The 288,358-nt window shown below is 39.2% G+C and overlaps 1 protein-coding gene and 1 long non-coding RNA gene across 7 annotated transcripts; both read right to left on the bottom strand.

The window, feature by feature from the left end:
* Positions 1-56,607: 56,607 nt before the first annotated feature.
* Positions 56,608-250,046, bottom strand: RAPGEF2 (Rap guanine nucleotide exchange factor 2). 6 transcript variants are annotated; one of them, XM_052778303.1, is made up of 30 exons: positions 249,638-250,046; positions 189,875-189,945; positions 186,245-186,301; positions 171,688-171,771; positions 151,442-151,517; positions 148,529-148,696; positions 145,794-145,811; positions 105,990-106,121; positions 95,786-95,963; positions 93,867-94,003; positions 93,161-93,319; positions 91,312-91,464; positions 90,780-90,944; positions 87,707-87,814; positions 87,412-87,615; positions 87,202-87,310; positions 84,724-84,970; positions 80,098-80,255; positions 75,294-75,534; positions 74,660-75,043; positions 72,824-73,035; positions 72,616-72,739; positions 71,968-71,991; positions 70,710-70,933; positions 69,666-69,857; positions 67,773-67,925; positions 65,071-65,296; positions 62,902-63,461; positions 59,985-60,290; positions 56,608-58,739 (listed from the first exon to the last, which is right to left on the bottom strand). In XM_052778303.1, exons 1-30 carry the CDS (start codon positions 249,704-249,706, stop codon positions 58,714-58,716), a joined length of 4,965 nt encoding a protein of 1,654 aa, XP_052634263.1. In that variant the 5' UTR covers positions 249,707-250,046; the 3' UTR covers positions 56,608-58,713. The 6 variants fall into 6 exon arrangements, with proteins under 6 accessions (XP_052634263.1, XP_052634280.1, XP_052634273.1 ...); XM_052778320.1 differs by lacking the exon at positions 71,968-71,991; XM_052778313.1 differs by lacking the exon at positions 145,794-145,811.
* A 3,555-nt stretch (positions 250,047-253,601) lies between these two features.
* On the bottom strand, positions 253,602-287,374 carry LOC128137403 (uncharacterized). Its single transcript, XR_008233687.1, has 4 exons — positions 287,270-287,374; positions 287,005-287,160; positions 256,273-256,340; positions 253,602-254,357 (listed from the first exon to the last, which is right to left on the bottom strand). It is a non-coding gene; the product is annotated as an uncharacterized LOC128137403 (long non-coding RNA).
* Between the last annotated feature and the right edge of the window lie 984 nt (positions 287,375-288,358).

Below are 288,358 nucleotides of genomic sequence, written 5' to 3'. Positions count from 1 at the left end.
ATTTGTAAGGTTAAAATAAGTCAAGACTATTAGATCAATTTAGCAAAGTATTTATTCATCCTTCTTCTGTTAATACCAGTTCATCATTTTATCACGTTGCATTTAAATGTTGTAACCAATTATTTTCATAAACTAATTTCACTTCCTGAATGAGCATTTTCTGCTAGCAAAAAAATATAATTCAGAATGCTGACAGCTGTAAACAAATTTTGGTCTCAGTAAGAGATTCTGGTCATAAACTGATGGGAATAGTAACTGCTACACAAATACATTTGATTTATGTTTTTATTTATACCTTGGCAGTAGTTGATTCACTGAGGAATATGCCTATTGTTTTCTAAATCTGACTGAACATACCATATTTAGTAGTAAAATTATTGGTCAGAGAAGTCAGCTAAATTACCCTGTTTCCTTCCCCTTTCATTCTGACTTTTTGGGGATCTTCACAAAAGGTAGTTATAAGACAGATATTCAGGACAAGCTAAAATCAGAGTACACAAATAAACCTGTGTGACATAATTCACTGGGTTCAGTCTAGATCTTTCCCTAGTGCTTTGAATTTGTCAAGCACATTCTTTTACATTTTAAAAACATGCTCACTTCGCCAGTAAGTAAAATTATCACTAGCAACAAGGAAAGAGAGCTGTGTTCCAACAAACCAAGAACAGGAAAAAAAGAGAGCATGCTCTGAGATATCCATTATTTTAATCACTCCTAGTTATACTCAGCTTTCTCCTCCTTCTCACTCTCTTTCCACAGAATGTTACCACCTACTAATGTGATGACTGAAATTGGTCATGAAGGTGAGAATATACGATGGGGTGAGAATATACAATGAATATTAACACAAGATTTAAGCAGAATGTGGAACAACAGTGATTGCATTAGAACCAGATGGGTAAAGAATTCAGTGTATTTATTTTTTCTTAGCTATGTGAACTGAATAACAAACAAATTTTTTTAATTTCTTCACTTTCAGAAAATTGGTACATTCTGATAATTTATTAAAAGGGGAAGGATTGAGAGAAAAGATCATTTCTTCCACAACTCTGTATTTTTGTTATCATTTTCCACATTTTTCTGAATAGCTGCATATTGATGAAAAAGGAAGAACTCTTACTTTGAAAAATGCTAAAATGAAAGATTCAGGTTTCTCGAAATCTATGCCTTTTTATTCCCTTGAAAGAACTACTGGCCAAATTCCCTCCAAATTTGCAAGTCATTTCTATCACTTTGCAAATGCCATTTTCAGTAAATAAAAAATTCCTGCAAGAAATTAGATTTGAGGTACATGCCATCTCCACAATAGTCAAAGAGCACTTACTGTGATTCTGACCACTAAATTCAGAACAAATATAATCTTCAGTTCTTTGTCAATTAGTCCAGAACCCACAGTTGTGTGAAATCCACGTTCTCTTACAACACTCATCTCACAGCTGGCATTCACCTGCATTAAAACACAAACTCTTTCTAAAAAGGGAGAATTCAGAGATTACTTCATAAACTAAAAAGCACAGTACATGAAAAGCCAGATAATTCTTTTTTTAAAGGAATTAAGTTTAAGTATTCTATATCTCAAAATTAATTTTAATTTAATACTCATGCTGCAGCTGTTCTCAGAACACTGAGTCTAAAACGATAAGTAATCATAGAGTCATAGAATCATAGAATCATTGAGGTTGGAAAAGACCTTCAAGATCATCAAGTCCAACCATCATCCATGCCCACTAAACCATGTTCTGCAGTACCCCGTCTACGCGCTTTTTTAATACCTCCAGGGATGGTGACTCAACCACTTCCCTGGGCAGCCTGTTCCAATGTCTGACAATCCTCTCAGTAAAGAAATTTTTCCTAATATCTAACCTAAATCTCCCTTGCCGCAACTTTTGAGGCCATTTCCTCTCGTCCTATCTCCAGACACCTGACAGAAGAGACCAGCACCCACCTCACTACAACCCCCCTTCAGGTAGTTGTAGAGAGCGATAAGGTCTCCCCTCAGCCCCCTCTTTTCTAGACTGAACAACCCCAGATCCCTCAGCCGCTCCTCATAAGACTTGTGCTCAAGGCCCCTCACCAGCTTGGTTGCCCTTCTCGGGACACGCTCCAGCACCTCAATGTCTTTCCTGTAGTGAGGGGCCCAAAACTGAACACAGTACTCGAGGTGCGGCCTCACCAGTGCCCAGTACAGGGGAACAATCACCTCCCTGCTCCTGCTGGCCACACTGTTCCTGATACAGGCCAGGATGCCGTTGGCCTTCTTGGCCACCTGGGCACACTGCTGGCTCACATTCAGCTCTGTCAACCAGCACCCCCAGGTCTTTCTCTGCCGGGCAGCTTTCCAGCCACTCTTCCCCAAGCCTGTAGCGCTGCATGGGGTTGCTGTGACCCAAGTGCAGGACCCGGCACTTGGCCTTGTTGAACTTCATACAATTGGCCTCGGCCCATGGATCCGGCCTGTCCAGATCCCTCTGTAGAGCCTCCCTACCCTCAAGCAGATCGACCCTGCCTCCCAACTTGGTGTCATCTGCAAACTTACTGAGGGTGCCCTCAATCCCCTCAACCAAATCATTGATAAAGATATTAAACAGAACGGCGCCCAACACCGAGCCCTGGGGAACACCACTTGTGACCCGCCACCAACTGGATTTAACTCCATTCACCACAACCCTCTGGGCTCATCCAGCCAGCCAGTTTTTCACCCAGCGAAGAGTACACTTGTCCAAATATCAGCAATACAGGCAAAACCTTGTTATAGACAAATGGACAATAATATTATGGCATTATCAGTTATCAGTAATAAGCTTATTTAAATGCAGATTTATCTCTCAAATCGTTTTGCTACTGTAGTCACTCACCCAGCTCAAAATACACACATATAGCCCACCTGGGATTTCTTTTCTTTTTTGCCCCAAGGTATTTTTAATTTCAGAAACTTAAGGCTAGATACAATTTGCCATAACTATTTCCCCAGTCTAGCAATCCCATTAGCGGGATACAGAGCAATCTGGATATTGGGCAACCTGCCTATGCTGCAAGACTGCACATCACAATTCTAGTCAAAGTAGAAGAGGACATAAGGCAGCTGCCAACCAAGCTAGGCTGATACTGCACAGTGTATCAGCCCCTTCACAACTGCAGCTATCCCAGGAATTAATCAGTCCACTCCAATAGAAGGAACAGTCACTGTTTAGCCCTCAGAACAGTTTACGCATTACAATGTACTGTATCCCTAACGTTTCTGCTGGAGCACAAAACTACCCACTACTACGTAATAAGCTCTCTAGTCCTTTAGTCCCTATACAAAATCAAATAGACTTCAAATTCAGCATGTGACAGTATTTTAGCACACTTAATTATGTAGAAAACTCCATGCAGTGTAATTCAAAACTAGTACTACCAAGCTTCATGCCCAAAGTTCCTCGGGTTGTAGAATATTCTATGGTGCATTATTTGGCACACTATACAGGCAGAGGCATATGCATGAAGGGAAAATGTAATAGCATATTGTACCATCAAAAACAGAGCATAATAAACTTTGTCAGCAACGATCATAGATGATCTTAGCAGCCACACAGTTTTATGGCTCCATTAACTTAAAATTATATTAGCTGAATATTTTTCCTGTAAAGCATATTTGGAAAAATACACATTATTTCTGCTATTTTCTTATTGTAAATAGTTACTATGCATAACAGTAGTAATATCACAACAACCTGGGCTTTGAAAAATCATCAATTTTCCTAGACAAAAAGAAAAGAAAACTTACAAAGATATACAAAATGGCGAATATAGCAAAACTTGGATAAAAGGAATGGCAAGTGACGCACTTGCTCAAACCCTTCAGTGATGACATCTGGTGACATGAATCTGATTACATATTTGACTTGGTAAAGCAATAGTTCCACTAACATATGAAGCCATCATGCAGCCATATGGGGGCCTTTACAAAGGAAGGCGTGGGCCCAAGTAATCTATCAGTATGACCAACCCATGCTCAGTCTCCCCCTCACCTATTTCTACCAACAGAATCACTCAAGGTGGTGGCTGATGAAACTACGTTTGCCGTCACCATGGGTTTATTTGAAAAGAACTGCACTTGTTGACCTAATGTAAGCAAAGCAATTACATCTATATGTATAGCAATCCTTTGTATTTTATCTACACTACCACATAATCTCCGTAACAGGCTCTTCAATAGGCAGCAGAACGGAAGACTCCCAGTTCTGTATGGATCTGTATGCGGTGCCACCCTCTAACCCCTCCTTCTCCTCCTCCTCCTCCTTCACCGCCTCTCTTTCACTCCCTCAGCCTCCTCGCCCCTTTCACAGGCCCGGGCACGGGGGCCAGTTCAGAGCATGGCCTGCCCTGACTGCTCAGGCCACACAGCCGGCCGGCTGGCTGCTGCATCTCTCAGCTGGCTGGCACCGCTGACACCATGTAATTGACACTGATTTGGATCTCCCTCTTCTATCCAGCCACCAATTTACACAAGCTTGTAGACCTTTCATACCTTTGAGATCTCTACCCTCTGTCAGTACGGCTGAAGCCAGGCATGATTTCAAAAACTATTAGTGATGATAAACTTGACAGCTGCACAGGACGTAAGCCTCGTTTCTTAAGAAACAAGGCTGGCACCTGAGTATTCAGTTTCTCATCAGTGAAACTGCAGGAAACAATACAAAACTCTGAAGTGTAACACAACAAAGAAAACAGGACTAGTTACAGATGTTCCTGAATTTCTAAAGTTTAAATAAAGCTAAGACCTGAAATTAAATTATCAAAAACATTGAATCTATACACAATGAGAAGTGCTGTGAACCTAGATAAGACATGCTGGTTTAGTTGCACAAAACTAATAGATAGAATTAAAGTGAAAAATTGAGTTTAATGTTAACTAGTGGAGTAGCAACAGTAACTCCATAACAAAATGAAAGTACATAGAATGAAGGTATTATCTCTTGTGTAATTGTGTGTCTGCGCTGTATGATCATGGATCCTAACAAATGTGATTATCAGCCACCTGAATGATAGGCATTTCGTCAATTCTGTACCAGTCCAGTGAGCACAAGTGCTAGCAGCAGCAAAATTAGGAAGATGCAATAAAACGAAATGGACTTAACAGAATAAATGGTTACCAGAATTACTGAACCTATTATTCAACATACAAAATACCACCACAGAGTACTCTGCATTGCATTATTTTTCTGTAGCTACAATTCCCTATCCGTATTAAAAAATATTCTGAACTAGGGACATAATATCTGACTTCAGGCTAGAATTTCTGCCTCTAACCACCATGACCACCTGTGATTAAGATGGCCAAATATAAATATTTACAGGACGAAACAAAATGTAATCTTTCTACCTTGAAATGAGTAGCATGATGTACAAAATGAAAAAGAAAAAAAGAAAAAACAAAACAAAACAAACAAACAACAGAAATTTGAATGCTCATAGAATTATTAAGAATGCTGAATATTTTTACACTCTTTTGACGCAGTGCCAGGATGAGAATTTCAATGGGGAACTCTACAGCTGCATATGCCAGTATTTCAGAAAGGAAATGGGTCCGGCAGTAACAGCTCATTCTTTAAGTCTCCCTTTTATACCCCTGCACTAATGGTTTAGAGACTGTTAACAGCTTCATGAAGGCAGAAGATACTGATCCCCATCACCATGGTTTCAAATGTCAATTTTTTTTTTTATTTTAACTCAAGGAAGTAAGCACAGAAACATGTTCATCACTATCAAGATCAAAACTCCAGACTCTTCCAGAAGCAGTATTCTAGTCCAGGCCCACCATCTTCTCATCAGATGTCTTCATTTTAAACATGTTTCAGATAGATCCTTTGAGAATAACACAGCTTCCTCACTGCTGATACAATTACTGTTCAGAATTGCCACTAATATATTCACGGAGAGGAAACCATGTCAAGTCTGAAACAACCCCTCATTTTCAGGTCTGCATTAACCTTTAAATTGCTATTACAGCACTGTGAAATCCCCTCTGTGCTAAACAGAAGCAGTAGTGCTCTAGTTAAACACATTTTTTTCAAGTTCTCTGCCTGCAAGCATGATTTGTTTTATTTAGAAGTTTCTGCATTCCCCACTGTTTAACAAGCACCCACAGCTGAATAGCTCTCCCCCCTCCTCCCTTATTCCTGCTGTGCCAACTAAGCAAAATACTGAGGGTTATTTTATCTAAAGTATGAACTCGATTTGTTAATTCGGGTAGAGCAAGAATCAGCTGATCCTAAGAATATACTAAGAGTTTTGTTTATTTCCTCCCCAAAAAACAATGAAACTGGTGGTGGGGTCTGGACGAAAAATGGGCGAGGGCCGGGAAAAGTATTTGCTGTACTAAACTATATTAATGCTAGTATGACTAGGAATTTAAAACCAACTTTAACTCTTAGAAGCCAGGAAATGCAAAGTTACGGTTCCCATAGGCATCATAATTCATGCTCTTGCACACATGCATTATTTTGTATTACACCCTGTTAAATCTATAGGAAACAAGTGGATATGTTATAGTTGGTTTTTAAAGTACTAATTTGGAATTCTTGACTAGAGAACATGAGGTCATACAAGAAACATCCAGCAGTGCGTTAAACAGCCACAAGCCTGAATCTGTCTGGTCTCTGCAAACAGACAAAAATTATATGTAAAACCTGGTGGTCTGTTGCTGGAGCTTGACTATACTGTAAATGCTATCGGACCTAACTAGCATAATGTTCAACAAGGATCAGCCATGTAGACAAAAAAACCCCTGTGGTTTGAAGTACATCAGCTGGACAGGAGTTATTCAGTAGTCAAGGTAGGGAAAGATGAGTTCTTAAACTTCTACACATTGGTATGTCATAAAAACTAAATAATCGCAGATCTTCACTGCAGAGAAAGGGAGTAGTAAAAAGCTATTCAACCTTCTTTGACACCAAGGATCAAAGAAGAGGATACAGAATGAACTAATCTGAAAAACTATAGCCATCGTTACATTTATTGTTCCACATAGCTGCAACCTGCCTCAAAAGAGAGCAACTTTCAAGCCTGCTAAGCTCACAAAGTTGCATGTGATTTCTTAAGCAGAAAATGGTTTACTGAATTTTACAGTATTCAGTAAATGTTTATTTACTTGAAATTTAAATGAAGGTAACTTTTCAGTAAACTCAGGATACAGCTTAGAATTCTAGTCATGGACAAATAACATCTAATAAAGTTATGCCACACCAATTTTTATTTTCTCCATCTTCATCTAATCGTTGCTTTCCAGATGGCATTAACGTATGTTAACATCCTTCACAAACCATTGACTTCAGTAGTTTCTTTATAAATGTATTTGTTACCTCTCAAATATCAGAACTTTCTATGCTTAAAGTCATTCACAGGAATGAGAAATATTTACATGAATGGCTTACATTGTTTTTAACATGCTTTTTAAGCACATCCTGATATAACTAGAATACGTAACAAGAGAATAACACTAATCTCATGTTAAAGCATGCATAGCCACAAGCATTTAAAATCATTGTTGTCATGCTATGTCATAGAAAGAGATATTGCAAATTACAGGACCTTTTGCTAGATTAAACACATTTCTCAAACTATTCCTCTTAGATCTGCTATCACTTCAAGGAACGCCTCCAGAGGAAGGAGGCATTTTTTCCTATCAATCGTTCTGCAACAGCATTTGGTAATGTCCCACATTTAAGCCACGTGGCACAAACTGTCCATTTTATACAGCTTCGCAAGAGGTGGCTGTAACATGAGAAGGATATCTTCAGACTCCAGAATATTGGCACCATAATAAAAAAGATTTCCTTCAAATGGCTCTCTCCTGCAGCAAGATACGATATCTTCAGAGTCACCAGGCCGTGTTACGTTTGGTATTTTTATTGTTCTCACTCCAGCTGAAGGGGATCAGCTCCTGAAGAACCTCTGATTTTCCTTTGGGGTTTTCAGCAGTGTGTTTCTAGCCCTTCTTGTCATAACACAGAAAGGCCTGGAAACTAGAACTCTTCAAGTTTCAGTAACAATGCAAATGTAACAAACTCAACAGTTGCACTTCATAATTTGGCTGTTTGACTTGTGAGGTTGGAGCTCCTGAGTTGGCAACACTTCACAAGGTTATAAAATGCTAATACTTCACCCTGCATATGTCAGCACTCAGAAAAGCAAAGGACTTGTTTAAAATAGCACCGATTGCCAGTCAGCTCCAAAAAGAGACAGGCCAGACCTGCCCTGGCATTCAAAACCAGGATGGGGAATCTGGAAAACCTCTGACAGAAGATATGGATGTCATTTGCTATCAGCAAGCAGCTTACTCTCTAGCTCACCCCTCAAAAATAACTTCAGTACCAAAACAGCCTTCCTCTTCCAGATCACAAACAACCTCTAGAATCAAAAGCAGGTTTTTGTCCTCAAATGTGTCCATCTGCAACGACTGGAATACTTGGAGCAACTTCAGCTTCTGTGCTGTGGTCTCCAATGTCCCTTACCAAACTGGTACATAAAGCAGCTAGACCCTGGGCCTAAATGACCTTCGGAATACTTGACCTACCCCCAAACTCTTGAATTTGGCCTGGCAGCAAAGAGGAGCACTTTTCCCTGATAATCACAGAAGAAGGAGGGAAGTACTTCAGCCTGACTCATCTAAAATGTCTTTTTTTTTCCCTTATCAATATGAGATGTACCATTAATAATAACCTAAGTGACCTGAGGCAAAATCATAAGCTCTGGGGAAGAAAAGAAATGCAGGCAAAAAATGCATCAGAGCAAGACAGTTTAAATAACTATGGTGGATGACCTATGAAGTCAAATGTATGCACAACATGAGGAGTCTATATCCATAGCTTGGCATTAGAGGAAACAACCTGATTTTCTGGAGGCAGTGCAGGCCTGCAATTATTTAAAGCATGAGGAAACTGTGTGTATTCAGCAACTCTGAAAATCAGCACTGGCCTGTTATCCATAGGCGACTAGAGAGAGTAATTGTTACAGCCCAGGTTGGAAAACTTCAGTGAAGTATGACAGTGCATCACAGAGGTCTCGGAACAAGCAAGCAGCAGAGCTGGGAACACATTTCTGGCATCATCATTCTGTAAGTCTCCCTGTTAGCACTAGCCATCATTTCTTCTTCTGCAATACCATAGGAGCACAAGATTGTTTCAAGTGAGAGACAAAAAGGAAGCTCTAAGCTAATAGATGTATTTTACAATTTATACCCATGCATGTAATGTAATCTAACTAGATTAAAAAAAAAAAGAGCAAATGATGTTTTACAGGCTAAGAACTAGCAAATAAAGGGAAGAAAAAAGATAGCAATTGCTAAGTACATTTCTAGTCCATGTGAAAAAAACCCACACAGTAATATACTGGTTATAAAAGGAGCAAAGAACACCAGGAATGATGCAACAAAATATTTTCCAAGCAAAATTGAAAGGAAAACCGGGGGGGGGGGGGGGTGGCAGGGCGCTCCCCAGCAAGTCATTGCCTTGAAAGATTTGACTCAAACTCTGAATGCACAAGAGCTAGCTTGAATTTACAAAAGAAAGGGGTTGATTACAGATGGATAAGGCCTTGAAAATTCAGAAAAGGTATAAAACTGGTAAACAACTGTGCAGAAGATTTTCCTGTTTCATATGAGCCACTGCACTTGGATTTAACACAGAATGCAAGGAAAGATGATTATTTTTGATGTCGAAGTGTGTTGCAGGAGATGGGAATTCATTTTGCAACTCAGGCATCCATCTTCTGCTACTTCTTACCTTGAGCATAAGCCTTAGCCAGTCCCTCCCATTCACTTTTACAAGAAGAAATTTCATCTATCTTTAGTCTCCCTCTGTAAGTTAGAATAATACTGGTTTGACTGAGACAGCCACAGCACAAAATACCACACCATTGTTAAAAAGAGTCAGACATTCTTTTGGACCTCATTTTCACTGAATCACAGAATTTCCTCTGCCTCCCTTTTCAAGCCATGTGCTTAATAACTTACCCATTTCCATAGCCTTAGGAAAGTAGGAGATAGGGACCCTTGTCAATGGTCCTTGCACGCTGTTTAAATTCTATTTTTAAGTAAGTCAGTCATCTCGATTACACTTCTTTTGTCAGCCTTGTCTATGAAGTGACAAGCATGCTCTATTTCTCTGTCCACATATGGTGCATGCCCTGCCTTACTGTACTGGGGCTCCCTTGAGAGCAAAGCCTCTAGGCATTACTACAATGCATTCAGCAACAAACCCAGCAGGATACTAATAGGCTGTTTTCATTAACCTTTGCTGATTGAACTGTGCTCCGTGGTATTTGCACTCTGCACATTTGTGATGTCTCATAAAGATTCATAAGGGGGATTTTAATGGCAAAAGAACCTATATACTAAATTGCCTATCCAGAAAAGGAAGCTTGTTTGTAGGTAGGTAACAATAGACCTTCTTTATTTTTCCCTCATCAAAGCTGTGGCAGCACGTGAAAGGGCAAATAGAACACAGGAATGGATCAATAGAGGAACTGCACAGATGATAATTAATGTAGGGAAATGGCTATTTAAGCACAGCAACAGAAGCTGCATTCACTAGGTATCCAAAATAAAAGGAGACAGGTTCTGATGACAAAGTGACATCAGATGGCATCATTACTAGCTGATGAGGCACAGGGAGTCCAGTCTGACATACGCATTTCCCAAAACATTGCTGTCATCCCTCACAACACACCATGCAAACCAGTCAGAAAGTTGAGTTGTGGGATGACTCCAACAGAGGTAACTTGCCTTTAAATTACCTGCTTTTTAAACTCCATAACAGGTTTTTCAACTTATTGCATTCATGAAGGTTGAACAACTGAAATTCAAAGTAATTTTTAAGCCATGCAGAAGAATGATCAGGACAACTTAGAATTTTATATATTTTATATATAAAAATATAAAAATCTCCTCCTGACTTTCTTAAGCAACTATCCCACACATGTTAATCTCTTAGTTTCTCACTTTCCCAGTGTGATAATGAAAAGCCTGCAGGTTACAATGTAAATTAATTACTTGTATTTGATCAGTTTGATCCAAAGGAAAGAAAAACAAGAGTTATGAAACTAACAGTTGAAAGACATGGAGAACCGTAAGTAGAGAGTTACAGTTGAAGGAACAAAAAAGCAAATTTGAGATAGCCATGTGAATAAAAGCAAGGAAGATTTTTTCAGAGCCATCAAATATATGTTCTGTAGGTCTCACAACATGATGATTTATTAGTGTTAGCTTATATAAAAAAAAAGGAGGACAACAGAATAAATTTTGATGTTGCTGCTTTATATTAGGCAATGGGTACTTTTCTAGCAGCCATTTCAAGGAAATGCAACAGCTACTCTTAGCTGGAAGTGCCCTTGCCTGAGACCATGAGGAAAATTAAACCATAATTCTCCGTCTTTCAGTTTAATCAAAGTCTGCAGAAGAAGCCTAACTGTACTGTACAAATGGGGGAGAAAAGGTGAAACCACATAAACTCTGCAAAATCTAGGGAATGGAGACAGAATTTGAGCTTCTATAAGTATTTCCTATTTATACTTTGTTGAAACAAAGCAATTCAAAACATTAGCAATTCATGTCATGTTCCTGCACTGATTGCCACACCTTGTGAAATTGCAACATATCTTCATAAGTGTTCTTCAAAGCAAGGGGAAAAGCTTCATAGCTCATCAATAAACATGAAAGAGTAGTCTTACAGAAATTTAGCCACGACATGTTCAATTATTTCAGTGGAATCAAGCAAGTCTGCACATTACCCTTTAAGAAGGAACTGAAATAAGAGAAAAACCTCTGTGAAGGGTCAAATGTTTTAAAAGCTTTGCACTACACCATGGTGTGGAATACAAAAAGATAAGAAAAAAGTTACAGTCTTTTGGTGGCTGTTTCTATAATTTTTGTACATTATGTGAATGGTTAGTAAGAATTGTTTTCATTAAAACTGTACTGTTGAGGAAGGAGGACCATACTTTCTGTTAATTACAGTTCTTCATAGATGAAAAAGATTACAATCATTTGTAACCAGTGATCTGGAATGTTGTTTCTCTTTCTTTTCAAAACTCAGACAGGAATACTTAAGGTCCAAATTACCACTTGGATGATACTTTGTGCTTATTACTGCCCCTACCCCCCCCCAATGCTGTTAAAATTGATTCATTAATTTTTAATCTAAAAACAATTAATGTAGGATGTGAAAGGTTAGGTTTGAAATAAGGTGTGATACAAAGGGGACGGCAGGCACCCTGATGAGCAGCAGATTGGCTCTGATCTTTCGCAAGCCAAGTGAGATGTTGTTGTTCTGCTATGGATGAAGGGGCTCATTATCCCAAAGATAATTGCCCAGATGCCACACCAGTGAGGTCACTCGAAACACGGCTGTGGTTGCCGAACCAGTGTCGGAGCTAATTAACAGTTAAGGCTGCAGGCAGCCATTTTGTACAGACCTCTACTCAGATGCATAGCTTTCCCATCCCATTAACGTTAACCATTTGCTCACCCTCTTTTTGCTGCTGAATGAAAACATCATCTTGCCTGTCAGAAGAGCAAACACTTTGCTGTTATTTTTACAGCATTAAAATTCACCCTTTCAATCACCCTGCTCATATCAAAGAGCATCAATCATTTTCATCCCAATGTCATCTAAAGATTTGGCATCTCTTCTTACTTAATGCAGAAAAAGGCTGCATCGGAAATTAAGAGTAAACCTGAAGTTCTAAAAAGAGCTAGCTCGCACTAATAGGAAGCATGACACAACATTTTAAATTTCCATCATGACTATTTTTAATGCTGTCTCTCATTCTGGATTACATTCCTTAATAAGGTGAAAGCATGAATTGAGACCTTTTACATCTGGTGCTTTCAGAGACAGATCTATTTTTTAGCCATACCTGCCTTATAGTGGTAGTTTAGTCAATAATGCAGCAGTAAATTCTACACTTGCAAACTCCTGAGCCTCTGCAGACTCCCCTTGATTTTAATGGGTATTTCAAGATGAGTGCACACAGCCGTCCAAGTGGAGTTCACTGAAGGAACAGAGGATTTGCCATGACATCAGTAGGCAGGCCAAACAGGTAGTTTTTAAATGGTCTTTTTCAGATGCTATAATTTCTTGCAGCTTCTTCGACTGACATCTGGTATGTTGTTAGTACCTTGAAAAGCAGCAACTGAAACTTGGTAATTCTGCATTTCTATAACAAAACTGAAAGGAGTTTCAGCTGTTTGCCCTTGTGAATTCAAGTCAGGTTTAGTATATCTTTATAGGGAAGAAATATTTAGTATCATTTAAAAAATCTATTTTAAGATTGGAAAAAAAAAAGTCAGTTTCCCCTTTCAAAGTTGGTTACATTTAGTCAGAACAGTCAGAATAGTTTTTTTAAGAGAAAGTGAATCATTCTGGGGTTTTTGCCTTTTTTCACCAAGGGGAAAAAATTTGGTTTTAAGCTGTTGTGAGACAGTACCTGCCCTACCTTTTTTTCTCATTTCAGTCACTGAACCAAAAAAATTAGCTGTTTCAATCCCAAACTACTAGCTTTATTGTCTGGACCGTTTAACCATTACAGGGGCTCTTTCCCAAGCTTTATGTAGAAAGTGACACCTTTCCTGTACAAGGAACTTGCAAAAGCCTGAATGACCTCCAATGTTGAGAAGCTTGTTTTCACCTAACATCCAGCTGTGCCCTGCTTTACTCTTGCCTGCCACTTGGAGTATTTTGCCATCCCCTGCAGCTTCTGAAACCCTTGTCTTTTCAGAGGGCTGATGCTCCAAATCATAGGCTCATGCAATACTTCATCTCTTAACCAACAATGTTAAATAACGTCAGGTTTTGTTATAGGGATTTTTTTGTTGCTGTGTTGGGTTTTTTCCCCATTACTTTCTGTCAGGTTTGCTCATCATAAATAATAGGTATCGTTGGTGCTAGGATTGCCTAGCTTTAAAATTGGGGCATGCGCTTAAATATGTATTATATTATACATATGTACATATAAACATGTATTTGAGGGAGTGTAACTTTGGATACTCTTTACTGTGATCTGCCAGGTTTTTCTGACCATATGAAGATATCAACATTTTTCACTGCTTGGAAAAAAGTCAAAGGCAGGCAATACAAATGGTTAGCGATAGCAAAGCAAAAATAAAAAGAAATCTGAGAATGAATCTCTGGCAACCTATAACAGCAGTCACAGAATAGCTGTAAATGGGTAAAACCTACACTGGAGAGAAGATATAGTGATTATTTTTTCAGGGTGTGCAAGAGGACTCCATACAATGTAAATCTAGTCTGAGAGAACTTGCAAAGGCTAAGAATACCTATTTTGAATATATTGTATGTAATAGGGGCCTTTTCTGGTATCTAAACCCGAAAATGACAGCTTTCAAACAAATCCCTAACTATAAAATATTCATTGTCATCTTTTTCACATAGAGTCATAGAACCATAGAATCATTGAGGTTGGAAAAGACCTTCAAGATCATCGAGTCCAACCATCATCCATGCCCACTAAACCATGTTCTGCAGTACCCCGTCTACACGCTTTTTGAATACCTCCAGGGATGGTGACTCAACCACTTCCCTGGGCAGCCTATTCCAATGTCTGACAACCCTTTCAGTAAAGAAATTTTTCCTAATATCCAATCCAAACCTCCCCTGGTGCAACTTGAGGCCATTTCCTCTTGTCCTATCACCAGTTACTTGATAGAAGAGACCAACACCCACCTCACTGCAACCTCTTTCCAGATAGTTGTAGAGAGCGATAAGGTCTCCCCTCAGCCTCCTTTTCTCCAGACTAAACAGCCCCAGTTCCCTCAGCCAGTCCTCATAAGACTTGTGCTCCAGGCCCCTCACCAGCTTGGTTGCCCTTCTCGGGACACGCTCCAGCACCTCAATGTCTTTCCTGTAGTGAGGGGCCCAAAACTGAACACAGTACTCGAGGTGCGGCCTCACCAGTGCCCAGTACAGGGGAACAATCACCTCCCTGCTCCTGCTGGCCACACTATTTCTGATACAGGCCAGGGTGCTGTTGGCCTTCTTGGCCACCTGGGCACACTGCTGGCTCATATTCAGCCGGCTGTCAACCAGCACCCCCAGGTCTTTCTCTGCCGGGCAGCTTTCCAGCCACTCTTCCCCAAGCCTGTAGCGCTGCATGGGGTTGCTGTGACCCAAGTGCAGGACCCGGCACTTGGCCTTGTTGAACCTCATACAATTGGCCTCGGCCCATGGATCCAGCCTGTCCAGATCCCTCTGTAGAGCCTTCCTACCCTCGAGCAGGTCAACACTCCCTCCCAACTTGGTGTCGTCTGCAACCTTACTGAGGGTGCACTTGATCCCCTCATCCAGATAATTAATAAAGATATTAAACAGAACTGGCCCCAATACTGAGCCCTGGGGAACACCACTTGTGACCCACCACCAACTGGATTTAACTCCATTCACCACAACCCTCTGGGCTCATCCAGCCAGCCAGTTTTTCACCCAGCAAAGAGTACATTTGTCTAAGCTGTGAGACACCAGCTTCTCAAGGAGTATGCTGTGAGAGACAGTGTCAAAGGCCTTACTAAAGTCCAGGTATACAACATCCACAGCCTTTCCCTCATCCACTAGGCAGGTCACCTGGTCATAGAAGGAGATCAGGTTGGTCAAACAGGACCTGCCTTTCATCAACCCATGCTGGCTAGGCTTGATCCCCTGGTTGTCCTGCACATGCCGTGTGAGCGCACTCAAGATGAACTGTTCCATAATCTTCCCCAATACTGAGGTGAGGCTGATAGGCCTGTAGTTCCCCAGATCCTCCCTCCAACCCTTCTTGTAAATGGGCGTCACACTGGCAAGCCTTCAATCGTCTGGGACCTCCCCCATTGACCAGGATTGCTGATAAATGATTGAGAGTGGCTTAGCAATCGCCTCCACCAGCTCCCTCAGTACTCTTGGATGGATCCCATCTGGTCCCATAGATTTGTGAGTGTCCAGATGGTGTAGCAGGTCACTAACTATTTCCTCCTGGATTAAGGGGGGTATATTCTGCTCTTTGTCCTTGCCTTCCAGCTCAGGGGGCAGAGTACCCTGGTCTCTCTATGAAAGACTGAAGCAAAGGCGCCATTAAGTACCTCAGCCTTTTCCTCATCTCTGGTGGCAACGTTCCCTTCTGTATCCATTAAAGGCTAGATATTCTCGTTGGCTCTCTTTTTATTGTTAACATATTTGTAAAAAACATTTTTTGTTGTCTCTTACAATAGTGGCCAGATTGAGTTCTAGCTGAGCTTTTGCCTTTTTAATTTCCTCTCTGCATGACCTAACAAGAGCCCTGTACTCCTCCTGAGTTGCCTGCCCTTTTTTCCAGAGATTATAAACTCTCTTTTTTTTCTTGAGTCCTAGCAAAAGATCCCTGTTCAGCCAGGCTGGTCATCTTCCTCTGCGGTTCGTCTTGCGGCGCATGGGAATAGCCTGGTCCTGAGCCATTAAGATTTCCTTCTTAAAGAATGTCCATCCTTCCTGGACCCCTTTGCCCTTCAGGACTGTCTCCCAAGGGACTCTCTCAACCAGTGTCCTGAAAAGGTCAAAGTTTGCCTTCTGGAAGTCCATAGTGGTGGTTTTGCTGACCACCTTCCTTGCCTCACCAAAAATTGAGAATTCTATCATTTCATGGTCACTAAGCCCGAGACGGCCTCTAACCATCACACCTCCCACCAGTCCTTCCCTGTTTGTAAACATACACATGTATTCTTATGCCTATGATTTTGCCACAATTCAAAGATTGATTAATTAGCAGAGCACACCCTGTGAGAAAGGCGAGAAACTGTTATCCAAGCGCAGGATTCATTCAGGCTCTGCTCTAGTCCCAGTCTTCAGATCCACTATCTCACTAAAATTATTCTATATGTCTGAGCTTTAGTGGTTCTGGAGATTTTAACTTAGCATAGAGAAAAGATAGAAGAAGAAAACAAACACAAGGTCTGACATAGGAAAAATTATACTGACTTATTTAAGACTTCTAAAATGCTGATTCAGTGCTTGCCAGTCCAACTTATTAAATCATTTCTAGCAAGAACCTAATCTATTCATACACTGCTCCAGAGTGCAAAATGTCTGATTCGTAAAGGTGTGAATCTTTTGAAAAGTCTGCTTTTAAAAAAGTTATTTGCATTTTCTTATGGAAGCATTCAAAATGTTTTAATCATTGAAGCAGCCTTCTGAAAAGAAATCAAGTTTGGGCTTAAAGATGTGAGTATATTGGCTAAGTCAAGCACCAGGCTTTACATGTTTTCATGTTATTATGTATGACATTACACCACTATAATCTAATATTCTGTTATGGTGTCACAACACAGTAAAAATATCAGAGCAACCTGATTACAGATCAGCAGGAACACAGGAGCTGAAAAGGCTTTAAAGCATATATACATAAGTAATGTATATTGGAAACTGAAAATGTTGGAGTCCTGAACTTGCTTGAAAATGGGAGCAAACATTACATAGATGTCTCAGTCCAATGTACAGATAAAGAACTTCCGAAGCAGGCAAGCATACCAATAGGAAGGAAAAGGAGAGATTTTCAGGTTTAATGTTAAGGCATCTTTAGTAAGAGCTAGTTAAACTGGACTTGCAGAGCAACAAGATGAAACTAAAGGTAAATATTTTTAATGGGAATTTTGGAGTGATTCATTCTTTTAGCAGTAACAGAAATGAAAATCACAGTACTTTGATGCTTGGAGATTAAACACTGGTATCCAACTTGATAAAGTATGTGCACATTTTGGAAGAACCACTGGAGAGCAACAAAGATCTGGAACAGAAGCTCTATTTAAAGAAAGAAAACAGCAAGGCCCTGAAGCAACTGAGCAGGGGCTTGACATTCTCTGCTTCTAATCACAGTTTTGCCTGCAGTGCAGATAGATACTTACTTATATTCTTGACAAGTTGCCTTTCAGCACCATGATGACAGAAGTTTGGTGTTTCTGCAGATGGTGAGATGGGCATTGCCTTCGAAATAACTGAACTTACATTAACTAGGTTTCATAAACCAAGTCTACCAGTATAACATATACAACCATTATCTGTCCCATCTGAAGGTGAACAAGGCTGTAGAAACTAGAAAGACATCTTTCACCTTCCTCACACTACACTGACATGCCTGTTTGGAAGACCCATCATAAAGTTGGCTTAGTAATAAGCAAGTAAAGACGTGATCTGCTCCTTCCCAACAGTATGAATATTAATGTGATATTTCTGTCCATTTTATATATTACATTTATTCTCTAGGTGGCAAAATTTGATCCAATACATGGTTTCCCAGTTGAAGTACCTTAATAATACCCTAAGCAAATGCTGAACAAAGTACTGAAACACAATTTGGTATGTCTGGGGTATAAAAGTCTGTCCGGCTGCAATGTTTGGATTACAATTTTAGATTAACATTAGTAAAGCTGGTATTACAGAGCAGGACATTTGCTGCACAAAAGGAGTACTTAGAATCAGAAAATGCAAGAAATTATACTGACTTGTAGACTGGAAAAAACACTCCAAGGGACTATCAGTATAACACAGCCATGGGAATGAAAGTCAGTTTGTATTCCTGTTTGGCTAGTTTTGGATGACTTGAACAATTGTATGTCTATATTTGTAGATAAAATATTATACCATTTGACATTAATGCTTCATGGTAGCACATAGAGTTTACACATAAGGATGTACATTACTGCATTAATTTTACCATTTTATTGCGGGCTTCTTTTAATATTGTTTCTGTTTACGAGAGATGTACAAAATCACAAGATGTTATGAAACTATTTTGAACTTAGTAGAAAAGGTTGTTCAGCTGATACAGAAAAGTATAAAGGAAAGGTAGCCCCTAAATTAAAAAAAAAGTAAAAAAATTAAAATCAAAGTTCAAAGACTTACAGTATAATAGCAAGCATAACAGTCAGCCACCAGAGCACTCTGGGTCCAAGTCATAGAATCATAGAATCATTTCGGTTGGAAAAGACCTTCAAGATCATCAAGTCCAACCATTAACCATGCCCCCTAAACCATCCCCTGGAGTACCCTGTCCACTCGCTTTTTTAATACCTCCAGGGATGGTGAATCAATCACTTCCCTGGGCAGCCCATTCCAATGTTTGACAACCCTCTCAGTAAAAACATTTTTCCTAATATCCAACCTAAATCTCCCTTGCCTCAACTTGAGGCCATTTCCTCTTGTCCTATCTCCAGACACCTGACAGAAGAGACCAACACCCACCTCACTACAACCCCCTTTCAGGTAGTTGTAGAGAGCGATAAGGTCTCCCCTCAGGCTTCTCTTTTCTAGACTGAACAACCCCAGATCCCTCAGCCGCTCCTCATAAGACTTGTGCTCCAGGCCCCTCACCAACTTGGTTGCCTAAGTCGTAAGGAAGCAATCAGTGCTTACCACAAGCTCTCCCTAAATTGCAGAATGGGGTCATGTGGATGCTCTGTGATGGCAAGTGTGCATATCTGGACTATAATCTAGTTCTTTTTTTTTTTTTTCCCTGTTTTTTTTCTAGGCTAAGAATACCAAACATTCTTTCTGAAATTCACTGTCCCTCTCTGTCCTCTCCAATTCATGCAGCAAACAACCAACTACCTAATCACCCTTCTCCTCCACCTGTCATATCTGTTATGGTCTGGCTCTTCCACCCTGCTCACAGAGCCAGCAAGATCTGCTGACTGCTGTACTTGACAGCTAGACTCATTTTACACCATTTATTCTTTAAAAAAATTAAATATCTTTGGCTTAAGACAGCAGTGTCTCGGAACGTAACAGAATGTCACAGCATTGGAGGGTTCTGAAATCGTACAGAGGAGCAATAAACCAAACTGGAAATACTGCAGAGGAGCAATAAACGAGACTGAGCAATTTTCTAAGCTTTCTCTGACACTGTTAATGTCAGGGGGTGGAGAGGAGGGAGCAGAAATTGCACCTCTGCCTCAAAGCTCATTCTATGACACCCTGAAACTACTGTCCCTATTTGGTACTAGGATACCTGCTTCCCAGTGAGAAACTGATATATTTCTATCTCAACCTGTTTGACAAGTATACACACTTAAATAGGGTAAAGGTACAGGAGTGATTCAAAAGCCAGGAAATGGCAAGAAATACTAAGGAAATCAAACACATTTCCACCCTCTGTGTAAATGGATCCCTACCACTTAAAAAAAAAAACAAAAAAACAAACAAACAAAAAAACCCACAAGTAAACCAAAACCAAGCCCTCCTAGTTTTCCTAAACAGTGAAAATAGCAATGAGATCATCTTTCCCAATGTCAGGAACAACACTGGGGTTTCTGAAAAGCAACCTGGCATTCCCAAGTAATCCCTCCCTTTGTCTCCACAGGGTATTGTTCTTCCTAGCAACAGCAGAAGATACCAGGGTGCACCTTTTTAGTCTGGGAAGCTTCCAGGTCTTTCCAAAACCATTGCCTGCTTCATTTTTATGAAAAATTCAGGGTGATAATGGAAGCCAAACTAGTTTCTTTTACAACGGCTCAGGGAAGAGAAAAGAACGCAGCACCAACCACTGTATTATCCCCAGCACAACTCCAATCAAGTTCCCTTCATTGGTGTTTGGTTCTCCCATTACCCATAACGCTCATTATAATCTTCGAACCATCCTGTGCAAATCCAGGCTCCATGCTTAGGCCACCAGTGATAACACAATCTGATCAAAAGCAGGAGTCTTGTGATGGTGCTGCCTGCCTCAGACCACCCTCCTTTTCATTTCTATGAACTCTTTCCTCTTCCCCCCACGCTCAGTTCAGAACAGAGCATCATGCTGCCAATTTCACTAACCAGTAGAGAGGGAGGTTTTGGAAGGCTGTGTGTGGCACTGTGCAAACATTGATATACCCACAGCCTGGCTGGAAAGAGGAAGAAGAAAGCAACGCTCAAGGAAATTAACTTACAGTCTGCCCAGCTGTGTAAGTGCCTGTTGCCCAGGGTATGCTCCTCTGCATGAATCACTTACATTCTGTCCTTTCTTTTTTGCTACTAACACTGATTAAAATTCCTTTCCAACTCTTCTTCACCTTTCCTCCAAATCAAAGCCATCTCATAATAACCTAAGCAAATGATACCACCACACTGCAGCTATTTTTTCTTTAAAGCTATTTGCCCATTTCATTCCAAGTAGCTTCACAGTCATGGAAACGCCATTCAGAGATGAATAACTTAATTCTTTCTCTTAATGGTCTTCCATTTGATTTGGTGTCTTTGCTGGCTCAGTATCTGTTTCAGTGATATTTCCTGGAGCAAAGATCATCTTTTCTAAAATATTTGTACAGTGGCTAGGCAAACTTATGAATATGCTTTTCTAACAGCTTTCATTTCAAGGGGAGCACTGTGGACAAGATGCTAATTTAAGTCATTACAGCCTGTCAACAAAGATCAGTTAACTTCGATTTTTCAGGTAATTACCCTTTTTTAATATTTATAATGTAAAGTACATACAGAAATAAATGGAATTAACAGCACAGTGCAATTGCTGATTTTCTAAGCTCTACAGCAATGAGTATAGAGGACAAGGATGAGTTCAGTTTATTTGAAGAAAGACTGTCCGATTTCATTGTTTAAAATATAATAAGTATATTGCAAATTATTGGACATCCTCATCTAAATCACATTAAGCTTTTATAAAGAGCCATTACTATGTTGGAATTTAGTCTTCCTGAAGGAGGACTCACTGATATGATACTTTTATCTGTCGCATATGTGTCTGTCTTATGCACACTGTAGAATTTAGAAATACAAGGCAAGGAGAGATCAGCTTCATTTGGTGTCAGACTTCTAACACAACATTATTCAACATAAGTAGTCACACAACAATCAGCAGCTTGTTCCAGAAACTCCTAATGGGACTGTTCATCGTGTCTTACCTTCCCATGCAAATATAACAACAATTAACCCTGAGCTTATATGTAATTCAAAATGCCAGAAATATACATATATATGTAAGCTTAATAGCAATGTTTAAGGTGTCTTTGTGGATCCTTTTGTTTTCTTGTGATCTCCCCACCACATGGGCATGACAGTTATCAGGTGATACTAAGATAGTTAATTCCACAAATTAAAACTGCTCTCTGTCTGTTGCCTATTCCTCAGTCAGGCCAGCTAATTCAGATCCTATCTTGTTTCCTTCTGGAACCTGCAGAAACTAACTTTAGAATATGGGACTGTCTGGAATGACAACCTCACTCACTCCAATGGCCACCTCTCAAGACATTCCTGCTGTTACAGCCTTTATTTTCTATTGCAGGTACTTCTAGCCTTATCTTTATGGATTAAGGGTAGCTCCCAGGATCCCGAAGCATACCAAGGCTTGGTTTGATTTGCCTTAGTTGCCTCCATATACATCTGCAACTCCCTGCTGATCCAGTGTTTTTTTAATTATGGAGCCATTTTTTGTTTTCAATTTCTATTTTAACAAAATGTCAAAGATGACAAACCACACTTCACTGTCTCCATTATGTAATTTAGCAGAGCTAAGAAGAGATCACAGGCTGAACCTACATACCCCTCTAGTAGGCACTCAAGTATTTTGACATCTGTGAGAGACTGAAAGAGTTAATGTCTCAAACATTGTGGTGGGGAAAGTTCTGCAGAGCAACGAACCACAGGTGGAAAGAAGCCCACCAGCACAGGACATCAGCAACAGGACATGGAGGGCGCGCTGGAGGATGCGCAAGTTCTGTGTTCTCATATGCTGAGCAGGGCAGCTCACCCTGTACGGCCAAAGATCAAACAATACTCATGCCTGCAGGGAGGGAGAAGTTACTCCCCAAATGACCCCCAATCCCACCGACCCGTTTCCCAAAGTTGCTGGAAGCACAAACCGTGCATGATACCTAATTAGCCTAATGAGTTCGAGTGCCTGCCCGAAGGAGGGGCAAGGAGATGATAAAAGGACACAAACTGAAGCCCCACACGTGCACGCACCCTCCAGAACTGGACCCTTAGGCTGGCTGGACTAACACTGGACCCAGGACTGGTGAAATCTTTCTCTTCTCTCTCTCTGTCTCTCTCTCTCCTTTTTTCCGTAATCCCTACACCTCATCCCCTTACACATAACCATTGACCAAGTCTGGGACTAAGAGCAGATCCAGCCACCCCTGGGCTCTTATCTGAGAGGGAGTCTAGAAAGCAAGGGGGTCTGCTCTGAGCCTTGTGACTCGACGGGAGGGCTCTCCTAATTTTCTTCCCTGAATTGATGTGTATGGTTACCAGAGGTTACACGGTTTACTGAGGTATTTCCATGCCAATTCCCGTTGTGAGAGACCCTGCCACCTACTGTTAACGCCTTCCAAGTTCAGTTTGCTTCTGCCGTGAATAAAACGTTCAACTGATCATTTGGTGTCGCTTCACCTTATTTTAGCCCGAGGGAATTCCGAACTCACCACAACCCCTCCCTGGTCTGTACAGTACGGGTCGTGACAGCACCCTTTTCCACCACATCGTTATGTATGAACTCATGGATTTCACATGCTACACCAGTGCTTCACTGCAACCTCATAGCCACCTGACTGGTGCATTCTGTGATACTACTACAGCTCTTTCCCATGAGGTGCCCGATTTTTTGGAAACAACTTGTCAAACTTTAAAAGCTTCCTTAATGTCATTCTTTAGCTGAAGAAAGCATACAGCACCTATGATCTTTCATATTTTTCAATCTTAAGGGTCCTTCCTGCATTCTTTTTCACCTGTTATTCTAATCACTCAGCATTACCAAATTTAGCGGTCATGAATACATTTTCACAACAATTTTGCTTTTCTCCTCACTTCTTTTAAACATTCTTGTCACGTGTTTCTTTTTATCATAGAGAAACAGCTTCCACTAACACATTTGTACAGCTATTACTGCCAGAGTACATTAAGTGCTCCAAAACTAGTCAAATATCAGACTACTGCCAGACAATCTTGTTTTTTGTTGGAATATAATGCTTGCAGATATGATAGAGAACAAAACACCACTTAAACTCCATCCTGATTATTTTCCAGAGAGCTTCAACTCTGAATGGGCTCTTCTTGCCCTCATTCTCATTCTCAGATTATTTTCTTAGTTTGTTTTATCCCTTTACTGTGTATGGGCCAATAACCACTCAGCCAGAGACTGGCAGAGGGTTTCTATTTCGTTCAATGTCTGTGTTTTAACCTCTCAGCTTTTCACCACCAGGGCCTCTGTGCTTCAAAAGTCTATCCAGCTGGCTTACGACAGCTCTCAGTCGCCTCAACCTGATTCACTAGCACCTGTCCCCTGCTATCACAGGTCTTTATGCACTGCTGTACCCAGTAGAAATAGATTAGCACTACTTCTGGTGACTTTTGGATCAGTTTAATTGGGCTAACCATCTGGGTCATTTCAGCTCTCTTTCCAAACCTGTAATAATTACCACTTTTGAATCAGTCATTGCCAGCCAGCTGCACTGAACTAGAGTTCTATGACTGTCTCATAATTAATTCTCTTTAAAATAATGTCATTTCTGAGTAAATAACAGCCAGGATCAGATGGAAGAAAAGAATTTTCCCTTCCACCCCCAATTACCAGCATAAAAAAATACTGGATGTATCCTTGGCACATGTTGCTCAGAACAAATAAAGTTGGAACGCATTATACCATCTATAACAAATAGCATTTGTTTTTCCAGAGCAAAGCTTTCTGAACCCAGGACTGTGTCTTGCTTTTGAGTAAAAGCTACTCCAGCGCATCAATTAGTCCAGGGTAATTCAATTTATGTTCAGCCAAGTAACACCAGGTCTTCTTACAACAAGGAGCAGAGCCAGGAGGAAAGGCATTCTGAAAGTAATGCACTCTTGAGCATGCAATGGTTGCAGGCAGATTTCGAGACATCTTTGGTTCACATCTTGCAGCATGTTCCTATTTCAATTAAAAAAAAACAAACCACCACACAAAAACCAATAATACTCATCAACCTCTGAAGTAGTAGCCTATCCCTGCCAATAGTCGCTTTAAGTCATATAAATTTTGTATTGAAGTTTGTCAGCAAGCCCCTTTCTGTTAGCTCCCAACCACCCTGACGTGGAGCACCTCCCGCACTGCCAGGCTGGGGCAGCAGCAGGGTGGTTCGGCAGCCCCCTGCCTGCAGAGGCCCCCGCCGCTCCCCTGCTACTGGCACCTACACCCATATTATGCCCTGTGTGTTAAATTAACTTAAGGCAGAGCAGGGATTTGGGTTCCATCCTCCCTCCACCCCCCCAAATCAATTATTATATAATAAGAAACGTTTTGGCCAGTTAAAAAAAAAAGTTTATATACATATATATGGTTTGATCGGGATGCCCCCCCACACACACACGAACAGCGGGGAGGCTGTTACCTCAGAGATCTCTGAGGGCGGCCGGGCGGGGGCCACTGCTGAGGCCCTGCCGGGCCACAGCGAAGGTCCCTTCCCTGCATCACCGCTGCCCGCCTTTCCTGAAGACACATTGCCACCTAGCAACGGCACAGCGTAATCTACAGCACACCAGCAAAGCTCCAAAAGATGTTTTTTAAAACAAATCCGTCCGAACACAAGTACCCCGCCCCTCAGAGGAGCAACAGGCTGTTATCGCAGGCTGCGGGAACGCCAGGTGCAGGCCCAAGCCGGGCAGAGGCGGGAGGAAGGCCGGGGTGGCATGGAGCAGGCGGCCGCCAGCCCTGCGGGTTTCGGGCAGAGGCACGGTCCTGTGCATGTCTCACCCACCGGCAAACTGAGGTGCCCGACGTACCTCCGCCAGTCCGAGAGGTCAGTGCCGGCCCCGGTGTGCCCTCCTGGAGGGGCACCCCTGGAGCGGGGAAGGCCCTGGCAGGCACTGGGGCAGCGCCTTGTTTCCCTCAGGTCTTTGCGAGTGCTTGGCGGCTCCCAGCCCATCGCTGGTGCTGCGTCCACCTCAGGCACAGATGTTTCCTCGGGTGAATTTGTTCTTATACCTCAGTGCCTGGGACTGACTTCCAGGGAAGGAAAATAACGGGCGAAAAAAAATGTGAGCAATTTTAATTATTTTTCCACAAATATGTGGGTGAGATGGTGACATCAGGCTTCCTTTTTCACCGCAACCCAGTTAGCATGCCCTGCTGTAAAGTAATTTCGTGGCAACTCCTCTCCTTGACAAATCTCACTAGTTCAAAATTTCCTCTGATTCCTTTCTTGGTTTCTTGCTTGTGCAGCTCAAGGCGTAACGCCCTTTTGCATCAATCTGCTCATCACCAACCCTCTAAACACCAACCAGTCACTCACTGCAGCAATTTGGTGTCAGGGATAGGGCTTCAGAGCAACATCCATCTCGCACCCATCTGCAGGGAGAGAGGGAGGGCATTTGGGTGTTTGCATCCTGTCTGTTTGCAGTAGATACAGCTGGGATGGTGCAAAGCCACGAACTTGTTGGGAAAGAGGGCCAAAGGAATGAGCAGGAACTCAGCAGGTAAAGAGATATGTTTTAAATGGTACATCAAAATGAAGTTATTGTTTAACCCCTTTAACCGTCCTTTGTGGTCATCTTTGTGTATAAGCACACAAGCAAGAGAGAGAGACTCAGAAAAATATTTTTTTAAATGTCTTCGAGGTGGGGTTAGGAATATTTTCTTCATGCACTTCCAAGGCAAAAAGTTTGGAGTTTTGCTATCCAAATTACTTCTTATCTTTATCTTGTATCTTGCAAGGGGGTTTTCCCCACATTTTGCACTATTAGTTTTTAATACGAAGTGGAGACTTTCTGGGACATCAGTACCAAATTTTGTATTGCCCAAGATAACTTGAGTTTAACTTTATCCTGCTAAAAGTGCTACAAGTTTTCAGTACCAAATAACGATTTTCATCAGTAATAGTGTCCTCTCATTATAACAAAATATTAGATAAAGGAATGGGGTGTAATATGTTGAACCAAACTGTATTTCCTCGTAAAGCACTCTGGAATTATTTGAAGGTTTTCAGTGGGGACGCCAGGTCAGTAACTTACCCCTACAATGCTTGAAAACAAGGAAAAAAAAAAAAAGCCAATATTTTAATCAATAGCATCCTCTGTCAGCAAGGTACCTACAGGTCCTAGAACAAAGAAATGAGAATGCATTCACTGGGAGGCTAACACATCTCAGAGCCGACTGCTGAGACTGAAGTGAACAAATTCTTTTGTGAACCTGTGCAAACCTGAAGTCAAAATCACCTCTTATTGATTTAGTGCACAGTACTGTACATTGACACTAGCTATTGTTTGCTCTATAAACTGCCTTCCAATAACACATGCTCTTACAAAGGCCTTACACAACTGAACATTTTGATGAGTGATACAGTGGTGCTTAGAATTACCAAGCTGAATTGCAAATATTTATTTCAGTGTCTCCTCAGAAATGCATTGTAAAAAGAACCTCTCTTTGAAACTGCACAGTGGCTTCATTGACCTTTCTCTAATACATTTCTAGAAAGTGTGACACTCAGATAAAAATAAAATACCTTCAAATTACAGCTGTGGTTTTGCCCCAAAACTGTAGGTACAGTAAAGTCATCTCTTCCAACTGTAGAGAAAGTTATTTCACACCACACACAAATCCATTACAGGTAATCCTTTGGGGTTTTCTCTTTATGAAGCTATCTCACGTTTCGGTACCACTTCACACTTCTTTAAATATATGGCCCAGAAAGGCAGAGCAAAATATATTTAATAGCGTTGAGATAATTGCATGTCCATATGCAGATGAAAACACAAATGGATGGGTATATGCAGCTATTCCAAAGATGGCATTAGAATAAAGATAAATAACTGTGAGGCTCAACACATCTGCAAATCTAAAAGGTAGCGGTGCTGACAAACCTCACTGGTCCAAAACTACATCACAGTTATAGCATTGCTTGAGGTTAAATTAATGGTTGCAGAATCTGACCCTTCATTCAGCAGTCCTTACACGGGAGTTTTTGAATTATCTGAGAGAGATCAGTGCTTTTTACATATCACCTTGAAATACAAATGTACAGCAGGCTTGGCTGTCACGGCAGGGACAGCTCCCCCAGGCCTTGGCTGCAGCATTCTCTGGTTCAGTAACTGAACTGGTTCTAATCTGTCCTTGTCAACACCGCCCGGACAAGGTGATGCCCTTTCAGGCAAAATGCCCAAGTCTGACCCACTTCTCTCCCTCCCATCTCAAGTTCAATAAGCATTGCCTATTTCTCCAAAGCATGTAGCTATTTGGGATGCCAAAGTCATACGACTTTGAATGTTATTTCTTGTGACAGCCCTGGCCTTTCTTTCCCAGCAGTTATACACAAGGCACATCTACGCTGCACAAAACAGAGCAGTGCATGCATCCCTGAACCAGCCCCAGCATCAAAAGCAATGCAGTAACATCCTCACAGCATGGTCCCAGACTAACTAGCTTTGTCGTGGTGGCTAAATAGCACAGGAACAGCCACCATAATGTGGTACAACACTTCCAGAAATCAAGCAGGCATCTTTGCATAGTCAGGTAGACACCAGTTTACTCAGAGCTAGTTTAAGTCTTTCTGGATGCAGCCTGGCTGCAGAGAGGATGGGGGTGCAGACATAGCCTCTGCAGTAACTGCTCCTTTCTCAGATAAATAGAGGGCTCATAACCTTTTATTCTTACCTCTTTCTGGGCAGGTCAGAAAAAAACACTGCATATTTCTAACCTGGGGATGCAAACTTTCATAATTATGGGAGGTTGTCTCCCTACAACTGTTTTGGCAATTGCACAGTGCTTCATTGCATAGTGTAGATTCACTCACATCATTATATTCGTGAAATAAGGAGAATTCCCTGCACTCTAAGTCACGCCAAGCTTTGTTAGTTTACGTGGTAGGGGGGTTGGGGGATTTTTTCCTTGTCTGGATCTTTGTGCACCTGCAAATCCCAACAGACATCCTTCTAAGTAGCAACCAAATTATTAGCACATAACAACTTAAGTTTCATTAACATTACTCTGCAATTTAACAATGTTAAATGTGGATCAGAGTGATTCTCTTGTCTTTTCTAGCATGACCTTAATTATTCTGATACCATTTCCCAATATCCTGCTATACTGGAGATAACTGGCTCTAGCAACTTCATGTCTAAATCTCCACTCTTCCATCACTTTACTACATTCAGTCTCAGCAAACTGTCCTGTTGTCAAAGATTGTTGCACCTGAAAAATAGGTAACATAGAGCAAGAAAAAAAAAATTTCTAAGCATGATCACTTATTTAGTTGTAACATTCTCTGGTGAGTTTATCTCAAGGAAATAAACACAATATCACAGCAAGTAAGTTATTTGTGGTCTTTTTTCCCTTCAGCGCAAAAAAAATATCTCTGCTTACCTTATTGCTGGCAACATTTTTTTCCTGTAGCACTAAACATGGGGTATATTGTTTGATTTAGTCTGTATATTTGGCTCGTGTGAAAGTCTTAAGAATTTTTGCAATGCCATAGTTAGCTTGAACCTAATATAACTCTGGCCTTTCAATTCTATTTTGCAATCCCCAGATAACCTTTCTGTACCATTTGCCATGCTGTCCTTGGCAGGGGCTGGCAGTCTGTACAGATACATGACTGCCTCCTGCCAAACATGCAAGCAGGAACGTTTACATTCAGCAATGTTTGATAGTAAAAACACAGTTCCTTCACTCACAGTTATAAATACACACCTTATCTTATGTTTCCCTAATCATTTCATGTAATTCCACAGCTATCACCTTAACATTCACAGGCCACCTTGTGTGTTTTGTTTCTTGGGTTTTTTTGTCAGATTCATGGTACCTGATCTAGCTCTGAACCATGTTCCAGTGGCCTTTTGTTAACTCCTTGCAACTACCTATTTTCTCTAAGGCTCCTGTTCCCCTTACAAATTATGTTCTGTAACTGAAAAAAAAATATCTCTACCCTGGGGGAGGTAAAGGTCACTCGCTCTTCAAAACATGTCTTATTTCTTCCTTTTTACATAATGAACAGGACTTTGGAGCCTTGGTAATTCACAGCTGCTTCTGACTAAATTTGATTGTTAACAGTTGGAAAGACTAAATGGCTTAAAACCAGCTGTTGTTAAAATAAAGCTATCTAACAGTCTTCTTTTTTGGTAGCTATGACTACTTACAACTCTTCCTCCCATTGTTGCCCACCAAATTCTAGTGAATCTCAACAACAGCAGAAGATTTACCTGCCCCATTTTCCCATCCTTGGACTTCCCTTGTTTGACTTCTTCATGTTCCAGTGTCATTCAGTGCTCAGTCAGTGGGGATCAGCTTTCTCTGGTGATGTTAGAGAAACAATCTTTCTGTGTAGGGGAGGAAGCTATTGGAAATAAAGAGGAAAAAAAAATTATGACTATATGAAAACATGAAATTAATTAGTAGATATCTGAAATAATTAACTTGAATGCAGCATTATCAGCACAGAAAATAGTTCATATTACCTAAACTAAACACTTAATTTAGCTGATCTAAAGTCTTTCTGTAGTCAAGAGAAAGAAAGTCCGTCCTTGTACAATTGAGAGCATTTAATGAGACACCATAAATCACCCACCAAATGAGCCTTTTTCTCCTCAGTGAAGGCAGAGAGAAGAGTGTTACTAGCTGGTTAATTTACCCGTCAACAGCTGGTAGTGGTGAGACATCCTTTGCTTCAACTGTAAGGATACATACTGAAGAGAAGGTGGATTATGGAACTTAATGATGGAACAGAATTGACAGATTAAAGATAACTGAAGTGATGTTGCTGGATACTTAAAAGAATACCTCATGGACATGTCTGTAAAGTACAAACTGTTCTACACCACCAGCCTCATTAGTGGCACATATAGGGAACAGTCCCTACCATTACTGTATTTTCATATTATATGGGAGAATCCAAATGCATATGACTGGTCTCTACTGATTTTGCAGGCATTGGAAAGTTGAAAATTACTCTGGGTATATTCCAGGTAGGTCCAGGGACCACAGAATAGCAGCAGCATTTAAGTACAGTGAATAATTGTTGACTTGCCCGCCCACATACCAGCAGAGTACTGTTGCTCCCTGCCATCTCTTAAGGTCTGAGAGCTAGATTTCACAGCAAATACAGATATCTAACATTTGATCTCATTGTCACTGTTACAGCAGAATTTGACAGCAGCCACTCTTGTAAGCTTTCATTCTTATTTTTCTAGAATTGCAGCATGTTGGTCCTTCATTTCAGGCATCTGTGGAAATAAGTATTATACACTATACTGAAACACTGCAGAAAACTTTACCATGCTGTGGAGACGTGTCCTTAACATTGTTGGTTTATGTCATTAATGACTATTAACCAAGAAGAAACAAAAAAGAATAGTCATCTTCCTTTTAATAATTGTCTTGTGAGCAGAAAATTTACACTGCAAGGCCATGAAGTCTCTTGTAATATTACTTTTATTTTTGGTATAAGTTAAACTTTAATAAAAGAAATATAACACATCTCCCAGATATTCTTTTTTCAGATGATAACCAAACCCATAGTAGACATATGCCTTCAGACATAACTACAATTTCCTATTGCACTAATGACATTCTTGCTAGTAACACAGAAGGTACTATTCATACATTGTAATTGTGTCACAGAACATCATCCATGTGCAAATCAATTTGCTTGAATCCGGTAAAAATACATTTAGGATTGGAATGCATTGTGGTTTAACCCCAGCCAGTAACTAAGCACCGCACAGCCTCTCACTCACTTCTCAGTGGGTGGGGGAGAGAATCAGAAGGAAAAAGGTAAAGCTTGTGGGTTGAGATAAGAACAGTTTAATAGGACAGAAAGGAATAAAATAATAATGATAATAATAACCATAATAAAATGACAAGAATAATAAAAAAAGAATTGGAATATACAAAACAAGTGATGCACAATGTAATTGCTCACCGCTTGCCAACTGATGCCCGGTTAGTTCCTGAGCAGTGATCCACCCCGGCCACCTCCCCCCAGTTTATATACTGGGCATGACATCACATTGTATGGAAGACCCCTTTGGCCAGTTTGGGCCAGCTGCCCTGGCTGTGTCCCCTCCCAACTTCTTGTGCCCCTCCAACCTTCTTGCTGGCTGGGCATGAGAAGCTGAGAAATCCTTGGCTTAGTCTAAACACTACTTCGCAACAACTGAAAACATCAATGTGTTATCAACATTCTTCTCATACTGAACCCAAAACATAACACTATACCAGCTACTAGGAAGAAAATTAACTCCCTCCCAACCAAAACCAGGACAGAATGTCACTAATTTAGTGTTGAATATGTATGTAAGATCTTTCCCCCAAAAAATCAATGTCTAATTTGCTTGTGGAAAGAGCAGAGGCTGATTAACTACAGACATTTGTTTCCTGAAAATATATTGCTCTAGCTCAGGAGGAAGAATTCTTTTTTTTCTTGTAGGGTCTATCTTGGTTATTTATAAACTTCTTTTAGTTGATGTGAGCTCCTGAGGGAAAGGTTCTGTCCAACTTGTATACACCACTTTGAACCCACGGCACTGCTTTCATTTGGGACAAGGAGGCACTGCTGAATTAGAAAAGCATATTTGAAAAGGGTCTCCTCTCCCACTCACTGCCTTCCACTCCAACTTCAAGCTTCAGGCTACTTACCTAAAACTAGCCATGACGATGTTTTGTGGAGTCACACCCTACCAATGGACCATGACAGCAGGTGGCAGCATGATGTTGTAGACTACCAGAAGGCACTGTGGAAAAATAGGAGCAGATTTATAATGAAAACTACTTGATCCTGAGGACCTGACATCCACACCAGTCATGGTTAGGGTTTGTCTGTTTATTCACGTTGGACTAGTTCTCATTTTCGTTTCCCCATGAACAGAACACCCATCTGTTGCTGGTGAACATTAGGTGGCTCCTGGAGCATTGCTGCCAGTGTTTCACCCAAGAGGAATCCAGTTCACTAACTTTGAGACTGCTCCACAATGCAAACCAAAGTACAGTAGGTGGGGATAGCCCGCAGATTGACTTCAAAAGCACACCCAGATATGTACTAACACAAGTCAGCTTAACCCTTGAACACTGAGCTCCTTTCTACTCAGATGCCTTTTTGCTTCTGCCCATCAACTTTTGTTTAAATCCAGAACTTTAATAGTAGATTCCCTTTCAGTCAAGCATTGTCTTTTTATGTATATATTCTATAACCATACAAGCTACAGAGTCTGTTCTGAATTGGATCTTTTGGATGCTGCCATGAAATAAATACTAAATAATAAGCATTTGGCAGTTTCATGCTAGAGATCCTTTTTCAAAAGGGAAATCTAAGTTAAATCACTGCCAGTCAATGCTGATTCATGACAGCATAAGGATAGATATGCCATTTTTCATTGTAAATACATTTTCCAATGGAATGTTATGCTTGCATAACTCAGGAAAATATATCCCTATATTAATAGCCTGCATACGCAGTCAGCTCAACCTCTGTCTACATAAACACTAGATCCCTGCAGTCAATCATTCCTTTCAACCCAGCAAGGCCTGAACTGTTCAGATCAGTTAGTTAGTTCAGTTATCACAGGTTTCTAGGTCACCTTGGACACACTTAAGCAGTAAACCCTGTGGAAACAGTGGAACTTGCAGTGTTGCAATATCATAGCAACAAAGCTCAGCTAACGTAGCATTCAGTATTTCAGTGTTCTAAAATCAAAACTTGATTTAGAAGATCAGAACAGACATAACAAAAAAACAGTCAGGAAAGGTTTCTTGGCTGGTAGGAAGAATTTCAGGAAAGACTAGAAAAAGGAAGAGGTTCATGTCACCGAACAGCTGGTATTTGAGGTAGTTACTTTGGATGGAAAAATATTTAAAACTCAGTTTAGTTGCCCCTACTTTGTGTCCAAGGATAGTCTCCACATGCTCACTGCAGTGCCAGACACCTATCATAAATCCATGGCCTTTTGGAGACCAGATGGGATGCCCTATGGCACCTCCAATAAATACTGATGCATGCACAACTGAACTGAGCTCCAAGAGTGAGAGTTCTTCCAGACAGAGATCCTGAATGTAGGTATCTAAAAGTCAGTTGGCTAAGCTTACATCATAGAAAACTGGGGTTTGAAACAGCTGTCTGAATGGAAAGCAGACCCAGGTGATTACTCAGCAAACAATAATGTTAATATTGAATTATCTAATCTCACTGGCTAACTATCTGGAGTTTAGTTATGTCATTATTTTTCAGTAAAACTGCATAAAACATAGAAACCACCTCTGTGCAGGATGTGAACCTGTGATATTATCACCCCATAAGATAATACAGATCACAAAGAATCCAAAACTATACGAGATTAGTTTTGAACTAAATGCAAAAGGAGCTAGAGATGGTACTAGCCACTGTACCATATGCTCCATGTCATCTACAGCAGTTTACAGGTGTAACCTTCTTAACGTGTGATTTATCTATATTAACTGTGCATTTGAAGTCTTACAGAAAGAGGTGAAGTTTGGGTTGCACATGTAGTAATCTATAAAACAGTGCACTCCTTGAATATGCATCCTTAAACTATACTTGGATCGCAGCATTCTCTGCATGAGAATTTCTCACATGCACCCGATTCCTTATGTAAGCAGCTGATCCGCAGTTACTGCAAGTCACCGCTCTGGGGAGACTGTTAACCACCAGCGCGCTCAAGACAAAGCAGCTGTTCAACAGTGAGAGCAGCGAGAGAAAAGAAAATTACTACAGCCTTAGAGAAATTGAAACAAAAATAAACCGGCTTTCTAAATCATCATCACATTCCTGTAACATGTCATTATGCTTCAAATTCTGAAAGCAAAAAGCCACCTCCACACACACACACCCCCCCGCACCCCCCCTTGGGGCAGTCAAAAACAATAGAAAACAATGGGCCAGAACTGTTTCCAAATAAAATTATTTTCAGACTTGAATTCTAGCTCTATGTTTATACTACAAACATTACTAAGCTTCATATTCCAAGAAGAATTGTTAACACTATATTAACTGGTCTTAAAAGTGAGCTTGTGTGTTGTGATTCATTTGTGTTGCAGTAAAACAAAGCCTCATTCTGCCTAAAAGTATATATAATTGTATAAAGATAAAAAACCCAAGCATCTTAGGGCTGAATGGAATTACCTGTAACATTAGAGGAGATGTGTTAGTTAAGATCAGACTTGGAACTCATACATGCATACGTACATACATCCATGTCTACACACACAGAGACACAAAAAATCAATTGCTACTTCACCTTTTAAAACTCAAAGACCCTAGTGGAGGAGAATAAATTTCAACTGCACACAAACCCAGCTCAAGACCTTCACCTTTCCTAGTTCAGGCAATCACTATATTATGTGTTAGAGAAGTAGCCCGTTCTCACCATAGCACTTCTGTAAAAAACTAAATCTAGTCATCACCTGCCTCTCTCTAGCATAACTGCAACAACATCCTCCAGCTGAATCTCCTTAGGTCCAACAAAAGAAAACACAGATCCTCTACCTCCGAGTTGAAGGTGTGTAGGTGGCTGTTGCCACCACAGCTTTCTGCGCAGGGTTAGATGGACACCGAGAACTACTGCATTTGTATTCAATCTGCTTGCAGAGGTGTCTAATACCTTCTATAACACACACACAAAAAACCCCCATGATGTCAGGAGGTATGAACTTGCCTTTGCAATTATCCCAAGAAATATTCACTTTCAGACAGGCACTGTGAAGACCTCATTGACCCCATTGCCAGGTACCTACAGAACATTACCTGCTAACTCTGCCCAAATGCAGCTCTTCTAAGTTACGGGCAAAAAGCAAGTGGCACAGCTGTTGTACAGTACTGAGCATTGCAGACCCTAGGTGGACCCTCTCTATAAACTATTCTATAAAGGTAAATTGTACTGACATATTAGGTTAATATGCCCAGTTTGGCAATAAATGTAGTTTCATCTGAGTTAACTTCTTGCAGTATCAAGAAGTTTAGAAAGTGTGACACAGAGCAGTGAACGAGTTTGAATGCCAATGTCCACTTTCACATTTGAGGGTTTTCACTAAATATAGCCTGCATGTTCTTCACAGACCCCCATTTCCTTGCATTTCCTCGTAACACTTTACTGACAAAAACTTGGGGGTTTGACATGATGTGAAATGTTATGATTGACTGCATTCTTCTACCTCCTTGGAAACCAGGGTTTAGCTCTTAACTTCTGAGAAACTAAAGTGAAGTTAACCATCATGAAACCAGCTACCTGAAACTGAGAACAGAATTATGCTGTAAACAGTTCAGAGTTCAAAGAAATCTTTAAACTCTCCAATCAGCACACTTTAGTATCTCTAAATCAAGGGGGGAAAGAGCAATATCTTACAACATATTTCCTCTGTTAAAAATAAACCTGATCATTTTAATACACAGATCACAAACTTATTTAGAAACTTATTTAGACAGAGATTCATTATTTTTTGTGGTAGACCAAGGAATCACTGGAGTTTGAGGTTATTGGGTTTGGGGGTTTTTCTTGGGGAGGAGGTTTCATTAGATTTAGCATTATGTTCATCACACAATCTGTGTTGGGATTGTACCTTATTTTAATGAGTTGAGAGTCATTTTTATGAACCATTTGCTCACCCCCTTCAGATTCTTACATAAGTGGTATCAGAAATTATTCTCTGCTGAGAGGAAGCTGAGCCACTTGCCCTTGTATCAACAATGTAACTTCAGTTTATACCTAGAACAAACACTATAGATGGAATCACAAATTCACTGGGGCTTTCTTGCTAAATACATACACAGAGTACAAATATGTGGCTGTATACACATGCAGACAGCTTAAGTGAAATACAAGGAAAGAGCACAGCTAAAATATAAGGAAAGTATCTAGACTAATGTTAGTATACATCACCTGAATTTGCATTTAATGCGTAAATGGAGTAAGTAAACATGTTTAATCTTCTGAAGCCTCCAGCACCAAATTATCCTCTCCCTCTCTCACGCTGAAGATCCGCTTGCAGCATCACATCATTTATAGAAAAAGCTATTGTAATAAATGGCTTAGCTGCAGTGAGTGTGGCATTGTCTAAAGCAACATTTTACAGGACTTGGAAGCAAGCAGACTCTGTAATACAGACTGAAACCCTACATTCCCCTGCAAACCTGGCTGCACTGACTGTCTGGGCCTGGGGACAAGGCAGAAAACTGCACAAGGTGGCAGGACCAGTGAAGTGCTGCACCTTTCCATACATCAAGGAATCAGCCAGCATCATACAAAGGTAACAGAAGCTGGAATGATAAGGAATTACAGGATGAGTGAAGGCTGCAGTTGCCAAAATGGGATCATTCTGCTCTGTGCCGCTCCCCTTCCTGGCCGCATGTTGCTTTTTCTTCTTCACTCATTACGGGAAACTGATCCAGCTACGTTTTTTTCCTTGAAGTTGTTTCCAGCCATATCAGTTTCCGTACATAGCATATCAAATGTCTGTGCTAACACAAAGTGGGAACAGCTTGCCAAAGATGGGGCTGCCCATTTCAAAGGCAGCTAATGCTTGGATTGTCTTAAGTAACACTGTGAAGCTGCACATTGGAGGGTGGGAAGGGGGACACAGAGAGAAACAAGCAGAGAAAGATAATTTTGCTAATGAAAAAGAAAGTCAAACTCAAATGTTTTCCATTTAAAACGTCTAATAACTCTGCAGAAAGGGTGCACTGCTTTAAGCCCTATTTTGGATGTGCGAAACTTGTCATCTGAGAAGTCCTTTCTTCTTAAAATAGACTAATTTCTCTTCAATTATTTAATAACCTCATATTTGAAGGTTGAAAATGTATTATTACACTATCCAACATTAAGATGATGACTATAGGGAGGATACTGTTTGAAGGCGAAAGCTTTCTCAGGCTTGTGAATGAATCTGCTAATACACATTACTTTGAAACAGAACTACAGCATTTTTTTAAACCTACATATGACAGTTTTGCAGCTGCACACATTCTCAGCTTCCATGTGCTCATCACAAGCTGTGCACATGAAGAGACATACAATGTGTACTGAAGAGACTTGAAATTTGGCTGATGTTATTCCACAAATCTATTCCTCGAATATATGTCTGAACAATTACCAGTTCACAATTCAAAGAATATGTATGATAATAAAATTCCTGAATAAAATCTAGGAACACCAATGAGGAGAAAAACCCAGATTAAAAAAAAATAAAGTCATTTCTCAGAACATTTTTTATTCTTTTATTTTAGTAGATAGCTATCCCACTTAAATAGACTATATTTTTCTATTCTTAAAGTAGGTTATAGTCAACTGATACAAGTATGTGAAGTTTCCTATTATACAATGAATCTGTTGAGATAATAAGCACCAGCTAGATCTATCCCCAACAGCAATAACAGCATGTAGAGCATGATTATAATGTAACATTGTGAAACAGAAGAGATAGTTTCACTTGTAATAAGGCCCTTATGTTAAAACAGTAACAGAAGAGAGAATTTTGCTTGTACACAATTCTTGTAGTAAGGCCCTTATGTAAATACAGTACATTATTTCAAAGGTAAATTCCCTGAAAATAGTGTCTGTGAACATTTTTAGGAGCTTGATTACACATGCATGTATGGGAAAATGTGGGGTCATTGCTGAATGAAGCGGGGCCCCTGGTGATGTAGGACATGGAAAAAAAGGCTGAGGTACCAAATGCCTTCTTCACCTCAACCTTTTCTAGCAAGTCTAGCCTTCAGGAACCCCAGGTCCCAGAGACCAAGGGGAAAACCTGCAGCAAGGAAGATGTACCCTTGGTAGAAGAGGATCAGGTCAGGGAATACTTATGCAAACTGGATTTATATAAGTCCATGGGCCCTGATGGGATGCACCCACAAGTGCTGAGGGAGCAGGCAGATGTTGTCACAAGGCCACTTTTGATAACCTTTAATTGATCATGGTGATTGGGAGAAATGCCTGAAAACTGGAGGAAAGCAAATGTCCACCTGTCTTCAAGAAGGAGGACCCAGGGAACTACAGGCCGGTCAGCCTCACCTCAGTACCTGGGAAGGTGATGGAGCAGCTAATCCTGGAAAGCATTTCCAGGCATTTGAAAGACAAGAAAGGGAACAGGAGTAGTCAGCATGGCTTCACCCAGGGGAAGTAATGCTTGGCCAACTTGATAAACTTCTACAATGAAATGACTAGTCTGATAGGTGAGGGGAGACCACTGGATATTGTTTACCTGGACTGCAGTAAGGCTTTTGACACTGTCTCACTTAAGATCCTCGTAGAGAAGCTGTTGAAGTGTGGGCTTGACGAGCAGTGAGGTGGCTTGAAAACTGGCTAAACATCTTGGCCCAGAGGGTGGAAATGAACGGAAGCCTAGTTGAAGAGCAGTAATTAGAAGTGTACCCCAAGGGTCAACACTGGGTCCAGTCCTGAACAACATCTTCATTAACGGTCTGGATGATGGGGTAGAGTGTACCCTCAGCAAGTTTGCTGATGACACAAGACTGGGAGGAGTGGCTGATACAGGAGGGATTCATGCTGCCATTCAGAGGGACCTCAACAGGCTGGAGAAATGGGCTGCCAGGAACCTCATGAAGTTCAATAAGGGTAAGTGCAAAGTCCTGCACCTGGGGAGGAACAACCCCATGCACCAATATATGCTGGGGGCTGCCCAGGTGGGAAGCAGCTTTGCAGAAAAAGACCTGGGGGTCCTGGTGGAGACCAAGTTGACCATGAGCCAGTGATGTGCACTTGTGGTAAAGAAGGATAACGGATTCCTGTGCTGCATTAGAAGAAGTGTTGCCAGCAGGTTGAGGGAGCTGATTCTTCCCCTCTGCTCGGCACTGGTGAGGCCACACCTAGAGCGCTGTGTCCAGTTCTGGGCTCCCCAGTACAACAGAGACATGGACATACTGGAGAAAGTCCAGTGAAGGGCCACTAAGATGATTAAGGGACTGGAGCATCTTTCCTATGAGGAAGGGCTGAGAGAGCTGTGGCTGTTTTTTCTATGATTCTATGTTCAGCCTGGAGAAGAGAAGGCTCAGGGCGGATCTTATTCATGTGTACAAATACCTGGAGGGAGAGTATAAAGATGACAGAGGCAGGGTCTTTCAGTGGTGCCCAGTGATAAGACAAGAGGCAATGGGCACAAACTGAAACACAGGAGGCTCCATCTGAACACAAGGAAATGCTTTTTTACTGTAAGGATGACTGAGCACTGGCAGAAGTTGCCCAGAGAGGTGGTAGAGTGTCCCTTCTTGGAGATACTCAAAACCAGTCTGAACATGGTCCTGGGCAACTGGCTGTAGGTGGCCCTGCTTGAGCAGGCCAGTTTGACCAGGTGACCTCCAGACGTCCCTTCCAACCTCAACCATCCTGTGATTCTCTGAAAACTTAGACAAGCTATGCCTTGCAAATGCTACATACTTTTAGCAGGCAAGAACATGTACACAGGCAAAGCTAAACATCATGCACAAGGAGTTGGCAAGCAGAGCTGCAGAAAACCATTCCAAATGTCAAGTAGCTTAGAGGCAGCTCTATGTTCAGCAATAAGCACAAATGCAAACAGTTTAAATTATTTGACAAGGAGAGTTTTTGTTTAAATCCCTCATGAACTGAATTTGTTTCCTCTCTAGGCTTTCCAAAAGCCATTCTGCTGAGCAGCATTTACACTTGATTTTGAGATCTTTAGAGCTCTTCTACATTTTTTTTGACAGATTTTGTAGTTGTCTGTTTAGCCATAGCTGTTGGTACCTTCCAGAGCAAAGTATTTTTTGTCTTGCTATTGGCAGCAATTAGCAGGTCACTTTTCCTATGCATCTCCCACTACTGAAAAATATTTGCAGATTAAGTTTTTTGTTCTAAAGGCAATGACCGAGTAGTCAAGTAGAACACCAGCTTGGGAGCAAAGCTAAGGGGAACATTGGCCTGTTTGCCAAATGTCTGCATACAAGCCCTCATCCAAGATGGCCTGCTGACCGCCAAGAAACATTCAGTGACACACTTGTTGCTGATAGATCAAGTTGAAAACAGCCACCTGCTGTCAGCTTGCATGATTTTGTTTTTCAAAACAAGGCTCACAGCATTTGGTGCATGTTTTTTCCAAAAAGCTCCACTGCCCAGATTTTTGCTTCCCAGTTCTGATATTATAATAAAGCAGCTTGAAACATGCTTCTTAATAGCATGTTTTGCAGAAGGCAACTGCTCCCCCAACTATTTAGTTATTACTAAAGAAAATCCATAAATTTTGATAACCCTAATGATGTGTTTAAGACACTACTCTACATTCCTGAACAACCAAAATTTTCTACACTATATTGTATTCACATACAGCTCCCATTTCTTTGAAATGTGACAGCATCCCTGGGATGTGCAACTAGTGTTCTTCTGATGTATAGAAGATTGTAGGAGAAAGGTTATTTGGCTTCAAATGTCAGAAAATCCATGCAGGAAACAGATAAAAAAAATAAAAATCAAGTATTTCATCTCCCACTCTTCAGTTGCTGTCCCATTTTTACGTTGTCTTTTGATACTGGTGCAGTAGCAGCACCCAACATAGATCCCTACCATGACTGAAAAGTTCAAACTGCATATGGCCTGCAGTTGCACATTAATGAATTTGTAACAGAAAGTCAGTGTAACTGAAATAAGTTTGGAGAGACCAATATTTCATTCCAGAACAGAGACCTCAGTTCTAGAGATTACTTATTAGCTAGTGACTATGTTTTCCAGTGATAGGAGCACATTTTTGATGCAATAAGGTTTGGACACACACACAGAGGTTCCTGTAAACCCTTGCAAGGAGCAATTTCACTCACTCATCTCGGGTCACAGGCTCTATCTTCAGAGTAACAATCTTGAAATGTAAACAGGATACATATGATCCCAGAACTTGGGCTTGAAGGCAGACTTCTCAAAATGGAATAATAAAGATGTTGAAGTTGGATTCTTTGCTTATAACAGCTTAAGTAGGATTACACAGTTCAGAGCATCACATTCCCATCTCTCCTATTCTCCTTGGACATGCTAACCATTGACAAGAACTCAGGGCTGGCTCATGATCATCATATACTTTTTCAAAAAAAACAACCCACCAAGAACAAAGAAAAAAAAATTTTAAAAATCCCCTGCAATTCCAGCATCTCTGAAATTTACTCTGCAATAAATGGTGCTTCTTCAATATACAAGTGGTTACTACGTGTGGATAGCATACTATTTTCTAAAATCCAGCTGCTCTTCTAATTTTGTTCCTACCTTAGGAGAAGATTAAATTTTCTTTACAAAACTATTACTTTAAAATCGAAGGATTTTGCAGCATCATCTTGGGGGGGATGGGAGGGGGGAAGCTAAGAAATCATCTCAGGATTTTTTAGGCAGAGACATGCAAAACTTTTGCAGAGAAACCAGAATAAGCTTTTCAGCCTCCCCAGAAGAAGTGCAGTACCGCACAGCCAGCACACGAGGTCTCTAGCACACATCTCTAGCTCATCCCTCAGCTTTCCTCATACATAGTTCACTAAAATAGCATTTTGCAGGTTAGCTTCGAAATCTGGGACCTCTCCCCGAAACAGCTAGGTCCAACATAAGCAAGGTGCCAAGCCCTTACGCTGCAAGTTTTGCAGAAAAGAAATGGAGAGTTTTATAAAAAACACACATGGGAAGTATCGATGCACTTCAGCTGCAGGCACACACAGACAGCCTCAGTCGCATTCTCATTGCTCATAGTCCTTCAGCTGCCTTCCTCCTCGTCCTGCCTTTCCCTTACTTATTTCTACTCTGATTGTGCGCAACTATTGTCTATTTATAATATAATATTAGCATGGTCCTGCTGGAGCACATTGCAATATTTGGGCACAAACTGGTATCAGGAATTTTAGGAATACGGCCTTGATTTCCCCACTCCCCCACTTTGTGACTTTTTTAAACACAATTTGTCTATGCTTTGTTATCACATCCATATTCTTCTCCAGATGTTTTCTAGATGTCTTGAAAAGGTAGCATATATTTTGGGTACAGGTAAGAACCTGATCTTCTGTCTCCATGTAGATTATCATAGAATAGAATCATAGAACAGTTTGGGTTGGAAGGGGCCTTTAAAGGTCATCCAATCCAAACCTCCTGCAATAAGCAGGGACATCTTAAATTAGAACAGGTTGCTCAGAGCCCCATCCAACCTGACCCAGAATGTTTCCAGGGATGGGGCATCTACCACCTCTCTGGGCAACGTTTCAGTGTTTCACCACCCTCATCATAAAAAAAATTCTTCCTTATATCTAGTCTAAATTTACCATCTTTCAGTTTAAAACCATTACCCCTTGTCCTAACACAACAGGCCCTGCTAAAAAGTTTGTCCCCATATTTCTTATAGGCCCCCTTTAAGTACTGAAAGGCTGCAATAAGGTCTCCCCAGAGCCTTTTCTTCTCCAGGCTGAACAACCCCAACTCTCTCAGCCTTTCTTCATAGGTGAGGTATTCCATCCCTCTGATGATTTTTGTGGCCCTCCTCTGGACCTGCTCCAACAGGTCCATGTCTTTCTTGTGCTGAGGACTCCAGAGCTGGACGCAGTACTCCAGGTGGGGTCTCACCAGAGCAGAGCAGAGGGGCAGAATCACCTCCCTCGACCTGCTGGTCACGCTTCTTTTCATGCAGCCCAGGATATGGCTGGCCTTCTGGGCTGCAAGCACACATTGCTGGCTCATGTCCAGCTTTTTATCCACCAGTACCCCCAAGTCCTTCTCCACAGGGCTGCTCTCAAGCCTTTCATTCCCCCAGCCTGTATTGATACCGGGGGTTGCCCCAACCCATGTGCAGAACCTTGCACTTGGTCTTGTTGAACCTCATGAGGTTCACGTGGGCCCACTTCTTGAGCTCATCCAGGTCCTTCTGGATGGCATCCCATCCACAGCTTGGTGTCATCTGCAGACTTGCTAAGGGTGCACTCGATCCCGCTGTCTATGTCACTGATGAAGATAATAAACAGTATTTGTCCCAGTATGGACCCTGGAGGGACACCACTGGTCACCAATCTCGATCTGAACATTGAGCCATTGACCACTACCCTCTGGATGTGACCATCCAGCCAATTCCTCATCCACCAAATGGTCCGCTCATCAAATTCATCTCTCTCTAGTTTAGAGAGAAGGATGTTATGGGGGACCATGTCAAAGGCCTTACAGAAGTCCAGAGAGACAACAGCCGTAGCTCTTCCCTTGTCCACTGATGTAGTCACTCCATCATAGAAAGACACTAGGGAGGTCAGGCAGGACTTGCCCTTGGTAAAGCCATGCTGGCTGTCTTGAATCACCTCCCTGTCCTCCATGTGCCTTAGCATAGCTTCTAGGAGGATCTGTTCCATGATCTTCCTAGGCACAGATATGAGGCTGACAGGTTGGTATTTCCCAGGGCCCTCCTTTCTACCCTTTTTAAAAATGGGTGCAATGTTTCCCTTTTTCCAGTCACCAGGGACTTCACGTGATTGCCGTGGCTTTTCAAATATCAAGGAGAGTGGCTTGACAACTACATCAGCCAGTTCCCTCAGGATCTGGGATGCTTCCTGTCGGGTCCCATAGACTTATGTATATTCAGGTTCCTCAGGTGGTCACAAACCTGATCCTCTCTTACAGTGGGAGGGACTTTGCTCCCCCAGTCCCTGCCTTGCAGTCCATCCACTCAAGAGGTGTGGGAAGAGAGGTTGGCAGTGAAGACTGAGGCAAAAATGTTAAGTACCTCAGCCTTCTCCTCATCCTTTGTTACCAGTTTGCCAGTTTTGCTCATCAGGGGAGGGGTACACTTTCTCTGACCTTCCTTTTCTGGCTGACACACCTGTAGAAGCCCTTCTTATTATTCTTTGCATCCCTTGCCAAGTTCACCTCCAGCTGCACCTTGGCCCTCCTGACCCCATCCCTACACAACCGGGCAGCATCCCTATACTCTTGCCAGGATACCTGTCCCTGCTTCCACTGTCTGCATTTCCTTCTTGCCCTTTAGTTTGACCAACAGGTCTCAACTCACCATGCCCATCTCTTGCCTTCCTTGCCTGATTTCATACACCTGGGGATCGAGAGCTCTTGCACTCTATAGAAAGCATCCTTAAAGATCTGCCAGCTCTGTTCTGCTCCCTTGTCCCTGAGGGGAGTTTCCCAGGGGGTCCTATTGACTAATTTCTTGAACAGCTGGAATTTTGCTTTCCTAAAATTCGGGGTCCTAACTTTACTTTTTGCTTGACACACATCCCTCAGGACTGCAAACTCTACCAGTGTGTGATCACTGCAGCCCAGGCTGCCTCCAATCTTGACATGACTGATTAGCTCATGTGTGTTGATGACCATCAGGTCCAGTATTGCATCCCCTCTGACTGTCTATTACCTGGCTTAAGAAGTTACCCTCAATGCATTCCAGGAGTCTTCTGGATTACCTACAGCCCGCCGTGCTACTTTTCCAGCAGATGTCAGGGTGGTTGAAGTCCTCCAGCAGGACAAGAATCTGCAAGTGTGATGCCTCCTGTAGCTGAAGTAAGAAGGCCCTGACTGGGCAGCCTGTAGTAGACACCAACCATAAGGTTCCCTTTGCTGCCTCAGTCTCTAATTCTTACCCATAAGCTTTCAACCTGCTCATGGCTATTCTTCAGAGACAGCTCTTCACACTCTATCCATCTCTGGATGTAGAGGGCAAGCCCTCCTTCCTCGCCTGGCCCTTCTGAACAGCTTCTAGCCATCGATAGCCGCACTCCAGTCATGGGATTCATCCCACCAAGTTTCAATAATGGCAGCTAGGTCGTAGATTTCTACCAGCATGGTGGCTTCCAACTGCTCCTGTTTGTCGCCTATGCTGCATGCATTGGTGTAGAGGCACTTCAGCTGGGCTATTGGCCGTGCCACCTTCTTAGAGGAACCCCCCCTTAATTCCTTTGAGGTATTTCACTCATGTTTCCCTATTGGCTCCTATTACCTCAGGAGTCCCTGGCTCATCTGCATAAGACTTCAAGTGTGCTTCAGTGTAGCCAGCACGTCTCAGAGCAACAGGCTGAGGGCCCTCACTAGCACCCCGTCCCTCTAACCTTGGTGTGTCATCCCACAGCTTGTCACAGGCAAGCCTGATACTATCCCCCTTCCCCTCCCCCTTCATGCCTAGTTTAAAGCTCTGTCAATGAGCCCCACTAGCTCATGAGCCAAGACCCTCTTTCTCCCTTTGAGAAAGGTGAATCCCGTCTGATGCCAGCAGGCCTGGTGCTGTGTAGAACATCGCATTATTGAAAACCCCAAAACTGTGGTGGTGACAGCAGCCCCAGAGCCATGTATTAATAGACTGGGTGCATCCGTTTCTTCCAATGTCGCTGCCCACAACTGGAAGAAGAGGAAAAAATTACCTGTGCCCCAGATCCCCTCACCAACCGTCCCAAGGCCCTGAAGTCTCTTTTGATCACCCTTGGACTACACGTTGCGGCTTCATCGCCACCCACGTGGAAGAGCAGTAATGGGTAATAATCCAAGGGACGTAGCAGGCTAGGAGATTTCCTAGTGAAGTCCTTAACCCAGGCCCCAGGGAGGCAGCAGACTTCCCTAAGAGGAGGGTTTGTCTGGCACCTTGGACCCTCTGTTCCCCTCTAGAAGGTAGTCACCTACAAGTATAACCCAACTTCCCTTCCTTGTGGAGGTGGTCATGATATGGGAGGTAGGCCTTTCTCACCCTGGCAACACCTGTGGGGTAGATTACACAGTCAAAGGAGGCAACAAATATGCCAAACATACTTGAGTCCTGTTTGCCCCAGCACTCTACTCATCTGTAAATATGTTGTAGGCATAGATGGTTTATTGCTTACTGCATCTTAGATGAAAGGGGACCTGAAAAGAGGTCAAAGTAATGATCAGCAGGCAGAATCAGCCCGTCAACTTATAAACATAAGTTATCTTTATGAATACAAGTAATTTGATTTTAAAGCTCAAAATTTCAGAACTGTTTTCTTCAGGTATTAATTCCCATGACATATTTTTAAGTAGTAGTTTTCTCATAGTATTTTTATACCCTGTTCTCTGAATTGTACTTTGTTCTTTGTATTAGTTTGGATTACTTTTATCACTCATTTATGACAAGTTCTGTAAACTAAAGAGATCTATCTCATCTGATTGACATTTCTAGCACTAATGGCCAGTGAAAGAATTGCTGCCACCCTGTCTTGCAAAACTAAGTGCATTCAAGACTCTTTTTGTGTGTATTACCCATGCTCTGCATGCTTGTGGTTTGGCCAGAATGTGAGTATACCTAAAAGATTACTGAGAAAAGGTCATATCAGTGTGATGCCCATTCTGTGGTTTGGGCTAATTACCCTCCTTCTACATTTTTCTACTTGGAATGAAACATGCTATTCTGTAACAAAAAGTTGGAAGCGCTAAGGTCATTGTTTGTGACAGGTAAAAGGTGAAGATTGAAATAAGTGTTATGTTTGTTCACATTCTGCAGACCATTGTAACAATAGCAGTCTTAGTCATTCCATCACTATTTTTCTTCCTTAAGTATGGATGAAGAGGTCAATAAATCTAACTGAACTCTCATCTTTGAAGAACACAATTTATTGTAATAAGAATAAATGCTATGTCATCAACATGCAGTATTCTATTAAGTACATATTTTTAGCAGATTTGTGAAAGGTATTGATTGGGTACATCTGGCCAATTCCTCGTTTCTAAAATCCCAGCACGTTTCATTTATAAAATAATATTTCAGGTGAAAGAAGGTGACCTTCACTGAGCAAGCAGAGTTTTTTAAACTGTTTAAGTGTGCATCTATAATTTAAGAAATCTGCAGAGAAGTGGGCCTTTTTTTTTTTTTTTTTTTAGCCCTGGCAATGCAAAGCATGCTTCCAGAAAGAAAACAAATTTTGTTAGGGAAAGAGGAGTTATCCACTGATATTATTTTATAAATGCATACTGCCTTTCTCAAAGGGTCTCCAGTCTAAATTAAGCATCCACATTTGATGTAGTAAAGTGAAGGTAAACAGTGGGGAGGGACTGGAATGAAGGGCAGATTGTGCTGTTACAATGCAGTGAAAGCTCATATGCAAAACAAATATTGGTATAGGCTAAATTTACAAAGACTGCAAGATATACAGCTGAAGGGAGAAGGAAAGCAGTAAAATAATGTATAAAACATTAACCTACAAACCCCAAACTCCCAAACAGCAGCAACAGCAATTTATTTGATAATCCTAGGTGAATAATCAAAAGAACATGACTGATGACTCAGCTAAGTCAGCTTTGTGCCCTTGTCTCCACAAGGACACAAGGCAGGCAGGGATTCAACCAGGCACTGAAAGTGGGACAGCCCACAAGAGAGCCTTCAGCCCATCATGCCACAGGAACTTGAACTACTGTCAAGCAGCTCATTCAGATGAAGGGGGACATGACCGCTTTCAGCAGGCCAGCAATTTTCACTCTTCCCCTTTTATTTATGTGTGCCTTTTATTTATGCATGCCTTTTATTTATGCACGCCTTTTATTTATGCACACTTTCAGAGCATCAGAAATCTGGAGAACCTCATGCTTCAACCACAGTACTGTTTTGTAGTGACCCACACCAATAAGCAACCTTCACAAATGCCCACAGGGACTGAGGGCAGGACCTTCTCAGCTACAGAGCACAGATCACTCCAGAATGAACCAAACTGGGACTTTCTACTGTGGAAAAAGTATGTAGTGAATCATGTAGCCATTAGGATGGCTCACCAAAACAAAATATGATACAGGTCTATATGTTAATGAAATAGTGTTAGAACTGAAACACTGGATAATACAGCTGCGATAGCAGGGAGCAGGAGGGGGCAATTAAAGGTAGATCACCTAATAGAAAGGAGTATAACTTTTGCTTATAAAGATCTTGTTAAAAAACACAGCATTATTGATTTTCCACTGATTACAAATAAGCACGTTTCTTCACAACACAGTATAAAGTGTTGAGAATGCCAACTACATACCTAGATAGTTACACACTTCTCCATTTGGCAAAAGCTGGAAGTAAGGACTAAGGAAGCTCTAGTAGCTATCTGCAGCAGAAAGAGTTGCAAATCTGTGCTACTCAGTTTCCCAATCAGAAAATGATTCCTTTAGGAACATCTTGTCAGGACAACCAGTAAGGAAGATTGTTTTAAAAAAATAATCAGCAAGCAAGACATTATAGTACAGGCTGCCATGCGAAACCATAAGTTCTTCAGGCACCTGTGAACTGCATGAAGAATTAAGAATTTTAACAGTACAAGATAGGACTTCCCAGTGTACAGGAAAATCAACATTTTCTTTCGTAGCCATCTGTCTGCATGCTGAGATGCATCCTCGAGAGAAAATGTCCTGCTTGTTGGCCAAAGACGGTAACTGCTGCAAATGAAAGCATGCCCAAGAAAAGCCCATCTCAAGCGTCAAGTGTATCTTGTACATATAGCATTAGTGCGCTTCAAAACAAGAAAAAGAAATTGTTTGTGACGCTTGGACTAGCACCAGATGCAAAGAGCGACAGAATATCAGCATATCAGCAGGCAGCAAATGCATTCAGCTGCAATGATTTCTTTAGCAGTATGCAGAAGAAAGTGAAATTTCAGCCAAAGCTATTAAAATTACAAGGACACAATCATCAGGACAACACTACGACCAAGGACAAGTTTACAACTAAGAAAGGAATAAAGGCTGACACTGCAGGTACTACAAAAACACCACATACTCCTAATTTCAGTGAAAACATACAACTTCAGAAACCTCAATGACCCTAAGCCTGAACCAAAAATTTCAAACAATAGTTAGGTGAGTAAAAAGCAAACCAAAAAAGTCCTAAGAGCAAACAGTGTAGAGTGACATCCCAGCAGCTTAGAGGTCTGTAAAGATTTAAGACACAAAGTGTGCAACACCTACCTCAGGAAGAACTCACTGCACTCAAAGAAAAAAACAAATCCTGGAAAACAAAGGCAAAATTGCTGAAAGTAGACACTTAAACCCCAGCCCAGTAGTTGTAAAGACACCAAAACAATGTCTGCATCAGATCCAAGCAATTTAAACGAACACTAAACCAACTTATCCTGTTAGTGATAATTATAGACAGTATCACTTGACTGAATAGAGTAACTCACTCTCAGCAAGTGGACCGTCATTTTGAAAATTATATTTGTGCACAGTGTATCAACCAGATGCACAAATAAGTCTTTAAGGGAGCCTTGCCCACAAGTGATGACATTTTTATGTCGCTAATGCAAAGGTAACATGAAGGAAGCTATAGCCACAACCTTCAAATGCCTGCCAGAAATACCCTGGGTAGTGAAATTAAAATTGGCTGCAATAGTATCTACAGGACACTTGCTGACCTCTGCAAGCCTTAGTTCAATCCCCTAAAGGAAAAGGGTGATACTAACTGCCTAAAGACATTACTTCAGCTGTTCAGAAACTATGAGAATTTGGAAACTACTCCATACGAACTGAAATTGCAACATTACATCCCACTTACACATCACAAGAGAAAAAGTAGGATGTATCCAATTGACTCCTTAACACAGGCAGCTCTGCAGCATAAGCAACCAGGAACTGGAAATAATCTTCAACGAATTACAGAAGATCCAGGGAGACTTCAAAAACATTAAATATACCTGTGACATGCCAGTTCCCATAAAGAGAATGGAGAAGATCCAAACACAAAGCTACACCAAGAAAGAGTGCCTATTCTCACCACTCTGGAAAGCCAGCTGCTCGAAGAACAAGTGCCAGAATGGAGGCATCCCAACCAGCCAAATGTTGTCATACACAAAGTGGAGGTAGTTCAGTCCTGTACAGGTCATTAGCAACAGATCTCCAACCTTATTTTGGAAAGAAACATGTTTTTATAGAGAATGCATATTGGTCACACATGATTAAAAGCAGCAGAAATGTGATTAAAAAAAAAAAAGTCAGGTAGACTAGACCCTTTTAATTACACAACAGACCATTTTACCTTGTAAGATTACTGTTTGGATTGGCCAGAACCACCACCCCTCCCTTGCTTCCCCTCCTCCCCAACTCCCTCCGCTGGTCCTGAGCCACGCTCGATTTGTATCTGACAAAGACTTCAGCAAATAAAAAAAAGTTCTTTATTCATCAGATCATAACCATTGCAAGTACAACAAAGTAAGTGTTATGGTACGGATATATATGGGGTACTACGTAGAAACCTGAACAAACCAGCTTTCAGGAAACAACAGAGAAAAGGGCTATGTATGTGCAAAGGACTGAACTCCAAATTTGCCCTGCCTGGGTACACTCCTTTCAAGCTTTTTGAGCACTGAAGTGCTGCCTCCTTCCATTGTTTCTGAAGACTGCATACAAAACACACTTTGGGAGGAAGGAAATGGGTGGTGCTATGTTCTACAAAGGAGCAAAGAGAAGCTGTGTGAGAAAGCAGCTAATATAAGCAACAGGAAGAGGTTAATAGGGAGGGAGAATTGTGCATCTGAAGAATAACAAAGGAGGCAGGAGAAGGAGGAAAAGCATGTATGTGCTGGGAAGAGCAGAAGCAGCTAAGTACACCCTTTCTTAGTCAACAAAGCACTTAAAACATGAATGATTTGTTGAATCGTATTCAAGAGCAATAAATACATAAGCCTTATGAACATGAATTTCAGTGAAGTCTCTGCTATGAGCTTTTCACAAATGTAATGACTGACTTGCCAAATGAACTTCACGTGGACAGAGACACAGCATGCAAAATTTCAGGAAGCTTGGTGATTTTGCCAACATTATTATCTGAAAATAAAACAAAATTCAAAATTCTTTAGAAACTTTTATGTTCAGCCTTAATCACGGAGGGACCTCCATCAGTTTTTCAGGTCTGTTCAGCTTAAACAGTTGCACTGTGCGAGTACCTCCATTCACAGCATACACAGAACCCAGGGACAGCCAAGTTCTTTAGCTCAGGGAATCATAGGAAATAGGACTCCAGCTTTCCTTGGAAGCTGCATTTCACAGACATTAAGTTTTCTTGTTCTCCTCTAACTCTGTCAAGAAGGTGCAGACTTTCTCAAAGCACAGTACCAAAACTTGAGTAAAATTCTTCAGCCAAGGTCTCAGCTAACATTACGCAGAGCAAGAGTCACTTATTTCATAGGCTACCCAAGATACAAAAGCTGTCCAGAATGTACTGCCACACAAGGGGAAGAAACATGTAGGGCAAGGCACCAGGATAACAAAAAAACAAACCAAAACGATTTTTTAGAGTAATCAGAAAAACCTAATCCCCATCCTCTAACCCAAACCAAAATCAGCAAAGTAAACAAAGATTAACAAACTAGTATTTTGGAGGATGGAGATGAAGCTCAAAATTGACAGAAATCAAGCTGCATTAGTTTTTTATTGACACAAAACTCAAAGATTCTTCAACTGAATAAATACCTCAAACCCAAAATGAGTCATCAGGGCCACTATATGGCCAGGAAAGAACAGAGCTCAGGAATAATCCATCTATAGCTACCTAACAAAGTGAAACATTGCTCTTAAATATGGAAAATGTTGTTAAATAGAGACTAATGAAAACAGCAATAGTGTTCAGCCCAGAATTTTGAAAGAACTAGTTAGTATCAGATATCACAGACTGAGTAAAAGACATAGGTACAAGAAAAGAGAAAGGAAGAGAACTACTTGGCTTAAAGAATGTTTAATGCAAGAATCACATACACATGTAAACCAGCATATGGAGGCTCGATAACCTTTGACTACTGGGGCTGTAGATCAGCCTTGCAATTAAGAAATGCAGCAACAAAGGCTATCTCTTCTTAAGAGCAAAACATGTGTATCAAGACTGTTGTATGAGGGTTTCCTGCACTGTCAAATCAGAACAACCTTTTCAGTTCTACATGGATGTTGAAAAGTGGGGCCTCAGTCTGGAAGGTTGCTTTTTACCAGTGCAATTTCCCATGTTTTACTTGGATTCTGACCACAGACACCAAGGAAGCAAAGCCATCCTGGGCCACACGGACTACCTTCTGTTAGAAAGCCACAGTTCAGATGATCTTATTCGTTACACAAAACTCAATAGAAACTAGTTTAAAACCCCTCATATTTCTCTAGTGATGGGAAAAGCCTCAAAAAAGATTGAACACACCACCTAGGCAATTTATCTCTGCCATAGCTACTGACCCTGGGGCAAGTGGCAATTTTCTTCTGGAACTGGATCAGAAGATAACAACTGCATGTCAAAATACTTCGGCAATGACTGAGAAGGCATTTTAAACATCACTATTCTGGTGTAAGTTTCACTGAAAACAAGATTGACAAACTGCACCACTCGAATGCCTTTAAATAATGCTCTACTGGCTTCTTTACCAGCGCAGACCTAGCTAAAAAAGTGGATGCTGCATTGGTATACAATGGGGGGTTTTATATATATATCTACACATACATTTACAATGTTTTTACACACACACACACACAAAGAGTTTCATTGCCGGCAAGGGCAACAGTGCTGCAAAGAAAATGATCCTACTTTCAGAGGTTTGACTACCTGGGAAAAAACAACCCATTTAAGGATCCCCCCCCCCCCCCCCAAAATCCAAACAAGCACTCCAAACTGAAAGGGAAGACTGAGAGACTGAGCATGTCAAGCCATGAGAGAGTGCCACCAAATAAAAGGCTGAGGTAGACAAGTCTACACTTAAAGAGAAGCCAGCACTTCTACTTAACACAAACTTGAGTCTTTACACAGAGCGCCAAAACTCATTCCTCCGCAGGGAATGCAGTCATGTGTGTGGAGTGTCACTGTATAAATTTAATCCAGTAAAACCAAATGAGAATAGTTTAAGATTATGCAGTTGATGGTTGCTAGTAGTTGAATACCTTCATGGTTTATAGCTTCTTGGTTTGCTCCTGTGATACAATTATATCAATTTATGAATTTGAAGAACAGCTAGTATTCTGGTACCTGGGGCATATCTACTCATTCCTAAATAGTCACTGCATATAAGCAAGATAGAGCTTTAAAAATTCTCATATTCTAGTAAAACCCACAAATTTTCATTTATCACATTTTCAACGGAAAACAGAAAGTAACTGATTCCATCTTACGTCAGTAGTAAACCTCCTTTCACTCCCAGCCTTCTCTCAAAGAATGCCATTTTTAGACACAAGACTGCAAAGCTCACTTAAAGGATGATCTACGGATAGGTGACCAAATTATTATTATCATTATACTAATGATGTCAGATGGTTGCTTTCTCCTGAGGGGGTCAATTTTCAGAGTCATTTAAACAATGTTCATATTTTCCTCAATAGATCTATGTTATTTAATGTGTGTTAGTCAAGCTGTTGCTGCTACGTTAGCTTTGTCCACAAAAGTATTTTTGATGTTTCATCACATATCAAGTAATACATAAGTATTAATACTTGCAATTAAATCATTACTTGCATTCTCCAGAGTTGATTTTGTCTCAACTATTCTACAATCCATATGAGACAGGAAGCCTGGAACTTTATTACATTTCCTACTAGTCTTGAAGCAGATAGAGAATTTGGGGTGGGTTTTTTGGTTTTGTTCTGTTTTAAAACAGCAACACTGTTCCCCACTTCAGGTGACCAAATATTTTAGTCTCAGATTTATAAATGTAAAACATGCATGCGTCTCCAGGTGGCCAAGGTTTATCCATTAAAGCAATACCTTCAATACCTCAGCTTTTATGACTTCTATGGCTGACCCCAAATGTGTAATATACTGCATAAAGAAGTAGCCTCTGCCTCAACAAGCTTCAGTGAAAAAGTCATAAAAGAGTACACATAATTGAATGACATTTCTTCAGACAAAAAAAATTTTCCTTAGATTGCAGTGTTCCATGCGATTTTGGTTAATGTAACACCAAAACTCAGCAACTGGTAGTTTACTTGTCCGCATCTTGCTGCATCCACACATTAAGTACAAAATTCATATTACACGTACTAGAACAACTATCAAATCTGTTTCATAAGAAGTCATACCATAGCAAGGCCTTTACCTCTACTGAATCGGTTGCTGTGTGAAGTGTTCTTTATCTCCCAATCCACAATGAATTAAGCTATGTGTATGGGATGATAAGCATTGAGAATGTCTCTATGTAATGTGTTCTAAAAATATTCATTACAGAAGGGAGGCATAAACAGGAGGATTGCTTAATTCAATACTATATCAAACGTATCAAAAAAAAAATTGACAAGTGTGCAATCGGTTCACATACCTCACGAGTCAGTAAGAGGAATTATTTCCCTAACAACGCACCGTTAGTATTACCAAAGGACAAACTTGCAGATAAGATACGTAAAAATGTTTGTTGATTCTACTAATGTCAGAACCAACAGTAGTTCTCTAGCTTGTTGAAATGTACCCAACAAGTATTAGCCACAGATTCACAGAGAGTAGTTCCACCCCACACACACACCATACAAATCTAATAGTCTCCATAATTTCTTTCCTTACAGTGCTACAGATTCCAGTGATAAAAAGAGAATGTTTACAAGTCCTGTATTTTCAATTATTTTAAACTTTCTTATGATTGTATTTTAGGTGTGGAACATTTTTAGAGTTATGTTAGGAAGACTTAAATCTAGACAGAGCACTTTGTTGCTTCTTTTTGCAATGAGCTAATCTTAGATTTGGAAACAACACCTGTCAAGCATTTTAAAGCTACATGGGATACAGCTGATAATGGCTTTAGCAGTGACATTTTAACTCAGTCTTCTGCATACTATTGAAAGTACTGAATCTAACCTGTGTGTGGGGGGGGGAATTCTACAGATTTGACATTGCATTAACATCAACTTCTATTACTGGGGATGCTATTGGGTGATCTTTATTACTTGAAATACCTTCTTTGGTAAAAACTCAAATGGATCACTTTCCATACTTCTCTCTACCCAAATGTTAAAACATGTTGTCCTGGTTTTGGCTGTGATAGAGTTAATTTTCTTCCTAGTAGCTGGTATAGTGCTGTGTTTTGGGTTCAGTATGAGAAGAATGTTGATAACACACTGATGTTTTCAGTTGTTGCTAAGTAGTGTTTATAGCCAGCAAGGTGGCTGCAGGGGCACAAGTAGCTGGGAGGGGACACAGCCAGGACAGCTGACCCAAACTGGTCAAAGGGGTTTTCCATACCATGTGATGTCATGCCCAGTATATAAACTGGAGGGAGTTGGCCTGGGGGGATCACTGCTCGGGAACTAACTGGGCATCAGTTGGCAAGCGGTGAGCAATTGCATTGTGCATCACTTGTTTTGTATGTTCCAATTCTTTTTTTATTATTCTTGTCATTTTATTATGGTTATTATTATCATTATTATTTTATTCCTTTCTGTCCTATTAAACTGTTCTTATCTCAACCCACAAGCTTTATCTTTTTCCTTCTGATTCTCTCCCCCATCCCACTGGGTGGGGCGGAGTGAGTGAGCAGCTGTGCAGTGCTTAGTTACTGGCTGGGGTTAAACCACAATACATGTATTCCTTACTTTTACACCATTCAGAATATAAAATCAACAAAATCTTTCCTTTAAAACTGTTTACATTCTATATATACCTAAGACCATACCTATACTCCTTTTTTGGCATCTCAGATGTTTCTGCTGGAGACACATAACATCTCAGTCATTCTCATTCAGCAGTACACACACCAAACTTTTCAACAATGATCAGCAGCACAACTGTATATTAAGAAAAACTCCACACCAATGGTTTGCCCACATCACTTGGCAATGTCCCTTTAATATTAATACACAGAGAAGTAAAATTTTTTCATAAATTTGTTCAAGTATGTGGAACATGTAAAATGCATAAGAATCAATATGGACTTCATTAATGTTATATTTATTTATTTTCCAGCTTCATACAAACTGGATGTAGAAGCATAAACATAGTACATTTCTACCATTTTCAACAAAAATATAACCAATATGTACAATTATTGTATTAAAAATACAAAAGGGATACAGACTCCACCAATGTCTTTCTAAAAGACATACAGGTACAAGTAGTATCAAAAGTATGAGGAAATCACCAGTTAATTGTACATTCTGCACTTGACATCACAGAGCGAACTGAGATTAGCAGTCCTATGGTCTACAATTACTTAATGCTTATATAACATTTGTGCAACTTGTGATAGAGCTAGGATTTTGTATTTCTATATGCACATGAGGTCCATAGCCTTGAGAATAAAACTGGCAAATAAAGCATATTACATGTAAAATTACAAATGCATAATTGACAATGTGATATATAAGCAAATAGACAAAAGCTATGATTACAGGAGAGAGAATTAAATAAAGCACTGACATTTGTTTGATACAGTGAAAAAACACTGCAATTTGATCTTTAAAAGTTGAAGCTATTTACGTTTATCTACTGATCAATATGATCAGCTGAGTTCAATGGAAAAAAAAAAAAAAATCCAAGACCAGCAGTTCCTCACATTTGAGTACTACTCGGATTGGCAGCCTTCACTTCTCCGGAGTCTGTGCAAAAACAACACAAAAATAGAGGGGAGGGTCATTTCAGTCATTATAGGGTTAATAGCAGCTGTGAGCAGGTGGTTGCTACACATTGGCCTTCTCTACACATGCAGTGTTCCATGAAGCCATTAACAGTTGTGACTATTTCTGCATTGCAAAGGCTGGCAAATCTAAACGTGTTATTTTTCATTACTTAAAGGCTCGTTTATCCCCTAATGCCAAAGTCAATAGATGGAGGTTATTAGATCAGTGTTAACAGCTGACACGAGCTGTGACATCCCAACTTGCCTTCACTGCAATGTTATCCAGTTAATTTTTCTTTTAATATAACTACTATATAGTAAAAAAAAAAATAATAAAAATAATATATAACTTAAAGGTGGGGTTGCCATCTGTCTCATTAGAATGGGACACTTTCTTTTTTAGTATGCCATCCTGTATTCCACAAGGCACAGGTATGAAACACACAGTGTCCTCTTCCATCACCGGCCAGTTGCAAGCATGTGTTTCTGCATTTACGCTAGACCTGGCTGAGGATGCTATTAATGCTAACATTTACAAACTTTTGAAGGTTCCAGGGTGGGGCACATTAAGAGTGAAGCGAGACGGTCAAGCAAAGGCTGCATCCCGTAACCTCTGTCTTCCCTTCTGCCCTGCTCAGCCACGTGATAGCAATATTCTTTCCAGGAGCTCAGGCTGGCAACCCTACTTACAAGTATGAAATAATACTGTAATTACTACGCAGATGCAGTATTTGATCTCTGAAACACAAACATACAAAATCGTAACAAAGGCATTGTAAACAAGCAAAAAAGCACTGCCTCCTTGAAGGATTTCAATGCATTTTTCTCTTTGTATGTTAAAGGCCAAATGTAATTTGACAACTAGCTTATCTCATTATCCCAATGAGACTAAGTGCTAGGATTGTGATTAAAATCTAAAAGGAAGATTTAAAAAACAAAAAACCCTTCCAGGCATTGGGAAGTGCAGCCAGAGTTAATCATCCTGATGTGATGATCTTGGAATTTGGAATGATACTGTGTGATGTGGCAGACAGCGACAGTGGTAGCTTGGAGATTGCTGCACTGTGCATTTCAAGCAACACAGTTTGAAAAGTGCCAGGGCGATTTCTTCACAGTATTTCACATGCAAGGGGAGAGGGGACAGAAGGGGGAGGGGCAGAGGAAGAAGCCCCATGCTGCTTTAAGGCAGGGAAGGAGGCAAATAGGTCCACCATCCTTTAACTATAGCTCCAAGGCTCCTATTCTAGGGACGTCTTCTTGTGCTCTCCTTTAAGGTGGCTCACTCTGGATCCAGAAAAGCCCAAGTCTTAGACAGCAGAGACTTGTTCATCTTCTGCAAACACAATAGGATAGGGGAAAATAGAATTTAGTTCATATGGAACAAGACTGCTACTGAATGAAACAACCTGTACTGTGCTCGTGTGTTTTCCATTTCATCGTATTAGGTATATATTTTAAACCAATCTAAATATCTCTAATTTCAGGTCTCATGAGAAACATTCCTTTGTAATTTTGTTCTCAAAGAAAATAAGACAATTGGTATAACTAAGAAAGGTGCAGTTTCTCAGCCTGAGGAACACAACAGCTACTGCTAGATATCCAATAGCTTCATAAAGCCATCTTACATTTTTTCCCTGAATATATCTATGATTTATTTAAATTAAGATTGCATAAAAATTGAGTGCAGCTTTAGTCATCATTGGTAGAAACAATTAAAATTCTCTGTCATGGTAATTCTCAAAGTTTGAGGCAATTCGATTAAAGTAGATTTCATTTTTTTCCATCATGTTCAACTACAGAGTTCATCCTGCACATAAAACCTTAGTAACTAAGCAGTTAGGGAAGGAAGGGGAACATTAGCCTTTCTATCATTAAGCAAAACAAAGCACTCAAATGTGTGATTTAGGCACTGCCCTGCCTAAATTTTGAGCACCTAGCCCTAAAGATGCAATCCAGCTACGCTTGCACTCCATAGAAAAACAGAAAGACTATGTCTACACAATCTTTCTATCATTATAATTGAGCTAAAGCATAAAGATGCAGACACACTTGGGCAAGTGAGGTAGCAAAAGAGTAGTGGGCTCATTACGTGAAGCAGTGGTGTGGAAGTGTCCACAGTCTAAGAGTTTCAGATAGAATGTGAGTGACTATCCAAATAAACCTGACCAACAATGCTCTATGGGACAGATGGGCAGGTACTCTATAGACCAAGATATTTTTTTGACTGTTAAAATACATGGTTAGTGCCAAAAATTAGGTATGCTGGAAACTTTCAGGGCAGGCAGGGCTGTACCTGGTGAACATAGGCACCTTCACAGAAGTTGCCTAAGCCAGCTGCTTGTTTGTCCAAGATTCAGGTGGACCTACACTCCCAATTTTAAATTATATATTTAGGATGAACTGAATTCCTCCCCTTCCAAAAAGTTAATAAATAGCAAGTTTTGAAAGATGGAAGAGAGCTCAAATTATGGCAAGAATTTCTATAGCAGAACACATTTGTGTCATTTGCTTTGTGTCTGTGAAAGCATTGACCATTTTTGCATGCAGCAAACTCAAAATCTAACAATTAGCAATTTACCATCTTCCTCTGTGGAAAACCCTTGAGACGGATAGTGAGCAAGGCGTGGATCTGACTCATTTGGTTTATGCCACTGGGGTTTGTTCACAGGCCTGCTAGTTGAATGGCCATGTGACTGCTGCTGTTGAGTTGATGTCCCATGAGTCTCACATGTCCGTGCCACCATTCTAGACCTCTGAAGTGCTATGTTGTAATCTGGAGGCTTTCTGGTTGGATGGGAACCACCTTCTGCAAACTCAGCAATAGGTATTCCTACATAACCAGGAGGAGTTGGAGGTGGTTCCCGGTATCGACCCTCTTTTCGTGCTGCAGGAAAAAGAAGAGATTAGTATAAGAGACAGTAAGAGGAAAACTGCTCAAAGGAAAATGAACAGTGAAAGTTAAATAAACATCAACCAACTCAACAGCCCAGGAGGAGAAAATCTGAAGGACAAAAGTTAACTACCATACAGTAGACAATGAGATCTTGAAAAATAAACCATGCAAGAAAGTACAGAATATACAACATACACAGGATATAGCTGTTCTTCCAGTAGTGAAGCATTAGTCTAATAAAATTCACCAAATTACATGGGGAATTTGTTCAAACCTAGCAACTGAAGCTGTTCCATCAATTGTATAGAACAAAACGTACTCTGATCAAAGTACCGTGGAAGACTCAAGAGTCCACAGAAGTGGCAAACATCAGGAATACTGCCATCTCCCCCAACACATGACTGTCTTAATCCTGAAGATGGGCTTTGTACCCAAGAGCTCATCTCTCTTGTTTTCAGCATCTTCCGGGGGTGAGGGGGAAGGCACCTGATACATTATTTCTTCCTACAAATCTTACTACTTAATGAGACATAAGATACAATCGCAAAAGGTAAGAAAGAGAAGTGGGCTTCATCTTGATACTTTCTATATGCACTACTGCCCACTGCTCTTATGGTTGTATTCTCTACAAAATGGAAACTTGAACGTATGCCCCTAAGAACAATGATTGAATATGATTTTATATAGGAGATGGAAAGACCACCACCTAGTTTGCGGATCTCATTGAGGCATAACTGTTTACCTAAACAAGACTTAACTCTGTGCATACTTAGAAGTTCTCTCTTGCAGAGAACTTCAAGGGAGGAAACAGCAATTAAGAATTTTAAGCATCTGCAGGGACACAGAGCAGATAGGCATGACTCTCTATTTTGGAGTTTCGTACTTAAAGAATTCAGCTGGGACTTTGATACTGAACACTTTTTGTGGGTCTAGCCCTTCAACAACACATGACCACTTAACTTACAGTACAAAGACAAACACAGCAGGAAAAAACCACTGACACAGACAATTTACTCTCCACAGCTTGTCATACACTGTATATTCTTGCACAAGTGGTGATGACAACATCACCCTGCATTAGGCACCGTGGAATTGACTGAGAGGGCAGTACAAGCTTAAGCTGAACTGGTGCTACCTGGATGCGAGTTTTTATGGACTAAAAATAAAGTCTTGGTATTATAACAAAACCAAATAATTTCCAATAGAATCTAGGTATTTTTCTCAGACAAATTGTTTTAACTGAGCAAAGCAGCATGAAGAAGTTTCTGAGAAATTTTATTCAAAGATTTCTGAAAAGTAACATTGATGCAGAAGAAATTCTGTAGAAAAATTCTATTGAAATACTGCTGCAAGAGATCAATGTCTATTCAGTGCAAAAGAATCATGTAAAAATAGTGGCTTCTGTTGGACAGTGATATGCACAGTTACATTTGCAGGATAATTAGTTAATAGTACAGAAGTGCATGGAAGTGTGTGGTTTGAATTTTCAGGTCTCTTTCATGTTCTCTCAAGTCTCTAAAAACGTAGTGGCAAGCACTGCCTTGAGATGCAAGTTTGGAAGCATGCTTGTTCTACATTCTGGTGGAAATGAAGGGTATCAAAGAGTAAAATTAGAGAGTGGCATGAATCTGAACCTGGAGTCCTGAACTCCACAGCTTCCTCCTCTTCATAGTTCAGGGATTCAGATCTGTACCCAAGCTTTGAGGCAATGGGCCATTGCTAAGCAATATACTTGGGCAGAAAATGGAAAAGCAGTTTATCACAGTGGTCTCAGCATGACCTCAATCTGGCAGACTTTTTCAGCTGTGTCAGCACAAAACGGCTTTTAGATAGTTCTTCATATTAACCTGAAGAAAGGCAAAGTGAAGGGGAATGAAAGGAAGGAAAGAGGCAAAAATGCAGAGGTCTTGGATGGCACAAGGACTGCAATGTGTAGAAGGAACAGTATGAGAAAAATGTTAAGCTCTGCCAAGGACACCTTCATATTATTTTATATATTATCTGATCTTTCTTTTGTGGAATGATTATAAATGTATTCTAGCTCTAACTTCTTAGGAACCTCTTCAGTTATAGCAGTCCAAAGAAACATCTCAGTTGGTATTTAAACATCTCAGTTGGTATTTAAGTACAAAGTGATGCCATTTTCAGAAGTAAGGAATCTTCACAATTATCAGACAAGTCATACAGATGTATAAAGTAAAACACTTCTAAAAAAATCAGGCCACATTCACTAAGATTTCTAAACACAGAACATGAAGCCTTACTGTGAAGAGAAGCTCACATTTCAGAACAGACACCTAAATACATCAACCTCTCAAAACAATGTCCAGCAGTTGAGCTAGTTTTTTGATGTATGGCAGGCTCTCTTGAAACCCAAAGATGCTGCCAGAACTGAGAATCAACAATAAGTGATATATTCCCTAGCAATAAATGCACCGTTAAAGGAGAGACACTGCAAAATGTTTGGTTTTGCTTTAAAAATAAAAAAAATTAAATAAAATAAAAAAATCAACCCAGACAAAAGAAACGCAGTTTTAGAACAATACAAAGAATCACAAGCAAATGAATTAAAATACTTCACGGCAAACAAAACTTAACTTACCAATAAGCCCCTTTGTACTACTTGAGGATACTGCTATATGAGTGGGCATGGGAGCTGGCTTTGACTCCTCTGCTGGTACAGATGTTATGCTACTGGTTTCAGCTTCAATTGAAACATCCTTCCCACCCCTCCGCTTTATGGTACCTGTATCACCTTCCGAGTCCTCTCCCCAGTATCCTGTTGAGGATGCCCAGCTTGCTCTGGACTGTGCTTGATCAAGGCCCTCCCTACCTTGACTTTGCCTGCCATACTTTGTGCCATGATCAGGGAACATCAGCTGGTCCATATGACTGCCCGAGGCCCACAGTCCTGCCCCATCGCCTGAACTATCGAAATGAGCATGTCCAAAAGGCAGAGTCTCCCAGCTTCTCTGGTGCTGTATTGTTTGTATGTTGTCATGAGAACCGCTCGAACAGGAAGTCCAGCTACCACGGCCACTGTCAGCTGCATCGAGCGAAGCTCTGTCCCCCTGATCCTGTGACAGCTCTTCTGTACTAGGAGAAGAAAGCACAGTTGCTCCAGCATACAGGCCTCTGGTCTCTGACAGTGGTGCATATGAGCTAGATGCACATTGATGAGGGAACAAAAAAAAAAAAAAAAAAAAAAAAAAATCCAGCGTTGGAATTGGAGATAATTTACAAGACACACGAAGAATTCAACAATCAAGAGAAAAGCAAACATATTGGGGGGTTGGACTAGATGACCTTTAAAAGGTCCCTTCCAACCCAAACCATTCTATGATTCAATGAATGAAGGTTTTGAAGCAATTTATATGAAGTATTATTTGCATTAATGACTAATTCAATTTTGATAATAGAACAATTTCATTTCAAGCTCATCCTCAATAAAACAAACAAACAAAAATTACTGGATAGATATCTTGACAAAACTTAACACTTCAGTGGTGTAATTTCAAAAGCAGCCCTTTAAGACAGGCAAACAGCACTGACATATATAAAGGGGAACAGACTGATAGATTGGGTTCCTACTGCTTTTCCAGCCATGCAAAGCAAAGGATTAAAAGGGAGAAACAGAGTTTTAGCAGGTGGCGGCTGATATTCATGTTTAGGTTTCAGCTTTTCAGATTTTTTTTTTTTGCTTAGGAAACTCTGAAAGCCACCTTTTCAACATTTCTTACAAATGAAAATGTATTTTAACCTTAATTTTGGAAACACATGCTACTTCATAGAGCAAGTATGCTCTCTGTAGACTTTCAGCAATTAAATAAGCCTGACACTATCACTTACATAGCAGTAGAGAAAACCGACAAAGTGCCACTTTTGTTTAGCAGCTCTCCAGGCTCCTGGGATTTATCCTTCCAGGGCAGCCTCCTATGCAGATTGGAACCCTGCTCTGCCAAATATTTAAGGCATCCAATTAAAGAGTTTGTATAGCCTGGGATTTCCAAAGCTGAAGTACACCAGTTTTGGAACAGGCCTGCCATCCACAGACCCTGCAGGATTAAAACCCCTGGAACCATTCAGAGGACTGAAGCATCCAAGTAACAGCTCAGAAAAGTAAGTGGAGACTAAATAGGAGGCAGAGCTCCAATTATTTTCAGACCAAGGCTCACTGCTAGAGATTTAGACAACTCCTCACAGCACTAGCTTCCCTACCATTACAGAAGTTAATTACCTAGAAAATTACCTAGAAAACCAGCAGCCTAACGTGAATTTTAGCTTCCAATTACTGTTGACTAGAAGAAATATTTGGGGTAAAATATTTTTGAGTTAGATAAATATGCACTTTTCTATGAAACAGACTGGAAAATTACTAGCTTTTTCTGTTCTCAGCTTCATCACTGAATAATTGTATGAATAATTTCTCATTTAATTCAGTTAATTCCCCATTCAGAAAACAGGCTAGGATACTAGTCTGCCATAAAGAGGATAATCTACAGCACTACTAAATGCTCAGATGGTAAGGTCTACTGAGGTAAAGCCTTACTGTTGTAGACCTCATCACATGCTAAGGAGTACAAAACCTTTTCTTGTCAGAAAATGGAGCATTATCACAAAACACAGCACTGAAATAGTAGTTTTTAAGGGCAGGGAAGAAAAAAATATTTGAGAGAGATACAGGGAAAGTTACATGAACAAATATACATAGACATGCCACATACACACTATATGAAAGTATAATGTAAGTAAGCACAAATAAAATTCCTACCCTAAGCTGTATTGATCTGGTTCAATCATGATTCTTCTATCAATCCTTCCCACACCAAGATTTGTCTCCACGATGCTGACAGAATGCCTCTGTCTCCTCTCATCATGCAGGGAGACTGGCATAGAGTCAAAAGAGGAATTGCTGACAATACTAGATCTGGAAGAAATTTCGCTGTGACCAGAATCTGAAAAGTTATCCACTGTGCCGCTAGGAGCCAAAGTATAGCCTGCAAAGGGAATGTCACGTTAATCAGACTCTCAGAGGAGCCTGCTCAGTTATTGCCAGGCAGCCAGCCATACTATTACCACAGTAAATCAAAACTATGACTACAGTTACACAGAAGCAGCACTGCAAAAGATAGATACATAGCAGAACTGTGTGACAACATGTATTCTGTCTCTTAATAAGAGGTTTAAGATTGTGGGAACATGCACTACTCATTTAGAAACTAACTGCTCACCTTCCCTTCTTCTCTGCCCTCATCCCCCAAATTATTTTCAAATGCATCATCATACTTGTATCCCTGCATTATGAAATCTCACTTCTCAAAAAACTGCCTGTACATAAACACTGTCTCCAAAATTGGAATGAAAGAGATGCCCTGGACAAGATTACTGCTTAAAGTAATCCAAGAGACCCTCTCACACAGTTTTTCTGTTCTGCAAAGCTACATTTCAGAGACGAACAGCAGATACAACATGAAGCCCAGATGTCTGGGCTGACTGGTTATTACGTATCTTGGCTGAGAGAGGGCCAGATTTTCAAGCTTGCTTTGTGGTACTTTGCTAACTAATTACGTTCCAAATAGCATATATTACCAGAATTATACTGTAACCTGGAGGTAGCATTGACACTGCCAGACTGAGATAAAATCTGCAAACCATGTCACAGAGGCAAATTCAGCAAATTTAGCTTTTGTTTTAGTATTAAACAAAGTTGTGCTGAATGCTTTTGCCAGGTAAGTTAAAGATCATTCAACAACATACATCCACAAGTGACTGCAGTTTTCATTTTTTGCTTTCAGTCTACACATAAGTGTCAAGATGACTTCAAACTGATCTATCCCAATTCACTTGCTGAGAACATGGAATTAATGTTGCCATTTTTGTCTGAAAGAACATACAGTTTTTGTCTGAAAGGACATACCATTAGATTCATGTCACCACCAAACCAAGGATTTTTTTTTTTAATTTATAATCATGTTTATGATTTGCTTTTTGCAAAAATAAAGTACTTTTCCCACTATGAGCCAAGTACAGAATCCCAATTCCTTTTTCAAGAAATGCACAGGCCTGACAATAATTATATAAATTCATTCTTTACTAATGTAGTATTTGGGAGAAATCATGATGATAGTTTACAAGGACTCAAGGTGATAATCTAAATCTTCTCTACATAACATTCTCCTCCATCTGACCTTAGTAAATATCAGTTCAATAGAGATTTTGCATAGGCATTTGCACTTTCTTGCCATATTCATCTCTCCCATTTTCAGATCTCTGCTTATCCAATTGGACTTACTTTTTCCCATTTTATTTCCATAAGCCCTACCTATCCCAGAGGTCTTTGGTGAATTGTTATTCTTGTTACTGTTCTCACTTCCAAGAGGAGAGGAGCAACTGGTTAGCTCTGTTAGTCTGGATCCATAAGGCCTCAACTAATCAGCACTGCCACCTATCACGTTAAGAAAAGGGCTTAGCTATCCATTTGATAAAAAAGCAGAAAAAGTGATACTCGCGTAAGTATCAAATGCTTGTGCAGTTTAGAGAAAGTTATTGCTACAGGGAAGTCTCCAACACACTCATCTCTTTAGCATTCTGAACTTCTATCATGGGGATGCAACCCCAATATATATATTTTACCATAATGTTACATTATGTAACTGTTAAACTGAACTTTTATGATGTTCTGAAAATAGAATAACTTAGAAGTTATCTGCATACAGCTAGGCTATCATACTTCCAAAGGAACGGGTTTTTTTGTTTGTTTAAACTACAGGAAAATGCCTCCATTCTCTGTTTTGTCAAATCATAACCAGAACGAGTACAATGAAAAAACAAACAGGCTTAAAAAAAAATCCCTTTAAAGTCCTACATTCACCTTAAAAAAATAACTCTATGAAGTCACTTAAAAAGAACTCAGTCAAAAAAGCTCCAATGTGTAATACCATTCCTCAAATATCCATATATATTGTTTGAATAATCAGGCTGCTAGTAAAATATCGTGTATTAGTGATTCAAATTCCAAGTATCTTTAGCTTGCCTGTCATACATAGGTCATATCCCATCCAGATGTATGACACAGCAAATAATTCCTCTAATAGGCTAGTGTGCTCAATGCTGTACAAAGATTTTAAATTCCAATCTGCACATCCTTCCACTGACAGGAAACACTGATGATGGGAATATTTTTGTCAGAAGCAGCTGCAGTGAGAGTGACCTACTGCATCAAATCCTGTATCAGATCAGGCTATCTTTCCTGGCTTTTGCTAACCAGAGGGCTTTCAGGTATCCCTGAAATCAGGTTCCCAGGTATCCTTTCACGTAACCCAGTCTGCACTACACTTCCTGCCCTCTTGCTGACCACATGTGACAAAAATAGAAGCAGCAGTAGTTTATCCTGAGTGCCCACATTCTCTCTCAGAAGTTTCCAAAGTCTATGAACTTCAGAAAACAGGATGAGAAATATTGCACATCTAATACCTTTCCTTGGAGAGCTCTGTGGTGAAGTGGGAGGAGAAGACAGCTGCGAAGATGCACTTGAAACTGTGTCTTCAGATTGTTTCTTGTGACGATCCAAACTTCCTTCTTCAGATAAGGAAAGAATTTTCTTTAAAGCTTGTGGGGAGTTAATGCCTTTAAATAAGAATTAATGTAGGCAGATGTAAAGTCCAGTATAAATACATCTTTCTGTTTTGCAATGCATTTATAGAGCAGACACCATACAGGAAAAAAACCTAGATTTTTTTCCTGTTTGTGAGTTTCTGACACCAGCTTAAATGAAGCAAAACACTTAAACCTACTTCTGTTTAAAATGTATCACTTCATTTCTGCATATTAGTGTGGCCAGTCTTTCATTCTGGCTACCTAAAATAAATAATTTGTCATGGAAAACACAATGCAGATTTGGTGTTGCAGAATACTGTCTATACAATATATAAATCAAGGATATGCATAGTAATGGTTACTGAGAAACTTGAACTAAAATTATGTTGAATACAAACACAAATCTCACTGGTTAGTGACGGTTTATATAGTAAGAAATTGAAACTGTTCTCCTGTTCCTTTTCTTTTCAGAGTAGCCTAGAAGGTCAAAGAAAGCTGGAAAGAAGATAGATTAGGCTTACAAAACAAGGCCATCCTGCAGCTGCCTTTCTCCTTTCATTTTTGAGAACTACCTCTGCATCAGCTTATTTTGGGAAACTAGAGAGTAAAAACATCCTGAGGATGATGTATGATGTAAAGATCTAGGGCATCAACAATTGCTTTTCTTGGGCAACATTTATCCATCTTTCTCTTCCCCTCTTCCTCAAAATCCACCCTGGGACAGTCTTAAAAGTGAAGATGGAGCTTCTCTGACAGTTTTGCCAATGTTTGTGGTAGAGGTTATTTTCAAGCAGTCTACAGAATTTATCTGATCTGTTGGATCACAATGCTGCTATCAATAATTTACAGCTGCTTCATCAACATAACCTAGTCAATTTTCAGAAACTTGCCCACCATGAGCAAAAACGCAGTCTATGGTGCTTCAAAGTCCTTTTAAGATTAAAATTTAATGGTAAAATCAACAAGAACTAGACGAATATTAAATTGTTTCTTACCCATTTTGCTGGTTCTAATGTTTCCCTAGCAGCCTAAGCAATGCACAAGTAAAACTAATACAAAGTGATATCAGAATTAAGCTCTTATGAAATTACTATCATGCAACAGGAAGGGCCAGTTATGCTACGTACCTTATTAGGAATATTACTGTACTTCAAGTGATATGTAAGAAGTTCTTTAATAACACACATATGTTAGGTACACATGCTGGAACACAGATTTGGAAATCCGATTGGAAGAAATTCCTATAGTCTGGTATCTTTGAGCGACATGCAGGCAGCAATGACTGAATAACAATAAAAAAGCACTAGGGAACAGAAGCCAAAGGGACAATTCTCAATAGGAAACTTCAGGCCTACACTTCTAACAGGACTACCAGTTTGAGCAGGCCTGAATTTCACATTAAATGTTCAACTTTTGAAAAAACACCAAAACTTCTGAGGCATCTCAGATGGGTCACTCAAAAACTCCAAGTCACTAATCCCTTTGGAAAAGATAAGCCAAGATCCTAGGGCAGACAGTCAGAAACATTCATTTTTTCCAGCTGCTAGTAACAGGTAAATACTTATACTGATTAAATTGACAGGATGCTTTCCAAGATTTCTTTCTTTCCATTTCTAGAAAAGAGAATTATGCATACACACTGCATGTACTGGCATAACCTGCATATAATAGTACCAGAAATAAATGTCTCAATCTTATTTGATTAAAAATGTCTCCCTGACATAAGCAAACTTCAGAGTATTAAGCCAAATGCTTCATTGCTCCACTTACCAAATGGTGGGAGGTCTTTGACCGGCACTTTCTTGCGAGAGGGATAAAGAGATACGGCAGGGACCTGCAATGCTTGGTTTACTTTATGTTGTTGCTGCTGCTGCTGCTGCACTTTCTGCTGGATGCCTGCCCGTGGAGCCACCGGTGACGTTTCAGATTTTCCAGATCGCTTGTCTCCTGTATTCTTCGGCACTTTGCAAGAAATGGGAGAAAGCACAGAATGACTACTAGCTAAAAATATTGTGGGAGTTTTAATCTGAGCAGTGCAAAGCCTTCCAAATAATAATTAAGGTGCTCAAATACTTGTACAGTTAATGCAGTAGGATACCTTTAGAGAGAAGAGATGAAGAGGAAAAGAGAGGGAGATTTAACTTCATTTAAAGCATATACATTATCAAAGAACATTTACTCTCTCTCAAAGTAAAACTCTCATAACTTACTGTTGTTATAGCTGTCAAAAACATGACCAGACATTATACTGGGCTCTCATAAGGACTACAACTGGTTTAGAATGGATATATAAGTACTATTTTTTGCTACCCTGAAGGAAGGGAAGGGCATAAGATACAGCATTCCCTCAAACCAAAATGAAACAGATATCCAGCATAAGGTCCCCTCTGCTGCAGCCAGGTACAGCCCTTCAGGTGTCTCTGAAACACCTGGACATAAGGAAATCCCCTTTTGCCTCTCAAGGTCAAGATATCCAGGATGACGAACCCTATTCACACCAATAGCCTGAGTACATCAGAACTGTAGAGAAACTTTTGGCTCCTCCAAATCCTTTGCACGGACAAGTCTAAAGAACCCTTGTGCACTTCAGCATGGCATCATCTGAAAACCTTATCCCCTATATAAATGCTATGTCCCTATATTGTTAATCTGCAAGATGATTTCCTTAAGATTCATAGATGTTCAGTACTTGGAAATGACTAGACACATCATTTTCCACCTCATTGTCTAGTTACTGTTCCCAATTACTTCCTTGAAGAAACAGAGGTATATTTAGCAGTTTTCTTGAGATCCATAACAAATGACAATTCTCACGTGTGTTGGTGGCTGGCTCACACTGCAGAGACAGTGTCTGGAGGCTCTCTTCATCCATTTCCAGATCCAAGTTTGAGAGATACTGCTTCACTTTCCGTGCCATCTGAGCATCTTCATACAGTTTTTTAGCATTAAGGAAGGAGCTGCGACGGACCCGCTTTTTATGACCCCCCGTTTGCGCGACATCCAGCACAGCTGCATTCGTACTGCCCTGGCTGAGAGACCTGGAGTGAAGGTGGGGCAGGAGGGGGAGGAAAGAGGGGAGAAGTATGACTTAGTCTGATGTGGTATCACTTGATAAACATGAAACGTGCAAAAGATTGCATGAGTGTCAGTCTATGGTCAAAGCTCACATGCCTCATTCCAGTAAGTCAAACAGCTATAACAGATAGAAAGATGAGGGTCAGGAAATCTTTTTACTTGGTGACAGGCACTATTTTAATTACACAGATATTTTAACCTATTCTGTCCAACTAGGCAATATCACTTCACACATCTAGAAATGCATTCAAGCTAGCTCTCTCACGTAAGCCAGCTACTGAGAAGATTGGAGCATTAGGAAAAGCTCATGCAGTAAGGCAATGCTGACAGAAGACTACAGATGAGGTTCAAATTTAAATTAATATACAGAAGGCATTTTGAAAGCTAAACACTTTTTAAATCAGACGATATGCAAAATGTACAGCTCAGTTTTACAGAACAAAACTTCCTTTTAACTTGCTAGGTTGAAGACAGCTTTTTATTAAATAAAATGATCAGCTAGTTCATGATGAAATAAATGTCATGCACATTTCAGTGTACATATGTCTATATGAATGCTATGCATTGTTCCTGAATTGTTAAGAGTAAAAATGATGGCTGAATTGAAAATAAGTTAGTTTAGCAGATACTGTAAGTTTTAACTTTTGTATTTGATTGTGATAATTGCTTATTAGGCATAAGAAAGTTAACAGCAATTTTCAGCTGTTGCAACCTTGCCATTTTATAATTTGTCTTTTACTTCCTTTGGCAATTTAAATTGAAGGTGAGGGAGAAGAACACCCCACTCCTATCTACAACCACTTACAAATAATTCACAACTTTTGTGTTTTAACCTCAAAAGCAAAAGCACTCCTGGATTAAAATGTATTGTCAGTAAAAAAGGGTTAACAAAAGAAAAAAATGTCAAAGCACCAGAAAATTAAAGATAGCAAGTAGGAAACAATGCAAATGGTAAAGGAAGAATGAATGTCTGTGTGTGTTGTCTCCGACCACTTACCCCAAACTCCTCCATTTCTTCTTCCTGCAAGTGAGAGCCAGGAAGAGTAAAGCATGGGTTTAAGAAGAGACAGAGAAAGATCACAAGCTCAGAAAGAAAAAGACCAGACCTCAGGACAAGCAGTTCTGGAAGCCCACAAACATTAAAAAGAGCCTTGACTCAGGCATACAGTCAGATATTACAAACTCTTCTAGCTCAAATTAAGAAAAAGACTATGCAATAAGCTGGTCTAACATGAAGCCAAAGAGCATTCACTCCACATTTTCTAACACTACTAGCTGACACTTTCAGATACATTCCCACTTCTACTAAATCAAAATGATAAGGCTGGCATACATCAATGCTTCAAACAGACTAATATGTATGTGTTCAAGACAGTATCTCCCTCTCCCTCCCACTGATGGAATCTCATTTTTATGAAGTAACTGGCAGCTAAGGAATAATATAAAACATTTTAATATATACTGATAAACACAAAGTGTAATGATTTCTCTAGTTTTAGAACACCACATTATTTTGATAAATTGTTAACAACAAACAGAGAACTCATGCTGCTCCAATACAACAAGGGGCACTTGAAAAGCTCCTCTTGCCGACACCTAGCCTTCTCTTAGCTGGGAAAAGCTCTGCCTAATACAACACACTTACCTCGTTCTAAACATTAAAGCAGGATCCATGTTCACAGATGCCATGCGACCAACATGGCGTATCTCCTTCGCAATCATTCTCAGCTTCTCAAAATTGACCAAGCCCTCCACTTTTGAATCATTTCCTACAATCAACAATTAACATCAGTTATTAGGCAGCAGAGTTAGTTTTCCTTTGCTGGTAAAAGATGATGTACTTCTGCTTTTACCTTCATGAAGGAATGTAAGGTCTTTTTTGATAACAGGAAACAGGGGTATAATGGGGGGCTGTAGGTTTTGGCTGTTAAGGACATTACGATATTTTGCCATATTCCTAGATGGATCAAACAAGTCCTGTAGATCTTGAAACAGTTTTTCATACTTGCTTGGAAGCTTTTCCCAAGTAGTTCGGAGCCTTGCAACTGGTGCCAAATTCAGGCCACTTGAAACAAACAAAAAAAAAAGTGCAAAAAAGATCAAGAACAATAGAAAGAAACAAAAAAAATCCTAGAAAAGACCATGTTAAATTTTGTATGGGAGAAGTACCACATAGCCAGAATAGCGTAGCACAACAATGTCAATAAAGTAAAAGAAAGTGAACACTTCCTTTTGCCAGCGTGTATTACAGAACAATTAAGATCATTTTTATAAAAGCTATAAAAACTGGAGATATCTGCACGATGTAACCATAAACAGATAAAAGTTACACTTGGATGAGTAGTTAAACCTTATAAAGAGTATGTACTTATTACTTTGGAACAGGGTCCGAATTTGATAACAATATCATAATCTAGGAGTACCTCAGGATCACCACTTCCTTCCAGATTACCAGACTGGAGGAGAAAACATCTTCCACCTACATAACCTTTAGGTAGCGAAAGCACAGTGACCCACCTTTTTGCTGCAATAATCTATCTGACTTTGTTGTGTCCGGTTCAAATTGTTGTAACAGACTATTTATTTAAGGTTATTCTGAAGCTGTAGCTGGTACAACAAGCAGGCTTTTTTCCCTTAATGGCATTGCCTGTCTTGCTATTCATTTCTACCTATGGTATCTAGAATCTTCCCTTCATTCAAGTTTTTGCAAGCAGGCAGGCTGCTTTTATTTCTCATTGAAATCAGCTGAAACAGCTGAACTAAATATCAAGATTTTTATGTCTCAGAGATGCTGACTGAGTATCAGCATAGAACTTTGACTTTGGAACTTGCCACATTTGATTGAATGGTATTCAAAACCAGTGATGTTCAGAAAAGTGTCACATTCAATCAATAGATTGAATTCAGTCAATAGATTGAATGTTACATGGGATTTTGCCAGAGACTGATAAAATTGTCATTTTAATGCAACTTACTCAAGCTTTTTCAGAAGAGACAGTATTTCAGGATTTTTTTTTTTGTTAGGTTCTTTCTGCTTAACTTGGGAGGCTCAAAAGGGAATATGAACATTATAAAAAAAAGTGTATAAAAACACACATTAGAGTTTCCTCTCCTCCTTTTCATTCCAAAACTAAGAAAGGTTTTCTGTCTGAGATTTTTAGTACTTTCTTAATTCTTATTAAAAGGTGTTTATTTACAGCTTATTATACAGCATTGTAGCCTGTCATTTTATCAGGGTTCCATCCAAGAAACTGCTGATACAAAGAAAACCAAAGGCAACATATCATGGCTCAATGAATTCAAGATACTGGAAACTATGTATAAAATTATGAGCTCCCTTTGGAAAGTAACCCATTCATTTATGACAATGTTATAATTTTTCTTCATATAATTGCCATTTCTTTTGGTCTTTGTTTTTAAATAAGCGCAATACTTTCTCTAGTGCCATGTTCACCAATAACTCTTGCCTCACTGTCTTGAGCAATAAGTATATAATAGTAGCATTCCAAATAATATTTCAGCAAACGTTTCAATGTTAAGTTCAGATTACTGGAAAATGCCCTCCTTATTGGATTACGAAGTGTTGACGTTAGCAGTATTAATTGGTTTACTCTGTTAAATACATTTTGTTTAGACTGACATAAGTAAGACTTTGCATTTTACTTAGAAGTAAAATTAAGGGGCAATACCTAATGATGGCAAACATTGAGTTGAAGTTCTTGCATTCTCTGCAGTGTAGTGCTATCTTAATGAAATGCTTTATGATCTTCATTCTTTTCAGCTGGTTGGTTTCTCTTAGAATCTCAGAAGCCACCCAGAATGTTTCTTGATTTATCACCTCTTCAAATTTTTTTAGATTAGTGCAACCTGTTTTTGATTTGAGTTTAAACAAGTCATCTATGTATTCCGTAGGTTCAATATTACGGAATAGCTCAAAGTTTCTCATGGAGAGTTGGGTAGCCACCTCAACAGTACTGAGCTGTAATAGGGAAATTTGACTTTCCCTTAGTAACTCTTGAGCATCTTCATCTGAACAAAGAGTTTCTGTTTCCATGTTGTTCTTCAGGTAATACCTGTAAAAACAAAATTCAAAAAGACACTACATACAATATACTCAAATACTAGTGAAAGTTACAGTAATGATCCAGTTGGAATTGTAGAATAAACTGAATTTCACCAGGCCTAGATATTAATCAGAAATTGCATAAGGAGCAATTTCTTGTAAAGAAACAGAACATTAATAATTAAATAATGCTCCTATTAACAGGATTTTGACTTAATAAACTGGCATCCTTAGCTTTAGCTCACAGTCTCCAATCTCACCTGCCACTCAGCTGTATCCTGTCAGCAAGCTTGGATAACTGATCAGGAAGCCTCCTTTGCTTGATCACACCCTCAGGTGTGACAGACACTTCGCATAGTGAATATGCATCAGGGGTTGCAGTGAGAGCAAACTCCCTGATAGCCTGGATGACCACTTCTTTTGCTGTTGTGTCCTTACTGATCATGATGTAGCGACTTTGCTGATCTGCCTTGAAAACCCTCAGAACTTGATCTGGTAAGTCTGGAAAGAAATTACATGCAAGGTATGCATTTTAGTAAAGCAAAAAAATTTAATGGTATAAGAACAAGCAACAGTTACACTGAGCCTGATTACTAGTGCTATCATTTTTACTTCAGTATCATTGTTTCACCTCTGTCCTTCTTATAAAACAGCTGGGTGGGTTTTTTTTGTTGTTGTTATTGGGGTTTTGTGGTTTTTTTAATGAAAGACTAGTTCAATTAATAACCAGGAAAAGAAGTTAGGCCACAAAAATATGCTAACATTTCCGAAGTCTGGACAGACAAACTAATGAGCATTCCGATTTTCACAGGTGTTGAGTCCTGGTAAATTCCATTTAAGTCTGAGAAAAATCAAGGACACTCAACAACGTTACCCTATACACTGACATATAAGAAGTTTAAGCGAATTAAGCGACAGCAGTGTCAATCTTCCTAAGGATGTTTTTAAGAAAACAGAATAATTTACCTATGTCTGACACTCAACCATAGTGTGACATACAAAGGGAAAACATGTAGGTATAAGTAGCTAGGAAGATGCATGTATAATGGCCAGCATGCATGTATACACAAATAAACTGCAGTAGTATTAATGCATCCAATTACTTAATTATCAAAAATACTCTATCCTTGATACATATAAATCATAATAATAAATGTCTAAGTAACAGACTGAAAACTTGCTCTTTATTTCTCTGCGCCAATGTTTTAGTAATTAAGAACTAAAGCAGCCAGAGATAGAAAAACACTTTATAAATATTCAAGTTGTAAATATATTATTGTTTCAAGTGACCTATGACAGAAAACTTACAGTGAACACCTACAAGGCAGCTGGTTTTAGGAAATCTGGAAAATTACCAGCCTAACTCCAAATGTTGGATTTGGTATTTCCATAAGCTACATGGAAATACCAAATCCATATATATTTCCATATTTCCAATGATGTATTGAAATCTAGACCCATTAATCAACTGAAGTTTGATTGTTATCATTGTATTATAAAAAGAAAACAAAAAAGAACTAAAATTGTACAGCTATCCACCACTGGATTTTTTTAACATAAGGTATTTTTAACTGACAAGTACTCTCAATTAATTTAATTTCTTCCCTCTGTTACAAATAACCTTTTCTAGTTTTGTAGGGCATGACATCTGGTCATTATTCTTTCTTTAATTAATATGTTTTAAAAAATTTATTTTCTTTTTTTTTATCATAAAGGTCATACAAACCAGCAAATAGGTAATAGAAAGCCTTCTGAATCTACAGCCAAAAAATGATTATTACAAAAAACCCTGAAAAAACAGCTCCAGGTGAAAACTTTCACTTTGATACAACCACCACCTTTTTTGACAAGACCTAAATGTGCATAACATGTACTCAAGTTACTACAGAAAGATCTATTTAGCAAGAGAAATCTTGTGACAAAAGAACAAAAATTAACTGCTGCTGCATGTCTCCAAAATAATAATTTGGAAAGCATTAAGATAAATCTCTCTGATATGATTTGATTTATATGCCACAAAGGCTGTTTAGGCTTAAATATATTAGTTTATAAATTTCATGTGACTAAGCCCATAACTTGTAAGCTCACAGTAGCATTTTTGCAGCTTGAGAAGCACTAATACTGAAACACATTAGAATTGAGTGATTACATTATCAGTTACACGTAAAGGATATCAGTATAAGCCAGTTTTTAGCCCTTTCTAAGTACTCGAGTCAAATGTACAAATACCTTACAACTAGCAAGCCAATTTTGCCTTTTATCACCAACTCTATATTGACCCATCTTCCTTCAGTAATTAGCTGAAGAGGGATACAGAGCAGTGCCTGAAATATTTTCTACATTTTTTGACATCTCGAGGAAGGCAGATGCCAAAGACGCAGCCTTTCAGAGACATTATTAAAAGCCAGACCGCCCTCTAGATCTTGTTGCCTCTTGCTGTTACAGAAATACTTGCCACTCAAATAAATGCTATGAAGATAGGAAGCTACTGTAAACAATACCAAGGTGGGAACTCGCTTAACGCTCCCCAGAAACAAGTGCTTTGTGCAAGGAGAAAATAACCTGCTCTGCTGGATCACTGAAGTCAATATAAAGAAATGCAGAGAACAGCAAATAGAAAAGTATCATCCTTGCACTGTATTTTACCATCCAGTTCCTGAAGCTGCATACCTATCAGAGCTGGTAGCAAAAGCACTACGCAGAATACAGAGAAGTCTGCCAGCAACTGAAATGATTACAGCTATAGCAATGGTAGCAAGTAATTCAGCACAATAATTTTTAAATAAAACAGCACTTGAAGAGAACTGTAATCACCCCCCTTCGCTCCTTTTCAAAAAAACCAAAACTGGAGTGGCAGGCTTAAGAATGCAATGCTATATGATAGGAATCTAGTCCCTTAGAAAGCTTGTGTGTGGGGAAAAAAAAGTACCAGTTACTGGCAGCTCATCATTACTATATTATTTTGACTTCCAATCGAATAGCAAAGACAGCACAAGAGAAGAGAAATCAAAGTGCTATTGACTATTTGAATATTTAAAAATAAACTTTACAAAGTGTATTTGAAAAAGCCTGAGCAAATCAGAAGAGAAACTAAAATGACTCCTTGCAGATTTCAAGCTGTTCTCATTTTCTCCTCAAAGACTACCCTTCCAAAACAGCAAGTTGTTTTATTTTCTGTCCTGAGGGATATTCCCCAAAGCCTCAAAGGATGGCTGTTCCACCACTTTTCTCTTTCTTCTCCAGTGCATTCAATTTCTTGCAAGCTGCCTCCATCTCCATCTTTAATTTAGTCCAAGGTAATAAAAGAAATTAAAATTGCAGGCTTTAATTTTTGCCAAGTCTTAAAGTATATAGAGGTATAATTCAACTCTTCTATCTACAATGCAACCATCCCTAAAGCCCTTAAGGTATATGTTTTTTATTTCAGTGTCCCTTTCCCCTCCTTCCCACACAGGGAAAAATTATACCTGCAAATTACTTTAAAAATATTCAGTGTGTGGACATTTGGGCAAAATTTAAGCAAAGAAAAAAAAAAAAAGAAGAGCTTTTTATAAAATGAGAAAGCACTAATTACATAATACATTTTCTATAAAGATAATGGAAAAGCTGCTATAATGCTGAAGCAATGGCATTACATCATTATTTATCTCCTTTCCTCAAAGCAAAAGGCAAGCAGTAGAACATTATTCATTTATTAAACTTCTCTGTACTCCATCTGTGACTGAAGGATGTTCAGACCTGTAACGGCTTTCCTTCTCAAATAATGGAGTTTGTTTGAGCTGTGTGTTACAGCGATGCTCACAGCTCTGGAAGTTAGCCAGTCAGTGTGCTTGGCATTAGGGGCACATTAATTACCTAAAACCGACTGGTCTAGATAAATGGCAAGCTGGAGAATGGAATCTTCACCCATTTATAGATAGAGTGCTGATGAAAAGTTAGGCTCCTATTGATAAAGAATATCGTTGAAGTGTTGGACACTAGTTGTTAGATAAGATACAAAAAAATACCGATCTTTCCACTCTCTCAGGAGCAATCTCAGACACTGGGACAAAAATCACACACCATCTTCCTGTAGTCTTCTCTAGCCCTAAAAAACCTGAGATGAAGTGATGCTCAGTATCACAGTTTCAAGTGCTATGACTGCACAACTTAACCAGTATATAAGTCAATGTTTAAGCATCGTCCCTTTAGGTAAGGTATGAAATCCCTCAAGCTTAGGAGGGCACTGAATTTTCAGTTCTACTGTTGAGAAATACTCTGAAGATTAGACTAAAATAGCCAAGGGTCTGCACAGCTACCATCACCATATCCTCCTCTAGCAGCTACATTTTAATAGCAAAGATTTGGATACTTAACTTGGAGGTTTCCTGCTGAGAACCTTCCTGCAGTCAGATAAGAGCCCAAATCCCAACCCTACAAGGAGCTCCAGCTAAATGTTTCTCATAAGATAAGGTTCTCAAGTTTCTAATATTCTCCCCCTTTTTCTCCCTCACTCGCCCCCATGCTTTGTTCCTCTCTGCTAAATGTGTTAATTTTTTATCTATTTCAGAATGGGATTTTAAATCACTTTATATGCAAAGAATTCAGCACACAGCTGTAGGGCAGGGTGACTAACCAGGAACTTTGAAACTCTGTCCCTTACATATGTAGTACAAGATTATATAAGTCTGTTCCGAAAAAGACTGAAACACATGTCCTGTGTCCCAGTCCAATGCCCTTTTGCTTTACTGTAAGCTAATGATCTACTATGCTATTTGAAAACACTGCAGCGTTGTAAAGACTGATCTATCAGGGCAAATTATAAAATACAAAGCAAAATAAGTTTTCACAGGCCATGAGTATTCAATCAGCAAGAGGCACTTGGTATACAACATACTTGGAAAACTAGACATCTAATACATTCAAGTAAAGTATACTGGAGCAAATGTAATAAATCCTAATGCACTAATATGTGGCTAATCTGTGGGTGACAGCATACAGTTAATAAAAACTTCTTCAGACTCTGGAAGAAGAGATCAATCAAAGGAAATAAGGTCAAGAACAACAACAAAAAAGGATCCTTACCCGGAGTAGTATTGAAGTCTAAGATGCGGTGATGAGACTGTAGTAGATCGGGATTACTGGATGACAGGGTTCCGCTGACAGGTAAAGCAGGAGGAATGTGCTTCGTTTGCCTCAGTCCCACAATGCTGTCATCCTGAGACTGGCCAATTCCAATGTCACTGCGTCCAGAAAGAAATAAAATTGGGACTTAAAAGACATTCAGAGCTTGGGCTATACTAGAGTGATGCAGGGACATCTATATTGCTACATTTTCACACTTTCAATTGTTAGTACAGTAATCACTATTTAGAAGTTAAAATTCTCCAGACAACAGTGCTTGCTGTCTAGCTTTGTCAACAGCACCCAAATGTCCAAAGTGAGTTGATCTGCCTGCTCACACTGCCAGACAATCCTCAAGTTCACCACTAAGCTCTGAGGAGCTGCTAGGCTTGTTATTTTTTTGACAATTTCTCACAGTGGCCAACTTCTTTATTCAAAAGGTGGTACACACCTGATCATTCTTGCACCACTCCATCACCCAAACTTTGACTAATACTGCTGCCCCTCAGTGCTGTTTCACAAGACCTGAATTTCACAGACATTTCACCCCATCACAGATAGGATTTGCAACTGTACTTCAGGATGTATTGTAGCCATACAATCCAAGGTCTTTCAACAGACAGGATCGTTGAGATCAGCCATTTTCCTACCCTGTATCACCTTCTCTGAGTTCCTCTTCACTGAACCTGACTGAACTGATGCCAGCTAACTTGGAAGGCTAAGGTAAGCATCCACACTTGGGTGCTATCAGTATCCCCTCCAAAGTGCCTGACAGCTGTAAATAAAGTATTCTGTGATAAAGTTGAAAGATTTTGCCTATTAAATTGTGAAAGGCAGGGTCCCAACAGAGGTCAGTAGTGCACGATGGATCAGAGACAGAGCTATCATATTATAGTAGGCATTAATTTGCTTATTGCTTTTGAGTTCATAATCAGCAAGTGAAGCAGAACTGCTACAGGACATAGAGCTAGTGCTAGCCATTGAACTTTTCTATAAATATATAGATGCAAATCCTTCATAAAATACTGAGGGTGTAAAATGTTGAACAGCAGCCATTATAAAAAGTGAAAATAATGAAAAATTTAGCTACTACAGGCAAAGCGTTTTAAAAAGCCAAGTGCATCTAAATCTGTATCCACACATGGAAATAAAACATAAACTAGAACTTAGATTTCATTGCAAACTGCTACAACTCTAAAAAGTCAAGCTACTAAATTAAATGATGAAACACAAATGACCATTTGTACCCTAATTTTGGGCACTTAAGCTTTTGTCTACTGTTCTATCCATCCTCAGAAAACCTAAACAGAAGTAATTAAGGGCCTGATAATTATCCCTGTTGAGCTGTTACAGCACAAGCATCCTTTTGTGCTTACCAATGAATTACTTTACCCAGTACACTCTTGTACAACTTCTTTAAGTGCTATGAATTGAACAGTACTCTGGGAAGCTAGGACAGTATCTCTGGGCATTTAAGACACAATTTTAGTTACATGGACACAGCAACTGCTTTTTAGAAGGCAACGCAACTTGAAAAAGGTTGGAGGGGTATCTCTGTATGATGTGTTTGGGTTTTCTCATTGTTTTGTTTTTAAAAAACAAGATAACTCTATATTACCAAAATATTTTACAAAGGGTAAACTCCAAGCCATGAGAGTGACAGAAACACTCAAGTCCACTGAAAAAAAGTTTCTTGGATTCTCTCTCAATCAGAAGTTAAGCTGAATCTGAACATCGTGTATTTTTGTACTTCCACATAAAGCACAAAATACTGTGACAAGCAATGATGATCAACTCAGCACACAGCACTTTCATGCTAAGTCACAAGCAAGTAAGTCTTTCACTAAAACTAAAAGCATTCCCAGCAATCAGTGTCTCGTCTTTCAAGTAGGAACCACTTCACGCACACAAAAAACCCCAAGTAAACAAAAAACCCCAAAGCCCCCGAACCTCAAAATGCTTTCTGCTGGTTCTAAACAACTATATAGTATATTTATTAAATGTGCCAACACCAGTATTTTCTCTAAATTCAAACCAAATGAAGACAATGTGACCCTCCCCCTTATATTAATAGTTTCACTTGCATTATATATTCCTTTTGCCATTCGTCAGTGTTATATAATCTTATACCTATCCTGTGCGTCATGACAGAAGCAGCTTCAGTAAAGTGGATCAACTGACAAATGTTAGGGTTTGTTTTTTTTTTTTTTTTTTAAAAAAAGGTAACGTTTCTAAAATTATTCTCAATTCTAAGTATTTGTATACTAAATTGGAAGGTATTTACCTTACACTCAATTTATTATATTTTTAAAACTTAAATCAGAATCTGAGTGAGTTCTAACTTAGGCAAACAAGAAATGAACCCCAGAAATTTCAGATACAAATAGCAACACTAGAAAACTCCAGGTCCCATGAAGATCAACTGCCCCTGCTGTTAGGTAAATTTTTTTTTGTGCTGGTGACAGGAGATTGTGGTTTTAAAGGAAAGACATTTTTATTGCTTTCTGTATGCATTTGCCATGCAGGGAGATAGCATTAACTAAAAAATAACTTTCCTGCTGGATGACAAACAGGGTAGAAGGGATAATGGAATGGTAGAGCTGCCTGAATGTTTCTTCCTTCAAAATACAGTATACTGTGCATCCCACTGCAGGGCTGCAAATAGAAAGGAGAGAGAGGGACTGCTTCCTTGTCTGAGATGCTGCATTATGGACCAGGCAGAACTTTGCTAGAGATGGAGGTAGGGGTTGTGTTTAATCCTTATTTGGAGCAACTGAGCCTACAGACCACAAAAGCACTCTAGATTAGAAGAGTAAAGCAAGCAAAGAGCTCAAGTGGAGGCTGTAGCACACTTCAAGAGATGCCTCATAGCCAATGGAGAGAAGGAGATTTCCCAGTAGATACAGAGGAAATGGTGCTGTTTGCTCAGTTCGGGAAGTTACTTGACATTATTGGACTGAAAAGCAAGACTGAAGGAAGGCCTTATCTCCTGCTCAAACTGATTCATCTTTGATACTGATTTAATGTCTCATGAAGCTGACAAGCTCGCTCTAACAGTGACCTCATTCTAGTTAAAGATTGATTTTATCTGGATACATTATGGAGGATACATTCATGTTCAAAAACAAGGTGGACAGTTTCTCCTTTAATGAGTAAATAAACTTTTCATCCCTCTTGATTTTTGCTATTTAAAAACACATGAGAATAGCTCAAGTCCCTTAATATATGCAATACCATTAATTATTAGGAAGAACGAGATAGAAGTTTCTACACTATAGGGGGAAAAAAAGCACAAACAGTTAAGTCTACAGCTACACATCTCTATGCAGAAACCGTGCAGACACAAACAACTGAATGTCAACAGGCTTTGCAGACAAATTGCTATATATAACACATGAAGTAAAGCAAGGAAAATAGGTCAAGTATACTGTTTTTCTGAGTCTTACCCGAAAAGGTCCCTGCACAGAGAAAGTGCAAAAATGAAAGGAATCAAAGAAAAAAAAGAAAACCAACAAGAATGTTCGCAGCTTTTGCATGGAATTATGGTGAACAATGCAAAAAATCACTCCTAACAGTATGTATGGCTCACCAGAGGAACAAACGTACAAGACCAGTGAAATAAAAGACAAACAACATAAAAAGAGGATTTACAGATTCTCCTCTACTGAAATGTATCTGCATCAATTTAAAAAATATCCATTATTTGGATATAATAATTTATATTAATTTAACCTTTACATTACTAACATTCTATTTTAAATGTTTCAGAACAATATTCATTTAGTAGGGAATACCTAACAGTAGTTAAGCAAAGTTTGTTTGGGTTTTTTTTAAAGTAATAGCAGGAAAAAAGTCCTAGATTTTCAGCACAGTTGTCTTTTTCATGGATTTACGTAGAATAGATCTCTTCCTCAGTGGGACACAGAAAAGAAAAATGCAAGAGAATACACTGACGACACATCAACTACCCTCTACAATTCATTTTTCCCCACCGATGCCATCTGTCTTGGCCAAGAACCCGATTCCCATAAAATTATATAAAACTCATTCTTTTATTGTTTCTGACAATCCTTATCAGAACTGTATTTCTAAAATGTGTTCGTAGAATTAAAGATATCAGATACCATATTTAGCTTTCATTAAAAAAATAGTCAATTCATCAAAGATCCCAAATTAAAATTTTAACCTCAGTATCCCTTATGGCAGTATGCAGAAATTCTTATAGACCACTGGAATGTGGATAAATTGAAATCAAACCTCCTTGCAGAGTTATTCTGAAATTAATTGCCTGGGATGCTTCCAGTTAACAGTCCTCTTAAAAGAAAACAGTAAGTGACACGAAAAAGTATTTGTGCCATCACGTTATCTATAAGAAGTAAAATATGTCCATATTGATGTCAGGAACTGCATTGTTAGTAGTCTATGATCATTCAAATATTCAGACTAGTATTTTATAGTATATTTTTTCAGATATAAGCATGGTTTGCATTAATAAATAGAAAAAGTATCATGACAAATTGTAAGTATCATGAGAAATTATTCAAATTTAACACAAAGGAAATATTTAAGACAAAATAAAAAACTCACTTGTACGGTTTCTGAGGCAGAATACTGATTCGAGTCTTGTCAAGTATCTTCTTTAATTTATTTCTTCCCCCAACTGTGTTGGCTTTACTTTTCTTATTTACTTTTTCTAATCCTATTACCTGCTCCACATCAACAGCAAGGTCTGGGATGGAATAACGACTCGCCTTTTTAATATCACCAATTTTAGGCAGGTGGGGAGCACCATTTCTTTTTTCCTCTGACAACCGTGTTAAGAGTTCTTTAAAAACTGCACAAGACAGGAAAAGGGAGGAAAGAAAAAGAACAAAAATGTAAAAGAAAGCTCTGTGCACCAGACCAGTTTAATATTAATCATTACAAAAAACTGATTAGGACATTCTGTCAATTCAAGCCTTAAATGAATTTAGATATAAGAGTTTAAAAAATTTTTAAATTTGAAAAAAGACATTCATTTTCTGTAGTATGAATCAGAAAATCAGTAAATTGGCCCAGCTCAGAACAGAAACACTAGATGACCACTTGGTTACATGGATGGTGTCAACAGAAGGACTTTGACTTTTCAACCTAAGGACACGGGCTTCTGCAGAGTAGTAGCATGCATAAAAAGAGCACACTAGACAAAAATGAGATAGCAAAACTAACAACTGAGAAAGAAGGTTTTAACCAGATAGCCAGCAACAAAAGCTCTCAGATGGACAAGAAATTATTAGCAACAGGATCAAAAAATCAGAAATCAGAGGGGAAACAAACAAAGTCATAAGGAAAATATAAGAAAGTATGAGACTACTGAGACACCTTGGGTGTTTGACAGGGCTGTTGCATCCATCTGCCAGATATACAAAAAACCTCTCAGGCTTCCTCAGCTCCCTAGCAAAGAGTCATCTCTGGGGCAGAAAAAACCCGATGAATTTGTGAATTCTTCTGCTGCAACTTTTAGCTTCACAAAAATGTTGATATATTTAGATAAATCAAACAAAACTAATCTCAAGATAAAGTCACATATTCTGAGTGTGAGAGGAAGTCTCCATATATAAATGGAAAAATCATCTGATGAGTTGATTTGTAATAATAAATGAAAACTGATAATTAAAACCAAGGAATTGTAGAAAAGGGAGGAACAAAGGCAACCAGCTAAGGATGAGTATTAGGGGCTAGGTTTTACTATTATGTATTAATGTTGTCCTTAATATTCATCCTTATCCCCAGAGGTACACAACAAATCACCAAGAGACTTCAAAACCTTCAAATTAGACACACAAAGAAAAGTGGAGGAGAGTAATCCAAGCCAATAACTGTACTGTCGAATAGGAGCTGGGGGCTGCACAGACAAATTAGATACAGGTAAGAAGATGCTGTTAAAAAAAGGAAAACTCTCCTTTTGGGATTTGTTGATAAGGAATACTGCATGCAATGCACAGAAAGTAACTGTTCTGAGACTCTACTGTGATGTGATTTCGGTATTTGCAGTGGAGCAACAAGATTAAAAACTTAGAAGAACATGACTTCTGAAGAAATGAAGAAATTGGGTTTAATCTTAAACATACTAAAGCAACACAGGAGATAAAAAACCTAGTGTGTGAAGGATGGTTACACAGAACTTACACATAGAGAAACGAGCACATACTGCTAAACAAGCATATACGGATATATTAAGAAATGCTCTACTTATTAGAAACAATTGAAATATTAGAATCTTTACTGCAAAGCAAAAACAATCCCCAGGAAATAGATTTGACAAATGACTTTTGGAGATAACCTAAACATACTTAATCATCAGTTAGTGCAGTGACATCCTGTGGTTATGCTCTGCCCTAGTTATTTGTGATGAAGAATCTGATCCGGGAAGAGATACGTGGGGAACACATCACTAGATTATATAAATAATCCAAGTATCCAGTGGTTAAAAAAAAAAAAAAAAAAATCAAACAAAATCCACAAACTATTAATGACTTGTGATGCTAACTGAGGTCCTGAGCTGCTTAAAGACTCCTTTATGACTGCTTTAGTACTTGTTGGAGGGAGAAATGAAGAGAATGGATTCGGCGGGTAGCGAGACTGTTTTCATCTAGTTAGCAAGAAAGTTTTTATTAACCTTCTTGCACTCATTGTAGGCATGGACTGAAAAACGATGAGCAAATTCAGCAGACAGATTAAGATCACTGATCAACTGAAATTCCAAAAGAAGCTTCTTTCCTGAGAAAGGACTAAATGTTACACATACAAACACTTTTTATAAGTTTGAGCTAAATAGTCACAATAGTTCCTCTTAATTCAGAAACATGCACTTGTGAGAGTGAAGTCACTTCATTTAACACCCTATTCAGAAAATTTTCTCTGCAATTATGAACTAAGGTATTTTAGGACCTGCAAGCTTCCTTTTTCTATTCTCCCCAGCACAGAGGTGTTTCAAACAAAACTATTTTAAACTATTAAAAAAAAAATTTAAGACTCCATCTAAATTAGAACAGAAATTAGAACAAGAAGTGCACACAAACTTACCAAATAAATTTGTTTTCACAGTGATAGACAGATGAGTGTTATTTCTAAGGATTTCCATGGCTTTTGACAGCTGAATGTTTTCAAAGTTTTGACCATTCACTTCCAGTATCTAAAAATACCAACAGGTAGTGTTATTTTTATTTAGCAAAGAGAAAGGAAACAAAAAAAAAAAAGGGGGGGGGGGGGGGAAGACATTTTAAAATTACATACCTGGTCTCCACGTTTCAAGCCTGCTTCTGTGGCTTTGCTACCAAAATCTACACTGTCAACAAAGATTCCAAATCCCTTTTCTGATCCTCCCAGCAAGATAAAAGGCAAAGGGGCTTCTCGAGATGGCTTTGTTAAGGTTATCAATCTTCGTTTAGCTTTAGCAGCACAAGCAATATTTAACAGCCTCAAATGTCCACCCATTTTCTAGAAGAGAAAAAGCATAATGAGTTATATATAACAACAGCCTGGCTACTCCCTGCCATCCTAAATTGTCAGAAAAAATGCTCACTCTTACCTCCCTCTCCAAATTGTTCTCAAATTCTTCCAAAAATCGAGTCATAGCAGGATCTCCTTCAAAATCATTGAAGTGATTGTTCACCCACAACAATACTACCCGTGTAACCTGAAAATTAATCAATAATATAAATATTTTCCAGGAACACCCAGAACATCACTAGTAAGTCCTTTAAAAATACTGCTCCTTAAAGACCCTGTTTATTTCCATTGGAATCCTAAATATTATATCTGTACACCCAAACCTAACTTTACTAATATGCGTTTACCAGGAGGTTAGAATGAATTATTAAAATTGCTTTCACTTGTATAAGCAATTTTATGTTGTATTTCATAAAGAATACTATGAGTTAGAAAATTAACACTGGCTGTGTCAAATTCAATTGAGTAGGGAATAGAGCACACAGGTACAAGGCAATGAGTTAGATCCATTTCTGACTTACAACAAAAATTTCCTGTTCATGTACATTTCCAAATCTGCTTAATTCTTCAAGCACATGATCATAAAGCTTCCGATACTGCTTTATACTGGTTCTTGAATCTCACAAATCTTTAGATAAGCCATCATTAACTTAATTAGGCATTTACCTGTGTAAAAGAGCTATTGTATGTTTAGAGAGGCAGGAAAAAGGAACTATTGTGAGAAGCAGGAAAGATTTTAACAGTGAATACATGCACTACTCCTCCCTTCTCTCTACCTCTACTCCCCCCAAACAACTATGATTATCAAGTTCAGAAGGATCTTAGCTGGTATTTTACAATTTGTTAGGAAGAAACCTAAAGGAATACTATCAATTAATATTATTGAAGGTAAAGCCACAAAAAAAGAGCTGCATGTTTTAAAACTATATGCTTCCACTATAAAATTTTATCTTAGTATGTGATTTGACCTAGAGCATCAGCAGCACTTGTCCTGACAAAATAAAAGAGTTTTGATGTTTGGAATTAATATTGACTCATGCTATTTTTAAAAAGCTCCTGAATCCAAAACAGTTGTGCCACTCAAAGTTATCTCTAAAAATACAGCTGCATTTCCTCTGTTATGCTACGAAAGTAAGTTAGTAGGGGAAAACCTCTAAACATTTCAAAAACTAGAGCTTAAGAACAAAATCTCATACAAATTTTAATCAGTTAAAGCTAACCCCTGTCCGTTCTTTGCATCTGCACAAAATCTAAACCTCTGCAGCTGCTTTTGCTAAAGGTCTGACACCAGGCACCCAAAACCAAACCCTGCCACCCTCATGAACAGTTTCCAAGTAGTCTGCCTTTTACCCCAGAAAAGCAAGTAAATTCAGAAGAATTGCCAAAATTAATGACCAAACTAATCAAGTATTTCAGAAGTCCTCCAGAGTTCAGATTTTTAACAGGAGGTAACTGTACAGCACTACGTGCTGCAGCTCCCAGCCACAGGGATGTAGCTAGGGGTAGCATTTCTGACATATATGAGATTTTTCCACCTCTGAAATTGAAGATTAACTTCCTTTCTGTTAAACATCTGTGGTGTTTTTCATTAATGTGGATGACAGTGGAAGATCCAGGCAACGACTCGTTAAATTTAGGCTAATTGCAGATTTTTAAAACTGGCTGGGAAGTTGCAAGCCATACCATGTAATATATTTTAAATCACTGCAGTGATAGCTTCAGTATCAATGCTGCTTTCAAAATTGGGACTTACTAAAGTACACCCAAATGACACTGCACTGGAAAGGGTTGAATGGTGACTTCCAAAGGAATGCCATTATTTGTATCACAACCAGGAACAGCATTAAAAGAGGATTAAAGCTGTAAAGTCAAGTACCCTGCTGCTGGGCAAAATCATCAGTAAGGTTGGATCTCAAATGTCCCAGTCTGATTACTACTGAGTACTGATCATCCTCAGGAAGTTTTACTCACCCTTTTCCCTCTCCTCACTGCCTATCAGCCCCTAATACAAAACAGCCAAAATCTTCCCAATTCCTTGTTCCCGACTTGCTTATCTCCACTTGTCCCAAGCTGTTCTCTGACTCTTGCCTTTCTGTCAGGGCTACTGGATGTTGGAAGGCGTTGTTACTGAGATGGCAGAACAAAGAATTGCTCTGTTTTCAGATGTGATACCAGCCACTGTGCTGGCTCATGCTTTTACAGAGGCTGAGGGGATTATCCATTGTAGGACAGGAAAAATAAGTTTAAAGATGAACTCCAATATTATAACTCAGAAGCTGTAACAAGCCTATGCTAAACAATATTAGCTGCAAAGCCTATCTTCTCTGCCAAATGTAAGATCCTTCCTCCAAGGCACAGATATGCTAGCATTTCTAGAAGAAATACCCAGATTTAAATAAAAGTTGAAAACTGAATTTCTCTTTAACCTTGTTGATATAATTCCCTGGGTTTCAAATTTGCAAAAAAAATCTGGAAATTTTTCTTAGTTTTTTTACATATGAGAGAGTTGTATACAAGTGAAAATAAAGCATTACAGTGTGAAGCACAGTACAGCCTAAATAGACAGTGTGCCAAAACGGGATATGCAGGGTCTTATTCTTCCATCATGGCAGTTTTGTTTAGGGAAGAGGATGTTTGATTGCTTTCTTGTGTTTGGGTTGGTTTTTTTGTTTTAATACTGTGTAAGGCTCAACAGATTCTTAACAACAGCTATATTTTCTAGTCTCTTTATATAAAAACAAATTATCACAAAATATTTGCTAAGTTGTGTTAACTAGTATTATGCATGGAAAACACAGAACTTAGTTATACACTCAGATTTAGAGACACAATAGAATTCTATTGAATTATATGAAAAAAACCCCACTGATTATTGGGAAAAAGCTTTCCTTATACTTGCAAGTAACTAAGTTATGTTGTAAAAACACAGCAAGGTAAAACATGGCTAATTTACCTTTCCTGAGCACATTAATACTTAAATAAAATAAAGAAAAAAAATTTCTTAGTGTTATCCATATATTCTGCCATTAAAATATGTCACCAGCTATTTGTGTCTTATTCAGTTTAGTCATTCTCTCTAAAACATACATTATTTTTAATAGCTTGTATTTCAATGCAAATGGTAACAGGTATGTAAATCAGGGAATTTTAACCTTATCCCTGAGGCTGGGGTCGTTGAACCACTCCAACAACTTCTTGCCCACTTCCATCGGGCTGGAAAGAAAGGTCCGATACGTCAACAGGAAGTCCTCTATAAATGTTGGGTCTACCACAGAGTGCTCTTCCACCAAATGCATTGTTAATCTTTCAGCTGTTCCCTATTAAAAAAAAAATAATCTTAGTTATTAAAACAGGTTTTCAATAAATGCAAATTTGTTTTCTCGTAACATACTGAAGATGCTCTACACAAGAAAGAATACTGGCATCTATTGACCGATGAGCTAAGCAAACATAACAGCTTAACCACTGTGATAAGAAATGTAAAAAATATAGGCAATTATTTTCTGTAGAAATCACCTAGTTATCAATGTGCATAATTATAAAGAGAAAAACTAGAAATATTAACTGTATTTTTAAATATATATTTTTATAATATACATCTCAACTAACCCTGGACCTAATTTGCCAAGTTAAAAAGTTTATAGAACACAGACTTTTGCAAGACATGCCCTCTTTTGCTTTTACCTTGATGACAATGTGACCTTTTCTTGTTCCAGTGCGATCAAGCTCCCTGTGCTCCTTCACCATCACAATCTCCCCTTCCTCTTCTACCTTCTGCATGTTCTTTTCTACTTGATTGAGGATGCGGCAATAATCTTGCTGGGCTATACAAACAAACTGGAAAGAATCATTGCGCACCAGTATTAAAAGGTAAAATCTTCAGAAAAGCGTTTAGACTTAAGATGCAAGTACTCTATTAACAGAGAAGATAAAGTAATTTCTCAACCTGCAGCGAGCTAAATTTGTCTTTCCAGCAGTTCAGCTGTAGTAAGCAGATGAATACACAAGCACAGTACTTCCACTACAACCTTGCAGTTAGAGGAGACCAAGATTCATTAGAGCAAAATGATTTAGCATTATTAGCCATTTTTTTTTAGCTGCTCTGATATCCCCTCTGCTGGAGATGAAGCTCACTATCCTAGTAGCTGGTATTTTTTCTCCCATGCAAGCTTTTGTGTGGTATTTAGAAGGGTTAAGAGATTGAAGGGAAAACCTAGCTTTTATTTTTTGTGCCTATTGCTACTGTAAATAATTTTCATTTTTCATAGCTATTATTAATGAAGTCAATCATTAAGAAAACTAACATTTATTCAATTACATGAGTGCAGGCACACAGAAACAAATTACTTCTGGATTAAAGCATACAGCAGGAAAAATATTTTCTACAGTCATCTGCTCAACCAAGAATAAGTGCAAGAATAAATATCTGAAGAATATCCCTAGCACCTAGAGTATGCAAATATAATTAAGACCACCCACTACAACTTAGAAAAAGAAAATACTGTACACACTATGAATTGCCTTCTGTAACTTGTTACGAGTTTTATACCTTTGTCTCTTTTGGGGGACAAGATTAAACTGTCTTCTTATATGAACTTGGGTATTTAACTGAAAGGAAATAACAGTGTTTCTTCCAACTGAAAGGTTGTTAAATCATGGACATACTTAGGACAAAGGCATGAGATTCACAGAGATAGTATTTTCTCCTGCATTCTTTATAATTCATTTACATACCTTTTCTATTTCCGGCAGCTAGTAGTAGCTGAAACAGAAGTCCCACGGTTTGGATTTGTTGCAAAACATTATCCTAACACAATACCATTTATGCACTTTTTGGAAGTTAGAAGGGCAAACTAAACCAGGTGACTCCATTTACACCCATTTCAAAGGGCATCTACTGGAAGCTAATTAGCCATCAGGACCAAGCAAAATGCTTAATTCACCCAGGGCTTGGCTGTTATTTTATGGATGGGAATAAGCAAATAGCAACCACATATCCAGATTAGGCTAGTAATGTTACTCTGTGAGAACCATTGCTTACATCCGACTGCTTGTGTTATAGCAAACATCAAGGCATTTTCCTTGAAAGGCCAGGTTAGCTGAAACTAGAAGATTTTCCACTCAAACCATGGGAGAGAGATCTTGTATTACTTTAAGATTCAGTAGCTGAGTCGAGTAAGGAAGAATGGCTGTTACCTGTAGAAGTAAGAGAGCCTGTAAAGGCTAATGGACCTCAAGATCCTACTAAGGGAAAGTTTGAAGCAATGGATGTATGCAACAGGCTACCGGGCCTCAAGTTCTGGGGAAAGCCTGTAGATAAACCTCTTCATCTAAAATGATCCCTATCCAGATGAAGAGAATTCAATTTCCCAGACTGTGGGTGTGCAGAAGCCATTATTTCCCAACTACTGTACAGGGTTACACACTGGAGATTTTACATATATTCAGTTTTAAATAAAACCATGTCTGGCTATCGAGTTGCATTACACCTATATGTATGTGATTTTGCATGTATTACAGTCCGACACTCTACCTGGCAGTCATCCACTTTGGTTCTCATCACTCCTTTCATATATTCCTTTTCCATGGTAGGGGAAACACCAAAACTGTTCCCCATGCAGAGTATCTCTGTTCTTCCATCAGGGTACGTCACCTCCACAGAGCCATTCAAAATGACCGACCAGGAATCCAGCTACAAATCAAATGTTGCAGGATACATGAAGACTGAATCACTTAACACTGTAATATCATACTATATAGGTACAATCCTTACTATTCTTCCAAAGGAAAAGTTATTTTTAGCACCTGTTAAAAACATCTATAAGCTAGTTTACTTTAACTGTGCAGCTACTTCCAGCTCAAGAAAACCAGAATCCTATGTTTAACTTTAATGTTAAGAGTTTATCCAAGAAAAAAAAAAAAACCCAAACAAACACAAAAAAAAAGGTGGTTTTAAAGCACCACTTAAACACCGAAATGAACTCCCCAAATCAGCTCCAATAGGCAGGAAGTATTTTGTACATTACAAAGGGTATTTTCTTATGCTTTCATTGCATAAGAAATGTTGTGCAAGTACTTAAGCAAAAGCTTTCAAACTATTGCAGAACGAAGAGAGGCATAATTCACCTGCTCAATGTTATTTTTTCTTTTTTAATTTTTAAGCAACAAAAGAGGACCTTAACCCTGTGGAATCTGGGATGTCTGGTATAATAGGAGAGTCCAAAGTAACTTCTACTGACCTCTTCCCCATCGTTCAGTACAATAGTCCCTGCTCTCTCCACAACTGCAAACACCATTACAGCACAGAGCTCCCTCCTCACTGACATTGTCATGTTGGCAAAAGCAGGCAATTGATGCATGAATTCCAGTAGTTGTTCTGAAGGAGAAAAAGCCCACTGAGTCATGCATGTCAAAACAACAAAGCACAGTAAAGACAGTTCTTCAGCAAGATGCCTGAGGCTACTTAAGCTAAAATGCTGCACAATCGTTTCTGTATACTAATAAATCATGTACAGTGGCCTGTTGTAATTACTGGGTATTTTGTAGACACAGACTGGCTGGTCATATCATCAATAGAAGCCCTGCAAAGTAAAAGTCAGCATAATGGAAGAACTGTAATGTAACTGAGAGCTCTGAATACAACCAATGATATTTGTAATACTCCAGCCAGTATTACTCCCTTAAGACTATGATAGGCCTGTAGAAAACACAGCAAGACTTTAAGAAGGGAAATTTCACAAAACTGAGAAAGTTCATTGGTAAAGCCATCCCCTCCTAGGCTAAACTTAACAGTAAATTGTACTTGGTCATCATCTGGCACATTCACAAAGCTCCCCTTGGATGGGCCAGACAGGATTACTGCCTTAAAGGTGATTACTGCTGCTCTGTCTTTTACATGCACTGGAGTTGCACTTGTACTCAACGGTGAACTCCTGTATTTTCACTTTTTACATTGTTCATAACTGCAGAACTCAATTTTTCTTAGTAGTCCAGCTGAGAGATTATATTCCGTAAGTGCTAGACATTTTTGCATTCAGTTTGATCTAAAAACCTACTGAAAGTAGTCAATAGGACCCCATCTTCTTCCTAAATTTTTATTTACTCAGAATCACTGAATGGTTCGAGGTTGGAAGGGACCTTTGGAAGTCATCTGGTCAAACCCACCTACTCAAGCAGGGCCACATACAGCCAATTGCCCAGGACTCTGTCCAGATGGTTTCTGAGTATCTCCAAGGAGGGAGACCTCTCTACCACCTCTCTGGGCAACATGTGCAGTGCTCTGTCACAGTAAAAAAAAGTGTTTGCTGGTGGTCAGACAGAGCCTCCTGTGTTTCAGTTTGTGCCCATTACCTCTGGTCCTCTCACTGGGCACCAGTGAGAAGACCCTGGCTCTGTCTTCTTTACACCTTCCCTCCAGGTATTTGTACGCATTGATGAGATCCCCCTGAGGCTTCTCTTCTCCAGGCTGAACAGTCCCAGCTCTCTTAGACCTTCGTCATATAAAAGATGCTCCAGTCCCTTAATCATCTGATAATCAACCTTAAATATCATTTAGTCATACTTTGATAAAAGAAAAAAATTAAAACGCAGCCAGTGAAACAAATTAGATTAGAAATTGTAAGAATTTGAATTCTAGTTCTGCTTTGCTTTTGATGCATTAACCTGTACGTTAACATAGCAAATTAGTTTGACTAGATGCACATTTACACAAAGGTCTTAACAGCTCCAATGTTTAACACAAATGTGTATCTTTGGTTAAGACCAGACACAACGTCACAACTTACAATTAAAAAATTTAATGTGGTAAGCATCCAGTGTTGACACTGACGACTTTGCCAAGGTTCTGTCTGTAATGACAGTACACAACGATGTTTGCTTCATAAACCAGTTCTGATATCAATTAGAAGTTGAAGCTTGAGATACAAAGGGCCAGAAACTAATAGTTTTCACCCATATTATGTGTGTTTTCCTCCTCTTCTGTGGTTGTACTCCTTCACTGGCTGAATTTATGGCATTTATGAATCACCTTACAGAATAAACACTGAACTTACCAACTACAAAAGCCAATGATGAAAATAAAACCTCAAGCTCAAAAAGGAATATACTTTTGATGAAGAAGAACAAGTTTGACAGTATTTTACTACATTGCAATACTTACCAATGTCATCATCTGTTCTGTCTATTGGGTCTTTCTCCAAGCAGTCTCTAACAATATCCCTACTCATCAAAGGATCCGATGCCCTTTCAATGTCTTCTTCATCATCATCATCCTCAGAATCCACTGCTGTCTCTGGCAACCCACTAAGATCCATATCACCAGCCTCACTTTCTGTAGCCTAAATTCATGTATCAACAATTAAAAAACAAAACCAACCAAACAAAAAGAAAACATTCAAATGTGTTCTTCACTGCTACAGTTTTCTAGTCAAATGTATACAAATGAATTCTATCACCTAACAGATGAATCATAAATTCACTCAATATTTTTTATATTGCTTTTTTTATTTACATATCTTTTTGAAACAACTAACAATTAATCAACCCAAAGCCATTGTTTAACAGGGCTTTTAACACTTGTTTCAATCAGCCACACAAACAGGATTCAACAAACATTATTTAATCAGTAGGTCTGGGGGGAATTGAAGGCAGTTGTATTTCAAGGAACAATTTCTTGGAATATTAGCTGAACATAATTTTTTTAAATGAACAGTTCATTTAAAACAGTTTCTGTTCCTGCCCCAACTTTACATTTTCAGACACTTAGAAATACAATGTAATTTTAAGTAGACAGTTTTGGGAAATAAGTACAGCATCAAAACGCTACAGGAATTTAGCTATCTCCCAGTAACCTAGGACTATATTTTTCTTTTACAATTCCAGTTCAACATAGTTAAATATGGCTTTCATTTGCTGATAAACTGTATAAGAATTTACAAATGCAGAAAAAATGCGAAGTCACTGCTTAAACACCACAGATGGACTACACAGAATATCTGCCAAACATAACCTCCTTTAAACTGTATTAAAATGAAGGAGAACATAGTCCATATATAGCCTGAGGTCATTAACATAGCACCTAAAGGTAAATACATTTTAATGATTCAGTTTTAAGCCCAAACACTTAATAAATCCCACAAACATTTGTCTGTCACAGCTGATAAAGCTTCTTTTTCTCAGAACCTGATTTACTACCATGGCAGCAGCCAAGGCTCTGCCTTGGAAAGGAAATTTTTAAGGAAATGCAAGCTTCTAACAAGCAAGTTTTAAGCCATGGCTTGAGAAATCAAGTTTCACACCCCTTACAGGGATGGTTTGTTTCTGAGACTCTGGAAACACACAGTGCATTCACGTCTACTTTAAAAACACTACATGGGGCAAAACACAGCTACTAAAGCCTGTTTTATTGATCTGCCTCTCACACTGGTTAAAAAAAGAAACACCCCAAACTAGGTCAACCCTCCAAACACAGAGAAGGTAAGACAAATTACATTGGTATTTTCATAGAATCATCTTCCCTATTTGTGCCTCACTAGCTGTGGCTGACATCTGTTACTTTAATGCCATTATACACAGCCACCTTACGAATGGTAGCATATGGCTGGAGACAGATCAGGGCAGCTAGTGACATTCTTAAATGCTTCTGTCCTACAATGCAACACAAGCTTTGTAACAGGGTCTTGTTAATATAAAAAGCATAACAGCAACTACACAGTATCCAAATTATTCTCACTTTGTGTTTTGGGGTTTTTGGGGGGGGGTTGGGTTTTTTTTTTGGGGGGGGGGGGGCGGTTAAGAAAAAATGCCGAGTATTTCTTAAGCAGGGTAAAGAAGGATGGTATACAGGCATGCAAACAAATCACAAAACTGATAGCACTGATAGTAGTATTTTCATTAGCAGTCTTACTGTGCTTGACATGCATGTTCTCTATGATATATTTGAAACAGTTGCTCTAACTACTCTTACAAAATAGCCTTCACCAAAAGCGACTGGTGGAAAAATTAGTGACGATGAGTCAGTAGACACACAGTTTATGACACCAATCTGTCAGAATCAGAAGTCTCCAACAGTGACAATTCCAGTGACAGTGGGACTAATTCACGAGTCAATTTTGCAGACCTTCCCATTACTAATAAGCACCCCTCCTACCTGCCTAGAATAAGCTCTCAAAAACATGTAAGATGAATGCAGAACTAAATTTAGTCACACAATGCTAACATACATGAGAAAATTAGACATATTCTACAAAACTGATTATTAAAAGACAAGTTGACTGTCTTAAAACAATAAACCAAAACCAGAAGTCAAAGCTCTATTATCAAGAAAAGTTGATGCTGTTTTAAAAAAATTCTCACACAAATTAAATGCAATTATGTATTCAGAATATATTTTAAAAATTACAGCTGAAGGTTACAAGTATTTCCTGAAGATGACCACTTTTTACAGAGCTAATTAAATCTTTCTGACAACTGAAGTCATTGGTAGAAATCTGAATGTTAAAGCAACTATTTCTAACTTACTAGTTATCCAAAAATATAAACCACTGCAACAAAGCTCAGAATTGAATGCAACATTCCACAGAGTAACAAGAAAATTTATTAATTTAACTTTAACCTTTAAAAATAAACTGTATCTTTTGAGAAAAAAGAAGAAAAACTTTTTCTCCAAGCAATTTTCTGAAAAAGATATGATTATGCAAAAGTTAGCAAAGGATGCAATATGCATTCACAGTAGTAAAGAATCAAACAATTCATCCCACAGGGACTCCTTCTGAGTTTATACATGCAAAAAGTTTTGCATGAATTTTGTTACATTATTAAGAATAATTGGATCTGTCTTCATGTTAAAAGCACACACCAATTTATCTACAAAACATCGCAAATAGCTTCTTTAGGCTTCGTAGCATCAAGTATGACGTTAAGCACTCACAGGTCTCTTGCTGACACATTAAACTTCAACTTCGAATACTTTTGTACCCCTCACATGTTAGAAAAATCAAGCACGTCCGCAAAGGAACCCTTAGTTATGAAGCAACAGCCATGCATTTGTGTAAGACTGAAGGGAAAACCTTGATTAGCTCCTTTGAGGATAGAGGCTTCCTTATAAACCTCAGGATGAGAAAATCCAGAACCCAAGATGAATACCTGACAGAATTTGTACTACAGTCAGTCATGAGGCTTAGAGCTTCCCAAGGCATTTAATCAAGGATGAAGAACACCTTGGAAATCAGTGCTTTCACAAATGCATTTTGTCCTTTGTTTCTTGGGTAATAAGAGAAATTAGCTTCACTTAAATAAATCTAAAGACACTGCATGTAAGAAAAACGCTGCTTGCAGCTTGAAGTACAAAACAATGTCTCTCTGAAGTCTGAATACCAGTTGCAATGAGAATTTTCTTCACAGTTGGAAAGACGGCATGAAAAATTTGCTGAAGCTTCAAAGGAATCACATGACAGCCTAATATTTTATTTGTCACATCACCAACAAGAAAGTCAGAAGACTTAAGACAGACATTTTCAAGCCTGAGTTGAAGAGTTATTTCACATATGGTACCTAAGGTGACCTGCCCAACTTTAAGCAGTGTCTTATTAAGGCTAGTATTATAGTAATACAAAAATGTTTGTTCCAACTGCTAAGGATCTCCAAGACCACAGTCACTTCTAGATTTGAGTAATAACAGCTAATTAAACAAATACCATGAAATAACTAGGAAAAGATGGAAAGTAAAGGAGCCTTCTGTAAGTTTTCTCAGCCTTTGGCTCCTTGACTTATAGTAGGAGGGGGAAAAAAACCAACAAAAATCTATCATTCCCTTAGGTCAAACTGGGCAGACTGGGGAAATGGAAGACCCTGTTAGTCCCTTTAGACTGGTATGAGAGGAAACTGATTAAGCCTAACTTTACTAGTCTTTCATTTTTTGGAGGCATCATGAACACGGACATAATGAGAGAGGTGGTAAGACTACATGAACAGCTAAAGAAGGTGACCTCCTTTACTGCCTCATTTCCTTCTCCAACCAATTTTTCGGTATCTGTTGAGAAAAAGATCAGAAGAGGCCAAGGAGGATGTTGGCTTATCCAACAGATCTGTACCTTTACAGTCAAGTAACTGTCCCTCCCGTGTTATAACTGCTTTATCACACATGCCTGCATACACACACCAGCCTTACTATGGGGAAGAAATGGGAGGACTTGGAGAACTGCTTACAAGACGACTGGCTCTGTTTTAGGTTGCCTTCACGGTTTTCTTTTCTACACTGGTTTGCAGAAAAAGCTGATCTTAACATAAATAGAAAAAACTAGAAAACCCTTAAAATTAGCCGTATTAACTACTGATTTCTTAGTATTTTAAACAGAGTATTTTAGCCTAGACATTTGTTTATTTTTATTTGTTTTGGGTTTGTGTGGCAGGGGGTTGGTAGTGGGGGAGGGGCTGCAGCGGTGGCTCCTGTGAGAAGCTGCTAGAAGCTTCCCCGGCTCCAAGTCGGACCCGACTCTGGCCAAGGCCGAGCCCATCAACAACAGTGGTAGTGCCTCTGGGAGAACAGATTTAAGAGGGGAAACCGGTAGCAAGTGGGGGGATTGGAATGTGAGAGGAACCCCTCTGCAGACACTGAGGTCAGTGAGGAAGGAGGCGGAGGCGGTGCACCAGAGGAGGGGCTGCCCCTGCAGCCCATGGTGAGACAGCAGGCTGTGTCCCCCAAGCCCATGAAAGTGAGTAAGGGAGCAGATGCCCACCTGCAGCCCGGGGAGAGAGGAGCCCATGCCGGAGCAGGGGGATGCCCCCAACGATGGCCGTGACTCCATGGGAAAGCCCGCGCTGCAGCAGTCTGTGCCTGAAGGACTGCGGCCCACGGAAAGAACCCATGCCAGGGAAGTTCCATGGAGAATTGTCTCCCAAGGGAAGGACCCCACGCTGGAGCAGGGAAAGAGTGAGGAGTCCTCCCCCTGAGGAGGAAGGAGCAGCAGAGACAAGGGGTGATGAACTGACCCCAACCCCATTCCCCGTCCCCCGGTGCCGCTGGGGAGGAGGAGGTAGAGAAAACCGGGAGTGGAGTTGAGCTGGGAAGGAGGGAGGGGTGGGGGAAAGGTGTTTTAAGATTTGGTTTTGCTTCCCATTATCGTTGTTTTGATTTGATTTGTAGTAAATTAAATTGATTTTGTTTTTTCCCCAAGTTGAGTCTGTTTTTTGCCTGTGACCATAAGTGGTGAGTGATCCCTCCCTGCCCTTGTCTCGACCCACGAGCTTTTCTTTGTTTTCTCCTCCTCATTCCACCAGGGCAGGGGAGGAGTGAGCAAGCGGTTTCGTGGTGCCTGGGCTTAAACCACGACATTATTTTAACCACTTTCTTTAGGAAACATTAAGAAAAAATTGCATCGTTTTGAGTAATAAATCCCCTTTATGACTAATGTCATCAGCTAAATCGACAATCCAAAATGTCCAAACGTGCAAGAGAAAAACACTGGGGAAAAAAAAGCATGAAGACACTTGTTGCGCAAACCAGAAATATGTTCATTGCCTGGTGCAGTCCTTCAAGTCCATGAAGCTAACAAAGCAAGCAGCCAAGCTCAGCTCAAAAAAACCATCCCCACCTCATTTTTCAATCATTGTAGTTTAAGGGCTAAAAAATAAACTAAAAAATGAAGTGAAAAATGTTTATTAGTGAAAACATTCATTTTTTACTTCATAATTTATGAGCCAATACTGATACAGAACACCAAGAACTCTGGCACTACACCTCTTGTGAAATCACTTGCAGAAGTTCCATTAGGCTTGAAAGATTTTCTCCTGTCATTATATAGGTACATCGGATCCAGCTTTTCCACAGAGAGAAAACATGGCTGGGGTTTTGTTTTACATTAGCTTTCAACTGGGCAAAAATTTACAATATTAATAAATTGCTATGAAATTCAAACCATGTAATTATACTATGTTTGTTAAAAAATTATCATATATATATCAATTATAACTATTACATGCATACAACTCATACATAAATTTAAGGTAGTGAAATTATTTTTTCATACTCTACTAACATGAGTGCAAATGGCCATGAAATACCTTAAAACTCCTTCAGTCTAAGATTTTTACTGCTGTCTCTCTTCGTAGTTATTCTTTCATTATCTACTACAAATTTACAGCACAGCAGCTCACATCTGTCACAGGCATCAGTCTGAGCACTATTCCTCCCTAGAGATGGAAAAATGTAATAATCCAGACAAAGCACACCAGGAACAGCATCGTCCTCCATTGCCAACTAATTGCCACTTTCTCAAAATGGAGCAACGTTCGCTGTGACCACAGGCATACAGAACAAGGACTCTGAAAGCTACTCCTAGGCTATAAATTGCAGAACAAATTAGAGGACCTGAACTCACCAGGAGTGCTGAGGTACTGCAGAGGACTTAGCCGAAGCTGGGGGAGAGTTCAGTAGGACCTAGCTTACTTGACCGTTTCAGATGTCCTTGCATTAACCAGAGCCCTGCACTGCAGAGGCTGATATAGTCAGAAAGACTGACTTAATCTTAAGGTAAAACCTCTTTATTTTGCAGACAACAACTTAGGGGCAGGCTGCATGGACTCTCTGGTTTGAGAGAGAGAAAGGTTTGGGCGCTCTCAGGAAGACTTTCTGGAAAGTGGACCTTTCTTCTATGAGTTACCATATCAGACTCGTGAGAAAACAAAGTTGACATCTTGAAAATTTCCAAGCGATACACACATCCTGGGAGGGTCTCAGAAAGGATGTTCCCGGTTTCCTGTACCGCCAGCAGTATCTGGGCAGACACCAGAGGGCACGTAGGGCCGGCAGGAAGCCACCGGGCTGAGGACAGGATAAGGCAAAGAAAGGCTGGCAAAGGAAAGAGCTGAGCCAACACAACAGGGAGGGAGAATAAAATGCGTTCATGGGCTTAAATCTCCTCACTCTCAAACCAGGATCATCATCTGGTAATATATATGACAGGTGTAGGAAGCATTTAGGAGCATATAGGAACAGGTATATGCTTCCATATAGCAAGCATTAACTAAGCATGAGAAGCAAGAGCGAGCAGCCATACATGAGAAGCAGCAGTGAATGATTTGCTTTGCCAAGTCAATACAAGCCAGAAGCAAAGTATTGTTCTTGGCAAATACAAGCCGGCACACAATCTATTAACATTCAGTATCCCCTTCCTCTCCAGTCACACTACAGAGTTAGTCACTTTATGAACTTATTTCCTAAAATAAAAGTAACAACATTTAAGGACCTTACTAATTGGCATCCGAAATATTTTTGAGACTTGGGTGGGGTAAACACAAAGGATTATGTATTTTATTTTGGTAAGTACTTCGTATCCTAAAAGAAGTTCTTTCATGTACAACATTTGACAAATAAATTTAGTTACAGCATTAATATTTAAAAGGAAATATTCTCAGCTCAATGCTGAAAGCATCTGAAGATTCAGCTTCATGATTTATTCAAAAAAAATCTTAAAAGGCCATGAACGTATTTTCACTGCAAACAGCTGCTCTTAAGGCTACAGAACTAAAACTTACTAGGATGCAAAATATGACCTAGCATTACCTCAGATTTCAACAGTAAGGATCTAATTAATAGTATAATTTAAGAAAAGAAAACATTTATTTTATTTATCAATTGCAAGATAAGATGGCAATCTTTCTAAATCATTGCTTTATACTTAGCCATAATGAACAGAAGTCCACCCTACTGAACAGAAAAAAGCCATTATATACAGAACAAAAGAATCAGAGGAACAATGATATTGAGCTTTGCCTAAGACCTATTAAATTTGAAGTAAAAAACAAATATGTAGATGGCTTGGTTATGGTTTACTGTTTTCGAATAAACACTTGGGAGAGAATTAAAAGGCAAACAATTGAGAGAGAATGACTGATCCAATCTCTTGGTTTCAAAAAGTATTTCTGTTTATTTAATCCTTGACTTGACCCCAGAGAATTCAAATTACAGCCATTTTATTTTGTTGTGGGTTTTTTTTGGCAGTACTTTAACCTAATTGGACATTGCTACATTACATTCCTTTATGACTGAAATTGAGGTCAGAAATTAATGATTTACCACAATATGAGAAATCATTAAGTCAAACAATACTTGCTACCCTTAAGTTAAATTCAAGAATTTAAGAACCTTATCAATTTCCACACCTGAACTTATCAATTTATTTTCTTAATAAATGTTTCTTCGAGTATGTATATTAACACAAAAACATGGGGTTACGTTCCGCAATACATACTCATATTTCTCAATGTTGATATGGACATAGGTTATCTTAACAATTAATTCGACATTGTACAATTACACAGTTCTCAATACATCTGTGCCAAGACATCTTTAAATGAGGTATTAATTGTAGATTAATTGAAGAAACCAGATAATATTTTTTAAGATCACCAAGAATGGATTATTTTTTAAATTAAATTGAAAAGAATATTTAAAAAGTAAATGTTCTCCATGTAAATACTTCAGAAAACCATTAACTCTCTCTGAACACCAACCATTCTGTTGATTCCATTATTGCAAACAAAACTTATCATAGGAGTCATACACCAGGTTGGTGACTACATAAAGAAGTATTTCTCTGAAGTTTCTGTACAGTTGTTTGGTTTTGTTTAATTTCCCAGAAATTCAGTGATCATTTTCACAGTGATGAAAGTTTTGCTGAAAATCTCTTCAAAAATTTACTTCCAACTTATCTAGAGAGTAACTGTATGACTGTAACTACATGCCACCTACAACTGTGTCTCTAGAGGTACTTGTTATTTTTATGTTAAAGTGAAAATCTTTGGAATAAAAGGTATGAAAATCTATAGAAGACTTGAAGAACAAAGCTGATTTTACATCTTCTTCACCCTCACAGCATAAACCTAAATCCTGTCTCAAAGTAATCCTCTCTTCAGGAGAAACTCTGACAAACATACTTGACTGGCATGTGCTATGCCTAAAGTGTTCAGTTACTTTGACATTTTTCACAAAAATAAACCTTTGCATTATTGCAATTACTGTCTAAATTGATCTGGGACCTTTTTATAGCCTATCTTCTCCCACAGAAAAGCCTACAAGCTTATTCACCTGAAGCAGACTACATGCTACAACTATGCTCACAACTGAACTTGTAGGTATTTGTACAGATGATGCTTCTCCCATTGTTTGAATGGCTACATTTGCATTTTTAGAACCATCCCAAACAAACTTTATTCCTCTTCTGGTAAACAGTGCTGCATGTAGAAGTGGTCTCGTTAATTTTTTTATGTTTGTTTTAATAGAACACTTTAATTAGATTAGATTCCCACCCCCCGAATAAGAAATTGCTATACTTTCCTATCAGGACAAATCCTCCTCTGACATTGCAAGAACTGTAAACATCAAGTGAAGGATGTAGACTTCCTCATTTTTTTTTTATTTTAGTTTTTTTTTCCAATTTATATTCAGAGGAAGGATGCATATCCCCAAGTGCTCTAGGGACCCTCTGGATCAGTTTCACAGTAAGTCTCTCCAAACTCAAGCTGCTCCAAACAAAGAGCACAAAGATTTATGACAAGAAGCCCTCTCAGAAGTATAACAACTTAAAAGAGCGTCACAAGTTCAACCTCACCTTCTCACCCAGGACAGCCAGGAGAGAAAGCACTACTGAGAGGCTGGCACCAAGTCTCTACAAGGTGGGGAAATTGGAATATGCCCCTCATGTCAGGCCAGCACAGGCTGCTCGCTGCGTATTTCTTTGTCCCTGCCACTGAGTATGTTCCAGATTTTGAAGCCAACACATCTAAGAGCTGTAAAACACAGCATCAAGAAGAAAAATCCCTCACATTACAAGGTCCTAAATCTATAGTTTTGAAATTCTGATCTGTAAACATCACAGCTACTGTTATATGTATGGCAAATCAGACAGACAGAAAGACGAGGTGAAGTGCTGGAGTCAGGAACAGAACCCCTTTACCTCCTAGGTCCCACCATGGACATCTGCTGGAGAGGCCACACTGGCTCTCTATGCTGAAGTTCAGGGAGATTTCCTCCCCCAAAATCAGAAATTAGAAACAAAATTCATGAAGCGCAGTCCTGAAGTGTTGTGAAACACTACATCTCTACGTTGCTGACTCGAATCCTGACAAACTACGGCAACACACATCATGTCACCGTGCTGCAGATTGCTTGCCGAGTTTTCAAACATCAGATCTAGTACATGGCAGATAAAACCCTGAAATTTTTACAATTCAAATAAAAATCAGTTTTTTTAAGTCTATTGAGTCTTCAGACAAAAACTGACAATAGGCAATAGCACAGGCGTTCAGCTATTAACGTCAAAACTATTGGCAATTGCACCTCCCATCAGCATCCATTCCAGTCTTACCTGGTAGATATCAGAAAGGCTGCTGCTTCCTGAATCACTAGTGATGCTACATCCTGAGTGACTAGATGAAACGTGGGTCACCTGTGGGTGGAGACTGTCAGTAAGGTGCAGCTTTGTGAAATCTGCAGGAAGCTATAGGTGGAGCAGAAAAAGCATCATTACAATTTGAGGTAGATACACAGCAAAATGAATTCAAATTATTTACGTCACACTTTACTCTCTGCCAGTACCAAGTTTATTAAGAAAACCACTGGGGCTTGAGAATGCAGCATGAAAGTTTGAGTTTTGCAGTTTTTTTAAAATTCATACAGAAGTCAGCAAAATACCACAAAATTGCTGCAAATATAAGATTTAAAAAACCCCATATATCTGAGGACAAACACCAGTGAAGTAATAACCCTTATGCCAAAACCCTTCAGTATCTTGCTATGGGGTTTGGACAGAATTAAAGCACATACAAATGTTGTGCTAGTTTCAATATCAATGGTTCCCTGCAGAATGGGGATTAACAGCGAGTAGTCACATACCTTAAAAAAAAAAACCAAAAAAAAAACCAACACAAACAAAACAAAACAAACCAACAAGCACTGCTCTGGATTTGGCTAACTTTTCTGCTTCTGAAGTTGACAAAGTACATTAAAGGCAAGTAAAATCCAAGCCACTGAGCTGTCTGTTATACTTTGAGCCAAGTAACATGATGGCAAATCGGAAAAGTGGGAAGACTGACACAACTGCAAAGAGCTACAATCCTGAAATTAGTTTGCTCACACACAGTGCTGAAGAACGAATCAAGATTATATTCGATCATTTAACAATCACTCACCAAGATTTGTGATGTATATTTTTTACTACTGCTTTATGCACACAGCTCCCATGAAAATCAATAAGAACTATAAACATTGCCAAACCACAGAAAGTCAAATTTGATAAAGGAAAATATTTGCTGTCTGAAGAAATATTTAAATGCTACTTCAGGGGCAAATTACTCCTTTCCCCAAGAAGCTGGCATCCCACTGCTAGTTAATAAAAGTATGTTAACATGTCAATTTTGGTATGCAATAAATGCCTCAATAATTTTAAAAAGCCTTTCCTTGTTTTTTTTGTTTTTTTTTTTTTTTTTTTTTTTTTTGTTTCAACTCAAGACACAGTAGATACTGTCTACAGAGGTGTGTTTGTACCAGTGTGTCCATCCATGTCAGTTATGAATGCTACCTTGGCACTATTACCGTTCTCCCTGGATGAAAATGAAAATATAAGCTCATTCAGCATTAAGATATAATACGTTGATCAGTATAAAAGGTTATGAAACAAGTAATCTGCAAGTCACAAGAGTGTGCTTGAAAAAATGATTAGCTCTATACGGTTAAAGGTACTGAGTGATTTTACTGCTGTTTTCCTGGTTTCAGTCTGTTTACGGAACATGCCCTGAAAGAACCTTGGCTTTAGAATTTGTGGTGAAAGCACACACAACTGGAAACCTTAGTCTTATTTAGACTGACTGGCATTTCCTATTCTAATGCGCCTGAAAAGGATTTCTTCCTTGTTACAGCATGACTGCATCAGTGATAGCAAAAATGGCTGCATTTTAAACAATTCTTTCTTAATATTTTACCTGAAAGAGGGGCTAAAAACAGGAACCAGACATTAATAATCCTAAAAAGCTTTAGTAAGCCTAGAGCTAGAGTTGATGTTCATATACCAATCAACAAAGAAAGGGCAATTAACAAAAGCAATACTCTAATACACACAGCCATGGATACTGCCTCCAGAAAAATCTAGTTATGCTCACCACTTTTGGTGATATACCAGAAGCAGAAAATACAGCATTAAGGAGTGCATTACTTATAGTATCTGTTGTCTCTGCTACTTCCCTTTTCAATCTGTAAGTCTGAATTATCACAAAACTGAACAGTATATACTGATATTCAGGCCACTATATCCATTTTTTATCATGATTCGAGCCATTCTACAAATAAGTATACATTCCATGGGTAGAATGTATAGTAAATGAACCACCACAGCTTTTGCAATGTGTCTATGACTACTCCTAGAAGTACAGTCTCTTAGAATTAAAGCAGTCCAGGTTTACTTCCAAGTAGAAATCCTACATATTATTTTAAGATACATGCACAAATCATCTAAGAGTCACACATTTAATGATAACCTACAAAGATATAGTATTTTTAGAGTTTTAGATTTTATAAAGTAATAACTATTTCAATCCCAAATAAGTATTAACTCCACAGGGAGGTGCATGTCAACAGAGTCTTGCGCCCAGCCAAACGCGTTCAATTTTTCATAGTGCCCTGCAAATATCTCCATGTCATTAACAATCGCATTTATTTTTTATCAATGCAATAACAATTCTTAAGAACCTTGCATCAAAGCAAATCCAGTTAGTACATTAAAAAATGAAATCAAGCTATGTTTAATATAATGACTGCACTTAGTGTTTTAAATGAACAGCAAGGATTTATGTTTTGTTACTACACAGGCAATAAGAAGAGGCAGGGGATTCCACAATAACAGATGAAATACACTGCAAATAAAAGCAAGCCTTCTGAATTTTTTTGGCTGTAGACAATCAGCTGAATGTTTGGTGATTACTGGTTTCAGAATAACTCCTCAAGTCAAAGCCACGCTGCATGAGCTGGACTTGCCAAGTGGTGACAGCAGAAGATCAGAAGCGGGCATTTTACTTAGGGCAATTGAACTAGTCACTTTGATCCTAATCAAATAGGACTATTTACAAGCAGAAAGCACATGCTCACATCTTTGCTACATGCCCAAAAGCAGCATCCACCTCAACTGCCTTACCCCCAAATAAGTTGAGAAATTGTGCGAGGATTAAAAAAACCCACAAAAATTAAATAAGCTGAAACATTTAAATTGTGAGCTCAATGAAAAGTGCGTGTGAGAAATACATGCATTTCTTAGTCACATACTGCTATTTAAAATATTTAATGTACAGAGTTGTACACAATGGGAAAAAGTAAAGTACTGATGACAATGAAAAACCACATGCTTAAGTCTTGTACGTAAGAGGCTACACCTGACACTCCTGGAGCACAATGTTTGGTAAATGGTTTCGGTAAGCAGGCAAGAATAAAATGCAATGTTCAACAAACTCAGTAGTGTCAGCAACCAGCACAAAGTTGCTTGGCCCGAACCAGGGTATTTACATCTAATTTCTTACTTGCAGTGGAACATGATTAGAAAACAACATCATGAAACCATGCTATTATATCCAGTGAAAAAATGGCTAGGAACACCAATTCTACTTTTGGGAAACGTATGACAGTTAACTTCACTACAAGAGATATATTTGCTGTGCTACTGAATATCGCTTTATCGTGAAATTTTTAAGCACTCAGTGCTTGTATTCAGCTATTGTTCCATTCAACATTTTCGTATTCACTGTAGTATTTAGTATCACAGTAAAAATAAAGGTTTTCATGTAATGTTTCAAAAAGTGCACAGGCTAGATATTTAACACATGCCTTATCCTCCAGATCATGCAGCAGTATGAGTAAGTCTAAGGACATACCCTTTGCCTCAGTAACATCAGCTAAAACAAACTAAAGACACCACAAATGGCATCAGAACCAAAGAGACACTTTTATCTTGTTTTGCATTATCATTAAATGATGGCTAATTTTAAGGAGTCATTCAAAGGAATAAGGAACAAAAGCAACTTGTGTATTTCACATAAAGAGTACTTATTTTTCTGTGACAATACTAAACTACAGCTTTGCTGAAGCCAGCAACTACAGTATTTCTTAACTTTGTTACTGAACACTTGGGAGTCATAGCATCAGAATGAACTAGCAGACAAGAATAAAAACATGGAAGGCTGTTAGAAAAATAAATGCACGAGTCCTTCTTAAGTAAATGTAGTTTCACTACACTACATTAAACAATTAATAGTAATTAAAAGGGTCAGATAACTGCCCTCATAACCTATTTTCAGGACAAACTTCCTAAGTGAGAAAATGTTAAGGCTACATATGCATAGAACTAATGAAATATGACGTAACAGGGGAAAAAAGTTTTTAATAGAAAACACAAACCAATAAAATAGTTAACACCAAAGCCCTAATCTTAATTTGACAGAGATCAAAACAGTATTTTATAAATATACATGTACCTCTTAATAAGCATGCATGCATGCATGTATACATACATTTAAATAGTTTACATACATGTAAAGAAACCAAAGGAAAACTGTACAGCTGGGAACCCCATGCTTTTACTTCTTGAAAACCATAAAACAAATGAAAACTTAAACAATTATGTGAAACTATCTTAAGGACAAAGAGGTATCTCCATTTTGAACCATACAATACCTTAAACCCTATCACATCTTGCTATCTTAAAAGCAGCATTTTATTACTTCCACCCTCAAAGTGAGTCACCACTTTATGCATGCAAAGCTAACAATTACTTTGCTCTGAATATGTTCCTCCTATTTTAAGAACATCATGATTTTCTCCTACCCTACAGTGTGCCTTTCTGTATAACAAAAGGCAATATATATGCTACTAGTGGGACTGTACTGGGCTTCTCCTCTTTCTTAGTCTCTTGGCCAAATGCTTGAGCTCAGCTGCATTCTATGCAACTTTCACTCAAGAAATCATTGGGCTCATCATACTAATACAGTATTTAAAACAAAAAAAATTAATATATTTTCAAAATATTTACTAGGCAAGAAATTAAAATCTTCAGATATATCATTAAAAAGGTATGAAACCAGCAAAACATGAGTGAAATGATACCAAAACCCTTTCTTCATTTAAATAGTATTCCTCTAAGTTTTTTTGTTGTGTATGTGGGGTTTGGTTTGGGGTTTTGTTTTGTTTTACTTTTATAATTTTAACATAAATTATATCTATATATAAAATATATAAACTATATACATTTATAATTTTTATAAATTATATACATTTATAATTTTTATAAATGCAGTTATATGTGAAAACAACAAGCACAAATGCACCAACAAGAAAGATATACACACAAATATAATTCTAAAATACAAGAGGAATGCTGGCTGGAGAGCTCCAACATAGCATTCATTTTAGAGCAAACATATCAGTAAGCGTTTTATAAACAAGGTCTTCTACTGAAGGCCATTCAGCACTTTATGAAAGATTTATAAAGCCTGCAAAGTGACTGAAATACATCTGCAGAAAGATGGAATTTAAGAGAGCAAAGGTGTAACATTCTGTTATGCAATTCACGATGAATGATCCTATAGGCAATTAGGTGCCACTAAGATAGGCCAAGCAAGTACAGTAGACATAAGACAACACAAAATATCACCTTTATAAACTATTTCCACTTTCTGAAATTTAAGAAACACAAGCAAACACTGATTCTTCAAGCCTCTGAACACATGCATCTCAGTGCTTATTCTGTAGTACCTCTTTGCTAATAAAATAATAAAAGCCAAGGTAAATAATAAAAAAATAGTTTTATTTCTTTTCTAGATGATGAATTTAGTCCCACAAATCTAAATAAGTAAATTACAATGAAGTTATTTTGGTATACTCTATCTTTCCATAAAGGAAGAGCAACAGTAGCCAAATAAAATAAATACTATGCCTAAGTCTTTCCCATTTTTTTCCCCACCAAGATAGAAATTTTAAAACATTCATTGCACTACAAGAGTCTAGATCACCAACCCAGTATTCTTCAGCATCCTATCAATTCAGTAACATTTTATTTCACTATTTTATGTAAATGTTCATTTTTATATTAAATGTTTGTAGGTCTGTTGGATGCGTTTGAAGGATATACCCAGATGTTATGATGTTTAATGACTGAAGGAAGAAATACTTCCAATAATGGTGGGTATTCATCAACATGCTAGTTCAACATAATTCTTTCACTAACCAAGAGAAACATCAAGGAAAACATTTTTATGGTTCAGTGACTTAAAACACAGCAGTCAATGTAAGTAATTACTGAATAATAAAGTAATTTCTATCGATTCTGTCTACAGACATGATGCAGGCTGACATGTCCAGTGCAGAGTTAAATTTAAAAATAAAAGTTTAAACTACATACAGTTCAAATTAGGATGCAATTCCCATGGAAGCAGGATTTCCTTGTATTTAGGGGTGGGATGGAAAACATTAAGAAGTTTCTATGTATTTTCTCTTAAAACTTCAGCAGGAGTCAAATAAAAACCCTCTGACTTGAATTACGTCTTCTGTATATCATTCACTTATACAATAGTATCTCATATATTTTGAGTCTCCAAATTTTCCTCAAATAGACATCTTTATGTGAAACTGCGGCTCAAACTTTACAAAGACCTACTCTCAAAAGTGTTCTTCATCTTGAGTACAACACAAGACACAACCCATGTTCTGAAAATACTGCATTTGGATACTATTGTGGTTAAGCAGTTGTTTATATACAAAGCCCACAGCAGAACACCTCTAACATAGAAATAAGCATTATGAAGAGCTTTTCTGGCAAGCTCTCCATATTTTCCTGCACTGATGCTTTCCTATAGGTAGCACCCCGTAAAACTATTCAGAGGTTTAAGCTAATGCAACATGATCTGTTGGTCTTGGAGAGAGAATGAGACAGAACCAGTCCACGGGAGCTTCATTTTGTTTCCTGCACAAAACACATACTGACTACCACTTGCTGTACATCTCATAGCTCTCAGCAGCTAATCCTATGAGCATGTAATGCATTGAACATAATTATCCTTTGCTTGAAGGATTATTGACTTCTGCAGAGGGACAGAGGTGGTGAAATGTAAATGAGTATCTGGGGAATGGAGAAAAGCTCTCAGGGACAACTCTTCTCAAAGGAAAAGTATGAAATGCATCACTGACACACACCCATTCTTCTTTAACATAACTACCTTATCTGTTGTAGGACCAGATCTGTTAGTATTTGCTTTTTCTTTTGACAGCATCTGTGTGTCAGATTCAATGCAGCACTTTATATTCAAAAGTGCCTTCTTCAGTGCCAGAGCATAAACAATATTCCTTCTGCAAAATGAATGTCAATTTATTGGCAACAGCTCAAATGATGTAAAACTAAAAAAAAAAAAAAAAAAAAAAAAAAAAAATTGTATCATACAGGTATTTGCAGTGACTGTGAACCAAGAATACGAAAGAAAAAAAAATGCAGAACAGATTTGAACTAAATCACACTAAACTGAACTAAATCATACTGTACTAAAGCGTTTACTCAGTTTTCCAGAGCTCTTCTCAGGGTTTTGAAATTCTTAACTCAAACCATTATAACATATTTAAAATGAACAGCAACAAATCTGCAAGATCAGAATATTTTTATTTAGAACTTTATTCAGAAGTTTGTCTCAGAAAATACCTGGTAAAAGTGTAATTTCTTCATTGGGCAACGAAGGATAATTTAGTACTTTTAAAATACGGTACCTGTGGTGGTTTTAAAGTTAGAGCAGTTCTGCTCCAGGGATCAAAATAAAAAGACTGTTCTGCAACTGTTTTGACTGTGGATATACATTTAAGTACTGACAACTCTCTGGCAACCTCAACCACATGGACAAACATGGTCTTTCACAACATTTCAGTCACTTTACCTCACTTAACATTAATAACAAAGCAATGCTATTTGCATGGGATAGGCTGATTTTACAGAGAACACCATTTCTCAGACACTGTGCACATTTTTTTCCATCTCCTTCACAGAAAAGGAGATCTGTGTCTCTGCCTGTATCTGCCACTCAATTGCTGAAAGATTTTTGTTCTATCTGCTAAAGTTTTTCCCAAACACTGCAGTGGAAGTGAAACCTTGCAGAATTGAGTATGAAGGCTTTTCAGGTCTTCCTCCTCTTTTTTCACTAACAGTATCTGATATTTTATATTGATTGGTTTGGTCTGTTTTATGAATGTCTGCAATTCACATCAGATCCCATCCCTGAACAGTAGTTCAAAGTGTGAAAAGCAGAATCTCTATTCCAGTGTATTATGTCTGCATGTTTACAAGGCCATACCGTATCACTCTTGGTAGTAGCCCACTGCCTCACCAAGCACTCACATTTAGAGCCCTGACAGAGCCTGCACAGCCTATGCCCACACACCAACGAACATCTTCCCAAGAACACTGAATAAAATTGGGAAGGGAATTCACATTGTGGAAATCTACATAATGAAAACTGACAACTAGGGATAGGCACTCAATGATGATTGCAGCTTAGGCTGAAGGAAAAACTGTTGCGAGGCATTTCCATTGACTTCTGAAATATCTCTAGGGTAGGAGCATAGAAAACTGAGCTCAACCACTGAACTTCAGTAAAAGCTCCCTATTTAATAGCAGTAGACAGGGAGGACAAAAAAATTAATAAAGCCTGGCTTTGCAAAGATCTCTCTCTTGGGAATAACTGATTTTCATACTAATATAATGCATGTTCCAGTTGATGATTTTCCCACAGTTAGATATTTCTAAATACTTCTTCTTTGTGGCTGTTTTGGTGTTTAATATGCTGAGAACTACTGCTGGACTGGAAACTAAATGGCCTACTTTCAGGACTTTTGGAGACCTATAAGGTTAAATTTTGAACCCTTTGGCCTGTTACAAGTAACTGTGGGACAGGAAGGAACAGAGAACCTGGTCACAAACTTTGCTTCCACAGGAAATCAGACAAAAGATTTATGCCTAAGGATGTAAAAGCAGAAAAAGTTCAAGAACACTTTATGTGGGCACATATGTTTACAGGAAACGTTAATTCAAACATTTTCAAGCAAAATGTTTTAAATCCTGCATAACATTTTAAGTGAGGGGATGCTCATGTACACCTCATATACAGACTCATTTTGGGTTTCTTATACAGCAGTCTAACTAAAGTGGACATGGGGGATGCTAAAGAGCAATTGCACCAGTGGGGGTAAAACTCATGGCACCTGCAGTCAGATTTTATTTTCAGCTTTAAAGCACCACTCAGGATTGAAAACCACTACAGACAAGTTTAACCCAAAGGTGAAAACATCAATCCTGGGCACATTTTAAATGGTTAAAGAAAAGACCTATGATATATATATATTTCAAGTGTCGAAGCCTCCATCAGTAGGGCATTCTTACAGCATGTATTGCTTTTTTTTGTTTTATACCTGATCATGGATTATTTCATTTCATGATTACAGCATTCCAGCTAATCTAACTAAGCTTGGTTAAGTTTTTCAAAACACTCATGAGGGGACATCTCAGCTTTGAACTGCAGCTGTTTAATCTGAACTATTGCAGTTTACTACTGAACTACAGCACTGAATTTTACTGCACTGAACTAACTTACGATAGTAAAAGAAATCAAAGTGAATCGATTCTACAATAAAGAAAAATTGAATTAAGGGCAACCCAAGTAATTTTTTTTTTTTTTTTAAAGATGGGATATGAAAAATGATAGGTATAGAAAATACCTCAGAATTCCCCTCTTTCCAAGTGTGTGGGGGGGATGGGACACACAAACATGCTGGTAACACAGTGCAAAGAGACAATCTTGGTACAAGGGATGAGCAGGACACTCTTCTGTGAGATTAGGATGACTCCTACTTGGCGTAAGAGAAATAAAATGCAGTATGAGAAGATGTGAGATCATGCACTTGGAGACCAAAACCAAGAATCTAGGAACTTATCTGCCGGAAATGACTGTAAAAAGAGTTTCAGTGTATTCACTAATCAGAAGGTGACTGAACTGTTAAGGTGATGCAGCAGAAGAACCCAATGAGATCACAGCATGCATCATCCAGAAATACAGTAGTTTCAGGCTCTTCTCCATGGCCCCAGCAGAGACCTTATTTGGAAATGCAGCACACATTCCCAGCTATATGTTTTCAGTAAAGATGGACTTAAAGCCATACACATAACATAGAGTCAGAGAAAAACTATCAGGATTATCAGAAGAAGAAAAACTAGTATTTGAGAAAGCGTAAGAGGAGCATGGCTTATTCAGCCCAAGCTGAGAGAGGGTATGATCCCTATCTAGAAATAGGCAAGAAGAAAAAGAAATATTTCCAGCAAGAGGCAATGCAGGTGCAAAGCCTAACGAGCAGGAAGTTGAAAGAAGGTTGCTATCTAATGAACCACAGAGATTCTCAAAACCAGGCTCAACAGCAGCTGTGGTAGAGAAGGCTTTCAAACCAAAGCTAGACAAAGTTATGAACGTGCTGTGCAACAGTGTGTAATGGCAGTGACCCAGAAAATCCCTTCCAGATCCATATCACTCTTCCAAGCAGAAAAATCTGAAGCCAGCCTGGTTTTTTATATACTTATCATTCAGAAGCAGACTAACCAAAGGAGGAAAAAAGACAAAAATCACCATGATTAACATCATAACATTTTAGATTTTCTTACTAGTAGCTTCTTAGTAAAGACTTAAGTATTCTGTACACTTCCAAGGAAAATATTTTTAAAAGATACATATATGTAGGGAGCTGCTGTGAACAGATGCAAAAACTGGAGATTTCCATTTGTACACTGAGTCTTACCTCTATAAAATACCAAGTTAATTGAAAGAAATTTGATGAAAATTTAAATAGAGACATGATAATTCACAAGCAATTAAACGGAATTTTTTTTTTAATGTTTGATGGCTGCAGCCATGTCAATGCCACCCTTGGAGTTTTAACTAAAGGATTATCTTTGCTTTATAGTATCAAGGAATAATTCAAGAGAAAAGTGAGTTGGGTGGGGGTTTTTTTCCTAATGCAATGACTTTGCTTTTCAGTAACTTAAGCAATAGGAGAAGAACGTGCATAATTTCTTCTGCTAATGACTGGCTCCAAATAAGAAATCATGAACTGCAACTACTTGTTTTCCACGTGTTTGCTCTACAGTGGAAGTTTCCTCTATTTTCCTTGTCTGACAATGAAAGATGCACACTTTTGCTTCATCTCAAGCAAAAAAACTTAAGAAATGCAGTATTGCAGGATGCATATTCTCAACAAACAAGAGGCTATCAAAGCACTTGCTCAACCTTGTTTTTAAGAATATTCTGATTGTAGCATTCTTTGATACAAAGCAAAAATGTGTACTACCATAATCAAAGTTTTGAGATTCTTAATTGCATAATAGTGAGCATTTCAAAATAACGATACAAAATTTTAAAAAGAAAAGGCAAATAATTTTGCTTAAAAATGGTATGATATTTTTAAAATAAGGTGATTTTTGAAAGAAAGGTTAGAGATAATACTTCTGAGACTGATGTACAGAGAGCAAAAAGGGTTCATATTTGCATTATAAAGTAATATAAGTAATGTCTCGTTTTTCTGGATAACAAAAATAGCACAGCAACGAGAACTCAAAATATTTTTAAATGACAAGCATTCTCCCTTTATATATGACTAATGTTGCAAAATCTTAAAATAGTAATTTACCTTATCTATGATTTTTTAATGCTATACTAATATGCCTACTAGTTAAACGGCTTTATTACTTATTTTATGAATTTTGAAAGTGCAACTGTACTCATGCCATAGCAATACAATAGCAGTGAATGTTACTATAACATCCCCAGCTTTGCTTTGCTTGCTACATTATTCTATTTACATTTTCCATCATATGGTAGCCAAAGGAAATTAATGAAAATTTTTCACACTGACACAAACTCTTAAAACCGTATGTGGTATCATGCATTCCTAATACCCCTGAGTTTCTATTCTGTCGTACAGAACAAGATTCTGACTTCTTTGAATTACTATGAATATTTACTAGTTTGGGCAAAAGACCTACTTGTGTGCGCTCACTGTGATCATAGGAAGGGAAAAAGTAAAGGACCATTTTTCTTCTTTTCATCAAAGAGTCTTCAGGTAAGTGCTAAGATATTCCCTAAATTCTGGAGCACCATGCACCAACAACTGTGCAGAGCCATTTAAAATTATTTACACAAATCAACACAGAACCATCTTTTACATTAATATTTCCATTAAATTTTGAAACAACCTGCAGAGCTTTTCTTTGTAGTCTAAGTGTCAGTTAGCCAAAACTGTAATATTAAATGCCAAGTTCAACTAGCCCTTTAAAAAAAAAAAAAAAAATCACTTAACTTTTCCAGATGTCCACACAACAACATATTCACAAGGTAATGGTTTCCCAACTTCCTTCAACAACAAAGCAAAACAAGAAGGCCCTACATGGTGCCTGCTAAAACCAAGGCTGCTTTAGAGCAAGGAGACTTTGTGAATTGAATTGAAGCACCATGTTTTTCTGCTTAAAATGCTGACATTCAGATGTGACTTCCAGAAATTTATCTATCTGTGTCTGTGCAGGTGTGCACACAGAGTTTAAATCATCCCTTATATTCCTGCCTTAGGTCAACAGCATACTAAAAAGCACAAGTCATGTAGCAACTTGTATATTCTACTGACACCATGAAATATTTCAATGGCACCTATTTAGGAAGAGATTTTAAATTGGAGATTGCCAAGCTGCAGAAAAAATAAGGAGCACAGAAATCAGCTAGAAATACTAGGATCAATAACTGAAGCCTGTTCTACAACTATAATTAGTGAAGTTCATTTTTTTTTCTCCCACCTACCAGAAGATAAGCTATAGAGACCCATGATGTGTGCATGTACATCACCTACAGTATTGAGTCACCTTGCAAGAAGCAGAAAATTTGAGAGTCAAATCTTAACCTCTGATTTATGACAGTGCTAGAATGGTCTTTGCTGTAACACCCCATCCTGCAAGAGATTAAGAAGGTTACTTTCTTTCATAAAAGTGGTAGACATTTTAGTCATTTACTGCATTAAACGTTATCTCTGCACGCTTAACCGAATAAAACTCCAGCTGGAACATTGCACCTCCACTTAAAACAAAATAATAAAAAAAATCTTATTACTCTAACTTAGGAATTCCTAAATTTAGTTTTCCCTGGGTACCATCATCACAGAAAGAATAGTAATGTACAATACTAATGGAAGTGGCAGGTGTAGGAGTGACATTTAACTGTCTAAACAAGCTCTTCCTTCAACAGGAAAGAGGTAGATAACTAGATTTTCTGTATACTACTGCTGACATGCATGCCACTGTTTGTGAAACTATGCTTTTATATCCATTTATTTAGGAACAGCAGCTGTATTCAGGGACCTTGGAAACTTTCTGCTAAACAGAAATATTTGAAAACCTTTGCTCTGAAGTGCGAGAAATCTCTCATCTACTCACAAAACTAAAAAAAAAAAAACAAAACACCAAACCTCCCCCCCCCCCCCCCCCAAAAAAAACCCAACCAACCCAACCATCAACTAAAAGAACCTCCTGTTTTGGAAACAAGCAAGACTGAATAGGACAGAAACTCCAGGAATCAGACAACAGAAAAGGTTTGCAGAAGTCATACACCAACAGGCAAGGAGAGGTACACCTAGCATGCAGGCTTCTACAGTTATTAACAGAAACTAACACTGTTTTCATTTTAGTGTGCTTTTTATTCCGCTCCTACAGCTGTGAACAGCTTCATTTTGAAAAGAATTAGTACGAGTCTTCTCTGCTGCCTTAAAAAATTCAGTGGACCACCACTTCCAGATGCAGAGTTAATTATTTAAGTAGGACAATTTACAAAGGCTCTGAAATCCATAAATTCATGCATTTTCCTTTTCCTCGTGGTTCCTTAAAAGTGAGGACAACAGAAAAAAGATCTTTCTACATTATTTATGGGTATTTCAAACCAAAGCCCCCTATAGTCAGCTTCTTATTCAAAGGCCAGAAAACCTAGCTGAAAATCCACTGGTGATGTGGGTCAAAACTGAAAAGGCAAGCGCTCCAGGGAGACACATCCAAGTCTGACATCTGGCTCTTTCCTGAGCAATCTAGAAGAGTAAAGAGCTACTGCCTGCCAAGTATTTGGAAGATTTTTTTTTTTTTCCCTAGCTTGTTATCAGGAATACATTAAGATTTAGAGGTCAAGCTGTACCCTGATCAGTGAAGCAGCAGAGGCAGAGAGGGTACAATGCAAGTTTTGAAGTACCTTTAGCTGCTTACATATAAGAAAAAAACAAATCAAGAGCACAAAAAAATGTAGCTGGGTTAAAATGAGAACAGGGCTGATGGTTCAGCAAACCTAGGCTATAGCTAACTAAGAAATAATTCCCACAATTCAGTTTAGATTTCCTAAAATCTAGAAATTTTTTTTTTTTTTTCAACCACAACCAAATACATCCAGTTTTCAGGTACAATGTCCTTCATCACCCTGTTTTCAATCCATCGATCCCACTACCAATATTAAATTTATGGTCCAGTTCTGCAGCCATATTCTTTTTCAGGCATTACCATGCCCTTTCAAATCATCCCACGTTAGACCTTCCTGACAGTCATGTAACTCCTACAGCACTCGGTAGGTTGGCAGGTGCACAGCAGCAGACAGGCATTTAGGAAACAATGCTATGGATGGAGTCCTAACAGCACAACCCAGGTCGCATTCTCCTTGCTCTGCAGGAATAACAGCAGCACAGAACAGTAAAAGCCTATTTTTAACTATAAAGCAAGCCAACATGACTAAATACACAAAAGGCGAAGACCTACAAAATAGCACGACGTCATTTTTATGAAATCGTTCTTCAGAAGAGGAAAAGAAAAGCTTTAATCCATTTTTCTTACTTGCAAAGTCACAGTTTGGAGTCAAGCTACCCAGTTGGTGTGTCCAAATGACCCAGTGCACAGTGCCTACGCTTGTAAGCAAGCTGAAAGGCTACAGTCAGATAAAATGATGCAATATTTATAGACTGAGTGAAAGAAATCACAGGTTGAGGAATTTTGACCATTGGGTTATTGTCTGGGTTTACAATGTGGTTTCTGGCTGTCCATATATCTCTGAAGATCAAGTAACTGCAGTTACCAAGAGGACGCTACTGCTACCAAACATCAGCATTTGGTCACCAGTCAACCCTGGGACAGTTGAAATACATGGAGCTACATTTTGATTGCCGTAGCATTTGTTAGCTTAATAACAGATACTAAATGCAGCTATAATGTAATACTTTGTACTACTTTGCATCCTAACACACAAGCCTGCTTCTCCTCTATTTGAGAAGCAGTTGGCTCCTGATTCAAGTCAAGAAGCTGGGGCTGAAAGAGAAGGCTGGTATTAAACCAGTTTTCATATTCCCAGTCCAAAGGAAAAGTGTCATCTCCATTACAAGCTGCAAACGCCATGGAGGTATGCATATATTTGAGTGTAGGGAGTCACAACCATATTCACATTCAAGGCAAAATCTTCACATTTTGTCAAATGGTTCAGAGCTTTCTGTTGTCCTTTACAGTAGTCACTAAACTGGAACTCACAAGACATGTAAGGAAAAATCAGAAAGCCTTCCTGAATTATAGGAGGGGCACTCACACTCCCATCTACTACCCAGCATAGGGAACACAAAGCACAGTAACTACGGAAATCTGTAGCGAATCAAATTATTTGATGGCTTTTTAAGGCTCTCTAGACAGGCTTTGGTAGGAATGGCATATTACAGGAGACAACAAATTGACTGCCTATAACACAGGACTCAGGAAAGGCTAGAAAACTAGCCAGTCCAAGCTGGGAGATTTAGCAGGCTACTCCTCATTTAGGAAAATCCCCTTTCACTTTTCATGACAAGGGAACTAAACATGCTGGGATTTTGTGCTCCAACATTTGCAATGGAGACCATGGATCACAGAAAGGCTGGTGCCCTTATTTTTAGCTTTTTGACCAGCTTAAGGTTTAGGCCAAGTATAGAATGCCAGGTTAGCTAAATACCGTAGAGTTGGTTCATAGTAGCAAGCTTCACATTTGCAGTGAGAGCAACCCAAAAAGACAGATGAAGGCTTTTGGCCAAAGGCTGGACCCACATTCTTGCATCTTACCAAACTGCACTAGTCTAATAACCAACACCAGCACCACAAGTGTAAACTACAAACAACACCTACACAAAATTTCATCATGTCTTCCAGTTATTTCAGCAAATGCAATTGGTTGTGGTCCTTCATGTTTTCCAAGAAAAAAAAAAAAAAGAAAAGAAAAAATTAGGCGATAGCTCATCTCCACCCCTGTATCTCAGATGTATTAGGGACTTAGTAGCAGCACTATTTGGGCCAGATGCTTTGTTAACGTAAGGCTATTTGCAATGCTTTTATGTGGGTGATGTTGAAGGTAATCTGTTGTCCTTCATCTGCCCTTCTAGTGTCCCCATACAAACACGGGTTTAGGAAGGAATGACAAACACTCCTACAAATTCCAGCTCCTGGGCACAGGATCAGCTTTCACAAGCAACCCACTGAGCAGAGACCCCTTCAGTACAGTTTATTCTTGCTGTGGTTCTCAGCTGAATCATCACCATCTCTAAATGAACAGCAAAAAAGACTACTGGCAAGCTGACAAAATTGGAAGAACCACCAACCATCCAGTACTGGGATACTGTATGAGTGCCAGTTACATCTCAGTAACAGATCGATGGGTTAAGCATGCAGAGGTTAGAATCCTAAAAAGCCTGCAGACCTGCAGGGGTCATCCCACGCTTCTTTTGCACTATAGCTACCAGACTCTTTTAAATACAGTATTAAAAATGAAGTGTGGCAGGTACAAGGTTCTTTGGTCAAGGGTAAATCTTGAAACATTAATACTTCATTTTTCTCAAATCCTTAACATTAACTATACTTATGTAGGGTTTTCATAGTCAGTAGTACTCCTCATCCACTGGCAATAAAGAAGACTGGAAACACTGCTTCAGTATTACCCTCACCTGCATGAACTCTTGAAATACCCTACTATAAAGTTTGGGTTTTTTTTTTCCTAGTAGTATTACTTTTATTGATTTTTTAATTTAGAGAACACTAACAAGAATGCATCAATATTAGTAAGTGAAAATAATTAATAGTCTGGTTATATATCTGCTATTGCAACTAAGATATCAAAAATCAAAATCAGACTTTAAGAAAATAATCCTGAGATCCTGAAAATCTTGTATTTATTTGTCAGACCAAAAAAAAACCAAAAAACAAAAAACAATCACACCACTGTGTATTCATGAAAGGGTTAGTAAAATTAGTTCAGCTTTTCAAACATCAAGGATGCTGTTAAGGGCTAATCTGTAGCAATTTAAAGCCTAGAATATACCAGGGAAGAAAAAATATCTAAGATAGTTGAAGAAAAGCAAACTTTAAATAAGCTTAAAAAAAATATATACTTAAGAGTTTCTAGCATCAACATTCATTCATTATCCAGAGAGCTGATAGTCTGAACACAGTTTAAATGTTTATCCAATTCCAGTTTAGAAATTAACAATCATGGTTCCTAATGCTTGTATTGTTAAATCACATGCAGTTATCTTTTGTTATTTCATTGATTTTGCAGACAACCTGTAAAGCTATCAAGTACAGAAGTATTTTGCAGATGAGCTTCAGGTCATCTCAGCAGCAGACACAGAACAGAGACACTTCCCTCGCTTTTGCATACTGGAGTAGTACCCCCAGCAGCAGCGGCAATCACAACTGCAAAAACAAGCAACACAACTGACAGCAGTTTCTAATCCTTTTATAAGCTACATATTTCTTCGCATATCACTATCTGAGATGCCCTGCTTTCGATAATTAAAAATGGAATTTCCAAAAATCTAATTTACTTCATCTTCCTGGAATATTTTTACAAGTGCATTTGCTAAACTGTTAAGGTTACGTCACTTGGAAATTGTCTAAGTACAAGCATAAGTATCACTGAGCCAGTACTCTGTAAGGGAGTGCAAATATTTTGCAGGTGGAAGAATCAACCTGAGATACTGAGGTACAGGATTTCCTTAGCTGACCATGCTTGCTTCTAGTTACAGTGGACTTCACGCTACTATACATGCATATTGCTAATTCCCTGATATTTTTAACCTATGCTACACTTAGCACAACACAGTCCATTATCTTCTGCTTTTTAGAGCTTCTATTATTCTTGTGTCTTTATTAACTAGTAGAATCAGGAGCAAATCAACAGTACCTTAAGGGATTTAGGATTTTTCTTCTCTTTTGACATTTGGCTTTTTGGTTGCTTGATTTTTATTTTTTTTTTTAAATTGTTGGGTATCAGCAGCTCTCAATTTCAGCTGGATTTTCAGCATGCCTGAAGATCAGGCAGGAGTGCTTAAAACTCAGTAATGATAAATAGCGTTAGTCTGTTCATCTCAAAATAGCATGTTGGAAGAAGCTGACTTTCCTTTTCAGGTTCACATCTGTATTGTGACTATGACACAACACATTTCAGTGTGCACCATCATAGACATCACTTTGCAAGCACTCCAACACCACCGCTAGATTTGGCCACTTTGGAACGTAAATCAGAACCAGTAATATTGATTCTGTTAGTTTCCCAATTCTTATCGTGAGGCCTGAACTTTTCCTACTTCATAAATTTGCTAAACAAATGCCCTACTGTGAGATCTTCTATGCCAACTATTCATGTCAACCTGAAAAAATTTCAGCTACTTTTTCAGAAGGTAGAGAAAGCAGTTTTGTGCATACACGCACAATATACATATAGACGGTGGCTTTTCTGGTGTGGTTCTCCCCTCACTTTTAAACATGTTGTGCAATGCCCAGGCCTTGAAACAGTAATGGAAAGATGGCAGGACATCTCCTATGTGCCAAGGATGCTTTCATAGCCAACTCTACAGGTCACTAATGCATTCACTGTCATTCCTATGAAATGACCCAAATTTTGCCATTTATAAGCTTTGAGAAAATCTGTAGTTAAATGTTGTCCTGGAGAACAGGAATTTAGCCAGACTCTACTGCAGATCTCTGGTAGAGCCAGGCAAGTCACTTAAAATCAACCCTTCAGATGATTAAGCTGTGGGTGCCCGAACTGAGCCAATACACAGAAAATTCAAATAACAAAATTCATACTTTGAACACTTATGTACGCCTAGCTATGCTGAGGAATAAGCATCTTAAGTTCTCAAAATTCTGCCCTTACTTTTTACCAAAGATTTGCTTCAGCAGAGCTACCTGAAAAATGAAAATAATCCCCCCACCCCCCCCGGCACTACGTTAATGAATTGCATGAACACTGTAGTTACGAACACCTCAAAAAGCCACAGAAGAAAAAAAATTAATGCTTTCATCTTCTGAGTCGGACTGGAATAGTATGCCATAAACAGAACCCGGCCTTTTGAGCAATGAAGCTAGCCCAAAATATCGAACAGCTGCTCGTTAAACCAGAGCTATCCATCTTGAGATGAATCTTGTGGAAGATATATGGTCATGTAATTGAAGACTGTATCATAATGCATCTATGAAGAGGTGAAACACTATTCCTAATCACACAAAAAATCCACAACTCCTTTATTGGTCTTCAGAGAGGATTTTTTTTTTTTTAAATATACAAATTAAAAGGAAAGGAATAATCAGAAGGGGCCAAACCAGAAATCTGGTTTCAGTAAGTGATAAAAATAAAGGAGCCTAACAACAACAGAAAAAAAATCTGTATCAAGTCCCAGTGCAATGTAATTCATTAAGATTAACAAAATCACAACCATCAGCAGTTACAGTAGCTAACAGGTTACTACCTAGTCAGAGTTCCTTTTCATATGTCTGTCTTTTTTTCCAGATATACATATAAAAAAATATCCAGGTACAATGCCACCTCAGACTATTCAGCTTACCAAGCATAGCCACCTGATCACATCATCACACTTCTTCTTCCCATGTCTTAGTGCTGCGTGATGCTCACTCAAAGGACTAATAACTATCCCAGGTTACATGTATTGTTTGAGTTATAAAACAATACTGATGATCCCTTCCAGTAACAGAAAATTACGGTTATTCTGTATAGTTCTAGATTTCTTAGGAAAGCATGCCAACCAGCACCCTTACTACACACCGTATTTGGTGTGTAGTACTAAAATGACCATATTTGAACAAGTACCACTCAAGACTTTTCCTCAAAATACCATTCATTTCCTTCTCATTCCTGGGAGCGATGGGGCCCCTAGCACAGGGCCACAAATCTTTGTGAACTAAAATATGGTAAGAACAAGCCAAAGATTTGACTTATTGCTTTCAATATTTTCCAGTAATTCAAGACAGGTCAAGCACATCAAAAGACTGCAGTACCTACATGATCACTAAAGGAGAGTCACTGGGCTGGCAAACATATCCTTTATTAGCAGATTTTATTTCAATAATACCCAAAGTAAAAATGTAACTTATACTTTCTTACAGGTTGTTCATAAGTCACTCCAATGCACTGTGCAATGCATGAGCTGTTAATCATTACACAGTCATGAAAGAACTATGCATCTCAAGTTGCATTTTTAAAAGCCATTATACCTGACAATTTTTTCATTTTTTTTAAAGTGACCTTAAGTAAAGTTCCTACAAACAACACATACAAGGGAAAAGGAGAAATGAGATAGAAAGATAACATTTTAGAAGGCCCAAGCCTACTGTGGGAACCTTCATGCGCTAGACCTTCATGTGATTTTTTTCACATAATAAAGCATGTATAAGATGCAATGTGTGAAGCTTTTCAAGAGAATGTTGTTTCAACATCCACAAAACAACATTTTTTGAAACATCACTCATCCTCCTAACCTTTAAGATTAGGAAAATTAAAATGAGACAACTACAAAGCTAGTTGAGAGGACTCTTAAAACCAGCAAGGACACAGCCAAATAGAATGAACCTACTGAAATACATGAAATCTGGTTAAGTGTATCAAATACAAGAACTCAGCAGAACTACTTTTGCAACAATCTAGCTTCCATTTCTCTGCCCTCTTTCACCCAGAACATACTTTTACTCCCTGTTCAGCAGATGGCAACAGCTGTGTGTCAAGGAACATCACCCATACATCAATACCACCTTCAGATAGGCATCTGCAGCACTGCTTCAAACTCTTCCAGTTTATGAAACATGAGGCATGTAGGACCAGCACACTTGACTGATGCTGCTGCTTTTATTTCTTATATTAAATTATCTAGGAAACGCAACACGATTTTTCACTTTTCCTCTCTCCATTTTCACCATGATGAACCTAATGGTCAGTTTGCATACCATTTTCACAGAACAGTAGATTTAAACCATATCTCTCATTCCTTAACTAAACTAGCATGAAATTAAGATTTTAACAGCATTAACTAAAATTAATTCACAGAATTTTGTGAAACCTTACACAGGAAATTTTTGCATTCAATTCCAGATTGTCCCAGCAAATCAAGCTGTCAGACTCTAGGCAGGGATGTCACAGAATTAATTAAGGCTCTATCCTTGAAATAAGATCAAGTCAGAGATCAATAAAAGATTTAGGATTCTGGGAACATACTAATATGAAAATAACTCATCACCAAAAATTATTAATTCAATAAGTTCTCCTTTTAAGCAAAGCAAGACAAAGTCTATATACCTTGAAACCCCAAGCTTGCCTTCCCTCTCTACCAAGAATTCACATCTTTCAGTCCCATTTTCCAGGCAAAATAACCTCTACCTAGAGAACAAGCACGGAAAGTTTCATTGCCAAAGTGGTGGTGGTTGCTGAGCTACATTGTGTCCTAACAGTTTCATTTTAAACTTCTATATAAACTCTAAACTATGACTTTTGTTCACCCAAAATCAGCAATTGCACGCCAGCCCTGTGTCAAAGTATGATTTCTTTCTCTTACATATATGTGGACTTTTCTTAAGGTAAACTAATTTTCTTGTAAAGCAGTACCTTGACCTTCTCCCTTTTAGTATTCCTACATTTTGGTCCAGAGAGTGAAATTTATCTCTGTGATTAAATTAACTCAAAGTAATACAATTAAAATATGACAGAGCTTGTAACGTAGAGTCTCTAAAATGCCAGGTTATTTTTTTCCTTTACCTATAAGCAATTATTTTATATTGGTTAGACTTGCTGTGTTACCAGAATCAATCTAGAACTTTTCATCAACATTCTTTGGAGAGTAAAAAGAGCAGGAAAAACAAATACATATGCAGCTTTCGCATTTTATTCCTATTTGCAAAGTCAAGGTATCCTATTCTATTTCAGCTTCTTTAGTACTTGAGTTTCAGAAGGAAAGGAGTTTGGGGTTGGTTTTTTTTTTTTAGATTAAGTTCTAAATATTTCATGAACACCAAATGATTTGGTAACATGAACTCCTTTATATTTAGAATGTAATTAATGAGAAGGGAAAGGAACAAGTCAGTCTACAGCAAGAAACTGTGATATGTCTGCTACATGCATAAGAAAAATCCACTAGACACATTCTGAAATCTTTCTAGATTAGTTTCTGTATTTCTACACAATCAGAACTGAATTCTTGAGGAAAATGTTTATCCTTTAAGAAGTTCCTGCTATCACATCTTCCCAATATTTATGATTCTTAGCTGTATATGCTGAACATACTATACACATTCCCATGTACATTCTAGCACATATAGTATGCACAGAACATTATATATAGAGAGATCTTTTCAAGAAACAAGTTGTCAGATTGAAAATTATATTGAACCATATAAAATCTAGCATGAAGATTTAAACACGTTAACTGAGCAATAATAATATATACTTCTATAATGTTTTTATCACGTAAAACCTAAATTTCTAATTCCTGACACCTGAGGCCTTGTTAAATAACATTTGCTCTTCTGCTTATGAATGCATTTTTCCCAAACAATAAACACAGGCAGCCTATGGGATTAAAGCATGACAAAGGTGTAGCTGACTCATGGGATCAATTAGAAAGCATCAGTACTTACGTCTTTTGTTCATTCCACGTTTTACTAACAGTTTCTGCATTTTCAGCATAAGTGTATCACAGATGTTAAACGCCATGCTAAAAGGCAACAGCACACTAGTACCATACACTAGACAGAATAAATCTATTCTTATCACCACCTACAATTATATCACTTGTTATACAGCTTGAGTATTTCTTTAAAGTTTTAAGAAATGCATAACAATTTTAACAGAATGCTCATAGCTTCTTGCCCAATGAAAGTATGTCAGCATTTCTTCAAGTAAATTTTTAACATTCAAAAAGAACCTACAGAGTTGCCTTTTCTAAGCTAAAAGCAATCTTAAATACAGCCACCAACTCTAATGCCACCTCAGGTACAGCTTTCCCTCAAAACCCACTATTAAATTCACAAGCAGGAAAGTCCGTGCTCAGGACGACAAGCAGTTTCAATCTCCATGCAGTTTGCCCGTGACAGGTTATTGATAGAACAAACAGAATTTGCAATACTTACTGAGTGTTTCTCCTGCTGGCCCATAACTCCATGGTTAGCTGGGATTGCAAGTGGTTTCATAATGAAGAAACATAAGCCGAACTGAATTTACACATCATGTACCAATTTCTTATGGATGGCAAGTCACCCTCTACGGCATTAAATTAAAAAGAGGAGGAGGGGGGAAACCAAGCTGGAGCTAAAAGTGTCACTACTGGTAAGCTCAAAAGCCCCCTCGCACTTGTAGTGCAGAGCAGCAATCCAAACGACAGCGTTAGTCTCCATTTTTGTAACACTGAAAGTCTAAGCATGTCAGGATGTACAGAGCCTGATGAAACCCTACATATCCAGCATTCATCCAAGGGACCAAAACCATTCCCTGAGCCTTAGGAATGGGAAGAAAAGAAAAAGGAGGAAAAAAGCTAAAATGGCTGACTGCACAGAGACTCCCTCAAAAAGGCTTAATACAGTATTATATTAGTCAGGGTGCAGGAACCAGCCTCCAGCATTCAGCCAAGCATTGTTAATACTCCTGTTTCATTTGCAATCACACACACACACACGCACGCAGCCTCCCCCCCCTGCCACCACTACCCTCCACTCCCCCAAAATCAGGGCAGAGCGCACGAATAGGGACCTCCTCCCCTGGCTGCTAATGATGCTGACAAAGTAGTGACCAGTGATCTCTGTTCCACTCAGCTAACCAAGTTTGCACAATTAATCTTAGCAGCATGACATTGATGGACATTTAATTTTATGATGCCTGTTCCTCGCAATCACTACAAGCATGTCTACCGCCCAAAGAGTCAGCAACAAAAATACAACAGTTACACACACACAAAAACCCAGAGAATCATGAGTCTGAATGCAATACGCCAATATAATTACGTTATTGTGCTTACTTTGGAAGACCATGGCTGCAGGCAGTTGGCATAGCAACGCACAAGGAAAGCCATTTCCTGGGTAGAAAGAATGCTTCCTTTTCTAAATAAAAAATTCCTCTTAGGATACAAACGGCATTGCTGCTTCCTGCAGAAAGCAAAGACACTAGTCTGTCTCTTAACCTGCACACAGGCACACACTCAATGCAGTTCGAGTGATGTAAGTGGGTTTCTCTCTCTCGCTCTCTCTCCTCTCCCTCCCTCTCCCTTTATCCACCGAAATATTCCGAGTCAAATGGAAGACACATTCCTTGAGGCTCGCCCCCTCGGATACTTAACCATTTCACTCATTAAGGTAGAGATGGACAATGCAGATAAAACAGCAAGCTCTTGCCTGTATCTGGTATCAGCCTCTGAAGATCAAGGCAGCCCCAGAGGGGAGGGATTCCTTCGCTGCTGGCTCCTAAGAATATCACCGAAGTCAGGGTGGGAATAAGGACCCACGTTTACCTCGCCAAATCCTGAACTGAACACGACTTTTCATGAAGATGAGGATAAAGCAGAGGGGTTGACATCACCTCCCTTTTTCCCCCACCCAAAAGCGTGCTGCTGCAGAGCTGTAAACATTGTTATCAAGTATTTATAAACAGTGCACTTGATGAGCGCTCTCAGATTTTCAGCAGCTTCCCAGCTACGCAGGCCACAGATACCCAGGGGCTGTGGCAGGTGAACGTCCAGAACCCTTTAAGACGTCATTTAAAGTCTTTCTGAATATAGCTCCTGCTTCTCCTTGCGCACTGAATACACAGATTCCACTAAAAACAAAAGGGGATACACGGTCTGGAAGAGACTGACATACATATGGCTTTTCATAATTCTCCCCTCTGACTGTAATTATATCTGAAACTCAGAAATTTCCCCAGTCACTCCCATTTACACTATACCACTTCTCGTGTTATACCAGCAACATCATACTGCAGAGGAGCTGAAACGCAACAGGGAACGTGCTCAAGCAATAAACTAATTGTCAGCCCTATACAACGAACATCTTAAGAGCCACGAATTCACACCACTTGATGCAGGGGAGACCAAGCCAGGGCAAACAGGAACATGCCACTCTTCCATTACGCTTCAACTTTAGTACAGTTCTCTAGAACACATTTACAACACATTCTTTAAAATGAGAGACCATCTGTGCTTAAAGTAACTTCAAAGTCTTTTTTTTTTTTTCCTTTTTTTAAACAAGAACAATAGAAAAACAGACTTAACAGTTGTTACACAGGCATAAGCACACAGGAAAAAAAAAATGAATACTACAAAATACTATGTCATACAATCTGCAGCTGCCCTCCACCAAAATAACATGTCCACTGATAATGAGTTTAGTTTGTTACACAGTGATTTCTTTCGGTACTGACAATGACTGCTAGTAAATGAGGCTATAAAAAATAGTGGAAATGAATGCTAGTAAAGCAAGAAAAGATCCTGAAATATCTGGTCTATTTTTTGCACAGTTATTCTAAGGACACTGTTTCACACACAGCACATTTTAAATTGAATATATTTACATTTATGAGAGTTTAATGACACCCATGCCCTTGATCTTCTAGTATATGCTAAAAGATAAGTTCTTCTTTAAATGACTGAACTACAAAAATTAGTTTAGAATTTTTAGAAGTTTTTGCAATGTGCCAGTGCAACTAACAGATGATTTAAAAAAGTCAAATTATGCTTAAGCCTTGTAAAACAGTCTAATGCTGAGCACAATCAATTTTCTGATGAAGTGCTGACCAGAAATAGCGGAAGTTATTCATTCTAGGAAGCTTAGACAAACCCTCTCTAGTACAAAATTAAAAAATATTACTTGTTGACAAAGAAATTAAAATCCTCTTGAGTCTGATTCGGTGGCCTTGCGGTTAACACCACAAGCAGAATTTCAGCGCAGTGTTTTACGGTCATGTCAGGAAAAAATGAAGTTCTGCTAAGACAGAAATGTCTCCCCAGCATAGGAAGGGAGCACACCACTTTCTGAACTCCATTACATACTTAACTATCAATACGCATATTACTCTGCATCAGTTGGTATTTCCAACCAAAATCTAGCCTGGTTTCTGTGGCATAAGCCTTGAAGAGTAACATGAAAACATGAATGAAACCATTAAAACAGTAGTGAAAGACAAAACCTCCAGATGATGAAGCCATGAAACACTTCCTTACTACTTATGCTGGTCACTACTATACAGCTCTACTTGCCTGTTAGAAAATTAAGTCAGTACTTCATACATGAATGCAAAATTTAAATCAACCTAACAAAGCCGAATTGATGTTCACCTGCATCAGACTGATGAAAACTTGGTGGTTTCCAAAATAGAAAAAAGCCTCTTTATATTAAAAATGTGAAAAGTGATACTTATATAATTAGGTGAAGAAAACACCACTCTCAGGCAATTTGTAAGTCAAAACAATTTCAAGAAATAAATGGTTGATTCCATTTCCCTATTCCTTCTTCCTCAACTGCCACCACTTTCCAGGTACAGTGGTGCAGTGTAATCGTATGTACTGTCCATTATCAGTTCAGAAAATTATTACATATAAATTATATTTTGTGAATCGTTATATGTTTCAGTGTAGAATGAATGGAATTTAAATCAGTGTAAGACACCAGAACAATATATCCTGGAAAGTTTCTATTATAAACAAGTATGAATAGTTTATACAAAACCTAACTGCAACTTTGTGTTCATGTGTATTTCAAAACCCATGTAAGAACTTCTTGCTTAGACTACAGTTTGAAAAAGCAAGACATTTTTGCAAATGCTTTTAGGCAATTAAAGTGAGATGTTAATAAACCTGATGTGCAATAATTGGACATGATGGGCTATCCCCAGCTGCTTTCAAAATATTGCATTTATAAGAAAACTGGCATCTTTTTATGAGTCACAGAAAAGAACATTAAAAAAACCCTTTCAAAAGTAACTACAAATGTTAGGACATCCTTGGACTACCCAGAGGGTTCAGGATTCATAAAGAGTAATTCTGAATTCAAGTTAAAAATTGGTAGAGATGTCAGCAGCATGTACCATCTGACTGTAATGCCTCTCAACTATTTTACATTCTAGAACGTAATCTCACATGGATATTATTCTCCTAAGCAGTGTCAACAATGCTTGGAGTATTAAACCTTTTTAGGTTAATGACAAATGCTGCAACAACAGATTACCTCAAATCTTCAATTTCAAGCAGTCACCTTAACTCACAGCTATTTACAGGAGTACTTAAATTTTTATACAGATTACGTACACAGAAACCATTCTTTTCCTGAAGTCCCTCAAAACCAGAAGTTATCAGCACATTTTCCCCTTCCCTTTAAATCCAGCGTAAAGTATCATTTCCTTCATGTTCAAAAACTTATGCAAAAGACAACGGAACACTGTAAGGTCACCAAATTTACTGCCATTTCATGACTCCAGAAAAAGGCGGGGGGGGGGAGTCAAAGAAATATTAAAAAAAGACCAAGGAATAAAGGCAAAAACCCCACACTATGTGTGTCCCAAAAACATTCACAGTGAAGGGACTGTTACACAGTTGTGTAGGAGAATATAGGCAGCTAAACTGAAGAGTGCAAGAATAGAGTACATAATTTTAAAGGAAAACAAGGCAGAGGTATCTTTGCTTCCCCCCCACCCTCCTCACTTGGAATGAAATGGAGGTTTAAAACTTAGTTTTAAGCTCAGGGCTATTGGACACAAAACCATTAAGCTCCCAGGAGCGTGCTTCTGAATTTTATAATGCTGATGCTCTCTCCCTCCCACTAGCCTTAAGAGAGATTGCTAAATAACCACCCAATGCTCCCATCAGATTTAAAAACACCAACTGAAACCACTGAAAACCCAGAACGATAATTCACTCCAAATGCTACAATCCATTTAAACGTCCCATACAATATGAAAGTCTTATTCTAATGTATTTAGGCAAATTTACTGCCAGTAATTGAAATCTCTGGTCATATGACCCAATTTCATGCAAGCGAGTTCCTGTTTATCAGGATAACGCAGACATGGAATGGTCCAGGCACACCTGTCCTATTTGCATTTTCTCAAGAACTTTGAGGACTTTATTCAACAGAGTTCTATTTAAAGGAAAATTACCAAATATGTTCTCCAAGGTGAGTTTCTACGACTAAAATACCACTTTGGCCAAAACACATGGATAATAATATTTGCCAAATTAGTGGGGGTTTTTTATTAGTAAAGCTGTGGCATTAACATCATTATAAGGATGTTCACCGCACCATTGGCAACACCAAAGCAACAGTGACAATGGAGCGATGTGTGCTGTTTTGATAACACATTTACTAATGTTACGGACCATTTGAACAAATGCCCTTCTGTTGAGCTGCTGCTGCAGATGAATCTATAATCCGGATCTTTAAAATAATGACAAGCCCAGAGCAGTCAGGCTGGTGCCTCAGCTGGGTGGATGTGCCATAGACTGCCAATCTTCCCTTTGACGGCAGACTCATTTGTCACCTTCTGCGCACAGCTCTGTTTTCAGTACAGCAAACTTTGTTCGCATGCCATCCATCTTAAAATGGGAGCAAGTTATAGTATTCATTTAAAATACTTGCCATCAAATTCTCTTTCATATGACAATTATGTTAGAACAGACATGAAGAAACCCTAATGGGACAAGATGTCCGATTTCCAGAGCATGTAATTTAGCTTACAAAACCGATTTGAGCAAAGGCTCACCACAGTAACAGAGCACACAAACTTTTCTCTGGACTCCATATTTATTTATGCTTTAAATGTAACAATGCTCTTAACAAACAAAACAAAACAGAACCAAACCAACCAAAAACCAACGAAAAAAAGAAGTAAGGATCAACATATCTTTTGTGTTCCTGTAACACTTAGAAGGTCTTACTAAATTTTACTTGCAAGATCAAAATCATATTTAGTATGCATGTATGTGAAGTCACTTTATGTGGTGTTTAATCGATTTAGCTGTGTTTTTTACATAAAGCAAAGGGTTATTACTTACACAAGCCTAAAGTTTAATGCATATAACATGGCTTTAAAAGTATATATTATCATTATTAAGTGTTAAAAATTAGACATTAAAATTCAAGATATTAATGACTCCAATTGGCAGAATGGTCACAGATTAGTTTAATTTCCTTAAATGTTTCAGTACCTCAGGAGTGCAAAAAATGCAGTCTGTCAGGATAGATGAAGTTTTTCCAATGTTCATAAAATTTTCTCACTTTGGTGTAAGGACAAGAGTTTAAGATGACGTGTTAATTAAATCAGAAAACACGACAATGTGCCTTCTGCTTTTAAACTGTGACAAAAAGCATGAAAGCAAAAAAGCAAATGCTCTTTTAAGGTCAAAAATTATGATATTGGGCATATAGGACTAGCAAGGCCTCTTTACCAGATCTAAACAATGCCCTGGCATCCATACCTGCTGGGGACAAGGTTCACTACTGAGATACAAATTGCCTTACTACCTTGGAGGAAAAACAAAACAAAAAAAATTACCCACAAAACCCCATGAATCATTGTGTCCATACCAATTTCACAGCAGGAATCCAGGGACACAAGTTCTTCACTTATGTGAGGCACCCCCAAAATTTCATGTTCTTCACCATATAATAATGCAGGAAAACTTTATGGAAGCTGGATAACTGCATACCTCTTTCATGTGTATCCTACTGCTGCACTGTTAAATGGTAAGAATAAAACTCAGGGATTTTTCTGAGGTCAATCAACTGCCCAAATTCTAGACCATTATGCTCTTTACCAGCCCCATTGAATCCTGTTACCTGAAATACACTGACATGTCTGAATTGCAAGGATGATTGTTCTGGCACAGAACTGAATGTATCTGAGACCACCCAAGGGAGGGGAACAATTATTTACTGTTTCAGTATAAAATATTAATGGAGTAAACCCAAACAAAACCCAGTTTTTTTCCAGTCCTCTCTAAATGCTAACTGGTTTTCTGTTGGTTTTTGTTGTTTGGTTATTCATTGGGAGATTTTGGCAGTAGTAGAGGGGGAGTATTTTTGTTTTAAGCAAATACAATATGCTTTATAACAGTTTTCCTTGAATTTACTTAGAAGTATTAAGGAAGAATGTGAAACTGTCATCACTACGTTCAAGGTGCAGACATAGACGGGACTGGCAGAAAACCTCCAGTCTCCCATTAGGTTTCCAGATTCCCCAAATAATGGTGGAAATGGTGTGTCATTTTTACTACCATATGTGATGTTGAGTCCTTTCTGTCCACCTTCTTGAATGTTTATTTGGACATCTCTTGGGGTAACTAACTATTTATCGCTGGTATGTTGAGGAAGTTTAACTTTGAAAGGGCTGGTTGCTGTTACAGAGGATTTTAATTCATTTTAATTGTCTGTTGGAAGGAAATAACTTTTGGTTTTGTCTTCAGCCACAGTCTTAACTAAGGAGAGTCTCCAAAGAGCCTACTCCAGGGGGTCCCAATTAAAATCAACACTAAAAAGTTGATCAAAACCAATCAAAACTAAAAAGTTTACCAGCATAAGATCATTTTTTTTTAGAGAACTCTCTCCTCATGCCCCTGCATATCCTCCCTTGTGTAATGCACCATGCACTAACATACCGGGAGAACTTTGTGCCCTGTCTCTAGCAACTGTACAGAAATCACTTATCCAGACCTTTCTCTTTTATCAGTGACAAACCCCATGCAACTTCAGTTGTCCCTTACTTTTAAAAATAATTATTAAGCAAAATGAGCCAAATTGGGTTTAGATAGAAAAAAAAGTCAAAACACAACATTACATCCTTCAAATAAAGAGACCTTAATATAAAATTCTAAAAAATGTGCTTTCCCTCTCCTCTTACCCAATCAAATAAATCAGGGAGCCAGCTACCATCAACTGATTGATGTCCCATTTTGCAAATTTTAAACTACATTTTTCCCTTACGATTACAAGATCAGTTACCTAGATATAGAAGTGCTAAATAAAATTAGGTAGAAGTGCACCTACCTGACTGAGTCTCCCTAATAATTTGATTCTACACTGTTTTGTATTCCAAGATTACTAATGGAAAAGCTGTCAGCATGCTTACTTTTAAGATGATCTTTTGCAGACTTTAAAAACAGTTAGCTGCAGGCCTTTATACTCATCAAATTACAACATTCAAGAGTAATATAAAGAATGTAATTTAGTGAAGTGAAAGGAAGAAAAGGTAAAATATTTTACGTTTTAGCACATGCATAGACACACACGCATATACAAATAATGCAAAACAGAGTGAAAGCACTATCTGTGTAGGTTTTGCCAACCACATCAACAATACACATAATACCTGCCGGCTGTTCCAGATGCATGTCAAAACTTTACTATCCGAAAATTCAAAGATAATTAAGGTTAACTGCTCAAAACTAAAGCCCAGCTCCCCATACCCATTACTTGTACAACAGAATACTAACACTTTGACTAGATCTTACCTAAAAAAAAAAAAAAGTTTTTTTCATTATTAAAAAAAAAATATTTCTTTCCATCAGAAATATGTAAACACCAGGAATTTAGAAAGTGCTCAAGGATGCTCAGCCTCACATCTAGGAACAACTTTGTTGCACGGTGACCTGAGTATGGCTACATAAGCATGTTAACAGCGTGGTGAAAGAGAGAGAAAGAATTTACCACAAACCTTGTGGTAAATTCAAGGTAACTACATTGCATTACTCAGGACTTGTTAGCTCCCCTGAACTGAACTGTCACCTGCTAGAAGATGCAAGCATGAACAACGGCATTTACACTTAGCAGGACTAGCCAGGACACTGTAATATACACACCTACCCAATAAAGTCAAAAAAGTTTACACATTAAAAGATTTTCTCTCAGACTTATTAGCATTTAAATAAAGCAGATTATTCCACCTTTTTTCCTAACCAGCACCTTTGGTCAAGACCAACCTTTGCGTAAATTTTAAGATTAAGACTGCCTGGAAAGTCGGATGGATATTGCTGCATCTTCATTAGCAGCTGTGACAGCACTGAGAGAAGCCTGGTATCTGCAAGTTGGGCTACTAAGTCTCATCTAAAAGCTTAGAAACAGAATTATGTTGAATGTGCAATTACTGTTATAACAGCTGTATTTCCTTCACTTTAAACAAACACAGCTTTTAAAGAAACCAAAGCACCTCCCCCTCTTTCACCCGAAGAAACCCACCACCACTAAACTACCATAACAGACACAACCCCAAATATCTACCCAGAGACCTTTGTCAACTCCTTTACTCCTTAACATTTCAGAGTCAGAGACTGTAAACATGCTTTAGTTTTAAGGATTTGGGGCACCTTTTTTAAAAAAAACCAAACAAACTTGAAATAATTCACAAATAGGAATTACAGCATTATTTCCACATAGCAAAAGTTACAAGTAGCACAAAGCTTCAAACACATGAAAACCCAAGCTCTGTTAAACTAAATATACACAATTTACTTTCACAAATTACTGTTTAAGATCATGACACCAGACTAGAAGCCAGGAGTTGCAGGTTACAGTTCTTGTTTTATTACTAAACTCTTGCATTGCCTCTAATTTCCTCCTTCCTCATCTCAAACTTGTTTGATACTCATGCACCAAAACTCATCATGGAAGGGTCATGTTTAATTGTGTTGGAATAGGTTCCACTCTTTGGTCAAGCCTTTAGGCACGACTATAACATCAATATTTCAAAATATGGAGAAACAGTCTTTCTTTGGGTTTGGTCCCCGTCCACCCCCCTTCACAACTGATAACTGCAAGACCAGTGAGGAACTAACATATGCCAGTTGTCCAAGAAAAAAAAGAAGTATTTGCAAACCCAGAATAGAAAGTGAAAGAATAACTCACCTTCTGGACTTAGAATCATAGAAACATTAAGGTTGGAAAAGACCTTTAAGATCATCGAGTCCAACCGTAAACCTAACACTGCCAAGTCCACCACTAAACCTTGTCCCTAAGCACGATGTCTACACGTCTTTTAAGTGCCTCCAGGGATGGTGACTCTACCACTTCCCTGGGCAGCCTGTTCCAGTGCTTGATAACACTTTCAATGAAGAAGTTTTTCCTAATATCCAATCTAAACCTCCCTGGCACAAATTGAGGCCATTTCTTCTTGTCCTATTGCTTGTTACTTGGGAAAAGAGGCTGACACCCACCTCACTACAACCTCCTTTCAGGTAGTTGTAAGGAGGGATAAGGTCTCCCCTCAGCCTCCTTTTCCCAGGCTAAACAACCCCAGTTCCCTCAGCCGCTCCTTGTTAGACTCGTGCTCCAGGCCCCTCACCAGCTTGGTTGCCCTTCTCTGGACATGCTCCAGCAACTCAATGTCTTTCTTGTAGTGAGGGGCCCAAAACTGAACACAGTACTCGAGGTGTGGTCCCACCAGCGCCAAGTACAGCGGGACAATCACTTCCCTGCTCCTGCTGGCCACACTATTTCTGATACAAGCCAGGATGCTATTGGCCACCTTGGAACATTCCATCTTTCCCATGTTTCAATTCTATACTGTCATGGTTTAACCCCAGCTGGCAACTAAGCCTCAAACAGCTGCTCATTCACCTCCCTCACAGTGGGATGGGGGAGAGAATCAGAAGGGTAAAAGTGAGAAAACTCGTGGGCTGAGATAAAGACAGTTTAATAGGGAAAGCAAAAGCCATGCACACAAGCAAAGCAAAACAAGGAATTCATTCAACACTTCCCATCAGCAGGCAGGTGTTCAGCCATCTACAGGAAAGCAGGGCTCCATCACACGTAACCGTTACTTGGGAAGACAAACGCCATCACTCCAAACGTCCTCCCCTTCCTCCTTCTTCCCCCAGTTTTATCTGCTGAGCATGACGTCATATGGTCTGGGACATCCCTTGGGTCAGTTGGGGTCAGGTGTCCCAGCTGTGTCCCCTCCCAACTTCTTGTGTACCCCCAGCTAGTGGGGTGGGGTGGGGTGAGAAGCAGAAAAGGCCTTGGCTCTGTGTAAGCACTGCTCAGCGGTAACGAAAACATCCCTGTATTACCAACACTGTTTTCAGCACAAATCCAAAATACAGCCCCATACTAGCTACTTTGAAGAAAATTAACTCTACCCCAGCCAAAACCAGCACATATACATACTTCCTTAGTTGCTCAGGATATTTAAACTACTACTTTTATTGATTTTTTTTTTAGAGCTTTGAAGTTCACTCAGCAAAATGGTCATTTTAAATGATTCAAATCAATATAAAAGCACTATTAAAAGTACTCGGAAACAGAACCTTTTGTGGAAAGATTGACACCAAATACTAATCATTTTATCTTTAAGTCACTACGTCAAGCACAGCTCACGTAAGAGGGGCTCAGATGCTTGGGAAAAAAATGAACTGACAGTTTCTTTCCATACTTTGGTGGGCAAATGTCCACATCAGGACTATCACTCACAATGCTCATATGTATAGAGATGCCAGTGTTGAAAGGTTCTGTATTGGTATTCTACAAATATAATGCATAGACAGATCCCATTTCCCCATATGTACTTTACATGCAAACATTGCTTCTAAATGAACAACCTTAGACTAATGAGGATATCCTATTTAAAAAATGTTTAAGAACACATGTATGTGTGTGTTTGTTTAATCTTCCTCAGCTCTAATCAAGTTTAAGTGCTGGAAATTCAATATTTGTATTTAGTTACATTATGCAACGATCAGTTTAGAAAAGGGTTATGAAAAATTCATTTTCCTTCTGCATGAACAACTTTCTGCTTTGATGACAAACCTCACATTTAGTTTTATACCCTACATCTCAGAAAAGCAATCTTTTGTACAATATAAAAGAGCACATCACAAGTCAGTAACAGCAAAAAATTCATGCTACTCTGGAAAATCTATGCTATTAAACACGGTTTCACATATGTGTGGTCATAAGGTATCGGCAACTCTACAAGCTGTAAACAGGACCTAGTGTCAATAATATATCTAAAAAAAAAAGAAAAATCAGAAACTACTGACACTTCAGTTGCAGAAAATACTGCATAGCTTCAATGTTTCTCTTTGAATTTCCAAATCTAATCACAATTACAAATCCAGTTATGACATCAATGTGAGCGCTTCCAAAGGGAATGGAAGAACAGTAAATCCCAAAGGATATATGAGTTCTGCAGCAGGGATGATGTAATATATAAAAATAGACATCCTCTGACAGAAGCTGCAAGTTGAGTAAATAACACACTGCATGTCATTAATTTTGCATTAGCTTGCCAGTAGACATTACTAAAAGGATGATGAACTAACAATTTTGTTTTGCTTCGGGTGCTACACAAAATAAAATGATAGCATTGCTCACATATTAACATTAATACATAACATAATAAATAATTTTAAACTAATAGTCCCTTACAACACGGATGAAGGAAGGAAGCCACATGGCTAAAACGGTTGTGTTTTGCCACAAAACACAGAACATAGGGGTGGGAATTACTTATTGTCGTTACAACATTACCAGTGGATGCACCCAACTTCTATACAAAAAATGGTTAACGGGAACTGCCCAAATCATCTCAGGAATTTCATATTTCAGATTAAATTACCCCACAGGTTTTGTAGTGTCTCACTTCAAAATACACCTGCATATATAACACAGTCACACACTTCAGGAATTAGCATTACTGCATGTGTTCAAATATTACATATACATACTATGTATATCTAGTATTTTGTATTACTTCCTAGTATGACATACACATCTAATTATTTGGAATGAGATTGATTATTGTCATCATGGAATAATAAAAAGAGTTGCTTTTGAAATTGCACACGGAATTTTGTAAATTAACTAAAGCAAGTAAACAAATATCCTTCCTGGTAAAAGGACACTCACACTTGACAATGTTAAGAACCAGACCCTTTCTTTTAATAGAACTATCAATGCAGTGTATTTTATTTTAAACATAAACACTAGAAATGTTAAATAAATTATTTTATACTTAATTTGTTATCACTAGAGACAATTTTGAGTAAAAACGTATTATTTGTGCAAACGTGTGATTAAAACACCCTTGCATACCATGCTACTTCCCATTGGCAATACACTGTAAGTTTAGGCGTGTGTACAATTATGTTTTGAATGACCATTTCTCTGCTTACATTACTTAAATTAATTTGTTTCATAACCAAGAACAGAATGAGTCCAGTTCAATTTTTATTTAAGTGAGGTGACCTTTTTGCTTTCATTTTGCATATGCCACATAACAGAACCATCTCGGCTTCCTTTCTGCTCGCTCTTCACATTTTTCCTCTATCTGGGGCAAAACTAAGTTAGCATCAAATTAAAAAATTAAATCTATTTAAATAGGTTCAGCTGCCGTAACTCATACAAGCCTCTAAAGCCAAAACCTTCAAACATTCTGCTTCCCCAAACATTTTGATGATCAAGTGTACCTGACTACGATCCCCAGTAGTTTTTCTGTGCCTTTTTTCCTTTGTAAATAAACTTGCTTAACACTTCCAAGGTCAAGGATGTTTAAACAATTGTTTTTTCCCCAGAACCTCTCCACATCCTTTATACCTCCGTATAAAGTCAAGCTTTCAGTGTGTCCACACCTCTTTGTTCACTACCCATCAAATAATTTTTCCTAGACTTGGCAAATCAGCTCAGATGTGGTTCATTCTTCCTAAAAGCAGGCTGGTTTTTGGGTTCCCCCCCCCCTTTTTTTTTGTGTGTGTGAATACTCACGATTGATTCTGGGGTTCACTTTTTGTTTTATTAAGTGAACTTGTATTAGAATGAAAGTGCTAGATAATCCTAAAAATCATCAGGAACATTAAAAGCTACAGCTATTTACAGGCTTGAAAGATTGACAGTATTCCTTCAAACTGATTTCTTGTAGATAGGGTATCTGACAACTGTTCCTACCAATTCAAACTAAAATGACAGAAATTCTATATGTAACAAAGATGACTAAGTACACTACTATATTGGCAGCAATTTACTATGTAGAATACAACATGCTAACAAGAATACATTATGGCAGGGTATATCACAATATTGTAAAGTCCACATTGTTGAGAAGCAAGAACATATGAGGTATTTCATGATCATTTGCAGTGGTTCATGGAAAGACATCCAGCAGTACGTATTTTACAAAATAAACATAAATACACATGCAAAGAAGCAATTGTATTATGCTATTTTTTAACTTTCTCATCCCAAATTATACTGGACATCTGCAACAAAGTCCTAAAATAGAATCAGCTTTTTTGAATTCTCAACTAATATATATGCCACAAGAAAAAACTGCTTGTCATCTTGTGAACTTCCACATCGCTTCAGTAGCCACACATGCTGAGTAAAGGAAAACAACTAGGCTTTCACACCAAATTCAGGCAGAAAAATTTAAAATTCGTATTTTTTTAAATCCTTCCTATATGTAGAAATATAACATACAACAGCTTTGTTCGTTTTTAAAAATGTAATTTTTCAGACAAAGGAAAAGGTAAATTTGTTTCAGAAAACAGAACAATCTGGACATAAATTTTCAATCAGGAATTTCAGACTCTCAGCAGACAATGTGAATGCAAACGGTGTCAGGAAAAAAAAGGTTACTTTGCCAATGCTTTGCACTATTACTTATAAAAGAAGATGGGGCAGGAAGCAAAGTTTCTACAATTTGCTACTAAGTCAGCAGGTTCTAATATTTTAAAATATATATATATATATATATAAAAAAGCTAGAAAAAAACCTCATACTTATTTTTTCAGGGAGTCATGGCTGAAGATGAGACTTGACTCAGTGATATTAGACATGGTTTCACTTCCAGCCCTCTTCTCATTCAAATTTTCAGTCACCTCCTTCAAATAAAATCCAGAAGGACAATACTTGTCTGCCCTTAACAGATCAGCAGGATGACTGGCTCCACAGCACAGTGTGCGAGGATAAAATTGTTACATGCTTGTAACTTGGGGAAGAAGCCAGGGTTATTGATGGCTCCAGGCCCACTGCTCTTTTTCTTCCGACACCGGATAAACGGATTGTCACCTTACGTGAATCTCAAGCTGAATGGGATAAGAAAGGCTACTAAAGGCAGAGAGACCTTTTGCAGGGATTTCAGCAGCTGGCTTTAAAAAGCCTGGCTGAGGATGCACTAGCAGCAATTCTCACAGGCCTGTTAACTAATTCAAATATGGATGGATTCTCGCAGAGTAAAAAAACCACGTACTATACTTTCTGTTCAGGGCTATTCACAGGTGTTTCAGCGTTTTATTTACAGGCCTACCTGCATCTCTCTAAATGTTCCCCAATAAGCTTTGATATTTTGCCTTTAGCAAAGTAAAGACTTACGGTACAGACTAGTAAAAGCCCACATCTGAGTTTACATATAAAGTCTAAGGCACAGGAGAGACTGACTATCACAAACCAGGGAGTTATAAATTACAACTTGTAACGTCTGGGCCACTAAAGAACAGCATCTTATTTTGGACAAAGTTATTTTTTGTTTATGAACTTCTGTTAATTTACAATAAATATGTCATTCATTATATACATAATAACCAGCTCAGCAACACTCAGACTGGGCACGATCAATTCTTCACAGATGCACTGAAGCAGCCACAAAGTTTATTGGCAGTAAGATATTACAAGAAAGTCTACCCTTTTTTAAATTCACTGCATAGGCGACTATTCTATTTTAAAGTTAAAAATAAAATAAAATAAAATTAAAAAAATCAGCCTAAAGCAGAAGAAAAGTGATTTAGATTCTCAGGAGAAAGGGTCCACACTCTTTCAGTCAAGTCACCCAAAACAAGGGCTTTTCACTGAAAACATTAAGTAGCCTTAAGTATACATAAACACAGAAAGAAAATCCACATTCAGAAGTTAAAATCCAATTTCTATTATTAAGTAAAGAGGTGTTAACACTAATCTAAGTTAAAGACAGTTTCTGACACATTAGAAGCACAAGCAAAAATTTTCTATCAAAAAAATCTGAACAAGGTTTTCCAGATTCAAGTAACAATGGCTCAACCTAAACTTATCAAGATTTTTCTTCTTCCCTGAAAAAGAACAGATCCATTTTAACAAACTACAAATGGTGGCAAAAAGCATGCCATTTTATCAGTCTGATAGGACACATTCATTTTATTTCCATACATTATGAAGTTTCTATTTTCCTCACCCTAGAAATCAGCAACGCTTGTTCCAAAAGTAACATGCCTAAGTACAATACCCAACATCAGATGTCACTTCAAATGGTCCTTCAAGCATTAGGGTAAGTTATCAGAATACTACAAAGTATTTCAAATTCCCATCGTAATTTGAAAAGCACATTGTAACTCTTAGACATAGTATTTTAGTAACCATAGGTTGCTGCTCTACTGACATACAGGTACTAAACAGTGACAGGGGGGCTATTTTTAAATCAAAATCAAAGATTAAGTCCTCCGTGTCATGGAAGAGATACCTGAGTAAAGTGTCTGTCAAACACTAAATATTTTATATATACCCTTTGCCTATTGTTCTCCATTTTCTCTAAATCACAGGACATCAAAGCAAGGAAGAAAGGTCAATCAAGCTGGGTAAGAGACATCATGCTGTCACCAAATTCCATATTTACATTAGTACTTTTATATCATAGTGAGATTGCTCAAGTATCAAAGAAAAGGCTGGGAGGCAATTTTAGTCATAACATTGCATCAGTATTATGATACCACACTGCAAACCCACAAGTAAATTGTTAGTGGACCATACACAGTAAGTTACAATACCTGAGGTTTAGTGCATTCCTGTGAGCCAAAATGAAATGAATGCCATATAGGAGGAAAGGAAAAGATGAACATTATCAGACATGCCATAGTACATTCCACCACTATGAAGATAATGTTAAAATTATGTTAGTGAGGGTCCACCATCCCCTACAAGTTGACTTTATTGCAGAAAGCCATGCCACAACTCAGAGCACTGCATTTAATTTTTAATTCTTGAAAAGCACAGCCATGCATCTTTGTTTAAGCTCTACGTTTTGCTCTATGTTTTCACAGAGATATAGAAAACTTTCTTCAGAAAATACTGTTTGAACTTTCTGAAGAAAAGCATTTAGAGACTACTGCAAATAAAGCATTAATAATTTATCAAAAAAAAAAACAAACCAAACCCCAAACCGTTCTACATGGTAACTACAGATTTAGAGTAAAACAAAATATAAGGCAATTACATATTTTGTGAAGATTTTGAGGATGCTATCAAAGCAGCTTTATTACTTTGAATCTCATGTACCTAACACCTAAACCAGAAGACATCCACAAGGAAGAACAAACTTGAAAACAAATGCATCATATTAATCCTTTTTCAATTTGACTTTAACACATTATTTACTGCAATATCTGAACATCTGCATTTTTTTTAATGCTTCTTTATGTATCCAAAATTAAGAAGTAGAACCAAAGATGAGACCCTGACAGATGCTGACCAAAGAATGGATGGGCAACAAGCCCACAAGATATGTGCTATATGCTTTGAATTCCTATGTGTTTCAAAAAAACCCCTGCTTTCTTCAGTCAATTTCTCAAGAAATTAAGACCAAAAAAATGAGGTCAAAGGACATAAAATAAGAAGGAAGAAAAGACAATGCAGCCTTTAACATGTATGGTTAAAGCAATAGAAATAATATTGCTAGTAGAATTGAATGAGAACAATGTATACAAGATCACCAAATACTGTAAAAATAGGAGAGAATGGGCCAGCATGGAGAGTCTTGACTACATTGTAAAACTCAGTTGAGCTTACTTGACTCTATATGCTTTGGGGGGGAAAAAAAATTAAAAAAAAAAAAAAAAAAAGTCAGTCATATGCATCATATTACACTTTTTAAAGCAACATTTGACTGTAATTATTGCAAATTTTACAGTTTATTTGGCAATCTCTTCCAACTCAATATGAAATCTCACTTGCAATGAATTTCCCAACACATACACAAAATCATTATGAACTCGCACAACAGAATGGCACACAATGGGCTTTTGCTCTTAGTACCAGTTAAGCTTACAAAAACTCATTAGGCATACCTAAAGTGAAATTTATACAACAGGCAAGGACCTACGAATGCAAACAGCACTGTGTGTGATCTAAATATTGCCCTTCTAGAGTTAGATAAAAATAACACTAGAACTGTTTGCTAAGCACAACGTACACATCTAAGTAATACGAACAAAAGTAATTCTTCCTGTAATTCCTACAAAGTACAATACAACATATTTATTTTTTCAAAAACAGACTAGTAAAATGTTTCATCTTCAAACCAAGTGAACTGGCTCAATCCGTATTAAATTAGAGGCAATTAAAACTGTACTGAAAATTAAACCATTAAAAGCTGTTGTATAAACAAAAACAAATTGTTGGCATAAAATGTAATTATTCAACTCATAAGGAAAAGCCTGTATAATTAACAGATGTAATCAAACATCTACACGCTCACAGACACACACTGAATATACAGCGAACTGGCAAACAAGTCAAGGAATAAGGATAAAGAAGGAAAAATGGAAAAAAATCTACAATTGCATTGGATCAAAGACAGTATTTTAAAGACATTAAAGCTCTAATCCTGCAAATTTATATGCATGTGGCTTACATTGTGCAAAATTCAGCCCAATGAACTCAATGAGATTAAATATGCACAAAGTTAGTTATGCCCATGCCTTTATGGTTCTAGCAGATTTGGGGGCTTAAACAAATAAATGAGAGCCAAAGACAAACAGCTTTTCCAGTATTTTGCTTACAGTTGAAATCAATACCAAACAAACATATTAATCTAAAGGAGCTTTTCTCAATTTAAAAGCCATATAAAATATTTTGTAGAATAAATTTTAATTATTAGTTTATTTTCATCTCAAGAGAAAGCCTGGAAACTTTCAACATGTAAGATTACCCCCCAAAAAAAGAAATCGAGTGGAATGACCAAACGATCTCCCTGATGATGGGCAGACTATGTAGCTCACTGAAACCCAAGTATAAAGGGCTCTTAAGGCAGACACTAGAAACAGTTAATTTGACACTTAAGTTCTAGATACCAAAAAGAAATGACAGATTTAATCCAAGAATTTGGCTTACTGCAATGCCGCACAGTCCTTCTCAGGCAACAACTGTTATCATATACGTGAATGAGTGCTTCACTAACTGACCTTTTAACACCGTACACTAAACTATTTGTACTGTAACTTAATATCAAAAGGAAATCAGAACAGTTTCTTTCACAATTTCAAATAATGACTGGAACATTAAGAAATAATACATGACATTCACGGTCATAAGAAACGTGCTTTCAACTCTGAACTAAGATGCAAGCTGCGCACATGTTCACGTACTGATGGAGCCATATTTTAAGCAGAAACCTCCCCATCAGAAGCATGCTTCTTTAAAGATACCACCAAGTTTAGCCATTTTGTTTTCTTTTCAATAATTTTCCTGTTTATGTTTTTGTGAACCACAAATACAGACAGCTTACCGTATGGTAACCTCTAGGTAGAGGCGGCTTCCCCACAGGATAAGGGTCAACAGTATCAATAATTGTTTGTCGCTCCCCTTTTTGGTTGATTTTCCTAAATCTTCTTCGAGATTGCCTATGAGAAGCTTGACGCTGAAAATACTCCTCATTTTCATCCATGTAATCAACCTACAATAGATGCAAGAAAGTGTCATTTCCCAGAAGAAATAAAAATGTTTCTTCTTATTAGAAACACAACAAATCCTATTTTCAAAGCTGACTGGTATTTTTTGAATCTCCTGTATTTTCAGCACTATGAGTGAAGCCACTACTCAAAAAACCAAACAAGCAAGCAAACAAAAAAACAAAAAAAATCAACACTGGTATGAACAGCATCACTGAATATGACCACTTTCCAAAAATGACAGAAGGAAAAATTCTCCCTTTGTCCCCCACTTCTTAGTCTTGCACAAATACAAACATTTCACTACTCAATACATTGCAAAGAGAAAACTGGTATGAGGGAGCACTTGGTAGTTTTCCTACTGACCTCTGTCACTTGGTATCCTCCCTAACCAACCTATGGCAAAGGTTTCGGTCTTCAATAGGCAGCACTGGTTTTATTGTCTGCTTCCAATATTTTGAGGGCATAAGGAAGGATTTCTAATAGACTGGATTTACATAAAAACAAATCACTTCAAAACAACAACAGGGAGAATAAAAAATACCTATTAGGTATATCCTAATATAAAATAAGTCTTCTCAGTTTCAGAGTCTTCAGAGTAATAGTCCTAAATTACTACACAACAGGATACTGCAATGAAAATATTTGAACTAGGAAATCTGGTTTTCCTGAAAGAGAACAATCTTTTTACAGTAATTTGGCTGAAAATCAACATCTTTTCTATGTTCACCCTACTAATTGAAACCTTACTCGAGACTAACAGGGAAATGAGGAAAAAAAACCAAACAGCTTTCAGCACTAGCTATGTATGGGGATTCAGTTAACTCCTCCTCCTATTCAATTCCACCACCCAGGGATAAACAGTATTTCTGAAGACGTAGAGAAGAGCTTATGAGGCACCTTGCAAGGTTCCTCCATATTTTTCAACAAGGAAAAGAAGTATTAGACAAAACACTCCTAAGAATTTGCAGCATATCTGTGTCAGAAGCGTCACATACTTGTCAGCTCACGTCACTAAATACAACTTTCAGTGTACTAATAACAAGGGGATAAGCACACTTCGTGGGTCCCCAGGAAGAGCTGGTAACGCTTACCCCCTTACCACCATCTATTTCACACGTCTGACAGTCACGCTCACACCCTACACCTCTCCTGCTTCTCCTCCCCACAGAGTGACCCCATCCAGCCCTGAGACTGAAAGTTACTGAGCCCGACAGACTCTGGGGATGGGATTCTTACTATTCAAGGTACAGTTATTCCTTTGAAAGGCTGGATTGAAGTGTTCAATTTCAGCTTTCCCAAAACTCTAGAGGTTGGGTTTTTTGGACTAAGGCGACACGTGTGGGAGTATCTGCCCCTGACCCAACATTATCCATCAGTCCAGAAGATCTTGTTGTTTAGTCATCTCCTTCCCCTATGCTTATCTTTATATCACTCTCCCTTTTAACTTACCAAGGAATGCACGAGAGAGAGACAGCCATCCGCACAACTACCACCAACTAGTGGTGGAGGTTACTACCTCCACCACTAACACCAATTGTATACTTCTAGAGACCAAATCCAGGACAATAAACTGTTTCCCAAACTTGTGGTCAGATACGAGTTACACAAAGCAGTCAGACAAATCAGGGGGCCAATACAGGGGTAAATGGGGAGGCATAAGGGGCTGCTGATGAGGAGCTGCTCATTCACCAAGTAAAGTTACAGAGAGCTTTAGTTAGGGATAGCAAAAAAGCAATTGGCATTTCTCATATATGCCACTGTGTCTCCTACTACGCTGTATTACCTTCCTAAGATGATTTTCTTATTTAGAATTGGAAGAGGGAGATATATCATCAAACATCCGACAGAACAAGCTACCGTTACATAATCATCTTTATCTGAAATCACAAAGAGCTTAAAACCCACAAAAGCATGCCTACATTTGCGTGAAGGTAAGTTTAAAAGCTACTTTTTTTACCAATCAACTTTAAACAAGTAACTTAATCTCTTCTACAAGACTAAAGCTATACCACAGTTTCCTGAGCTTCTGCAAGTTTTACAGAAACTGTTACTTTTTAGGAAAAAAATGTTTAGTGTCACAGCCTATATTTGAACTATCATCTACATACAGCTTAAATAATTGTCATGCCTGTATTATGAACTGATTGCTATCTCAGTGACAGAGGAAAAAAAACATTTAGCCTGCTGACTGTGCATTTGTTCAGATGATGCACCCTGAAGTGGCAACTAAAAACTTCTGAGCCTGCGAACCCTCAGAGATGATGCTGTTCTGCCACTGGACTACAGCAGATACTGCTAACAAAATAACCTTCACCCAGAAAAGTTGGTAGAATTTTAGAATGTTCAAGCTCCTTCTTAAAACCTCAGAGAGCTGAGAATAAATTTAAATTCAATCAAACATTCATTACTTCAGCTAACCTGAGATTAATACTAAAGCATCTATGCTTATCTATAAGAATAAAGCAGCTTTAAAAAAAAAAAACAAACTGTTCTGCTATTCTGCTAGCACGAGAAAACTTTAGTTTTACAAGAAATCTGCAAAAGTAAATGTAACGATATAAAAGATGCCTTTATCATTCAAACAATGCAAGTACGTGTGCAAAGAATGGCAAGAAAGTTACGTACGACATCTTAGATTTATAAAAAGATCACATGCAAAACAGAAAACTTTGAGTTTTATTGGAAGTTGAAATGTTACCAAAGTTGGTCTGTAAAATTTGAAAGCAACTGAATGAAAATATTCTTACCACAATCATTTCAGATGGCTCTAAAACAATGCATTCACAGCCACGCCTGAAGCTTCCTGCAGAACGCTTGCCAAAACTGAAGAACAAAAATACTTCAATCAGAACAAAAATCAGAGTTATAACACAATTCATAAGCATATTTACATCTTCTCCAGATACTGTAAAGCATAGAAGAAAGTGTACATACCTCTGCACAGTACAAGTTTCACACATATGTCCTTCGACAAGTAACTGATACCCAAGCACACCAAGAGCTGTGTATTTTGTATTTACATAGTTTATCAAGACTATTTGCTAAATAATTCTATTAACACTAAAACAAGCGTCAATCAAGTGCTGCCTACTGAAGATGCATGGTTGATTCTGAACTACATTACAGAGTTTGATCTAGTATCTTCTGACATTACAGTATTAAGTTACCTAAGCTATCTGCATTTCTATGAAGAAAGCTAACTAGCATACCAAGGAAAGAATGAACAGGCTGATCAACTTCAATTAGCTCTTTTACTTAAAATAAATTAATAAAATAAGGATTCTGAACCTAAGAGTATTCCCAAATTGAACAGATGAGGACAAAAGAGGTTTTTTGCCTTTCATGACACATTCCCACCTTAGTGCAATAATTAAGCATGATACTATTTTGCTTCCTATAGGATAAAATAGGAAGTTATTTTAGTTTCAGTTTCTCAAGTGCTCTGCCTGTATTAAATGAATGTGTGTCTCTGCAGGCTTAACTGCAAAGTATCCTCAAAATGCAGTGGTAAAGGTGGAGTGCAGAGAACCAGTACATAATTCAGTGAAATACAAGACCTTTATGGTTAAATCCTTAATCATACGCCGTCAGAGTGGAAGAAAAGACAACCAGCTAAAGTTTGTTTCTGGGGTGTGTGCTTCCCCCTCCAGGTAGTTCATATTTAAGCCTGCCAGGTCAATGTCAGACCTTTCCCATCAGAGAGAGGAAGGCAGGACAGCTGACAAAATGGCTGGAACTTCAGGACCCCTCTTGTAGCCTGCTGTGACAAGCCTGCCCTAAAATCTGCCAAAAGCCAAGTAACTATTTAGCCTTTCCCTTTCTTCAACCTGGTACTGTGCAACAGGCATGGGAAACCTTCCTATCTGAAGTTCACAGGGCAACAGCTATTTTATAAAAAACAAACCAGACTCAATAAAATTGTGAAATCTGAATTTTAACCAATCCTGTAATGCACAGTCACAGTGACACACTTAAGGTACGATGTTTGTGAAAAGTAGCTTTTTTAAGGTTTATTTCATAACAAGCAAACTGAAAAAGTTCCTTTACCATTCGGAAAAGTATATCTAGCCAGTTTATATCTCTTCGCCTGTCCCACCTGGCGATTAGTAGAAATGAACAATTTAACTTGTGACCCCAAAGGCTAATCTCTTGACAACAGCACATTTATAGCTCAAAAAGAAGGCAGTCAGATATTGAAAAGAAATGCCAGCTGTGCTTATTCATCAAAATAATAATCGCATTTAATGGTACATGGGACTTCTACAATAGAAAAAATTTTCCAGAATACTAAGCCTCTTGAAAAGCAACATTCAATAAAGAAGTCTCTCAACAAAATGCATATTTTCCTAGAGGCAAACACATGCTTCCTCCTATAGTCCAGCAACAAAACAGAGGGTGCTTTACTCTACAATGCCATCTTGAATTTTATACAATTTCAACTATTCTTAAAGATACCAGAATATGAAGCCGCTAGCTTGATTCATTAGACTGTTGCAAAAGTGACAAACTTATTTTCTTGGTCATTAACATGATCCATACACACAGTTTTTCCTTTAAAAAAAGAGAAGGAAGGGGAAAGGAGAAAGTAAATCAACTCATTGATTGAAAAACAACAATGCAAAAATGGTGATTATGAAGTCAACTTATTTAATATTCTAATTGAAAACAAACACAGAAATATTCCCTTTCCTCTTGCAGATCCTTGTCCCCCTCTTTGTAACCATTGGTTTTGGTCTAGAATACACTATTGCTGTATTTTTTGCCAGCCCATTTTCTAGCCTCACAGCAAGCACTAATTTCAACAGAAAATGCATATACACCTTCCCACTCCACCATTTCTTCTTCCTCTATTGCTGTCTCTAAGTATCAACTTTAAACTTCTGCCCGTTGCTAATCACTGCTGACATCCAAAAGTTTCAAGCTTTAGCAAACACAGTAAAAAGAAAAAGCTGTGTTTTGGATGTGCTTTTCTATTCTTGAGTAACTTGTTTGGATTTTACCCTTCAGCACAAGGGAACAGTAGTCAACATATTAAGACAGAAGGCATGCATTGAATTACTGTAAAGAAAATTCTTGATTTCTGTTCCCAGTAACACACTGGTTCTCGCAGCAAATAACCACATCATTGCTGTACTGCTCAGATTCCTATGACAGCACAGAATTTATCAGAGCAGACAGCGCATCACACGTATATATTATCTTTGACCAAAGATCACAAGGCACTTCAGGCTGCAAACTCACTCTGTAATCTTTGTGAAGTATTGTAGGTGAGAAGACAAGTAAATCAAGGCAGAAGAAAGTTAAATGACCTTTCAAGTGTTGCCTTTCTCTTCTCAGATATGCCATGCCAGGTAAAACTCCTGACTTCCAATCTGCTGCTGAAAATTCATCATCAGTGAGGAATTCACATAACCAGTGAAAATTAGGAAACTCTTGTGACTGTCCACAACGTCCGGGCACTTCAGAAGTGTCCAACTCTGACTGTGGTAGAACATCCATCACAATATTACGTACTATCTGTTGCAGAACCACACTCCAATACCTACACACAGTCACACAAATACCTGTTAACATGCAACTTTGAGAAACAACTGGGATCTTAGTGCATCGCCAATCCCATTGTTTCAATTCAGAACACTGATATCCAAGTCAATAAGTTTTATCAGAAATAATTTGTCAGAGCTTCACATGATCAAAAAGCAAAGACCAACAAAAAAGGACTTCGGTGACACTCTTCTCTACCTGAAATCTCTGGCTGTAGTAAACCAGGGAGGGGAAGCCACCAAACTTGATTTAATTGAAAACAAGTTATTTAAAACATTAGTAAGCAATAAAAAGAAGCAAATTTCCAACACATAATACAGTCTGTTTACTGAGATGATCAAAAAGCCCAAGCTGTAAACCCTTTTATAAAATACCAGGAGAAGAACTTCATACGAGTACCACAAGCTGGCACGCAAGCTGGCTTGAGGGATGCTAGGTATCGCATAGAAACAGTAGCGGCAAATAAAGTTTCAGTGGAAGGGCTGACAGATTACCTTCATAATACCAGCTCTATTCAGTAACTTTTGCTAGACACTGTGCTTTCCAAATTTTGATGCCAGACTTCCCATAGAAAGTGAGTTTGACTACCCAGATTTATCACAAAATACATGGTCTACGTGAGCACTAGCTAGCTAAAGTAAAATGTAGAGAGCCTTTATTAGCAGGTTTCAATGGACCGGATTTGACAAATTTATTCCTTCCCTTACTGTAGTGTGAAATAAGCCTGTGGATATATGACTTTGCTATGGAGCTTAAGGTCAAACCACATTTTTGTTTTTAAAATGCAGTTGAGTATTGCACATAATATACACTTCACATTTGGTTGTATCATATCATTCCTTAATAATTTCAATCAAAATTGTCTTGATACATAAAGAGAAAAATCTTCTCCTCCTACGTAACCCTTATTAATTTCAACTCCTAAAAATAGCTCATTTGAAACTATTAAGTCAGTGATACACCTGAGAAAAATCCCAGCTTTGCAACTATTTTCTCTAAATCTGTGACGTGCATGAGAGAATTTCACCAAAGGAAGCTAAGGGAGTTTAAAGTTATCTTTGCAATGGTGGCTGTCAATATGGGATGCAGAGATCGTAACAGTAATTTAGATAGCCAGAAGTCTGCCTAGTTAGGCTATTGCTTCCTCACCTAAATTCCCCAAAGAACCTTGTTTTGCAGCAGCTTTTCCAACACTTTTTTCCCTGCTACCACATAAGCTCTGACTTGAGGTTCCTTGAGTATTAAACTTCACAGATGCTCTCCTCAGCACCTGTCCTAGAGGCTATTTCATTTCTCAAGTCCTTCTCTATCAGAGTTACTTTTATTCCCCAAAAAAGTACTGAATGCATGATGTGGACATAAATCTACTTTTTAAAAAAACTTAAAAGATACACAAAACAATTTTATTTGCAGGAATCCACTTTACAGTAGCAATTCTGAAAATGGATGATTAAAAAAAAAAATTAACTCTTAGAAGGTTAGATATTGTCCCCAAGCAACTGCTCCCTAACTATACTATTCCCTGAAGCAATTGACAAAAGTCTAATTTCCCACTTGACTATTCAAAAGCATTATTTCCAAATAAATTTGTTAGTACTAAAAAACCCTTTTGCTCACTGTATGTGTATTAAAAGCAGGTATTTTAATCCATACAAGTAATTTACAACTTTGTTTCCATTCTAAGGCATTCTAAAATTGAGTTTACACTGACAGTAGATGACAGTTCCTTTCTCCCTAAGTGTACCTTACCACATACCTATCTCATAACTTGTTACACTCAAAACACAGTTGGATAAAGAACAGATGCATTGCAATTTACAACATGCTAGTTAATAGAAGACTAGTTTTAAGTGAAAGCTAAGGGTTTCCATGTTTCCCAAATTTACTCTTTCAGTTCTCATTAAAAAAACCTTTACAATTATAAACCTACAATTAGCGCAAATATGTCAGTGGCTAACAAACAGCAAAATACGAATAATTTAAGACCACTGTCTGCTTTTATTCCCCTTCAAATTTATTAAATTTACTAGTAAAACAAAACAACAAAGTACCTCAATTAAATGAAACACCTAAAGCTACAAGCAACACATTAGTTTTTATTGGCACTTACACACAGAGACAGCCAGAAACTTCCAGGTATTGAGGGTGACTCATTCTGTCCTTTCTATTATCATCATGACACTGGAGGACAACACAGTTTTCTCCAGACGTGACCCATCCATTTCCCCAGGTCCCCAGACATACTTGTACACGCGCACACAGATGCTCTTTTCAAAGGCTGCAGGAGAGGCGGCAGCTACTGAAGAGGGAACATTTCCCTATCAGCATTCAGCCCCGGGCCTCCACATTCCTGTTTTCACCTCAGCCCAGCTCCCAAATGGAAAGTTATTTCCCAGCACTGGAATGTAAACGTATTCATCAAAAGCGATGCGGAATCTGAAGAAAACTCCACTGACAACGAACACCAAGAAAAGGTTTTTCAATAAGAAGCCCTTTTCTTCCCTCCTCTTAAAGATCAGAGATCACTAACACAAAACCCAATTTCACTAGTGACAGCTGTTTTTCAAAAAGGACATACAAAAATTTAGTTTTTCCCCTATAATGTAATCTTAAGCTTTATTTCTTTTGATATTCACGACCTTGCATTAGCTTAAAGTAATAATTAATTCACATATAAATTACAAGTCTTAGTAACACTACATGTAAGTCTCTACAAAGAAAGCTCCACCAAATACGGTCATCTATATGGTGCACATTCTACAGCACATTCAGCAAAACTCTGTTATAGTTTTATGTATTTATAAATGCAGTATTTGGAACAAAGCTGCTGGTTTAGAATAAAGTCTATTTAATTAGCATTTCCTCTAAGTCAAAAAGCATATTCCATTTAGACATGTTCTAACGCAAGGAAAAATACAAAGGAAAACATTTTCTTCTTTCTCAAGTTCTTACAATTTTCTATGGTACATTTATGCAAGGAAACAAATTCCATATAAATTTTGCTTTTAAAAAAAGTCTACAATATATTAAAAGTAGAAATGTAATGCATAAGTATTGCAATGATTTATGCCAAAACTCTAGAAATCAATATTCAAAATCTTTCTTTGTTCTGAAGTTTTCAAATGGGAAGTACAATGGGCTTAAGATGACTGCTGTGCAGTATTTGCCAGTGCGGGACATCTAAATATACATGGAGATTAAAGTAAATATTTTCCTTCTCTTCACCTTCCCTGAAACCAGTCCTCTTCTCTTCGAGACCATACCTGAATAAATCTGTAAGCACAAGGCTACGCATAGTTGAGTTCAGTTTCTCAAGCTTTCAACACATTCATGATAAAACCAGATCTTAAGTTACATAAACCCAATAATTCCAAACTCTTTTTGTGAAAATTACATTTACTCAATTGACATCTACATTTAGGAGAATCACAGAAAACTACCGAAGTGAAATATAGAGGTATTGCATTAATCATATTTAGAATTTGAAGTTATGTAAGCCAGAGCCTTCATTTGCTTTTAGGTAGCACCCACCCTGCAATGCTATTACTACCATTACTATTTACATTCAAGTGCTCTCTACTGTGTTTCCCATCTTCCCTCTACCCTCCACTTCCCAAACTCAGAGCACAGAGGAGCTACCGTTCCTCCAGACGTGTCATTTGCTGCACGTCCCACCTGCACGTGCTGCATGGCGCTGCTTCCTCATACCAGCGCCGTGACCTCAGCCGTGACCAGCAGCTGCTTTCCATCACTGCATCAATTATTCTCTGATGATACAGAGGCAAACATGAGCAGACCATCCAGTCTCTGACACATCCCCAAGTCCAATCTTGAGGTAATAATCAACATTTAACTTGTAACACCACCAAAATGCGTTAGATTTAGTTCTAAAGCAAACCAGTCACACTGAATTCCTGAATTAAGTATTATAAAGCAGTATTTAGTAGATGTCTAGATGGGGAAAAAAATGGGGACTATTTTCTACCTGCTGCTTCAGGAGATAGTAAGGGATTCAGTCAAGTTCCTCCTCCTGTATCTTTTTTTTACCAAAACCCACCGTGTTTCATTTCGGTACATCCAGATTAGAATTGAAAACACCAGTCCCTCTTAATGGCTCATTCTAACCGAGCTAGGTTTAGCTGGGTTCCACATGAACGTGCAGTGAAACCCAGACTGTTCCTCCACCCAACTTGCCCTTGCAAGGGATGAAAAATCCTAAAGTCACAATTTAGAAGTGTGTGTACACGCACAAGCCATCCCTAGGGGAACGCTGGAGTGTTCTGATGAAAACTAAATTTGGCATGGCCATTTTCTGACCCCTCAGAAAAAAGAGAGAGAGCCCTTCATGCATGCAGAGCAGCTCTAACGCGAACAGCTGGGGATGATGCAGGGAGGGAAGGTAGCAGCGGGTTTCCCCACACTTAAAGCTGCACACAGGAAACTATGAAAGCAAGGGTTTGTCAACTAAAGGACAGCGGATCACTATCAGATAATTTGATCTTCTGTATAATATAGGCTGACTTCTCCGATTCTCATTTGAATTAGAGCCTGTCTCTTAGAAAAAATAAGCAAATATGCAAGTGAAGCCCAAGCTGCTTTTGACTTGTGTTAAATGTTATTTTTAATTAAAATGTGGTGGTCATCAGCATATCAAAATAATCGATAGATTCTTTTTTTTTTCTTTTAACTTATTTAATTCTCACAATGTTACTATATCTACAGCTTTTTTTTTATATTTAAGCAAGATTAAATAGCTGCTTTACAGAAATACTTTTCAGTTGAAAGGAAAATTGAGATGCTGGCAAGTGGAATATGAGTTGAAGAGGTATTTGCGGACCTGTCACTGTTTGCAAATCCTGGAGACATGAGCTCACTACATACCACGGATAAGGATGATTAGACTTATCCAGTGTCATATGATAGCTTAGATGTTTACAGTCTCAGATACAACAGCTCATGTGTCAGGGAAGGGACTCGCAACAGCACAGCTAAGTACATGTCACTTAATAATAGCGGGGGGGGGGGGGGGGGGGGGGGCAGGTGTTTCACAAGTGAAAAAAAAGCCTCAAACATCAATGCAGCTCCTTGCTTGACCTGGGGGCCCAAACTACTCGCTGCCTGTGAGGGAAGAGGGATCACGGTGCCAAGGGCAATAACCCCGGTGCTGCAGCAGGAGGGTGTAAAGTCAGGAAGAACCCAGCAAGCCAAACAGAGAATGCCTGACAACTAACCAGTCCGTGTGAAGGACAATAAAATTATAGGATAAGCACATTTAATAGTATATTAATGCTTTAAATAATTTCTGCTAAAAATGTGTGAAAGTTAATTTGAACTCCAGCTGAAAGCTTTAGTAAACTTCTTCAGTATTTTGAACAATGTTTAGTTAGCATCCTTAAAGTCCTATAGTCTGTCATCTCTATCTACGTAGCACTCATAGGGATTTCTTCATTTCTTATGCAAATACAACCCAGATCAGAGGTTGCATTAATCTGGTAATTTATAGCTGACTACTGAAAGCACTTCAAAAGAAGTTCCGGAAAACCCACAGTGAATACTTTGAAATTAGCTAGATCGGAGGTTTGCTTCCAGAGAAAGTCCCTTCAGTCAAGCCCTGAAACATATGCCTTATGGTCTTCACACAGTTTTTCTTTTAGTACAGACTACTGTTTTGAGAAGTGTGGTTAATTTTAGAATTTTACCTAGTTACAAGGCTAAGTATGGTAGCAAGTTTGACTAGTTTATGTAAAAAAAAAAAAGAATTGTGTAAAGTTTCAAATTTGTTGCTTTTCACTTTAGCTTTTTATAATGTTACTTTAAAACTAAAGTTAAGCTAAAAATGGTTAAAAACCCAATCTGAAAAAATGCTGTAAAGAGTAACAAATTCTTTTGCAAATTTACTCCAAATGACAGTAGATGCTCAGGGCCTTTATAGCAGCAGGTGATCCTGAATACTTTTCAGACTAGAATACGACTTACAGTTCTTTATGACCCTTTCATATACACTAAACAAGAGAAATGCGTTTATGACATTTTCCTGTGAAATTCGAGATCTGTATTTATAAACTATATACACAAATACATAGACAAACAAAACTGGAAAGTAGTAGTAGTGGCAATAACAAAATTTGTCTTGTTGCAGCAGCTCAACTTTGCAGCATCTCTAGTATGGAAAGCTAGAAGGCGGGTACCTCATCAGAACAGCTGACAGAACAGATCTTTATTTGGAAAAGAATATTTTCCTTATTTTATTTTTAAATTAGAAGTTCTCGTATTATTTTATCTTGGAAAACATTCAAAGATGAAAGCTTTTTTTCCCTAACCTTTTTTATTATTATTCCTTTTTAAAAAAAAAAAAATGTATTTTAATAAATGGTTTGAATAAAGACAGCTTTGCTTATGCTTCATCTTAATGACGTCTGTGTTGCCATGGATATTACTGTGACATCACAAGATCTACATAATGGTCTCAAAGAATGAGAAGTAGTAGGAAAACATTACTTAAGAGGCAAGACCTTGTCTGAACAGCTTGGGTTATTAACATTCATGAAATTCATTAATACAGAGGAGTATTTTTCCAACCTCATACAAAGCCTTTAGAAGTTAAGATCCTAAATGAAGACAGTATTTTACCTTGAAAAATATATAGTAAGCTTTTTAAGTCCCTCTACAGACTTTCATAATTAAGGTATTAGAAACTGTCATCTTTTTAAAAAACTAAAAACAACAACAAAAAATTAATAACTTGACATGTCATCTAGGTTTTTAGTAGTAAAGTAGGACCATACATATTGACGTTTTCCACCCCCACTTATATGCCTAACTCATTCAATACAACCAATTCATTCACATGGAGGGCTAAACACATGACCTCAATAACTAGTTTCTATAACTCTTATTAGTACACTATAGACGTATTCAAGATATCTTTGTAATAAGTGCCCTATAACTGTAAATGAATAAACAAACTAAAACAGTGAAGTAATAGCAATAATTTTGTTTTAGCTATTTAGATTATAATTTGAAAATAAATTATCCCTCACTTTACATGTTATACTATGCCTAGTGTCCCTGGATTTGTTTTTCAGAAACATTAAAAAATTTGAGCGTAACCTGAAAGAAAACTCTCAGATATTTTACTCTTCTACAGTATGGAATAACATTTTGTTAAAACCACTATTTGTAGGAGAATTATAGTAACAGAATCATGCTAATGGTCAAAACTATATTTTTGATTCCTTCCACCTTTCTACAGTCCTACAAATACGTAAGTAAGTAAAAGTCATTATTTTACCTTAGCAAGATTGCCCTTCAGCAAAGATAAGTCTATAGAAGTTTAGATCACCCTGAGTTCCACATGAGACAAAGAAAAGGCTCTTCCCCACATATACCCCAAACCTAAATGCCAGAACAGCCATCCCATAACACATTTATATTGGACTTCCCTCAAGAATTTTCTTGGACATTTTGTAAAAAAAAAAAAAAAAAAATTATATATATAAATAAAAATCGAAAAAGACTTGTAAGTCTTGCACTTATTAGCACAGGATAGACTTTAAGGTACCTCCTGACTTTTCTGTAGAGTCATCCACTCTGTATATTCTTCTTCTAAATATAATTGTTCAGGAGTAGTAAATCATCTCCAATTTCAGGATTTAAAATAGACCTCTCTGTCTAGTTAATGTTGCTCCCTAGGCTGTGAAAACTTAACCACCCTGCTGAAAATGGTCTTTTCCTCAGTGTATCATACCTAGACCAGCATCGTCACCTTGCTCTGCAGTGCACCCCATCCCCTCCCTCCACATGGGTATACTTCTCCCTCTTTGGTATTTTTTATGCTATTTTTGCACATAGTTCATTTTGTTGTTATTTTGGGGTAAGCAAAGATCAGATAACTTCTGAGTTCATCACACTTACAAAACTTGCTCAGAGACCCTGACTGCATGTAAAAAAACCACGGTCTTCCTCTTTCCCTCTGCAGGAATCTCATAATGCAGTTCCCAAGTAACCGAGGGGTTTTCTGGTATTTTGCAGGTTTGTACTAAAACTCAAAACCTTAAATACTAATAAATTGAATCAGAAGGAACCTTAAATCAGAAGGAAGAGATTGCAGAACAGGTTACCTCGCCAGCTGCAATATCAATTGTGAAAAAGCAACAGATTTTTTCTGATAGGTATCTTTCATTAGCAATGTAAGCAGTGGTGAATACCCAGGTATAAGAGATCTCACATTTAACTTTGAAATAACCATGTACTTTATTACATAGAGAATTTACCCCTCCTTAACTTCTCAGAAAAAGCTCTCCATTTTTTCCATATCCCCATTTGTATGCGAGTAATTTATTATCATTTCAGATAGCAGCTTTTTAATACTAAAATCAAGCCTGAAATTTTACAAAGAAGATCCCAGTATAAGTGAGAACTGTTGAAGTTAAATTAATATCACATAATTATAACGTACGGAAGAACAATAAAAGCAAAAGCAAAGATGAACAATGTTTCCAAGACTGATTAGAAGTTCTCAATTACTTCAAATTGTGACATGCTCCATTAGAAACCCTAATGCTGGGATTACAAAGGTGTCTCTAACCAACGAGACACAAAATAAGCTAAAGAGAAGAGTCAGCAATAAAAAACATTCTGTTTCAAGGCCAGTTTTCACTGCAGCACACTTTAGAAACCAACTAAGCAGCACCAAAATTTTTCAACAATGAGAATATGTCAACATCTTCAGGAAAAACAAGTTTTCAGTGGAATGAATGTTTTTCCCATCCATCCTAGAGAGCATTCTAAAACATTCCCAGGAAAAAAAAAAACAACCAACAAACCACAATTTCAGCACATTTTGCAACACTAAATAGCCATAATTTTAACCCCAATTTTCTAACGTTTAAAAAATGGGATGTGAGAGTTGGTATCATTCATAGATGTCAAAGACTGTATTTCCTCTATCAGCTACCTTCAAGGATTTTCTCCTTTCCTCTGCTTTCTTTCTGCTAAAAGATTATCCCCTATGAATCTAGTCTGTTAAACTGCTCTGCTTAATTTTAATTTTTTCCTTAAGGTCCTTTTCAGTTACTTTGAGCTATTAAGATACATTCATGCTTACACAGAAAAATTCTACTATCCATGCTGCCTCAGATTTTGTTTTTCCTTAGCATTGGCTATATCCCATACTCATATCACACTGAAAAATTTTGATTATACTTATTCCATATAGCAAGTGCAAAAATAACTTAAATTAGTTCACAAGTGGGACTCTCCATAAAAGCAGTGGTTACGATTTATAATGTTACATACTTTGTTTCTATGCTCCATATCACAAATTCCTAAGCATAACTTCATCATTAAAATAGATACATTTAACTTTTTAGTATTTTTACACAATTGTGGTTTCAATGGGGAAGATAAACACCATTGACCTGAATAAACCACAACGTAAGAAAAGCCTACTTCAATTTTTTTTTTTTTTTTTTTTTTTTTTTTTAGGTGTAGCAACAGTGGCAGGAAATGCCATCTTGACTTAGCTTACAATTACTGCATATGAAACAATGAAAAACTGGACCAGAACAAGGATTCTTGAATCTACAGGCTCTACACCATCAAGTAATGGTATCTCTCCTACAGAAAGCGTATGAAGTTGTTTTGAACATTCCACCAATGCACCTGATCATCAGCAGGTGATCCAGACCATCTCAAGTCCGTTACCAGGTCTTTCATATGGAAAGAGACAGAAGTCTGTAGCTCTAGGACATACACCTAGAAACTAGTACAAGGCTTGCATTTGTGAGGTCTTCTGAAGTTGGCTTTTCTCCTACCATAAGCATTTCCATCCCTGAAAACCTCCCCCACCTTAAGAGGAATCAAAAATAATCAGGCCCACTTAAAAGTTATTCAGGTCATTTGACACTTTCTGCTTTGTTGTTACCTTCTCATCTCCTCATTACAAACTTGGAAAAGAGCCTGGTAGCACTAGGCCCACTACGCTAGATTTCTATTTTTATTTTCAAAAGATTCCAGAGTAATAGACTAAGTCCCTTAACATTTTAGCAGCTGTGCAAGAACAAAATTCCAGTAGCATTGAAATAATTGTTTTGACAGGAACAACGCCAGACACCACCCAATCTCATCATTTAGGAACTGTGTCCTCTTCTATTTCCCAACACCTCAGATACTGGCAGCACACTTGGAAGACGACCAATTTCAAACCTCAATGAACTCTTAAATTATGCAACACAACAGGAGACGGGTGGGATAAAGCAAAATGTACATAATACCAAACTCATTTAGCTGTAAAAATCATTTTAAGTATTCACATTTAAAAAACCTGTACACCAATTTCTGCAAACAATAAGGACAGTTTCAGATGACTTTACTGGTACAAGTAGCATGTGCTCTGCATCATGAACTTTGCTGTAACAGCAGGTGACATGACAAAACAAGGCCCCGTCAATTTATGGCTCAGCTAATTCAGCTACAGCCAGAGTTGACTGTGACTGTGTCCAAGTGAAGAAGCCAGGCTCAAAGAACTTGAAACCCTCTCTGTACACCCTCCCTGCCAGCCAGCCAGCCCTCAGGGAGTTGAGTTCGGGGACAGACCCATGGCAGCTCCAGCTCCACTGGCACCTTGCGAGGAAGAAGGCAATGCCACACATCAGTGAGCTCCAGGCTTCACTGATAACACTGGCCACGATACCACCGGGAGATGAACAGATTCAAGGTAGATGGCCAGATCAGGCACTCCCAATAAAATGTTCCCTCTGGTAAGCAAGCTTTTGTTTTCTCCAGCAGTTTGAGTCTCAAAAAGTAATCCCAGTCACATGCAATGTGATAGTCTAATTACGTGCTTGCAGGTCACAGTAAACACGTCCATTGAAAAGGACATACACCATCTTTTAGGTAGATGCAGATGGTATAAAGCAATTAGCATTACTTTCTAAATGTCTACTTAAAATCCATTGTGAGTAATTCATGGTAGATATACACTCGGTCATAAATGGACTGACATCTCCGCTACTTCTTCCAACTCCTTTCTTCAGCTTATGATCTCAGTCTTTCCTAGACTAAGCCCTAAGATCACGCTCCTTTCATGCTTCAGTTTCAGTTGATGGACTGAAATGCTGAACTAAGGCATTCAAACCAGACAGAAGACAAGACAGCACTGGGGGTCAGCGCACAACAATACCATACTCTATACCTTCCCACCAGCTTTTAAAGAGCCATGAGCATGGCTTCCAAACAGCACTAGCTGGATACAGAAATAATAAAGCAACAAACAGGTCATGGGAAAATCCAGCAGCAGCAAGTAGCAGCAAAAAAAAAAATAGAGGTTTTTTATTAAAGAGCGAGAGTTCTGAGGGCAAACTAAATCCAAAGCACGCATTTTCAAGTAGTTTCTTAAATAGACTTGAAACCATAACCCGGGGAGTTATTTTTCTGTACAAAGATCTAATGTATAGTCTTCATGTTTCAATCATGATGCTGTAAATCCTCAGCCATAAGCAAAACTCAGAAACAGGGAAAAGCTCAATAAGCCCCGCACAGCTCTTGATCAACTCCCTCTGCATCTTAAATAACTAAACCAGCAGCTCCCAAAAGTACAACCCTGAGCCTCCCTCAAATCCATTGTTCTAAAACTCTCGGTTTCCTGCACAGGGCAAAAAAAAAAAAATCCCTTTTTAGTCAAATTCAAAATTGATTTTGGTTTAAATATTTGTGTATATTGGTCACTCTCTTTCAGTTAAAACACCAGTTTTGTTCTGAGTTTCAGCCAGCAACAGCCACTTTAACTAAATGATATTAGGGTCATATACGGAAAGAAGGATTTTATCATTGTGATTCAAGCTATCGATATAATTTTATTCACTGAAAAGATTGATCAAAGACAGTTCTCTATTCAAAATATAAATGGATCATCAGTTAGATGTATGTAAGCCACACCAAACAGCATGTCCCAGGCATCACAAAAATTTGGAAGTATGTTTCAGGATACATAAAGCTGTATAAATGCATGTACATAGCCAAGGGCTCTTCTGCTCACACTATTATACTCACATGCATTACCCGTCAAAATAAAAAAAACCTGCCAAAATCCCTAACAAATTTTCTTCTGGGAGAGGTTACCTTCTTAAGTTAATCAGGACACACTTGGATGAGGACAAATCATTTCTGCACAAATTGAGTATTGTTATTGCTTTAAACACATTCAAAACAAGTCCATAATTTCTTCAATGGCTCTCCAGTAGAATTTTTAAGTTGTTTTAGTATAGGAAAGACCAGAGGACTAAATCATCAATATTTAAATAGATACATCCCTTTTAATTATGAAGAGAAAAAAACCAGATGTTCTTTCAACTTCAAAATTTAATCTTTTAATTAGAGGAAAAAGCTTAAATAATTGCTCTCATGTAAAATTTGTGAATTTGCCAAAGGGAGAGCAGCTTTCCATCGCCATATGAAGCGGTGAGGGGAGAACTGGTTGGGTGTGGCAGTAAAGAAAGAAAAGAAGAGGCTACAGCAAGGGAAGAGTATAGATGAGCGAGTAGTTAAAGACAAGAGCAAAGCCAGGTTTACACTTGACAAGTCAGCATTGCAGCATGCCTAAGCAGCACAGCACACATCACCCAGGCTGTCTTGGAAGAATTCTTAGAGAAAAGCAGAAAAACCCAGGCACCAGCGTCTACTGGACTGAGAAAAACTGCCCAGCAAATCTGTATTTTGTTGCTGTTAAGCATTAGTTGCATCCTCCAGTTGTGGAGGCCACGGGCAAGCACGAGGTTAGCTGTGGGAGATCTAGGAGACGTTTTTGTAGTGCTGCTCCAAGTCAAATAAGATGGAAGGCCACAGTAAAATTTACACTACAAGCAAAGTCCTGGAACAAAAACCACGCGGGAAGTCCAAGCAGCTGAGCAAATGTGATGAGAGCACTGAGCAGACCTAGGGATGCTGGAGGCCATTCCAAGAGATATTTTGAGGGACTGTCACAATACTGCTGTCAGTGACCACGTGAAAACACCGGAGAGCCAGGACAACCTTCAGGGAATTGTATTTTCTGCTCATTTACTTTCTGGACTTCATACATAAACCTCATTCTACCATGTGAACTGCTTCAGGGCACAGATGCTCAGGGGAAATGGTGAGGGGACCAAGTGTTAATTTGTGCTAGTTTGGTGGTCGTGGTGGAAGGGGGGGGGAATTAAGAAATGTTTAGTTTGACCATAATATGTGCCTGATATGTTAAAAAAAAGGAATAAGTATGAAAACTAAACAGTAAAATGGGGGGGGGGGGGGGGGGGAATCTTCCTCACATTAAGCTGTCAGAATAAATTTCACTGTTGGAATTTACAAAAATTAAATAGGAGAACAAGATTAAGCTTTTATTTATGTTACCAAAAATACGGCAGCTTTAATTGTTCAGGTCAAAATTCTTTAAAACTCTGAATTGTAAATTTTCCCCAAATAGTAAGTTAACAGAATAAAATCCAGCCTTATCTTATGAACATTATTTGCTAGCTGATGGCTTGACACTTGAACAAATACAAGCTAAACTATATTACAATAGGAAAATAAAATTATAGTCATGCTACTTTCACAAACAGGCATGGTTTCAATGTTAAAGTTTCCAAAGCAAGTTACTCGATTTAAAACTTCAGGTATTCCAATATTTCATTATCAAATAGCTAGTTATAAGTAGTTTTACAAGACACCCAGTACATTATATAACTGCGGCAAAATTGGCAGCTATGCCACTCATTTCAAACTATTTCAACTATCAGCTATTTGACCATATATAGTACATTACAAAGCTGCTTATTTTTGGACTGCTATAGTATTATTTATTTCTGGTTTGACTGGGAAAGCAGGGGGGTGGTCATTGCTTGTGCTTGTAGACAGCTAGAGGGTTTTTTGTTTGGTTTGAGGTTGGTTTTTTTTTTTTAAGACATTCTTTCCCAACTATGTATTATCTGTCTGCCGAGCAGAGCTGTCACTCCCCCTCCCCAAAGAATTTTAAATGGTATCTAACACTAGGTATCAAAGACAAGGAAACAATGATTTGGAAGAAGAAAAAAAAAGTTTACCTGACATAAAATACACAACAGAAGAGCATTTGCAGTGTTATCCACCAACCAGTCTGAGGATGCTATATCTGAAACTAATGCAACTAAATTAGCTAATAGAAGCCCCAAATGCAAACAATATGCTGAGCATATGCAGTCAAATGCACTAAGGTACTTCCAAGTTTCAGCTATAAATCTGATGACAGCACTCCATCCTGTTCCTTGTAGGGTCACATGCCAACAGCCACAAAGTTAAGAGTAGCATGGAATTCAGCGCAGGACTGAGAAAACACCTCCAAGATTGCAGGCAGATTTATTCACTAGGGCTATCTGAATTACCCTAACTAGGTACTACTTTTACCCTGGCTTGTACAGACATACATTTTAAAAGAGTGAAATCCAACAAAGAATAGCAAATGCTCTTGAAATTGGGGGCGACAGACGGACGACAACAACATATATTTTATTTTAAATTTGGCCAGCTACTGCTGCCCAGCCATCATTAAATGAAGCGAAGCTCGATGAAGCCAGGAGGGCAGGCAAGTGGAAGCCTGCAGTCTGAGCAGCACCAGCAGCTCCTGAGGTCCCACTGGGAGGGTTGGATGCAGCCCAGATAACCTGTGCAAAGGGATTTATTGCAGGTGCATAGAGCAGGCTGTCAAAAAAGAGAATAATTTTAAGACAAGGAAAAAAAATGAAGAGTTTTGGATGGTAAGATGTCTGAGGATAGGAGGGATGGATTAGTCTAAGCCCTGGGAAAAGAAAAGTTAGGGAAATGAGAATTTTCTGAGTCACTTGGGTTTGGAGAGAAGAATATACTTCTTGCTTTCTGCTCCTACACAGACTTCTCATCTCCATCCTGCTTTCTTACTCACAAGCTTCACATGTTGCAAAATTATTTCCTAGTGGCTTTCTAGATGGGCAAAGATAAAATGGATTAAACTAGAAAAAAACCACTAAAGTAGTCTAAATATGAATTTACAATAACTTTACTCAAATGACAATGTTTTGGCCAAACAAGATCAAAATTAGATGATCTCTACCTGACAATGTTTAGGTCTCTTCCTATTACCTGAAGTCAATGATGCATCAAAACATGCTCCATTCCCTAAAGCGTAGCAAATTAATCTTAATGGCAACAAGACATCAACACTCCCAAATTATGCAATGCTCAAAAAGGCTCTTGAAATTATTACTCCCTGTATGTGTAAATAGTCAGTTTAAGCAGATAGTTATCCAGTAACGGCCTTTTGCCCACTTTTGACACTACTCTCTCGTTTTCAGAATACCACCCTATCAGTTCTTTCTGGACAGCAGCCTTTTTAGGAGGCCTCGCTCACTTTTTTCTACAGCACTGCAAAATTTTATTTTAGTATTGCTGCTAATCAGTCTCTTCTACCCAGTCTATATATCTGAGCAGTTTACTATTTCCTTGTGAGCAATTCACTGGCAGCATAAGTAAAGCTGAACAACTTAGTCTTCCTCTCAAGTCTTTGCTTTAAAAATACGTAAATAAATAACTCACTTATTACCCACCCGTATTCCAAATCAAAAACAACCTGGGTGCCCTCTCACTTTTCTCAACTTTACTATTAAAGGATAAGCCTAAGGCCCAGGTACTGCAGCTTACTCATTTGCAAAGTAAAAATCCCCATTAGCCTCATCCTAAATTTAAATAAGGCCTTCACCCACCCCTTAATAACTATAGCTTCTAAGCACAAAGCCCCTCACTAGAATGACTCTGGTTTTGCTCTCCAGAAATACTTTCTTATACCATTAAATTAAAGTTTCTTAATTTTGCTTTCACGGACTCATGTTATCTTTGTTAATTAACAAATTCTCTCTCTTGCATTTGCTTCTCAAGACACCAGCTTTGGCAGCTACTTGACTCCATCCACAGCTATGAAACTTTTTCTAATGCCAAATTCCACACTTGGAATTCACCAAGATCTCAGACACTGTCCCAGATGTCATTTCTGAATTTCTCCAGGTGAACAGCCCTTAAATGCTCTGCTTAGAGTCACAGGACCTACAATTTCTTGTCATTCTTCCAGGAAGAATCTCAAGCACATTGTTTATCTTATTAAATCTCACTTCTCATTGAGCGTCAAAAAATGTCTGAAGCACAAGCATTGCTGTAATTCAAAGGAACAGAAGATTCTTGACACAGACTATATACAACCACCCTACATTAATTCAGATGATATATATCCCTTCTCCCGGCATCTAAAGGTAGCACTTTCTGCCAGCTTTTTTTCTGGCATTGCCTGTTCATGGATGACATATGGGACAATTTTCATCCATCTGCCAGCAGCAGGGATCCTATAATCTGTTGTTGTGCTACTTTTTACAATAACCAGTTCTGCACCTTTAGCACATACTGTTTGATGACACATCAAATATACCATTTTATCAGCAGTGCCTGTCCTTTTACAGATGCAAGACACTTGCTTACACCAAGAACATGCCACCATCATCAAATGGAAGTCCCAATACCAGCATTGTTCTCCCACTGAAAGGCAGATTGGAACATCTAGTTGTTCATATGCCAACCATCACTAGCTCTGAAGTGGTTTCCCACTGTTTAAAATTGTAAGGAAGTTTCTAGTGCTTTCATTCTCATCATACCGTACAGAGATGGGTCATTCTTTCACTCCGCCTTTCACAAATTGTATTACATGCTATTTACTTCAAAGGAGCCTTTTATAGTAGTCTGAATGAATATGCATAAAACCAGCATTTTAAAGCAATTCCACTCTGCTTCCACTAAAATGATCAAGCTCAGCCACCTTAGTCTAAAATCCTTGTGGTCATCTGCATTTTTTTCTCCATAGCTCAAAATAATTAAATTTTTTACTGCAGCAATGTAAGTTTTGAGCATCTCACACTCAAACTTACTTTTTCTACGTAAAATACCACTCTTCATCGTAAATCCATTTACGTGAAGCACAACCTTAAACTGAAGTAGCAAAACTGGCAGTAACATGATCTAAGCATATGCTAAAACATGCACTGAAGATTTGTGCACGGTAAGTAAAGCCTCAGGAAAACATCATAAGCTCTAGTGCATCCTGTGATTTAAAGTTTGATTACTCACAGGAACAGACTACTCTGTACTTCACTCCATTTGTCAGGTTTTTGGTGGTTTTATTTTTAAATTGATGGCATTTGCATAACACTTTGGATGTTTGTACACTATCCACAGTAATGGACTTTCAATTCTAGCTCTGGGCATAAAACAAATACCACAGCTAGTAAAGGCAGGGAAGGTGTGTTTACACATGTACTTCTGTGTTTCATTAAGCATATGACATTGCCTTTTAATTCTAAAAATTCTCTGCATCTCATAATTTATGTTTAAAATACAGAATGCAGTACATTCATAGCTGACATACCTGCTCCTTGGAAGAAACATAGATTCTTTAATGAAGACTGAACCAGACAGCAGGATATACCAACAGGTACCAATATCATCAGGGCTGGAATAAAAAAAAAGAGGACACAGTTTAAGACACTTGATTTAGGTTACTCATAGCACTACCAAATTTGCAGTACAAAGAACATCAGAGGCAAAAATGCTCAAAATTATGGAAGAAAGCCACAGTTCAATCATTTACAAAACAATTCCATCAAACTATTCTAATTTCCACCTGCAAATATATACACATTAGAATGCCTCACTTCATTTACTTCACTTTTTTAAAAGCATAAATCTATTTAGTAACAACACAAATCCAATGAAATATAATTGAAAGTGATTAAAATGAAGTCAAGCTACAGCAAAAGTATTGTATTCTGTTGAATCCATTACTTTCCTCTTGCTGAAGAGAATTGTAGCATCTTCCCCTCTATAAACAAGGCTTCATTTTCCAGTTCTAGCCCTCTCCTTCACTCTTTCTTCAAGACAAAAATTTACCTTTTGGCATCAGTCTGCCTTCCCACAAGGTACGAGAGCATTGGATACATTTGCAGATGGTAAACGTACATCAGATTTGTTAGACCACTTCATCTGCTGCTACTACGCACTGCCCCTTTCATGCCTCCTCCTAGCACAAGAACAAATTCCCAATAAACTCCCCTCTCTTCATCCTACAGAGGAACTGGATGAGGACTTTACCATCCAGGCCCAGTTCATTCTACTGTAGATTCAGATCTTGCTCCTTGAGTAATACAAAATCTTTTTCATAGGCTTAGACTCCTCTTGGATAAGTTCAAATAATGTTTAGACAGGAAAATAAAATAGTTCACGGTTACTAGAAATACCTGCAGTGGAAATCTTGTGCCATTTCAACAGTCAACACTGAGAATATCTGTACTTTAGTTCAGTTTTTACCACTCCTGCTTCTTCCAAAGAAACTCACTAATTGGATTCAAGTACACCGTTATGAACTGCACAAGCATTCTTATCTGAAAACCACATCCCTAGTGACAGTAAGAGATGCAGATTACTTAATTAATCTGTAGCACCTTCATTTTTTTAAATTACATGTCTCAAGTCTTTAGCAATGAGTTCTAACTTCAAGCAAGAACAGCCCACATCTTTTAATGACGATGACAGCATAGTATTAAAATCTAATCTTAAATCTAAGTAGGCTATGTACATGTTAGCAGCGTGTTTTTCATTTGAAGAACTTCAATTTAAGGAGGTACCTACGCAGCAGGGTCCTCAAAACAGGAGTGCCATTTCCTCAGCACTCCCTATATTATGCTTTCTAAAAGGAAAGCTGAAGTTAGAAGAAGAGGGAAGGAGCTGGCCTAAAACAGCTGAGAGCAAAACAGCAAACCATCCTACCTAAAAACGTGCTCCATTTCCATTTTGCACTGTATAATATAACCATAAGAGAAAGGACAGACATTAGAAACATGGAGAATTAACAGAGAAAATTGAGGACACAATCTATGACCAAGAACATAAGAACTGACTAAGATGATGCAGCCTATATTCCTTTTCCACCAGGCTATGACCTGACCAGTGAAGCCACGCTGGTCAGCCATGCCCGCCAGTGAAGACTTAACATCTTCAAAAGGAAGACTTCAGGAAATACTCTTTATACTGATAGACAATAGAAAATGAAGCAGTAACGTGGTGTCACAGCTAAAACAACAAGCCATTTTGATTTACATAGTTGAAGTGCATCAAGCTGCCTTTTCGGAGGCGTGCTTCACAAGCTTGCTTCTCACATGGACCTGTATATTGCCATCAAACTTGTTAGTCTAAAAAAATCAACATTGTACATAAGTACAGAGAACCAGGTTAAAGCAGATAAGAAAACCACCACTTCAAAAGAAAATATCGTTCTCAAAAGCATGAACATGCACCTGAGAAGTCACACATCTTTAAACACTCTTCCCCCCAAATGAGTCCTAAGGTGACAGGCATACAACCAGCATTGCTGCTGAACTGCAAGTCTGTTGGGTTTTTTCCTGTTTCTGTTTTTTAATAGATGCCATTCTAAATACAAATAATCTGCACTAATTAGCACAGTTGAAAGTTTTTAAAATAGACATTTGAAGCAATGGCTATAGACCAAGTGATTTCCCACATTGGTGGGAAGTAACTCTATTAGGTTGTGAAGGATAATTTTTCCATGTGGATTACAGTGCATTATATTATCACATAAGAAGTTTTGTGGGTTGGGGGTTTTTTTCCCCCCTTTTCCTAAAAATTGGCAGTTTGACTAAGTATAAATGTCTAGTCCAATAGAAGAGAACCTCATCAGGGGTCACAGGCTTTATAACTCTGAAGTAAAAGTAATCTAAAAGATCTGTTTTTACTTTTACAGAAAGCCATTTCCAAGGATAAAATAATCAAAGCAAAAAAAAAACTATTTAAACCAATAGAAAATCTTTTGCAAATCTACTAATATACAAGCTTTTATTTCCCTCCTCTAAGAGTTGATAACTACTTTAAATCCTCTGTCAAATCACCTATTTGTAAGGGGCTTTAGTTATCTTTTCTCATTGGAGATCTTTTATCTCCAAAGAGTAAGGCAGACACTGGCTTTCACAAGCACCAGTCAATATGTTCAATATTCAAATTCTTAATGCCACTTGTGAAATCTACCTTTGAATCATTTAACAAACAGCTTTAATGATTATAGATTTAACTGCAGTGGTTTAAGTTTTTCTTATTTGATCACACACACCATGACTTTTCACACTTAGTTAATCATCCAACTCCGTTTTATCTTTTCTTTTGCCAGTTCACAGGTTTATCCACTTTTTCTGCAAGCTAGCTCTTTAACAGTTGTTGCTCCTTCTCACTTCTGTCATGAACATCATACTTTATCCACTTTATATATAATCAAAAGAAGCATCTGTTCATTTGACAGCTGAAAGTACTGATTAAAAAAAATAAATGAAACTTCAGGAATACTATCTGATTGGTTTTATTTTCATTTTGCTTTATGTGTACTTTAAGTGTTTTTATTTTTACAGTCATGTTTGAGAATTTCTAAGCTCTAAGGTACGTGCATCATGCATATCTACTGAACAACTCCTTAATTATCTAAATAATAATTAAAAAATCTTCAATATTGCTGTGTCAGAATAGTGGAAGGTTACTACAGAACATGTCTGTATTCGAGGTATCTTCCCCAAAATACACTGTTTATTCTTTTAAACTTTCATTGCCAGCCAAAATATCAGAAATATTTCCAAGACAGTCTTCAAGAGCAAAGAACGCTGATGGATTTTCATTCTCTTCATGTTTACAACTACTAGTGTCTTAATATATTCTTGAACAAAACATCTGAAAAAAACCCGCACGTACAGCAAATACATTCCTTCCTCCAGAACACACATGCTTCCCTCCAAAAAACCCACAGACAAATGAAAGACTGATCTATTCCTTTCATATGAAAATATATTTAACTCCTGCACTTCTCAACACTTGCTACACTTGTTGGTTAGAATTAAGCCTCAAAGCCATTTGGCAGCCAGCTTTTGCTAGACAGTGCTGTTACAAAAAAACACATGTCATTCTTTCATTTCAAGGATCCTGGGCTTTCCACAATCCTATTCAAACATCAGGTGGCTTTCAATCAAGTTTCCATGTTTTCTGCACTACGTTTGACCTTTGTTCATCAACAATACATTTGCATTCTTCAGGACTTTTGTGCCTGTAATGAACAGAAGGAACTACAGAAGCCTATACTGAACTACAAAGCCACTTCTTCAAGCTATGTGAGGAGTCATGCAAATACCATTTTACCCAATGTAGGATACTCACATTTGAAAGGTTTTTCTTTGCAATCACATTTTACAGTTTGTTTTTAAACATCAGAATTGAATCCTAGAGAAGAAATCTAAGCCTAATTATGGAGTTTTCTTTCCCTGCTAGAATACTGCTTACCACTGGCAGCCCGCAGAGTTACCTAGAAACTGTATTTTTCCTCCTAAAGATACTTCTTCTGTCAAAGAGATGACAGCAAATTGTGCTTAACAGGGTTCTCTTGTGGACAGGACACATCCCTGACTGCGTTTGCAGGAGGGTATTAACTCCATGTAAGCAAGTCATCCAGAATTAGCTGAAGCAGGATAGATGCTGACGACATCCCCCCCAAAGGCATCCTTAGAGGGAGATTGGGTTTTTTTTGGCCTAGGGACAGTTGAGGAGAGGGTCCAGTAGCACCTGTCAGTCAAGCTGATGTAGAAAGGAAAGACATTTGATAAGGTAAGATCTTTCCAATGACTAGTTTTGTAAGGGTGCCACTGCTGTCCATCATCACCACCACCACTGAAGCAGCAGCTGTTAGACACTAGGAGACTGGAAGTGCAGTGAACATCCACATCAGGCTGAAAGCAAAGCCTGCCCAACCCAGGCAATCAGCACGTCTACTTAGTTTGGAGTTCCTCCCCCCAACCACCCTCCAGTCTTGCAAGGCTGCATGCACAGCAGGAGTGGAAATACTTGAAATCAGGAGTTATTGGCACGTGTACATTTCCAAGCAGGCATTCACAGATCTTCTCTGCAGGCAAGAAATTACTTTACCTGTTGGCCTTAAGTGATACAGTATGTTGCTTCAAATACTTAAGACTAGTGGGGGTTTCTTTGGGGATTTTGGGGGGTTGTTTGGTTTTTCTTTGTTTTTTCCAGCTTATCTACTGTTCTGAATATTCATCTGGATGAAACTCAGGACTGTTATATTGCCCACCAAATGCAGCACAGCTATCCACTTTCCCAAGTTACAAAAAACAAGATTTATTACCAAGAAAGTAAAATGACATGGGCAATTTATCCTGCAGAGAATCAGAACTAAGTCAACCCAAAAGTCACACATTAAGCGGCAGTCAGAAGAACAAAACCAATACATGTAGTCATTCTGTCCTAGCTATCCATCCATCCTTTACAGAACCAACAGGACTATGGCCAGATTCAAGACACCAGCTGTGCTAAAACTGTAACTTGTTAGCACACTAGGATTAGACTAACACCCGTATGTCTACATGAACTCAAAGCACTTGACTACAGTGTAGAGGAAAGAGCCTAAATCTTAAGAAGAAAAGGAGCAAGAGATCTTTAGCAGAAGATAGTATTTGTATTCTGTGAAGACAACAACAAAAGGACTCAAGGGACCAAGATTTAATGTTCTTCTGCTATAACTACTGTGATGGAGCTACCTACTGATAAAGTTTTCAGAATACACAGGTTCTAGCAGCAACCTTAAAGTGGTGCAAAACTTAAAACCAATACCAAAATAGTCACCAATATGCACACTTTATTCATAATCTGCACTTCAGTTAGTTGTACAAAATTTAAATAGAGCTACTTTAAATCTTAACTCTTGTATTATAGCACTTTAGAGAGCAGGGGATTTCCTGGGGAATCTATATTTAATTTCCCAGAATGCAAGAGAGCTTGATTTACGGGAATTCAGAAGCTAGAAACGGAAATCCAGAGACTGGATTGCAAAGCCTTCCCGTTGCGTTTCCCTCCCCAGTTTCCTTGATGTAGTCCTTTTACGCAACTACAACCTGCAGCCAGACAGCACACTTCTCCGCTTTGAAAATGACACAGAAGAACTGAAGACAGAACTTTGCAAACTAACTTCATAGCTGTCACTCTAACTGTTCTGTTTGGAATCTTCAGCTACATAATTATGCAATAGCCTATGATGACATCACCAGGCTGTCACCACTGATAAGGTTAGACAGTATTTTCAGACTTAAGTCTTCACATTTTCTAGCATATGACTGTTCTTTGAGACCTCAGAGGTACTCAAAGTTCAAAAATGAGGAAGTGTTTATAAATCTCCAGGCTGCCAAGATCCAAGTAGTTTGCAGCCTTTCTCAAAGTCTTCAGCACTTTTATCAAACTCTTCATGCTGTGAGCTATTTATTCTACTGGAAGGGGCAGCTTCTTATTCCCAGATCCCCAACTAGCTACATATACACTACTTAAAACTGAAGTTTTATTTTCTAATTATAATTATTTTATTTTGATTTAAAGCAATCTGCAGCACTTGTACACCAGGTTTCTAACTATAAATCTGAATCAATATTAAAAGCATATCAAAGAAATTATGCACAAAAATATAACTTGTTTCAATACATGTCCCCCACACATACTGATTCTAAGGCATCTGTCTACAGTAGCACAGGTGTTACAGTTTTAGCCTTCAGATTTCCTAATCACATAAGATGTTGAAAAACCTTCCAAAATATTCAGCAACAATAAAGATTTAAGTCAACCTGCTGAAAGACCCAATAAATCTCAAATAGTTATGCCACCTCTAGTGTCTTCCTCTATCCTAACAAGTCCTAATGTATCACTTTCCTTTAAAACTTCTTTAGAAATAGCTACACTTTAATGAGCGCAATCAATTTAATTCTCATTCTCCATCAAGATGAGATGTATCACTACTAAAAACTCTGGAATAATGAATCGTATTCAGCACATGCTTACTTGTGTGCATTTGGTTCAGCTGAGATAATGAACGTCCTAAGTATGTACAGTGGCAAGAATTTGCAGGTCTTTGTGATGACTGCTGTCAAACATGCTTTAATTCTGTCAAATAAGGCATCACTTCAGTGCAAAATTCAGCACCTGGACTTAAAAGCACATGCTAAACAGAAGTCATTGCTGCTCTGACCACCTACTGGTCATTGGTTTCTCAGCCAACTCCTTTAAGACAGCACTTAAAAAAAGCTAAGCAGTATGCAGGTCTCAATGAAAACAGAAATGGCTGCCATATAATTACTGCTTAATATTCCCTTTACGAGAGATGTGTCTATCCTGAAACCTAAACGATGGAGGTGTCATTCTCCCTCCGACACTGGACTGAATGGTCCAGCAACACCACATGCTGGAAGGACCTCTAACGTAAGTCAAACACCACATCCAGAATTACTTTCCAATTCCGAGGTATTTTCCAAGTAACTTCATAAAAAGGTCATTAAATCAGCAAGAACAATTTCTTGGTTGTGAAAGAGCTAGTTAGAATTATTGTCTCCATAAATCATTAAAATTCCAACCACTAAAGGATTCATTCAAGACTTACATTTATACTGGATATAGTACCATTCCTACAAGCTATAACATTTGTAACTCTTTTGATAAAACAGCTTATATTACAAACCAAGATGTACCTAGCAGATTACATTTTCATGAAATCATACTCAATGTTGTTGAAAGTTGAATAAATTTCAGAAAGTAAACAGAGTAATTCAGAACATTGCTCATGCTCCCAGATCTCCACTTGAGAGGAACAGAAACAATGAAAATTTGACACATCAGAACTGGGACCTCTTTCAGGCATTTAAGCACTACGCAAGAAGAAATTAGAAAAAACATTGCTCTGCAAGCTTATGCTCCATAGGATATTGTTTCAGCAGATTAATCTATCTGTTTCTCTCTGCTCATTTTGGTTATCCTCTGTATGCTGAAAGCTACAGGTAGTTTATTGTTTTAATTGAATAATCATTGCCACAATTAAACATTAGCCCCGAAGTGCCTTAGAATGTCAAAAATGTCTGAGTTTAACAATTCTCTCAGGTAGACACCTCATTGCCTGAAGATCCTGCCCACTAGCACTGTATTGTTGTAGCATTCAGAATAATCAGAAAACAGTTTACTCACATTGTCAGCAATGTCTATAACCCTCCTTAATAAGCTAGTTAAGCAGTCACCTGACATCTGCCAGAGCATTTTAGGTGCTCTTTATGACATTAAGAGGTATATCCCAAACACAGAAGTAAAACAGATTGGGTACTTAATGCATTAGCCACACACAATTTTCAAAAACTTTTTTTTTTTTTTATGAACACATTGAAGTTACATTTATTCTTACTCCTAATCTTCACTCTAAATATAAAAATTTAAAATACATCCCAGTAATGAAACTGGTAACTCAGAATTTAGAAGTTCTAATTTTCACTAAACAGGCATCTTAAAGTACGTATTTCAACTGATGACCATGATTATCGTTTATTAATGGATACCAGATGAAAACTGGTGTCTTGTCTTCTGGTAGCAAGAGTGGGAAATAAAGAAGAATGAACCACAGGAAACAACTCCTCAGTATTCATGAAAACAGTCAGAAGTATGTTTTTCTTTAGAGTATTTAATTTATTTGCATTCTTTTCCACTTCTGAAAAAACATCAGTAAAATAAACCAGAAAATTCAGTCCAATCAGAGATTATTGCCGAGTGTCAGTAATGCATGTGAGTCTAAGACAGCTGATTATACAGGCAATCAATAAATACATTATGCAAATATACATATGCAAGCTCATTGACCTACTGTCATTGAAGTCTTGGTATTAAACTTGCACAGTGAATTAGCCCTTGATATAAAAAAAATTATAGTCTCCTAAAACACCAGGAAAACAATGACAGAAGTAGTAAAATAAAATGATCTTGCATCCAAAATACTCTGAGGTCAATCAAGACACACAATTCTGCTATTAAATCTTATACCTCTCTACTATTCCTCCAAAATCAAAGCTTTTATTCTCAAAATTACAGCAACAGCAAAAATATGAAAGGTTTTAGTGAAACATTTACAGTAAAGAAGGTGCAAATTAAAATCCTCTTAAAAAACCTTACTTTAGTCTTCATTCAAAGAAGTCTCAAAATTAGGTCAAACAATAACACAGAAATTTGGAACTGGCTATGCAAAGCCAACAGACTGTAACATTGATCACTGACACTATTAAGAAGCCTTGATTCAGTGTCTGCTTATACTGAGCTGACTGCCAAGTCCTTGAATGTATTTGTTTTAATGATACACATTGCCTAAGAAATTCCCCATGGAAAATGTATCCACAACACAACATAAGAATTCAGGTTCCTGATTTACTGCAGTGCAGAACTGGCAGTATCCCAACACTACTTTGGCAACTGCCTGACTATCAGAAGGTGCAATACACCTTTAGAATACTTTAAGGAGAAGAAGTTAAAAAAAAAAAAAAAAAAAAAAAAAGAGAGAGAGAGAGACCAGCCCTGCTGCAGCAGTTCTTTCCATTATTAAATATACCACCACATGACTTCCACAGAAATGTATGGATGCACAAGCAGAATGAATATATATTGCCTGCAGAGGTCTACCTGAAAATTCGGATACTGACCCAGAGAGATGCTTCAAAGAGAAACATTCTGAGTTTACTGTGTATTTAGAGCATTTTAAATAATTTTCAAAGTGTCTCATATTTCTATAAGCCCAAGGAAGAAATCTTTTCTAGGGGCTCTCTGAAGTCAAGAACATCCAGTAAACAAGGACAGTAAACGCAAAAATGTGACCCAAGCCTCCAAACAGGCACATCTTGTCCAAAAACCAGAAATTCTGGTTAAAAGTAAAGTATTAAAGGACACAAGAGAATAATTTTACTGATAACTCGGACCATCACTAGTGGAAACATCAGTGTGATCCTCATACACTTCTCTAGCAATTCCCTTCTGTAGTGTTTTAGGTTTTAAGTTTTATAACTATAAGATATAAACACATATAGCTATAGATCACATGTATCATATCTATACAGAATAACTTGTTTTTATGATAGCACCACCACCATAAAACTTCTCGAACATGTACAGAACATAAAAGCAGTTCTTCGTGACACAAATGCATGTGTCAGAAGACAAATTTCAGTGAGGTGGTCTCAGCAGAGCTGTTCTGTTTAAAAGTCCTGCACCAATAGCTAAAGCAGAGGCTTTTAGCTCATTTTTGTCACACTTCATCGCACAATTAAGTCAGGCTATGCAGAAACGTATGGTCACTTTGGCATCACTTTTTGTTGTTTTGTACGCACTGCTTCTATCCTCCGAGGGTCTTCGGGGCAATACACTACTGTGAAAGAACCATGAATTCACTAGATGTCACTTTTACTGTAGAAAGAACTTAAAAGTTTGACTCTTAGATTCCCACTCTTAAAGACTACTCATAGATCTATTTCTCACCTGTCCTTGCGCAGAACGACTGTACATTACACAGACCTACAGCTGCAAATAAAACTACAGCTTAGCCATTTAGCTGTAATACACCCAGACGCTTTACAGCTTACACCCTGCTTGACTTTTTGTGTAATGCACGATACCTGGACAGATGACAGCACGTCTCCTCCCTGGGAAAAGCATCCTCCTGAGGAAGCTCTGGAAGTTCCCTGCCAGTCACTGCCCCAGTGCCTTCGGGCAATCCTCTAACGCAGCCTGTCCCAAAGCTACGCAAAGCCAATGCCCTCCAGCATTTTTCAAATGTTCTGCTCTACCTCGTGAAAGACGCTAACATTTTCATCTAAGAAAACCGTAAGTATTTGCACAGCAACCAAGAAGTCGTGCTCCTTTATTTCCTTTCCAGATTTCATTCATTTCAGGCTTTGAAGCCTGGGCCAAGCCAGCTCTGGAGAAGGCCGCATGGCTGCCCCAAAACGGGTTTGGGTCTTGTGATTTGCCATGGTGATGTAACTCAGAAAACCTGGCTAAGGCTGGATGGCGATATTACAGCTACTGGACCTGAGAATTTAGTTCTAAACACAGAAATATCCAAAAAGACCAGCTGAAATTATGTATCTTTATCCTTTTTACGGCCTTCTCTGCTTCTCATCCCCTTTTCTCTTCTCTCCCCAGCCCCCCTCCCCATATAAGCACCAGTCTTAACATAAGTGGATGTTTTTTCATCCCATTGTATGACAAGCAGGGAATGAGGAAAAAAGCAAGACAAAACATAATTGTACAAATACGGCTATTTATTACACATCCTGCCTACCATAGTCAGTAATTTAGACACTAAAGAGATCGCCATTTCTCATTTCAGCTGTGGTCATTCTCTGTAGTAATAACTCAGTTTTATACGTAATATTTTTTCCCTCCAATCTCCCGTTTATATGTACGCGCTTTTTTTTTTCACAATACAGTCCTCTGAAAACAATGAATTTCATTAAAGCACAGAAGGCTGCACAACAGAATGACATAAAAGCACACAAACATGTTGACATTAGACAAGACCTTTTTCCAACCATAGACATTAACACTAAAATTCAGTTCAAGATGTCCAAGAGATAACTAACTACTCTTCTTTAAACACTTGTCCTTTTCTAAGAATCAATGCAATCAAAACCAGTAGCATACTACTGAAGTGCTACAGAGCAAGAAATTTGTTACTGATAAGAGCTTAAATCCAAAATATACATCTTGCAATCTTCTCAGCAGGGACATGTGGGAGGTAAGAGCATATATCCTATCAGGCTTTCATTGGAAGGTTCTCTAAAAAACTAAAATACACTTTACAATAACCTGGGTTGGGGTTTCCTTTGTATTTTTTAAAAACATTTTAAGCAGCAGCTAAGTTAGTTCCGGGTTCAATTGCTTAGAAACTAAAGGGAATGGGATCACAAAAACAGGTTGTGCTCCAGCATGGCAATTCAGAAGCACATGAAGTTTTATTATTGAATGACTTTGGACAGCAGGTCATCAAAACTTAAAATTTATTTTCTGCCAATCCAGTACCTTTAGCCAAGTAAATACGGGAAGCTTAAAGACATACAAGACTTCCTTACAGAAAGAGTAAGCCAAACACCACTGATGCATACAGACAGAAATATCAAACAGCAGGGCTGAAAACCACATACAGCCCCTGTATGACTAATGAGGGGAAAAAAGAGGTGCTTCTTTCATTAGAGACATATTCATTTGCTTATATGCAAAACATTTATTGCCAAAGATTCCTCTCTGCCATCATAGCAAACATTTAAATTTTGATCTGAAAAATTTTTTCAACTGTCAAGATGTATACACACCCTGTACAAATCTGTTAAAACTTTGGTTTCCAAAGAAAATGCTAATTAGAAGCTTACTGTTAGAAACATCAAGAATGACTACTATGCAGATACGAAAAAAGAACTTTGTTTTTTCTTTGAACTACTGAGAAAATATTTATCAAGTGACCAAACTAAATATTTTTTTTAAAGGGATCTTTAAGTAGATTTGAATAAAGGTAGCAGGTAAAAAAAAAAAAAAAAAAAAAAAAATCAGGTATATGTGTCAAGTAAACCTCAATTCTGAAATTTTGCCTTGCAGGATTTAAGCCGTTTTATCATTAACTTCCCATCAAATGAAGTAGTAGGATGACTGGCAAATGAAGAATAACTCGAGCTGAACTGCCGCTTTTAATAACCCAGTTTCCATTTAAACAGCGAGATGGCCGTAGGGCTTGAGAATTTGTCACTACCATGTACACCCGCTGATAGTAAAGTAAATGCAGATGAGATGAGCCAATTTTAAACAACGTGCTCGATTTTATCCCTTTGGCCATTTAAAAAAAAAAAAATCTATAGAGGTACTATGAAAATTTACAACTTTTTTTTTTAAATGGAGGATAAAATAATTACTGTGTACTGAATGCGGATAATTATTTTCAGCATTGCATACATGCAATAGAAATTTACCTTTTTATAAGTACAGCTGACGATGATAAGAACAAAATTTTCACAATAAAAAAAAGTTTTGATCAAATAAGCAGAGCAACTGTATTAGTTTTCACGTTAGCATTTAGGGATAAAGATTTACCTTATCCACACTGAGACATTAAGTTGTGCCTCAGGGAGGTCACACACACAGGTCAATCAACAGCTCCAACAGTTGCAGCTATTTTAATAGATTTTTCTAATGAACACAGAAGATTAGCACCCAATTTCAGGTTTCAATGCAAGACATACCATCGCTGGGGAAAAAAAAAAGTTGTAATTTAGCGTTCAAATTTAATGCTTTTTTAAAAACCTTAGTCTTCATGACTAAAGTAATAGCTTCAAGTGATAAATTCTGGCATGTTCAATAAAAAGTAACAAGGTTGTAGGCTCCAAGCTCATTTCCTATAGCTCATAACTGAGTGGATTGATTCTAACCTGGCTATCACATTGCTTATCTCCTGTAGTACTCAAAGAATTTTTCCAAACATGTACATTGTAAAATTGGAATTCTGGTTTTTATAAAGTCTTCAATATGTATGCTGAATTTGTGAAACAAAAAAAGGATTCCTCCAGGTTCATTATCCTAAAAATAGAATACTGAAATTAAATTGCAGGTTCCAGGGAATTTTCTTACCAAGTAGATCTCAAATTGTTCATTAAAATAAAATTTAAAGCTACAACTCAGAGTAACAGAACATATGTTTCTAGCTTCAAAATATTGAATTTTTAGATTTTTTTTAATAAAAATATTCAGCATTGACTTTCAGGTTTAGCCCATTAAACATTAAATCAGAGATGTGAAATGTTAGAGCAAGCACATTTTGCATTAGCTTCTATATCTAGAAACTGACAAACTGCCCATTATATCTACTGAATAAATCATGGGAAAAAAAAACATCAAGAAGCGAGTAAATAGGAATGACAGGCAAACAACCAAAGTGAAGATTAAGTCACATGAAAGGAGTGACAAAGGAAATCAGTGCAAAAGAATTGCAAAAAGCACTTCAAGTTAACCCAGATCTCACAATTTTCTGTCTGTGCATTGTATTTTCTCGGGCACGTATCTCCCGGTAGCTTTTGCCTGCCTTGAGTTACCTGCCTTGAATATATGCATAACTAGCAGACTAGATTCATTCAGCATATAATTCAAATTTAAACCAACAGTTAGAAGGAGCCAAGATATTGGGTCTAAACAAAAACTCTAGTACACGTAATGGACACAACCAACTGCCTAGTAAAGGACAAATCACCAGCACAATGGTCACTAGCAAATTAGTCTGTAAAATGAATAAAGATTATATTGGTCTACTTAAAATTTGACCTTGTGCATTTCCCATACATAACTGATTACTAGGTTTCATTAGACATTAAATTAACTTTGCTGAATGGTCAAGGCTTAGCATTAAAGTTTGTTCAATCACATCTTCTTCCTGATGGTCAACATAGGAAAAATTACACATGCATAAAAGGCGGCATACAAGTGCATGCTTCATATGCTTAAATGTTCAAATAATACCAGACAACCCAGAAAAATCTGCATTTAGAGTCTGGTTTAGAGGCATTAAGTGAAAATCTAATAAACCTTTTGTTTCAGTAAGTTGCTTGCATAAACGAAGCAATTGCAATCCTCAGATCTCTACTGTAAATCTGAGCTGACATTAGATCACATCCCTGCTACTTATAAGCTGTGTTAGATATGTCGATTTGGCACCTCTGGCACAAAAAGCTGGTCGCTACTACTTTGACAAAATTGAAGTGAGACTAAATGACAACTTACTCTAACGAAAAGACATCCCACATCCCCTAATGCTATAACATTTCACTGGTTACAAAAACGAATACAACACACATCACCAAGCAAGAGTCACTGTTAGCTCCCTCCCTGGCACCAGCAAATTTCTCCACTGTTTGACAATGAAAACGAAGTGGCTCATTTATGTTTACAGGCTGTGTGCTGGGTGAGGGAATTGGCATCGAACACTGTCCTTAACAGACTTTAAAATGAATTAATTCTTTGAACATCATACGAAAGGAAGCAGAAATACTTACTAGTACAGAACTTCATTTGCTTCATGCCTTTCATATCTAACAGTTTCACACATCAGTCTGAAAGAGAAGGAAAGAAGTAATTTTTAATTATGATTCCTATCAGTGTCACAAAGACTTCACTTTCTAAAGTTAGTCAGCATTTCCACATTTGCCTCCAGCACTTGCAGAAACTAACCATCAATTTAAAGTTAAGCTGGTTTTTAATTTAAGAGAACAAATTGTTAAATCTAAGCATTAAACTTATTAGTTCATCCAAGATCAGATTTGATTTAGGATACTAGATGTAATTGCTCCCATAAAAAAAATTCTATAAAATGGGTAAAGTGATACTGATCTCATTTTATAAAGTGATCTGATAAAAGTAAGTTGCTTTATAAGGAAACAATTCAGAATTTTGGAAATGGATAGAAATTTATGATACGTTAACACTAATCAGAGATACCATGATATAAAAACTGTTCCCTTTTTCAAGTCAGGCCCAATAGATAAAACAAGAAATTATGTTGCATGGTAAATCAATGCTTCTTATTTTGCTAAAATTCAGCAACTTAAAAATTACCGTGAGATTTTAATGCTGAAATCCCAGAAGGCTCAAAGTAGAGAGAACTTCCTGCAGGAAAATCCTCTGTCTAGAGGGGAGGATTAAAGCACTTTCGCATTCACTGTCTGCCTGACAAATGTGGCATAATAGAGAGCAACTATAATAGAACTTATCACGTATTAAGAAATGCAATGTTAACTTGGTGTAAAAAATCAACATGCCATTTCTGTCTACTGTCTTAAGGAAATGGACCCTGTAAATTACTGGGGGGTGGGAAGGAAACAAATCCCGCTGCCTCCTGTGGACTTTCTATGGCTCTGAAGCAGACTGCAAACACCAAGGCTATTTGACAGACAGTCAGACAGAGATTTGCCTAAGAGGCTCATGTGAACATTCAAATGAGGAACTATATTTAAATTTGGAAAAGAAATTCTCATTCTTCGCAGGATCAATCATCAGAACCTCAGTGCACTAATGACCAGCTGCCTGCAATGATATCCTAAGCTGACAAAAGTGCTCAAGAATTCCTGCTCAGGCAAAAAGTCTCAAAAAAGTTGATCTGAGGACTGGAAGAGTGGCTCTGGGTTTGATGTGACATTTAAAAGGCTTCTTATTGCCATTTCCCATCATTTCCTAGATCATTCGTTTCAATAGCCTAACAGGCTGCTACAAAAGTTACCTTGGCACTCATCTCTTTCAGGATTTTACTTATTAATTCAGCCTACTAAGAAATAATGCTTTTTCTGTCCAGAAGTGGCAGGCTTATAGTGGTATCCTGATCATTCATGAATTTTGTTAACAGAAAATTAAGATCTTAATTCTGTTTGCTCAAAAAACACACAGAAAAAAAAAGACCAAGTTTTACTACCATGGCCTTTCCCCACTTCAGTATTTTAGATCTACTCTTTGGACCATCTTTGAGAACTTTTCTTATAGGCAATGTCTGTATTGTATATAATTAACTATTATGTATTGTATATCAATTTCAGCTAATGAAAAACCTTCTTCCTTCCTGGCACAGCAAAAAACTTTTTGAACCACTGAACCTTCTCTTTTTCAGACACTAGTCCCCACCATAAAATCGGGTCTTGCCAAAATCCTTTACAGACACCAAAAAGCCACTGTCTACTTCTACTTCCCAGGTCCTTATCTTCTTTCTCTGATCCTCTGTTTTGAGAGGGAAGGGGAAAGCAGACACGAAGTTACTGTTGAGAAGATACCAGAAGAAAAGTAATTTCTAGCAGACAGATTTAAAAATTAAAATACTGCTCAAGGATAATCTGTGTCCTACTGGTCTGAAACGATGCTGGGCAATGGGCCATCTAAGAGTAGGAGTTATAGGAAACAGAATCACTTTAACAAGCAACTTTTGTTCCCCTCTGAATTAGGAGTGAAGGAAGTACATTCCTGATAGAGTCACGCAAGTTCACCACTGGCACTGTCCGAGTTTTACAGCATTTTGGTCCCATTATTAGGACAGTAACAGGGGAGAAAATGCCTCTTACAGAAGGTAGCCAAGTGTTTCAGTTCCTGCGTTAAACTGGAACAGTTAGAAATTACAGTGACCAAGTGGTACAAACTATAAACTCAAATATTTGAAAACTTGAATTACTTCTGGTCAAAATACTGGTATCTAATTTTTGCTCGAATGTGATCTTTGTCTGCTTCCCAAACAAATGTAATAAATTCAAGATGAGATCACGAGCAAGCCATAATGTAAGTTATTCACTACTAGAGGTTATATTTAATACACTAGTTTTTAATGCATCTCAGAGGTTTTTGTGGCATCCCACTGCCACAAGAAATGTTCTATCCTGAAGGATACTATAAAAGCTTTCTGTCCCACATCTGCCGGGAGCCCAGCCTTTTCCATGTATGGTACTGCAAACAGAAGCTCTCTTCTAGGAATTCACTGTGCTGGGAGAGCGAGTTCCACACATTCCTCAGCAAGAACCTCATTCTGCACAGGAAGCCAAGAAGCACACATCAACATACCATGCAACCATATGGGCACACTTTGATCTTTGTAAACAAGTTAACATCAGTTCAACTCCAGCTATGCAAAACTTGATGTACTAAGTGTCTTGCATACAATAGCATAACACAAAATGCTTTAACTGAACGTGATCATGGCCTCCTTCCAAAGCAGAAGTAATTACAGAGACTCCTTTGAAGTCAACATTCACATTGCAAAATGCGTCTTGAGCACTTCAGGAGAAAGAAAACCCCGCCTTTTGTTTTCTCCAAATTACAGAATATTGGCTTGGGAATGTGGACTCTGACAGAATGATGAAGCAAGAGGCCAGAAATTAGAACCTAAACCAACATTAATTAAGTCAAAGCTGCCTCAGCAACTTTATATGTAGCAAATGTTGACAAACCCCAGGATGCAAACTAACAGTAATTCACCCTCTCTCTCCATAGAGCATACAGGAGATGTGCGGGCCTCCTTCCATATCTGCCAGCCTCACACCAATATCCAAATACCCTTAGAAGCCTGTGCTGCAAGATGTTTATGTGAGGACAACTGAAACAATTACTTAAAAATCAAACAAACACAAGGCTCTGGAAGTTTTTACTTGAATTTATTTGCTTCATGAAGCATTTTAATAAAAAAAATGTGTGGTGACATTTATTAATAATTTTTTACTAAGTATCATTTGCATGTGTAGTACATAATTTGTCTAAAACTTCCACACAAAAGCAAGCACAAACTGAAACAGAAGCTGAATAACAGGCTCTGCTCTCATGATTATTATATTATATGAATTATTTTGACTATATATGGACTTTCATTCAGGACTGGAACTTGTACTTTATGTAAAACATTTACTTCTAGTCTGAAAGTTTGAAAAGAAAACAAATGCATCTATAATAGCAATCAGAAGGAACAAATAGGGATACACATATGCACACATACAAGGTGAAAGTGTTAGGACAATAAAGAATGGAAGAAATGGATGCAGTGATAGCCAGCTTTTCAGTTTGAGGTAGGGTACACAAGAGAAGTGTATAGTTACCAAACCTACTGTTCCTTTGCTTCGTTAGTGCATTAACATATATGTGTTTTTAATGATAAAGTATCATACCTTAGCTGATGCTCTCTCAGATTACACAAGGCTTCCATTCCATGTAAATAGGAATACACAATCTCCAAATCCTACAAACACAAGGAAAACATTATTAGGATTCTTGTTTTGGTACAAGCTGTTAAAATACTGTTTTTGCAAAGCATCCAGAGCTCTCCTAGTAGGGGCAACAGGAATATTTGAAATAATACATTTACAAGAGGTTAAAGGCAAGTTGCAGGAATACCTTGGATTATACCTTTGAACCTGACATGGGGAATAATGATGGTGTGTCCACATCGGAAAATACAAACACAGAAACCTTTCTGCTTTTGCAGTTATTGCTCGCGTCCAGGAAACAAGCCTGGTCCAGAACCCCAGTGAGCTACTTTGCAACTACCACTGTCCTGCTTCCCAATGCCAACGTACTCAAACCCCTTCATTTATTTCGTAAAGCAAGCTCATGGAAATTGGTCTTTTCACGTTCAGGGGAAAAGAAAAAGTACAAAACAGTCTAACAAAATACCCTTTTGTACATAAATAGTTACAAAATCGTATCCACTTCAAGTGGAAGGTAAACCACAAGCTTAAATGAGAAAAAAAGTTGGCACGAAGAGAAAATTATTGGCACGAGATCATAAAAAAAAATCATAAATACAATCCTAGTTATATGGCAAAGTGTTACACTCAACCATTGTGGACCTCCAATATCCAGGTCACAAAACAACATTAATAAAGATATGAAAACAACATCCAAGACTAAAACTTCTTAAGATGCAACTACGGAAAAACTAATGTCAGTCTAGCAGTTTTGCTAATGTTATACTTAAAATCATTACAGCACTTAAGAGAGAACTTCAGTGCAGGCCACAACTTCTAGGGTGATTTAAATTTGGCTTGTAGATTTGATGCTGTTTCATCATCCTTTTTTTTTTTAACGTGCTAGTTAAGAGACAATGCATTATCCATAATTCATTGAAAATCAGAGCAGTGGCTCGCAACCACTAGCGGATGGTTTGCGATACCAATACCACTGTTATAAACTTACTGTAAGAAGATGTTTTCAAGTAATGGAATATATCAAAGCTATACATTTATGAAAGATTTGGTCACTTAGAAATATTTGTGTATTTAAAATTGACCGTGAAGTACAGAAACACTTCAGTTTTCAGCTACAATGAAAGAATGCTAGCTGTGGTATTTGGACAAGGACGTTAGGACTGAAGTCGCACAGAGAACTTGAATTTAAGTGAGCAAAATAAAAATAAAATCTAGTTAAATACATTAAGTGTAGAAATGTTACTGTACTTGTTTAAACATGGTACAGATCAGAAAAGATACCAGAACTTACACTCAGTGGTTAAGACTAAATAGGTGTCTTTCATTCAGTATCGAAGAGAACATCTTTTTCTCACACTGAAAAAAGCAAATATTCTGTTTGAAAAAGTGGAAGAAGGGCAAAAACCAAAATGCTGCAATTTCACTTCTATTCTGGTCCTTCTGTTCCCTTGCCCTCTAGAGGCTTTGGTCCTCCTGTGAGGAACAGAGGACACATCAAGGATAAAAGTAATTATGCATGGTTTGGGATGGAGGGACCTTGCACATAGGAGGCTTTGAAAAGAAAATACAGTAGGTTGCTTGCCTTTTTACTTTCTTCTTTTCTTTTTTCTTTTTTTTTTTTTTTTTTTTAAATATTAATAAAAGCATGTGGAAGGACATGCCTGCCGCAGTCAGTGACCTGCTCACTTGCCAGACAGGCTGGGGATGAGCAGAGGCTCCCAGGAGCCCTGTGCTGGCGGCGGGGTAAGACGCAAGCCCGACAGTCCCTGCGGCATCGCTGCCGCTCACCCAGACACGGCAGACTCTGCGGCACAAGCCACCAGCTGCTGCGAGAAGCTGGGAGTGGACCATTGAGGATCAGATGCCCACAGCAGTGGATTACATGGAAAAGAGCCTGGCCAGAAGGTGCTACTGTAATTCATTTCCAACAAGCCTGTCTAACAACAAAGCAGAGACAGAAGAGAAAGAGAGTAACCTTCTGCCACCAGCTTGCACAGATTTTATCTGCAGTAACGGATTCACAGATGAATACAGAACCATTAAGGATGCTGGCTTAGACCTAAAAGTGGAAGTGCCTGGTAAAACGGATCCATGGATGTTTGGTTTCCAAAACTGCTGGGTGACACAAACCTAGTGACCAACCCTGCGGATGTACAAAGCAGTAAAGAACACAGGTTGTGTTCCTAAAGAAATGCAGCTGAAGTGACTTGAAGCAGGGGGAATGCATTAAAATCACTGAAGGGAGTCATTCTGACCAGTTTCATAAGCAACAGACAAGATAAGTTTAGTGAACACTTAAAAAAAAAAAATTCCTTTCTCAAAATGTAAGTTTACTTGTCAAATATTTGCAAATACAACATCCCATAGATCCCTACACCAGGAATGGCAGATGGTGGAAGTCCTTGCCTAAAAAAGGCAAAAAAGAGATCTAAAAAAGGGGGGAGGGGTAAGAAAAAAACCAACTAAATAAATCTTTACTTGTGCTTCCATTGTGGTTGCTGGCTGCAGCAACACAGGGAAGATAAAGTTGAAGACATCTCACCACAGAGAGAACTAAGGTGGGGGTTTTTTGATTTGCAAAAAAAAAGCAGCAAGAAAACAGACCAGTGCCGCAGACAGTGGGGTCCTATCAAAGGAAGTAGTCATTATAACATTGCAGCTATGTGCACTGGCATCAAATCAGACAACTGTTTCCAAAAAGTGTGCTGCAGCCCATTCTTTAAGCTGTACCTTTCCAGAGGGTGTCTAGCAGGAAACAGCTCCCTCTAGCACCAAAAGTTTGGCATTGAAATTTAAGTGACAAACAACCAGCATCATTCCTTTCAATTAAATTCTCCATAATAGTGCAAGGTACAGAAAACTACAGTAGAGTCGAAAATGAGAGCTGAATGTATTTTCATATATTGTCAGTAGGCACTGCACACTTCCCATCAGTCTGCAGCATTAAAGAGTAGGAAAGCAATTTGAAAAAAATAAAATAAAATCAGAATATCAAGTTATTGTCATTAGGTCACCTCAGTTTTCCATTTATCTCAGGAAAAACTAGGCTTTGCTTACTTAGCAAACATATTATAGAACATAAATAGCTGTTTCAACTTCTTAATTAAAAGTGAATTAATAGAATGCAAGAGTCCTTCAGAAATATTTGTGCCAAGTGTTGTAAAATCCTAAACAGATTCCAAATGCTTGAAACGATGGTATAAAAAAAGCCATTTCACAAAAATAACACAAACACATAAAATTCAGCATGCAAGCTACAAAATTTTTTAATTTTTATATTCTAGACACTTGCCAAAAAAGCTAAAATTTTAAAACTCTCAGGAACTTTGTCTTTCAAGAAGGACATAGCCTGCCTATGTGATTTATGCCAGCTAGTTGAGCAAAACCTTAAAGCAGCAGCCAAATTCAACCCCACTGTGACTTACACAAACATTTCTGCTAGCTAACAGTGTCCCTGAAAGCTGCCTCTAACTAATCCACAGGATATATATATATAAAGGCATGCAGGTGACAGCAGCAGTCTGATGCTTTTTTGGTGGTTGTTTTTACAGCACATGTACTCAAATTACCACAAGGTGGCAGAGTGAGCCATCAAAACTTCAGAGAAAGTAATTCTTCACACTGTTTTTCCCTTCTTTTTTTTTTTTAAATATAACTTTATAACAGTTTATTTTAAAGTCAAGAGGAGCAAAGCTAATCATCACCACTAAAACTGGTTAAATATTCTGCTACAGGAAGGACTATTTATACAAAAGCACAGAAGAACCACCACCTTGCTGCTTTCTAGTTTCATCCAGGCAGCAGAATTGGAAAAAAAAAAAAATAGCAAAAGCAATGCAAAGGCTCAGCTGATCTTGCTACAAGAATCAAGTTCTACACAAAGATTATGGCAACAGCTTGAAAAAAAATCTCTCAGTGGAAACTCCAAAACCAAAAATTAAACGCAAAGCACAAATTAGCACAGTTTTTAAAGCATGTTTTTATTTAAATGAAGGCTAAACAACTGAAATCTAATCTACGCTTAAATTTGTACTGCAGCCAAAGTCGTATGCTTGGGTTGCTGTGTGTGGAGCAGCCCAAAATTTGTTTAATTCAGTGTTATTTCTTAATTTATTTGTTTCCGCGGTGTCAGCTGGCTCAGTTTAAAGTTCTGACTGTGTACTTTGAAACAAAACAGAGACACTCAAGTTTTAACATAGCTCAACTTCAATTAGATGTGTAGAAACACATCGGCCTGCAACCTTACCTCTGCTCTCCATTCTAATAAAAATCTGCATATGTTTATGCCCAGTTATTTCTCTCCATTTAATTTGCGCTTCAAACATATTTGGCAATGCCAGTTACACAAACCAGGCAAACCCAAACCAGAATACTGGCCCCAAATTCACACTAGCTTAATGAACAAATTTTTGCTTTAGTAAAGTGATAGAGACATGAGAATTTGCTACTTTGGACTGAAAAAGTTAAACCGCTCTAAAAATTGGAGACTTACAGTGGTTTCAGTCCTGGTTTGCATTAAGGTGTGAAACTACAGGCCCAACTCAACTATTCATCCTTGCTACAGTTAAAAAGCAAAATGCTGAGCTCTGAAATTCATTGCTCTCTTAGTGAGAAATTCACTCATTTCTGTGAAGTGGCAAACAAGCGGAAAGAAGCTTTCATCTTATAATAGTTTGGTATATTTTAAATCAAAGGGTAAAAATAAAATACAAGCTAATTCCTTAATTCACTGTCTCAGAGGATGGGGAAAAAAAAAAAAAAAGGACCTTTTCAAAGCACTTAATATTCACCTTGGGCTCAAAAAGATCTGCCGGCTGAGCCTACAACAGGTTTTGAAAGGCTGATCTTTGTTAAAATAACCCATCTTCAGCTCACACCCAGCCAACCGCCAGTAGCACCAGGCTCCGATGGGACGGGGCAGTGGGTGGGCACACCCGCTCCCCATCACACCCGGCAGCTCCAGACCCCAGCCCAAGCCCAGGTTTCGCTGTTTTGAAACCGGGAGGTGCCACCCAGTCCCTCCCCTCTGGGCTCCCGCCACCTCCCCAGCCCCAGGACCAGCACCCGCTCCCAGGGACTGTACTTCCAGCCTCCCTGTTGGCAGCATGAGACCCGCGAGGTCCAGTGACCGGGTCACGGAGGCAACAGCGCACGCGGCAGGGCAAAGGTGGGACCTTGAAGTCTTCAATGGGTTTAAACAGACCATGACACCACTGGCAGGAAGGGAGGCATTTGTCATTTCTATATGGCTGACTAAACAGTTATTTTAGCTCGAAGTGGGACCTCCCTTTTCTCTTCAAGTATTTTAATTCTTTTTTTCCCCAAATCGTGATATAGTAGCTAAAGCAGCAGTGCCAAGTTTTTCTTCCTGGTGAGCAACGAAGCCCCAGTCCAAACCCAGGTTGCTGAAGTCCTGCCTCTCTTTCCTTGTAGCTGCAGGATCCTGTCTTTTTCCCTTTTCTTCTCACATCCAGCACCTGAAATCATTTGAGACTCAGCTACTCAGGTAGCTATATTTATAGCATTTATATTTTCTTTTTTTCCTCTAGCATTGATTTAGCACCTGCCTGCCTGGCTCACCGAGGCCAAAGCAGTGCCAGCATCGCCAAAAGAAACAGACTGGACTACAGCAACACCAATCCCATCTGGCTTAAACAGAAATTTCTATGTCCACAGAAGAGACGTGTCTGCTCCCAAGTAGGTTTGTTCACATCTGGTTCACACTAACATGCCAGGCTCTCACCAACAGGTGAGACGATGCTCAGGAGACGATGCAAGTTACTGCCTTCGGAGACAGCAACCTCCGAAGGAAAGGCAGGGCAGGCGGGGAAGGGGGGAAGCTGCATCAGTTATCCCAGCCAAACCTGCCTCCAAAGGCAAGACCATACCCTAAGGGTGAGTTCACATCTTGCAATATTAAGCTGCCAGCAAACCCACAAAACACGACTTACACCATGACAAAGAAATCCAGTGTTACTGATACCAAAATCCCTGCCATGCACACATGAAGATGAAGAATTCATCTTCACCTCCAGCTTCTAAACACTCATAATTGCTGTGCAAAGGCACGCCCAGGTATGCACCTACTTATCAGTAAGCCATACCAAGACTAATTTGTTGAAGAGATTAAAATGAAGTATTTGTCATGTACTACAATTTTTTACATTCTTTTTCTTACATCAGGACCTTCATATTCGGGGGTGGGGGGCCGCCACATGGGAAGCCTGCCAGAATACAAACTATTACACTACAATTTAAGATAAATTATTCTTCTTAACTTCACTGTTAACTTCACTGCCACAGCATTTTTCTGCAAGCCATTCTTACTAGTGTACAGCATGCTACACAGAGGTCCATGGCTTAAAAAAAACTAAAGCCAAAGTTACAGAAAACAATTTATTGACTCAATGCTGAATTTGCAGCTACACAGATATAAATTAAAATATTTAAGTAAGTGCAATTACATATGTCAAGTCACCCAAATTGGCACTTTTGTGAATGAAATCCCATGGGCCATACTTTAAGGATGAATATAGATCATGTAATTTACTTTTATAAATTTACCTCAAAGAACTATTTCCTTTATATCAGTCTATTTTGAAGTATATAAGAAAAACATAAGCTATCAGAGACTAATAAAAGTTAATTCCTGAACATAGAATGAAACTGCTGATTCTTAATACATTCAGTTTCTAAGTATAGTCTAGGATGCAAAGCTTGGTCTATCAGTTTTACACATGAATCAATTAGCATTTCCTTTAGCCAAACTTGACATTTTTAATACTCAAGTCTGATTTTTCAAACACTAAGCCTACGGAATCAGGTGATGCTACTCTCTTCAACGATCTCACAGCAGGGTTGAAGAAGTTCCTATCCTGTTCCTCACCCACATTTAGCACAGTTTCAGATCCCATTTGCCCTTCTCTACTCCTGTGGGGCTCCTGTTTTCCTGCCAAGAGCGAGACAGACCAATCCAGCCACCATCCAGCCCAACACAGCCCTCCCCTTCCCAAGGAGCAGCACACCATCAGCTCCCAGATAAGCTGCAAGCCTGGAAACTCAACAGTTGTGACACACATTGAAGGGGACTCAGCTGAGCAGAGTTGCTCTGATAAGCAGCATTACGCCACATTGCCATTATATTTTCTTCCTTTTCTTTTGTTTGGCACAGGACAAATGTAAAAATTAGAGGGGTGGGAAGCAAGAATGAGTAGTGTTGGAGATGGGTAGGGAGGAAAGGCAGGTACGCGGGGTAGGAAGACAACTGACTGTAGCAGAGCAGCTTTGCCGTCCCCCATTTCTCACCCACCAGCAGAGTCTACCTTTTCGTAAACTGCCTGTTACAGGCAATAGGTTGGCTTACCTCAAAACCACAGCTCTCCAAGACAATGATGAGATAATTTGAAACTGAGGAGTTGCTAAAGACAAATACCTTCTTACCCATAGTCCAAACAGGTGACTGGGATTAAAAGGCAATTTTTGAACTTAAAGGTCTGTTAGAGCCATCCAATGCCAAATTAGTTACCTGAACTTCAGCCAAACGTGTTAGTGGCCACCAAAGTTCTAAAAAGTTTTACAATCTTAAACCTGTATGAATTTGCCTCAGGAAATTTATGACGAAACATGACTCCACAGCAACCAGGCATGACTAAGCTTGGGAATTGGCCTTCATCAGAAGGACAGTTTACAGACCATCAAGCTATGCCAAGTCTTTACTTCCTCTGCTTCAGCTAGGCAGTGGGAAAGGAATATGGAAATTGTATTGATCTTGTTAAGACTTGTTGACACACAAAAAGTTGTTATTTTTGGCTCCCCTGGGGGGAGGGTGGGGACATTTGTTCTGGGTTACAGGTGGAATTTTTAAACTGGATTAGAAACAGGAAGAACAGGCAATTTTAATCTGGAACTGAAGTACCTGCACATGAAGCTAATCAGGAACAACTCCAAAACCTTATAAGGAAAAAGGAGAAATCCCCTTTTCCTGGTTTGTCTTAACTGGGAGTTGTCCCAGTAGAGAACAAAAATATGCTTATCCAAAGCCTTCAGCTGCATTACTGCCTTTAAAAGTCAGAGGCTGGAGAAACACCATAGGATCACAGTAAAATAGTTGTGGAGAAACAAGATGTTTCAATGGGATACTTAAATCAGCCTTCCTGTCTTTCAAATACATTTTGTTTGTTTTGTGAATTATTTTCTTTTTAAATGAGCTTCCCTCAAAAGACAATTTAATTACATGTTTATTTTTGCATTTTAGATTTTTTTTTTTCTAATGGGAAGTAGGATTAAAAAAAAAAAATCTCTACTTCCATGTAATGCCTCCCAGATTACATATAATAATATAAACACGTTGGGGTTTTCAATCTTGCCAGTGGAACCTGCTCAAACATATGAAAATGAGTTGGAAGGTTCAATGACCCACCCACACCAACAGACTTTTAACACCAGCTCAAGATTAGTACATTTGGTTCAACATACCCTGCTGGTCATAAAGCTTTCAGCAGAATAAAGTAAAGAAATTAAGACATTCATGATTATAATCATCCCATAAGATAGGGATAAACGTGGAAAGGGTAGATGGAAAATTAAAGCCTGCCATCTCGTAGAAGTCAGTGAACAAACTAATGAGCATAGGAAATTACAGGGTAGCACCATGCATTTCTTTTTGGCTTTCCAGACTCTCAGAAGTCAGACAATTAAATGCTTAACACAAAAGCCTAAGTTCTGTAGTCAAAAATCCAAATGTTGGTCGCATGTCCAAATGCAAACAAAATGGTTTCACTACAAAAGATCTCTCCTACTGACTGCACAGACCATAATTATGAAAGGCACTTAAGTTTTTCACCATTAAGAATATATATAATTGCCTTTTTGTGCCTTTTCAATATTTATAGCCAACAGTTGGAAGCTTGTATTAAATCTGTTCTATCCATTTTCACATTCATTGCACAAACATTCACATCTTTTGTTGCAATGCCAGTTCCTAGGGGTTTTTCCTCTTTTTTTTTTTCTTTTTTTTTTTTGGTAATGCTAAGGAAAGTCTCAAATTGTTTTGAGACAGTTTGTTATTTGCCCCATGTTTTCCATTAGCTATATGGAATAAGACTGAATATCCTACTAAATGAAAATTGACTTTGTGCTAACAAATATATCGGCTACTAAATACAGCACGACTTATTTTTAAACAACTACTTGTAGCAGAGATGAGTTTTATATAAGTTTATCCAAATACAAAGGACTATAATGATTGGCAGCTTTTAAATAACAAAATTTGTTTTAAAAAAACACTGTCCTGGAGTAAACAGCCAAAAAGTAACTCCTAGTCAGCACCTAGTTGTAATGATAGAAGCATTTTAAAGGACCTCAGCCCAGAGAACAACATCAGGAAGAGCAACTAGAGTGGCCAGCAAAAGGAGACCACAGTCTATCAGGTAGGGTTGCCTACTAAAAATAGGGTTAGTGGTTAGCTGTGCTTAGGGGATTCCCCAAGAGCTGTCAGAGCAAGATTAAGGTATGACAATTCTCACATACTTTTGCTGGTAGTGGGGTTTTTTAGAGTGCTTAATTAGCCTACAGGTTTCAACGCAGCCAGGATTAATATTCATGATACCAGTTTAAGCACAAGGACTGCAGTCCAGACAATCTAGGCGTAACTAAGCCAAACAAATTGCCATGAAGGAAGCACATCACTCCAGACTTAGCCTAGATAAACTCTTCACACAATTTTCCTTGTAGTGGGCAAGAGCAATCTATTTTCTGAAAAACCTTAACTTCTGTAAAGCCTAGGTCACTGGACTTCAACATCATAGCCAAGTGGTAACCACAACTACACAGTATTCGTTCTTCAAATGCATCATTAAAAAGGTTGTTATCATTAAAAAAATCCCGACGACGTAGGCTTTGTAGTATGCTGGTCTTCATAGCGTACCAGGTTTGTTAAATGGGGCAGGTGTTCCAAATCATGAGGAAATAAGTTGCAATGACCTTAAAGAGCTGTCTTTTGTCAACTGATCTGCGATAACTGCTCATGTGAACATTTTAAGCTTTCCATTACAAACAAGCTTTGTAAATTTAGTAACAGGCTAAGGTGGCAATGCTGTTCGGCTGACAAAGGAGTAACCCGGTAAACCACCTCTGCACAAGCACTTGTGGTCATCTGTCTGCATCTGAAGCTGTAACAATCCCAACTGCTCACATTTCATCTACCTTCTCGGCAATACCAGCATTTTACCTTGTTAAAACAAGACCTTGGAATTGGCCTTCTTGTGCCTTTGAGACTGAGAAGCTTAGCAATGAATCGCTGGGTTGGGGGGGTTCAGCTCTGTCCCGAGTGCTGAACATCATCACGCTCCACCCTCTGCTTGTTGCATTTCTCCCTTGCCAAGCAAGAAAAACCCAAACCAACCCAGAAACACAAACCTCACACTCCGGTTGAGAGAAGGGGAGAGAGGGGGGGGGGAAAAAAAAAAAAAAAATTCAGTTCCCAAGCACAATTCCATCCCAACCCAGCCAGCAACACACTGATTTCCAGAATCACCCAGAGCATCAGGGCCACCTCCACTTTGTAAAGTGAGGTTTTCTAGAAGCCCCCAATGCCGTAGGAGACCTTGACCACCCCCTCCAGAGGTTACTTGTTGCAAACGGCCACCACTGACTCAGGGTTGAGGCAGTGAGGAGCTCCGTGCTGCAGCTCGCTGGCTTATTACCATGACACCTCACATCCAGAAACAAAAAGAACCAGCACGCGTTGGAAACTGTGCTCTGCCAGAACTTGCAACAGAAATATCTCGGTAGTACTATAATCAACAGAAAATACAGTGAGTTATTTTCTGTGGCTGGCCTACAACCATTTTATATTGCTGGCTTACAACCAACCAAAGCAAAAAACACAAAACAAACAAAACAAAAATAAAGTTCGCCTTTCCAACTACTGAGGCAACAGCGTGTATTTGCTGAAGTAAAACTGCACTGTTCCTTTTTGCTTTGGACAGTTTTGTTTTTTTTTAAGAAAAAACGTGTTGCTCGGTTTCTTTATATTTATGAATCAAAAAAACCCAGATACAATGAAAGCATGAGGAAGGGGGAGCAAAGATTATACCACAACTAATTTCAAAGGTTTATACCCCGACACATATTTTATATTCATGTGCTTAAACAAAGCATTAAGATTCATTTAGACAGATACAATTTTCCCAACATTCAAACATACAACTCCTCTTAGTTCAGCTTACACTTTAAACAAAAGCTTTGTCATTTGATTTTGTGTTTTAAAAGAAGATAGCAAAGAATCATGTTTGTTTATTTTTTTGGAGCAGCTGAATTTACAGCAGCATGTTTCAGAGCGTGTCTTACAACAGATATTAAACTTACTTGAAGCATCAACAGTAGGTCACATGAAAATTATTCCCAGACTATCAGGCAAATGATCATACCGAAGTATGTATTTGCATGTCAAATCAATCCTCACTCAAAAATTTACCTCAAAAGCTGCTGGTGGTCACATCCTCCCCCAGCTGGGATTACTCCTCTGTGCAAAGGAGGCAAACTTTAGAAAAATGCTGAAGTACCTTCCACAGAATAATCTCCAAGCCCAAATTTATTTGTTAGCTCAGGTATTTCCTAAAACAGAGGCTGCATTTAGTAACTCCAAATGTCTATCTTTTAGGTTTTGGGTTTTTTCCTTCCTATGAGCAATGGTAAGATTCTGAAAGGGACCTGAGGTTTTGGATTTTTTTTTTTTTTTTTAAATATCACTTGGCGATGAATCAATTTCCATATCTCAGATGGGCTTACTGGAGACACTGCTCTGATTCAACTTGAGCATATTTTTGCACTCCTAGAAGCAGAACACCAACCACCTAAGAAATTTTAATGTCAAATGGGTAAACACCCATAGAGGTCAAGCATGTGTAGGGTTATGGTGGTGGTGAAGCACGGCCCTTCTCAGGTCACCACCCTGCAACCTAAATGCAGCTCTGAGTACCATAAAACAAGATGGAAAAAACAAACAGCCTTCCATTGCCGAATGGGTTGGACTTTTTCTTGGCCACTGGGAGAACATCTGATACCCCAGTGAGCCAACCCCACTTGCCACAGCTGCCTCCTCTCTGACTCGGGCTAATGTTCTGGCCCTTTAACGGCCCAAGTCCAACGAGCAGAAGTCACGCACGTACCCATGGCCAGCCTATGGGAGGCTGCCCCGGCACGAAGGGCACACAAGACCACCGTGGCATGGTGGCAAAGCAGGCAGGGTTCAGCCCATCTACTTTGCTTCTGCCTATTGAGATGAAGTGATGTAAAGCAGCTTCAGCTGATGTAGCAGATGACTGCCCTTACAGGGAAGGACTCGACTCTCTTGATTCAGTCTTACCTGGCACTGCACGCACAAGGGAAAACCATCAGGAACAGGTCCAAAGCTTAAAGAGTATGAGAGAAGTCACACAGTGACACTTCACTGGAACGCTCTGCCAGCCCCTAAAAAAATCCTTTCTGGAGGGAACAAGCCATTCAAACTGGTTTGGCTGTACCATTAAACCCTACTCAGAGGGAATCTGGAAACACCCTGCTCTTTAACATCCCCCATTAGCAGCTCTAGATGGCTCTTTCTCAGCACTTTGAAATCCCTTTCATCTCATCACACCTGCTGAAGGGATCCATCAGATCCAAATCCACTTCCATGCATCAGACAGCTCAACACCAAGACCTAACACCTACATTGTCAAATCTCCAACTCCTTAAAACACTGTATTTGTACCACAGGTTACAGAGATGGTCACAGGGACGTGATTTTCACTCGCTCTATCACACACAGACACACACACACACAAGATCCTGAAAAGGCTAGAAGTTGTGAATAAAGCTTATCTACTGCTTACTCCATTCCCTGACTTGGCTGGGTCTGTATTATTTGTTCAATAACTTTACCAACAACTGTAAAGAGATAGAGGTACTGCCAGCTATTTCTTTGTGAGCAGGGGCTTCGCAGTTAAGAACGCAAGGCAACCCAACAGCAGTGACTTCTTACAGCTGGTCTACAAACTGCCTACTGAACTAGAATTTAATTTCTAATAACTGCTAGTGACATATCTGGCTGTCACATCACAACTAATTTTTTTTATTTCTTTACTGAAGTTCAAGAATGTCCCTCCATTTGTTATACTAGTTTCTCCCCCCCACCGGCCCTAACAAAGACAGACATTTACAAGTCGGTGGGTGGTGCAGCTGCCAAAGGACCAACAGCAAGTGCTGTGGGATGGAGAATCCAAACACACCGACACAAAAACCATGTCCGCGGGACAGCAGCAGGCAGTCTCTCAGAATCTTAATCCAATGCATAAGGGAAACAGGTTTTTCAGTCTCTATAGCCTTTCCAGAGTGGTACCATATGTCACGTGCTTTGCTTAGTCTAAGTTAACTAAGCAAAGGGTTAGAGATATAACTCTGAATTCCTTGTGTATAATAAAATAAATACCCTTGGTTTCATAACAGAGTATTTTTGCCTAGATCTTAAGCACCATTCTTTATGAACATTTAAGCTAAATCTTGATACAGAGAAGCTTACCAGTTGTTTTGCAAACTAATTTAGACCAAGCATATGACAGCCATCAATTTACCAAATCTTAACAAGATACTGCTTATCAACTGATAAGCAAGCGACATTTGTTCTTAAACACTGAATGCATACCTTCACAGCAACTTAAAATCCTGTGTTTGAACTCTGAAATTGGACATTCACATTCCTTGTTAGAGATTACTGCTTATCTCCTGAGTTAGTAATTTACGGCTGAGTCTGAGGACTCACTTTTAACATTAAAAGCAACTCCAAACAGAGCTCAGCTAAAGCATGGCAGTGAAGCATCCCCAAAGCACTCTGATGGACAATAGGTGTGATCTCTCCCATTGGTGCCCCACATAAGCCCTTGCAATGCTATTAGAAACCCAACTCTAAACAGGTTTGAGCACTAGGTCAGTATCTAAGCATTCCTAAGTGTACTGAGAAATATGACCAACGTTAATTACCTGCTTGTACAGCCCTAGAATGTCCTAAAACACGAGAGAGAGAGAGAGACAAACACCTTCCCACTCCTCCCGAGTCTGGCACAAGAATATAGGAGTGACAAACATGATTTCAAACAGCAGTGAGCATTTCCTGAAGATAGTGGCCTAGGACGATGCTGGATGACAAGAAATGGGAGACCTGTGCAGAAGCACTGCCGTCTCCTCCAGGAGCCAGGTGGTAGCCAGGAGGTTTATTCCAGGAGCACCCGGTGGGACTTGTGGCTGCACTGCACTCACCAATGCTCCTGAGCTTTGGGCACAGAGGAACAGGGATGATTAGTGACAGTGTGACTAAAAGCAGAAGACTCCCACACAAAGGCTGGGCATGGTGACTGAGGTAAATCGGCTCCCAGGCTGCAGAGGACCGGGAGGGCAAGGCACGAGGACACCACGCCTGTGGTGTTCAGCATGAGGAACCGAGATCCTGGCAGCCTTGTTATTAGCTTTGGCCTCCGCTGGCCTTCTGCTGGTACCCGTAGAGCTAATGACTGTTTCTGATCTCTGCTCTCCAGCCACACTGGGAAGGGCTCATTAAGTCAGGAGCCTGGCAATAACCCACAGCAGTCTGCATACATTTAGACAGCACTTCTCTGCTGGTGAATTAAGCCACAGAAACCCTGGAGAGTGAGGTGCAGAAGGTAGATCCACAGGGAATCGGCTCAGCAGCAACAGAGCTGGATCGAAACTAGCTCTGTAGAAACCCAAGGTGTCTCTGCATCCTGCTCACACCCCCCCCGCCTGGTCTAGAAACATAGCTCAGGAGTTACTCACACCATCCCTGCATCGTCACAAGCTTTCCTCAGAGCGTGCTTGCTGCCCCCACGCAGCGCTGTGTCTCAACTAAAGCATGCAGCGGGACCTGACCTCTCTTTGAAAGATCATCACAGCACATGTAATCCAGATAACCCTTACAGGCTTCCCTGTCAGTTGTTGAGACTTTCTCCTTTTAAAACAACATCCTCGGTTACATTTAACACAGATCATGATTATTATTTCTACTGTCCAACATATCTAAGGGAGGCTCATCTGCTGGATTTTATCCATTTAATCTGCAAATGGTTACTCGCCTCAGGCAAAGTGTCTAGTTCAAGAAACAGTAGTCAGACTGTAAGCTTTTCATCTGCAATTGGTGATACAACTACAGTGGTTTCGGGTTATAAAGTCATTGTTTCTACGTACAGGACCCATGCACTTCTGCCAAACAAAGTTCCTAACTTGTCACATTAGTTGCTCTGCCTTCTTGCCCTCACCAGCATTTTTAACCCATTTCACCAGTTCCAGATCTGAGGTTTTTTGCTCCTTCATGAACCCGGCAATTGCTGTAGGTAGACTGGCAAATGTGTCTACCATTTTCTTTTTCCTCATCCTTAATTCAAATAAAGTAGTTCGCTATATTTCTACTACATTCCCTTCTGTATTTTCACTAATACTAGCACTTAGCCACAACAGGCAGACCCATGGTTGATGGCCAGCATGAAAATGAATTAGAGACCTCAAAGCAGCTGCTACAGGGCAAACAGCCCTAAAAAACTACCAGGGGACGAAAGAAATTGCCACCTTTCTTGGCACTCTCAGATACCAGAAAAAGACTGAATGAATGCAGCAGCAGCTCCGAGGCCCCACATATTTTATGGCCAGCCAAATCCTGCAAAATCAGGTAAAATTTCTACGTAGGTTCCAGCTGTACTTTTAACTAAACCTTTTGGCACTTGTGAATGTACAGGAAGCAGCCAGGAGTTCTAGAACAAGCACATCACCTGGATGTGTCTAGGAAAACAACCAGCAGTGCAATAGTTCTCTTGAATGTTCTGTATATACTTTATAGCTGTTCTCAAATAGGGGATCCCACAGCTTCCTTCCCTTCCTTACTTTGAGTGCAGGACACCAAAACTGCACTGCTTATCCTTGGTATTTATTCTCCCACAACTGAACGGACTAGAAATAAGGCAAGATTTGGTTGTGGATCACTGTCACAAACAACAGACTTCAGCTATCTGCAGTTCATATAACACCTTGACTCCACTTCGGCCAAAGTGGCCCAAAACTTGCCTTGAAAAAGCATGCAGTGTGGGGCAGCCTGCACTCACTAGTGTCCTTGGCTCCCCCCAACATATTGAAATTCTGCCCTGGAGGATTGGGAAGGCCTTTTTGCAACCTCCCAGAGATTGCTTTATGGTCGCAAGCAATGTACTGACACAGCACATGTGTTACGTGCTCTCTTCTGCCAGCTCTGCTCGGGTGGGCACTGTATAGATGAAAGACCACGCTGACAGACAGAGACAGTTGCTCCTCAAGTTTCCACAGCAAGTTTTGCCAGAGGAGATTCTCCAATGTTACAGTCATGATTTAGCTGGCTCTGTACAGTTGTCTCACCCAGAGGTCAGTTCTGCACTTTTTTGCTATTGACTTGCACTCTTTTTTTTTTTTTTTTTTTGGAAGACTTATGAATGAATTTGAAAGTCAGGAACAGCAAATGCCTTATGGTTTTGGTGGTTTGTTTGTTTGTTGTTTTTTTAAAGCACTGAAATACTACATTTTCATTTTAGTACATTAAGAAGCCATGGATTCCTACCAACATAACCTGAAATTTCAGAGCAGTTTCCTTCCAAGGATACCTTGATTTTCTTTCCAACAGCACGCAAAAAAAAGTCTAAACTAAAGACTGAATGCAAGAACGCATACTGTCTGAAATTATTAACTTGCACTGTGAACTTACAGAAGGTACAAGCTGAGTAAGAAGAGTAAGAAGGTGGCTATTAGAGATTAGCTATTTACTAGGTTAAGGTTACAGTCACACACAGTGTGCGTATAGAGCACAGTTGGCCATGGAAGTATATGCAAAGACTACTTGCCCTTCAGTGAACCAGCTGATAGCTCCAGGTAGTTTAGGGTCAACAACGTATCCTTAACTATATCATGGGGATGGCAGGGGTTGGGCAGGGGGCTTCTTTGGCATTTGAGGGAATGGTCACAACAGGGAGCGTGCAGGGAGATGACAGGACAACACTACGCTCAGAAAGTCTACAGGTTAACTTTGTACTGTGCTATGTAATAGAGCTTCCTGGAGTTACTTCAAAAATATTACATCCTGTGGGAATTAATTACATCATTTTTATATTTTAAACAGTGGAATAAAGGATTTTTTGAGCAGCAATATTGGTATAATAGAACCTTAGGCATTTCTCCTTTTTAGGCTTTGGCAATAGCTGAGCACCTTGTGGCATCAGTACAGTCTTACTTGGTAACTATGGGAGTTTTATGTAAGGCTAACCGGTCTTATTTTTGCTGCGAGTGATTTAGAATTCCCAAAGGACAGGGGAAGGGGAACAAATATTGTATTCAACACTGATCCAGAGATGTACCTGAAGAAAAAAAAGCACAAGTCCCAGTAATAAACTGATTGAGTTGCAGTGTGCCTGATTTCAGAGACTTTTCAAAAGTTACTTATAATTCTCTTTTTCATTCAGTTAAACCTAGGAAGTCTTTAAAAAAATAAAATAATTTTACAGATGTAATTTGAGTGGAATTATAAAGGTTTATCAGCAAGAAAACTTGGGTTTAAGCTTGATTTTTATACCCTGGCAGAAAAAACTCAGTACTATGCTAACAGCTTTACAGGAACTGATTAAACTTGCAAACCTGATCTAAAAATGTCAAAAGATAATTCACAGAAAAGAGATAGTAACAGCTAATGTTGACACAAAGGATTAGTTTTTCAAAGATACATATCAAACAAGTGAAACAAGGACCCCATCTTTTATTTCAATGCATTTATTCTTTTGATTGAAGAAAGAAGGCTTTTGTACACAGCCTGTATATACCTCAGTCTTCATCACTTATGAGTCCACTAGCTAGTTTTAAACCTATTTGACAGCATGGAAGATTTACAACATGAAGGGAAGAAATCAAAAAAAATGCAAAGAAACTGGAAGCAACACACTAAAGGGCTGGGAAGCACACAGAAGGCACAAGTTGGGAACATTAAACACTGGAAAACACAAATATTTACACACATTCTTATGCTCACAGAATAACTTCTTTTTAAAAATTAAAAAACCAGTCAAGTACTTCATACCAACACAAGTGACCTGAAACAAAAGTTTGGCTTTTGGCTTTCTAAATTAAAGTTAATATTTAATACTGAGTTTCCCTCAGTTCAGTTACTAAAAGTTCTATGTTAGCAAATCAGAGCACCTACTCGCTTTCAAGTTATAAATACACTTTTATATACATTACAAATAAAAGATGGCCTCAAGAAAAATGGAGCTTTGCTAGTTTTTAAGTAAACATGGCTTACACATATTCTCAGATCTTGTAAAAATGCAATGCTTAGATCTCTGATGGGTAGCATTTTGCCCAACAAAGAAGGAAAGGACTAGCCCAAGCTTTCACTCTTGGCTCTCCCAGCAAGCTGGCAGAGGGCTCAGGGGAGTGAGCTGGAGAAGCTTGAGCATTTGGCAATGGAAGACCAAGAAGTCAATATCTGGCTGTTTGACAAGACAATTTTCTGGCTGTAATCTCATTCTCTTAAATTAAAACAAACAAAAAATGCTCTCATTGCCCTTCTGGTTAATGGCATTTCATTCACTTGAACAGCCTGCTGTTTGAGTGCTTAATACGACTATTACCAAGAATAAATTTTATTTATGATTTCAAGCCAGCAGAGGAAAGTTTCAGAATACACTCACAACACTGAGATGGCTCACATGACCACGTTAACACCTGGAGTAAGCTTTGTTGGTGAGTGCATGCTCTACTAAAAATAACAACATACATCACATATGAAGAAAGGGTTATCAGTAGACCACTTATCCAAAGAACACAAAAATCCTGACCAAGCAGCATCATGCAAAACAAAGGATTCTTGTATTCATTATTCACTCAATACCAAAAAGCACCATAAAATAATCTGAAGCAACAGTTAAATGCTGAAAATTAAATAATTGGAAGCAATATACTGAAATAGACTTACAGCAAAACATACACAAGATTTCTTCACAAGAAATATTCCACTGCCTTTTATTACCTGGCTCTGGTGTCAACATTTTTCTCCAGAATGTTGTATTAATGAAAGGCATGAGGATGCAAATCAAACAAGCTCTTTTGCTAAGCACAATTTTTTTCCGCAAGAAGTGACACCATGTGATTGTCCAAAGTCCTAGACGCCATTCAAGAAGAATCATCTAGGGATACATTTTGACATTATTAAAGTCCTTGATTTAGCCTTGCAGTAGTTCACAGTTTACAAGCACCCACAGTGAAGTATCAAAAGATGCAATAAAGTGCCTGTCCTTTTAAAAAGAAGTCTGCTTTTTTCTTTTAAGATCTCCTACATGAACATTTCAACACCGAATCCCACACTTAATATGGTTTTAGAAGGTTCTGTTTCAGGTCAGTATCTTGCAAAAACTACTTAAATATTCATAAGCTTTTTACACAACATGAAAAGCAAAAGTAACCAAATAACCTCTTACTGCTAATACATCTGGTTGTCTCCACTGTTTCCTACTTCACCATTAGAATCCCAGGAAAAACAGTAACTGTTTTGAGACCAAGCACAAAGACGTCCTAATTATTAGAAATCCCTCAACAAACCTAAGCAGCAGAGCAAGATTAATACAGTCACAAGACCCAGAGATTAATCTATTTACCAAAGAATCCGTGCAACAAAGCAGTCTAATACTAAAGATTACTGAAGCTAGATTTTCAACAAGATAAGAAGGGTCCAGAGACCTAAACGGTGCAAAACATCTCCCTAATAATGGCTTCTTCTAAAAATAAAAATATGTTCCAGAGGAAAAAGATATTACCTTGCTGACTTTTAATAAAAACATCTCATTTTAAAAAAGTCAAACTCTAGATGGGTTAAATCAAGAGCCAAAATTACTATAAACTCATTACAACATAAGCCAAGTAACAAGCTGACCAGTAAAATAAGTCCTTTGTTTTTAATGATCTTTAAAGTTCAAGAATGGATGCTAAAAAAAGGCCTTACCTGACTCCCACCTCCCCCCACCAAAAAAAAAATCCCCTATCTTGAAACAGCGTAATGTTCCAAATCAGTAAACTAAAGCCAAATTTTAACTGAAATTAGAAAACAAAGTCTAAAACTCTAATTGTAAAAACATTATCTATTCCGTATACTTCACAATTCAGATATGGGATTCTCTCCCAAAAAACTATTATAACCACTTTATATGGAAAGAAAAACAACCAGTGTCAGATCTAGAACACAAACTTTTTACTAAGCTAAAAAAAAAAAAAAAAAGGCTAATCAGCTCAAGCTAGCTGAACTGAAAGAAGGCTCTGAGGTACCTAGACTTGATGACCACCTGCAAGCAAGCATCACATGTCAGACTTCCAAATCCCAGTTCAACAGAAGGTGGTACAGTGACATTCAATAACCCAGAACCTGGAACATGACAATTCAAACTAGAAATTTCAGGGGCTATTGGAGTCTTTGTTGTTTTTCTTGTAGACTGGTAAAAAATAAACATTCAGTCTGCTTACCCAAAGGACTCAGCAAATCTTATCACTTACACCAGGACCAGACAGTTTTCAAAAGACACATTCACTGTAAGTTACAGGTAGGCTACAAAAGACACCGAGGAGCTCCTGTATGTCAATTGATCTTAACCCATACTTGATTATTTAGTCAGAGACTTCCACTTGCTCAAAGTTGAAAGCTATGTTCTTAATAAAAAGAGTATTTTACATGAAAGACCTTAAACCAACCTAGTGCTGTTGTCACTTGAGTTTGCGCTGAAAAAAAATGCTCACTCTTAATGCTCCCATCATCCAATATTTTCCATTTAGCAATTACTTTTTTTTTTATTTGCACAGCATGAACTAGATAGGAAATACCATATAGCTCCTAAGAGCACGTGCTACATGAGGGGAGCGCATGCTGGACTGAGCTGTATTCTGCGCTTCACAGGCTACAGTCTTTAAATTGACACCACTGAACATCTGACCAAAAGAGGATGGGAAAAAGAGGTCCTGGCTGCTCATCCACAGACTTCCAGGGACCCGTAATGAAGCTCAAGGTGCTCTCCTAAGCCTGGGAGAAGGCTCCCATCAACACAGAAATCCTTCCTTCCACCTAGGGCATCCAACAGAGGGGAAAAATGAGGATGACAGAGGGATTAACAACCTCTTACAGCTCCCAAATTCCATGCTCCAGTTTCAGAGGCCAGCCAGCTGGTCACAGATCCCAGAGGAGCATTTCCTAGATAAAGAAAACTGTACCACTAGACAGTGCTGCCCACTCCCCGCTGCGTCCTCAGCAATCCTCTGCCCCAGTGACCCAGTCAGGACGGCACATTAGTATCTGCTGATAAACCACGCTGCACACTGGGGCACGCCAGGCAGATAAGTTGCCTGGGGGAAGCAGAGGAGGAGAAAGCATTCAGTGGTGGAAAAGGAGTATAACGGGGCAGGGACTTTTCCCTACATACTGAACTTATTTAATGTTCAGCCCTTAGTCGTCAGAAACTGCAGGTCTGTGGAAATAGATGTTTTTAATGTAGCCAAACGTTAAGCGCGATACAAGAATCCATGAGTAAACTCGAGGCTACACTATAGCTTAAATTGTCAGCACTAACTTCTACATTTACACCACACCTAACTCAAGTTTAAAAGCAAGTCGTACCAGCCACATCCTCCCTTCCTTTTTGTGTTAAATAATTATCTTTAATAATGCTTTTATAATAGGCCTTCATTTTCCCACAGTCTCATTAACCTGGTGACTTGAAAACAATAGGACTTCTTGCATGCAAAGACAGAGGATGCAGCTGCTTCCACCTATAAATAAGATGTTGTTGTATCAGATGTGACTGCTATTGTTTCAGCAGTCCATCAGTTACATGAGAAGATTAGAAGTAAGGGTCAAGGTGTATTTTTTCTTTCCTTTCTTTGAATTGAGATGACCACTATCTTAAAAAGAAAAAAAAAAAAAAAAAAAAGGTGAACAGAAGAGAAATACAATAGTTTATGCAAGTCACCTCCCATACACTCTAGCTTCTTGACATAAGACAAACCTCAACAGTAATGACAGAAACCACTAAACAGTGGAACAGGTTTTGTATTTTAACATTCATTTATCAGATTTTGGAGCCGTCATATTCTGTACATCCAGCAATACTTTAAAACACCTGTGGGGAAAAAGTAAAGCTGAGCTTTCATTAAGATTTTTGTAGCTGGAAGGTCTATCAGTGCATATTCACTTGTATTTTAATCATACCTCAAATTTTCAAGGAGGAAATAGAAAAAACATAGTATAAAAGCCTGTATATTACCAGCCAACCAAGATAGGAGTACAATTTATTAGAAGCATGAGTTTAGGAAGTGTTTAACATATATCACACTCCAAACCAATCTGTCAGTACCCAATACTTTGAGCTCACCCCTGAGCGACCAAAAGAACAACGAAGACATGAGTAGGGAAGGACAAGGAAATCCAAGTACCTTCAGCACCAGTTTGTGAAACTGCATCTCAAGGAGACAAGGGTGGATCCCAGTGTCATGAGCAGCAGGGGATCCACAAAGAGGGGGATAAAGAGAAAGCTGCTACCTACCCTCATCAGATACTAAACTTCACTGATCCATGTCAAAGATTTCCTCTCTGATGTACTTTTCTTTTTCCTGATGATGCCAATTATGTTATGCCATCCACTAATCCAAATTAGCACTATTATCAGTTAGATTACATTAGAAATGCTTAGATATTTCAACAGCACCTTTAGTTCATAAAAGTATAAATTTAAAGTTTTTCTTGAGAATGTGTACTAAGACAACAGTACTGCACTGGCTACATTGTAAGCCCACCATTAGGATCTGGCTGCTGCACATGATACTCAGGAGCTGCTGGTGGCAGAAGACTGTTTTACTTTGGGAAAAGAGCAACGCCTTCCTTCTCCAAAGACTCATAGACCCTGCACAGAGGTGTCTTCTGGCTCACTCTTCCCAGCAGCTCCTACCAGCCAGGCTACTACAGTAGGCGTGCGCCCCGAGCCTACAGAGAAACCACACCCTGCAGAGAAAAGCGTTTCCATCTTTCAAGATGCATCTACAACGCAGTCTGCCAGGTGGGAAAACACAGGGACACCTAAGCTGAAAAAGACTGTACCTGTCCTACACAGCCTAAAATTAAGATATATATTATATATTTTTATGTATGTATATAAGATAGATAGATATTCCTGACAAGCTATATACAATCTCTGGTGGTTTGTCTGTACTGAGCTTCATATCACTGTGGCAAATTTAGAGTTAAGCTTTGGGTTCTCTATATGAACTTGAAAGGTAGGCATGCCCTCAGGAAAAAAAAAAAAACCAAAAACTAAAAATGAGGGTAGGGAGAAGAATTGTCAGAAGCACTTAAGAAGGAAACAAGTTGCAGTCAGAATGAAAATGGTAAGCATTTCTGACAGAGTAAAAGCACAACCCAACAGAAACTAGAATGTGCTTAAAAATTAGTGGAGTTGTTATAAATAAAGGAACAACAGCTAAGAACACAACTCTGTTTTGCTTTTTAATCTCAAAAGTTTACATGCATTATGTTGGAGGAAACTTTCTCTTTTGTGCTTGCTAGCAGGAAAACCCTATTTTTACACTCAGCACATCCACAAACTTCCAGCATCAATTAGTGATTCTTTCTTTGCATCCAGCAGAAGAATGTGACTTCCATCAAGAGTAACAAAGTGAAACTCAGTATTCGCTAAGTGCCTTATGCTAGTCTTCGGGCAACCAACTTGTGTGTTTTTACTAAAGAAAATCATTAGAGACTGTTTACAGCAAATTGTGCCTCCACACATTCATCCCTCTGACAAATGTTCAAATTGATGAACAAGCCTAGATTCAAAATTAAATAAACTCTGCACCAATTCACACAGCCCCTGACTACTGATGATCTAGTTCCCTTTTAGTCATGGCCAGAACCATTTGAAAATCATTTTTGTGTCAAATCACACAAGTCTACAAACATCTGGAACTATAATAAAAAAGTCACATTTGTAAACAGGCTAAGTCACTTACTAGCTTGTAAGAGGATACACTACACACGCTTACATGCAACACGGAATTACTTAAGTTCTCAAACCATTTTTGAGAATGAACTATATTTTTCCAATTCTTCTTAAAGAAATAAGATCGGAGTATCAATCAATTAAAGGATTTCAATGACTTGAAATAGCTTCCAGACTTATTAAAAAATAGCATACAGTAGCTATTACAAGCTCATCAGATAGACAACTGTGTAGTCAAACACATTAACTTTTACAGCAATGTATCAAGAATCTTGACATTACAAAGTTACCTTAATGTAATACTTACCAGCCACTTATCTTTTTCCTGAAACAATGTATTCTGATTTTTGGAAAAAAAAAATGGACAAAATTTCAGAGCTACATTCTTTAAGTCTAATAATGTTTTGGGGTTGTTTTTTTTTTTTTTCCAACTGCCCTTGCACACGTTTCACCAATTAAAAAAGATACCATAGTAAAAAAAGAACACTACAAAGTTTATGAAGCATCATATACCATACAACGAAGAGATATTTTTCTAGTTTCAGATCAAGTTGACAGAAGTTGTATTAGACCAAAGGGAAAAAAAAAAAAATTATTTCTTTAGCATATGCTCAAAGCACAGTAATAGTATACCAAGTCTACTTAAACTGAATACCAGATAGGCTATAGCAGTACTCAATTTATTATCCATATTAGGTACCATACATAACATGACTGAGCTGAATCTCTAAAAGTCTTTTTGTATGACTGTTCCTTGTAACACAGCCACGCACAACATTCTTATTAGAAAGAAATATTTCCATCTGTCCAAAGCTAAAGCTGCCAGGTGACTTCTGGACAGGTTTTAATGTAGGTATTTCTTGTGTCCCAATACAAAGGAACTCCTCCTCCTCCAGTTTTGATTTTTTTTTTTTTTTCTACTCCAACCAATACGTCCATAAACCAGTCAAAACTACATGGCATATGCATTGAGGTTGCATTGTTAAGTACGAGCTATTGACAACAAAACATCACCGTATTAACAAAAAAAGAGCCACTCAAAATAGAGAAGAGAATTTGAGCAAGTCAGCTGCAGCATGAACACAAAGACTTGGGGGTAAAAGGAAGCACCTTCCTTGCTGCTTAAGGAAATATCCCCTTCTTTCCAGCAGAACAAACACTTCAGAAGAACAGCTATAGCAGTACAACCCATCTGGGCATTTCCACCACAGCAAAGATATGATCAGGAAAGACCATGACCTGTACTGTTCTCCCTACTTTTTATTTCCCAAAGTTATCACAGTACCAGCAAATTAAGGGAGGCACAGCTTTCCTTCCTTCTCTCCTCTGCACAATTCCCAACCCCCAGGCACTTGCTATAAAAATGTTTCTGTACAACGAGCCTTTTACATTCATATATTTTTATTGATTCTGCTTTTAAAATAAGTCACATACCACTTCATAGTCTTTCAAACAGGACCAATATTAAAGGTCAAATTTACTTTATACTTGCATCTGAGATTTGAATGCCGAAACAGTGCACAAAATATACAGAAGATTATGAGCCCTACAACCTTTCACTGGATTTGTGGTGAATGAATAAGCATTTGCAATTTCTATATTTTTTGTACAGTTATCATTGAACAATAGCTGCACACTGAATAATTATGGCCTCTTAAGATGAAAAAGAAAACTTGTTATTCCAGAACGAGAACAAAAATTGCTTCTTTTATTCCTTGTCTATGAAAAGAATTATTTTCTTTATTTTTGATCAGAAAAGACATTATCTCCTGAACAGACTTTTGCAGATCTTCAAATTTTACTCTTCCTGTTCATCTTCTGGAACACGGATTTGCAAGTGCAGTATGTTAGGATTTAATATTTGCTATTATTTTGCAGGAGCGCACTCTGAGGAAAGGTGGTTGGACAAAGGTGATCAACATCCTCCATAGAAAGGAAATCTGCCTGCCCAACTAATTCAAGGTTTTGCACAGAGCCTGGAACCTTAAGAATTACAAATGCATTATTTCAGTTAACAAGTTGAATACAAAGTTAATTATCTTTTTTTCAACATGAAGCATTTTAATGTTTTTCAATTTCTTCAAGGATAACTATCATTTTTAACAAGCAATGCTCATATTGTTGTTCTTTTTACCTACCCAGCCAGAAGCTGGACAATTACCAGATGAACTACAAAAAAAGTAAATCAGAAATCATTTTACACAAAAGTGAATATTTGTGTGAACAAGTCTACACTTTTCTCCTTATCTGGCATCACCAATGTTTAGCCTACAGCACTTGTTATGTGGCACTGGCATCAATTTGCCTATATGATCTAGGTAACAATGGTTTTGAAAAAAAAAAAAAAACCCTCATACAATCAATGCAGCCTATTCAAAAATTTGATCTGCAATCACCCAAGGCATATACAGATGCAGTCTTATTATTTATTTATCCCTCAGATAAAAGGAATGAGTTTGATGGATACCAAGAACAAAATGAGACACATTGCTTTCACTCCCTTCTTCTGGCAGAATTGCTTTACTTTCAGACTGCATGTGTTTACATCTGTTTGCAGATGTTTCGCTGCTCAGACGTTACCCATGCAGTTTAAGAACTCATTCTGCTATAGCAATGTCTTAAAACAGTGACAACAAATCTTGACAGGAATTTTTGAAAGCTGTATCTTTACTACCTCACCACACTCCCAAGCACTCATCTCCCTTCTTTCTTTGCTAAGCAGCAGCCTGCATGTATTCTCAATGCTGTATTACTCCATAATAGCAGCCACAGTTTGACAGCAGGGTGTGCAGTGACAGAAGGTAGATTCATCATAAATCAAACAAAGCTGAAGCTTGCAAGGCAAATTAAACATGCAAAACTTCTTCAAGCACCTTAGTAGAGAGCAAAGAAAGAAGAAACGGGGCTGTTCTGAAATCTGTAATGGGAGATTAGGTATCGCCTTCTTCAAAATTAACCATATCTTTACAAATAGCCAAGAACAAAACATAACACTGGATGTAAGGAGCAAAACAACAATCATTAATGGAAAAAAAAGGATATGGAAGTGTAAACTATGTCATGGTTTAGCCACAGCCAGCAATTAAGCACCACGCAGCCACTGACTCACTTCCCCCCACCCAGTGGGATGAGGGAGAGAATCAGAAAAAAAAAAGTATAACTCGTAGATTGAGATAAGAACAGTTTAATAGAACAGAAAGGAAGAAAATAATAATGATAATAACCATAATAAAATGACAAGAATAATAAAAAAAGGATTGGAATATACAAGTGATGCACAAAGCAATTGCTCACCACTCGCTGACCGGTGCCCAGTTAGTTCCTGAGCAGCGATCCACCCCAGGCCAACTCCCTCCAGTTCATATACTGGGCATGACGTCACATGGTATGGAATACCCCTTTGGCCACTTTGGGTCAGCTGCCCTGGCTGTGTCCCCGCTCAGCTACTTGTGCCCCTCCAGCCTTCTTGCTGGCTGGGCATGAGAAGCTGAAAAGTCCTTGAATTTAGACTAAACATTACTTAGCAACAACTGAAAACATCAGTGTGTTATCAACATTCTTCTCATACTGAATCCAAAACATAACACTATACCAGCTACTAAGAGGTCAATTAACTCTATCCCAGCTGAAACCAGGACAACTACCATACACAAAATGCAATCAAAAGGCAAAAAGGTTAGTGCGCTAAATCTGAGGGTTGGATCATTTTCAGCCTGTAATACTCAAGCACAAGAGCTCACCCATGCTAGGATTTCCTGTGTATCTGTCAAGTGATGGGCACAAACAGGGCAACAGAGCACCTGTAGTAGCTTCATTTAAACAGGGCATGTAAGAAACCAGGCTTGTCTACTGTTATTCTCATCTCTAAGTATACAGGGGTTATGAACAAATAGAGATCACAGACAGGAAAATGTAAGTAATTACAACACACAGGCAACAATATAACCAAAGCCACATTTTTTTGTTACATTTTGGTTTTGGGTTTGGTTTTTTTTTTCTGCTTGCTTAGGCAGGGTTCAGAAAGATTAGATTGTATTAATAAACAACACATTGCATACAGTGCCACGAAGAAAACTTGTAAAGCCCGATAACGTAACTATTTATAAAGAAATACAAAAAACAAGGATTCAGTTACAAGAGAATACAGCAAAGTAGTATAGAAAGGTATTACTGGAATACCTTTGTGGGCTGATTTTAAAGCCAATCTTTTTAATTATTAAAATTTTTTCCAAATTTATGCCTATGATGAAAAAATATGCTAAAGGTAAAAAAATTGGGAAAGTACAGTCAAAGCATACATAAACAAATCAATCTTAACATTTTTTTTTTTAAAAATCAGTCATACATGATGCAAAAACATTTATGAACTAAGAAAAAATATTTGCATACTACTTGATAACATGACAGTTTTGAGGGCCCATAATGTAGCCATGAGAGAAGTAAATCCTATGATAACAGCAGAACTATTTAAGCCTTTCTACAAACTGCTCTCAAGACCCTGTCTACTCATTTCCTTCAAATTAATTCAAAACCAGGAAAGCTGCAGAAAAGAGTCTGTTCTACAAGGGAATACTCCCAAAAAGCTAGCTATGTTAAGACACAGAAGAGGTCGCGGGCAATTGCAGCTCTCTAGAAATAAAGTTGTTAACTAGACTATACAGAAGACTATTAAAAGACAAAGCTGACCTAGTAACACAAGCACCGCTGCAATGGGAACTTGGGAAGCAATACGAACAGTTTAGGAAATAACTCTGCTGCATAACAGTCTGTAACTCCAAAACATGGATTCAATCACCCAGAGGGCTCTTCTATTTCAGTTCTAAAACAAGGCTCAAGTGTATCATGTTAGAAAAACAAAACAAACTCTCTTCTCATTTCATTAATAAGCCAGTTTCATAGTTGAGGCCCATCATGCGATTTTTGATTGCTTAGATTTGGTAATACTTATACAATACTTACACAAATTATATATATAAACTATTATAATTTACACATGCTCACTCAAGTAAACAATTCCTAAAGGCTTGTAACTTAAATCAAACAGCAAGATCAAAATTCTGTATTCTTTCTTAATTTTGCTTTTAATAAAAGCCACATAAGCCTTTCAAAGTTTCCAGCAAGGGCAGAAACAAGGAGAAACCTTTAAAAGAATGAAATTACATGGAATTAAATTTGTTTTCTAGAAGCATAAGCTATATCTGCCTTCCCCTAATTTGCTGTCCCTGAAGAGTCAGTAACATAGCAGCCATCTGCCCTTTATGAGAAAACACCTGTAGGAGATGGTATGAAGACTCTGCATCATTGGGCTACAACTACTTCAACCATTTATTACCTCAATAATTAGGATGTTTAGCTTTTAAGATGATGGTTATTCTCGCCATAAAATAAAAAGGAATAGAGAGAGCATGTGCACATTTTACCAAGTCAGAGTAGTAAGCACAGTGAGTTCAACACCTATGGTTACCAAGAAGTGTTACTCAACTAATTTGTAGTATTGGGGAGAGTTATTTAAAAGCTAAAAAAACACCCATAAAAACCACCACGACTGAAATACTAGCCAGGGGTTTTTTTCATTCAAGCTGAATGTCCCAGCTCACTTTAGAACTGCACCTGCCGGGGGGGGGGGGGAGGGGGAATGTCAAGTCATTCATTTCCTACTATTAGTAGCCAGACTACTGCCCCACTTCGCACAGGGAAGTTTCACAGGTAAGGTTTTATAGTTGCATACTTTACTGTTTGGAATAGTAATCATAATTTAACAGATTAGCTAGGAAGTTTGTACAATTCGCCAAGGGTAATAACCCCTACTGCGGAGTGATACCACTCACTTTTCATGAGTCCCTGCCCACCGTCTGTCCCAAGCTAAGCTACTTGTTTTCAGCTTAAGAAATAGGACATGCAGATGAATGAGTGACAGACACTTTGGATTACATTCAAGTGTCAGTTGACACTCATGAAGTTAATATTACTAAGGAGAGTGGTATCCCCAGTTCCTCATTCTTTAGTACCAGCCCAGGCACAGTAATTGGTTTCAGGACTCAAACCAGTAAGTTCAGTTCCCTTGAATCTACGATACTCATCTCAGCTCTGGCATACATCCTTCCCTATTACCCTTCCTACCTTTTGGCACCTGAATTAGGAGGAGGAAGGTGATGAGATTAACCGTAGATCATTTTCTTCCACGAGTGAATCAGAGGAATTGTAGTTCTTGCGTACCTCTGACGCAGAGTACTTTTTCAGCCTTCACCTACACCCTGAGAGCCACGAGTTACAAATAGGTGAATGACCTCTTCTTGCCATTAAAGCTTTCAAAAAGCCCCATTTTAAATAAACTGTGCCTACCCGATGCTGTCAGCAAAAATAGAGTTTCATAGGCTACACTGGTTACTGAATTAAAACAGTTGAAAGAGAAGCAAAAACTTCACTGCATGAAGTACAGCTATCAACACTGAACCTAAAGCCTGTGGGTTTTTTCCACTTTACAATGCCTATTGAAAGATTCCTCAAATGAGTATAATTTTAATATAAAAGTTCACACGTATTTGTGAAAGGAGAGTATGTTCTTTTAGTTCAAAAGTTGGAATAATGCTGGACAGAAAACCTTAACCAGAATTTTGAAAAGATAAATAAGGGCAAGCAACATTTCAGAGGGTATAAATTAAAGCTCCATCTTCTGGAGACCAACACAATTTGGATTTCTCAGAAACCACATGCAGTGATGACTTACTGCTCAATTTCGGTGGTACAAACTATTGTTTCTCCTGCTGTCTTCTCCTCCTCCCACCAGCACTGGGCTTATTCAAGGTGACTGAGAAGAATTTAGAACTCATCACAGTTGTATTGAACTCATGTTTCCTAGCTTAATGCACACTGAAGACACTCAGCTATGCTAAGAAAAATGAAAGTTAGAGGAATGGACCAGGAAAAAACTAAGTATCTGGGCAGGCCTCCACTGCTGAGAAAAAAAATTAAGTTGCCCACATAATAATTAGCTTTCTGAGAACAGACACAGAAGAGTAATACTTAAGATCAATTTGTTCATAATCTTGAGTTTAAACACTTCATAACATTTGTTTGACCAAAACTAAAACAAAACCAATTTCCATCCTTAGTTGCATCCTTTCTGCTCAGCACCTGAGATAACAGGGGAAGCAGGGTTGTCTCAGGAATAACTCCAGCACAGTTCAGCATTCAATAAACCCACCACAATCAACAAGACAGGGAAGTCCTCAATATTTTCTTTAAAAATGAAAAATTACTTCCCCAATTTATCCTTTAATTTTTTCCTGCTGAATATATTTCCTGTAAATGAAGCTTTCAATTTAGTCCTCTCATTCATAAGAAGTGAGTGAGAAGGGCAAACCAATTAAAGTTAGGAGAATAGCAACTTTAAGTATTTCCTCAGCGCTCTAGTTCTCATGCTTCACAGCAGTTATACAGCTGGGGGGGGAGGGGGAAATCAACATTGGCAAGTTGTTTGCTTTGTTGAATTATAAACAGATTTCTTTGAAAGAAGGGAGAAGTGGAGATGGAGCTGCAAATTCATAGTTCTGTGCCTACAAATGAGACTAGGCACACAATAATAAACTTAGAAAAGCTAGTATAGTTATATTTAAAATACTAAGCTGCTAATAAAAGCTCTGATTTGTTATAAGCACTGAGTCTATCGATCCAAAGTGAGTAATTTAGAAGTAATATAATTCAGTCAGTCACTAAATCCAGACATCAGCTGATCCAGGCAAGTAAAGAAATTTTACTAGTTTATGAGATTCTTTAAACCAGAGAACATCAAGATAACCTACACCAAGGACAGTCGCCCATCTTCATTAAACACTTTAATGGCAAAAAGCTGGACTCCAAGTAAATCATGCCAAATATCTCAAAATGTTCCACAAAAAGAGTAATAGCTGGAATTCGCAGTGTGCCATTCATCAGTTTTAAATGCAGAACCAGCAGATCATATACCATCACATACAGAAGCGTACCTACAGCTTCCACACCCACTAGTATAGAACAGTACTTGATCTATAACTTCAAGCAAGAGAATCTTCTCAGATGCCAACAGTCCTCTGCCTCAAGCACTTACTGACAATTAACATTTTCTTAGTTATTCAGACTATTAATTACTTTGGTTTAACTTGTGATCTCCCCGTACTCAGTGCTACTAGACCACAGGCTTCTGCTAATCAGGGATCTCCCCCTGAAAGTAAAGGCTTGGGGAAAAAGCAGCAAAATCCAAGTCTCTAACAGAGTTCAAATCATTCAGGTGGTTCCCTTGAATGCCTTCTGGGTAGTCGTTTTTAGACCTGTGTATCAGGCATGCAGTGTACTCCAGCATCATTTCAACAGAACTTCAGCCTTCTCCATATGTTTTCTTCATATGCCCCAATTAATGAACCCAACAATTGCACCCTGGCATGAATACAGAAAGGAAAATGCCAGCTCAAAATTTTCCAATGACATCATTCTAATTTCATAAGAGTCTACGATCTGGAATGTAAAGGGGCAATTCCATAATTGTGCCACAGAGTACCAATTAAAAGTGGTATTCAAAAAGAAGAAAGCCAATACAAGAAAGGTAACAGGAAAACAGTAGCCACAACATTAACAAGGAAGGAAAAAAAAAAAAAAAAAAAAAGTCAGAGCTATCAATGTCTGCCAACAGGGCCCAAAACCAGCTGTTGGTTCTGCCAAGTAAGTTTGTTTCTGAAATACGTTCCTTTGTCATCTTCCCAGTGGCACCTAAACAGGATTTCCTGTATTAAACTCATTTTTCAGCATTAAGTAGTGTGCACAGTGAATCCAGCTTTAAAAATATTGACATTAAGAGCACAGTGTTTGTCCTTTTCATAGCTATTGAGTGGCGAGTCCCACTACCCAGAATTAGTATTTTTAGAAGAAACATATTATCCCATTTTTTCCCCAAGTTTCACTATGATCTGAAAAATCCCCAATGTTTTTGTTTCGTTCATTTAAAAATAACAACTCCTACTACAGGCAAAAGCTTCAAGAGGTGCAGGCAGGGAGAAACCTGCACCATTGCGCTTTCTGGGAGGCCAATGTTCTGTGGTATCACACTTCCCAACTTCCCAGCTGCTACTTTAGGTAAGGACAAAACTCATCTAGGGAACTGAATGAGATCATACTTGAACAGATTTATTCAGTGTTAGGATAATTTCTGTACACCGTCTTTTTCTGTTATGTAAAAGTTGTCATTTGCTGTAGCAAACAAAAGACTACAACTGCCTAAAAGAAAAGCATAGCTTAAGCTCATTTGGGAAGTGACACCTCTCTCATTACCAAACAATTACCACTTATTATCTGTAACCTGCCTTGCCGCAAACGAAGACGAATCCTACTCATTTGCACTTCATAAATACTGCAACAGTCGCACACAGGAGCTGGTCCCACACAGCAGCTGTGCTGTAAAACTGAATCAGAGAAATTAAGAGCCAAAAAGATTACCACCGCACCAACTAGCACATCCTCCGCGAGCACATGCACACCAGTTTCCTCTACAGCACATCCTTGGCCACCTTCTGCAACCAAGCAGCAAGTGAGTCAGTGTGGTTTCTGATGTCCTCCCGCAGGAAACTTTGTCTCTGCAGTATCTCATTCGAAACATGTTTTCTGAATATTCTGATGCCATTTTGTCTTCCTTCCCCTTTTTCATTAATTCTATAAACACCTTTATTCCCGCCACTCCGCTCTCTAGGATTTTCTGAATTCCCAGCCAGAAAACTTGCAAGTCATCACAACCATCTTTTCTCTTCTTTCCTTTCCCCCACTAAGTTATGCAAACGTAACAGCTACACATCCAAAAGTTAATCCCTGCCATATCTACCTGCTTTAATTTCAAACTCAAAAGGAGGGGTTTAGGAAGACCGTACAAGGACTATCAGCTAGGTTATAGCAAATGTTAAGTTACAGAGTCAAAGCAGGTAAAGGATCATGATCAGAGGGTGCGAAGCGAAATAGTTCTAAGAGAAGCTAGGTAAATAAGAGCTAGACAAACCCTTGAAGGCTACCTTCAGGAAGGGTTACAGATCAGCAGAACTATCTTTGATAGAAACTTATTCAAGTGAGACAAGAATCAGTGGTCATTTTTTTGTTTACTCCATAAAAATTCATTTCTCTCTGTCCATGCTGTTCCAAAGACAATCAGTTAACTCTTTTTATCCTCATAAAATAAGTCATACAAGAAATCAGACTTTCATAAAATGAGGGGGGAAAAAAGCAAATACACCTACTGCAATAAACTTGGAATTTTGTTTTTGGAAAAAATAACATGATATGAGCAAAGATGAAGCCCTAAGTATAAGATTGAGCATAAACATGCCATAAAGCAAGTTACACCTTCTAGAATATCCACAGTCCTGTAATGAGCTGCATTTTGTCTAAGCACATTTAGACTCCTGGACTGTTGGGTTTCTTCCCCAGAAAGAACAAGCATGCATCATTTCCATTTGTTTTCAGATAGAAAGTACTATAAGAAAATGTCTTCCATTGGATTGTATGGCATTCTGAGGCTTATATAAACTTAAATAACAGAATAAAAAAATTCATCCTTCTTGAAAGATAGGTCTTTGTTTCCAAAAAACTTGAGAGTTCCCATGTGCAAACATCTCTCTTCCTGCTCAGTGACCCCACCCGTAATCTTCAAGAAAACAAAACAGCTTTTTTTTAAAGTAGATATCCATTGGACATTTTTTACATGATCAACGGACGCATTTTTGTTTGGAACTGCATAAAAATATGGGGATACGGTTACTATTTTTAGACACATCACAGTGACATGAAAATACTTTCATGACAAGGAAAGCCAAGAAGTTAGACATTTGACTAATGACCTTTAATGAACTCTAAGTTCCCTTGGACAGCATGAATTACTTACATATTTTGTTTGGGATAAAATATCTCACTTTCTCTTTCAGCGCAAATCAAATCCTTATTTTTACAATGTTTTGTATAAAAGCAAGGCCATGAAATCAAGCTACAGGCTTTAAGCACCTTATTATGAAACCTTGCAAGTCACAGTACCCACAGTGGACTATGGAAGTAGAGGGAAAACACACTCCTTAGAAGACAGTTTTTGGGAAAAGAGGAACTCAGGGGTTAAGGTGATAAGATGCCAACCAATACATATACATTTTATATACTCAGAACTACTGTTTTACTGTTGGAAACCATCTGAGCAAGGCACATAGTTTGCATCACCGAGTTCGAGCATTACAGAAGTCTCTTAACTAAAATAACAAGACAGCAAGCTAAACCAATTCACAGGGTCCGGACTGAAGAGGACTATCTTTTTAGACCTCATTTAATTACCCCACAAAAACTGTATACACATCTTTTTTCTTAACGAGGTTATGTTTAATAGATTGGTGTAATCGTGCCATAGAGCTCAAGAATCCTTATTTACAAGTACTTACAAGAAATCCTTCTGTATCCTTTCAAATGAATTGGCCACTAAAGGTTTTTAGACAGCCTGAAGCTTGTATACAGAGAAATTGCAAGGGAGTCTGTTCTATGTACTTCAATGTGTTTAAAATATTTCTGAACATATGTATAAGAAGTATCAAGACTGTGCACATCAAAAATGCACTCATAGGATGTAGCACAGTCTTTCCAGCAGAGAGAGGCATGGGCATTTCAAGAGCTCTGTTTACCTGGGTGGTTCACTTTAGAAGGTCCTGCACCTGGGAGAATGATGGAAGTAAGAAACACATACAATAGAATATTTCAATACCATAGAAATTTCAGCTAAGCCCCCTAAAAGTACTAAATATAAGGAAGTTGCCATAAGAAAGGCCTTTATCATGAGGTCAGTATCAGCAAGGACAGCGCTAAGTCTTTGAACTTGGCAGGCAAATAGTACTTAATCTTCCATTAAGACATGTGCTAACTTGATATTTAATTACACTATAATATTAAACTTTTACTAAATTTTTCTCCCACAATATCATTACTCTCTAGCTTCTTTATATGTTGAGACAATGGAAGAATTACCAAAAAAATCCACCTCAATGAGATTGCTAGGATTGATAACTTTGCTATTACTAGGCAGTACTATAAAGACATTATAGCAAGTTAATAAGCCTAGAACACAAGAATATATCTGCATATTTATTTTACAATGTTTACTTCCTTCCTATTTGTTAGACAAGAGAGCTGGCATTACTTCTTTCAATTAAATCCTGCATTTTAAATAACAGCATAAAATTGCATATACTCCACCCAACACAAATCAGGCCTCTTTCAAAGCCACAAAGACCATTTTTTTTCCATCATTCACTTGTCCAATATGCAAAGCATAGCTGTCAATCAGTTAGCATCCCTGACAGCATAATTGCTGAACAGAACATGAAAAACGTGAGGAGGGTCGGGACTAAAAGAGATACCGGCAACATTCCTCCTTGCACACTTTGGTACTAATTTAGGATTCTCCTTCATTAAGATTCCCCTCTAGTCACTGTTGCAGCAAAACAAGGAAACTGTAGAAGAAGGTTGGGAAGGTCTTGAAAGCCAGTATTGTCAAATAAGTTAGTTCTGTACCACTCCTACTCATTTCAAAAGCAAGCAGTAGCACCATTCACAAATAGCGGCCTCTTCTTTCAGGAGCAGGTTTACCTTTTCCACTAGCTACAAGATCCGATTTCCTAACTTCTTACCTGGTCCACACTCCCCTCCCCCAGTCTGAACATATAATGCAAGTTTTCCTCTGTGGATGCCTAACAAAACCACATCTCATAGGAGGAATGGCATCTTCTCATTTCGCTGCTATCAAGTCATTTTTCTCTTATACTATGAGAAAGTTATATGCAGCAGCAGAAATGCTGAGGCTGTGACAATACAGAATAATAATAATAATAATAATAAAAACTTTAACTTGTCAAATATCCCAAGTTATCTTCACAAACATGAGCCAGAAATTTCCTTTTTGTAGACATCTTTTAAGATGCTGTAGTAATAACAGGGAAACTCTGACTTGTCCCCTTCCAAATTAACAGAAATATGCAAACACCTGTAATCAGATTTATTTGCATGCTAAGTGCACATTTTAGAATAAGTTTAGGTAGAAAACCAGAAGCATCAGTATTCTATCTGCAAAATTTATTTGAAAAATTTTAAGGTGTCTCTCTCCTGTGAAATAATACCACCCCTTGGAGCACTCAAACAAATATGTATGTTCATGTAAGTGATTCACCAGCTACACACCACAGCATAGCAGGTATTTTTCTGGAGTTGTGATCTGTATCAGAAGATCCAGAGATTTCTTTAAATCACGATGCAACAGAAGTGACATTTTGACTACTGATAGGCAGCCATTCCTTACAGGACCCAAGAGCAGCTTTAATTTTCAGTCTATGCAGAATAGTTTCATAAGAAAAATCCAGCTTTTACCAATGCAAGTACAGATGAGAAATACTGGTGCATATTAAGCCATTTATTAAGTTTTTTAATAACTCTATCCCCTGTTCCAAATCCCTAATTCAAAATTTTAAAGAAGGAAATCAAAACTGAGACTCGCCATAGCTATATCCATCTCCAATCTTTGCAACTATTTTAGCATTAGCTATCTAGAAAAACATTAAACATTAAAAAAAAATTCTTTCAAAAGGTGCACAAATACTATTGACTTGCACTTGATTAACTATGGGCCTTGAAAATACCAGCGATCTAATATCTACTATTAAAATTTTACATTAACTAAAGAATTTTCGGTCTTCTTACAGAAGGTTGTTTATATTCTGCTCCCTGAAATGGAAATTCAAAGTTTCTTGAGAGAAAAATGTTTGTGACTCACTGGGGGGGGGTGGTTGCCAGATACATCCCTTTAAATCTGAGCAAGTCAGGCAGTATGGGTAGCTTACATAAATCTGAAAGAAAACATTTTCTTCAGGTTCCACCAACGTACCCATTTCTACAGTTCTACTTTGAATCTAGCACTACTTATGCTTTGTTAGCAACAGCACACAAGTAAAGGATGTTGTCTCAGTAATTTTCAGTGTTGCACAATTTATAACTTAGAAATACTAAGTAATCTTCTAGATAGAAGCAAGAATTTTTTTTACGATGAGAGTGGTGAAACACTGGCACAGGTTGCCCAGAGAGGTGGTAGATGCCCCATCCCTGGAAACATTCCAGGTCAGGCTGGATGGGGCTCTGAGCAACCTGATCTAGTGGATGATGCCCCTGCTCACTGCGGGGGTGGGGGATGGACTAGATGACCTTTAAAGGTCCCTTCCAACCTAAACTATTCTATGATCTTTTGGGGACAAAAAAAAAAAAAAAAAAAAAAAGTGTTTTGGATGGGAATAGAAGGAAAGTGAACTTGCAAGACCTGAAAGAAGCAGCAAAAGCAATTTTGGCTCATGCCCTCCTTTCTCTGTTCTGTGGAAACACAGAAAGATAATTTAATAGATGAAATCTTTGCAGCTTTGTTTAAAAGATAATCAGTTAATTCTGATAGCCTCAGCTGTGTTTTCAGAAAAAAACTTTTATTAGCACATCTGCAACAAATGAAATTCACAAAAGTGACACATGGTTTAAAGGCAACTCTGCTAGTTCAGACAACTTAAGAAGCTGCTGTATGACTAAATAAAGTATATTTCTCTGTTTAGCAGAGTGCAAGAATTTCCACTCCCAACGCACTGAAGGCTTTTGATGCATTTTGTTCCTGTTCATAGCAGGACTGATTAATACCTATGGCTTGAATCCAGTGTATAGTTTTGGCAGCTGCTGACAGACCACTCCATCTACTTGCTGCTCTCTCTTTGCTACGCATAACACATGCTGTTAAACGCATGCTGTCAAAAGCACTAAAATGATTCACTTTTAAATCTGGTAAATCTAGATTATGACTACTTAAAGAAGTTCCTTCTTAACTTCAGGTGTGGAAAAACAAGAAAACATATAAAACACACTGTCAATTTTCCTGTCAAATTTGGCATGCCAGTTGTCAAACGATATAAAAAGAATCATCAGGTAAAAAAAAAAAAGCAATAACTTTTTCCACTGTTTACAGAGCAAGCTTTAATTAAACAAATTACAAACCTTCCTATCAGCAACAACACAGCTACGAAAAACAAGCAAGTCTTATGACTACTGGAAGTCTATTTTTTGCCTCTATAGTTTACACAAGCAGCATTGTCTCTAAAATTACTGTTTAGCTATGATGGAAACAGATCTGTTTTCAGATTACCAAAATATAACCTCTCTCCAGTACAGTTTGGAACCAAGAATTAAGAAAGAAAACTTTATTTAAGATATTTATGTATTTACGAATATTATGCCATTATTTTTATTTCAGCCCCTTGCATATAATACAGTCTTTGAGAGAACAAGAGCATCCCAAACACAAGTAAGGATCCTACTCTTAGTGCTTCAAGATCATTTAAAGTCACAGAAGTGCTTGACTGTCTCAGATACCAAGGAGTGAATATATTTCATTTCTAATGGCAACAAAAGGTTGAGTCTCTGTCAGGTTTTAGATTATGTTTGTGTACAGAAATAAGAGAGACTATAAGCTTAACTCCCAATTTCTTCTTTTACAGTAAATGGAGATCTTGAAGTATTACTTTCTTCATGCTTGCAAATTAAAAGTTTTATTTCATGTATTAATTTTGGATGTTGCTTCTGTTTTGAAGCAGTGCTAGCAGTGTATCCACCAATGCCAGCACGGATAACTTCCTTCAGTTTTCTTTTGGTTTGCCTGTTTTTAAGTAAAAAAGAAAGAATGTAGGTCTTCCATGTAAGGATGCTTCATCAAAATTTGAAGCTCTTGCTTGTTTCAATTGACATTAGCAGTGTTGCTTTCAATTCCAAACTGTCACAACCCATCTTTTAAGCAATGAAAACGTAAAGTATCAGACCTGTATTTACAGATACTATATTGTCAGTGAAAGAGAGACTAAAAGGTTAACTAGCTCCCGGTTTTCCCCCTACAAGCACTGTTTTGTAGCCAAGCATAGAAGTACAGAAAGGCTGTTTACCTTAACTTACTAAAAGTATATCTGGTCTCCCCACAGGAAAATTTTATCCTCCCCCTCAAACCATACAATCATGAATCTATGGATTCCCCCCTGCCCTTTACAATAGCAGCACTTTTTTTGAAAGACATGCCAGACTAGTAAGATCAGAAATAATACTACAAAAGACCCAGCCATCCCATGCCCCTGCTCATCCTCCTGAAATACAAAATAGTCAGTAGTCCAACCTTTACTTCAAGTCAGCCTGCCTAATGGTTTCAATACAGGGATATTCATCATCTTAGCATTCTTCTCTCACCCTTTTTGCTCTCCAAATAGGGTTCATAATGAGTTGCACCATATTTTTGTAATCTATTGGAAAAAGTCAGAGGGCTGTTTCGGTTTCTCTTATGAATAGCAGCATAGTGAGATGAGACAAACCTATCAACATCACAGATGTCCAAAAGTTTAGGAACACCTGCAGATCAGTTAGCTTAACAGTCATTTAATTCATTGGTGAAGTAATACTTATACAGGAAGGTATCAAGGAGACTGCAAACACTTCACTAAATTTCACGAAAATGAAAGCTGTTATTATCACTCCTACACTCTACCTCTCTCTTTCCAGACAGGTCTATAAAAAGAACAGCCTGCAAAGGCAGTCAAACCTAGCTGACATGAACGGAGCCATCTGCAAAAGCTGCTTTGCCAGTACAGTTTATGTCCCTTCTCAGAACAAAATGAGTATTTGGTGATATGACATGATCAAAAGCATTTTTTCTGGTGTAAAAACTGATCAGAGCACAAGTTAGGCTGGTACCACTGTACAGGAGAGCATCACTGACATTCCTCTTCCTTCTGAGCATCCCAGTCCAGACACGAGAAACTCCCACACCTACAGTACTGTATGCAATTTATGTATGACATTAGAGTCTCTTAAGTCAGCAGATGAACAGCTTTGCCAATACAGTTCATTTAAACCAAGGAAATGCTAAAATCCGATTCCAGTTAAAGCACATCTCTACCTGGATCTGAATGAAAGCAACAAATAGTGGCGGGTGAAAAAAACCAAGCCACCAAAGTAGAAACAAGTTAAAAACCTGGTCATAGTGAAAGAGCCCTTCACACTATTTTGCAATAATTCACATATGTGCTTCTGTAAATTAAAATAATAAATTAATGAGGTTACTTTAAAACTTTTCTCAGTCATATTTAAGAAAAAATGGGCTGAGTCGCTATGAGCTCAAGTCCCCCACTTTCTCCTTATATAACCTTCCTCTGAAAGTTACTTTCTTCTGCCACTACGGTAAATGAAACAATACGTCTTTCTAAAGAACCACAAATCAAGTGCCAAGTGGCTGGAGAGGACAGTTAACACAGGGGGAAAAAGGAGCTACCTGGAAACATGCACCACATACTCTGACCTCCTATCCTCTTCTATTTCATTCCTTTTCCTATATTACCCATCTGGGGCTTAGCCTTTAGAAAAACCACCCAGCTCTTAGAAAGACATTGTTCTGGTAAAGTGGTTAATATTCATCTACTACATGTTAAAATGTCACACAAAGCAGTACCTACTCTGTTGGCTGTAAAGCTGCTTCTGGTGAACATCACTGCACTTCATTATTTAACAGCTTCCTCAGCCTTCAGAAACTGTCTGGGCTAGTGGGAGGAAGGTTATTAACATTTTAAAATGCCTGCAGCTAATATTTCCAAGTTGTCCAAGACAGTAATTATTGCCCATATTATTCTTAACTATTAGCACCTGTTCATAAAATATGATCCAACATACACTTTCAAGCTGGCCATTACACTTCTTTTGCATACGAACACTTTTTTCACCCCAAATAAGCTACACTAAGTTTCTCTTAATAGAAACAGGGCAAAATATCAATACCAAATGATCTATCTTGGGTTTGGATAATGGAGGATATTCCATTAGGAAGAAAAGGTTATATTAACATGGTAAACCACTAGCTGTATACAAAATGCATTCTACAGAGTTACAGGATGCTCTCTTCATTCTGAAGGGGAAAAAAAAAAAATTACAGATGGTTATTTTAATGAAAGCCTTACACAGACAGCAGTACGGTGGTGCTCAGGTTGACACAGAGCATCTCATCTAGGCAAAAGAAAAAACAGCCACTTCCATTAGCAACGCTCAAGTCTACATGCACACCTTGACTCAACCAGCCTCACCAGGATAAAACACTCCCCTCCTTTAGTTAAGAAAGAGGGTCAAAGTTACCTGAAACTGCAGGAGGCTCCCTAACAAGTCTGTTTAAGTCTTCCAGATTGCAAAGATAGTTTCACTAATAATCATTTTTGTCGCTATTAAGTTTGACCGGTGAAAGCTTTTATCTCATCCTCACAATTTTGAATATTTTTATAGGCTAACCATGGAGACTCAAGAACCCACGTAAGGATGCGGTGTAACTGAATCAGCTACTGAAGACTATGCGATCCTTACACATTCATATACCAAGTCAAACTGCAGAGCATCAGAAACATCTTTTGTCATCCTTAAGGAACTGGAAGATATGCAAAAATAATTTTCTCCTGGGAGTGTTAAAAGTACGTGTGCATGGGTGGCAGAAAGACAAGGTCAGATAAAGCTATTTTTAATAACTCAGCTAATTTAAATGGCTCCAAGATCCCTCCAAACAGCATCCTACCACCAGTCCCATCAACAGAAAAGCCTTAAGATCTGCCTTGTGAAACAGGCAATGTCTTTCAGCTGTCCACAGGGTAACAATTACAGCAGAGCAGTGCAGTCATAATGCAGAAACACCAAAAAGGTTTCTTCTCTACATTGCTATCATTCGTAGCTTCCAGTGATGCTCAAAGGAGTTGGACACAAAAATACACACCAGAGAGTTTATTTATAAGAAGTCAAATTGGCTGGAAAGAAGAGCACTCAAGTCCTCTGCTTGCTGTCCCAGCTCTAATGACAATATAGAGCAAAAGTCTGGCATTAAAATATTTGCTTACACATGCAAAAATATGCCTTTTACTCTCAATCTAAATTTACATTGACTACAAAAGCATTTCTTAGTATCCAGATCCACAACTTTTCCCATTCTTGCTTTGTCAAGTGCCAAGCAGCTAACAGAAAATGCACAAGATAAAGCTTATTTCTCAAAACTAGAAATCCAACTAAACACCTTCAGGATTCCACTAAAAGTTATTAATTAGTACTTAATTCTGGATGCCATCTAAATTTTTAAAGCTGACATAACGTTTGAATAATTTACTTGCCAGCTGATTTTTCAGATTATGTCATTAACAGACCAGGGGAAAGTCTGACAAACTGCTACCCACAACCCCAAATACGAAATACTGATTTGGAAAGTACGTCCTCATTCTTACACTCATTTATGGTATTTTACAGTCCTCCTACACAAAGTGAGAAGTTTTGTTTCCTTTTTTAAAGGACATACTTTATTTGTTGAAACTAAGGATAATTATGAAATGTTACATCTATATTAATAGCAACTGTGACTCACATTAACTATAGAGAGACATCATAAGGAGAAGAAAACAACAACAACCACTGCACAACTGAACATTTAGAGCATATTCCTGTTGTTTCCAACATTTCATGCTATCAATCAATACAATTTCAGCGTAGCTATGTTAGTTTCAGTTGCCATAACTCATTTATTCTTAATGCAAAATAAAACAAAACCAAAGAAACCGCACGCACCCCACAGGACAGCAAGGACATTTTCTTGATTTTATCCAAGTGTAAACAGATGTTTGAATAGAATTTTTTTAATATAAACGCAGTCAGAAACCATTTCTAATGTGTGTCATTTCAGTATCATGTTGTTATTACTGGGAACTTTATTTTTTAATAAAAAGCAAACGTAAACCACAGACTATTGACTAAATAGAAATTTCATAAGTAATAAGCCAAAAAAAATAATCCTAGTGTTTTTTTTAAATCTCAGCATACTAAGAGGTGTCAGTGCAATTGCTATCTCATCCTTCAGATTGACACTGTATGGGATTTATAAAAGGGGCATTTTTTGAGGTTGGGGAAAGAATTTGTCCATAAGCAGCAAGTTCACTTTAGTGCTTATGGCAGACTGAATTCCGTTTTACCCTGAAAGCATTTTTCTTGCATTGTTCATTACCAAAGTGAATAATTTTGGAATTTTAGAAAGCTGAATTCTGGCAGCACAAACCAATCTGAAATAAAGATCCTCACACAGAGAAGCCTGCAACAGTGAAAAGAATGAGAAGAGAGAGAATAAACAGTAGAATGAGAAGAGTAGCCAAGGAAAAAAATTTAAAAATCACAGTTGAAACTAACTGCGAGATTCAATATGCAAGCTGACACACACAAAAGATGACCCACTATTAAGTATTAAGTAGTCCAACGTTTTTTCTGTATCTGGCTTTTTATCAGGTGACTATCTTGCCCCTACCTGGAAGCTTCTCTCTCCATTTTCTGTATCTATCTCATATCAAAGGACAGTCTTCTGGTTCGCAGGTGGTCTTGCAGATCACTTATTTAGTCCCACCCCCACCCCCCCTTTTTTTTTTTTTTTTTAGTTACAGGAAAAACCTTTACCAAGACCTTCACAGATCTCCTGAAAAGATTAACTAAAATGGCGAATTAATTCCCCAGGAATAATTTCCTTTAAATATTCTCACAGTAAAGAACTTGTAAGTGAATTAAGTTGGAATCTATCTGAAAAGCTACTGTACGTAAACGTACACTCCCGAAGAGCAGGCTTCTAACTAAAATTTTCTAAATGACTCATGATTGCAGCATCTTCAAGTTTTGCAAGGGTACTCCGAGCAGGTTATGCTTCCAGAGCAGCTGCAATGCAGGTATCACAGGGGCCATGCTATCCTGAGAGCTGGAATTTGCTGAAATGCCTCAACGTCAAGAAACCATTGCTGAACACCGCTGCGTTGCCTGCAGACCACCATGTTTGATGGTCTATCACTGGATGCAATCATAGCTCATCTACAGAATGACTAGATCTTGCTTTCACTACTATTTACAGCCACTACTTCGTCATTTCCTTCTGAAAAAAAACAAAACAAAACAAAACACACATCCATCTTGAAAGGTAAATGTCCATTCTAACAAGCTAAGGAATGGAGTAATGGATGCAAAAAGGATCATCTTCAGCATTGAACATGTGGCCTCTCGCCTTACTTTACAGCTACCAATTCCACCCATTAAATTGAATACAAAATTACTCATTTTGACATGCAACCCGATTCCAATGGTTTCAAGGCCAGCTTTCAACAGACAGCAAAGCACCCGAAAGGATGCTTACCACCCCTCTACATTTTACAGCTGGAAGACAAGACACAGAAGTTAGTAGCTGTTAAGGGTTTGGGCTTTTTTGTCTTAACTGTAAGTCCCTGTTATTTTACAGGGTTAGCAGTTAGGAATACAAGAAAAACATGAGAGCAGCCTAATTATTATTGTGACTATTTGAAAGCAAAAGAAAAGAAAAGTTGGGAAAACACACAAGTTACTCTCCCTCTGCAGAGTCTATGAAAGATTTTGGCCAAGGAAAAAAGGAGCAGGACCACCAGTTCACAAGCCTTCTGAGCACTGGCACTCATATCAAAATGATACTTGGGGTTTTATCCCATCTCTTAGTTAAATACAGAATTAAAAATTGATATCCCAATTATCAGGGCACCAAGAAGGTTAGAAACAGGGTGAATATAGAAAAAGATCTTGTTCATGATAGTTTCTTAACAAATGCCACACTATTTTTTGGAATAAATTTAAAACAGTCTGGTCAGTACTTTGAATTTCAACAGCTAAGAAAACTTTCAGACATACAGAGCTGGTTTCATAAGCCTCTTTCAACTGGCACTGCTCACTGAGGGTGAGATTGTTAAACAGTGCCAATTAAACTCACAATTTGTTTTCTTGAAACCTGTTCAAGACAACAGATCACAAAGTCTCTTAAAAGTAAATGCAAATTACTAAACACAAATCAGGTTCATCATAAAAATTTATACAACAGCCAGATACACGAATCCAAAGTTAAACAAAACATTAAACTACTGTTGACAGTCCTAATTCTAAATACAATTTCATTTACTGCATATGGAAGTATGAAACAATATAAAACAAGGTCAAATGACAAAATAGACATTATAGACTGCCAAACTTGTATTCCAAAAAGGAGGAGTTACTGGTCATCAGTAGTTTCTATAAGTACATATGTTTAAATAAATTTTAGAAAGGGGAGCATCACAAGAAGATTTGGGTGCAGGGCCTTTGTTTAGTTAAAGATTTTAATCATGTCTTCAAACATACCTTCATTTTAACTTCCTTATAGCGATAGCTATTCTTCAAAAGTACTTTAAGGTACATGCTTGCTGTAAGCAGTCATACCACAAGCATACAAGCTGCATAAACAATACTGCAAACTTTAATGACTAAACAGGGCTGTTTGTGAGAAGTCAATCCTGAATTTAAGACCTTGCACTGAACCCTGACTACAACAAAACCAGTTATTTAGTCAAAAGCATTCATTGCACTCCCGCATCTTTGCTGCCCTCAGAACTGCCATACTCTCTCAGAGGACTGGTTTAAGTAATTGCCTTTTGTTTGCAAGTTGGGGAGAACCTCTTCCATACACCAGAACTCGCAAAAAACTTCATGCGTTTCACGACCATGTGCTTGTTATTCTCATCACCTCCAAGGTAGGAGAGACCTTTCACATTTAAGGTCCTCCATGACCTTAAACAGTTGGTGGAAGCATAGGGAATGGATGAGCATCTCCTGCACGTATATGCGTAACTCCTGTCTAAAACAAAGTCATTAAAGTCATCTGAAAATCCACATGGGAAAAAAGTCCTACCAAATAGGATACAGCCTATGTTCCTCTGCCCCCACATCCCAACCTATGCGTAGGCTCTATTCAAAGCAGTAATAATTCAAACTAAAGTGGCTACTGCCTTTTGCGTTTTACTCAAGACAGCCATACAACTGATGTAAACACCAAGAGTGATTTAAGAAGTTTTATTTTTGGAGGTGAAGCAGTATATGCTACAGTCAGAGCATGAAATCTGCAGAGCTGAGTATCTGTTTCATTGTGCAAAAATACTTTCTTTACAGTTCCTTTTGGGAAGGAGAGGGGAGAGGACATGCCAGAAAACCACAACAAGTAGCATTTTTGGAGGAAGGCACTTCCTGACCTTAGCTTTCAGATAAATCCCAAACTCAAGACATCTATAAATAGAAGAAACAGGAAAAGAAATCAAGTAAGATATCAGATGTCACTTGTATAAAGCAGAACTCTCATTTTTCCTTAAAAGAAATTCTGATCTAGTTTTCCTAAAGCCATGCACAGTGTGTAAGCAGCCATGTCTTACAAGCCTAGATACTGGCCCTGCTATTTCTTTGTTTTCTCCTGGCTCATTTTACAACCGATTTAGAAATATTCTTCACTACTGTCATAAATAGCATTCAAACCTTTCGACATGCTCAGGCAACTTACCACAGACTCTCCAAACCACTTCAGCATGTTAACTGAGTTTAACACATTTAACACATGGTATGGTTACAATACTTCATAAGAACATCTAATTTTTTTCTACCGCTCTATGGGTTTTGCAAAGGTGGCAAGTTCTAGCTGCGTTATTTCCTACTAACACTAAGATTACCCTGGAACAACCAGGGTAGGTATTAATTCATTATGTATTTTTGAAAAGTCATCTTGGGAACGGCATTTCAGCAGCTATCTAACAGCAGAGGTGACAGGCCAATATTTGGCTGACAAATTGCGACAAGCACACTCTAAAAATAAACAGCAGCGTATGAGGCAGTAAACATCACGAAGCTATAGCCAAGATGGCTTTTTTTTTTTTTAAATGGAAACCTGAAGTAATAAACCAAGATGCCGTGTGAAGTTACCCACAGCTAACAGAAGTAATACTTCACCTAAAAGCTATTTATAAAGGACGGGGTAACCATTAGAGCACCTGTTTCAAACAAACCTCCTTTGTTCAAAAGAAACGTAAGGTAACTCATAAGCTGGAACATGGGCCAATGTCAACAGCAAATCCAACTGAGTTTATGTAGGTTGTGTCACTATAAACCATGTTACTTTCGTCATGGCTAAATGTTCATTTACTATCAAGCCGAGATGGACTGTAAGAAAGTGCCATTACTTTCTCTATTTTTAAATTCACATAGAACACTCATTCACATAGGAACAGTAGACCTTAAACAGCCATGCTAGTTTATCGACCCAATAAAGTTAGAAATTTGACATATGCCAATTCCAATGAGGACATACTAAGGGTATTTGTACTTTTTGTTTTAAAAGTGGACAATAACTTGTATAATGTACCCTGTATTGCAATTTGTAAATAAAGAGGCATTTACTTCCCACTCAGAAATCAATAAATGTGAATGAAAGTATTAGCCAAAACCACCCTGCTGTTTCTTTCTAAGTGCTCTCCTAGTAAGGAAAATACCTGAAGTGATGACTTTAAGGCACAAAATTCAAAGAGCACTACCAATGGAGGTTTAGAAAGGGAGGAACTACAAGACATCAAATTAATAAGACAGAGGTTAAACCACAGCATAAGGCCAGGTTCAAAGAACAAGTAAGAGAAGGGAGAAATTAAAGGAGGAGTAATAATTCACCTGGGCATTCAGAAACATACCATCTTCTCACATGGATAGAAAGAAGTATCCTACCCTGAACCTTAAATTTCTTTGCTCCAGGTCCTTAGAACTGCCTTACAAAGCTAACAAAGCATTTACACACCACTGTGCCACATACAGCAATATCCAGTAGCCTAGAAGTTTTTTGACTACTAAAGCAATATTCCTCTAAAAGTCATCTTAAATAAAGAAGTCTTAGAAGCTTCTTAAAGAGGATTTAGGAGTAGCAGAGACCAGCTATCCATCAATACTTCGTCTGGTAAAATAAGAGCTAACAGCACTAAAATAGATGGCTACCTAAAATACAGCAGAGATGGACTGTACTCCTCTCCTCCACCTCGGCAAATATCTACAACGACAACAACTATCATCCTTCCCTTGGCATTGTTACCTCAAATCATTTTTAACAGCTGAGCTGGAATTGTGTTGCCATCTGACAGTCGTTCAGTGTCCTACAACCAAGGAGTTGGCATTTGTGAACTAAATCATCACAAATTAAAACAAGGCATTGGCACTAATTAGTAGCTTTCAGCAGTGACAGAGAAGCGGTGACAAGGATGGAAATTTAATTACCCTCATTCCAGCAAGCGCCTGGTCCTGGTCAGCATGTAGCTGGCGGAGCTACTTGTGTTTCCATACCTTCGGCACACGTGAAATAGTTCAGTATTCAGATCAGACCACTGCACGCCATTCACACAGGGGTCTGATTTTTTGTGTTTTGTGTAACAAATACACTGTAGACCCCCAAGAAATTTGATGTACCAGCTCGAAACATACCATAGATCGACAGAGAACATGAAATGCAACTCAGAGGCCCTCACAACTACCTTTCCATAATTCAGAGTGAAAACTGCCTCACTGGGAACGTTTACCATCTGCTCACTACCTTCTTATCAGGGAATACATTCAAACTACAGAGTTTAGAGAGAGAGACCACCTAACCAGCACTCATCATTAACCAGTGCAAAATCCTATTTCTTTTTTCATACTCAGACCATCCTCCATGAACTATACCCCCATTTATTGTTTTTCTTAAGATTTGCTACTTGTTCCTTTAAGACCACAGCCAAAAATGAACCTGAACAATCAAACAGTATTTCTCCATGTTCTCAACATGTATTTCATCCACGAGCTAAATTAATATTTTACAAAGGAACAGTACTAATGTAATTTCAATCGATGGGCCACTTGCTGCCTTCACTGGAGAAGCTGCCAGTTGTTAACTACCCTCAACAGGAAATCACAGCGCACGTCGGGATCACCTACATCACTTCAGCTTTCAGCATCTTGGTATGACTTTAGCAACGCTGATAAAAAGCCCAACCACACAAAACATCATTGCCACACATTCTGCTTCAGCAGCACCCAGCACCTGCATTTTTCTCCAATTTTTTAATCTTTTTGGAGACTCTGGTTCCTCCAGAGTTGGGGACCGATCCCGCAGGCAGAGCTCCCCAGCAGGGCCATCAGTGCGGGCACAGCCAGACCCCCTTCCTCACACTTTATAATAGCAACAATTTCTAATCAGCTATCACAGAATCCACCAGTACTTTAAGAATATCATCTTGTCTGCTCTGGGGCCTGCTCTTCCTCCATGACACAACTTAATACGTTTTAACTACATTTTAACGTTGCAGTTGCTAACTTACAAAGTTCAAAGCTATTTCAACACTAAGTACCATCATACATAAATGTAGTAAAATGCCATGACTTCAAAACATTGACATAGCTATTTAAACAAAAGCACATCTGTTTTTATTACTACAGCTATGCCACCTTCAAAACCTGAACGAGCTACAGCACATGGGTAAAAGTGACCAGGCTCTGTGTGTCCGCTTCAGCAGAGGACACTTCTGACACCTGCAGTAACACTGACAACAGACACAAAGAAGTCTGTAATATTGCACAGCCAAGTCTCCCTCTCTCCCTCTCAGTTCAAAACATATCTAAATATTTACTACTGCCTATGTTGTGTATTCTGACATGCCTTTTGACAAACAGTCAAAATCCACACAATCGTTCAAAGGAGTGCTGGCTACTCACACAGTTGCAACGTACTGCTGGTTTCAGCAAGATTGCGTATTTTGAGAAAACGTTCCGTGCAGGTGAGGGAACGGCTTCCTGACAAGAGTAAGCACTTACCTCAAAGTCAAAACAAAACATTATAGGGTACGTATTTTAGGTATGTCCCAATATACTGCAGATACCAAGTGGAAAAGTGTGCGTGTCTCTTAACTTGCATGCCAATAAAATTGTTTCACTTCACATCTTGGTTTCCCCCCAGGAAGACAGCCCACCAGCATCCATTTTTCAGCTACCATACACAAAGCAACGTAAATACAGACAAGATTCAGTATTAGCAATACAAAAATATATCAGGCCTTATCATCTCTTATGCACTCAATTCAGTGCACACAAAGGTAGTGTTACTACCCAGGTTTCTTATCATTGCTATATTTTAATGGAGAAAGACCTTAGAGCTAGAGACTTATTACAAAAGTTTCCCTTGAGATTAATCCTCAAAACAACAAACAAAAACGGGAGACACCTCTCTCAAGAAGCACCTTGCACATGTGCCTAAGAAGTAAAAAAAAAAAAAAAAAAAAATCTCATTTTAGGAAATACATCAAGAATAAATAATCTCATAATATTCCATTCAGTTTAGGTTTTTTTATGCTTCAAGAGGGTGTTTGAAAATGGAGCACTATATATTCTCTGGGGGAAGTTAAGCTGTTTCAGAGGTTCCTACACACAACCATAAGCATTTATTCTCAATCTTGTAGCGCAAGTCTTCACAGCATCAGTTGTACCAACACTGACATTTGGAGCCATAATCTGAACCAGATTGAGTCGCCCAGATTTTAGAAAGAAAAAAAAACCCTTGCACACCACCTCTCAAAAATAAGTCACTTTTATTTTGTTCAGCTAACAAGATCGTATTGTAGCCTCACGAACAGTTGGATCAGCACAAACGAGGCAGCAGAGAACATCAGCATGGGAAACAAAGCTCTTAAACAAGCTTTGCTGCTAGAAAAATATGATGTACCATGAAAGATTTAGCCTTTGGTTTCAGCAAGTCAAGTCTCAAGCAAAAGCTTCTTACAACTGCATTGGTGGTACAGTCTTGTTTTTCCATCAACTGCTTACAAACCACATTTGCGTAACATCCTATCTCACCCCTCTAAGTTTTGGTTTATTTTTTGCTTAAGAGAACATGAAGTCTGAATGACTTAATTTCAAATGGAAAAGATTGTACCAGTATTTTTTCCCTCAACTACAGAAAAAGTAAAACAAAGATGGGAGACAAGAGTATCCTTAAAAATACAGAACAGCAAATACAAACTGAAAAAAAAAAAAACCACCCTCAAAAATTTTAAAGCATCATCCCACAGGGAATAGGATCCATATTCCCCTTTGGAATTCAGAAATAACTACGAAAGAAGTGCTCTTATCTATTTAGCTGAGTTTATTTTAACTTTAGACATACAAAAAGCAAGCAAACAGAAACAGACAGTCTGGTAAAGACAGTCAACAACATGTCTTCCATGAAACTTAATACCCTTTCCCAGGTAATTTACCCTGATACCAGATGCATTTTCATTGTGCTGCTTGTCTTTATCAGAATACATACAAATACGAGAAAAATGCTATCCATATAAATATTAGTACAAGAAAATTCCTTCCATTTTTATCAGTGCTGAAAAGTAAACACATGCATTGGGGTTTGGGGGTTTTTTTTCCTAAGAACATTCAAATATTTTAACCTTATCTTACTCCTTCAGTGTTTTGATCAGGTAATGATATACACGCTGCTCGTTATTGTTGGCCAGAATTCTTTAGAACTGCTCAAAATCAAATATTAAATCACTTTTACTCAGGTCAGACAAGACTGAGATACACAAAGAAATACATCTACAGATATACGGGCATAACACAGAGATACCCAGAGAGAACAAATAAGCTATTTTTAACTCCAAAACAAAGCTGTAAGAAAAGCACTGCAGTAGGGCTCCTCTCTCTCCCTTTTCAAGAAAAGTGGTCAACTTCACCAACTTCAGAAAAAGGGAAGTAGAGCACCACTTCCATTTCGAGACTTATTCAAATACATCTCTTCGTGCAAAATATATCCAGCAAATTAAATCTGCAACACTGGCTGCAGCAAACAAGGCGCGCAGGCTCAGCTGCCCTTCACAAAGCATCTTTGTAGAGCTATCTTTCTGCCAGCGCTCCTTTTGAATTCCCAAACAATACCTTGCAAAAATTAGATCTCCTACTGTGGGAAAGTTCTCAAAACACAAGCCAAAATATATTTTCTCATGAGGATACAAAAAACCCTCAATGAGGAAGTCAAAGTTCTTACAATGACTGTTCAGTATACATATGGTTATTCTTGAAACATGCTAACAGATTAAGTAGCAGCATTCTGATTTAGGGAAAAAAAATTATCAAAATCAGATCAGTAATTCATCAGAACAAATTAGTAGCTACCACTCAATAATTCACACAAGCATACAGACTTTTAAAGACTTTTAAGCATACAGATTTTTAAAAATAATGGAATTGAAGAAACAATAACTGTTTTCACAAAACCTTAACTAACCTCTATTATGATAAGCATAAAACAAATGAAGCATCTTCAGAGATTACATTTAAATCGTCTTTTTTTCCAGGTAGAAAGTGTTTTCCATGGACAACCTACTAACCCATGGAACACTGTGTCCTCCTACCTGATTTTGGGAAAACGCTTGTGTGCCATTTACTTTTGCTGACTTACACTTTTACACACGAGGCAAGAACGAACTATCAGGCTTTTTTGTCTCAGAAGTCCAACAGATGATTTTGCTCCTTACTAGCTTTAGCAGAAGGGCAAGCCGAGCTACGGCAATCGGTACTGCCTTGCAATAACCCTCCTCCTCCACCGTCGCCTCCCCAGCAGCACCCCTGGCTCACCGGAGGGATGAGCGAGGACGGGAGGGACGGTGCTGTCCCTTTGGCACCACTGAGGGTACAGACACACGCTCTTACGTCTCAACAGCACGTTACGAGGCAAGTAGACAAAAAAAGCTTGGGCTGAGTAGAAGATCCCTGGGCTTCAGGCCCGGCACTACTCACTTCAGTAACTTTCCTAGGCAAGATTGCCACGGAAAGGCAAGGCAGTGTCGTTACGCTCCCAGCTTTTTTAAGTGCAGGAGGGTATGTCCCCAAGGCTGCCAAAAACATGCTCGTGGCTCACGGGAACATACCCAGCCTGAACCCGGTGCAAACACTTCTGCAGCCACAGCAGGGCAGAAATCAACAGCAAACTCTACCAAACAGATAATTAATCAAGTAGGAAATTACACAAAGCTTATCGGTGCTACAGTTAAACCCTCACTTTCCAAGTTACCTAGTTTCAAATTGGCTCGGATACATACAGCTAAGCAAGCAGCAATCTTCTGATGTAATGAGAAAGCAGACAAGTGTTTAGGACGAAGCTTCAAAACGGCTATTTCTACTCCATAGGTGAAGGCTTCCTGATCACGCCAAGGTCTTTGCAAATGTTGGTGAAACTCATATTACTACAGGATACAGAAATCTACAAATGCAGAAAGTACTAGTCCTATGACAGGGGAGAACTAGGGCAAAAGAAATTAAAAATTCAATGTTCTTGCCGTTCTCAAAGCTCTCAGCAACAAAGATATGAACGGCTACGGGAAAGCGTACCCTCTGTCAGAAAGACTGGGAAATAAACTTATTTTCTTTCAAAACAAACAGCATACTGAGCAGCCTGTTGCAGTACTTGCCCTTAGTTTTGGGAAAGACATGAAAATTGATGGTGGAAGTTCAGAATCAGACATTCCAGGGCTGTTTCGACAGACTGAGATTAGAGAGGTCACAAGAAAATCCGAGCTACGCGAGGGTTTTCGGTTTTAGTTATCAGCCACAAAGACATATTCATACAATTAAGTTTGTTGGGTATGAAATTATGCTGCACAGTAATACTAGCTCAAGGGAAAACATTAAGAGATAAAAAAAAAGTATACTTACTTCAAAAATACATTCTCTAATGTTATTTCTGTACTAAACAAAGACATGACTTGCTTTGTCACGTAAAGGTCTCACTTCTTCCAAATAGTTAGTTTGGGTTTTTACCCTCCCAGGTAAGTGCTGAAACACAGCAAAAGAGAAAAAACTCTATGGCCAAAGGTCTATATGTACACTTCTATTATAACTTTTTCTGGTTTATCTGTATCCATCTCCCCCAAGAGACACCAAAAGACACCGCTTCTCTTACAGTTCATCAGACATGTTCTGGGGATGTTAACTATTTTGAACAAGTTTCCAAAACCCTGCAGCATCTGGAGGGTTTGGTTTTTTTTTTTGCTCAGACCAACTACCCTTACAGCTGACTTGACGATGGCAACTTTACTTCAAGCCAACTGCCAAGCAAGAGAAAAGCGCCTGGACCAAGAACTTGCAACAGCCTTTCTTCATTAAGCTGTGTTACTAACCACGCTCATAATGTTAACACAAAACGTAACGGGTTCATGCCCCCACTTCAGAATTAGTTACTACAGACAGCAGAAAGCCTGAACACTACCATGGGAAGTGCATTTAGGAATTCCATTTTGTTGGCCAAACCAGCTCTCTCCAAAAAACCAGAATGTCAAACCTTGCAAATTAAAGCTACTCCTGAATCACCACATTACAAAGGCCTGAGATGGATGATGGAAAGCCCATTATAAGTATGTAATACAGCCAAATACCAGGCATCAGCTGTCACAGTCCTTCACTTTTCAGGGCTACCGAGAACCAGCAGAAGAATTTAGCAACAGAACCAGTTCCCAGCACTACGCTGCTGTTAGCAGCATGGTAACAGGGGTTACCTTCCTCTTTGAATACTAGCATCAAAAAGATAGTAACATGGTAACATGCTGACAGTGAAGAAAATGTGAAAGCAAAACTCAAGCTCCAAACTACTTTTGTTTTCCAAATGAAAGAAATCCCAAATAAGCTCTTTTGAAAAAGATAATTTTAGTCTTCTGGTGTATTTGATATACAGACACACGATAAGCCTGAATTTAAAGACTATAATTCTTTATGCTAGACTCGCATGTAAAACGCTTATTTTCTATGATCCCATGAAACTCGACAGCCTCGTATTTATTTGCTAAGACATCACTATAGCAAGAAGGAAACGTTCATTTCTGGCTTATCTGAAGATTGCACACAATCGTGCTATCAGTGGTTACAGGCATAAAAATAACACAACTGGGGAACAAGCTGAAAGTTTATTTGGAAAAAGCATAGGTACATCCTATAATTAAACTATTGTTCCTCTGGAGAGCTCGAGAAGGGAATATCTGCTCAACAGTAGCATCCTGTTTAGATGTCTTCTGACATTAAATGACGCACTAATATCAAACTAAGGGCTACTGTACAGTTCTCCCCTCTCCCCTTAAGACGCGGTCTGATGCTGTTACTTCTCTGCTATTCATTACTACTGTACTGAATTGCCTCAATGTACCACAGTGGCAGTTTCCAGAAGAAAACCTTAGGCACCTAACATGTATAAGGCATACATTAAAAAAAAAAAAAAAAAAAAAATTTCTTCCTGCAGACGTCACTACGTGGCATGAAAACAGTGAACTAGTATGCGGAGTTTCTGAGGTAACTAGTTATTCACATACCATGCCATGCAAATGAGTTGTTAGGATAAAGAAAGAGATTAGGACTTGGTTTCTCTTGTTTGAAAACAAAAGCAGCCCTATTTTTTCAGATTAAGCTACACTGGCATAAAACTGCATGCTTTCTAAGATGGCCTATGACACCAATAAGAATTTGTTTTGAAAAGACTTAAAGTTATAACAGTTCATATAAGACGACGTTTGGAGAAAAGAAAAAAAATAGATCGCTATTACTCACAGCTTAAGGGCATAAAACCATTTGTAATTTATGAACATTTAGAAGTTAGATTCCCCAAAGTAGTTAAATTAACTTCCTAGTTCACGTCTTCAAAGAGAAAATGAATAGTTTAATAAAGCAATTAAAGAGGAGAGCTCTGTTACACAACAGGCATGTTAAAGTACAGGCCATTTACATACTTTTTTTTTATTTTTGAGCTTCTTTAAGTCAGTGAGGTGTTGAGTTGTAATTCACAAAATTTAGAAAAACTCTGTAAGCAAGGATATGCTAAAGAGATATGAAGCTAAGAATTTTCCAGACCAATTGCTGAATACACTGTTTACCTCAAAAAAAAAAAACAACAAAAAAACCCCACAACAGTCCAGTCCAAAATTACCAAGAGACTACAGAAGTTCATGCAAAGTTAAGTTTGCTTTCTCTGACAACGTGTATCAGATCTAGCAGCTCTCAAAGCTGTACATACAAATACTAGCTGGCCATCCTACTGTCACTCCTCTCCTCTGAGCCTGCAGAGAAGTTATTTTGCCAAATTTGCACCATGACAATCCAGGGCAAATAGTAATGTCGAACGCATATTTACCTCCTCGTGATTTGGGAGAAGCAGAGCCCCAATGAGTTTGTTAAACACAAGTAAGCAGCACATATGTTACTAACATACGTCTCTTGTTATTTCCTGTACTAACATGAATATGATAAATATATTTTCTCTTTCCAACCCCCTCTCAACTTTAAAGATACCTCATGACTTCTCAAAAGCCAAAATTAAGTAACTATCTTTATGAGATAGCATAGCAAGGAAATGAAAATACAAGTAAAGAGACAATAAAAAGTTACTTTAAGGGAAGAAGAAAAAACAAGGTCTTTGTGTCTTTCTATATAAAGTTTTTTTAATTTTACTTAATGACTGAAAGATGATATGCATAAGCCTATTTCTTTCAAATTCCAATACTGCTGTAAAATAAAACTGAATTTCCAGAACAGAGAACCAACATTAGAAAACTCCTCAATACACAATTCAGCATGAGCCGTTCCCAAAAATGCCAACCGAGTTTTCTGCTGCAAGCCTTGCTCTCCCCAGCAGCAACAGGAGGGCACGCCTGATCACCGGTTTCAAGTATTTCCAGTGCTAACAACACATTATGTTTCCCACAAATTTGGTCTCATTTGTGGATTATTTTGGCTAGTGTCAGCTTCGTGGATTTAAGGGTGGGTTTCTTTTCCTGTGGCGATTGCCACAGCAGGCTTCCAGTCTGCTGATTCGGGAAGTTTTACAGCATTAACGCAGCCCTGGTGTTCCTGATTTAGCTCTCTGCTCCATGCCCTTCACACCAGCTTTATCCCTGCATTTGGGCTGATTTCTTCACTGCGTCATTTCTTACTTTCTGCTCTTCTGGGGTTTTTTTGTTATCCCTTCCAGAGAGCAGGGCTGACCGACAAGGCCAGGAGAAAGTTTAACAGTTCACACACAGCACAGATCATGTCACAGGGGAAGCGTTGTCCCCAAGCCCAGCCTGGTGGCCCCACTACCTGACCAACTGGTTTCTGAGCATCTGCAGGTGTCGCTCCTCCTGAACAGCCGACTGTCCTTCGATAACCATCTCCCGAGGCCGGACACCGCCGGCAGGCTCCCCCAGCTGGAACTTACACCTCTACCAACGCGAGGGACCTCGCTACAAGTTTGCGGAGAGCATCGTCCCCGGGAGAGAGCACTCAGCCTCCTTCGGCTTTCACAACACACTGAAGGGCTGGGTCCAGCACTTAAGGCAAACAGACATTTGGAAAAGGTCAAACAAGGACAGAGAAACAACTTTAGCACCACAAAAACACGTTCCAGAAGCAGCTTTTTTTTAAAAAAAGAAAAAGGAAGATTTGCAAAAAAGACACGCTAAATACGATGCCTGTGCAGTCAGTATATTTTTCCATGGGAGTTTTTATTTTCTCACACGTATTCCATGAGCACAAGGATAAAAATAACATTACCACAATGACGTATCTATAGTAGGAGGAATGACTTATGGGTGCCGACCGAAAGTCAAGGTTTCCTCTTTGCCCCCAATTTGAAAACGTCACCAGGCAATCAGCTGCCTGCCAAAATAACCAGTAATACCATCTCTTCCCCACAACCAGAACACAGGGACTGCTCAGAGAGCAGGACAAGCCTTTAGAAAATAGGACAGATGGCATTACAACTCCAAGCAAAGTAACTCCTTGTATCATTAGCTATTGAACCGCGGCTTGATGCGGGGATCAGTGTAAAGCTTATTAGTCTTTAGACAGTTGGCAGCAACAGCCACTGCAGCAACCGTTCGGGAGCAGAAGGAGCTCATTCAGTTTAGTTGTTTTTCAGGTCATATTAAGTCAAAATGTTTCTGTACACACTCCGGTCCCCAATTTAACCTTTCTTAGCCTCTCCAAGTGCAATTACGCTTACAAACAGCTTCAGCACACAGGCTCCTCTGACAAAGAGGGCTCCAGGAGCCCGGCGCAGGTATCTGAAAAATTCCTGCCTAGTGCCATTGTGTAAGGATTTCACCCTACTTTGGAGAGCAAGGACTTGCCAAGAATACCACTGACCTCAGCTCCAACATTATGAAACAGCGCTGCCAGCTCCAGCCAGCTATGTAAAAGTAGGGATCCAATTCAAATCCAGAGGCACAGCGTACTGCGGGACAATAACAAAACAAAACCAACCCCCCCCCGCCCCAAATCACACTCTAACTGCATTTTTCTTTTTACCGGAAGCAACCTTCAAAATAAACTCAGCTGGCGTTGCTCTCTCTCCCTCCCCCCACCCCCAAAATTAAGGAGTAGGAGGAAAGTTGTTCGCGTTAACCCGTTTCTTCCCTCCCCGTGAGCTCGCCGACCGGGAATTCGGCGCTGGAAGGCGGGGGGGGCGGGGGGGTGCTGGGGGCGAAAGCCGCGCCGGAGCCGCTCCGCTCCCCCGGGAGCGGGGCCATGGGGCTCCCGGGCTCCCCCCCCGGCCGCGGGGCGGGGGCGCTGGCGGAGGCCTCTCCCGCCGGGCACGGAGGGCAGCGGAGCGGGTCCCGTCCCCCGCCGCGGGGTTGGAAGGGTGTCGCGGGGTCCGGGGGAAGGGGCCGCCTACCTGGGGGCTCCTCTCCGCCGGGTTCTTCATCACCGCCTGGCGGAAGCTGTTATCCACGTAGGACGCCATCGCGCCCCTCCTGCCTCGCCGCCGCCTGCCCGGGCTCCGCCGGCGCCGCCGCCGCCCGGGGAGGGGATAGGGAAGGGCCGGCCGCGGCCTGGCGCTGCGGGTTGCGCGGCCGGAGCGCTTGGGCGAGGAGATGGGAGGGAGGGCGGCGCGGCGCGGAGGCACCCGCGGGCTCAGCAGCGCCGCCGCCCGGAACCGGAGACGGCGGCGGCCGCGGCCGAGCCCCGCCGGTAGCAGCGGCGGCGACGAGGGCTCGGCTCTCCCTCTCTAACCGGCTCTACGCCTCCCGCCGGCCCGCTCCGCCGCATCCCCCCGGGCACCACCACCGTCGTCGCCGTCGCCGCCTCTCTTCTTCTTCTCCTCCTCCTCCTCCTCTTCTTCCTCCTCCTCCCATCCGAGCTGATGGGGGGCTCTCCGCGCCCGCCTCGGCGACGGGGAAGTTGCTGGCTCGGGGAGGCGGAGCGGCGGGGGGGCGGGACGGTGGAAAGGGGGGGGGGCGGGTCGCTGGGGGGCCGCGGCCGGCGGGGGGACCCCGCCGGCCGCGGCCCCTCAGCGATCCGCCCCCCCCCGAAAACACCGACCGGCTGTCGCCATCATCCCGAGGGACGCGCATCATCCCATGCATCCTGTGAATATTGGTGATGAGGGAGCTGGGCATGGGGGAAAAAAAAAAAAAAAAAAAAAAGACTTGATCTGCTGGATCTAGTGACTCCCTGCTTTGGGGAGGCCACCTGTTGTCACTCTTCTCCAGAGTAATCCGTATCAGCCCGGCTGTCCCCTCTGTCATTGCTATACGGGTTAAAAACGAGGAAGGGAAGGGGGTGAAGTCTTTAACACTTTTCGGGGGGCGGAGGGGGGGTATCTGGCGGCTTTTTCTTCTCACGTGAACTTAAGTTTTGAAAGAATAAAGGTCTTGCAACATGGCTGATTTTCTTTTGTTTACGACGACACCGAGCATGTCTCAACAGCAGCTTGACAAATACGAATCATGGAAGTATTATTAATGTGCCATTAACGGCAGTGTAATACTATTAATGTATTTGCTTTTACAAGCGACGTGTACCCTTTGCTGATACGGATCACACAATATAAATAATGTCTACATTAAGAAATCTGTTTGTTTTCCAGCCACTAGCAGGGGTTTACACATTTTAATCACAAGTAAGGCAATGTAATTTTTATTTGTTTTTTTTATTTGTGAAAAGTCACAGGGATAACTATTTTTTCCTCACAAAACACACACAGCTGGTCTCCAGAGACAAAATCTTATGCTTTTAGACATACATGGCTCTCAAACAGGCTGTGTCTTCAGACAGCAATCTACTAAACCTACAGAATTTCGAGATATGGCTCATTAACAAAGACAACTCTTTGGGCTAATCCCACCCATATGTGTCAGCAAAATATTTTTGCAGCTAATACCGATAATTCTGGGCAGACCACGGGAAAAGGCTAGGGAGGGCTCCACATCCTGGCTACATCTTGCTTGTCAGTGCTTATTAGTGGTCCTTATGGGGGATTATCTTTTTTTTTTTTTTTAACTAACAGATTGAAAATGTAATGTCCTTTGCCCTAAAAAATAAGTTTTAAATATGCCTCGCGTTCATCATCTGGAGAGTATCATTTCTTCAAATTAATCAAGCCTGCAGCTATAGGAAAGTGCCAGCTTTTCTGAAGCTCAGTTTACCAACCCGGAGTGCTAAAATTCCCTTTTTTTGTGGGGCATATGTATAGGGCGAGTGCCGCAGGAATGCGAGGAATGCTCTCCTGGGCTCCGCTCCTCAATCACTTCAGGGCACCCATTCCCTCCCGCTACAGACTAGCTTGCCTGACATCTTTATATCTCTACATCAAAACAGAGCTACCCACTCTATTTTAATATGCAATTATCTTTCATTTCAGACCTATTAGCTGTAACAGCATCAAGTGAAGTGTTTCACTCTGATTAATTTTTTGTTGTGTTATCTGGTAACACAATACCTGTGATTCACGGTGATATTTAACTTCAGTCAACGGGATTTTGGGGGTTCCAATTGTACTCTGAACAGTGTAACAAATCTCGGTGGTTATAGACATATGCCAAAGGCCTATCACACGCTACATGAATTGTTGGAAATGGCAATGAATGAAAGCTAGAGAACTATGTACAAATACACTCAACCATTTCTTAATAATATTTAGGATGTGTTGCATTAACACCTTTTTAGTGTCTGTAAGCAACATGTTTGTATAATGCAGATGCTTCTGATTGATTGTTTATATTCTCCATGGTGGATACAAGCCTGTCCTTTATGCTGTTTTTTTCTAGCTGTAATTAGAATAGTTCTTACATTCAAACAGAAAAAAAAACCAGCAAGTAATCATCAAGATACAAAGTAAGGACAATAATTATTACAGAACACATCCGATTATCACTGGAAATGCCTATTTTTCTTGCAAATATTCAACAAAATATAATTTACAGCATCAAACGTTTTTGCAACTTTCACATTCTCTTAGTCTCACTGTCTTTCCTGTTTTCTAACTTCAACAGTAAATCAGTATGTTTTAGAAAACACACATATACCAGGACCTGCCATTCATTTTGCATTTGCTTTTTGGCTATTCCTCAGTCTACATTATCCAGCCTGATTTACAAGGGATTTGGGCGGGTGTGGGTGGGTTGTTTGCACTGGTCATGTTATTGCATTTAAAGGTTTCCTACCCCATATTACATTAGGAAACCGAGAGTTAACCATGTACATTACATGCAGTACAGTATTGATATTTCAGCAATATGAAAAGGCTGCGAGTCAAAATGTGACAGCTCAGCATAATATCCTTTTGGATAGCTATAACTAAGCACTATGTTAAAGTATTTTAGAAAAGTATTTTGCCTTAGAAATACAGTTTCTGCCTTCCTGAGTATCTCCATTTCTTTCAAGGGATAAATTGAAATGGTCAGGTCAAACAGTTACTGAAATGTCAAGGAAACAAATTCAGCATTTCTGTGAGCTCTTTGTTCATTTGCTGTGCCTCATTTTTAAGAAGATACTCACACTTTGAAAGGCTTGCATTTGACTTAGCCACACGGCTTTTAATTTGTGACACCAGTTATCGGTCACCCACAGTTAAATGCTTGGTTTGCTCAGGAGAGGCCAGTCTGTCCTGGAAGGGAAAGAGAATATTGCCTCTTCGGGGAGTTTAGTACATTATATGCAGTCGCTATGGTTATTAAACCCCTGGGTGTCCTTTTATCCCCTTTCTTTGGATAAATACTTGTTTTCATCTATCTTCTGGAGATGGCATGGCAGCTGAAGCAGATTTATGCGGCCAAGCTCCAGCCCTCAGAACTGCCCGTCTTCTTCCCAGCTCTCTCCTGGCACCTTTTCAGCAACCATAAAATGTTACTTTCATAACCACTCGTGGAGGTGGACAGTAAAGGGGAACAGAGGTATCGGCCTGACAAACCATCCCAGAGCTGACCTTGAGAACCGTAGCCAGCCCCATTGGGCTGGGCGGAAGCCAATTTTATTGGATTTTAAGTCAAAGATGAATGATTTCGGGTACAAGTAAGGCCGCTAGCGAGGGGAGACTATCTCCTTTGAGCAAGATTGGCCTCTATGCTCTGTCTTTTTGCATGGCAATGCTTCCAAGAATGCTGTCTCTCACCTTTTGGGATTTACATATGGATGCGATTATTACCACGTGCAACTCCAGTTTTTATCATCTTTTAAAACATGATGAAGGACATGTGGGTTGGTTTGTTTGTTTGTTTGGGGTTTTTTGTTTGTTAGGTTTTTTACAAACATCCTCTAGTTATGTGGCTATTTGTCAACTAGCGATGACTAATGTACAGGCATGGTATATAACCACCACTCTGTGCCCCTGAACCAGAAGGTAGAAAGTTATCATCAGTGATTTACCACAGTCCATGCTAAAATTATCCTTGAATGTTTACCATTGGTTTATAGCTCTTTTGTAGGATGTAGCCCTTTTTGTAAGGATGTACAAAATTCAAAAGGTTATAAAAGAGAACCTGGCCTGTGCCATAAAGCCAAATTTGTCTTTTGTTTTTTCTTAAAGGAAAAAGAGAAGAATTTGTGACTACTATAATGCATTTCATACATTTATTCAGAATTTGCCACTATTTGCATAGCTACATTTGGGAATATTTATCACTCGACTTCTGCTGTAGCTGCAAATGTATGCAAACCGGCTTTAACTAGTTAGTTTAACACTAGCAGCAGTAGCTCAGGGACCAGCACGAACTGTCTAAGTATTTACATGGTCTTTGGAGAGGAATTCAGAGCCCACACAGTATTCCCTTCAGCTGCACTGATAAAGGTGCACAGACAAAAGGAAAGGTGGCTGAAATCTGTATCGCAGCAGCACCTCGGAGGAGTAGTAATGGACAGTTCATACAGCTACATACTGTATGAACACTGAACAAATTAGCAGCAACTCTTGAAGGTCAAGCCTGTGTTTCTGAAGTAAGCTCAGGTACATCTACACAAGCTTCTTTTGCGCTCGTGACCATGATACAGGTGTGCCCCTTATCTCTCAGGAGTGGAAGTGATGATGGGAGATGATTGTGAGTCTCCTATCCCAGTACCTCCACTGGGAAAGGGGTGCTCAGACCTTGCTTCAACATCATCTGCTCCAGCTTCTCCTTCTGGGAAGAGAGAGAGGCACAAAAGTATCAACTTGACTGCTTAGGTGAAGTATTCTGAAGCTGTAAGGAAAGCACTGCAAAGTGCTGTTACTAATACTAACAGCATTTTGAGGTTTTTTAAACAGAAAATTAACAACAGACATATAAAGAGTCAAATATAGCATCTGTTCTCATTATCAGGACGTGTAATGAAAGAGTTTGTTTTGGTGGGATGGCGCAAAGCACAGGGCAATAAGTCAGTTCTTCGGTGCTGGTGTGCTATGGGACAGGCTGCCAGCAAGGAGGGGTGCCCTGCGGTGGTTCTTGAATTGCACCCACAACACAGCGGCAAAGGTATCAGACAGACTAAAACCAGGGTCCTTTTAGATAGATGACACTTTCTGAATGATATATATGTTAAAAAATGCACCCTACTCCTTTCCAAATAGTCATCCGCAATCTAATACAGGCAGGATATACATAGGAGCGATTTCAACTTCTGAAAGTATATTATAACACAGTTTTGTGAACTATATATTCGGTGTCACATGTATTTCTAATACTATATTTCAGTAAATAGCATCCCAAATAAGGAAAAAATATTTCATTCTTATTCACTGCCTTTGAAATCTTCATTACTGAACAAATTAAAACCCAGACTTACATTTCAGTGTTTTGTTTTTAAACCAATGTATTTCCTAAAAGAAAACGCAAACTTACTCTTTCTAAAATAACTGTAATTGAGTTGTTTAAAATAATTGTTTGAAGTTTCTACAACCCAAGCATTATGTGATTGTGCCTAAGTATGAAAAGGGGAAATTGTCTAGAAGTCCATCTAGACAGGATGAATATTTATTCAAAGCTGGCCAAGTCTTTAAAAGGCTTTAACTCATATGTATTAACGATAGATAGCCACATGATCATTAATATCCAACAATACTGCTTTTCGTAAAACACTACAAGATGATAAAGTTATCTAACAGATCATGCAGAATGATAAATAAAACATGTAAAGCTCTGCAAGGAAAATGAAACACATAGGAGGTAGGAATTTTATTCCTGCACAAAGATATGAAATATTTATAAGAGAAAAAAATTGTTAACATTGTTATTAAGACCTTTCACTCCAAATGTGCTATTTTCAGTATTAGGTTTCTATACTGATTGCCTAATTTTCACTGTCTACCATCAGAAACCTTTTTTTTTTTTTTTCCCAGAAGTCAGCTTTGTTATATATGATTGAAGTGTTTGGCTTCAGTCTGTACTAGCTGTTTCAAGAAATATGAATATATTTATAACTTTTGGCATTACTGCAGGTCATTATTCTACAAATTAAGTTTACAGCTGGTAGCATTTTTTTGTAATGAATTATTGATTAATTATTCCAGATATTGCCTGTCCTCGCTCAGACACCAAGCCCTGCTTACTGCACTGCTAAGTCAGCCCATGCTAGAACTATTCCTTGAACTGAGTCCCCAAATGCCGCATTCCCATCAGCTTTCACCTCTTTACTCTTGTCACCATCTTCCACAGAAATCGTCCACGCTCTTCCCCGCTCGCTTTAACACGTTATACTGCATCACAAATATGTTCCAACATGATACTACTGGCGCTTATTAGAAGAGCATTTGCATTTACATTGCTTCCTAACAACCTTTATAAATTATTCCCTTGCTTTGAAATTAATAGTCATTGTGTATAATGTTTATGCGGTTCAGCCTTCTTCATCCTTCAGTCACCATTTAGATCTGTTCAAAGCATATGGGGATGTGTGGGTGTGAACTTAAGTGAATGTTTCTGTGCTGTGCATACATATCCTGGCAAAACATATTCACACCTATATCATAATGTGACAAGTACTAGGTACCAATTTAAACAGATAGAATCAACTTTAAGTTCAGTAAATGCTAGAAAAGTTAATATTTTTGTTACTTACAAATCAGTGATACCACACTCCATCAGTTTATGTTCCATTTATTTTTCCAGGAAGAAATCATCCAGTACCTGGAACAAAACAGCATTAAAATCTAAATTTACCTTATCCCAAGAAAGTGTGTTCCAGATAGATTGACACTGAGGTAAGCTACCAAGGTGATCTAAGCTTATCTTGGACTCATCCTGAGAACATTCCAGACAATTTAAAGACAATATGCCTAACCATGTGTGTGCAGAGCTCCTTGCTGCACCTGTAGTCCAAGAATACTCCTATTAAACAGATCATAGAAAAAAATAAATAGTTTGTGTTCAAAACATTGTTATGACCAAGTTTGTTTCACACAGACTCTACAATCACCAGTAATGTCAGCAGTGAAAATTAAGACTTTCTATTGCTTTCTTTTTGTAAATAACTTAATACAGAGAGATGCCTATTTCCACTGGGATCTTCAGCTTCTGTACAAATACGCAATGATAAATTCGAGCATTAAATTAAGTTGGAGCAAGAAATCCCTGACTAATACAAAAATAGAGACATGAAGGAACAGACAAAAATAAGCAGTACTGCACAGGTAGGCAGTCACTAACTGTGGGGTAGACGTTTACACAATATATTCCTTGCATTACCTGGATCTATATTTAAGACAGACAGCAATAAATTATCAACTTCCCTCAGGTTTTTGTGTTAATTTTGCTATTTGGTTCATTTATGAAGCAGATACTTATAATACTCTTTAAAAATTCAGCAGCTAGCTGTGATAAACACTATCTTCCTACTCCCGTAACAACCGATTTGTGCCGAGAACATCCCCCATTGCCTTGTTGTAGCACTGCTGGAGAAACATGGGAAGCTGCTGTCTGCTTCACTTTTCATTTCCAGAACAAATTTACAAAAAAAAAAAAAAATTGCCTCTCATTGTTGCTGTGCTTAGCAGAGCAACTAGCACAGGGACACTGCCAATGAAGGTCCACAGTCAACCAAGTTTATCTTGTAAACGTGTTTTCTAAGTCAGGAAGAGAAACTGAAATGTGGGAAGCAATTGTACAGAAAGAGGTAGTTGAGATTAGCATTTTGTGGGAAATCAAGTGACTCTTTGGAAGACGTACATTTTTGAAAAACACATGAAGTCTTAAAGATTTTGTCAGGGGGAAGCTCTTTGCTAGGAATTTTCCCTTTTTTGCGCTATTAGCAACTTAAAAGACTGCTGACATATGCTGGCATCTGACTGGCATAATGAGAGCCCTGTACATGGTCACAATAAGCACACTCCTGTTATCCACATTTATTTGTTTTGCTTCCTTCAGCTTGAATGAGCTGGAACGGAGACAGCTCAGGGATTTTAGTCCTTGGGATAAGGAAGGCTTGAAATACTTCAGAAGTATCCTCTTGAAAATAAACTGGAGGGTGGGGATCGGCATCCACACGCTCTTGTTCGCGTTCAGTCAGCATCCACGTGAGGAAGCAGATTCTTCAGCGGGAGAAGAGCTAGGGTGGATCATTCCTCCTGCTTCAGTGTATCTTCGCATTACAGCCCAGGCCCTCATCTGACTAAAATCCATGTATTTCAAGGAGATCAACAAAATCCTGCTAGTTTAAAACAGCTAAGGACCTGTTCCTTGCCTCTGATCCCTGTCAGGGTTGCAGGGAGTTCTTGCAGCGATGCGGCCAAGGATGGATATGCCCCTTTTGGTCTCTAGCTAAAAAAATGATGCACTGCTTTAAACCCCCCAAAAGAGAGACCTCTCTAACATACGCTCAGCCGTGCCGCTGGGAAGGGATGCCTGATGAACAACAAAACAATCTTGCCTCTGTTTGCCCAATAGCGACATCTGCGTCTTGTTAGAGACGCACAAATTTTTTAAAATGGTTCTTCTCTCAGGTGGAAGTGAGCTGTATAACTTCATTCCATTGATGTGAATAGCTAATAATTTTGCCTCAAGCCTTCACATTACTATTGCGTTCAGGTATGAAGTTAGATTCCTCTTGCTGTGGAGGAGAGGAGTTGAACTACAAGAGAAAATTTCATTTTTAATTAATCTGTCTTGGTTGCTTGTGTTCCAAAAATAATACCAATGCTCCAGCAGTTAAGTATTTGCATGGATATTTCGTTATATTCAAATAGACTTTCTGAAGTTTTATTTGAAGTACCTGTAATTCTTAACCCACGCTTATCACTAATATACTTTCAGTAAAGGTCCTGCTCACTGTATATGTAAATCTCTGAGCCAGATAGTGGGTTGATACTCCTGGGTAATGTAAATACAATTGCTTAAAACCATACATCAGCACATCTTCAAAGTGCAAAAAGGGGCCTTTCAAGCAAAAATACCACTTTTTTTTTTTTTTTAAACCAGCAATAATGGTACAGATATTCAGTTGATTTGAACTTGGAGAGCAACACTGAAGATAGGGGATGTATTTTCCTACTGTGGTTAGATGTTAAAAGATCTGTGCATGTGGGAGTCAAGTTGCACTTCACTTTGTGGGAGCTTCAAACCTGGCACTTGCAAGGGTAGTATTGTGGGAAATAAGAAAGGGATTTGTAGGTGGATGGAGATGTGATGGCATTTGAAAAAAACTGGTCCACAGGTGGCCTGAACCCATTCTGCAGTGCTTGCAAATATTTGGTTTTGTAAATTTTAAAGAGGAATAAAAGTACTGAACATATCCAAAGCATTACATAGCTTCGAGATATTAGCTTAAACACCTCATGGTTTTGCAATGAGCATACATACGTTTTGTCATCAAAACCATGCAGGTATGTCATAGCCCTGGTAAAGCATCTCTTTACCCCAGATGTTTAAGGCTAAATAGTACAGTATCTTCAACTTCTAGCAGGTATTTGCAACTCTTTTGAAGGCAACTGAAAATGCTTAATTGGCCCAGATGTACTCACTTACACGATTATAAAGTGAAATAGGGTAGCTAACATTAAAGGCTGTGGATGTGGAATCCATAAAAATGTGATAACTTGTTCCAGCTGTAATTTCCCATAAAATACTTTTCATGAATTTATCTGCCTATCATTTCCCTGAATTCATCTGTAGAGTGGTCAGAAAAACAGGAAAGAACTCATATTTCCCTTTTTCCAGAGTAATTTCTGGGGCCATATACCTTTCCCAGAGCAGCGAGAGGGAGATAAGATCCAAATGTAGAATTATTCTGGAAAACAAGTAAGGATTCCTTTTTGGGGTTAAAAAAGCATGACTAGTTTATACCATTCCACTCCTTCACCGTACTCAATGCAGCATGAGCATGTGGTCCTCTCTGCCGCACTAGAGAGTTCAGTAACTAATTCTCAACATCTTTCCTGAGATGCTGCAGAGTCCTTTTTTCACTGGGCATAACTATGTGATTATTTACTCAGTGGAAAAAACCCCAAAACTTAAAGAAAAAAAAGCTTAGTCAAAACAGGGAGGATGGTGGAGCAGAATTAAAATAAACACTTGCTTTAGCCTATCTAGCTTTACCCTCCTCATGACTTGAGCTAGACAGGCTATTCTCAACCTATTTACCCAGAAAGCATAAAGTAGGTGTATGTATGTCAAAAAAATCTTTGTGCTTACAGTCTCCTACCAGTCAGCCCCTGCTCGTTTATTCGGGACAAGCACCTCACCATCTCACAGCCTTATTAACTATTCCTTACTGAGCTAAGGTGGCTACTGTTTTCCAAGCCAGTTTCCTCCAGCTACCTCTACAGGCCCTGAGGCTCACCGAGGCTACAGAGACCCTTAATACTGATTATTAGACATCCTTTAAGGGCTTGCCGACCTAGTTTAGAAACCACATCTCGCAGAGTGATCTTGGCCCTAGCCAGATTATGTATGCTGGTCAACACTTGAAATGTTCATTGGCTTGTCTGTGCAAGGTAAAGCATGCCAGCGTAGTCATGCCAGTAAAAGCTCAGTGAGAATACATAATTATAAAGATGCCTTTCACAGCTACAGCTTATTTCAGCCCCCTCACCGAGATGAGGTACAATATCACAAGAACTTTCAGAAGAAGGGAGTTCATACTGGGACTGTTGCTGTTACTGTAGCTGTTTTAATTATAGTCCTGCAGTTAAAGCAGGGGAAAAAAAATCCTGCACTGCCCTTTCAACTGAGAAGACAGGCATTTTTCAACACTCGTCCTAAAATCATTTCCCTCTGTTTTGAAGTATGGTTTGAGGCAAGCGCTCCAAATCTTCTATCAAACTTGGGTCTCTTTGATGATCCCTTTAGGCTCCCATTCTGCTGCATTAATTGAAGCTTAGTGCAGCAGGAAATTTGGCCTAATAAACTGTAGAAATGCTGCATATTTATCTGGTAGTACTATAACCTGAGATCCATTTTAATTTTTGCTCTCACTAATCACTTCTTTCGTATGGAAAACACGCTGCCACGGTGAAATCTCATGAATTTTTTAGACAGGAAAACATCAGAGAAGAACATTAGGAAAGTGTAAAGATTTCCTTCCTTTATAATGCTTGCTGTGTGATACATCTTTGAACAAGTCACTAACATGTGTCCCTCCTTGTTATAAAACATACAACAAAACAAGTGCACCTACGTCGCAGGGGCGTTCTGAGGGCTGACACTTGTAAAGCCCTTTTGAGGATGGAAAGCATATACGAGTATTGAGCACTAATCTCAGGCATGTGGACAAGCCGTGCACATTCGAAGTAAAAACCTTTCTAATAACATCCATCTGCATCTTGAATACAAGAAAGAAATTGTAAGACAGCCTGTCAATGATCAAGGCTTTTTCATGCAGCTCACCCTACTGTTTGGCGTCTGGCCAGCTCAGAAAGCCTACGGAGGAAAATGGCTCCAAAGGAAAAAATGTGCATGTTAAGCAGAGGACAGCCTTTGTGAAGGGTGAGAAAAAACAAGACAAATACCCTCAACTGCCAAAATGCTCTCTGGTACATGGAGGAATGAAGTGAGACGAAAGGGAAGGAGGAACCTGCAGTAGGCAGGAGCCTCCCCTTCTCACTAAAGATAACTCCAGCCTGTACACGCTATCATGCTGAACTAAAACACGTTTCTACTTCAGGACCAGGCCTGCTTTACATTAAGGATGTTTCTCTGCGGAGAGGCTGGGAGAAGCCAGGGAAGGATTTATTTGGAACTGCGGCACCTAAGCCAACCGAGCATGCGTGCCGACCTTCAAAACTGTATTAACGATACCACAAAGTCCTTCAAAAAAGTTTGTGGGGCAATGCAGTACGATCCGAGCATGCTGAGGAGATCTGAGTGGCTCTTCTTCAGATGGAGTGATGCCGACCTTTTTATTCAACAGGACTTATCTCCCTGTCAAAGACACTTTAACTGGTGCTGCTGACATGCAGAGCGCTAGCTCCCTGAGTCCTCCCCTACTATTATGAGCCCCTGTGCAGAGTCATCAGCAAATTCTTTTGCCTGATATATATATATATACACACACATATATCTCCAATGTCAGAACTAGCCCCCTTACTTCCTCTCACCAGTCATCTACGGATTCATTTCACTCAAGCTGTGCTCCAGCTGTACAGCGTTGCAATGCTGCAGCAAACATATGGAGTTTCAGCCAGCAGTCCTCCTTCACTTCCTACAGGCTTTCAGTCTCTCTCTCTCCCTACAGTGCCTCATGCACTACCTTGGATGCCGCAACATTTAATTAAAGTAAAATATGCAGGAATTGAACTAATAACAAGAAAATCTCCATATATCATCCTCACTTTAGAGAATTTCATCTGGAGAGCTTTCCGGTCCTCCATTAAAATGTTTACATGCAAGAGATTTCTCCTCTAATAAATCATGATTTACATTTAGATAGTACCTTTTATTCTGATAGCTTGTCTTTACTGAAAAGTTGATTCTAGTCATGACTTATGTGTAGCCTTTCATTCAAATTCCTGCCATCTAGGAAGAGCCCAGAATTAAATATTTAAGCGGCTTTTAATTCACGTTATCTTGCCACAGATCAATTTAGCACAACTCATCAACTGCTAACATGATCAATAATTAATGTGGCTGCAGGTCATCTACTTCAGAGTTCTGTTAGTCCCCTTAATGTCTTGCTGTGGTTCACTCCACGAGCCCAGGGAGAACAGGCCAGCTCTACCATGGCTCACTGGAGCATAATTCATGAAGGAGCTCAGTCCACTGAAATTAAAAAATAAAAAAAATTTAAAAATTATAATAAAAACCCAACACCCCCCCCAAAACCCCAAACCCTACAGCAAAGCAAAAGACTTTGAGTATGCCCTCAGAAGTGTTTGGGATCCAATAGATGAGCCCTGGTGAATTTTCCTACCGTGGTATATCATGTTACTAATCCCAGCATTTGATTTCTTGACCTCCCCCTCTCTGCAGGAGGGATGGCAGAAGACCATGTGTCCACGTCTCAGCTGTTCCAGTCCAGAGCCTGGCATCTTAACCCAAAATCTTTACAGCTGAAGCTGAGATGCAACACTGTGGACTGAAGCAAACACTATTCACCTGGGTGGGGATACATGGCATTCAGTCAGTCACTACAGGGATGGCAACCTGCAGCAGAGAGACTGGCAACTGGAAACAGGGGCGTTAGATATCTGTAGCATGCAAAAGTGAACTTAGTACTAGCGTTCATTCGGCTGTTATTTTGGATGCATTTCACTGTTTCACTGCTCTAACTTGTGCTCGAGAGAAGTGATTCAAATGTAGACAAAGCTGATAAATACTCCAATAAAACAATAACTTGCCTGAGACCTCCAGGGCTTTTTTTAACGAAATTCAGACCTGCCATAAGTACCAACAAACATATTCATTCTCACAGCAAAAATAAAAACAAACAAAACCACGCTATGTAGTAACAGACAAAGCACAATCCTCAGAGTCAAACCTTGGGGAACATGGAAATCACATATTAAAGGTAAAGTCTTTAGCATGGCTTACGATCTTCGCACCACCTACAATGGCATTGCTACCAAATAAATAGCATCATTAATACTGCTACCAATAAATCCCGGTAAGCAAAACATAAGGGTTTTTTCCCCCACCCTTTCAGCAAAAACCTTGGCAGCAAGTTCATATATTCTAGTATTCATAGATTGCTGCACCCAGCTATCACAGTTGTTCATTTAGAAACTCTGTTTTAAAATAAAACAAGCTACCGAGTCTAAGCAGGTAGGAAAAGCAAAACATGTGCTGCAGCTGCAGTGTTGCCTCATATCTCCCTCCACCTCAGAAACAGACCACTCCAGCAAGACAGCTTGTTTGTAAGGCCTGGGGAAGTCCTGATGTCTGCCACAGGGCTGCTTCAAAACTGGATGTACTTTTGCAAACATTTTTAATGACGTGACTGTCCTTGTTGCTGCTGAAAATTTTGAAGTCATATGATTTAATCTGTAGTCCAATGACACAGCAGTCATATTTTCCCATCTTTTACCTTTGTATGACTTATTAGGCTCTTTCTGTACAAAATATAACAGTGCCAGTTAGAAGGGTGGTCTATTACTTTCATGATTAGACACATACCATCAATTGTGGAAGAAGTGTACATAGCGTAAAGACAGACAAGAAAAACAAATGTTATCCCCCTTCCTGTATGAAAATCAATACCAACAAAAGCACGCCTAGTAAGTGTAGCATTGTTTGTGTAAGTATAACACCCCTTCAACTACACTGGTATTTTAAACGGCTGCACTTTTCCATGGAGATGAGGACTCGAGGACAAAGCCATCTTCTGAGCCTGTCTGCGGGCACTGCCTCCCAGTTGCAAGGTAGCGCAGCCCACCATCGCGGATGACCACTGTGGATGACAGCAGGAGGCTGGAGATGCCCAGCAGAGGCTGGGTGTGCTCCCGCCCTGGCTTGACAGAGCACAAAACGATCTGGCTGAAAGGCTTGGGGAAGAGGCTATTGGGAAAGTAAAGGGAGGAGGAGTGAGAAATGGGAGACTAGACTGGGAAGAGGAGGAGAGACCGGAGACAAGTCACACTGGGAGGAGCAGCTCGAGGGTCAAGAGGAGGAGCCAGGAGCAAAATGTTGTTGAACAAGTAACCCTTGATGATTCAGAGCCAGTGTCCACCAGCTCAGTTCTTATTCAGAAGATCAGCATTTGCTAGCAAGCATGCACAGACATGCATCGCCAATCGAATCATAGAATCATTTCGGTTGGAAAAGACCTTCAAGATCATCAAGTCCAACCATTAACCATGCCCCCTAAACCATCCCCTGGAGTACCCTGTCCACTCGCTTTTTGAATACCTCCAGGGATGGTGAATCAACCACTTCCCTGGGCAGCCCATTCCAATGTTTGACAACCCTCTCAGTAAAAACATTTTTCCTAATATCTAACCTAAATCTCCCTTGCCTCAACTTGAGGCCATTTCCTCTTGTCCTATCTCCAGACACCTGACAGAAGAGACCAACACCCACCTCACTACAACCCCCTTTCAGGTAGTTGTAGAGAACGATAAGGTCTCCCCTCAGCCTCCTCTTTTCTAGACTGAACAACCCCAGATCCTTCAGCCGCTCCTCATAAGACTTGTGCTCAAGGCTCCTCACCAACTTTGTTGCCCTTCTCTGGACACGCTCAAGCAGCTCAATGTCTTTCCTGTAGTGAGGGGCCCAAAACTGAACACAGTACTCGAGGTGCGGCCTCACCAGTGCCGAGTACAGGGGAACAACCACCTCCCTGTTCCTGCTGGCCACACTGTTCCTGATACAGGCTAGGATGCGATTGGCCTTCTTGGCCACCTGGGCACACTGCTGGCTCATACTCAGCCGGCTGTCAACCAGCACCCCCAGGTCTTTCTCTGCCGGGCAGCTGTCCAGCCACTCTTCCCCAAGCCTGTAGCGCTGCATGGGGTTGCCGTGTCCGAAGTGCAGGACCCGGCACTTGGCTTTGTTAAACTTCATACAATTGGCCTCAGCCCATCGATCCAGCCTGTCCAGATCCCTCTGTAGAGCCTTCCTACCCTCAAGCAGATCGACCCTGCCTCCCAACTTGGTGTCGTCTGCAAACTTGCTGAGGGTGCACTCAATCCCCTCATCCAAATCATCAATAAAGATATTAAACAGAACAGGGCACAACACCGAGCCCTGGGGAACACCACTCGTGACCTGCCGCCAGCTGGATTTCACCCCATTCACCACTACCCTCTGGGCTCGGCCATCCAGCCAGTTTTTCACCCAGTGAATAGTGCACTTATCCAGGCCACGAGACGCCAGCTTCTCAAGGAGTATGCCATGAGAGACAGTGTCAAAGGCCTTGCTGAAGTCTAGGAAAATAACATCGACAGCCTTTCCCTCATCCACTAGGCGGGTCACCTGGTCATAGAAGGAGATCAGGTTGGTCAAGCAGGACCTGCCTTTCGTAAACCCATGCTGACTGGGCCTGATCCCCCTCTTATCCTGGACTTGCCATGTGAGTGCTTTCAAAACAAACCATTCCATAATCTTTCCCGGTACCGAGGTCAGGCTGACAGGCCTGTAGTTCCCCGGATCCTCCCTCTGACCCTTCTTATAAATGGGAGTCACATTGACAAGCCTCCAGTCCTCTGGGACCTCCCCTGTTGACCAGGAACGCTGATAGATGATAGAGAGTGGCTTGGCAAGGACCTCTGCCAGTTCCCTCAGTACTCTTGGATGGATCCCATCAGGTCCCATAGATTTGTGAGTGTCCAGATGGCGTAGCAGGTCCCTAACTAATTCCTCCTGGATTAAGGGGGGTATGTTATGCTCTCCATCCTTACCTTCCAGCTCATGAGGTGGAGTACCCTGAGGATGACTGGACTCACTATTAAAGACTGAGGCAAAGGCGGCATTAAGTACCTCGGCCTTTTCCTCATCACGGGTTGCTACGTTCCCTTCTGTATCCATTAAAGGATAGATATTCTCCTTGGGATTCTTTTTACTGTTAACATATTTGTAAAAACATTTTTTGTTGTCCCTTACGATAGTGGCCAGATTTAGTTCTAGCTGAGCTTTCGCCTTTCTAATTTTCTCTCTGTATGATCTAACAAGATCCCTGTACTCCTCCCAAGTTGCCCGCCCTTTCCTCCAGAGATGATAAACTCTCCTTTTTTTCTTAAGTCCTAGCAAAAGCTCCCCATTCAGCCAGGCCGGTCGTTTTCCTCGGCGGTTCGACTTGCGGCACATGGGAATAGCCTGGTCCTGAGCCATTAACACTTCCTTCTTGAAGAATGTCCATCCCTCCTGGACCCCTTTGCCGTTCAGGACCGTCTCCCAAGGGACTCTCTCAACCAGTGCCTTGAAGAGGCCAAAGTTAGCCCTCTGGAAGTCCATAGTGGTGGTTTTGCTGACCACCTTCTTTGCCTCACCAAGAATTGAAAATTCTACCATTTCATGGTCACTAAGCCCAAGACGGCCTCCAACCATCACACCTCCCACCAGTCCTTCCCTGTTCGTAAACAACAGGTCTAGCAAGGCTCCTCCCCTGGTTGGCTCACCCACCAGCTGTGTCAAGAAGTTATCTTTTACACACTCCAGGAACCTCCTAGATTGTTTACTCACTGCTGTGTTGTATTTCCAGCAGATGTCTGGAAAGTTAAAGTCCCCCACAAGGACAAGGGCACACGATTCTGAGACTACTGCCAGCCGCTTGTAGAACGATTCATCCGTCTCTTCAACCTGGTCAGGCAGTCTATAACAGACTCCCAGCACAATATCTGTCTTATTGGCTTTCCCTCTCATCCTCACCCATAAGCACTCCACCTTGTCATCAGAATCGTGTAGCTCTGAACAGTCAAAACATTCCCTAACATAGAGAGCCACCCCACCACCTCTTCTACCTTGCCCGTCCCTTCTGAAGAGCTTGTAGCCATCCATTGCAGCGCTCCGGTCACGGGAGTCATCCCACCATGTTTCCGTGATGGCGACTAAGTCATATCTATCCTGCTGCACAATGGCTTCCAGCTCCTCCTGTTTATTGCCCATGCTGTGTACGTTGGTATAGATGCATTTGAGCTGGGTCATTGAATCCACCCCTAACATCGGCACGCTGCCCCCAGGCTCATCTCTGGTGCACCTAGTTTTATCCCTCGCCCCCTTCGAACCTAGTTTAAAGCCCTCTCTATGAGCCCTGCCATCTCATGAGCAAGGATTCTCTTACCCTTTTGAGACAGCTGGACACCATCTGCTGCTAGCAAGCCCGGTGCTGTGTAAGTCTCCCCATGATCAAAAAACCCAAAATTCCACCTATGGCACCAGCCTCTGAGCCACGTATTGACCAGGTGTGTTTTCCTGTTCCTTTCAGTGTATTTCCCTGCCACTGAAGGGATTGAGGAAAACACTACCTGTGCTCCCGATCTTTCTACTAATCATCCCAGTGCCCTGAAATCCCTTTTGATTGCCTTTGGATTCCTCTCTGCAATCTCATCACTGCCAACCTGCACAATCAGCAATGGGTAATAATCAGAGGTCCGAACCAGACCAGGGAGTTTCCTGGTAATGTCTTTTACCCGGGCCCCAGGGAGGCAGCAGACTTCCCGGTGGGATGGGTCAGGTCTGCATATCGGGCCCTCTGTCCCCCTTAAGAGGGAGTTGCCTACAAAAATTACCCTCCTTTTTCTTTTTTCAGAGGATGTGAGAATGCGTGGGGATGCCCGACTGGGCTTAGGCACCTCCCTAGATAGGGCTTCATCTACACCCTGATCTTCACTGGCCTGGTCCTCAAGTTCCAGAGCCCCATACCTGTTGAGTAGGGGCAACTGGGAAGGTGAGGGAGACCGGGAGCGGATTCGCCTGCCTCCCCGAGCAGGGACCTGTATCCATTCCCCTCCATCTCTTAGGTCCCCTCCTGCCTGGTGGCAGGAGGGTAGGGGAACCTCCGCTTCTTGCGGAGCCTCCATCTGCTGCCCCTGCCTCAGGGATGGTAGGGTGTGGGCCCACCAATCTATCTCCCTCTCACACTCCCTGATACTCCTCAACCTTTCCACTGCCTCCTTCAGCTCTACCACCAGGCTGAGCAGATCATTCACCTGGTCACACCTCACACTCATGCTCAGATACTGCCCTTTAGGGATGGTTGGGAAAAAGAAAACTATTAAAGCAACAATAAAAAGGCCTCAGTACACAGATCAGAGCTGCCATGTATGCTTAACTAGAGTGTTAACGAACACTGCGCTATCCTTGATTATTCGTTAATTAGAAGTTTATTTCAGATGTGGTTGGAAATACACTGGAAACCTCTTGCTAAGCATTTTTAATATTGTATGTATTGCTGAAGCACTGAGGATTTGTATTGCACCATACCGGTCCCTTTGGAGTCGCACATGTAGAAATGGCTCGTGCCCTAAGGTGTTTACAAGTGAAAGAAAAAGCAGGAGACAACAGATGGAACCAGCAGCTGGAGGATTGGCAGAAATCAAGACAGCTCCGACAGGCACGCCAGCCAGACTTTTTTGTCTGGGGCTCTCTTATTCCATATATTTTGCCAGCACCAAAACAAAAATTCTTAACAAAATTACTGGGCGAACCAGAGAAAAAGTAACTCTAGAAAAAGACCTGCATGTCCTCACTTAGATCACTTTCACGGAGCGGAGGACCCTGAAGGGCCACAAGTGCTGCCCAGGAGCCACCTTTTTGGATAAAGACCCCCCCAAAGCAGCAAACAGGAGCTGAAACCCCAAAAGTCAGAGTCTCTGCAACTCTGGTTTCCTAAAGACAAGTCATTTTGCTCGTCAATGGGCAGTCTCCAGCATACTTATTGCACCCATGGAAATGGATGTGGCCCTCACTTGGAGCCAGCTCTCCAAGGACACCTGCAGGAGCTGCCCCCCCCAGGGCTGCCACCCTGCCGGTGGCGAGGATCGGGCCCGGCCAGCACCAGGGACGCTTGCAGAGCCGAGGGGACGATGTGTCACGAAGCATCAGTCCTCAGCGCCTGCGTGGGGGGAAGAGCCTGCAGCCACCGCAGCAGTGGGCACAGGAGCAGCAGGGCCTAGACCCTTCCCAGGCAAGTAGAGCCCACGCCATGCCCTCCTCCTCCCACCACAGAGCCTCGGCGGGGGGAAGCCCGTGTGGGGGCAAGGGTGATATTCTCGGGTGGGTGATGGCGCTGGGGTCTGGGAGCCCCTCGCACAGCAGGGATGCTGCCTCAACTTGGGGCAGGACTGCAGGTCCCGCAGGGACAGGGAAAGGGCAGTGTTACTGCGCACCTGCGTGGCTGGAGTTTGTCCGGTGAACCCTTGTTTAACATGATAGATTGGTGGCTAAAGTACAAACAGCACGGATAAGGCAAGATTAAGTAGCGGGAAAAAATGTATGTTACATGGCACAATAGTTTTTGTTTCATTGGACAGTTCAATGCCTAAATAGAAAAAAACCCCGACTTTCATTGTTTACATTTTTCATACCAAGTAAGTATCTGGGTATTTTTCAACCACAAGAGATTATTTATTGTGTGCCAGGCGCACACATGCATGCACACCCAGAGATAGTAACATGAACTGGATACTTTTTCAATTTGGAAGCTTTTGTGCCCTGCTCAGCAGCTCTCATTCATTACTTAAAAAGTGCGCCCCGCACCCACATACTGAAGAAAAAGTATCTGAGGAGAGAATGAGGTTCTGGTCCAGGGGCTGAATGAAAACCTCCTGCTGAGCACCAGCAAGGATTTCTTGGTGTTTCTAGTTAATAGCAATTACAGAGATGTCACCCTACTACAGCTCCATTTGAATTTCAAATGCACCCGTATAAAAGAGCAGACTCAAGAATAAAACTGATGGACTAAAAAAATATGTACCTTTATTAAATGAAACTGAATTTGTCTTGGAGCCTGCTTTTAAATTATAGTGATGGTCTATATATAGATTCACACTAATAATGATTTTTTTAATAGTACAGATTTAGAGACTGATACATTTCGGTGCACTTGTATCTTGTAATAATTAAACAAGAATTGTACAAATTGTACTTCGACATTCTATTTCTTCCTTAACTGCCAAGATACTAGAAACAATATCTGGATGATATAAGTTGTGTTACAATACAGTATATGTATTCCAGTAGCCCTGAATAATGAGTATGTGCTTTTCAAGCTATCCACAGCAGTAGTTTCTGCTGTTGGGGTACAAGTCACAGGAACATAAAACCTGCAGTCTGGGGTCAGGTTAAGAATTCGTATCATCTAATATCCTTGCCAGAATTGCTCTTAAATCTCATTCACAGTTTTTGCCGTGCAACTTTTTTGTGGCAAAAGGTGATTCAATTTAGCTATGAACTGCATGAAAAAGAATTTCCTTTGATGTCTTAAATCTATTTCTAGCAATTTAATTCTAGGTTTTGGCTTATGAAATGTTGCAACGGCTCCGTATTCATCTTCTTCAGAAAGGTCATTATTTAACAGCGCTCTACTACAGCCTCTTGAGTCATTTCTGAGAGAGAGAGAAAAAAAAATTATTTAGACTTCCTGAAAAAAATGAAGTCAAATACATTGTCTTTGATTCCAGATTACTGCTAGTTTTCAGCTCTTGAGAATAACAGAATGGCACAGGTAGGTAAGTACATCCACATCAACCACTTTCAGTACCATTTCTCATTTTAACAGATCATTTCATGAGATTGGTAAGAATGGGGAACCAGAACAGCACACAATATTCAAGATATAGGTGCAGCACCAACATATTCAGTGGCATAATACCTGGAGGTCATGTTGAGTTGCCTGTTTGCTATGAGCTAACACGATACCATCCCCACTCCTTGTCAGAAGGGGCACACAGTGGTAGAATTGCATGGTGTAAGTTGTGTAAATAACACCCAGTGACACAACCAGCCTGTCAGTTTACCTACTCAACTCTTCTGCAGCATTGTTAATACCATTAAAAAATAGAGCAAGTTTCAGAAAAATGTCAAGTTGGATAAACCTATTTCGATCCAACCACTGTGCTACATGCTGTCCTAAGAGGTTTTTCTACCAAAGAGCTTTTCTCCCCTGCTTTTTATCTAATATCACGGTAAGATTGCTATTACTCTCAGTAGATGGTGGATTGCACTCTCTTAGGAGCATAGGTTTTCTGGGGAAAGCACTTTTCCTGAGAAACTAATCTTGGAAAGTGCTTTGGACTCTTCTTGCTGACTGTCCTTAATCCAATAACGTTGCAATGGTATTGTGTGACACAGGCATTGCTCCTGTGAATGATTTCTGCCAGGCAATTCTGAGACAAGAGGAGTAGGCAAGGTTATTTTTAAAGCACTAGAAGTAACTTAATCACAGCAACATAATCGCTAATCGAGAATGCACAGCTTGCTATTAGTGACACTGATATCTTGTAAAGGGAAAAGTAAATTTCACCTGATTATTTATAGAGTTCTGTTGCATGTAATGGAGCAAGTGTGTTATTGCAGATTTACAAGTTAGCAGATTGGTTCACAATTAGCATATTATTCATACGCGTTCTAGGACTCTTAAGATAAAGAGCCAAGCATCTATGTTTCAGGTTCCTAATATTCCAGATAGGCCTATGATTACTGTTCCATTTCCAGTGCTTTAAAGATCAGAAGATTAATTTTTTTAAAAGTCCCTTAAATAATTCCTTAAAAATAAAATAGGATTGATTTATATAATAGTATCTGTAAGCTTCTTGGTTCTGATTTCAAGAAAATATACGACTCTTTTCATGATCCAATTTTTTAAAAAATAGTGCACTCGCATACCTCCACAGCTGTGTCCTAGAATTTCTACTGATCTCCTGATCCAGCTGGCAACCCTAAGGTCAAAAGGGGTCTGACCTTCTCATATAGCCTCAGAAACCATCTTCTCAAGGAAGCAAAGATGATAAACTGAATGATAAACCTGACCAAGCAGGACTTCTTCACTCTATCATTTCAGTCATTCTCACAGAGGATCCTGATTAACTGCCTGAATGACTGTCAGCAGGTGACAGGAGGGTAGAGCTTGCTTTTATGTCTTCTGCTTTCTTCCAGCCTCAGGCTCTTAATCAAATTTAGGAGAAAAATCTAAGCAAATAAAAGCAGAGTTAAATACTACTGAAAGTGTGGGGCAGGTGATACATTTTACCTTTTGAAGATATCTAACTGGGGTATTGAAACGACACTTCTTGTGTGAAGGGCCCCATTATCTCTGTCTTTATAACATATATGTAAAGAAGGCAAGTGCTAAAGAAGAACCATGACTATACAAAAGTCTGAACTTCCATGCTCTATGCAAGTGCCGCTACTGATGGGCTATTTGTGATTTCAGAGCCTCCAGGAGGGTTAGATTGAAAGACTTCGACCATCCTTCTGCACCAGCCTTCATCTGCTGAGTGCTGTAGCCCCTGGTTTGCACGCAGTCCCCCTAGGGACCCAAAGGCATTTACATCTGTGTGCATGCTGAGGTGGGAGCACCGCTCCGGGTGCAGTCCTCCTCCTCCTTGGGACGATGGTGGCTCAGCAGTTCTGACCTTCAGCCACTTGTTCCTATCTTGCACTGTTTTGGCACAACTGTTTCTCCCCAAGCCCCCCCCCCCCAGGGCCATGTGGAAAATGAGATCAGTGAACTAATCTGTGTTAAAAATAAACAGGAAAAAAACGCAAACATTTTACCATGTAGTTGAGAAGCAGTTGTTCTGGTGCCATGGGCAGCGCCAGGTAGGCAGGCAGAGGGGCTGAAGCTGGTGGTGCTGCAAAGAAATGGCACGTGGCATCCCACCCAGCGCTGGTGGCTCATATTAGATGGTGATCTCAAGGTAGTTCTCAGGGTGGATTCCTACACCAAGGAGGTGAATGTGGTGATTGCTGTTTGCATGGGTATATCCAGGAGATATCTGAGAAATCTTTTTCTCTAAAGACAGGCAGAAAAAAAGGCAAAAAACCAGCAGTGAGATGCAGGAACTGTTGATACCTATGCTGTCCCTGACGAGTGGTTACCTCTGTTTACTGACTGCCATGTGGTGCTATTCAAGAGGAGATATATTTAATGGATGACAGATGGAACGCAGTTCATGATGCTGAAACTCTGCCTCCATCTTTTGAAGAAAATAATGGAAGTAAAATAAGCCAGAGAGACATATTTGCATTTGGAGTAATGTTTGAAATTACAGTCTGTAAGAGCTTAAGCTTTTCGTTATTTCTCCATTTCTCGTTCACAAATTAATATTTAGCACTCGGTCTGGCTTGACTTATCAGTTTTAAAACAGAAAAGAAAGCCCTCTTATCACTGATTTAGAATCACTGGCCCTGGGGCTCTGTTTTCTGAGCGGCTGACTCCTCCTGAAAATCACAGAGTACCTTCAGCTGATGTGGAAATTAATAGGTTCTATTGTAAACACACGTCTCGGGCCTGCTTATGCTTTTCATTAAGCCATCATGAATTAGCTATTCCTAGATAACGCCAGCTGTGGCCATTTTATACTGGAAAGCAATTGGGATGTTCTAGTTAAACTGGAACCAGGAACTCCAGAAAAAGAAAGTCCACACATGGAATTAATTTGGAAAGAGTTAATCAGAGCAATACCAGCCACAACTCCTGCTATTTGCTATATGTTTATATGGTTTAAGTCAGGTTAAAGATGTTCATCACAGGGTCACAAGGCCAATTTTGGCCTTGATTCTCTGAAACCTTACACAAAATACGCTTAACCATATCCACCACGAGTAGGAATCCTAACCACCAGCTTCAGTTGGTCAAATTATTGTCATCTGGAAGTTACTGTTTGGCCAGTAGGATGAACTATTTCTGTTGTTGTTGAGGGAGTGGGAGGACACTAATTCCCTAAAGAGTGTTGTAAATTCAAGCAATGGATCTGTATTTAGCAATGATTTGGTTCTGTGCTTTTAAGTACACCCTACCAGCGTATGTGCTTGCTGGGGAATAAGACTGCTAGGATTCATATGATTGTTTATTTACATTAGTATAAATAAAATTTAAAGCCCTAGCTTATAATTAATATTTCAGCAGTAACAGTGAAACAAAAGGAAAACCAGTCTCAGTGTTATTTAAATAATTGTCATTCTTACCATCATCTCTTCCCCCTTTCATCATTCTGGGAATATACCCACAGCTTTCTCCGAAACCTTGATCAAATAAATATGTCTTTCACTGTGCCTAGAGAATCGGTGCATCTGGACCAAGCTAGGGAGCATACTGCAGAGATTTCAAGTCTCCACAGAGTGTGTGCTGCCAGCAGCGCCTCTCTTTATCTGACCAAGAATAGCCTGCTCAAACGCCTCTGCTAAGCCAAAACTGTTGAGAGGCAGTCCCTTGGGAATCAAGCCAGGGTTTTTCCCAGTGACAGATATATTCCATCTTCATCATTATTAATAGAACATTTATAATTGATTTTCTTTGTTTACCCTTTCCCTTATTCTACAAGGGAGAACAAAAGTCTAAACTTTGCTTTCTGTATGACCAATGTGAAGGCATTCCTTACTCACACAGTAGGAAGCATTGAGAGACCACCTGACTTTCTTTTAAATTACAATTCAATTTCTACCAATTATTCAAATACATTGTTTCTTCTGAAGCCCAGACAGAACAATAACACACACAACTAGTGAAGATTCTTCTCTGGAAAGGGGAATGTACAGTTACATGAGAGTCCAAACTATGGAGTTGAAAAATAATAAACCCGATGGAAAATTCAGGACATAGTTTCAAGCTGTGTTTTCTCTGGCAGCGAAGTTGATTTAAGAGGTTCCTGCTTTTTATTTTTGCACCTATGGCACAGTCCACTGCCTCTGCACTTGTGCTGATGCGACTGTTTTGGGGCTGTGCTGTAAACTGGATTAGTGAAACAATCTTGGGAAAATTTCCCCATCACCTTTAATTAACAGTGAAAAATGTTATAAATTAGCAGGACCCTGTCATGCAGAGGCCTTGGAACAACACTGTGCATCAGCTATTAACTCAGAGAAGTGGGGTCAGTTAGTACGTACTCCTCCGAGCTCAGCTGCTGATTACAGGATGCTGGAAATATGGATACGGTGTTCAAGGAAGCATTGCATGGACTACCCACACTTAAAATTTAGCCCCATGCTGAATAGGACTGAATCTGGTTTTAAAAGGTGCCCTTCCCTGTTAATGCAATACAGTCAAAACAAAACCATCAGCCTTTACGGAGAGGCTAACCTGACTTTGAACTGGAGTGATCTTTGTTTCAATTGTCTCTGCACATAGTGATCTATTTTCAGTTAATATGGATCCTGAGAAGACATATGGTTTGGAAATGAATCCCTTGCCTAGGAGTAGGAGTCAAGTATTATCTACATTGAAAGTTCAGTTGGATTAACATTTAATTATAGAAACTATTCTGGAATAACTCCCCAAGTGTTTCACAAAAAGAGTTCCTTTCTGTTCCTGTTTTGCTTCACCCATTTTCAAGATCTGCTCCATGTGAAAACACCCTCCTGGTTTTGTTTTTATTTTCTGTAACTATGATAGTTTGGAGGATGATTTTTCTTTTCATCCTCAGCCTGGATCAATACAGCTCTATTAGCTAAAGCAATAGCATAAATATCAGTAGACCAGCAGGAAATTGGTTTAAATCTATACCAGCAATGAAGTCGTCTGGCATCATCAGCTGCTGCTCCAGTAGGAGACTTTGTCAGCACGCTTCTAATGGTTTCTCCTTTTAACTAAAAACATGGCTTGTGGCTTTTCCAGAGGCCTGAACCCACACTACGCTTTATAATCTCTCTGTGTGACAAAGCTTTAGGGCTGAGCCTGGTGCAGAAGGAACTCTGGCTGATGCCCAAAGAAAGACCTGTCTTCCACTATAATGATGAAATATTTCTAGAGCTTTACATTTTTTCGCAAACATGGATGATAGATATACCCTCCTCAGCTGGACACCTGTGTGGGGTTTGTCTAGCTAAATGATATTCGATGGCTGAATCGTTATAAAGTCCCTGTTATAGAGGTGACAATGGAAATGGTAACAAGACTGTCCCTCTCAGGCAATAGTGATCTTAGAAACTCAGTCATACTAAATTTGGGGTATCTTTTTTGAAGCTATTATCCAAGTGCTTTGTAATAACCATTAAGGCAGAGTCTGCCTTCATATGCTGTCAAGCTCTAACAACCCTCACATTTGGCAGTAAAAATATCAATACTAATCTCAGACTGTAAATTGACGCTACAGAGACTTTGGTGATTTATGAGTTCCCATAACACTCTTGCCCTGTCTGCACGGGTGAGAGACACAGCTTGCAATCACAAGCCCTCAGGTTAAATTTCTAGCTATATCTGTGTTGCTAAAGCAGTTTTCTAAAGACTTGATATACTTGTTTATATTTATAGTCCATACAGACCATAACAGCACAGGGCTCCTTGCAGAGAGCACCATTGCCTGTGTTTTACTGGCTGTGAAACAGTGGTGCGGAGGCTACTGGTGAGCCTCAGCGTAAGTGAAATGCTGAGGTTAGCTCTCTGCCTTAGTCTCCACCCTCCAGCACCTTGCATTGCAACCAAAGAAAACTCAGGTACTCTGGCTGGGTGGGGCCTGTAAGGCTTTCCAGCCAGACGTCCCACCTGAAGGCTCAGTGGACCAGCAACGGGGAGTATGGCTTCGCTTCGCTCTTCTTGTACTGTGCCTTCTAGATGTGCACTTGATCAGCTGGAACAGCATCTCATTCCATAAATTCAGACCCTTTCATAATTCTGCACTAAAATTCTGGTAGACACATCCTGAGTGACCTGAAAAGTCTCTGAAAATCACTGGGCTTTGTTACTTAAAGGGACTTGGCATTACATGATATTTCAGCTTGACATTGAAATAAATTAAAATGAATTAAAGCCACTTTAATTCTGGATTAGAATACCTATATTGACTTAATTTAGTAAACCAAAGCCACTCTAAGTTCATATCTGTGGCTAATACATATTCATTTCCTGAACGTGTTTATATAAATAAAAATGAAAGCACCATTTTAACAGGTAGGCACCCAATCAAAAATAACAAAAAGTTGCTTTTTACCAGAAGAAGGAGGCTAATTTTGTTTCATGTCATGCTGCTTTTTCAATAGCCAGATTTTCAGAGCAGAAAAAAGGAATGTTTCTGTAAAAAAAGCCATACGTGACCCCCACTCCAGGAGACACTCTCTAACAAAAGGTATAACAAGTACAATGTTCTTGCAAAGTGGAACAGCTATATAAAATTGTTGCATTATAAGTAAGATAAAAGGAAATAAAGTGTACTGAAATAGGTTAGTAGCAAAAATAATTTAAATAATGAGTTTCTCTGCCTTTTCTGTCTATAAGGCCCAGATGCTATACGTGATCACAGAACAAGGAAGCCTGAACATACTCCCTACACAGGAGAGACATCTCCAGCAATAAAGGGTACCAGCAATGCTAACTACTTGTGGTGCCAGCCCCCCCCATCCTTCACACATATCACCTCACAGACCTCACTACCCCAGCGAAATTGCGTGGGGTGTGAGGGAGCTCAGGCATTTCACCGGGAAACATCTCCAGAGTGGGAGTGGAGCACAGATTCAGATGAGGAAGACTTCGTATATGAAATTATCTGAGTTGCAGAAGGCGGAAGAAAGTTGTGCTCTGCTTTGCAGTTTCATTCTGAATTATCATTAGGGCCGAGATTAATCATGGAGTAAGGAAGGAACAAGAGAGAATACAGCTAATAGATAAAAACTGTGCTGAGCAAAAAACATCAGCCCAGGCTTACAGAAGCTTGAAGAAATATTTTTGTAAAAGTTTGCCCAAAGTCAGGCTCCCAGGTGGATGAAGCTGCCTGAAAAATAACCTGACTAAAAGATCCTACTTAACATAATACAACAGCTGCTTTTAAGGGCTGAGTGGCTGTGGGCTGGATTTTCCTACATGACTAGAGTAGACAGAGATGTGGGAGGAGCTGTTTGAGGGAGCAAGGTCTAATGCAACATGAGCCACCAAGTCATCCCACCCGGCCAATTCCCAAATGCTGCGGAGACCCAAAGCATCAAGTTTGCAACCTCTGTATGACCAGAATCCCACTGGGTTTGTGTGCTCGCAGATGCTTATCCCCAATAACGGTGCAAACCTGCATGTTACTCAGTCTCATGCAGGGCATGGGGTACAGAAGTAGATAACAAGCTTCAGACACCTGAATTTGTTCCTCTTTCTACTTGTTCTAGGTCCTCATTTTGAACCTCTTACACATCTAGTTGCAGCTGAATTCGTATTTGCATTAAGTTATAATAAAAACTCCTACAGCTTGGTTCCTGAAACAATTTATATTTATATATGTAGAAATGATATACATCACTTTTTTCTTACATATACACATGCAAATTCACACATAATGATATGGGTATATTTAACATTGCTATGTTTATTGCGTAGTAGTTTTAGAAGCCCAAAATAGGCTAGGGTTTGATTTTTTAGGGCTGTATGAAAAAATACTACAATATTTCTTTCCTAAAACAAGCTTTTTCGGTAGTTAAGGTGCTCTTACAATGTGCTGCAGTGTGTCTACATTGGACGCTGTGTATTCCTCCAAGTATACCCTTCTTAAAACACCAAAAATAGAGAAAGTATGTAAGTTATTCATGGGTTTTGTCTGTTATACACCATGTTGAAAATAGACATAACTCATTAAGTGGACAAAGTGAGGGGAAGGGAAATTGGTCCCTCCTGGGAGCAAACAAGCCTGCTTGGCAGGGAGGAAGCTTCCCAAGGACAGAGCAAGACAGCTAGAAAAAGCAAGTAGAAATGTGAAATCTTGGGAACTGGAAAGCTGTGGTATCATTGGGATTAGAAAACTGCTGGGAATAGCAGATGCACAGGCTCCCGAAGTGAAGGAAAGAAAAATAATTTTGGGGAGCCAAAGGACAGAGTGTAGCATTTGCTGTAACCCAGGAAGCCGGTGAAAGGTTATTAGAGCAGGAGTGAACTTGGAAGAGAGGACCCATGCCCCACGGACAGAGTGAGCAGGGTTAGGTGTGTGTACAGACCTTTCAGAGTCTGGTTATCGGTCTGAATTTTCTGCAGTTATAATATTTGCCTTGACTTAATATCTGCTCATATGAAACCAGCTTCTGAGCTTAAGGTGTCTTTTGTGCTTCTTGAGGACCTCTGAAGAAAAGTTGTAGGGCTACCTTGAATCTGTAGCTGACTAGGAGTCTCCTCAAGTAGAAGAGACCAGCCGTGGGGTTATCAGCTCTGAATAGCTGCCCTTTTTGGTCCTCATGGGGATCTGGTGTTCTCTTCCCAAACACACAACAGACTATCCTCCCCCTCCCCAGCGGGGGAGAAAAGCAAGACAGAGGAATAGATTTTCCTATTTGATCCACCCACCTGGATGCAGAGAAGAGGAAGAGAAGGAACTCTCCCAGTTTGTTTTCCCCTACTCACAGTTATTCACAAGCAAAAGAATATATTCAGTAGCACAGTATGAAAATAGCTGCAGGGGGAAGTGTAGTAAGTGGATGGAGCTACTTGTCTGAGTTAACCAGCCGTTGAAAATAAGAAGCCTGAGTGTATCAGATCTATCTGAAAGGAACTGATATCTGGTACAAAACTGATACATCTTTAGTTTCTGGGGGCTGATCCTTTGTGACTTAACGTGATGCAGGGAGATAAAAGTCAGCAGCATTCAGACTCTCTGCAAGCCTCATCTGATCCCTGAGGACACCCTTTTTGCATTTCTGCTGGACACCACCTTTCGAGGTCAAACTCTGAACCTTCATTGATCATTTGTCTGCAAAGTATGAATAGACCTATGGTCCTGGAAAGAACTGTTGTACTGACTAACATCTCCTGCCGTTACTCAAAAAACATTTCCTGCTGAAACAAATCTGGTGTGAGTCCGAACTTGTGGAAACACAAATAAGGGTGTGCATATATATTACACATATGCATAACCTCCATGTATGGGGGGGGGTGTGTTATACCTACACATTAGGTTTGTGATATTGCTTTTCTGAATTTAACAACGTGCACCAGAATTCTCTTCCTTCTTAACAAAGAAGCACCAATGCGCAGTACTAAGCGGGGCTTTGGTACGGTTGCGCAGAGCTGTGTGTTCTTAGGAAGCAGTAGTCATTTAGGAAAGGCTTGTCCGATGTGAGTACGTACATCCCAGGGGCACTGCCGTGTGCCAACACACAGTCCGGATATTAGTAGTAGAGAAAGGGGATGTTGGGTCTCTCTCAATTACAGAAGAAGCTGCTGCATGAAATGTGCTATCACAGCCTGACACATTCTGCAGCTCCACCATGAGAAAGGCCAGCAAAAGCTGAGCTCTGCATAGGTGACCAGAGGTCCTCCTGCCTTGCCCCCTGGTCCCCTGTGTAGCAAAAGGCTGTTAAATTTAGCATAATACAACAGGGTTTTTTTCCATTATTGGCTATCTATTCATAAATGAACTCTCCAATATAGAATGAACTCTCAGTATTCAATAGGGTTTCTTTTTTATGGTCTATAGATTTTATGGTCTGCTTTGTATTTCTAAGTGGGCTTTTTCTAGTACTAAAATGGATCTGAACCACTTTCTTCATGTAAAATCAATAGTAGACATGGTATCTCTCTTAAGTATCTAAGCATCAACAAATAATTTCACTACTCTCATTTCTGATCTGCAGATATTGCTCTCAACACAGATTAAAATAAAAACAATTTAAGCAGCTTAGTGAAGTTAAAATAAATAGCTTTTAGAACAATTTATTAGAAAAATAAAGCTTTTCGCTCATTATTTATCATATGATCTTTACAAATTTTAAGCTAAAATACAGTGCTTATATTTACTCTCCTTTACACCATAGACTCACTGTTGAGATATTCTAACCGAGCATAAGACGCCCAGACTTATTAGAATAATGCTTTCAAACATATTGTATGAAGTGGTAATTCTTAACTCTCGGTGCTTCTGCCAGTGTTAAAACCCCCAAATTTCTGAAAGTGAAAGCACACTGCATGCTGAACAAGGGCCTTAATGCTGTCACCATAGAGATGACACTTCACAACCCTTATTTATGTCTCCTTGATTGCACCAAACGAACGCTCTCTCTTTACAGACAAAAGCTTTTGGTTTCTTGAGAATTATTTCTCTAGATGATGTTTTACATAATGTATTTGTAGAGACATAAATATTATTCTGTAGTACAGTGAATTTTTCATGATAAAGAATACAGTAACCCTTCAGACAGAAGAAAGACAACAATCAGCTTGAATAAATGCAAAGGAAATTCCTTAGTTAAAATGACAGACAGACAGAACAGACACTCTCTTTGTTTCCACGGAAAAGGATGAAAGAACCTGTTACTTGTATTTGGCCAATGAACTTGAAAACACAGGAGAGAAAATATTTTGAGTAAACCAAACCAGAAATATTTGTCTAGGACTGGAAAACCAAACCCACTTATTTTTCCTTCAAAATAGAAAAAAAAATAAAAGACATTTCAAAACTGTTTTTACAACATTTTTTTTCCCAGTAGATAGTTTTGCAAAAATGAGCTCAAATTCATAAATATCATTAGCTGCTTTCCAGTAAATAAAATAATTACAAAAATAACCACCCAACCCTATTTCGTAATAGCTAGAGAGTGAAAATCAACACAGTGCAGAAGGGCTATGCACTTCCACCGCTGAAGGTAGCTGCCTTTCGTGCTATGCAATCTTACCACAAGAAGTCCTTGCCCTCACCCCCCATTGAGCAATTGCTGCAGGGAAGCAATTTCTCTGATCGGTGAAGTGCCATGCACATTCATAGGTCTGCATAAGCGCTTACTAAGAGCAAGGAAAATTATATATGATAGCAAAAGTCATACTTCATTTTAACACGAGAAGGGACTTCAACACAAAGTTCGTACCTCTGGACTGAGCATATTTAAGCCTGACCAGGCCGCTCAGCGTGGGACACTTTTGCTGGTCAGCAATGTGTGTGGAGTTTGGTTTGCTGTGTTAATTGCAGTTGACTTCCCCAGCCTTACTCCTGACGAACCCCACGCTAGACCCAAGGAGCAACATCCCCCAAGTTACTCATCAAAACGGTACTTTTGCCTCTCTTTTCTGACTTTTACTCTGGTTTATTCTTTCTTAATTGTGCTTGTTTCCATGACAGCTGGGGCCATAAAAACAAAACTCCTTAAAATACCAATTTGATTAAGCTTTTATCAAATGATGACAATCTAAATGCTTCTGTGGTGATAAGCCCTCTTCTATCACAGAAAGCTTTGCACTGTGACCCATGGGCCAAATCCAACCCAGAGGACAACTCCACCTGCCCTGCCACCCCTAATGGCCATGGCAGGGGGAGAGGGACTGAAGGCAGATCATCAGCTCTCCCCAGATACCGTCTGTATTTGGAGCAAGGAGCTGCTGGTTCAGCTAATAGATCCTCAGCATCAACGCTGCTACGTGCCAATCACCATGATGTCTGGGCTGCCTATGCTTAATAGCCACTGATTTCAGAAGCTGATTATCTAATTGCTCTGTCGTGTCGGCTTTGACCTCATGCTTGGCCCAAATCCCCCAGTCCTTGACGTTGCTTGCACATTCTAGAAATAGCCAGGCTGCCTGTCCAGACAAGGAAAAGCAAGTGCGGGGTAGGTGGTGTCAGGGACTTGTGCTTTTGACCCTGAAGGCAATATGGATTCAACTGATTTGAGGCACTTGACTCTGTGAACTTGAGCCTGAACACACACAGCTGGTACAGAGGGGATAGATACGCTCAGTGGAGCTCTCTTTCTCAAGCTGTAGTAGGCAAAAGCAACCTGGGAGCTTAAACCTCCCCAAAGCAGGAATCCCCTCCTTTTTGTGCAAATGGTACAGTGGAGTCAAACCCAATTCAAGTTTTTAAGAATAATTTGCTGCCGCTCCTTTTACTAGAGTTTGCACACTGAATTGCTCACGTCTGCCAGAGAAAACCACAGAAAAACTACAGTTTATCTCCTCTGACATCTCTGAGAAACAGAGCTGCTCTATGCTCACCTTATCTTTCAACATGCCTTATCAGGGAAAAAAAAAAACAACCCCCAAAAAATGTAACTCCTAGTGACTGCTGTGATGGATGTCCCCACGCAGGCTGCCTTGCTGTCCCCAGGGATGTCAGCCGAGACGGCTCGGGGGGCTGCTGTGGGGGGAGATCCCTGGCCCAGCCTGCAGCACCAGGGGCAGGAAGGAGGGTCCGTGTCCCCTTCTGTGCTGTGGGTTGCTGTGACAGCCACAAGAGTGCTGGCAAGTCCCTCTCCATCTAAGCAAAGGGGATAAGTCTGTGTGCCCGAATCCATGCACCAGTGCCTACCCAGCTGCCTCCTCGTAATGTCTCTAACTGGGCTATGACACCCGCACGAGGGAGATCCAGTTTTCCCTTGGAGCAGTTGCTCCGCAATGCTCAGACTCGCTAGTACTACAACTGCGGCGCTGGTTCACATGGAAAATGGGATTTTTTTTCAGCATTTGGTTTGGAACGGGGATTTTTATTTTTTCAAGTGCATGTGTAAATTTTTCAGCAGTTGAAGGATGCCACCAGACAGACACAATTGTTTCAGTACAGTCCTAAGAGAAACAAAGAGAAAGAGGAGAACAGGATAGCAAGGATGAGGGGAAGGACAGCTGTGAGTAGGGAGATAAACTGGAGGACATGGGCCAGTTCGAAGCCTTGTCTGGCTACTGGTCTAAGAACAGCTTGGGCAAATCATGAACTACAACACTACTTGAATTCTGCGGGCTAAGGAAAAAGAAATTGCCTAAGCAATTGTCACCGCTTAATCTACATCTGACACTTTTGCTGTTCGATTGCACAGGACCTGAACAGTTACTCCAAGCAAATAAGATGAAGAAGCGGAGAAGTCAGGAGGGACAATTAAGCCACCCTGTTTTGTTGAGCTTCAGAGGAGCTCTGATTCAGCTATTTGTACCAATTCTTTTCCCAACATATGGTCTAAGTCCTGCCTGCAGATAACCATGACAGGAATTCAGATAAAGACTACTCGGGGTGTAGGTGTTGCTGACAAACACATACGCTGTACTGTTGCTTCTCTCCCCAAGACAAATGTAATACATGTGGTTATCTCACTCAAGCAAGTTAAGTTTAAAAAAGAGCTTATTACTGAGGATTGAACCTTGACTTATAGCAATATTTGCTATCCTGGCTGCATTTGTGTCCCGTGATCTCAGAGGTACAATCTGTCATGGACTCTTCTCTTTTCCATTTGTGACCTTTGGATACTTTTTAGATAATCCCCTACCTTTCCAACAACTCTTCCTCTGCTTAAAAAAATCTGCAGGAAGGCATTTCTCTGTGTGATGCTTTATTACCTATTTAGATAATTCTTTTCAAAATTTTAAAGGAGTCAAACTGCTGCCAAGCCCACTGTCTCTGCAACCCTTGCACAGTGTGGAAGCAAGCAGCAATTGTTATTTTTCACATTCTCTAGTTTCATTGCCATGTCTCCACCTAAATCTTCCAGGTGGAAACAGACCTAGTCTTCCTTCCCAGTACTATTTGAGAGTGGCATGTATGCCTTAAGGTTAACATTGTACCATGTTTTGTTTCTGTTTCTCTTTGACAGAGAGGACCGATTCGACAGGCTGCTGAAGATAAAGCAACACATAGGTACCAAAGTCCATCGTAACCACTTACTAATTTTTTTAAAATTTGCTCTAATCAGTGCCCTATGAGGATGTTCCCTGAGAACTCCTGGAATAGGCAAATTATTGGCTTGCTTGACTTTGAAGCTCAACAGATCTAACGAAAGCCTACCGCTGGCACCCACTGCTGCAGAAAACCATTGAGAATAGAGTATTTAGCTGATATTTTGTCATAAATCAATAGAAGTATGCCAGAGCTAAACTACAATACATTTCAAGCAGCTGGAAGAGCTCTCTAGGGAATATCTAATCCCCTTTGAAGAGAGCGCCCTGTTTCACAGAACCCCATTTAGTTTTTAGTGAGAATTAATTTTTCCAGTTACTTTGATTAATTCATCTTGAAAGAAATCTCAGGTTTGTAAAGCAATAATTAGCAATAATCATCTTCAGCTAGGAATGTGTTACAGAAATGAGAGTGACAATAGAAAAAGCCCTTATGAGACTGGCAGAGCTCTTCCAGCAAAACCATGCATGTGAAAAGAACTTACACCATGCCAGCAATATATAAGGCTTTAAGAAGTTCACTATGACCAGGAGCTTTGACTGCTGAGGCATGCATAACGGAGACCTAGGTAAAACACCGAGCAGTGAAAAGGACTAAGAGCATTTACAGAAAAGGACCGCCCAAGGAGTTTTATTGTACCTCCTCTCCTTCCCTCAAGAATAGCCACTGGGAAATACAGTATGTTAATGACAGCAAGGCAATGACCTCCACTGGAAAATGGGAAATGCCTAAATTCCCTAGAAGTCACCTGGGAAGCAGCAGGTGATGACTGAAGTGCATTCACAGTCACAGCGGGTCTCCAAACATGCCCACCTGCTCCCAGGACTGTGGAAACATGTCCTGCCCTTGCTCAGCAGACGTAACCGCATCTCTGCATTGCCTCAGATGTGCTGCAGGAGAGCAAGGCCGTGCAGACAGACACACAGACACAGGTCTGCTCAGCCTCTTCCTCCCTCCCCTTTGCTCTCACCTCCGTACGCTGCAAACGGGAGCTGCTGCCCTCAGGACACTGCTTCCCTGCGCAGTGCCCCGTAGCACAAGGAGCTCCCAAAGCATATGAAGCGGTTTCTTTTTTTCCCCTCGCCTGCTTGTGCAACCGGGAGCAGCAGCAGTGCTGCCACAGCTGCCGGGGGCTCAACTGGGTGCGACAGATAGACCCATGAAAAACCTGAGCACCTCCTCCAAGCTCAACTCCACATTGCTGGTAGTAGCAGCAGTACCAGGAACAGATGGGCCAGCTGGTCTTCAAGAGCTATAATCGCTCTCTAAACTACGGCATGGGTATGCTTCCCAGTGTGCCGGGAGTAGGAAGTCATTATCAACTTACTGCTTATTTTGGTTATTACAGTACTGTGTTGTTGAGACTCTTGTAGCCTGGTGACAAGCTACAATATAAAAATCACTTCCACAAAATCTGTGATCCCATGGCGTCTTCAGTCCATCGCTGGAAGGCAGCCAGCACCGCCAGGCAGCGTTGCAGCTTTGTCATTTTTGTAAAGCATTCATAAAACATGCACCTTATTAAGCGCTTGGAAAGTAATCCTAGTTTAAATTGACTGGTGAACAAAGCAGCAGCAATCTGCTGTTGGGGAATGTTTTATTTGCTTTTCACCATAGGAAGGTGGAGAGGAAAACAAAGTCACACAAGTTGGAACCAAATAAATTAAATGCATTCAATTAGCTAATGGATCGTCTCACAAAAGGTTGCACTATTAGAAAATTAAATTAGTTCTTCCTAATATGCTAAGATTCTTTAAGTCATTAATACCTTTTTTCTTTTCTTTAGAAACTGTCTGAAATACCCAGGGGATTGTTTTTCACCATATGCTTTTTGCTTTCCCTGCCATATCTTTCAGTCCTGATTCTCTTCAGTCTTATAATCAGTGCTAATTTGTGCAAAGCATTTCTAAGCTAAATAACTTTGGTGTAATTCATGAGTACAAGGAACATATTTCAGATTTTTCTAATGGAACACAGTGTTCTCAGAGATCAGTTTCACGAGCTATTTTATGATTTAGTACCACTGGTTACAAAAAGACTCGACTCAAGCACGTTCACTGGTGGTTTCTTACGCCTTTTTACAGCAAAACAACTGAAAATGGAAGTATTTTGAATTTGCGGCCCTGCCCTTGCAATATGATTCTGGATGAGCTCCATCCAACTTACATTAGGTTAATTAACAGCAACATGGTGTTTGCTGCGGACAGAGTGGCCAGACGTACCTCCTTGGTGCACTATCACAGTGGTGTGCCCTGCGCGGTGTGGTGGCGGAGACTTCCCATTCCCTTCACGCCGTCCTGGTTGGGAAGCTGCAGGCTCTGTGGTTAGGAAATGCAATGCATGATCAGTCACGTCTTTATAACTCCACCTAGACCTTGCTGAAGAAACAGTGAGAGAAGGGATGAGATTTCCTGCGAGTACATACCTATTCAGTACACACATTTTCGGAGCGCAGTCCTTCCTATTTGCAAGTGTATCTGTTCTCACCCGAATCATGAGGTGGAGGGTCCAAGGTGCCCCCCAGCCAAGCTAGAGATGAGGCTGGAGGAAGGAGCAGTGCTCTGCTCAGCGCTGCCTCTCATTCTCGGTGGAGAGGAAACAATCTGTCCCATGGAAAAACCCAAAGTTTGCATTAAAGATAGCTTGACAGCAGGAAGCACAGGCAAAAGTCCTGGGCAGGGGGGTCAGGGTTGAAAAAAAGCCAGCTAGGGACATAAAGGCACTTTTCACCAAGAATATTTCTTTCCCAGGCAAGCAAAAGAGTCAGGCACATATGGAGACCCATTGTCTTGATACTTATGCGCTTAAAATGGAGCACTTTGCTGGGTGAGATCTGGCATGCCCTTATGTAAGCAAATTATTTTTATCTGCTTCTAGCCTAATAGAGACTTTAATATTTTGAGAACTCATAGGTCTCATTGCTATGGAAACTAACTCAGTATCTTTAGGTCAGTCTTGCTATCTCTGATTTGCAGAGTCCACATCTAATCTTTAAAAAAGAAGAAAGACAGAACGAAAAAAAAAAGCCTAGCTTTATTTGCTGTTTCAGTCCCACTCCCCACTACCCTTTGTCTCACTTCTGTAGCCAAAAGCAGAGTCCAACAGCCTTTACAGGGAAGAGAGATTGAGATATCAGCATTCCAATGCCAGGTTACTGGTTTCAATGCCAACAAGAAGTGAGGGGAGTTACGCTGATAGTACGGACAATCAACATAGGAGCATCAGCAGGCAAGCCAACCTCATCCGGGGTAGACGTCCCCGTAGGGAAACCTGTCCTCTCCTTGTTTCTCTCTTGCTTGGGTGAGCGAGCCAAAACTCTCAGCGATGCTCTGAAATGCTGAACAAGTCTTTTCCAATCCATAGATTGATAGTGGGAGGATTTACCACTGCGTGGACAAAGAGAACTGCTGCCACAGGGGTGATTGAGCTGGTACCATCTCAGTAAAAGAGATTGGCCCTATCTTATGTTGGGACATCTGCCTTATTGTGAAATTTGGGGTTTTTCTTCTCCCTCCCAACCTTTCTCCTTCTGTACAACTTCAGCTACCCTCATCTTACAGTTTATCCAAACTTGGA

This window comes from Harpia harpyja, chromosome 2 (assembly GCF_026419915.1).
Source record: "Harpia harpyja isolate bHarHar1 chromosome 2, bHarHar1 primary haplotype, whole genome shotgun sequence".
NCBI classification, from domain to species: domain Eukaryota; kingdom Metazoa; phylum Chordata; class Aves; order Accipitriformes; family Accipitridae; genus Harpia; species Harpia harpyja.
The sequence above is the reverse complement of the archived record's forward strand: the minus strand, read 5'-3'. Positions and strand labels throughout refer to the sequence as shown.

What these genes read in the sequence shown, in the direction of transcription:
- RAPGEF2 (XM_052778303.1), bottom strand. Translation starts at nt 249,706, where the DNA reads ATGGCGTCCTACGTGGATAACAGCTTCCGCCAGGCGGTGATGAAGAAC. An exon ending in AGGATACAGCTGAGTGGCAG is followed by an intron (nt 75,044 to 75,293) that starts GTGAGATTGGAG and finishes TTGTTTTTACAG; the next exon opens with GTATTACCTGAAGAACAACA. An exon ending in TAGTACAAAGGGGCTTATTG is followed by an intron (nt 60,291 to 62,901) that starts GTAAGTTAAGTT and finishes TTTTTCCTGCAG; the next exon opens with CACGAAAAGAGGGTCGATAC.